Below are 288,358 nucleotides of genomic sequence, written 5' to 3'. Positions count from 1 at the left end.
GTACCAGGGCATCTTGACTGATGACTGTAATCCTAGCTACTCAGGGGGTAGAGTTCAAGAGGCTGGAGGGCAGATAAAGCAGAAAGTATATGAGTTCCTATCTCAGTAAGTAAAAAGCTAGGTTCAATGGTGAGTGACTGCCATCCTGATTATGTAGGAAGAATAAGTAGGGGGATCTGTGTCTAGGCCCATTTGAATATAAATAGGAAACCCTACTTAAAAAGCAACAAAAGCAAAACTGGCTGAGTTCAAAGGCTCTGAGTCCAAACCCAGAAGAAGAAAAGGGGAGAGGAGGAAGAGAGAAATTAATAGAAAGGAAAAGTCATTTGTTCATAGTTCCAAAACCAAGAAGGCCCAATCCCCACCCTGTCCCATCCACCTAAAATAATCCAGTATAGGATTCACACAAAGCAGATGCCTCCTAAAGACTGATGAGTGGATGCTACAACTTAGCCTGTTCTTAAGTTTCCATTACTTCTTGCAGAAAACCTCTCTGAAATCAGAAGTTTACATGCCAATTATAAGCAAAGGGGACCTGGCATCTAATGGGGTAGAAACACCCTAGGTGGCAATAAAGTAGGATCACAGATGAGGATTACACTCCCAGCTTTACCCCTCTTTTAAGTCCTGAGCTACATACTTGACCTTTCCGGTTCCCAGTGCCCTTGTCTAAAAAACAAGAGTAAGCCCATCTCTTTTGCAAGATTCTGTCAAGTTTACAGTGTAAGTAAAGCAGACAGTGATATGTTAATGCTACATAAAATATATCCTTAATGTTGACTGTTAAACAAATCTAGTCCAACTCTTCCCCCTCCTCTATTCTCTTCCACGATAGATGAAGGTGAAAGGATATCACACAAGTTGCTAAAGATCATAATTCTCCTTGCTTCTACCCTGCCTTGCCTTCTGAATAATAAGAAATAAAATGCAGTAAAAAGCACTAGGAAATAGGAAAGCTTGGCCCTGGTTGCTTACAGCTATGGTCTTAGCTACTTGGGGTTTTAGGTTATCCCAGGCAAAGTAGTCTGCAACATTCCATCTCAATAGAAAGAAGCAATGGGGCTGTGGCTTGAGGGGTAGAGTGCCAGCCTTGAGCAAAAGAAGGTCAGGGACAGTGCTCAGGCCCTGAGTTCAAGCCTCAGGTCCGGCCAGAAATAAATGGTTCAATAGAAATAAGTTTGGCATGATGGTTCATATCTATCATCCCATCTAATGTAGGCAAGCATAAAAGAAGAATCACAACTGAGGTATTCACTGGGGCAGGAACAAGATCATATCTCAAAGATCGGATGAAGGAGGGTAGGAAGAAAGCAAGGAAAGAAGGAAGGAGGGAAAGAGGAGGGAGGGAGGAAGGGAGGGAGGGAGGGAGGGAGGGAGGATGGAAGGAAAAGCAATAAAGGGGTTAGAAATGTGGCTCAGCAAAGTCCTAAGATAAAATTCCAAACCCTCGAAACAAATGGGGGGGGGGAGAAGAAAAGATGGGAAGGAGAATGATGATGAGAAGAGGAAAGGAAATTGGAGAAAGGAGGAAATGAAAGGAGAGGATAAGGAAGAGGAAGAGAAAGAGGAGGAGGAGAGATGAGAAAGACAAAGAGGAAGAAGGAGGAAAAGGAGAGGGAAAGAGAAAGACAAAAAGGAAGAAGAGGAGGAGGAAGAGGAAGAGGAGGAATTGAGTAAACTAAATTTTTCCTTGGCCACCATAAATCCCTACTCTGGGAAAACTTCCATGCTAAGTTTACAGCTCAGCCTTGAGTTTACAACTAGTCTGTGACAAGGAGTCCTCATACCGCCTCTTCAAAAGTGGTTCTTTGTAGAACAGACATGAATTTCAGGGAATTCTATTTCCTCATTGATGACTGAAACCAATACTGAAAATCAATAGACTCCATAGACTGTATCATCAGGAGTATGAAAGGAACCAAATTTCTTCTGTGCCTTTGGATCAAATCACCTTCCTAATCCGATGGTGCATCTTTATGATTTTCTCAGTTCCAACAGATTTCCTGAAGGCTGAAGCAAAGCAATGGGAAAAGTGAGCCTCATATACGATAGTCACACAGACGCTTCTGAAGAGGCATAGAGGCCCACCCATAAAACCAGCATTTCCTTGTCATTTGAGCATTTAATCAGCCCTCTGGGTTGCTGTCTCCAAGCCAGACAAGTATCAGGTCTGGTGAGAAATAGAGTCTCACTTTCTGTAAATGGCACTTGGACCAAGTTCTGGGAGGCAAATGCAGCATGGCCAACGTTCTGATGAACCATAAAGGAGAGGAAACAGCATTTTCCTTGGATTCATGTGAAAGCTATTTAGTCTCCCTCCTCTGGCCATTAGCAGTCTGAAAACCTGGTTACAACTGGCCTCCAGAGCCACCCTGCTCCCATGGCGTAGCCAGCAGTCCCGTGCCCAGCCGGCATGAAAACCAGATCAAAAGGGGAGCTGAGGTAGTGGCACTCTCCTAACTGTTGACAGATGGAGAAGGGGAGACATATAAATGCTCTCTCTTGTGTCAGCACTATAAAAATGTCGGGCTGACCCATGAAAGATGGAGATGGAAGATCCAGCAGCCATTAGGAGTCGGGCCCTTCCTCAGAGCCATAACTCACTCCTGTAGTATTATGAAAATGGTTTTATTGCACTGGATTAGTTTTTGCCCCCCTCTGCAAAAATCACTGCTTATCAGCATCACAGAATTCAAGCTAGAAACGTCCCACCTTTTTCCCTCTTCTCACACAATCCCTCCCTCTGGTCAGGAACTTAATCAAATGGAACATTTCATTATTCCGGTTTGTATACTTCTCTTGAAACTGATGCTGTCATCTCTGGTGAGCCAGTGTTCAGGAAATTTGATTGTCTCTAGTGTTTACTCACACACATCTCAATGCTGAGGACATGCTCAGCGTCCAGATCCCTTGAGGGACCAGATTAGGGAGATGCAAGGGTGAAGGGAATCATTCAAAGGCAGTATTTTCCAAACTCCTTTAAAGTTGTTTAAATACAGGTATTCAGATTCCTGCCTATCAGATTCCTTACAAAGGGCAAGCAAAACCAGGTGTATTGAGCATCCTTATACTCACACATAGCTTAACCTACTAAGTCCTCTTTGCTTTCTAAGGCCCATACTTGATTCTCATCAGTCCCTACGGACTATAGAAACTACTGTCTCTCACAGTGAAAGCTTCCAGAAACCTTCCACTTACTCAGACACAGGAATTTGTTGTGGGTTAATCCACGCAACTTCATGGAAAATGAAATCGTCATAGATGCTCAGGATCACAGACCCAATCCAAGATTTACCAGATCTGAAGTTTATTTTTCAGTTCTGAATTTCCACCATGTCTCCCAGTCACCTGTGACTGCAATGTAACAACGTTTTGAGATACACTGGCTTATAGAAATATATACTGGCAGAAACAATACATACTGACTTACCTGGCTACTTGACTAATTACCTGTTCTTATTTTCTGTGTAAGTCATTCTAGTACACACTACCAGAAACAACAAGCAGTAAGATATAGCCTCTACCTTCTGAGGCAATTTGGTATTTTGGAAGGCTACAAGAAATTAATGTAACCACTGTAGAAAATAAAGTAGAATTACATTGTGACCCTTCTCTACCACTCTTGGTAATATACCTGAAGGAGTGTAAATCAGCATGAACAGACACTGCTGTTCACCCATGAACACTGGAGAACTATCCAAATTTATTGTTGGCTGAAGCAGAGTGGGAACGAATAGACATGCCAAGGCTGTTCATTCAAGTGTTCTCAGGTAAATAGACTCATTCCATTTTTCTTATGAGGCTGTAGTAGGATGAGATTCATCCTTTTTTATGTATTACAGTATTTTTATTTTTCCACTTAATTACCTCAAAGTTGGAAAGTTTGTGGCCTGTTAGAAATAGCAAATAAATAGCCCTCACCATAGTTAATGGTTCTCTCTGGAGTAGTTGAAGAAATGAATCATTTGAACAGGTTAGTCACCCACCTATGAGGGCTTCAAGCTGCCTGTCCTGGTAGAGAAAAGGCCCTGAATAGAAATCAACTGAATAGAAATGTAGATTCCTCTTTTCCTGGCAACTACTCACCATGGTTTTCTCTCTTCTGATTAATCTTGATAAGAATAGCAAGCTGAACAACCATTTAGTGCTTCAAAAATATGCACAAACTCATGTTGTGACTTTAAATGACATGTAAATCATATTTAAACCGTCTGTTCCCAAATCATATTGTCTGCCTGCCAAGTTCCTTTTTTAAGGAATTAGCTTTTCAGTTTTCCTTCTTAACTAGCTTTTCAAATGAAAAGAAAAGGAAAGAAAGAAAGAAAAGAAAAGAAAAAAGGGGGGGAACATTCATGCCCACAAGAGATTCTCTAATACAATAGCTAAGTATTAGCAGTCTGGTTTAAAGTGCCAAGAATAATATAGTGATTTTAATTTAGGGCTTAAATTCTGACCCTCATTGAGTCTGTTGTGTGTGGCTATGGGAGCAGCTCATATTGATTAGTATTTCAGAGCAATGACTGTTATGAAGTTCTCTTGGAAAATAGAACACTTCAGCTCTACTACCTGGCCAGCATGTGTATAATAAGAATGGGAAAGTTCTGCTTAAACCATAGGTCACTGCTCTGGAATCAGGCTTTGGAGGGATATCATTGTTTTCACTTTATAAGCCATAACCATGCTGGTAAAAAAAAAAAAGTTGAAGCCATCAGGCACTATGGCCCATGCCTGTAATCCTAGTTACTTAGGAGGCTGAGATCTGAGGATTGTGGTTCAAAACCAGCCTGGGAAGGAAAGTCAGCAAGACTCTTTTTTTTTTTTATTCGGTGAGACTCTTATCTCCAATTGAATACCACACAACCAAAATAGAGCTGTGACTCAAAGGGGTAGAGTGTTAGCCTTGAGCAAAAAGCTCAAAGACAATACCCAGCTTCTGAGTTCAAGCCTCACAACCAACCAAAAACAAACAAAAAAGTCATAGAAGTAGAATACTATAAAAGGCATACCTAGTTATAGAACATATGCGTACTACACATAAAAAATAGAAGACGGAGAACAGAAGAACAAGGAAAACTAAACAAAAAAAAGGAAAGGTTAAAGAAAAGAAATCAAGGAGAAATTGAAAGATAAGGAGTTAATGCACCTCAAAATCTGGGGCATAGCCAGGTACTAGTGGTTCATGTCTGTAATCCCAGCTATTTAGGAGGCTAAGATCTGAGGATCACGGTACACAGCCCAACTGGCCAAGAAAGTCCAAGACTATCTTCAATAAGCTACGCAGAGAAGGCCTGAACTGTTTTTGCCTCGAGTGGTAGAGCACTAGCCTTGAGCAGAAAAAAACTCAGGGATAGAGCCCATGCCCTGAGTTTAAGCCCAAGACCAGAAGAAAACAAAAACAATCTGCTACCATGTGATCAAGAATTTAGAAATTGTGCTGTGATTCTGCTTTGGACACACTTTACTCCTCTAGTCTAACAGAATGCTGACAATGCAGCTGAGGGTTAACTGATAAAAATCAGAAGCTAAATCAACAATCCCCATTCCATGCGTGGTTTACAATACTATAAACTAGTCTAGTTGAGGCTCTAGGAACTTTTGGCTTGAATTCCAGGTTTACAGCTGTTTACTGAACAAAGAATCCCACACATTGTAAGATAAAAAGAAGAGCAACGGTCAGTACAAGGAGATAAGCATCTTCCCAGGAATCCTCTGCTGCTCTCAGAAATGCAAAGGAGAAGAAGAAAAGAATTCCCTCCGTGGTCCTCTGTCAGCTGGACTTAAGACTTCCACTGGTAGAACACAAAACTGAAGACGTACAAATGGAAAATAAACGCATTGCATATCTCTTATGTAAAGAGGAGTAGCACTTATTATCTCCACTGTTACTTACTTGTCGCTTGGAATAATGACTGTAGCCTGTTGCCTTCTAAAATCTAGTAAAAATGGATGACCTGTGTAGATACGTAAAAGCTTTGTTACCTCTGGTTAAGTATTCTTTCTAGTCTACAGTTGGGGGTCAACCCCTTTCCCGAGACAGTTATATACACAGCATATAGAGCCTCACAAGCTGGTAATATCCAGGTAGGACAATTTTCTGAAGAGTTCATGAAGAGGAATGGGTCTATAACAAGTACAAATAGCTTAATAAATGCAACATATATTATCAGTCTTAGGTTTCAAAATCTATCATGCTAATTGCTTCTCTTCTTTTTCCTACTCTCCTTCCCAAAACTCCCAAAACAACAACATATGATCTCAGCCTCTAATGACTCTCATATTTTTTTCTGCCTTCTCCTTCTAGAAACTTCACCATAACAGGTGGGTTTATAAGTTGATCTTGCTGAGAAACACTAACTCCTTACTTGGATGCATAAATTAACTAAAAGCAGGAGAAAAGCTTGGCACCTTTGCCTCCATTTTATATGTGTCTTTGTTCGAAGCCATCGTCACTTTGCAACCACCTTGGGTGCCATCAAGGACAAGACTCATCAATAATGTATTTCTGATAAAGCACCAATATATCCCTAAAGAACAATCAAAATTCCTCAGGATAGACCACCAGCAGGCAAGAACAACTTGTTTGTCCTGGCCAGTAATGACAGTGGATACCTTTCCAGAATCCCTCCCAACACAGTTACTTAAATCATGATCAACCAGGCCAGGCTTTAAATAGTGTTATTTAACCCCATGTAATCCCACTCCCCTCTTGCTCCTAATTCTTTGGCTATATAAGGCTATATTCAGGAAATATAGCTAAAGATGATCTGAAGTGTGATTTACCTGTACCTTCCCATACCACATAATAGGCAACACCTGACATATGGGATCCCAGAAGTTGAAGTCTAGAATAAAAATTTTTTAAATAAACTCTCATTTCATCATGCATTACTTTCACTATGGCTTCCAGTCCTTTCCTAAAAAGATTAATTTTGCTCCTAATTGTTAATATATTTTTGTAATTCATATCATATAAAGAACACTGGACAGGCCTTCTTGACCAAAACTATCCCCTGAGGTATTAGGCTCATTAACTATTATCCTTTCTAAAAAATTGTCTTTATTAGTCAAATATACATCTATATGTAAGAATGTTTATATCTAAAACTCTAGCCACACCTCTATCTGTATCAAATGTATAATAACATTAATGAATTTGCCTATCAGAAAACTCCAAGGCAAACAGTATATGCTTAAAGGTTTGTGAAAGTCAAGTCATACAGGGAAGAGAGACAGAAGAAAATGAGGAAGAGGAAAAAAAAGAGGAGGAGGAGGAAATTAGGACAATAAAGACTAAAAGAGGAGAAAGTGGAAGAGCAGAAAAGGAAAAGAAGAGGAAGAGGAGGAAGAAAAAGAAAGAAAGAAAGAAAGAAAGAAAGAAAGAAAGAAAGAAAGAAAGAAAAGAGAAAAAAGAAAGGGAAATAGTGGTGGAATAGGAAGAAGAGAGGAGGACGACAGGAGGAAAATCAAAGGAAGGAAGAAGGAAGTAGAGAAAGGGGAGGAGAAAATGGGACCACCAACACCACCAAAGAGAAAGCAAAGGGCACCCAAGATCAATTTGCCCCTTCCACAATCTGCTAAAACCTAGTCCTGAACAGTCCCACTAAATCCAGCAGGAAGTGTTGGCCCAGCCTTAGCAACTATCCCTGCTTCTGCTTTTCCTGCAAAGCTGGTAGATCTAACAGGCCCAAAGCAGTTTAGAGGAGCTCAGGCCTCCTTCAAAGCCCTGAGGATATCCCTTCTGTCAGTAACCAACCGCTCCAAGAGAAGGAAACAATTAGGGAGAAAGTCCCCCTCCCTTTTGGCCCAGGACTGCCCTGATAGCATGATTAGCATAATTACAATATGTTCATCCAGCTCCAAGATGAAAACTGATAAAGGGGGAGTGTTAGCATACACATGAGCCAACTGCACAACAATTAGTGTCTATAATTAGCTGAACATTCCTCTTTTAGAGTTTTCCTGGGGTAGTCTCGGGAAGTACCTTTGCGACCAAAGGCAGCAGTGACTGAAACAGCACAATACAACCTTCCTGCAGCAGGTTATTTTTACTTCTCTCCTCTCTCTCTCTCTCTCTCTCTCTCTCTCTCTCTCTCTCTCTCTCTCTCTCTCTCTCTCTCTCTCTCTCTCTCTCTCTCTCTCTCTGTCTCTCTGTCTCTCTTTCTTCCCGTCTGGGGCTTGAACTCAGAGCCCGAGCACTGTCATTGGGCTTTCTCAAGGCAAGAGCTCTATCACTTGAGCCACAGCACTTTCAACTTTTTTTTTCTGTGTATGTGGTACAGAGGAATGGAACCCGAGCCTTCGTGCATGCTAGGCAAGCGCTCTACGACTAGGCTAAACTCCCAACCACTAGGCCCCCGATTTCTTTATCACTAAAGAAGAAAAATATACACAGAGTTATTAACAGAAATAATCAGGTAACAATTAAGAGAGTGCATTGTTCTCATCCGGTTCCTCCCCTCATCCACATCCCTTCACCATATTCACCCCATTAACACAGTCATAGTAGACCTGTGCGCTTCTCTTGTTTTGCAACTTTTTACCATCACAGCATGCATTGAAAATGATATGGCAACAGCTACCTGGGTAAGCTTTTGCTAATGACAACCAGGTATCACTGAGTCACCCCCTCAAGGAATCAATACCTGTACATCTCTCTATGTGGTTATGCCACACTGTCCGTCTGTCTTGTTGTGGTTGTGTTGATTGGCCAGCTGTTTCATTTTGCCTTTTTATAGTCACTATTCCCCATGATCCTGAAACCTATAGTGGTACAAAGCAATTTCTCCAAGACTTGGCTACTTATTAGAATCACCAGAAAAACTTTCAGTGAACACCAATGCCTAGACATCATCCCCAAAAATTCTAATTTAATTGGTCTGTTATGAGGCCTAGGCATTAGATGAGATTAGTATACAGACATAGTTCTGAAGTTTTGCTCAGAAGAAGCATTTCTCAAGCTTTGAATGTGTTATCATAGCACCTTCACCTTTGGATCTTGTTATAATGAATCCCACTGGCTGATCTGAGAAGTCTGAGAGCCTACATCCCAATTCGCTCCCAAGAGATGCTCACACAGCAATTTCTAGTAGCACAATTTTTAAAAATACTCACTCATAGTTGACTATGTCTTCTAATTGCCAGGAAGGCCTTACTTGGACAGACTGCCAGCCCAGGCCACCAAATTTTGGATACAGGAGGTCTAGTGAGGAAACAAAATAAATTGCATCTCTCTCCCTCCCTCCCTCTCTCCTTCTCTCTCTCTCTTTCTCTCTGCCAATCCTTTTTAGCTCAGGGCCTGAACACTGTTCTTGGGCTTTCTCAAGGCTAGAGCTCTACCACTTGAGCCACTGTACCACTTCTGGCCTTTTGTCTATGTATGTGGTACCAAGGAATTGAACCTGGGTCTTCATGCATGCTAGGCAAGCACTCTACCACTAGGCCAAACTCCCAGCCCCTATTTCTCATGTTTTTAAGCAATGCTATTGGTCCAAGGACTTTTTAAGCCACTTATTAAATTATTAGTATAGAAGGTCCTAGCCTTTAACACTAAATGGGTACTACCTAGAATACTAGAGGAATTCTCATAATGCAAACACTGGTGAGCCGAGAATAAAGCTTTCCCCAAATGAAGGAACACAAGCTACCTTTGGAAGTGTTCCAACCTATCAGCATCTAACAACAGCCTAGGAAGGCATGAAAGGAGCCCTTCAATTAGGATACTTCCTGTCTCCTGTGTGCAGAATTCTCCACATGTCAAGAAAAGAGTACCTTTTCCAAAGGAAGGTCCACAGGAACTCCAAGCTCCAGGTTTCTAACCACACACTGCCCTCTACAGCACTTCATTCACTGGCACTCAAGAAAATAGAAACATCCCATCCCTGAAAGCTAAACAAGTTCAAACCCCCTTCTACGAGTCACTACATTGTCCATCAGAAACCCATGGGCTCCATGGCTCTTGATGTTCCCATGAGAGTCAACACGAGAGAAAAGAATGGCGCTGAGGGATGTTTGAAAAGAAGGAAGCCTAGAAAACAATGAACCCAAAATATCTTGGGAATGGTGTTCAGTGGCTCCTAAGTTTGCCAACCCTCATTTAATGGGCTGCTGCTAATTGACCATAATGACTACACCCTAGCCAGTTTTCATCATTTGATCTGGACAGTTCCCAGGGAACATGCTCCAACTGGGAGGCTTTGATTGCTATCAAGCCAGAGTGAGGGAGGCCTGCACGAGGCTGGCAGGGGGCCATGATCCATGTGAGAGATTTCCAACCCCATGATATCCCAGAAGAAAAGCCTATTGTCCTGCAGCCAGAAAACCAGGACAGAGCAGGAAGCATCAGAGTGTCCTCACATGATAATCGTTCTGTAGGACTGCCTGACCAGCCTCAGATCAAGCTTCCCAGGATTGGTGCTGCTCTGTGCTCCTTGGCAACCTTGACATGCATCATGGCACCCTTGACAGCAGGAATTCAGTTGTGTGAATGACTATAGAGTAATTATCCAGGGTCAAGGTAAGGTCGTTTCTGAGAAGCAGGTCTAGGATCCATATCACATTCCAGACCCTCGGGAACTGCTATAGTTAGTTGAGTTGCATTTGACTACTATTTGGCGCTTATAGTTTCCTTCTATCATAACCTTGAGTCTGTAATCACAAAGCAAAAGGTCCCAATAACCAACAGAAAGAGGAATGAGATATGAAAAGATTTTGGCTAGGCACCGGTGGCTGAGATGTTAGGATCACAGTTCAAAGCCAACCAGGGTAGAAAAGTCTATGAAACACTTGCCTCCAACTAATCACCAGAAAACCAGAAGTGGCACTGTGGCTCAAGTGGTAGAATGCTAGTGTTAGCCTTGAGCTGAAGAGCTCAGGAATAACGCCCACATCAAGAGTTCAAGCTCCACCAGCACCAAAAAAAAATTTTTATAAGGTACCTGAAACACAGTAAAGACCTCATAATAATATCACAATTACTGTGTTTATAACTTTCCGATGTCTTCATTACTTTCCAGTGCTAGTATTTTTGGTCCCAACTTGCCATTTAAAATTCTTGAATAAGGCCTCCAAGGAAATTGTTCCACTGAACAACCCATATTCAGAAACACTAAGTTCTAAATATTTCATCCTGGAAATCGAGAATTCAGTGGCCCGAAGAGTAAAATTCTCTACTGAGATCTTTCCCCACACGTATTGCGTCCCTCATTGCTTAAGCTTGGGTAGCAGTTTAGACGCTCATCTGTAAACCAAACTCTCTCAACCCAAGTGCAAATACAGAGCTCTCTGATTTTAGTCCCAGATAATTGAACAGCAGAAAGAAATTGAATTGTATGAACAGGATTTCCCAAGTTCTAGGTCTCTCTGCATTTCCCCAGCTCAAGAGTCTCAAGTTTAAAGTAATGTCCCCAGGTCTACATGTTAGGCTCCAACTTTGGAGGGGTAGAAGAGAGCAGTCCTCAAGAGCTCAAGGAATTCATCTTAAATGACATCTTAAATTCATCTAAAAAAACCTGATGTATAAGATTGCATGTGGAAGTCACATTCACTTCAACAAAAATGAATATAAAAAGGGTGGAACATATCCTGGCTGGGGTGTAGGTGCTAGAGGGAGGGAATTGGCAACAGAGAAGGAAAGTAAGAGTGAATATGATCAAAAACACTCTATGTACATGTGTGGAAATAGAACAACAAAACTTGCTGAGACATTCTAAATAGTCACGCAGTGAGAGCAATGGAAGATATTCTTAGGAGAGGATCACAAGGGCTCAGTAACTATGTGCACATGATCATATAAAATGATGCTTATCAAAATGCACTCCAAGAAATGGAAACAGGATATTGTACTGTCGTACTGTTTGCAGTTCCCTTTTTTCTTTCTTTCTTTTTTTCATTTGGTTTATTTCCTTTTGTGCTGTTTTTTTTTTATTACTGTGCCCTTTGTCTTGTACCTAGGTTTATCTGATTTGGGGAGGGGAAGGTGGGACAAAGAGTGAATCAATTCAGCAGTGATACTCACTAGACACTATGCTGGAAATGAACTATGTAACTTGAGGAAGAGAGAAGTCAGGGAAAAAGAGGGAAAGAGTAATACTGTTCAAAAAGAAACATACTCATTACCTGACTTATATAACTATAACATCTCTTTGCATAACCTTTAACAAAAAAAAAAACCAAAAGCTAAAAAAAAAAGATGCTGAGACCCACCTAAAATTGGGGAGGGAGAGGAAGGAGAATGTCAGAGGAGGTGACTCTGATCAAAATGCATTTATATATAAATAGACATGTTACAATGAACTTCTCTCATACTATTTGATGCTTATTTTAAAAAAGGGAGGGAGGGGGAATATCTAAGGGAATAAGACTGATGGGTGACCCAGCTAGAAAAATGACAGTGTGGAAAATCCCATGTCATTTACAGATATGGGCAAACTAAGGGAGGATACACTTCATGAATGAGGATGATAACATTGCCACATGGCACCAAGGTCAAGTGTGAGGGTATGGAGCTTATGTTAGAAGCTGATTGATAGTGATGCAGCAAAGATGGCACAGGTGGCAATCCCACAGGAAAGAAGGCTATATCATTCTTCTTGGTTTTTATGCTTTACTCACAGCTGTAGTCAGAGAGACTCTTCCCCATGAAATGGAGAAATCCAGAAGCCTGAATGCCAGTAGTGTGTGCCCATGCATGTATGTGTGCAGTTCAATAAGAAGCACAGGTACCAGTCTTAGAATCTTGCCTGGATCTTAGCCACAAGGCTAAGGAACCAGTCTCAGTAGGAAGCTGACTGCTGATGGTTACATTTTCAGTGGGCATGCTTCAAACTCTTAAGTTGGTATGTGAGGTGAGTGAGAGTATGTTCTTGGTTCTCTGGTGCTATGATGACGGGAACACTAAGACACACTTTTGTTTTTCCTGGAAAGTGTAAGCAGCAGAGGAATACATACTAAGACTTTTTTTCCCCCTTCAAAACTGGTTTCAAGTGCAAATTTGTTCAAATGGCACTAGAGTTCTCCCAAATGTCCATAAATCCATGACTTGGCTGAAATCTAGTTCCCCCTTTTCCTGCCCAGGCTTAGCAGCCTGCTGCAGCCATAAAGGCTCTTTTGACTACCATGGCAAGCAGGAAGAACAGCTGCATGATTGGCTTAAGGTATTGCTTCTCCTTGCTGCTCTCTGTGTATCCAGCCTCTTGCTTTAACAACACGGGTACTTTGTTGGCCAAGACATTAGAATAAAGATTTAGACATAGTATTTTATTTATGAAAATATTCTCTCCAATAAGATTTAAGAAATAGCCTTTCCAATAACCTGAGAGTATGTGCCAAAGTCAAGGAAGCTGGCCCTTCCAGCTATAGGGCCTTAGTTTCTTGGTAAGAAAGGAGCTGTGGTATGGATGGCATGGTAAATCTTTGGCCTTGAACTCTACAGCTTCAAAGAAAGATATATTTTAACCTTGCTTTTTGGGGAGGCTTTTTGAAACAATGGAATTGACTTTCAAATTTCTCTAAGTCTCTTATCACAGTTCTTTCAGTAGTTCCCAACAGGTCACCATTCAGAATCAAATGGGCACAAATAGCCAATAAATACATGGGGGAAACAAAGCTTAACTTCTCCCAACTCTAGTATAGATTAAATAAATTAAATATAGATTAAAACAATGACAAAAGATTTTCATTTCTGGGGCCAGGAGTTTGGCCTAGCATGCATGAAGACCCTGGTTCGATTCCTTGGTACCACATACATAGAAAAAAATGCCAGAAGTGGTGCTGAAGCTCAAGTGGTAGAGCTCTAGCCTTGAGAAAGTCCAAGGACAGTGCTCAGGCCCTGAGCTCAAGCCCAGGACTGGCAAAAAAAAAAAGACAGCAAAAAATGTTGATATATGTATACACAAGAAACTTCTGAAAGGCTCTGGAGATAGGATAGAGAATGGTAGAAAGAGGACTTTTGCTTTCATGTCTTCTATACAGCTTTAACAATATTTTTTTTACTATAAATATAATACCTTTCCACTTAAATTCAATGAATATTCTGCAAAAAGTTTTTTTTAAGGGCCTGAAATTTGGCCTAGAGGTAGAGTGCTTGCCTAGCATGTACCAAGATCCAGGTTTGATTCCTTGGTACCACATACATAGAAAAAGCCAGAAGTAGTACTGCGGCTCAAGTGGTAGAGCTCCAGCCTTGAGAAAGCCCAAGGGCAGTGCATAGCCCCTGAGTTCAAGCCTCAGAAAGTGAGAGGAGAGGCAAGGTAAGAGGGATGAGTGAGAAGCTTGAAAGAGTGACAATGCACAACTGCTTTGTGCAGCTATTTTAAAGATAAAGATATTTTAAAATTTTAAAAAATCCTTTTTATTAAAAGGATAATCCCCCACAGAATATCTAATAGATGTGTTAAGTATAACTCAATATCAGTAATATCAAACTGATGGCAGATATAGAGAATTTTGTCAAAATGTTGCAATTCTTGAAAAGAAACCAGTTTAGAGGCTGTCTTAGTCTATTTCGGCTAATACACCAAAACACCATAGACCACAGCACACATTTGTTACAGAGTCTTGGAAGCTGAGAAGTACTAGCTGATTTGAGTCTGGCAAGGATCTGATGCTGACTGAAAGTAAACTGCCATGTGTCATCACATGGTTTTATAAAAAAAAAAGTCCAAACAAGATTCCTTGGGCCTCTTCTAGAATGTTAATACAGATGATTCCCAACTTAATATGATCCAATTTAATGGGGCTTTTTGGTCTTACTTTATGAGGGCACGAAAGAAATATGTACTTAGAAATAAAAAAACATACTTTGGATTGTGATTATTTTTATCTTTTCTAGGGCTGTTGATAGATAGCTTGGTACTTTCTTGTGATGTTAGACACCTATACCAAATCATAGTAGATATCCAGTCAACCACAAAACCATGAGAGGAAACAACTAATAGTCCTGTGTTGTTAAGCTAGGTAGGTTAGGTGTATTAAGTATTTTTTTTTTTTACTTGCACTATCTTCAGGTCAAAGTGGGCATATCTGGATATAACCCTATTATAAGGGGCATCAATGAGTCCAATGGTACAAGAACAGAGCCTTGTACCAAGCATTAGGTTTCAACACATGATGTAAACATTTATATGACAGAAACTACCATTTATTTTAATCCTTTACTTCGTATCGAAGAAACTCCATGGCAAATTCAAGGCAACTCTGGGACTACAATAATCAAATTCTCTATTTTGATTTTGTGCCATGAATGACACCCATATCCCAAATCTCCAAGTACAGAAAACGGGACGATAAAATCCAAGTTCTTAAGAGAAGGCTCTCAAGGGAGTTACCAGTCTCTTTTCTCCATCTCTCCCAATAGTTGTACTTCTTTTTTCCTTTTGTTATGAAGTCAGGGAACCACTCAAACTGGCAAACATTCCCCCACTCCCAGCCCACAGCAATGGTATTTTAAGAACTCTATTTCTTATTCCAACATATTCCAGGTCACTTGACACCCTCTGGCCAGTAATCCTGTTGTTTCTAGTACTTTCTGCATTCTCTACTTTGTGAATTAAAATTACCTAGGGAGATTAAAAGTGTCACTCACACAATTACACTCAAGCCAGTTTCTGGGTGGAAGAGGCAGGCTGGGGAAATTTTAAGGTCACGAAGATATGGCGATATGCAGTTAGTGAATATTCGAGCACTTTTCTGCTGATTTTTTCCTTGGCTTTACTCTTACATGTCCTTAAAGATTTCTGTGGGAATTTAGCCCTGATATGACCTTAAGTCCTGCTACCTTGTATTATTATATATACCCCTTCCTTCTCTCTCTGTATATGTGTGTACCTCTATAATTGTATATATCTCCATAATTGATTTTTCCTTATAAAATTGAGAATAATTTTATGAGTCTTATAAGAGTCTAGAGGGATAATAATAATATCTTTATCTTCTTTGAACTGCTGGAGTTTATCACAGGATGTGACTCATACTTGATATCCAATAAACACTTGTGGAACTTTCCTATCATTGCACATGAAGCCAATTCACCCTCACACGAACTTTTATATCAGACGACTCCTTTCTAAATCCACTGGGCCCTGCAAATGTAATCACCATCTCTTCCTGAACTATAACCACAACCTTCTTCCTAGGCTGCCTTCCTCCATTCTCTGTCCTCTTTTTGTTCTTCCATCAACTTCCTAAACCTTGGTCCAGGTCATGTGGCTTCTACTAAAACTTACACAAAAATCAAACTAGTTCCACCCCAAGAATTCCAACCTCAGGAAAATTTTTTTTAAAAATCTAAGTAATGGTTCAGGTCCAAATTCTATAAAATTGGGTATTATCTAAAATCAGAAAACTACAAATAGTTGTTCGTTTGTCTTGCTGCAAGTATATTGTATCTGGTAGGACATGAGAAGCTAAACAGGTTTTGTTGCTCTCTAGAACATGCATCAGAATGGAATCTAGCTATGTAATCTTCTCTTTGCATCCCTTCCTGGACTGTGCTTGACCCTCTCAACTCTTAGAACTAGTTGATGACTCTGCAATTCACATAATTCCAAAGTTTTTTCAAAAATCTTTGACATAGGCTCTGTACAAGAATTGAATTTTAGGGCCAGGAGTTTGGCCTAGTGGTAGAGTGCTTGCCTAGCACACACGAAGACCCAAGTTCAATTCCTTAGTACCACATACACAAGGAAAAAAAGCTGGAAGCGGTGCTGAGGCTCAAGTGGTAGAGCCCTAGCCTTGAGGAAAGCCCAAGAACAGTGGCTCAGGCCCTGAGTTCATGATCCAGGACTGGCCAAAAAAAAAAAACCAGAATTGAATTTTAAACATTTTTTTAAATACTTTGTTGGTTTGGGAATGTAGCTCAGTAGCATTCATGAAGCCCTGAGTTTGATCCCTATCACAACAACAATGAAGAAAGAAGAGGAGGAGGACGAGGACGAGGAAGAGGAGGAGGAGGACGAGGATGAGGACGAGGAGGAGGAGGAGGAGGAGGAGGAGGAGGAGGAGGAGGAGGAGGAGGAGAAGAAGAAGAAGAAGAAGAAGAAGAAGAAGAAGAAGAAGAAGAAGAAGAAGAAGAAGAAATATATTAGCCCTCTATTAGCTCTCTATATTAGCCAGTGCCACTGTGTGACTTGAAATCTTTGCTCTAGCCAACTTTTCCTATCTTGCCTCAATGTCCTTCAAAATCTTACTCAGTCTTCTAGGCACTTCTCCCAGGCTCTTCTCTATGAAGGCTCTCCTAATCTCTCCACCTAACTTATTCTATATATACTTCTGTGTTCTCACTGAGTTGGTGTGGCTCTAATCCCACCGGGAAAGGTCCTGCTCTGCCTTCTTCCAACTCAATTGCATGTCTTTCTCCTCCTACTGGAGCATCTAACCCAGTGCCTGGCCAGTAAATGTTCACTGACTATTCTGTTTAATTGGGAATAATCAGTCTTAAGCAACCCACTATTTCAACACTTGGCTTCAGCCAAACTCTAAGCAACCTAATAAATGGTGGTTGGGGTGTTTCCAAACCTTTTTTTATTTTTATTTTTTTTGAAAAACCACAGAAGATGATTGAAATTGAACAGGCACTTATTGAGCACCTTCTAGGTGCCAAAAGCCCAAGATGAATAAGGCATGGAATTAGGGTATCCTCTCAGGAGTTACTGAACTGGCTTTCCAAGCCTTCTGTGCTCTGTTGAAAAAGAAACATTAAATCCTAAATGACTTACTGAGAGCCGCACAGGCTAAGTTTACGAAGTGTTTTCCTTGGCCTGTGGTGTCTTCCTGAGGTGGAGACACAGATGGCCACAGGGTTTTCGGCCAGCTGTGACACTGGGATGGCTTGGCTCCCTGTTTGGAAGGTAGCAGATGCCCTGAGGAAAGAACATGGGCTAAGTTGAGTCTCACCCTGGGGTCCTTTCTGTGGGATTTCTCAGTAGTCATGTATCCCCAGAGTTCTCTTACACCACAAGCCCACAAGCCCACAAAGCCCAACTCCAAGTCTGCCTCAACTGTGCTGAAAGGTACATCTCTTGAGTAGACACATGGTCCTCTTGCATCAAAGGGATGGGTTGGAGACCACCCAATGTCCCACCAACATTGCAACACAGCTCTCTGTTTGCCGCTTTGGACTTCAAAGGGATATTATGTTTTAATGAGCTGCTGTATAATTAATCAACCTTTGCCCATCTCAGCTGAAATTACTGACGGAAATAAGCAAACACCCAAAATTTGCTATTTCCTTTTCTGAATGCCAACAGTGAGGAAATGTTCCCATGTAAATCAAGACTGGGTGTGGATGGGTTCTGGGCTCCAGCAAGTCTGCTCTCTAGTCTTTATAACTCAGCCTCAGTGAAGAGATCTTGGCTCTGACATGGGATGTCAGAGGTCATAAACTTTGCCCTCCCCCATCCACGTCCGCTCACCATGCAGAGTTCATAGTTCTTGGTGCAGTTGGCCTAGAAAGGCTGAGGCCATTTAATCCTTCCACATTCTAGCCACATATCCAACTGGTGCCAGCAGACACCAGTGGGAAGCCAGTAACTCTCGATCTCATCCCTGCCTATTGTGTAGTGTCTTTGGCAAATCATTCACCTGCCTGGAATTCACTTTTTTCACTGATGCTCGTTAAAACAGTAACAATTATAGTAATCCCTGTAGTCCATGTCAAATGTAATCTCAAAATGAGCAGTGAATGCTCTGGAGTTAAGTGTCCTGGGCTTTATATATAACTGGGTCCCATCATTTACTGTGGCATGAGAATAAGTTAATGTTGGTGAGCCTCTGATTATTGCTCGATAAAATGTTAGTCGCATCTACCTTAAAGTGTTGTCGGTGTTAAATGAACTAATACAAGCCAAGTAACTTCACTGCTTGACATGTAACAAACACTCTTCAATGTTAATTACTGTTAATATTTTATCATGATTGCCTTTTTGTTACATGCATTCAACAACGTGCCCATAAAGACATGAGCATCTTTAACCCTTACAATAACATTGTGAAATCATATTTCTTTTCATATCTCCAGTTTTATAGATGAGGAAAGGAGATTTAGAGAGGTGAAAAAAAACTTGGTTGAGTTAATAGTAACTAACAATAGTAAGTCTAGGATATTTTTAAAAAATCAATTACAATGGTTTCCCTCATTTGTCATAATCAGTAGAAACCTTGGGCTCTCCTAGCAGATATTTACAATAGAGCAAAACCTAGATACATAAGGCCATATAGTGTGATGCTAAATGAAAGGACCTCCAGGATATAGAAACAAAAGCCATATAATGAGTGATTGTTGCCCTTAATGTACTATGTTATCTCTCATCTCTTTTGCTGTCCCTTAGTTATCTCGTATGGTTACAGTATTTTACCTTGTTATCTGATATATTGTATATATGTTTATTTGGTTATTTGAAATAGGATAGGGAAGGGGGGAAAACAAGATGAGGGGTGGAGGTGGGGGGAGGGAAATGGGGACCAAGACATGAGAGAGGGTATCAATGTATGTGAAGTAATGCACCTTCTATCTGGTGAATATAATGTAACCCTTCTATTAATTACAATGAAAAATATATGAAAAAAATCAATTACTAGGAAAAATCTTCTATAAGGACTCGAGATGACTCCTGCAAAAATCCTGACTTGGTGTAACAAATTCTCAACAAATCGAATAATAATTATTGGAAATGTAAAATGGACACTGTCCAGACCCAGCCAGAGGAAGGACCTTCTCCTCTCAATAAGGAGGAAAAGATCCATGAAAGAGATGCTAGTGGCCAAATGTGGACCAAGAGACCTCCTTCTGAGGGTGTGGCAGAACCTGGGTGGTTCTTTTGTTCATTCATTCATTCATTTTGCCAGTCCTGAGGCTTGAACTCAGGTCCTGGGTGCTGTCCCTGAGCCTCTTTGTTCTCAAGACTAGTGCCTTCCCTGGTTTTTTCTGGGTAGTTTATTAGAGATAAGAGTACCATAGACTTCTGCCTGGGCTGACTTTGAACTGTGATCCTCAGATCTCAGCTTCTTGAGTAGCTAGAATTACAGGCATGAGCCAGAGCCCAGCCCTGAGTAATTCCTTGGAACTTCTGAGGCCCCCTTTTCCTTTTGATACCAGATAAGTGCAAATTTTTTCACATCACATAACAGGTAAAATACACACACACACACACACACACACACACACACACACACACACACACACACAGAGTATATCTCAGGCTAAAGTCATCCTGTTAAGATCTGGATCTCTATTCCTAAACTGAGCTAGTCTCTGCCCTTCTCACTTCCAAGGCAACCATGGTGCAACCTTTCTCTGTGCCCTTCCCCACAGTGTAACCATAAATGCTCCTTTGATTCCTAGATAGTATTTATCTATAGTATTTGTCTATTTAAGACACCTCATTGGAGGCTCAAAAATTAATACAAACTCGACAAAGGAAACAAGTTAAAACTGCCATTGGACAGATTTTCTCACAACTGTAAAAAAAAAAAAGAACAGATGTGGTCTGTTGTCCTTCTTGTGTCCATTCCCTCTGTCTGCGCATCAAAGAGGTTGTTCTACCCTCATCCCTTCTTCTCTGAGTTGTGTATCGCTTTACTCATCACTGTACTGTGGAAATAGAGCTAGCTCTCTTAATTTGAAGTCCCTTCTGCCTACAATGGTGTTCCCTAAAGCAGGGCCTATAGAACTGTACCGGTCTATAAAAACCGTAGCTCCCGATGCATGACAAGATAAATACAGGTGTAAAAGTTTTATAGCAGCTTGACAGTAATTTTATGTGTGCTGAATCTAATAATAAAATAAAACAGGGGACTTGTACTTTGTGTGTCTTTTTTATTTCATGTTTTTAATAATACATTTTATTGTATTTTACAAAAGTATCAGTTGAGGAAAGATTGGAATATTAAAACTGATTCCTTACCATGGATCGTTTGCGAGGCTCTGATCTAGGCCAACCCAAGAGGCCTATCTTATAAATCCAAATATCCTTTCAATGAATGTTCCCCTCACAAAGAGCAAAAATTACCTGAGGAATTCTGCAACTCTATTAAGGCAAATAGATTAGCACACAAAATATTTTTTTCATTCCCATCAGCCACACACACACACACACACACACACAAATCAAAGCATGACTTTTCAGTCACTGCAGCTTATAGGGCTGTAATGATAATAAATACTTCTATTCATGACATACTTTTGAGTTTATAATCACATGACATTCATATGTACCATTTCTCAATTAAGCACATTTAAGATGCATCCTACCTTATGGATGAGAAAACCAAGGTTTAACATACAGTGTTCTTCAAGCTGATCACCTAAAACATCAGAGTAGGACTCAGAACCAGTACCATGAGTCCAGATTCTGTACCTTACACCATGTTACAGCATGATAAAACTATCAAAGTCATTTCAGCAAAAGTGTAAGGACCTGGAATACACAAATACCCAAATTTTATTTCATCATGAACTGAGACTGGCCTCCAGACTGTTAGTAACAGTTGCTGGCTTTTAGTCTCTTCTCATGTGACTACTCCTAGGGCTGTAGACACACATTCCTACTGGCCTTTGCTCTCTGTTGGTTCTACTTCACAGTTTTACTTCCCTATCTTCCACTTTCATGATTCAGAGGAAAACAAGACAAAAATTGCCAGGGACCAATTTCAAGGACCAAAAGCAGAAATACCTGCCTTGAACCCTGTCATCTATCATCCAATATGAGCTCTTTCTTTTTTTTTTTATAAGGCAAGCACTCTGGATTGACATTAAATGCCTTCATGAGGCATAGCCACGTCCAAAACGATGACCAAAACAAGTGTGAAGCAAGAGTTGAAAAACAATTACAGTTTTAATCTGATTAAACTGTTGCCCAAAAGGGATTTTTTAGAAGCCTGTTTCTGTAATTCTGATTTCCTCCATTTTTATAGCATATAAATAATCGAAATTATGTCCACAATACATTTGGCTTCAGTCAGCAGGCATAACAAAGAATATTACATTTAGTAATTTACATATACCGTAAACATAAAAAACATTAGATTATCCAGAAAGCGAAGAGCACCAAGTAACATGACCAGATCTCTTATGTAACGTCTGCGAGGACCGATTGCAGCCACATAAAGAGAGCTTGGATTTTCCTAGGAACCATTTTCTTGCAAATGGAACATTTAATTATGAGGCAGAGTCCATAAATAGATGGTTAACACTGGGACGGCGGTGGGGGGGGGGGGGGTCAGTGGATGGATGCAGCTATATTGCTAGATTAGCAGGGGAATTGCCTACAAGAAATTCATCAATGCCATAGATAATTAATTACAGCTCACCTTCTCCACACATAGCCATGCCTTTATCAGCCGCCGTTTGGGGAAACAGCAGATGGCCAACCAAATACAGAATGCAATTTTCTGTCAACTCATTACTTACAGAATCACAGATTAGGTACGAGACCCCTCGAAGGTCACCTAAGCCATTCCCCTGTGTCCAGAACAATCTGCACCAGAAACATCCCAGTCATGTGACTCTCTGTCTTTCCTTTATTCACAAGTGACCCCAGGAAAAGGAACTGCACTGTCTGATGAAAGCTTTCCAGGGACTTGGAACTCTTCCTTTGGGAAATAAACCATCGAGACTAAACTCCTCTGAAATGTTTCCTCACCAGTATTGAGACCTTTGTCCCCGAGAGTACCCTATGCCACCTACATGAGTTCTGGGGGTGGGCCTTGTGTCATGGGTATTCTCCCTGTCCCTTATTCTGTCCTTGGTGGAGACTAGTAAGGTAGTGCAAAGCTTTTTGTTCCTATGGTGTTTTTATTTTTTAAAAAAAGATTTTAAAAGTCCACTAACATGTTTAAAAGGCCTTCATGGCCATATATATATATATATATATATATATATATATATATATATATTTGAAGTTTCTGACTTTATTTTTATCCAGCTGTTTCAAGATTTCCCACTTCCTTACACCTTCTCCCAAATGGCTCTACTCTTCCCTGCCTAGCTGGGGGAACTTAAACTTGTAAAAGAACAATGAGGTCTGTATTTTAGTTCAGTCCAACAGGAAGGGCTCCCTTGGAAACTCAGTCTTTTCAAAACTCAATTTTTGGCTGGGCGTGATGGCTTACTCTGTTATAATCCCAGCTTCTTGGGAAGGAAAGAACAAGAGAATCCCAGTAGAAAACTAAGCCCAGAGAAGTTAGCAGGATCCCCATCTCAGTCATGAAGCCAGAGCTGGCAATTGATTCATACCACCCTCATCCCACCGTGAGTAGGAAAATCATGATGCAGAGTTGTGGCTCAAGTGGTAGAGCACCAGCCTTGAGTGAAAAAAACTAAGTGTCCACGACCTGAGTTTAAGCCCTAGTACTGGCATAGTAGAAGAGAAAGAAAGGAAAGGAAAAAAGAAACAAAAACAGAAGAGAATCATGGTCGGTGGCAGGCCTAGCACAAAAGCATTACTCTAATCCTATCAGAAAAATAACTAAGGCAAAAAGGGACTATATACATGACACAAGTGGTAGAGCACCTACTGAGTACTGAGTTTAAACCATGGCACTGCCAAAAGGAAATTAAATTACATTCCCTATCAAAAGTTATTCTCAGACAGGTGCCACTAGCTCATACCTATAATCCTAGCTGCTCTGGAGGCTGAGGTCTGAGGATCAGCTGTGATCTGAGGATCGAAGTTGAAAGCCAGCCCAAGGAGGAAAGTCCATAGACTCTTATTTCCAACTAACACCAGAAAACTAGAAGTGGTGCTGTGGCCCAAAGTGGTAGAGGACTAGCCATGAGCAAAAGAGGTCAAGGACATCACGCAGACAGTGCCCTGAGTTCAATTCTTGTGACCAGCAGAAAAAGAAAAGCAAAAACAGAAGTTATCCTCTCTCAAATGAAGCTTTGTATTCAGATGATTTGGATACTCTTAGATTTCACCTCCCCTCTGTTCCCTAAGATGCCAACTTGATACATGAAGTAATTATTTTATCCTTTTATCAGGAAGGGAAAAATGTCTCTGAAAAACATTGAATCCATATTTTCTAGGACAGATGTGCTTCCTAGAGCCAGGAAAATCACAATGACTACTCTGGTTTGGAAAACTGTGTATTGAAAGGCTTGGTCTTGAGTCTATGGAGTTATTGTTGAGTGGTGAAGGCCCTTTAAGACATAAGGCCTTCTGGGAAGGTTAGCCAGGTAGGGAGTAGGAGAGAGGCCATTGAAGGGGATCTTGAGTGACAGTTTCTCTGTTTCTTTGCTTTCTGGCCACAATAAGGTAAACAGTCTTCTCAACCCACATGTTCCTATCACCATACACTGTCCTGTCACAGGCCTGAAGCAACAAGGCCAAGCAACCATAGGCTAAAACCTTAAAACTGTGAACTTAAATCAATCCCTTCCTTGTCAAATTGGTCTCAGGTATTTTTCACAGTAACATGACTAACACATGAATAAAAGTGTACTTGATTGTGTAGGTGGGCTAGAGGCTGAAAAGGCATAGTCATTTGAGGTGGCTGTGCTGGCAGTCATCCCTCCCAGCTTGCCCGCCCTCCCTCCCTCCTCTCCGTCTCTCTCTCTTTCTCTCTCTCTCTCCACATACATACTCACATACACAAAACTATAAAACACCATACGTATTTGTCGAGGTACAGGATACAAAGAACTAAGGGAATGAAAGAAAAGGAAAATAAAGGTACTGAAGTCTGCTTTCCCCTGTACTTGTCCCCTTCTCTTTCCCACATATTTTCACTCCACTGAGTATGTCTTTTGACCTTTCTTCCTAGCCTGCATCATGGCAGAAGCCACTGTGAAAATACCACAACCATCTAAATTCTACAAAGTGCATGGTCTTTCAACTGTAAGTTCACTTGCAAGGAAGGACCCTTGAGGGTAAAAGCAGATGGCTGGTTACCTCAGAATGTACTCTTACCACATGTAGTCTTCTCTGCAGTCCTCAATTCTCCTAGACAACTCCCTCCATCACTCAATCACAGTTCACACCCTTAGGCACACACACACACACACACACACACACACACACACACACACACACACACCTTGTTACTTCAGATAAGAGGGGAAAAAGGCAATGCCAAGATTCAGACCGACCAACAGACTATCCTGATTTACTAACTGGTCAAGGAGCAGGCATGAATCCATAAATCTTTCTTTTTCTATAAAATCTATCACCATGAGACAACCATTAAAAAAACATGAAGATGATTGGTTCGTTTCATAATCATTCAGTTTGAATCTTGACAACTTACAATATTCTACTATGGGTCACATTATTCGTAAAATGCCTGTAAAGAATATGAATATTCACGTGTAGAATGTTTGCATAACGAGATTTCAGATTAACGTATGCAAATTCCCTTACCTTACCCACAGTGTGTATAAACTCCCAATTGAACTGTACACACCCTGGCTTTATACCCAGGGTGGTCCCAGTTGGACATGAAATTGTGAAATGAGTGCAATGCTGTGTAAGGCATCAACATCAATGACCAATCTTGCCTCTTCCCATAGTTCCTAGCAATATGGAAACAAACCTCTTCATCATCCTAAGGTGTTTTGTGAGGAATTTTTTTTCCCTCTAGCCATTTATTTGTCAGTTCCCCTCCTCATGATTATGTGTGGGATATGCAGCATTGTGGGGAGATTTATGGGACAGATTTTAATCTCAGCAACAGGCCATGCATCAGTGCCTATCTCTAAATGGAGGTGCAATTTACATGGTCATTGTTTCATGTGATCACAGGACTTGGCCAGCCTAATAACTGCATATCTGAAACTCAGAAGAGAGTACAAATTTGGGGGAGTAGAGAAGGAGCTAACTATAGCAGAAGGAGACTGTGTGAAAGAAAGGGATCTGTTACAGACGACTAAACCATGGCCCATAAACCCAATTAATCTCCAACACAGTTGGTAGAATGGAGGAGTTTGTGCTTAAGACGGGAACATATTGTTGGCATGTCAGATCCGCAGAACCACACTGTTTCCCTAGATGTGAGCTCACCTAAATCACACAAATGCAGAACCTAGATTCTTTCCTGGAAACCTGACCCCTCCGCTTCTCCCTCTGCATTCCAGGTAAAGAGAAGATTTTCATGCTCAGAACTAAAGGGATCTCTAAGATATGGTTTAAAGTTGCCAAGGAGTATCTCAGTGACCTCTCCTTGCCCTCTGAGGCCCAGCCAAGCTGGCTTTCTCATCAGGGCCTGGAGAAGAGCTTCTCAAGGTTCCACCACAGCAGCTCCTATTACAAGGCATGGAAGGACCTTGGTTAATATCCCTCCAGGGCTTCTGACACTTGATCCTGAGTCAGGTCATTGTCTTCCACTGACCTAATGGGCTGGAATATGTCTTTCAGATTGGAAAAATATGTTTTGAACTTGACAGCATTCCTTGTGTTCTGCCAGAGAAGACCCAGCCTAATCCACCAAGGTGGCCTTTGACTACACTCATTTCTTTGCATATTTGTCCACCATTTATTAAAGGCCTATTCTACTAGATAGGAAAGATGAAATGAAAGATCAGAACTCTCGAAGGCTGTCTATTTTTCCCTTCAAACTGTCTTCAAAGAGTAAAAAATTGATATAGGGAGACAACTGCCCAAACATGGCTTAAAAACAAAACATTAAGCAAGAGTCACTCCATTCCTTACCAACATAGGTTTGGAGCGTGACTAAGTAGAAAAGTCAATGCAGCCATCCCACACCACTGCCCCTGTGGACCTGTGGCCATAAATCAAGAAATAGGTCATCACAGGCTGAAGGATGTTGAAGGAAGACATGGGGAGGTATTAAAGCCAGGTGGCTGACTCCAGTCTGTCTCTTTCCAGTCTTTCCTGTTCTACGTGTGTAGTGAGTTAAAATACTGAATAGCATCCTAAAATGCATGTCTACTGGAGTATAAACATACTTGGAAATAAGGTCTTTCCAGAGGTAATCCTCAAGATGGAATCATCTTGGATTTTAAATCCACTAGGAACAGAAGGGAGAAGACAGAAAAGCACACAGAAGAGGTAAGAGTAGAGACACAGGTTGGAGAGATGTATGTTTAAAGTAAGGAATGCCAAAGATATCTAGAAATTACTAGAAGTTAGGAGGAAGGCAAGGGATGGGTCTCCCTTTGAGATTCTAGAGAAATCCACCCTACCAACACCTTGAGTTCAGACTTCTGAATTTCGTAACTCTTTCTGTTGCTCTAAATCATTCATTTCGTAGTTATTTGTTCCCACTGTCAGAGGAAACCAAGATATAGCTAATTCTTCTTGTCATTAGATCTGCCACTCTCCTATCATTGTCTTGCTCTGGACGGTTCCTTCCAAGCACCACATTCGGAGACTAGAGGTAGAAGTAGTTAGGAGGGAACACCCAAATTTCCCTACTCAGTGACGTGAAAAAGTCAGGTGATTCTACCACCATTGACACCTGGGATCTTGGCAAACGCTACAAATCAGGATTTTCCCCCAGAGAGATAATTACTACACATCTACCAGCACATCACTGTTCCTACTTGAGTTCAACAGTTTACCCAGCTCTCTTCATCGCTCCATCCTGTCCCAAACCTGCCATTGGAGGAGTCCACCAGGAAAATGACTCACGGGACTCTAAACAAAGCCTCAACCTTCTCCTTACTAAGAAGCCAGTCCCTTAGCTTCATTTTCCCTTTGAGCTCTGACTATTATCGCATTATTGTATCTGAGGTCCGCCCCCTCCCACGGGCATTTGATTATTTATAACTTCAGAAAGGTTCTTTTGTACAGTTATTTGCCAGGCTTTCATCTACAGCAGGCAGCATTTGATAGAAATATGGAAAATGGCCTGAACCTTAAATGACTAACAGATGAGGAGTTCCGATGAAAATCACACATGTTTGAAAACCATGTGTTTCCAAACGAAATATCTGAGATTTTTAATTGATGTTGACTTTAGTTCATGGTCACATTTCTTGCTATCTTAATTAGTGGGTTACAAGAAACAGTAAAGAAAAGAATGTGATCAAGGTTAACCTTAGAGAAAATCTGTCTGGAAGTGGCCTTTCCCTACCCTCATACCTAGTCCAACCCAGTTCTCAAGTACCTTGCTGGAAAGAATTCTCTTGTCCACAAGTCCCTCTGACTACATGGCAATATATGTCTTATGTAGATCCTATTTGGGCATTGTGGCTGTCCTATTTTAACTGATTATTAGTGTTATTCCCCCAAAAATTCCAGTATTTTTATCATTGGAGCACATGCTCAGATTATATTTCCTAAATACATGGGGTGGGGTGGGCCTATAGCACTATTTCTGGGTAATGAGTTAGAAGAGAGGGTGATACTTATTTGAAGGCCAAGATACTTAATTTCCAGTTTAATACCTTCCAGAACTTTCTTTCCCTCTAGAAGAATGACCCACAGCAATAGAGTTGGTATCTACCCCAATCAGCCTGAGTTCTGGAGGGCAACTCAGTGCTTCCATCTCAAGAAATAAAAAACCTGAAATAATCATGTAACCACAAATATCTTATTTGGTGAGAGCACTGAGATGTGAAGATATGAAGGTTAGTTGTGACTAAAACACGACTCCAGCTGTAACACTCACCACTCACTACACCTCTAAAAACTCTAACGTTCAAAGAGTGTTAGGACAGCATCAATGTGAGCTAGAATTACAGACCCGGTCATCTTTAAAAGTCATAGGTGGTAAGACCTGAAATGAACTTCCCAAGTTATCCAGGTCACTTTTATTTGCCACTGAGGAACCTCAGGCCCAGAGCAGAGAGGGTCTTACTGTTAATTATCTAGCTACATACTGATGCTTTCCCTTCTCCAACCTTTCCACTAAGGAAGTTCATTTGATGACAATGTGTCTGAATCTCAGGACCTTCATATTATAATTCCCACTTTGTGGTTTTGTGTTTGAGAGGACAGGATTTGGAGGCAGACCAACGAGCTTGGCCAGGCTCTGAGACATACCAGCTGTGGGCCTCAAGCAAGTTCCTTAAAGATCTGTAAGCCTCTTGCCCAACATCTGTTGAGTGGGGAGGATAGAAGAGCGGCTGTGATGACTCTAAGCAAAATCTATTCAAAGCACTCAGCTCAGTGCCTGGAACCTGGCACAGCCCAACAAACGTGCACTGTTACAACATTCTTGGAGATCCTTCTGTGTGCCACTCCTGAGCAAGACAACTTGTTAAGAGTGCTAATTTCATCTACTCAAAATACAGATATTCTACTTACGAAAGGGGATCATGTTTCCACTAAAGCCCAGGCTGAAAATATCACAGTTGGAAATGCATTTGATACATCTAACCTCCCAAACACTCTAGCTCAGTAACACAGCATACTAGAGCTCCAAATATATATTGACCATCCTGATTTAATCTCAGGGCCTTGGACTTGATAGGTAGATGCCCTACTAACTTGAGACATAATCCTTTCTGTTCCAGTTTATTTATTTTTTAATATATTTTTATTGTAATTAATAGAAGGGTTACATTATATTCGCCAGATAGAAGGTGCATCACTTAATCCGTTTTTTTTGTTGTTTTTTTTTTGTTGTTTTTTTGCCAGTCCTGGGCTCAGGGCTTGAGCACTGTTCTTGAGCTTTCTCAAGGCTAGAGCTCTACCACCTGAGCCTCAGCACCACTTCCGGCTTTTTGCTATGTATGTGGGGTACCGAGGAATTGAACCCAGGTCTTCGTGCATGCTAGGCAAGCACTCTACCACTAAGCCAAACTCCCGGCCTCTCCAGTTATATTTTTAATACAGTATCTTCTTGCTTTTTACCCAGGCCAGCCCAAACTTCAATGCAATAATGTCCAGCTATTGCTTGAGATAGAGTTCCACAATCTTCTTGCCCTTGACTTAGAAGAGGTTTGCCTGATCTTGGCTTCACTCATTCATATGCTTGTGTTCAGGTAGGGGAACCCCCGAGGTTGGGATGGACAAGAATAGCCTCAGTTGAGAGGTCTTGCTTCTTATCCATGGTTCTCTCATTTCTCCAGCAAGCTAGCTCAAGCACACTGTCTTCTGATTGAAAAAAGAGGTCCAGGGGAAAGGGAGGAAATACACAAGTGCTTTTTTCAAGTCTTTTTGTACCTAAAACAAGCTCCTATTCCACTGGTCAATGCAAGTCATGTGGGTAAGCCCAGAGTCAGAGTGGATAGACTCTGTGAAATTAGTGGGCAAAAGACAAAGTGACAAGGAGATCATAAATTAGGATTCCTAATGGAACCACTCTACTATAACTCAACCTCCTTCCATGCATTGGAAGATTCTCACAACTCTCTTGTGATTTGGGGCTGTCCATTCACCTTCAAGAGTGGAGTACGTCGGGCTGGGAGTTTGGCCTAGTGGTTAAAGTGCTTGCCTAGCATGCATGAAGACCCGGGTTCGATTCCTCAGTACCACATGTAGAGAAAAGCCGGAAGTGGTGCTGAGGCTCAAGTGGTAGAGCTCTAGCCTTGAGAAAGTCCAAGGACAGTGCTCAGGCCCTGAGCTCAAGCCCAGGACTGGAAAAAAAAAAAAGAGTGGAGTACGTGGTGGCTAGGGTTGCGTCTCAATGGCAGAGCAGTTGCCTAACATGTGCAAGGTGCTGGGTTCCACGAAGGACAAGGGAGGAAGAGAAGGAACAGGGAACAAGAGGGGTGGGGGAGGGACAATGAGAAGATTCATCAGAAGCTCTGTGAGGGAGGACCAGGCTTGTGGACAGCTAGCGGCCACGAATTAAAACAGAACTTCCCATCTTATTAGAAGCCAAAGTTGAGCCTTTTCTGGAGATGGTTTAGTTTCCCTGAGCAAAACATTCTGCTCTCCTTTCTGGGATAGAATACACCCTCTCATAATCCTGGGCACAAGTTAGAGGGAAATATAGGGGGTGGCATGGTTCAGTGCATAGATATTCTCATAAGACTCAAATTTTCAGCCCCAAACTTTATCTCTACTCTCTGCTATTCCCAGTAGCCCTGAGTCTAGAGCCTTTCAAGTTACTTCGGGGAATAGTTTATTCGTCTGGACTTCTTATGGGTAGACATAGAAGAGGATAGTGTGAGAGAGAGGGAGGCAAGGTTGCTGCCCGGCTGTGCTGGATGGGTGTGGGGGGCCTTGGGTGCTATGTGATCCAACTGCTTTGTGCTTAGAATTTCACCTACCTTTCCCATGAGGCCTGGTGGATCCTTCCAGCTTGAGACTTCCCAAGCTTCTCACTACAGTCCTCTCCATCTACAAACACTGAAGTTCTTCCTTTGAATGTGGCTTCTTCTGGGAAATTGCAATGGCGATTTGGGGGAGACAAAAATACAAATAACTCAAGTATCTATTCTGGTACAACTTTATTTTAGAATACATGGCTATTTATTTCTCTTCTAAATATGCATTTAACTTTAAAAGAAAGGGAGACATGAGAGAAAGAAAAGTGTTGACATTTCTGCTTTAGGGTAGAATACCACTGGGTTAGAACGGTTTGCTTGGAAACTACATCCTGAGACACAGTCAGCCCACAGTCAGTCCATCTCTAGTTGCACAGGGAACCGGGTTGCATTTTCTATCATTATTCACATCATGGCTCACACAGAAAATGGTACTTGCATGGTATGCTGGTTACTTATAGCATTGTAATCTAAAGGCCATGGTTCAGTCTGCCCAGGGTCTTTTCCAGACACCACAGGATCTAGAGGCACAACAGGAAAACACACTTATAATTTGCATATGACACACCAGTTGGAAATTCTGTATCCTTTATTTCTAATCCATTTCAGTCTAAGACAGGGTCCACTAGTGAGTGACTCATGCAAAGCTCACAACTTATGCTTCTTTCTACCCACAAGTTGAATAACAATCCAACCAGCCTACACCCTAGATGATGAGACTACCCAGTAACCACACACTTGGATGTAGCAGCAACATCGAGTAGATTTAAATGCCTCGAAACACTTCCCAGTTTCTGTACTTACCTGTCATGCACCAATAATGAGTTCACACCCCGGCACTGAGGAGAAGCCCACACTTAATCTTCTGATCCTGCTTCCTGCTCGAAGAACGTTAAGGACCCCAAACATCCTTCCAGATCTAGAACAGTTAAAGTCTTCCCTTGTTGCTTTTATTTTTAAGTCCATTTCACTTGTGTGTACTCACAGTCTTTTTTTTTCTTCTTTATTTAATTTTGTCAGGGTGAGGTACAGAGGGGTTACAGTTACACATGTAAGATGATGAGTACGTTTCTGGTGGTCATTGTTACATCTCCCATGTTTTTCTCCCACTTTCCCTCCCCCCTACCCCACCTTCCAAGTTGTACAGTTGACTTACAACATATTATTGTCTTGTGTGTATCACTGTTATATTGATTCACCCTTTGTCCTTTGTCTCATCAAAGGGTATTGTTGCCCTTCCCTTCCCTAAATCAAATAAATAGATATATAATATACTATCTACCAAAATCAGATACAGTTATCCTTTGCCTAGAGAATTATTTTGCAGATGAAAATGCTGACAGCCACAGGTAAACTGAATTTCCTAAACTCAACTCATTCTGTAGCAAATCTCTGCATCCAACTTGATATCTCTTGCCCAGGATTACAATATGATCTGAAAACAGAAATGTGTATTTTTGTGATGGAGTGTGTTTTCTAATGTCTAACATGACTGTAAAACACTAACTGTCCCGCCTTCCATGCATCATCTGAAATAAGAATGTAGCTGTCAAATTTATACTTGGCTATCCAAGACTGTGGATCTGTCTGTCTGTCTGTCTGTCTGTCTGTCTCTCTCTCTCTCTCTCTCTCTCACTGTCTCTCTGTGTCTCTGTCTCTGCCTGCCTCCCTCCCTCCCTCCCTCCCTCCCTCCCTCCCTCCCTCCCTCCCTCCCTCCCTCCCTCCCTCTCTCTCTCTCTCTCTCTCTCTCTCTCTCTCTCTCTCTCTCTCTCTCTCTCTCTCTCTCTCTCTCTCTCTCTCTCGGAAATGGTTGTCCCAGAGCCAGGAGCATGAGACCAGCAATCCCTATCATAGTGTCCATGAGCCACTGACAAGTACAAAGTCCTGTTGATTCAAGGCATGGTACGTGCTGCCAAATCCCACCTGGTTACTGGAGTTCTAAACAAGTGAGGGAACATGTGTCAAGGACCACAGTGCTGAAGCCACATCACTAAAGAAAACGTGGACCATCAATCAGACTGCAGGCTTGAGAAGGGGAAAATTCAAGTGCTAAATATTTGAGGCATTGTCATATAGCAAGATGAATACTACATTTCATACTAGAAGTTTTCTAGTAACTACCAGCTGTCTAATAATGGAACTTTTTCAAGTAGCACTTCTGTCGTCAAAAATATAAAAGCAGAGGACCCTGAAATGTAATTATATGGCCAGGCTCCAGTAGCTTACACCTGTAATCCTAGCTACTCAAGAGGCTGAGATCTGAGGATTGTGGTCTGTGAAGCTGGCCAAGGCAGGAAAATCCATGAGACTCTTATGACTCTTATCTCTAGACTCTCAAGTACCAGAAAACTGTAAGTGGAGCTATGGCTCAAGTAATAGAGCACTAGCCTTGAGCCCCAGGACTAGCAAAAAAGAAAAAAAAGGAAATAGAACATACAGGCTGCCCAGTTATATTTGAGTTTCTAATAAACCACCAATACTTTTCAAAATAATATGTCCCAAATGCTACATAGCACTTATTTGCAAAGTAGTTGTTATTTAACCACGTCTCTTTTACTTTTATTATCTAATTCCACCCATCCTACTATTGGAAGAACATTCTGCACTATGATTTTCCACTCTTTGGAAGACTATAAAAGGTATGCTGAGACAGCCCCGCTGTTGTTGGTCTAAATGAAAAACATAATTTTTCTAAAGAAAAACTGCCCTCCCGAGCCTCTTAGAGCTAATACAAACTACCCAGCTGTTCCAGCCAGCCCAGTCATTACTAAGCTCAATAAAATGGATCCTCTCCAGCTCTAGGGGATTGAGAGCTACAGGGCATCCTCACGAAACAAGGAGAACTTGTCGGTTTTGTTTAGTAAACATAATGTTTGACACCAAGCACTCCCCTCGTTTGTTTATAGTCGACTGCACTGTGAGCCAGGGGCAAGGCCCATGGTTCTGTGGTCAGGAATCTTATTAGAAAGCAAGCAAAGACCATAGGTGTTCTTTGGAGAGAAGACATAAGAGCTGCTTAGAAAAGAATCTCATGTAAAACATTCTGGATTCTATCACCTACAGCCGTGTCTGTGGCACCACATAAGGAGAAGAGCCCACGACATCTGGTCTCCCGCAAGGGTTTCATCCCTGAGCCCTTCAAGGTGCTTTTCACACAAAGCTCAAGGCTATGCTTTGGCCTACAAGTCTCTCAGCTGATCCTCCACATTGCCAGGTTAAAAGAGCCCTGAACTGAAACAGAAAGTCCTGAGATGTAATTCTAAATTTCCTGCCTTTCATCAGTGTCGGCCAGATGCTTGCCTCTCACCAGCTCAGCCCACTGAGGGAGACACACCATCCCCACGCAGCCAGATTGTTAATGTTGTAAAGCTTCCAAAGGTGCGTGGTCTTAAGACGGGAAACAGAAATGAAAGTGGGCTTGGAAATGCCAAGCCTATTTCCCTTGGCTCTCCCCACACCCTGAGTCCCTGTTCAAAGCTGGCCTGTTGCACCTGAGTGTCATCCTTCAAAGGACTGATGAGAGAAACTGTGCATCACATCTGCTGGCAGGGTAAGCTGACACCACCCAGCTGCTTGGCCTACTGACTGAGGAGCATTCCAACTCTGACCTGCTCTACCATGTCCCAAAGAACAAAGAGGGTGGCAGGAGAGGCAGCATCAGCTTTAAGAAGGGGCTGGAAGAGGGGAGTGGGAATAGATCCAGCCCATCCTACAAATAACCAAGCCCGCTCTTTATAGAGACAGAATGGAAAATGGGAGGTTGGCTTATTAGTATGTGGTCCTGAGTTCTTATCAGCTTACCCCGAAGCAAATCAATGTTGAACAGCCAGCATCTAAACCCATTGACCTCATGGCCCGGATAGAGCTGAAGAGCAGAGCAGGGTATGCTTGTAAATTAACAAAGCCAAAAATAAACTTGATTTGCCTTCTATCTAGTAAAGTAGACAACTTGGTTTGACTACAACAGAGTGGATCTGTAAGAGCTGGCTCACAGAGAAATATCTATTTATCATCTGTTCCAGAGGTAAGAGTCAAAATTCCAACTTTGTTCTATTAACCACCTGGAAATGGAAAATGAATCAAAAATAAGTGTTCTGGGGAACCTGCCCTGTGCAGATGGATGACCTGTAAGCACAACAGTACTCCATTAGGGTTGTATTTCCAGAGGACAGACTAATAAAGTCTGTCCTTTAAGGCTATGATGTTGCTCAGAGGTTTTATGCAGCCCAACTCACATAGGTGACTCACCAGAGAATTTCTACATCTCATAGAAAGATCCAGAAAGCCAGGACTCCTACTCCCTGTCTACTTCTCCAATGACCCTTAGGTTGGACACAAAGTTCCTCATTCTCAACCTTATACATTATGATGCTACCACCCTTTTTCCTCTCTTCCCCACCAAACAAAAATAAATAAAAAAACAGCCCCAGACATCTCATTCTCCACTTTCTCCTTCCCAAACAAAATTAGCCAATGTGAAGAAATGATCCTGTCATTACAAAATGGGAACCTGTGTCCCCTTGCCTCTATTTACCACTATTTGTGACAAAATTAAAATAAATTACTTATAAAGGAGAATCAAGAAAGGATGGAATGGAAAGAGGACAGAATAAAAGGAAAAGGGCAGGAGAATGAGAATGTAGAAAGGAAATGTAGAGAAAAGGGAAAGAAAGTGGGGAGAATGAAGAAGCTGACTCAAGCAATTCATCTTTCCTGAGGTTCAAAACACTCATTACTCTTTCTTTTTGGCTGGTCCTAGGGCTTGAACTCAGGGCCTAGGCATTGTCCCTGAGCTTCTTTTGCTCAAAGCTAATGCTCTACCACTTGAGCCACAGTGCCACTTCCAGTTTTTTTTCTGTATATGTGGTATTGATGAATGGAACGCAGGACTTCATGTATAGTAGTCAAGAACTCTACCACTAAGCCATAATCCCAGCCCAAAACATTCACTTTTTTAAATATATTTTTATTGTAATTAATAGAAGGGTTACATGATATTTGCCAGATAAATGATGCATTAATTCCCACACATTGATACCCTTTCACATGTCATGGTCCCCATTTCCCTTCCCCTCTCCCCCACCCCTCATCTTGTTTTCCCCCGTTCCCTATCCAATTTCAGATAACCAAATACAAATATATCTGATATATCAGGTAACAAAGTGAGATAGTGTAACAATATGAGATAACCAAGGGACAGTAGAAGTGATAAGAGGTAACATAGTACCTTAAGAACAACAATCATTAATTATATGGCTTATGTTTACATCATATTTTAAATGACAAGTTTAACAAACAATTGTTCAAGGAGGGAATCTCTAATTACATTCTCTGGGACTTAGTATTTAGAAATTAATCAAAATTAGGCTAACGGTTTGTATGTCATAGAAACATATCAGTTTATGAAATAAAACATTATGATTATAGAGTCATAGGTTTTTTTGTCTATATAGTTATGTTTGTATTTCCATTACCATGTCCATTGCTTTGGGTATTCAGTTATTGAGTCCTCGCTCTTGTACACTTTGGATTTAATAACCGCATATTAAGGATACCATGCGCCTTTTGTTCCTTAGGTCTTGACTTGTCTCCAAAACATTCACTTTTAAAAGGCTGAGATACTAACTCTTGAGAAGCTGAGGACTAGTATGGACTGCTTTATAAGATTGAAAAGATATATGCAAAGCCTTCCCCATCCAGTAGGCCCTATAGCTATAGATCACACTTGACTGTGCCTATCAATTCCAACACATTAGCATATACTTATCATACATTGACCCAACCTTTCCAACCACTATGGCTACCTAGCAAATATCTAAACTTAAAAATGTGAACCAAGCATTTTACTATGATCATGAAAATTGTATGAGTCAGAAGCTAGAGTAGAATGCAAACAATCTATCTCTGCTTCATCATAACTGGACTATCGGCTGTAAGAGCCAAAGCCTGAGCATGAATGAAGCACGTAGAGTCACTGCATTCAGATCTCTTGCAACTGGTGTTTGGCTTCATAGCCTGAGCTTCCTCTTCTCATGGGGGCTGGAGTCTCAGGAGGAACATAGTGTGCAGAAAGGCAGTCAGAAGCCATGTTTTCTAATAGCCTAACTCAGAACCCACATGGTTTCTCTTTTCACCTTCACCAAGGAACACCCAATTTCAAAGAAAAGTAATATTGGCTTCTCTTCTGATAGGAAACAGCAGGTGCGATTAGAAATATGGTAGGAGCTATCTTTGGAAAATAGAATCTGTCTCATACTTACAGTATTTTCCCCAAACAACATATTAATGAATTGCTAACATATGCTTTATACTCTTGTGAACATTTTCAGGCACTTATATCAAATGTTCACAAAACATTCATATACAAAGGAGAGTAGTTAATGCTACTCTTATTTTTCATATAAGGAAATGAATGTCATAAAAGCAAAGATTGAACCCAGTACTTCTGTCTTATGCACCAGATTTTCCTTAAGACTCATACTTAAGAAGTCTGAGTTTGTATGGACCATTTTAGCAATTTGTGGCCACACCATTGCCAGCAACAGCTTAAAGCATCTGATATGTAGTTATATACATACATAGATGGTGTACAAAATAACTTTTGGAGACTTCCTAACCCTGTTTAAGTGATTGTTATTCCTTTTTATATACTGTTCCCTGCAACTGGAACAGAATAATGCTAACCTCAAATCTGATATCCTCCTCGCACTAACCTTTCATTCTCCATTTCTTCAAGGTCATCCCCAATTAGGAAGATCTTTCTGACCCCCTATAGTTAGCCTGACCCTTCTATAGACTCTCACAATTCTTGACTATTGTTCTGAATCATTCTTACAACCTGAATTTATACTGTTCCTCTTCCACCACTGGGAGGTTCCCTAATTTCAAGGATTTTTCTCTCTGCCATTGTGTCACTAATGTTCAAAGTGTTGGGAGTTCCTTAAACAGTTAAACACAGAATTACCATATGACCCATCAATTCCACACTCAGACGCCCATATGATTGAAAACAACATTTTAGTTTCCTCATCCAGATGGACAGAGAGGGAATAAAACTAGGAATGAGAAGGTCTTGGAAGGTTAGTAAGAGACAAGTTACCCCCAGACAAGCTATCCAATCTTGTCACAGAGTTTCTCTCAGGTTATAAATATGAAGTCCATGCTTTCTTTCAATAGCAGAGATATTTCCACACTTTTCCATATATATTCTAAATAACCAAGGCCTAGAAATGGACAGAATTTGCTAAGTCCAGAGTGTAAACTTGAGATACCATGTAAAAGAACACATATTAAAGAAAGAAAATATTAAGAAGCTTTTTGCCATGAAAAGATTAAATGCATACTGAAGCATCTAACAAGAAGACAGGCAATTGCTGGTCTCAGTGATTCACAGCCCAGAGGCACCTGCCTCACCTACGATTTAGATGCTATGCAGTCCTCATGCCAGAATCGCTGGACTGGAAAATCCCAGGCTACAGTTGCTATGATTGGAACCAATTAAAATTTGATAACTATGAATTAGCCCTCAAATTTCTTTCCAAATCCAAGAATCTCCCCTTTCAAAATCAGGACCTAGACCCCTCCAAAGAAGAGGCATGAGTAACAACATTGTAAATAATGTCTTGGCTATGTCTTCCAAAGAAAATCCCCAAATCTACCAAGGAGCTTTCAGTTGATGAGTACCTGAAAGTATCTTTAGTAAATTTTTAGGCCTGTACCACTGTCAGGGGTATCAAAGTTAAGAAGATTCAAGAAATATCACAAATCAAACCTCCAAAAAATGGTGTACCTTTATAAATGTTTCCATTTTCCCAGGAGCTCAATTCCAACATATTAACAGGCCAGGGACACCAAGAAATGCTTTTTTGGATCATATCAAAGCAATTTGAACATGTCCAGTCACAATGAGAGGAAAGTGTGGCTTGTTTTGATCACTCTCCAAGAGAAATCCCGCTCCTAAGGATGTGTAAGCCTAACAATTGAGATCTTCAGAGTCTGGTAAATGAAAAAGCCTATCTACGTATAGTTGCCCACTCTCAGCACCAAAAGGAATAAAAAGGAAAGCAAAGGATTTGCACAATCCCTTCTCATCTCCCCACCCCCGCCCAGTTGTATTCTGCACACACACTGGCACATTAGCATCGGCTGATTTGGAAGGAATATTGGAAATGAAGTGATAGCAGAGTAAATGTCAATGCATTCAGTGTGACACCGTGAGCACCAGATCTTAAACAGCTTCATCATTGTGGCATTTACTGTATACTGAAATAATATTAATCCCACTGTTGTCCTTCTTGATGGAGTCATCCATGAATATGGTTTATGGGCCTGGCCAAAGTGATAATAGGTTAAAAGAACAGCCTATCCAGTGTTCCACTAAATTAAGGTCGCTTCATGGAATTTAATGAAACAAGTGCTGCATGGGATATTCAAAGGACGTTCTTGTAATTCACGTCTATTTAGGGCTCCTGATAACCAGAAACCTAATTTCTTAGAGTAAAATAGCTTTTTATAAAGCCTGCTCATAGAGAAGAATAGAAAAGAAAAAAACTTTAAAGGGCAACGATCACACCTCAACTGTAATATTTTGTTATTTTAAATCCAAAGTTTAAGCAAAAAGGAAAAGAAGTTAGAAGGGAACAATGAGACATGTTGAATAAGACAAAATATGAAGACAAGTCAGATGCAATGCTGCAGCTGAGATCAAGATCGTGTCCTATCTACTCTAGCCACTTACTTGCCCAGGTGATATTAAAGATTTTGTGCTGGGGCCAGTGGCTCACACCTGTAAACCTAGCTACTGAAGAGGTTGAGATCTGAGGATGGAGGTTCAAAGCCAGCCCTGGCATGGAAGTCCATGAGACTCTTACCTCTATTTAACCACCAGAAAACCAAAAGTGGTGTTGTGGCTCAAAATGGTAGAGTGGTAGACTTGAGCTGAAGAGCTCTGGGACAATGCCCAGGCCCAGAGTAGCCACAGCATTCTAGAAATGATGAGAAAGGACAAAAATGTTCCAGACTCTGAGAATGGAAGAGGGAAAATAATATCAGATGTTCCTGTCATGTATTTCCATCCTGTTTGCCAGAAGTAAAGCAGGGATCAAGGGCTTAAACCTTCTCGAACAGAGTCGTAACTCTGAATTCATGACCCTGGAAGTTTTCCATTGCTGCTACTGAAGAGCCAGGGTATCAAGACAACTGGTAGAAACAGATTTCCTTGAGGCATTCACTGAGTTCTTTCTAGACTGCTTTTATTCTTCCCTATCACCAGTGATTTAATATTTCTTGTTAGGATGGAAGTCTCAAACTCAGAGACCAACACAGCCCAGACAGATAATTTACTAAGCGGATGGAAATGAGCCAAGTGAAAAAGATAAAAACCTATGAGAATTGTGCTTGACAGTTGAAGAAGGTTCAGAAGTAAGCATGGGATCATTGCATCTGTGCAGCCTCAATGTTACTACATTCTTAGGTGTTTCAAGGGACTCCAGGAATTTTTTTTACCTAAAATAATCTAGTTATTAAATGACTTATTTTTAAATGTTTTAAAACATGACAAGATATCATGTGTGGGGGCTGTGGCCCTAAGTCTGTTCACAAATCCGGAGTTTGCCAATATTGTCAGCAGCAGCCAGCAATATCACTTAGGCTTTCAAGCACGAGAATGGAAAAGAGCAAATGGTGATATGTATCCACCACAATGCATACCTCCCATTATGTAAGGAGAGGTCACTTTTATGTCTACCCTGTAGTCTTTCCGTATTGGGCCTTTTGCACTCCACACTCCGTTTCCAGTTAGTTTTTGTTTTTAGATAAACCTTTGTAAAGAAGCTGAGGCAGAGTTTATTTTTGTGACTTCTGGGAATGTGGGGACTGTCTGTAGCACCTAGCAGTTTGTGAGTGGGTAACATTTCCATGAGAGGCCCCACATCCCTCTTGAAGGCTAAGAGCTATTCTGATCTCACCCTTTGCAGTAAAATTTTATGATTCTCTCTCTCTCTCTCTCTCTCTCTCTCTCTCTCCTGTTGTATTTATCAAGACAAGTTTAATTCTCCAGAAAGCTGGCTATCTGGAAGGGTCCAGTGTACTTGAATCTAGAAACCACATAAGTATATATTCAGCACCAACTTCTGGGGAAACATCCCCAGTCCCCTATTTCTGAAAATGCAAAATGCTGCAGCATGCCCACAGATACGTACCCAGGTACATGCTGCTCAAGTATCTCCTGATTGACTGAGTAGAGGACTATAGCCATGCAGACAATAAACTCTTTATAAGTCATGTTCTAGCTCCAGTACACCCTGTTCCTAACACTGAGTGTCTCCACCAGCTCTCTCCCTCCGTCTCCTTCTCTCATGACTCTGTAGCTTATGCAGTGTGTACTGAGTGACACCCCTTCTTACTCTACAGTTTAAATCTTTCTGTGACCAGTTGCAGGTGGTTCACACCTATCATGGCAAGTACTAAGGAGCTGATTTCTGAAGATCATGATTCATTGTCAGCCTTAGCAGGGAAGTCTATGAGTCTCCTCTCATCTTCAGTTAACAACCAAAAATCCAGAAGGGAAGCTGTGGCTCAAGAGCTAGAGTGCTAGCCTTCAGAAAAAAAAAAAAAAGCTTTTTGTGTCTAGACATCAACTCAATTATGAGTTTTTAAAAAATAAGACACATATTTAATACCTCTTTATATTCACAGAGCTATCACTGTCGTATGCATAAGACATATGCATTAAAAAAAACAATGCTTGACACATACATGTGTATGAATTTGTCTTGCCAGTCCTAAGGCTTGAACTCACTGCACTGTCCTTGAGCTTTCTCAAAACTGGAACTCTACCACTTGAGCAACAGCATCACTTCTGGCTTTTTCTATGTATGTGACATCAAGGAATCAAACCCATGGCTCTGTGAATGCTAAGTAAATACTCCACCACTAGGCCACACTCCCAGCCCTGTCACCTTTTTTTTTAATCAATCTACCTATAAGCAAGTCTGTAATGATGTGACCTTTGCCTCTACAAAATCAGAACAATGGGGTCTTATTTGGCAAATATGAGGGATCCATCTCAATAAGAGTTAGTATGATCCCTCAAGAATGTTGCAGGTCAGCTGGGGCCTGCCTTCTTGTCTACTACCATCTTAGCTGACAGACTCCTTCCTTCCTCCCATTGGGCTTCTCAGTCTCTTCCTTATTCTGCACTTTCTAATCTGTGCTCTAATCAAACTGGAATATTCACAAGTCTCTAGACTGGCCTGTCTGTCTCTGGACAAAGACTGTCCCCCATCTATCATTTCTACATGCAATACTTTCTCCTTTTATTTTCTAATAATCCTTTCATTCTGGACCCTATACCCATCATTCCCATATGAAAATTACTTCCTCTGGGAAGCATTCTTGAGCATTTCAAAATACTCCCAAAAGTGTATCTCCCCATACATGTCACTATCATTAGTTCAGATATCCTTAGATCTGAGTGAAATAGTGATTGGAACTATCTAATCCCTTTATGACTCCTGCTACCTAACACTGTGGCTACAGAAAAAAACTGACCAAGGAGTATTTACAGATCTACACTGGATTCCATTATTACCTCCTATTGGCTATAAACAGAAAGGGATCTTGAAAGTAAGGAGGAAAAAAAGACTTAAATTCCATCTCTAGGTTTCAATTCTTCTACCTAAGGTAGGAAAACCAAGACTAATCTCATGAAGCCCACAGCCTCATTCCATCCCTCATGAACAGTGGAAGCCTGAGTGATAGAGTGAGCCCCACAGAATAACTCAAAGACACTTCAAAGGGGAGGATGGACTCCCCAAGAGAACTTCAGAGACCTTGTATCTGAACCCCCTCCTCAAAAATGCCCACTCATCACATGGTACGGATGTGATGACCTCAATTGTTTCTGCTGTATCATATCCTCTTTCTCACCACTTTTCCCCATGATATGGTGAAGATATAATATGGTCTCCTTTCCTCTGTTAAAGAGAAATATCACTGAGCTGAAAGAGTGGCACAGGTGGTGGGATACCTGCCTAGCAAGTGCAAGGCCCTAAGTTCAAATCCTAGGACTACCAAAAAGAGAAAGCAAAGAAAAATGAACTAAGGATATATTAAATAATACTTGACACTTGCTATAAACCTACCTGATTCCTTGCTAAAGGAAGACATCACCTGGAAGAAGGTGAAAGATGAATAATTTTGGTCTGACATTGAGGGTGATAAGGTATCTAAGTGGGGGATTTGAATAAAACAGCTTCACAGAATTCTTGCTGAAACTAGGAAACACAAAGATAGTCACAGAGGTCAACATCTACTTAGGAAGAATATTCAGAGAAGCCTGACTTAAATTTGATCCAGAAGACATTTGTCATCAGCCTCAGGACTGAGGCAGGTTCAGTAGGTCTGAAAGCTAGAGCTGGTCGAAGCAAGTCAGTTGCTAAAACCAGCAAGAAAGGGCTTCACTCTGTCTACTGGGGCTTCCAAACTGGGGGGAGGGGAGAGTAGATATTAAAATGGAGATCCTGGTGGTCACTTGTGTGCATGTAGGGCAGGGCAGGCCTGGCCAAGGAGGCAATCCAACAGATAGTACAGTTGAAAGGCAGGGCAGAATCAAGTCCTCAGATCTTCCTAGAACCTGAAATCAGTGCACTGTCAGTCTTCTCAGCAATGTAACTTTATAGATTTTTGTTGCTTTGCTTTTGTTTAAGCGGTTAGTTTCTGTCACTCACAATCAAAGAGTTCTAGCTGAATCCTGGGAAGCACCATAAGTAGGATGTGGGCCCATTCCCTGCTGACAGACCACGTGACCAGGGTAAGCTCCTGAGACCTTCTCATCTGATTATGAAAAGACATTGAACTAGGTAGATTCCTGAAGTCTCTGGTAGCCCCAATATTCTCTAAGGACTTCTCTCCTCTTGACATTCTAGAGTGGCAATCTCTAAGAATATACATAACATTGCCAGGCACTGGTGGCCTCACACCTATAATCCTAGCTACTCAGGAGTCTAGTCTAAGGGTCAAAGTTCAAAACCAGCCTGGACAGGAAAGTTTGTGAGACTCTTATGGCCAAGTAACCACCAGAACACTGGAAATGGAGCCATGATGAGAAGTAGTAGAGCACTAACCTTACATAGGAAAGCTCTGGGACAATGCCCAGGCCCTGAATTCAAGCCCCAAAAGAGAAAGTAGGAAAGAAAATATATGATGTTACTATGCTCTACCACATTGTGATCACAACCAATATTTCCACCATTTATTTTGTCTTTGGCTGTAGCTTTGACAAACAGCCAAATAGAAGTAAAGTGCTAATCCTCAAGTCACGGGAGGACTCTGAAAACCCCAGACAAGGCCAGAGGAAAGTTGGTTAAAACAACTTAGATTCCAGCCAATCAAATTGCACTGGTTCTCATGGCCTTGTTCTGTGTATCTAGATATTACTGAATAAACACCAAAATAGACTATGGTTAAGACCATCCTGACCAATGCTATGGGGCTATTTAATGCTTATTTTAGGCTTGTCTTTGTTATCTACTTTGTAGGGGAAAACAAAAGAGTTCTTTGCTCTCTAATCACTTACCACTGACCAGGAATACAAGCAGAATGGCTAGAGGAAAGTGTAACTGTCACCTGCCACCAAGGCAATGAGTGATTTTCATCACACAGGGATGCCCTCTTTCCTTCCCTTGAATTTGGGAGCAAGGTGGAAGATGACCTCTCTAGCGCTAAAGCAAAGACCAGCCATCTGTAGAAAGTAATCCATTTTGTTCTGTCTCACTTGGCCAGATGCTTGCCATAACCTCTCTCTAGACATAAACACATGCACACACACTTTTTTGTGCCTCGGTCTACTTCTTTCCCCTTGGCTTCTCGTTTCTTCTCCTTTCTGAGCCTCTCTCCACCCTTTCCTTTCCACTGTGTTTTTCTATAGAAATAGACTTCTAATGCGACACCCTGGGGTCCCACCGAAAGTATGTATTAAGGGGTGTGCAGGGGGTTGGAGGCATGAGGTTTGCGTTCTTTCAATAACACTTAATGAACAATAAACACAATCCAGCCCAGCCAAACTGGTACTTAGCTACTAAGAACCCCCATGAATGGCCCATCTGTCATATTGTTAAGACCTTTAGAAGTTGTTTAACAAAATGTTAAATGAGATGACATTCAGCAGGCAGCAAAATGCTTGACTGCCTAATGCAACCCCAAAGAGCTGGCCTGGTGGCAATGTTTCATAGAATGCTTTGTATTCCCTTCCCAAGAACCCAGGAGCAGGAGGTCTCCCTGCCTGTCACTTCCTATCTTGGTAAAGGGAGCCTGGGGTGGGTAGGACGTAATCTCCATGGGCAAGGAGGTCCAACCAGCTGATGAAGTGCTTTTCCAAGGAAGCAGGACGGAGCAGCCAGAGACACCTGGAAACAAAGCCAGTAGAAAGAAAAACATAATTCTTCTGGACTTGCGTTCTGTCCCCTTCCTTGTCTCCAAGGGACCCTGTGCTTCCCGCCCCCACCTCTCTCTCTTGGCCTTGAGGGGAGAAGGCAAAGGTGGTAATGAGAGCTGACTTTTTCTAAGAGCTGAAATATGAAGCCAATTACTAAGGAGAAGATTTCCAGCAAATTGGCTCTGATAGCTCACATTTATCTGCTTCAGATTTGCATAGTGGAGGAGGAGAGGCTCTGCTTTGGTGCAGGTAACAAAGGAAGAGTCCATGCTGCAGAAAGTGAGCAACTTTATTCCACTTACCTTCAACCCTAAGTTCAATAATTAAAGCCAATAAAGGAACAGATCATAGCAAGAACAATCTTAAGGAGAAAAGAGGAAAATGTTTTTGTTTTAAAAAATCACCTTTGGCTGATGGTCTGAAGACTGTCAGAAGCTGCTGGGTTACACAAACTCCACAACCATTTGCAATGATAAAATTCCTCCCTGGAGAATACATGGAGAGAGGAAATCATAATTTTCTCTTTATCCTTCCAATATAGGGTGGCACTACTGCTTCATATGGGACCTACCTCTGTAACAAAAAGACAGATTAACAAGAGAAAAACCAAACAAAAGTTTCATAACAGGGACACCTCAAGTATATAAGAGATATATCCAGGGGTACATTAAGTAAATCTCTAAGAGGTAGCTTTGAGTTCAATACACTCGTGCATATATTGGGGTGGCACATTCTGGTCCCCTGTATCAGCTTCCTAATGCTTTTTATTTTCTCTTTTCAGTTCAGAATTCTCTGATCTTTCTCTTTTGTTCAAGTACTTACTTCAAAGGGGGGAACTAAATGCTTGGAAAATATAAACAGCTCTCAGAACTCTAAAGTAAATAGGAACTGTATTCACATCATGTTGGTTAAAAACATAAAATAAAATCTAACTTCACTGGAATGAATTACTGACCTACAAAGTCATCTCACATACACTTCAAGAATAAAAAGGCAACCAAATAACTCAATTGAAAATGAGTAGAGGATTTGAGCAGACATTTCCTCAAAGAAATGCTCAATAAGGACAAAATAATGCAGTGATGCTTAAGGAAGGTCCTGAGAAAATACAAATCAAAGCCATAAGGAAATGCTAGGATGGTTTTAATTTACAAGTAATACAAACAACAACAAGTGATGGTGAAGATGTAGATAAATTAGAATCTGAAGACATTCATGACACAACTGCTTTGGAGTCATTTTCTTAAAGTGTTAAACATAGAATTATCATATGACTCCACAGTTCAATTGCTAGATATATTAATAAAATTACAGATAAATGAAAACTAAAACTTGGACCCAAGCACTCATAGAAACATCACTTGTCATAGCCCCAAAGTGGAAGCAGTTCAAAGACTCATGACTTGATGAAAAACTAACAAAATGTAGGGAAGTCCACATAATGGCATCTGAAAAGAAACTAAATAGGAGTACATGTCTTAGCCTGATGCCCTTGAAAACATACTATGTGAAAGAAGCCAGTCACAAAAGACTTGCATGTGCTGAATGGTTCTCTACATATGAAATATTTGGAATTGACTTAAGAGATAGAAAACAGGGGGTGGGGGGAGGGAAATGGGTACCAAGACATGTGAAAGGGTATCAATGTATGTGAATTAATGCACCTTCTATCTGGCAAATATCATGTAACCCTTTTACTAATTACAATAAAAAAAGGAAAAAAAAGATTTATTTTCCTTTAAAAAAAAAAAGAGATAGAAAACAGATCTGTGATTACAGAGAATGGGAAGATAGTGAGAAGTGACTGATAATAAGACCAGATTTCTCCAGGTGCTCTGAATGTTCTAAAAGTGATTGCCACAATTGTTGTACAATTCATTGTTTTTTTAGTATAGTCCTGTGCATCTAAAGCAGCTGAGTCATATGCTGTGTGACTGATGGCACCATAAAGCCATTAAAAGAAAAAAAATACTCAGCTACCCAGGAACTACCAAAGCAAAAAGCTGGTGAGACTTTATTGCAACAAATAAATTGGCCATGCTGGCTCACATCTGTAATTCAGCTACACAGGGAGCATAGTTTCGAGGCATAGAGTGGTCAGCCAAGCCCAAGGCTGACCCAGACCAAAACATAAGACCCTATCTGAAAACTAACCAAAAGTAAAAAGTGGTAAAGCACTGGCTTAGTTTGGAGTTAAAGTTATATACAACAAGGCACAGTTTGAGAACTGAGGAAGACTGTACTTCATGTCCCTTCCCTAACTTCTGGCATGCTGGCAATCTTTGGCATTCTTCCTCTTCTCATAGCATTTCCCTGTGTGCCTCGCTCCAAACATTCCTTTTTTTCCATATATTTTTATTGTAATTAATAGAAGAGTTACATTATATTCGCCAGATAGAAGGTGCATTACTTCACATACATTGATACCCTTTCTCATGTCTTGGTCCCCATTTCCCTCCCCCTTACCCTCACCGCTCATCTTGTTTTTCCCCTTCCCTATCCAATTTCAAATAACCAAATACAAATATATCCAATATATCAGATAACAAAGTGAAATACTGTAACAATATGAGATAACCAAGGGACAGCAAAAGAGATGAGAGATAACAGTACATTAAGGACAACAATCACTCACTATATGGCTTTTGTTTCTATATTCTAGAGGTCCTTTCATTTAGCACCATACTGTACGGCCTTATGAATCTAGGTTTTGCTCTATTGCAAATCTCTGCTAGGAGAGCCCAAGGTTTCTACTGATTATGACAAATGAGGGAAACCATTGAGCCTATGTTCCTTTGAGTCTGGCTTACTTCACTTAATATGATTTTTTCTAAGTCTTGCCATTTCCTAACAAATGTGGAAATGTCATTCTTTCTGACAGCAGCATAGAATTCCATTGTGTACAAATACCACATCTGTTGATCCACTCATCAACTGAGGGACATCTGGGTTGGTTCCATATCTTTGCTATGGTAAATAGTGCTGCAATGAACATCATTGTGCTAGTGGATTTAGTATGTCCTTGTTTCTGGAAAATTGGGTAAATGCCAAGTAGTGGAATTGCTGGGTCATAGGGGAGCTCTATGTTTAGTCTTTTGAGGAACTGCCATACTGCTTTCCATAGTGGCTGAATGAGTTTGCACTCCCACCTACAGTGTAGTAGTGTTCCCTCCTGGCCACATCCCCTCCAGCAACTGTTGTTATTAGTTTTCTTGATGCTAGCCAGACAGCCTCTTCAACAAGTGGTGCTGGTAGAACTGGTTAAGCACCTGCAGAAAACTAAAGTTGGATCCTTCTTTGTCACCCTGCACCAGAATTAACTTCAAATGGATCAAAGACCTCAAGCTAAAAGCCGACACACTGAAAACTTTACAAGAAGGAATAGGAGATACACTAGGCCTCCTTGGCACAGGTCGAAACTTTCTTAATAAGGACCAAGAATCACAACAAATCAGAGAAAGGCTGGATAAGTGGGACTGCATTAAACTGCAGAGCTTTTGTATGGCAAAGGACATAGCTAGTAAACTAATCAGGAAGCCTACAGAATGGGAGAAGATCTTCACCAACCAAACAACGGACAAAGGCCTCATATCTAAAATATATCAACAACTCAAAAAATTGAATCACTCCAAAACTAATCTCCAAAGTAACAACCATCCCATTAAAAGATGGGCCAAAGACTTAAAGAGAGTCTTCTCTGAAGAAGAAACAAAAATGGCCTATAGACACATGAAGAAATGCTCAACATCTCTGGTCATAAAAGAAATGCAAATCAAAACATTCCACCAAAAATTCCTTTTTATATGGGCATCTTTCATTACACTAGGGCACCTGCTGATGACCTCTATTCTACAGAAAGGCCATTAATACTGCAAAGTATTAACATAAGGAGAACAAAAGTCCCCTAGAAGAATCCATTCCAAAGAATTTCAAGTTGGCCAAGACATAGTTTCTTAACTTGACATTTCATTAGGAGTTCTTGATCCTAGCATTTTCTCTCCCCAGGTCTCTTTTATCCTGTAGTTCAGTTGACACAGTCTCTGAATGTGTACTATGATCTCTAAGCAAAGCAGGAAAGAGTATAGTCACACAACATCTTCAGTGCTTTAATGTGTCACTTCCATTCAATAGCCAGTGTAAATGGTATGATTGGAGAAGTGCCATCCTTCATTAATGCCAGAAAGACTGACTCATAGATCTCAAGAATATTCCCAGTGTTTGCCACACATGGGACCTGAGGACTCAGGAGGTCTCTATGAAAAGAAATGGCTTTTCCTCTGGACACTGTAGTTCCATTACCTATTTATTTTTTTAATATATGACTTCCTTGCTTTGTTTAGAGAAGAGGGCACTAGAACTGCAATTAACTCACCTGTCAGTTCTGTTAGTTACCAGAAACTTACCTCTCATATAGCTAGGATGGGGTCTCCAAAGGCCTAGCATAATGTGCCTTAGAGACAGGAAGGTAAACAGCCTGCATTTTCAGCGGTGACCCATGAGAGTCACTTAGAACACAGCCTCCCCAACTATGAATGAGTTACACGTCTGCCATACTTCTAAGCTCTCACTCCAGGCTCTACCTGCTGAAAATCCACCACTTCCAGCCACCACACAGCCTCCATCATTTACCTAATGCAGGAAAGATGCAATGCTTTCTCTGTGTGAAAAATGTTAGGCAAAGTCAGGACACAGCAATCTAGAACAGGGACCGGCTACCTAGTACCCACAAAACCAAACACTCTCTGCAACCTATTTGGTAGCCTCAAGTAAAGATGGTGAGGGGGAAAGGGAAAGGATGATGTATAAGAACATTCTTCAATGGATAAAAAAAAAGTTCATGAATTGAAAACACACACACAAAAAAAATGTCCCTAATCGCACATTTCGGTGTCTGTAATTAAATCCATATGGAAATGTGGCCACATTTCTTCCTGTAAGTGTTACCTGGAGCTGTTCCCATATCACAATGGCACAGTGGAGTCATTCCAAAAAAGACTACATGGCCCCCAAATTTTAAAAGTCTACTCATCTAATTCCTTACAAAGGAAATTTGCCTCTCAGGAAAACTACAGTTTATTTACCATTCATCAAGCAATGTTGCTTCAGTGCGGATTTTTGTCGTATTGCTATGGGGGCACTTAAGATATGGCTTCTCTGGCCCAACAGTGGCTCACATCTGTAATCCCAGCTACTTGAGAGGCTGAGATCCGGAGGATGAAAGTTTGAAGCCATCCTGGACAAAAACTTCCCAAGAGTCCATCTCAACAGAGAAACATGACCGTAGTCCCAATTATGCAGATGCTGGCTGGCCTGGGAAAATCATGTGAGACCCTATCTAAAACAAAGCTGATAGAAAAAGAGTTGGTGACATAGCTCAAGGGGCAAAGCACCTGCTTAGTAAGGAAAGGCCCAAACTTGTCTGTCTCCTTCCCCAGGAAAAAATAAAATTCTACTTTTCTATTTTTAGAAGGATGAATTTCTCTTCTTTGGTCTCTACTTAGCTGCCATAGTGGTGGGGGGGTCAAATTAACTGACAACGAGAAGAAAACAAAGAAAGACAAGTTTCCTCGCACTTGAGTAGGAATTACTCATTTCCTGAATACCCCAGGTGGAGATTTTTATCAATTTACCAGAAAAAGAAGATGGATAGAGTACTGTGGGAAACGTGAAAAGTCCTACTGGTTTGTTTATTTGTTTTATAATACTGTGGGTTGAATTCAAGGTCTCACCCTTGCAAGGCAGGTACTCTACTACTTGAGCCATGCCTCCAGCCCACCCATCTTTACATTGGTTATTTACTTCGCAGGGTCTTACTTTAGGCCTGGGAAGATTGAGCTGTGATCTTCCTACTTGTGTTTCCCTGTGTCACTGGAAAGATAATTGTGTGCTTCTCTTATACTAGGCTAACAGGTGCATGGCAGAGCAACTAATTGAGTGACATGAAGACTGAAAAACTTTGATGCCCAGACTGCCCTTGAACCATGATCTCCATATCTCTACTTCCTAACCAGCGAGGATAATATGCTTGAGCCACCATACTTTCTCTTCCTTTTGAAATGCTACTAGAATGGGTAATCTGTCTTCTTCCTGAACTTTGGAGGAAATTCCTTTGGTGGGTAAAACAAATCAACTGTATTTTAGACTGATTCAACTTTCGCTAGGTAAGGGAAGGTCAGAAATTTTTCAAATATTTTCCCTTTAAAGTAATCTTTAGGCTGGGCATGGTGGCTCATACCTGTAATCTAGCTACTCAGATGGCTGAGATCTGAGGATCATGGTTCAAAGCCAACCCAGGCACTAAAGTCCATGAGACTCTTATCTCTAATTAACTACCAGAAAACCGGAAGTGGAGCTGTGGCTCAAGGGGTAGGATGGTAGCCTTGAGCGGAAAAGCTCAGGGACAGCACCCAGGCCCAGAGTTCAAGTCCCACAACCGACGAAAAATAATCATCTTTAAACTGTGAGCTCTTCAACACCATCTCCCATGATATACTGGTGCTGATGGGCCCATGGCCCACAGTATGAGGGACAAGGTCTGTAGATCCATTTCAGTATCATTTCCACATCTTTAACACTGTGATTTTGCCTTGCCAGGAGCAGAAGTGAATATGCTATCAAAGATCCTGACAGGCCATTGTCTCTAACGAACAGCAGGTCAGGATAAAAGCAGTCTCATAAAAGGCAGTACTACTATCCCAGCTCATCCCAGTTATGTGTAAAGCAGTAACTCTCCATGCTCTCAGCAAACACTGACGATTCAGAACTGTCCATCAAAAAAACAATATCAGCACCCAAACTGCCACAAGACAGAGTACAGGCCTCCTCTTACATCCCTGACCTCAAGACTGCCCACAAAACCCTACCCACATCCCATCCCTACCTCACACAGGGCTGAGCTTCACAGGCTGTGCCCTGCCCCATTTGGTCATGGGCATAATAGCTTGTTGTTAATCTCTATTTAAAAAAAAATAGAGGAAGTGGCTAGGGCAAAACTTGCCCTTTAATAATTTTCTTCTAGTACCTAAATTCTGGTTTTGTCCCTGCCAGTCTCCATGCCAGTCAGGCAGCAACAGGAAACATAGCCAGATGGGAGGCATTCAATAACATTGCTAGTTCTTTCTCCCATAATCCTGAGATTTACAGTGTTAATTTAAAACCTTGAGACATCTGTGACACCACACCACCTTGGCCAATTTTTCCTCAAGGAGCTCTATGGGTTTTGTAAAGAATTCACTGGTAGATCAATATTAGCTGTAAAGAAAAAGTTGCCCCCTGAAGCCAAAACAACCTCATTGCTAAACCATGCTCCAATAATTCTGTGTGATGGGGAAAAATGCTTACAGGTAAGCACCAGTGCTAGATAGGAGGTTAGGAAGCTTACACAAGTCCCTCCAATTCTCATGGGGGTAGGACACAAGACCCCTGGAGTTTATTTCTAAATTAATGTCAAAAATATGCCTTTCCTAAGTGGAATGAATATGAAAACGAAGTTTATCTATGTGACTGCTGTTCTTAATGTACTATAGGAAATTATTCCTTTTCTCTTTTTTCCCTTTTGGTTTATCTCATGTTGTTACTGTATCCGACTTTAGTACCTGGTATATTGTATATACATTTATTTGTTAATTTGAAATAGGAAAGGGAAGGGGAAAGGCAAGATGATTGGGAGGGCATGGGGGGAAGAAAAGTGGGAGAAAAACATGGGATTGTGTATCAATGTTCAACAAGTAATATAGCCACTACCTAATGAATATAACTGTAACCCCTCTATACATCACCCCATTTTTAAAAAAACAATGCAAATGCTTGTCTTTAGTACTATAAATGGCAATTGTGGGCACACACTTGTGGAAGAAGGGCTCTTCCAGAAACGATGAGAAGGATGTTGTTTTGTGAATCTCTAGGAAAAGTTGTCTAATACCATGCATTATGGTAGTAGCTAGCCACATGTGACCACTGAGCACTTAAAATGTGACCAGGGAGATGGAGAAACTGAAGTTTGTATTGTAATTGTTTTATTCCAATGGTCTCATATGACTTCTAGTCAGTGAGTAGTACTCATCTTGTACCAGGTTGAGCAATACTGATCTGAATCATATTCCAAGACTGTGACCTTAAGTCATTATATCTCTCTGAATGCTCACTTACATTTTGGAGAATTTGAAATGAGTGCTATGATTTTGGATATGAATTGAATATGTCTCCCAAAGCTTCACAGGCTATAATCTTAGTCTCCAGAGTGTGATGTTGAGAAATACAGAACCTTTGCCAGGTGCTGGTGGCTAATGCTTGTAATCTTTGCTACTTAGGAGGCTGAGATCTGAGGATTGCAGTTCAAAGCCAGCTGGAATATGGAAGACTGTGAGACTCTTATCGCCAAATAACTATCAGAAAACCAAAAGTGGCACTGTGGCTCAAAGTGGTAGAGTCCTAGCCTTGAGCTGAAGGCCCAGAGTTCAAGCCCCATGACCAACACAGAGAGGGGGGTGGGAGGGAGAGAGAGGGAAAAAAAAAAGAAGAAAGGAGAAATACAGAACATAGATGAGGTAGGACCTAATGGAAGATAATTAAGTCCGGAGACTCCACCCTCCAAAGGGAAGAAGCTATTCTCACAGAGCAGAGTCATTTCTGTGAGGACAGGTTGTCATGAGGGATGTTGGTACCACTTGTAAGTCCATACATGCTGCCTATCAGTTTTATACCTGCTCCTAGCATTGTGATCACATCAGGAGATCCTCACCAAAGCTGAGCAGGTGCCCTGACATCTCTAGAACTGGGAACTAACCATAAATCTCTTTTCTGTACAGTCAGCAGCCTCATGTATTTTTTATTATTTTTTTATTTTTTTGCCAGTCCTGGGGATTGAACTCAGGGCCTGGGCATCATCCTTGAGTTTTCTCAAGGCTAGCACTCTACCCCTTAAGCCACATTACCACTTCTGGCTATTTCTGTGTATGTGGTACCAAGGAATCAAGCCCAGGGCTTCATGCATGCTAGGCAAACACAGTGAGCCTAGAAAATATTTAGGCTTTCCTGAAGTTGTTTCACTCTACAACATAAGAGTAGATACAAACAACCCAAAAGGAAAAGAAAACAGAAACAGCAAGAGATTGGGAAGGTAAGAAGAGGACACAGAAGTGACAGAACCAAGGGTGAGCACATGCAGCCGTGACACTCACTGGACGCGATGTTGTAAATGAACTGTGCAACTTGTGACTGAGGATGGAGAGGAAACCTTGGAGAAAGCGAGGAAAGGGGGTGACATTGTCCAAAAAGAAATACACTCATTGGCTGACTTAGCTAACTGTAATCCCTCTGTACATCACTTTGATAATAACAATAAATATTTTTAAATAGTAAATACAACGGTTTATTTCCTTCCGGCCTCTAACCCTCTCATTTTTTTCATCCCCTAAGTCAGTGACCCAGCGCAGAGGGAGGCCTCTCCTGAAGCACAGATGGATAATTTAAGTACATACAGAGTACTCGCTGGCCAATCCCTAGCACCACTCTATTTTACTGTCACAAATCCCAATATCTCTTATTTCACTTTAGGCATAATCAGTAGTTTCTGACCTGAACCATAAGTTCTGTTCTGCCATAAAGGTTATTAGAGCTGGTTGGAATTCTCCAGTGGAGGATTATGGGGACAGAGAGTGGAGGGACTGACAGCACCAGGACATCCATGTGACCCAGCTCCCCAGGAGGAAAGAGGCCCCATTCTGAAATCCACAGTTAATTTCAGAGCAGCAGGCCATGGCCTCCTACAAGGTTTGAAGAGACCTGGGCAGATCAATTACAGGAATGATTAGCATGCAAATGACACCAGCGGGCTACAGACAGGAACCCTCTCAGTATGGACTGCAGAGGCCAACTCAGTTAGGAGCAAATCACTCAGCTATAAACAGAAGAAAAGTCATTAGCCTTTTTATCAATGGGAAACACATTTCCCCCATTATTTCAAGTATGTTGGCTGAAGAGGTACCCTAATGTTATTCTGAAATACTTTAATCAAGGGCTAAGGATTATAGACACAAAATTTAACCATCAAGATGAAGGAGAGAATGTTATTTAGCCCCAAAGACAGTCAGCTTCCCATTTCCATTCCCTCTCCATCATGTCTTTTTTTCTTACATGTCTTGCATCCTCATATGATTCAACACTGTAGTTCTTGAACAGCAAGCTGCGGGCAGCTATAGTGCCAGCTTACAGTAAATATTCACCAGTACTGGGCACATTCTTAAAATGTGCCATCAGTTTTTCACCAGAATAAATCAATTCGAGTTAGACACTGCAGCTAAGTTGGTCCTATTTTCTTAGTGTTTAAAAAGTGCTTTCTTTTATGAAATAATTGTAATTGGATGGTGTTTTTTGTTGTTGTTGTTGTTCTTTTTATATAACTGTCCTATATGTCCTTGTTGACAAAACAAACATTAACAATTGCCAGCCAGCTTTGTGCTCTGGGAGACCAAAACGGGCCTTCCCCAAATAAAAAGCATCCTAGGAACTGAAGGTAGTTAAGAAGCAGATGCAGACAAGATGGCTGCCCTTCCTCATATAACTGAATCAACGACTTCAGAACACAAAAAGTGTTCTGCCTGCTTCTCCCTCTCCCTCTATACCTTTCCCTATCTCTTGTCCTCCCCTCCCCTTCTCTGTTGTCTTCTTTCTCTCCCTTCCTCCTTCCTTCCCTTTCCTTCTCTGTTCTCTTTTCTTCTTTCTCTCCCTTCCTCCTTCTCTCCTTCCCTTTGGCCATCATGTGCTCCCCACCATATTAATGCTGCCTCACTGCACACCAGAGCCTCCTCGGGGCCATAGACTGAAACCCTGAGACAAAGTAAATCTCTGTTCTAAGATGATCTTCTCAATTATTCTACCATAGTAGTGGAAAGCTGACTGGCATGCCAATGTTGTCAAAGCATTGGACTAAGAAGAAAAATAGAACGTACAATTATATTGAGCTTTCTGTTTACCTACCCACTCTTCAAATCTATTATTTCCCTCTGGATGAAGGTCTTCAAATGATAGAGGTACTCAAATCACTTCCATGGTTCCTAAAAGCACTAAGGCAAATCCTGATTTTGCAAATCTGAAGCAATATGGGGAATGCAGTATCATCTAGAAGGGTTTGTAACCAGCACTGTGAAGAAAATGCAACCAGGATGATCTGCAGGAGGAGTGCTGTGCCCACAAAGGAAAGGTGTAAGGAGGAGTATGGATGGACCAGAATACCGGGAAGCCGTAGCCAAGTGGCAAAGGCCAGGAGGGCTGCTTGGATGCTGACCTGCTTTAAGACATAAAGTCACTAAGTTGGAATCTAAAGTCAGGTTGGTTTGCTACCAAGACTCTTAGTAACAAGGGACATCTTTGCTATGAAAAGGGATGGTTCAGATAGAGAGATCAGATTGAAAGACTTTGGTTCCCTGAATAATTGGATTTTACTACTTTTAGGCCTATCTGGCACCTGCTTTGGAAGAATAACTGAAAGTAGTTTTTGATGTTTTCTTTTCTCAGTGACAAGGGTGAGTACCACAAGTAACCTCAGAGACCATGTGATCCAACTCTTTTATTTGGCATTATGGCACAAAGTCTCTTAAAGATGAAATGACGGGGCCGGGAGTTTGGCCTAGTGGTTAAAATGCTTGCCTAGCATGCATGAAGACCCAGGTTCGATTCCTCGGTACCACATATATAGAAAAAAGCCGGAAGTGGTGCTGAGGCTCAAGTGGTAGAGCTCTAGCCTTGAGAAAGTCCAAGGACAGTGCTCAGGCCCTGAGCTCAAGCCCAGGACTGGCAAAAAAAAAAAAAAAAAGATGAAATGACGATGTAAGGTCCAAGTGATAAGCCATAAAATTCTACAGAGTTTAATAGTCCAAGTGGAGTGACTTAAGGTACTGACATCTAACAGGCTTTCAACAATGATTTTTTAAAGTATTATCACTTTATCATTTCAACATCTAAAATAAACTCAGGCCCTAATGCATACAGTCAGACAATGGAGTGAAATAATTCTGGGGACATGGAAAGAAAAAATCAGCAATCAATTTAATAGATGTGAATATCAACTTACAGGGACTAGGACATGTCTCATTGTACTGTCTCATTATATTATGACCACTCATTTTTAAATATTCTCAATGTAGAAAATGAAGTTGAAAATATAAATAAATTTGGCTGGGTGCTGTGGCTCACACCTGTAACCCTAGCTCCTCAGGAGGCTAAGATCTGAGAATCAAGGTTCAAAGCCAACCTGGGCACAAAAGGACCTGAGACTCTTATCTCTAATTAACCTCTAGAAAATAGGAAATGGGGTTTGGCTCAAAAGTAGGGTAGTAGCCTTGAGCTGAAGAGATCAAGATCAGTGCCCAGGCCAAGTTCAAGCTCCACAATCCACATTAATTTGAATTTTGATGGTTTATGCCCATAATTAAATGCACTTTTCTTTGGCAAAATATTTTTTTAACTGGGAGCTTGTGGGTTATGTCTGTAATTCTAGCTCTTCAGGAATCTTAGATCTGAGGACTGTGGCTCAAAATCAGCTGGGGCAGGAAAGTCTGCGAGACGTTTATTTCCAATTAACCACTAAAAAAGCTAGAAGCATGGGGCCGGGAGTTTGGCCTAGTAGTTAAAGTGCTTGCCTAGCATGCATGAAGACCCAGATTCGATTCCTCCGTACCACATACATAGAAAAAAGCCAGAAGTGGTGCTGAGGCTCAAGTGGTAGAGCTCTAGCCTTGAGAAAGTCCAAGGACAGTGCTCAGGCCCTGAGCTCAAGCCCAGGACCGGCAAAAAAAAAAAAAAAAGCTAGAAGCAGAGCTGTGGCTCAAGTGGTAGACCACTAGCCTTGAGCAAAAGAAGCTCAGGGGCAGTACACAAGCTCTGAGTTCAAGCTCCACAATCAGCACAAAAAAATTAAAAAATAAAAATCTTAAAAGAAATTAAGTAATGAAACATACATCTCTACCATATTTTATATCTGACTCAGAATTGTCTTGAATCAAATTACTAACCAGATATTACTTATAGCTTGGATAATTTCTTATTCTTTTTCTCCTCCTTGAGAATTCTGATGTTGAAATTCATCATGGGAAGTGGCAAGGAAGATGAGCCACTAGTTATTTCTGCAAACCTTTGACTCCTCATGGATCTCTCCTGTGTTAGATAATTTCTCACAAGATCAATGGTCTTTAACATGACTAATAGAACTTAACAGTCACACAGAGTGCTGCCTCATTCTGGTAATTTATACTCAGTCTTCAAAGAAGGCAGATTCCAGCTGAAAACTGGACTGGAACAATACATTCTGAGATAATAATAATTATCAAGTAAAAGTGAAGAATAAAACACTCTAAGGTCTGAGTGTGCTAACTTTCCCAAATATATAAGTTGTCTTGGTGGAATGGACAATTAGAATGTTGAAATTATCTTGAATTAAACAATGAATTCCTAAAATAAGGAGGTCATTTAAAAACCAGAATTAGACCCTCAAGTCATGTTAACTCACTTTTCAAACGTTCTTCATCTCCAACTCTCAATTATAAGTTCTCACCTTTACCATGTAAAAGGTAACACCACTGGGTGTGGTGGCTCACACCTGTAATCCTAGCTACTCAGGAGGCTGAGATCTGAGGATCATGGTTCAAAGCCAGCCCAGGCTGACTCTTATCTCCTATTAATCACTAGAAAAGGGAAAGTAGGGCTTTGGCTTAAAGGGTAGGACTGTAACCTTAAGCTGAAGAACTCATGGACAATGCCCAGGCCCTGGGGTAGGGCTGTAGCGTTGAGCTGAAGAGCTTCGGGACAGCACCCAGACCCAAAGCTCAAGCCCCATGATGCACAAAAAAGAAGAAGAAGAAGAAGAAGAAGAAGAAGGAGAAGAAGAAGAAGAAGAAGAAGAAGAAGAAGAAGAAGAGGAGGAGGAGGAGGAGGAGGAGGAGGAGGAGGAGGAGGAGGAGGAGGAGGAGGAGGAGGAGGAAGGGGAAGGGGAAGGGGAGAGAGGCACACCGGCCAGCAAAGATGTTGGACCCCCTGACAAAGATGGGAATGGCAGAGGGAGAAACTGATGAGACAATCAGAAGCTGCCCAACACAGTAGGGTCAGAAAGAGATTTACACAACCAAGTACCTCTTGGTTTGAAATCTGCTGAATGGGAATTCTGTCACTAGACACAGAGAAGACACATTTTGGGAGGCTGAATTGGCTGCGAGAAGATACATGCCCCTAAAAACTTGCAGCCTTGAATGCACTTAATACTGTTAGGAAACTGAACCACGAGGGTAGTAGAGAAGGAAGAGCAGCAAAACAATCTCAAGAACCAGATCAGCTCTAATGGAGAGCTGAAGAGGGATGCACTGGTGACCTGAGGAGAGTCAGGAGACATGAGGCACAATGGCAGCTGAGGTGGCGAAGCCTAGATGGGGTCATGTCAGGGGGCAGGGGCACAGGGAATGCAAAGACTCTCCTAATTTCAAGGTATGGGTTTCCCAAGTTCAAGTTTGGAAACCTGTGGTCCAAGTCCCGCCCCTGCTTCTAGGAACTCAGGCACCTATCACCTGGGGATGGGGCTGAAGGAGGGGGGGTGGAAATTTCACCTCCAGCAGTTTTGGGGGAAGTCTTCATCATCCACCAACATGCCAAGGTGGTGCCAGCTAGACCCTGTAGCCACATTTCAAATCCAGAATATCACATTAAAAATGAAAGCAAGTGAGTTAGGTATGAAGTTTACCAATAGCTCACAGAAATGTTTCTCAGTGGAAAAAAAAAAAACCTGTATCCAAATTAGGAACTAGAACACATTCTGCTCGTTTCTCTACAAGTTTAATGAACATAGGTGCTTGGTGGGTATTCACTGGACTCAGTAGGCTTTATGGTTTGTCACTTCACAACAGTTTTCACTGCCTTAATCTACTGGTATCCATCACAAACTTCATAAAACATGTGTAGTGACTACCATAACTGAAATTGTCACCGAGGCATCCATTGAGTAACACAGTCTAAATAATGGCTTTTGGAAATGTCAAACATACACAAAATTTCTGATTTTAAAGACCAATTTCTGATTTGTGAGACTAAGTCTTATAAACAACAACAACAACAATAATAATAATAATAATAATTTAGCTAGTACAGTACATCCACACAGAGCTGAGATTAGGCCCTAGCATATCTGAGTCTGTGGCTTATCACAGCACCCATGTGCTTACCTTTTGCTCCTCTCCATGCTGAAGCCAGCCTTCTTTAGACATCGATGGGCTAAGAAAAGTAACCCCTGAAGTTTCTTATTAATAACAGCCAAACAAATCCAAGGCACCCCCTAGTAAACCTTTCCAACAAGGAACCCTGTCTCCTCCTGGACCTTCCCTCCATCAAGTACAGGGAATGACTACAATTTCAATTATAACAGAGATACTCTTTCAATTCCAGAAAAGCTACAAACACTTTGGTGATTAATAGCTGATTAACTTCTCCTGCCAAACATCTGTGGGCTCCATTAATTAGACAAAATGCTATGTGGTGATCAGTTGAGCTCGGAAAACACAACACCTGAGAAAATACTCCTTTGGTGGAACTCACTAGCTATAACCCGGGGCAGAGCTCAGGGCCCACCCTCCTGGAAGACAGGACAGCAGGGAGCAGAAAGAGCACCAGATTGTGAGTCTTGAGTTTCACATTCTAGTTCCTTCTATTCCCAAGTCTCCTCGGTGTTGCAAGGAAGGGATATTTATTTTTTTAACTATGAGAGAGAGGGGTGGGCAGACAGACAGACAGACAGAATAAAAAGGATGTGAAGAGGAGTGGAGAGAACAGTAGAGAAGAGGGGAAAAGAGAAGAAAAGAGAACAGAACAGAAATCAGACCACCATAATATCTCTGGCTCAAATGTCATCAATGGCTCCCTATTGCTAGCTAAGCCTGGTTCATACTCCCTGCCTTGGACCTAGAATCTTCTGCCTTCTGTATTGACCTTTTCTGTCTAGTGTAATTTTCCCACACAAAATCCTCTTTTTTTTAAACCTACACTATACCATATATTGTCCCATCTTGTTCTGCTTTCACAGAGAATGGCTGCCCCTACCCTCATCTTTCTCCATTTCTAAGAAAAGATCAAACAAGTCTTTAGATTCATATCCTGCCTCCTATATAGAATATCACTGACCACAAATGTATAAGCTGACCTTCTCTTCAAAGAATTTCTATACTACAATCTAGCCCATACTTTCCACAGAATACCTATGAAGCACCACTTTCAAGTGCAACTTAAATATGCACATATCTTATTTTCTAGCTTGGCACATAAGATCCTCCATGACCTAGGCTCTTGTCACCCCTTCTGTCTCAATGTCCACCCCATCTTGCTGCATACCCTCTCATCTTGTTACATACCCTGTCTCCCAATACAAAATGACTGAAATTTCCTCACAGGAACACACTTCTCATTTAGTACCACTGGCAGAAATGTCATCCATTTATCTACTGAGCAAGCTCGAGTTGATTCCTTGAGTGGGCCTCCTACATACGTACCCACATAGCCACCACTTTGTTTTGGTTGCTTGGGGCACTTCTAGCCTGTGTCTCTATATTTCACAATGGGAATTCCTCGTAAGTTCCTTGAAAAGAGAGTTTACAGCCTGTCGGTTGTCATATCTACTCGAAAACAGAACACAGTGCCTATGCACAATCTAAACTGGGAGCCAGCTTCCACAGTGGATCCTGCTGAGCATGGCCTGTAGTGCCCTGACTTTGCGGGACCTCTCCATTGAGTATGAGCTGGTCTTCATGTGCAGCTCAGAGAGAGAATCAATCAGTTGCTCTCGGGTCATTTGGTTTGAGGAGAACCAAAGTCATACCATGAGCAACTCTAAAAGAGACTACACAATACAAAACTGGGGCATCCATCCAACATTCACAGACAGGAACCTAGAAGAGAATCATCGACCCTTAGTCAAGCCTAGATTACAGTTGTGTGGGAGACCTTGAGCCAGAACACCCTGCTAGGATACTCTCAGATTCCTCAGCCAACAGGAAGAAGAAGGTAACTAATGCTTATTGTTTTGAGTTGCTGAGTATGAGTTTGTTGTTCAGTACTACATGAAATAATATATATACATATATGCATACATACATGTTAGTATTTACAAATGAGATTTGGCTGTAAAAAGCATGGCTTTTGGAATCAGTTAGTAGGCCGACGCTGTGGGGTGAGGAGAAGCAGTTGAAGAAAGTGAACATGGAAGAAAGTGAGTCCTTGTTAGGTAGTGGCAAAGTACCACATAATAGGTGATGTAGAACACCGCCTACACGATGATGGGGAGGGGCTGAGGCCACTTTCAGCTGGAATGCTGAAGGTACCATATGCTCTCTTCGTACTGTTTGTAGTAAAGCAAAAGAAGCTTAAAAACAACAACAAAAAGAACAAGCCAGGCACTTGTGGCATATGCCTGTAATCCTAGCTACACAGAAGGACCACAATTAGAAAGCAGGCTTGGCAGAAAAGTCTATATGACTCTTATCTCCAGTTAACCACCTAAAGGCCAAAAGTGGAAGTGTGGGTCAAGTGGCAGAGGACCGGGGCCAGGAATTTAGCCTAGTGGTAGAGTGCCTGCCTAACCTGCACGAAGACCCGGGCTCAGTTCCTCAGTACCACATACATAGAAAAAAGCCAAAAGTGGTGCTGAGGCTCAAGTGGTAGGGCTCTAGCCTTGAAGGAAAAAAAAAAACCCAAGGACAGTGCTCAGGCCCTGAGCTCATGCCCAGAACTGGCAAAAAAATTAAAATTAAAAAAATGGTAGAGGACCAGCCTTGAACAAAAAAGCCAATTGAAAACACATGGTTCTAATTCAAGTCACAGACACACACACACACACACACACACACACACACACACACACACACTTCTTTCTAAATTCCCCTCTGATTTGCATTGACATTAAGTAACAATAAAAATAAATAAAAGAGGTGGAAGAGGCATAGTGAACACATAAATGTGTGAGGACATGACCAGCAGCAGGATACGTATGAGAGTGGGATGATCCATTACATTAAGATGTTGCAAGTTTTCAAGACAAAAAAAAGTTAAACACAGCTCTGTACACACACCTTAGTAAGAAAAGTCTATGAAATTTCTCCTTGGCTTCTCCTCTCAGCTTTGTCAGACTCTCACCCCTAAATGTCTCCCTAAAAACATGAACGTCCTCATCCCTGAGATATGTGGTGTTTCTTCCCACTCTTTCAGACTGGCCTGTCCAACTATTCACAGAACTCAGCAAAACAAAGAAGTCCCCAAGTAACAGGACCCACCATCCTTCAAAGGCAGTTTCAGTAACCACCTTTTGTTACTTGAGCATACTTTGGGAGCTTAATTCCCAGCCAAAGTGGTTTATCAAAGTAATTCTACCAAATGCCTAGAGTGCTTTCCTCAAGAAGAATACTGGTGAATAAAATTTTCTCCATCTTGTTACACTTATTATTCTGAATTCCTTTGCACTTTGTTCAAAAGAACCCAGTCTTTGAAACTTGATTTTGAGAACGCAAGCTGGTATTCATCCACCTCTGAAAAGAGTGGTTAATTCTATTTGAGTTTCTCTCCATAGCCCCATTCAAAACAGGTTGTGTGTATCTAAGAATAAATGGAGTCACCACACAAGAGGTTTATTATCGGAGCTAAGCTTCTGAGAAGCAACTCCCACTACTTAATACTGAAAAGAAGGGAGAAAGAGAAAAAGGAATACAGGCTGTGATGAATGCGAGGGAGGAGGCTGAGGAAGGAGGGAATGGATAAAAAAGACAAGAGGACAGGGTGGCCGACTTTTGAAAAGCCACTGGTACTGTTCACATCCTGCAACTCGCCTTGCTGTGCCAATTCAAAAGAAGAAAAAAAATTCTCCATGTAAATCACATTTGGCTTTGATTTTTCCTTCTTTCCAAAGCCTATACACAATCAAAACTTTGTTTCAGTTTCTACTATATTTTGTGGGAACTATAATATTTCCACTTACTCTTTCTTTTGCGCTCTCTCTCTCTCTCTCTCTCTCTCTCTCTCTCTCTCTCTCTCTCTCTCTCTCTCTCTCTCTTTTCTCCCTCTCTTAAAAGAAGGAAAATAATTCCAAGGATTTCAGAGATCTCAATGCTAACCAGTGCCTCTAACTTTCCTGTACAGAATATTCATTTGATGTTTAAACCAGCCTTGGACTATTTTTGTTGGGCTTTATTCAAATCCTTGTTTTCTTGTTGCTGCACCTGCTGAAGAAAAATAAATAAAGGCTCAAAGCCTAGACACTATTCTCCAGAAAGGGACTGGGGGCAAATTATGTCAACCACTCCTCTGCCCTGAAAGAAGACTGTCTGAAGGTCTACATGTTGTCAAATGACAATTGTGACTCCTTGCATTTAAGAGTCATGCATAGATGACTCCATCTGAAGCCCTCTGGGTAACAGTAGCCTTTTGAGGTTATGATATCTCTAGATGGAATTCAATAAGAGAAACTTTCAATTGAGCTCTTGGAGCAGAGCCAGATAAGCCCAACAATACAATAAGTGACCAAAGAAAATTGGACTTATTCTTTTTCTTCTCCTTTTATGTTTTAACTTCTAAACTGGTTCCTTTCCTCTTCTACTCCCTCCTTCTAGTGGAAAACCATAAAGCTTTGAAAATTAAAAATTTAGCACTTAAAAAACTGAAGGCATTTGTATAAGAAAACACAAGCTCCATGTGAAGTCTTGAGAATTCACCCTCTCCCGGGCTGAACTCTCCCACTTCTACAAGGAAATGGAATATTTCCTCCTACAAAAGAGAAACCAGAAATTATCACAACCACCAGTTTTCCATTGCTCCTTCAAATAAAATCTTCGGAAGGGTTTTTCCCTATTTTTTTTTTCTAATTTTAAATGGAAAGGAAGCAAAATGTACAAAGCCTGCCCAAACATCACGGCCTAACTTGACTTTGTTCCTCTCTGCTTGGTTTATTCCTCCTTTTGCCAAGATTTTCCTCTGCATAATTACTATTTCTTGGCCTCAAAAAGGTCGTAATTCTCTTTGTCTTTTGCATTTGATCATCCAAGTGAATTAATGTGGGTGTTAAATGGGTGGAAGAAGTCGTTTTCTTTGTCAAATTCTCTTAATCATCCTTTTGACTTCACATTCTCATTCTCCCTACCCACACATATCCCTCCCACTGCTACCAAAATGGAGTGTGTGTGCGTGTGTGTGTGTGTGTGTAATGTTATTTCCTTCTTGAAAAGTATTCCAAGTATTCCATTGGAGAGCCTGGAGTAAGCAGATGTATTTAAAGAGAAAAACAAGCAAATGCATAGCTTTATACCAATCAAGTATGACTGAGTGAACGGGTAGGTGTTTGTGTGTAATACTCTTTTGGTCCATCTAGAACTGCAATTTAAACTTTGTCACTTAAAAAAAATTATCTATTTCTGGGCAGGGAGTTTGGCCTAGTAGTGGAGAGCTTGCCTAGCATGCACAAGGACCCAGGTTCAATTCCTCAATACCACATACATAGAAAGGTGGAAGTGGTGCTGTGGCTCAAGTGGTAGAACACTAGCCTTGAGGCTAGCCCAAGGATAGTGCTCAGGCCCTAAGTTCAAGTCCCAGGACTGGCATAATAGATAAATAAAATTATCTGATTCTAATGTTACTAGCTCAAGAAACAGACATTAGATTTGTTTGCTTTTCTCTCAGATAAAGAAGATAGCAATTAAATAATAATATTTAAACTCAGTGTCAGAAAAGGTAAGCCACTCCAAGCCAAAAGCTTGTAATTTCTTGGCAAAGGACAAAGCAATAGGTTCTAAACTCAAGTACAGCATTCCCTAAGTAGACCCCTCAAGCTATAATCTTCTTGTTTGTTATTCCATTTCCCCTACATGGATTCTTTTTTTTTTTTTTTTTTTTTTTGCCAGTTCCAAGGCTTGAACTCATCTGAGCACTGTCCTTGGGCTTTCTCAAAGCTAGAGCTCTACCACTTGAGCCACAGCACCAACACCAGCTTTTTCTATGTATGTGATACTGAGGAATCAAACCTAGGTCTTCATGTATACTAAGCAAGCACTCTACCACTAGGCCAAACTTCCAGTCCCCCTACATGGATTCTTGTGGAATTATTCTACTGTTAAATTGACAGAAAGATGGAGACTTAAAAGCAATCTTAGCCTAGTGCTGATGGCTCACACCTGTAATCCTACCTATTCAGGAGGCTAAACTTGGAGGATCACAGTACATTATTGGCCTAGACAGGAAAGACCATGAGACTCTTTCTTTTTTAAAATATTTTATTTATTTTTTATTGTCAAGGTAATGTACAGAGGGGTTACAGTTACATTCACCAGGTAATGGGTACATTACTTACTTCTCACACATTGATACCCCTTCTCATGTTTTTGTCCCCATTTTTCTCCCCCCATCCCCTCCCAATCATCTTGTTTTCCCCCTTCCCTTTCCTATTTCAAATAAACAAATAAACGTATATACAATATACCAAGTAACAAAGTCAGATACAGTAACAATAACCAAAGGGCAACAAAAGAGAAAAGAATAACACAGTACATTAAGAACTACAGTCATACAAGATAAAGCTCTTGTTTCCATATCCTAGAGTTCATTTCATTTAGTCTCATCCTATATGACCTTATGTACTGAGGTCTTGCACTATTGTAATCTCCTGCTAGGAGAATCCTAGGTGTGTAGTAATTATTACAAATGAGGGAAACCATTGAACCTATGTTCCTTTGGGTCTGGTTACTTCACTTAATATGATTTTTTTACAAGTCTTTCCATTTCCTTACAAATGGGGTGATGTCATTCTTTCTGATGGCTGCATAGAATTCCATTGGGTATAAGTACCACATCTTGTTGATCCAATCATCTACTGAGGGGCATCTGGGTTGGTTCCATATCTTTGCTATGGTAAACAGTGCTGGAATGAACATTATTGTGCTAGTGGCTTTAGTATGTCCTTGTTTCTGGACATTTGGGTAAATGCCAAGGATTGGGATTGCTGGGTCATAGAGGAGCTCTATGTTTAGTCTTGTGAGGAACTGCCATACTGCTTTCCACAGCAGTTGAACACCAGGACTAGCACAAATAAAAAAGCAGTCATGGCCAGACCCCGGTGGCTCATGCCTATAGTCCTGGCTTCTCAAGAGGCTGAGAAACTATGGTCCATTACCTGGAACCTGGAAAAGAGAAGGCTAGCAAAGAAATTCAAAGGTATTGACCAATTAAACAGTTAAAGAAACTGAGAATGTGGTTGTTGTCTAGAAGTCATAATCTTTGAAAGCAAGTGTATTTAAAGCTTGAGTTCAAGGCAAGCTGAATTATGTACACAAACTCGATCTCAAAAAAAAAAATAGGAAATGAATGAAGCTGGGCAGTGGAGTCCCGTGCTGGTAATCTTAGCTACTCAGGAAACTGAAATCTGAAGATCATAATCCAAAGTCAGCCTGGGCAGAAAAGTCCATGGGATTCTTATTTCCAGTTAACCAGCATAAGACATCTAGAAGTGGAAGTATACCCTGAGTGATAAGAGTACCAGCCCTGGGCCGGGAGTTTGGCCTAGTGGTTAAAGTGCTTGCCTAGCATGCATGAAGACCCAGGTTCGATTCCTCGGTACCACATACATAGAAAAAAGCCGGAAGTGGTGCTGAGGCTCAAGTGGTAGAGCTCTGGCCTTGAGAAAGTCCAAGGACAGTGCTCAGGCCCTGAGCTCAAGCCCAGGACTGGCAAAAAAAAAAAAAAAAGAGTACCAGCCCTGAGTGAAAAAGAAAAGTATGAGGCCCTAAATTCAATCCCCTTGTTGGCACAAAAAAAAAGATGAAAAATAGGTTTTGCCTTAAATACTAATTCTGACTGATTGTTAGTGAGTATATGGGAAAAAAACAACTATACTGCAAAGGCTACTGGAACAACACCCAAAACCAAATCTATCAAAATTTAAAAAAAAAAAAAAAGCTATGCTCAGATTGTTGATTTGCATCCCATGGGCAGATAGATAAGCCTGGCAACATCTAGGTTTGCCTATATGCTATGTTAACGAAGTGATTCCAGGAATTAAGACAAAAGACCTTACAACAGCCTTTCAAATTCTGCCAAGTAGAAAGAAAAAACCTGCACATTTTCAGAAAAAAAAATGTCTCCACCACTTTGAATGTTGTGTTCCTATTAACCACCATGAGTGAGTCTCTCCAGTGAGCAGGGCTCTGTATCGAGATCATTATTCACATTCCTTCATTCAGTCTTTATAAAAACGCTGCTAGGTAGGCCTTAGCCCCATTTTGCAGCTGACAAAATACAAGTTCAGAAAGGTTAAATAACTTGCCCAAGGTCTCACAAGCAATAAGCAGTGGCGCCAAGACTTGAATAGAGGTCTGTGATAAAGTCCAAAGCCAAGGATCCTGTCGTAAATCCTTTCAGTCTTCTGAGTGAGAAGACAGGAAGGAGGAGTCTAGGAGCGGGAATCTTTGCCAGTTTGTAGCCAAGCCTTATAGCAAAGTCTTCAAACTGCCCATCATTCTTTTTGGCTCTTGACAGCTCCGGCTAATTGTCTGCCATTAGGCAGTTGAGATTTTTAATTACAGTTATATTCAGCTGAGCTGAAATTTCAACTAATTATAGTTAAAACTCAGGGCTAAAAGCAAGTCGCAAAGGTCATCCAGCAGTTTTCTTAGGGTATGTAGATGCCTTTTTTTAAATGTTACATATGTATTGCTTGTAAATAGCTGCAAAAACTTAGACACCATAAAATGTCCGATCCCCTGCCTATACATTCCTGCTTCCTAAAGGCACACAGTTTTTTCATCTATTTTATCTCTCTTGGTAGTTTTTTCCAATCTCTACATAATATACATATAGCTCTACTTCTTGATTTATTTTCTTCCACTATAATCTTCTGACTTCCATTATGATGGATATAAATTGAACTCACTTACACTGCCTTATCTTTCCCCTCACTTCCCACCCTTCCTTAGTTACATGCCTATTTTCAGTCTTTCTTCTTTCTTAGTTTAATGTCTGCAACTTGAAATACCAAATTAAGGCTTCATTCCTTCTTCCATCAACCATTCATAACCACTTCCTCCTTCCTCACTTTCATTTTCCAATGTCAGTCAACTAAACATGTGACAATTACATGATCAAGATAATATTTATTTTTTGTTTGTAACCACAGACAAGCCATCCATGGTATATACACATAAAGTCTAAAAGATAAAACCAGAAGCTAAAGTGTCTTATCATCTAGACCAAATGGATTCTCCTTCTTCACATTCTGTCAGTTGATCAAAATCGCGCCTGACTGTGCTTTGAATCTGGATGATACTTTTCTGGTACCGTTTTGCTGTTAATTTCCTGGAGTTTCTGATTCCTTTTTCTCTTTTGCCTTTTTCCTCTTTATAATAGGCTCACAATTTTAAGTCTCAATATACTATTAAATCTATAAAATTACTTGTTCCCATACATCTAAGAGCTCACTCATCCCATCCCGTCTTCCCTTTCCAAACTCAGCTAATTTCTTTCTATGTCTGAAATGGAGCTGCCATCTTGGAATTTTCTTCTGCTTTTCTTCAAAGTTACAGGCATCATCCTCCACAACTTCCTTTGTCTTAATTTCCTTGATTTTTTCCCCCTTAAGATACATTTTCTACCCGCTTCCCAAGACAAAGTAAATGGTCATAATCTTTTTGAATCCTTGAAGAAAAATGATCAATATAGTCTAACTTCAGACTTGACAGATAGCTTCTACTTTGGACAAAAAAAGTCATTTGCTTATTTATGTAGTAATTTCCTGTCTTTTCTGTCCTGTCAATTTAGGATCTCCTATTAAGAACTATTTTTCAGAGGTTGTAGCTCCGTGTATCTTTCTTCCAATTCTTTCTCTTTTTTCTTTCTTTTTGTTCTAAGTTCTTAGAGATTCCCTCACTTTGCCTTCTAATCTTTCTAACAGATTCTTTATTAGAAATCATCTTTTATATTTCCTAAAATTTTCTTCCTTTCATTGACATCAATAAGTTGTTCAAGGGGGTTCATTTTAATGATGTCATTTGCATATACTTCTCGATTATAATCATCCCACTACTATTTCTAACATCTTTCTTATTTTATTCCTCTTTATTTCTATAAAATTCTCTTCTTATGAATGCGATACTTTCTGAAATCTCTCTGGTGAAAATTAGAGACTTGAATTATTTCCATTTTAAGACTCATTTTTGTTTGTCTATTTTAGCCATTCTTCCTTATGTTATAGGCTTAGTCACATGTTCTGACAATCCTCAAATGTCTTCTTATGTTTAAGAAGAAACAGAAGAACAGCTGGGTACGTGTTCCACTGGTAAACATTCTGTTGTCAAATTTTGTTTCAAATAAATAGGTAAGAAACTGGTCATGACACTTGACCTCTTCATCCTCATAATGATGAAGCTTTAATAAACACCTATACTAGTTCTTTCCCAAATGAGAGTATTTTCAACTTCTTGAAGGAAGATTCAGCTTAAGCCCAAGAGCTGTTATGAATAGCGCAGAACATCAGTCAGCTAGAACAGTCAGCAGATCCATGGGTCTTCAATTCAGTCTGCTTTCAATCTCATTTCCTACTCCTACTCACTGATATACCTGCCTAAGGTAGAGCCTCCCTGCACTTCCGTTGGGCAATGAATATTCTCCTTCTGCTAACCCTCAAATGTTTGTTTCATCGCTGACCTTTTCTATATTGCTTTTCATTTGTTAATTATGTCTCCATATATTTTCTGCCTTCCAGATATTTCTAAACTGCAATGCTACCTAAATACATAGGTTTTGTTGTTATGTGATTATTTCATTTGTTACTATAATTTAATACAAGAAAGAGAACCACCAACTGCTTCTACCATCTTGAATTTGAAATTCATCCAGTGGTTTTCACACATTGCTACTTTCACACACTGTTGCAGCCTGCGGACTGCAAACCGGTAAGAAAAAAGCCCAATGGAAGAAGAGACACCAAAATAAAACTAATGAACTGTTAAAATACTTCTACCTATACTAGAGTTCATTCTATTTGTTATGCTTCTCCATCCATATATCATTCAGTTAGGCCTTTCTACAAGGACCAATCAAAGAATAATCTGAGAAAAAAGCAAATCAAGTGCTAAACTAAGTGGCCTAAGTGGTTAAACTAAGTGAATGAGCTATCACATGTGGGCTGGAAGAAAATAAAGAGCAGCTTGGAGAGACAGGATTTGTCGTGAAGACAGAGGTAGAAAAGATACGTTGGAACCAGAGCCTGCCCGATGCTTTAAGCCGGGTGAACAAGTCTGGGCTTTATTCTGAACAGGAAGGAGCAATTAGCTAGTTTAGACAAGGAAGCAAAAGAACTGGATGAGTGTTCTCAACAGGTCAACCTGACCCAAAAGCATAAAGAGTGATTGTCAGAAAGAGGGCAAGGGCTGTTCACTTTTCCTCTCCATTACTCCTTACTATTGCTCTGTAGAGATAGCACAGGGAGGCCTGATGTTAGATATAGAGACTGAAGCTCAAACTAACATGACCTGCTAGAAGTCACATCAGTGGTAAATGCCAAAGCAAGGCTGAGTTGAGAATGCACCTTTGGAATAAATGCAGAGGAGCTAGGGTAAGCTAGGGATGTTTGGTCAAGACTGACCAGTAAGTGTGAAAGACAACCATAGAGGAGCCTGCTGTCCCTCCCAGACCCATCCCCCACACTCCCGTGCACTCCAGCCCCCAATGCCTATACTCGTGTGGCCTGTGGGCCTCAGTCATCACACACACAACTCAGAGTCCAAACGAACAGAACACAGAAGGAAGATAATAATGGTTCTTCATTATCTACTATCTGCCCTTCCTTCTCCTCCAAAATCCCACTGAAAAGACCCAGCTGAAGTGGTGTGCCCTCCAAACTTTCTGTGACTTTGAACTTCGGAGTATGGCCTTAATTGTGGATACGATCTTTGCAGGCATAATCAGTAAAGATGGAGTCAATTTGGATTGGGGTGGATCCTAAATCCAGTGAGTAGTATTCCTATAAGGCCATGTGAACATAGAAACACAGGAGACCATGAGTGACCAGAGTGGCAGAGAGTTGAGTGATCCAGCTACAACCCAAGGAATGTCAAGAAAGTCTGGAAGCCACCAGAAGACAAAATTGTTGGGAGCCAGAGTGGAATCAAACTGTACCTTGATTTGCATCAGGCAATTGCTTTATTCTGGCCTTATTCTGTTTAAATGACCTGAGATTTACCATATGAATGTAACACCTGGAAGTTCCCTGGTTTCAAGAAGGAATATAAGCCTGGAGTTGAGAATAAAGGAGGCTGCAGTTTTTACCTGGGCTGCAGACCTCCCAGACCCTATGTGTTTGTCTCTCTTCTATTTTTTCCAGTCCCTGCCCCCTATTTCAGGAACCCCAATTTGTTGCCGGTCCCGGCACAAAATGAAGTAAGGAAGGGCTCCGTTGCAAGTTTTAGGGAAACATGGCTTGAACTCAGGGCTTTAGGCTTGCTTGCTAAGCAGGTACTTTGCCAATTAAGCCATGACCCTAGCCATTTTTGTTTGTTTGTTTGTTGGCTTTAGTTATTTTTCTGTTGGATCCTTGCTTCCAACTGGGATCCTCTTACCTGTAGCTTTTTGTATTGCTAGGACCATAAAACAGCATTCCAAACTGACTGAAATGAGGTCTCCCATTTTTTTTTTTGTCCTAATGTATCTTGAAGCTAGATGCTGTCAACTTCCTGTCGCTGGGGCTATCGGCATGAACAATCATATCCAGTCTTCTGCCAGAACTGTGATTTTAAACATACAGTTGCCAGCCTATAAAAAAATTTAATTTCTGTTGTTTTAAGTCATCCAGTTTGTGGTCATTTGTTACACAAGCCCTAGGAAACTAATACAAACACTAAATTCAAAACAAAAGTCCAAACCAGACAAGAAATTCATTAATTGCATTTAAACAATGATTTCCCCTAAATGTTACAAAACACAGGAAAGATCAAATTCCTCATTTTGGTGTAGTTACAGATGTTTTCTTGGGTGCTAATTTTATAGAAAAGGATGATGCCAGCTGAAGATAGGAACGTGTAGACAGAGGGTACTTCATTCACCCTTCCACGTGTTGAAGCACCCATTTACTGATGGGTAGTTTGCCCTCGATATTCACACCATTCCTCCAGCATTTTCTTAGCCTTACCACGTCCCTGTTAGGCAGACACTAAGCTCCCAATTATTATTTGTTGGCCACAGTTAGATCAGAGTCTAACCCTGTTAGATAAGGATAATAGCCATGTACTGTTGTGGAAAGCTTTTTGGCAGGCCATTTCTCCTCCAAAGTTTGAATGCTACAATGTCTTTGCCAATATTTCTCAGCAAAGCCAAGTGTGCAGCCAACTTTTGGTGAGGCTTCCCTCACCGAAGCAATACTCCCTTTCCTGAGCTCTGGCTAAGCCAAGAAGTAAACAACCTTTGGACAAAGCAAAACTCTTCTGTGTTCTGGCTTCTTGCCCATGTTAAGCAAAAAGAGCAGAAATCAAAGGTGATTCATACTTGGCCTTGGCACAGGGATGTCAGGCATATACTCACGTACTCACCAGACACACTCATGCCCTTGGCCATGTGACTTCATCCCATTGGTTTCCTATAGGGGCAGGGGGAGAATAGAAGGAAAGAAAAAACAAGGCTATTCAAAGTTAACCCTAAAGTGGATAGCTTTCCCAGGAGAAGGCCTCAGGACCATGGAGCCTTTAATATTTCAATAGACAGTTGAGGTATCCATCGTCAATGATCCAAAGCAAAGCAAAGTTCAAAAAATAAAAAACTTGAGTGAGAAAGAGGACCAAAAAACTTACTGGGCTGAGAACCAAGACACAGGGGTCTACCAGTTAGTGACCACGGGGCCTCAAACAAGTCACATCCTCATTTTAACAAGAGATTAAATCATCCAAGAGGCTCCTCACAACCCTTCATCCAATGTGAAAACACTCCTACCTCAAGACCCCCTCGTTGCCTTACTGCCCTTATGCAACCCCTGCTGACCAATATTAGCCTCTCACTTCTGCCATTGTTCTGGACCTATAATGACATTTGTTTCATTGTGTCTCCTATTTTTACTTGTCCAAGTGTATTTGTGAGTAACTAAAACATACGCAAATACTCATTTGTGTCTAGAGGGCCCATTCTGTATCTGGTTCATCTCTGAAACCCTTAGCCTCCTGAGCACATGCTCAGAAAATTACGTGAGTTGCCTGATAACTTGTTTGTTAATGCTTTTGTCATCAGGATTCTCATTTTATTTGTGTTTGGGACAAAGTCTTGGGACATAAGAAAAAATGGTCATGTGAATAATTCCATGTCAAAATGTGACAAAATTGTACATGTACACTTTCATCTTCGAGAGGCCTTCATGAATGTGTGAGGGGTTTTTTGTTTGCTTTTTGGGAGAACTTCCTTCTGGGAGCATAACTGCCCTGTGACTGCTGGTACCAAAAGGTTAACAAGATATTTTGGCCAGAACAGGTATGTCATGTCTGGCTCTGGACTCTATAGGCGTCTCACAAAGGCATTTGTGAGTTGCTTTGGAAGCTGCTGGTGATGCAGAGGGGGAAATGTGTGTTCTGAAATAGTTTAATGCAAAAAGGGCAAAGAAATGCTTCTGTCTCCAGGGCCCCTCTTATCCACACAGACTTGACCTGCGGCTGGGAGGATTAGGACATTTCTTTAAGAATAATGTTTCTGTTTGCCTTTGGAGTCGTGACCCATTCCTACTAATTAAGACAAACATTGTACTTGGGTGTTAACATGAAGAAGTGAGAAAAGCAGGAAGGTTTTGAAAAATGAAGCACTTTGTAAATTACCTGATCCTATTTGTTTTGTTTCCCAGGTGTTACCAGCCTCTTCTACTTGAAGCCTGACATGGCAAATATCATCTATTTGTCCGCCAGTGACAGACTGAAATTATTTTTAAGGCCATCACTATGATTAAAAGCTCAGGGAAGTCCTATAAATTACCAGACAGAGCCATCTATTTGCAAATGCCATAAATAATCATAAAAATTATATATCACCATGAATAAATATCATGGTGTTCCTCTCTCCAGCAATCACACAAAGCCAGGTAGGAGCTAACCCTCGCCCCTTTGGTAAATGAAAATTTCCACCTGTGCTATAGGTGCCTGGCTGTTCTCCATGGGATGCCTGGGTGGGGAAACCAACTCTGAATACACAATCCTATCCCAAAGCATGTGCTTTCAATGTCGGTAATCTAATGCCATTAATCACCCTCTGGAGCCTAATATTGATCTGCATGTGGGGACTGTTTAAGAACTCAGTTCTGACATTAGACGGTAGAGTTTGGGTGGCCTTTCTGGCTTTGCCATCCACAGGCCAAATCACAGAATGAAAGTTACTATAATTCTCTTCGCCTTGATTTCCCTATGTATAAATAGGAATAAATAAATTATTCCACAGAATTAAGGTATGGAATAAATAAGATGGTGCTCATAAATCACATAGCACTACACTTGCCATAAAAAGACCCATTAAAAATACTCACTGCTATTAAACCTCAATGTATTTCTTGCTTGAAATGGACCTGTTTTTTTTTTGTTGTTGTTGTTGTTTTACCAGTCCTGGGCTTGAGCTCAGGGCCTGAACACTGTCCTTGAACTTTCTCAAGGCTAGAGCTCTACCACTTGAGCCTCAGCACCACTTCCGGCTTTTTTTTTCTATGTATGTGGTGCCGAGGAATCGAACCTAGGTCTTCATGCATGCTAGGCAAGCACTTTAACCACTAGGCCAAACTCCCGGCCCCACTGAAATGGACCTGTTTTGCCATGCCTTATGTTTTCCATAAAAGAAGTGACACACACACACACACACACACACACACGCACACACACGCACACCTAGTTCTTAGTAACACCTGACTAGAAGCTCCTATGAAATCATCACATTACAGAACAAACCCTGCTGTCCCCTGTGTTAGCTTTATATTACCATAAAAAAAAATACTACCTGGGATGAAGATTTCTTTTGGCTCACAGTTTTTGGAGGTTTCGGTGCTCTCCTTAGCCTGTGGCAACTCATTATGGTGACTGAGCATTCAGAGCAAAACTGTTCACCTAATGGGCAGAACATAAAAGAGGAGAAGAAGGGTCTCACTATCCCCTAGAAGGGCATGCCTCCAATGGCTGGAAGATCTCCCACTAGACTCCACCCCTTGAAGGTTCTGCCATCTCCCAATATCACTATGGGCTAGAGATGCATAGGCATCTGAGGGACACTTATCTAAACCATTGTGTCCCTCCAAAGCAGAGCCTGAAACAAAGATTGTGTGGATCTTGTTTACTTGAGATTGCAAGCTCAGGAGGCAAACATGGTGGCAAAAGAAAAATTCATCAATTCCCAGGAATGGTGAGAGGAAATAGTAGATGTAACAATAGCTGCATTACTGGAGTTACCTCCATGAAGCAACGGATTCTTTAGAACACTACAGGGCACTGCTCTTGTTCTTGAGATAAGAACAAAAGCGCAACTCTATCAGCTCCTGTTACCCACTAGCCAAGAATTGTCCCATGGACTTGAACCTCCTGTAAATGTTTGGTTTCCCTGTGCATTTGAGCCAAGCTAGTCTTCAGGAGCCTAGTGCTGTGAGGCTCCTGAGAAAAGACAAAACATGATGCACAGCGTCCCCAGGCCTGAGATCACAGCCACGAAAATGTGGAAACCTGTGCCTAACTAACCACAACAGTGACTGGAAAGAAGGGAGAAAGCTGGAAAGATGTTAAGTTGCCAGTCCTTATCAAGAGCTAAATGGTAAACTACTAAGTGATGGATATTTTTCTGAAACAGTCATCTTCCTCCCTCACCTGGTGATACGTGTGCCATTAGAGAACTGGAACTTAATGATTTCTTGACTCAATAGATCTCCGGGAGGCTGTGCTTCCAAGTCAATATCCCACCGTCACTCAGTTCATTCTTTCCCATGATTGCATTTCAAAATCAGAGAATCTCAATGTAGATAATTTTAAGAACCTCCATCAGAAACCTGGATCACCTCCACAATGACCTCGTTGATGGTGGAACACTACCAGGGAAAGAAACTATAGCTGCTGTGAAAGCAGCTCTTACTGGCATCAACATTCTTTTGAAAAATAGTATGACCGTGACTAAATGAGGCCTTTAGAACTCATTTTCATCAACACTCTTTTAACCAAATAGTCTAGGTCTCTTAAGATACCCTATGATAGGGTTAGCATAGCTCTATGACAAGTTTGAAAATGTATGCTGTTATCTGTTGCAAGTAAATACCAACCAATTTTGATTTAAATGTGTTTGAAAATAATGTATTATCCAGATTTAAAAAAATCCATACAATGTACCAGCATTGCATTGTGCTGCTCCAGAAGAAAATTTAAAAAAAATTGTACAGTTGGCTAAATTTGAAATTACTATCATTCTCCATATTTATGTATTTGAAAAATCTCTATGGAAATGGTAATATGACAGATTATTTTGCATTTTTCAATATTAAAAAGTAGCATCAATTTCTGCCATTCCTCTAATAATCCCACCCAGGATGTGGTATATTTTTAGTTCCTATATTCATCAGATATGAATTTTACTTTAGTCACTTCCACTCAGCTTTCTTTATTTGTAAAATAGGTTATGAGTGGTACACTTCAGCCTTTGCTTGGACTGTACGTTCACTGTACACTTCAGTCCAATGAGACAGAACACTCTTGCACATATAGTATGTTGCATGCAATAAGTGTACATGTACAGATAGGCAGCCAGGGATAATAGATGCCTACAATTCATCAAGGCTCAGGATTGACAGGGTCTCATCTGCACGTGCTGCACCTGCATGAGAGCTGAGGTTAGCAGCCCACCCTGGGTTTCATATCTTAGGGATTAGGAACCACTGAAATAAATTATTGAAGAAATTGGAACAGAGCCCAGGCAGTTCTGGCCACTTCCTATTATTTTATGGTGTTGTATTCCACCACAATCTACAGCTATTTCTGATAACTGTAAGTTAAAAGGGGAAAAGAACAGAGTGACTTGTTCACCATGATAGTAGCCTTTACTCTAGGAATCAAGGATCCAAGCGGAGGTCATAACAATCACCAAATAAATATATCTTTTGGAATGAACATCAGCTAGATCTCAATGGACACCATGTGAGATAGAATCTGGCCAGGGCTATATTTATTACACAGCCATCATATGATTTATGTATGTTGACACTTAAGAATTTCTAGGACATCAATCTTCACTTAGGACGAACATCCAAAACTTCTTGAAATGGTCATGCATTCTTCCCGGCCCATGGTATAGTGACTTGTGCAAATGGATGTAGGTCACAATGAGGAAGGACTGGGCACATCGTGTTACTGTAGACTTGTGGTGGGTGTGACTGGATCATTCCTCCTAGCTTCTTGGCTTCATCAGGAGATGGATCTGGGTCAAAAGTCTTCTTCATTTTAGGAAATTGAGCAATTATAACTTTTAATGATAATTGTTCTAGCCCTCTCCCCACCCCTTCAATTATCCATCCTTGATTTATTTAATTTGTACAATTTATATAATAGCTCTGTACATCTCTTTTCTATTGTTGCAACTAGTATCTGAGATAAATTAACTTATAAAGAGAAAGGTTTGTTTTGGATGACAGTGTTGGAGTTTCAGTGCAAGGTCAGTTGGCCCCTTTGGCAGGGCAAGACATAAGGACAGAAGTAGATGGTAGAACAAAAATGCTCATCTACTAGTAAGGAAGAGAAAGAAGTGGCAGGACCCTAGCTGCTCCTTGAGTCCATGTCTCCAATGACCAGAAGATCACCCACGAGGCCCCCTTAAAGTCTCCATATAGCAATACACCAATAGCACCACACCATGGGCTAATCCTTTAAAGTGCTCATTTAGGGCACATTCCAGATCCAAGCTATGTCTGTACCTGTCTATAGCTTCCCATCTATTATCCCCTGAGGGATGCTATGTTATTAAATATTTCCATTACTCTCTATAGGTCATGTCTGCCAGTCATTACAACAATTGTGTCTACTTTTCTCTGCATCTAAGCCCTGCCACCTGGTCTCTATTTTTTTCAGTCTTATCATTCCCACTGATACTGGGAAGTACAGTTTTGTAATGTCATTTCCTACCAGCAGCCCTGACCTACCATTGAATTAGGAACTAGCAAGATAGTCTAACAATGAGATTTATGGTGAGTGCTTTAGGTCAGCACAAAAGTATTATCTCAATTTCCTGCAGGGCTAGAGAATGAGATTGGCTATGTAGGTAGTCAATCAAATCTATGCGATAAGGCTACAGAAAAAGATTCTAGTACCAGGGCTCAGGTGAGTTTACCTGAGTTGCCAATACTCTCTTTTGTCACACATTCTTGCTGGGAAAATTAGAACTGCTCATTACTTCACTGGAAAGGGATCTGTGTACATGAACCTTTTCTCTGTCCTGTGCTACTCTGTCCTTAGGTAACTTTTTTTTTTTTTTTGGCCAGTCCTGGGCTTGAGCTCAGGGCCTGAGCACTGTCCTTGGACTTTCTCAATGCTAGAGCTCTACCACTTAAGCCTCAGCACCATTTCCGGCTTTTTTCTATGTATGTGGTACGGAGGAATCGAACCCAGGTCTTCGTACATGCTAGGCAAGCACACTACCACTAGGCCAAACTTTTGTCAGAACCCTTTCACTGTCATACACTGAACACATGCACACAAATGCTTTCAGTGAGTTCTTTGCATCCTTCTAATGACAGTTTAAAGCTGTAGTGATCGTGGGAACTGTTAACTCCACAACTGGTGTCAGAAGTCGAATTTTGCATATCTTTACTGCGATTAGTCATTCAATGAGATATATGCTCTCCTCTGGAAGACTGGTGGCTTGGAGTAAGGTTTTTCTCCTAGCAAGCAGGTGAGGGTTGACAGCTAAAGGCTGGTGATATTCACAAGTGGGGAATGAAGTCCTCCCCTCCTAAAGAAGAGTAGAGAAAGTTCTACCCAGCAACCACCACCAGGTGACAAGCTTTCATTACCAGAATTAAAGGATTTGTCTAACACTTCTGTTTTTAAAAGAAAGAAAATTCCTCTGGCTTCTGAAGAGGGAAAGTGTCTCATGGAATGTGGAATTGTTATTATTCTTTCATTTGGGGGGAATAATAGGAAATAAGAGCTTGATTCAAGAAAGAATGTCATTATGTGTCTACCCATGATTTTCTAACTGCATTAGGGGCTCCATCTATAGATCTGATCATTCAATGCTGATTTCTGAACATGCCGACCAAAAAGCACCATTATAGTCTGTGTCTAGAACATCTTGCTGAAACTTCTCTCAATAAGTATCCAAATGATTTTCATTTTTCTTAAGTCATAACCAAAGCCCACAGAATTCATTCATAGTACTTTGTAATAATAAATAATAATGCTCCCCAACACATACCCAATGACAAGCTGATTTGGGTTGTTCCCACATTTTCACTTGTATGTATTAATTGAACAATATATGGGGGTCATTGCGATAAATGTTTGTTTGTTGTTTGTTACTGCAGTTCTCAGGAATAAATGCAGAACCTCAATTTTTCAGGACATGTGCTTTACCCGGGGGGTTATGGTCACTGGACAAAGTATAGAGCAGCTATTAATGCTCTAGAAGTGATTTCAAAGGCCAATTGGATATTTATTGGCCTTGCCTACTTTCTATTTCAGCTTCACATCAAAATGGACTTCCTCCTATCTGGACATTTTAATAAGCATCATGGGAGGAAGAATTTCCACAACTTACCTCAGTAATCACTTTCCATTCTTTATGTCTGAAACTTAAATGAAATATTATGTGCCTGTTATACTGCCAATGGAAGCAGATATGTGGTTATTCTGTTGTAGCTTGACTTCTAAGTGTTCAATAGATTATGGGATTTCTTTTACTCTTGGCCTTACTCCTTCAAATATTTGTAAACAATTACACTCATATTCTACTAACCTTAGGAAAGTAAGGTACCATTAAATCAAATAATCAAGTATGGCTGAAAAAATTGCTGAATTCCCAGTCAGTATCCATAAAAATAGGTCTATGCCACTATCCCATTCCTCTTCTAGCAAGGGCTCTTGAACAGAAGGATTTTCCCTGAGAACAAATCCAATCATAAGTTCTGAATTAAGTACTAAGTATTAACTCCACATAGAAGTTTGATGCCTCTTTTTATTAAACTGAGCATGAGACAGAGCTATTTTTATCTCCTAATTAAATGATTAATATCTCTTCCATCTTTATGATGGACGGATGCCTAAATATGATTGGAGATTTTATGTCATCTTAAGTTGCATAATTTTATAGTATTAAAAGGTATTCCAGTCATCTCTATAATTACTGTAAATGCAAAACAGATTGTACTAATGCGATCTGAACTTGGAGTTTGGAAGAAATAAGAACTCATAAGCTCAGGAAAGATCACTGTGTGTCAGGTCTATAAACAAATGCTTACAGTAAACAAACAATGAGAAGAGAAGCAAGGCAACCAGGTTCTGTGGACCCCAACACTGCAGAGGCCCATATGAGAGAGGAAGCCATTACTCAGAATGATGGCACTCTTACTTGTCCCTAATCAGGAGATAGGGCCCAGTGTGCCCAAATCTTTCATTTCACGCAGAAGAGCTGAAAATTCAGGTACAAAATTTAATTATTGTTAAGACTCAAAATTTTGCAAATGAAACAAAGTTCTTCTGAATGCCAGATTTACCACACTTGCCAGCAGTCGGTCAGAATCCTAGCTATTCAGGAGACTAAGATCTGAGGATCACAGTTTAGAGACAACCTGTGCAGAAAAGTCTGTTACTCTTACCTCCAATTATCCAGCACAAAGGTTGAAGTGGAAGTGTAGTTCAAGTGGTAGAGCACCAGCCTTAAGCAAAAATACCAAGTGAGCACCTAAGGCCTTGAGTTCAAGCCCCAGTACTGGGAAGAAGAAGGAGGAAGAGAGGGAGGGAAAAAAGGGAGGGAAGGAGGGAGAGAGGGAGGAAGGATTTTGCAAGTCAGATAAGTTAACCAACAGACCCCTCCCCACTCTACAAAATACTGCTAAATAAAAAGTCACCTCAAATTTAGTTGCACAATCAAGAAGGATTTTACTAGGCTTACAAGTTAGGAGCTAGATTAGAAGAGGACCTACAGAATGGTCGTCTTGTTCCCGTGGGATATAGAGCTTCATGTGGAAGGTTACATGTCTGTGGGCATGGGATATTAGAGCCAATATAAAGCAGGAACTTTCTCCATTTATAAAATTTGTTTAGCTGCGGTGCCTACATATATGCAGCTACTCCATGTAAGATGGGCAAAGTCTAACATGCTGGCAACACTCAGGCTTCTTACCTAATGGCTAGAGTTCCAAAAACTAAGGATTTAGTAAACAAGACAGACTGTATGTCTATTGTGACCCACCTCCTGAATTCACATACCATAACATCGGTCATATAAATTGATCATAAAAGCCACGAGCCCACCTACATTTGAGAGAAAGAATATAGACCACACCTCTCAATGTGAAACAACTTAAAAGAATTTGCAGCTATATCTTTTTAATATTTTTTATTGTAATTAATAAAAGGGTTACATGATATTTGCCAGATAGAAGGTGCATTAATTCACATACATTGATACCCTTTCACATGTCTTGGTCCCCATTACCCTCCCCTTCACTCCCCCCCTCATCTTGGTTTTCCCCCCTTCCCTATCCAATTTCAAATAACCAAATACAAATAAATCCAATATATCAGGTAACAAAGTGAGATACTGTAACAATATGAGATACCCAAGGGACAGCAAAGGAGATGAAAGATAACAACAATCATTCATTATATGGCTTTTGTTTCAATATCCTGGAGGTCTTTTCAATTAGCTTCATACTATATGGCCTTATGTATCAAGGTTTTGCTCTATTGCAGATCTCTGTTAGTAGAGCCCAAGGTTTCTACTGATTATGACAAATGAGGGAGACCATTGAGCCTAAGTTCCTTTGAGTCTGGCTTACTTCACTTAATATGATTTTTTCTAAGACTTTCCATTTCCTAACAAATGGGGCGATGTCATTTTTGCAACTATTTCTTAAAAACTGAAAATGGAAAAGTTCATATTGGAGGGCCAGAAATACTGTGTGTATATGTGTGTGCACCAGCCCTAGGGCTTGAACTCAGGGCCTGAGCACTGTACTTGAGGGCTCTCTCTCTCTCTTTCTCTCTCTCTCTCTTTCTCTCTCTCTCTCAGCTAACACTCTATGACTTGAGCTACAGCTCCACTACCTGCTTCTTTCCCGTGTGTGTGTGTGTGTGTGTGTGTGTGTGTGTGTGTGTGTGTGTGTGTGTGTGTGTTTAATTGGAGATAAGAGTCTCATGGATTTTCCTAGCCAGACTGGTTTCAAATCATGATTCTCAGATCTCAGCCTCCTCAATCGCTAGGCTTACAGGTGTGAGCCACATCATCTGGCTCTTCTCTCCTCTTGCTCCACAGAAATGTCTATGTTCAATCTACATCTTCTTTTCTTCAGGGCTGCATTGAGGAAATTATTGATCCTCAATTTCCTCAACAGATCAAAAATGGTGTGGATGATTCTCATGGGGGTCCATTACGTAGGTTCAGTGAGTGTTAAGAGTTATTTCTTTCTTTTCACATGCTAGAGGAAGATGATATTTTCTCCCACCTGGGGCCTCTTTAGAGCTTTATAGAATTTATTCCAAGGTTGATGACTGTTCTAATAGTCACTTCCTTTACTAACAACATCTTCTGAGTGCCTCAATTTATACAAAGAAAATCATGGCCCACAGGAGAATAACAAAAAATTCTCCATCTCAGGAAAGCGACACTGACTCACTCAAAAGATTGAGCAAAGGAAATATCTTTGAAAACAGCTGCATGCACTGAAATCTCAAGAAGTGGGCCTAATGGTTTTAGAAGGAGAAAAAGAAAGGAAGCAAAAAGTACTGAGTTTGGAAGTAAGGAGAGAAAGTCTGCAGTGCTTATCTGCCCAAGGTTGAAGTATCCTCTCAGTATCTGCATGTGTTATAAATAATATAATCACCTCTGTGCAATTGGACAGTGCTAATGGAGCCATTGAAGCCTGCAGTCTATAATATTTATTTGAAAGAGAAAATTATTTCACTTTCATTTTATTTCTGGTACAGCAAAGCATTCGAGTAGCACATGATGAGCCTTTCAATTACATGTTTAATTCATCCCGATGATTTGTGCACAGTGAGGAGATCTTCATCTCTGGGATTCTTAGTAAGAGTGCTGTTAGGTTAATACAGTTCTCAAAAGCCTCTTGGGTTTGATTCTAGTTAACAATGTTTCACAGACTAAGCCAGAGAGGCCTACAGCCCACCAAACTCCTTCTAGACAAAGTAAGAAAATTCACTGTGTCATCTCAGTTCCTCACAAATGGCTTCTCACAGTTAGTTAAGATAAAAAAATTATAATTTTGCAAGATGTTATCGGCATGAGACTAGGCATGAATAGAATAAAATAGTCTCTGTGTGTAAACAATGTATGACAAAAAAGTATGCAATAAGCAATATGTGATGTTGGAACAGATGGTTATCCATTTGGAGAAAAGGTGTAAAACTAGGTTCTTATACTATGTGCAAGAATAAATCCTGTTTGGATTAAATGTTTAAATATTACCTAGGTATAGTGGCTCAGGTCTATAATCTTAGCTATTTTGTAAGTGGAAATAGGAGGAAATAGCCTATCTGGGGGAAAAAAATAGTTATAAGACCTATCTTAGCCAGGCGTGGTGGCTCATGCCCATAATCTTAGCCACTCAGGAGGCTGAGATCTAAGGATCGCAGTTCAAAGCCAGCCTGGGAACAAAAGTCCATGAGACTCTTATCACCAATTAACAACTAGAAAACCAGAAGCGGTGCTGTGGCTTAAGGGGTAGGTTGGTAGACTTGAGCTGAAGAGCTCAGGGACAGCGCTCAGGCCCAAAGTTCAAGTCCCATGACAGACAAAAAAAGAAAAATCAAGTTTATATCCCCAGCTATTGACAGATAGATAGAAAGATCAAGATTTCAGGCTAACCAAAGCAGAAGAGCCAGAACTTTGGGGGGGGGGGGCGGGGGAAGCTAAAAGCAAAAAGTGTTATAGGTGTGATTTAAGTAGAAGACAATTGCCCAGCAATCATGGGACTCTGATCTCAAACCCTAGTATCAACCCCTCCCAAGTAAATCTAAACATTAAGAATACATCTGAAGAAAGTTTAAAGTAATTACTTTATGGTCTTGGAAGAAAATTTTCTTAGTGAAACACAACATGTATAAATTGTATTTTTTAAGTCACTATTTTTACAACTCATGAATTTAAAATCTCTCTAAAGCCAACAACACCACAAACAAACTATAAAGAAAAATAACAGAAAAGGGAATGATCCAGGGGGTAAGACAAACTGAACATATTATAAACATGTGTGGAAGTGTAACAATAAAATCCCCCCTCTGTAAAGCCAGTGAAACCTATTATGAAGAATGCTAAAAGAAAGGCAACAAATCAAGATAGAATACTTGTACCATAATAAAGTTATTACACACGCATACAGTGTCTAAAACTTAGTAAGAACAAGGAAAGTAGATATAGACAATTATCAGAAGAAACACAAATGGCAGATTAACATGAGAAAAGATATGCAGTCTCACTAGGAATTAGGGAAATGAATTAAAGCATTCTACAGTATGTTTTTTATGTCTCAGATGGGCAAATATTTTAAAGGCTAATAGTATCTACTTATAGGAAGCATGCAGTTTTCCAAATTCATGTACATTCTAGGGCAAAGTAATGTAGTATAGGCTTTCTGGTGGCCGCCTAGACAGTCTCTAGTCACATATATGGGCCTGAGAATAGACTCTACAAAATGTTCATCTGCATGGTCCAGATCAAGCCCTATGATCCAGAGTATTCACAAACCTTTGTGAAGATCTAGACTGGATACAGCCTAAGTCCATCGCTAGGGAGGTGATACAGCAAGTGTTCAGCAATGCATTTACTAAGACATTGAGGTAGACACAGGCACAGGATGGAAAGATTCTAAAACACCTTTCTTTTTTGTTTGTTTTATTTTGGTCTTGGTTTTTGTTGTTTTTAGTATTAGGGATTGTACATATGGACTGGTACTTGCTCTATTGCTTACATTATATCCTCCATCTTTTTTGTTTGTATTTTGTTTTTGACATCAAATTTCACTAACTTCTCTCAGGCAGGTCTCAAACTCACAATCCTCTTGCCTTTGCTTCCCTAGGAGCTGGAACTATAGGTATGCATCCAGCTCTAAGACGTTAGTAAGAGAAAAATCCAAAATACAGAATAACTAATAAAATCTCATTTATCTATCTATCTATCTATACCTATGTATGTCTATAAATCTATATTTGTGTTGTAAATCTGTATAAGATTTAATAACACAAATCAAAAGATTTTGATCATTTTGCAACATTTTTACTTTTATATACATAGCTTTACAGGAAGCAAAGGCATTCACATATTGTATTTTGTACTTATTCTATTCATATATTATAACTTACACTTAAGGAGTTAAGTTCAACTACCTCCCAGTTTCCCTGTTTTATTGCTAGCTTTGCTTTTTGTTTTGTTTTGTTTTTCACAGGTCATGGACTTAAACTCAGGTCCTAAGCACTGTCCCCAAGCTCTTTTTTTTTTTTTTTGCTAAAGGCAGGTGCTCTACCACTTTGAACCACAGCACCACTTCTGATTTTCTGGTGGCTAATTGGAGATCAGAGTCTCACAGCCTCTCTTGCCCCGGCTGGCTTTGAAATATGATCCTCAGAACTCAGCCTCCTGAGTGGCTAGGATAACAGGCATGAGCCATCTGTGCCCTTGTTGCTAGCTTTGAAAAGAAGCTGCTAAGGAATCCTCTCCTTAGAGGTCAGTCATCCAAATTAGTCAAGCAAAGGCCCACAGCATTGTGAAAAGATCTTATAACAACACACTCTTGTCAATGAAAGCTTTGCTCCATCTTCATCTGGTTTTCTCAGTTATTATGGTAGATCCCTTAGGAGGTGGGCTGAGCGGAAGGATGTTAGGTCACTGGAGGTGTGCCATCAAAGTAGATATTGGAACGACAGGTCTTTCTTCTCTCTTTTCACTCCCTGGCTACTCTGAGGTCAGTAGAAATCTGTGTGTGCTTTTAAAGTGATGTGCAGACACAGGCCAAACCCAGTCTGAGCCAGTGCCAATGTACCGAAACATCAGAAACTGTGAGCCAGAATAAACCTTTCCTTGTTTTAAGTAGATTATCTCAGGCGTTTTGTCACAGTGACAGAATTATGTTTGTGTCCAACCTTTTAGTGGATACCCCTTTACTGGATACGCCTTTAAGTTCTCCTAGAGAATAATAATAACCTGAACAGTGAAGGGTGTCAGGTCTGGTGCCTATGTGTTCTGAGCCCAGCTCCTATCCTCTGCAGGCTCTCTCAATAGCTGTGAAATCCAAACAAAGTTCTCATTTTTCCGTGTGCTTCAGCGAATCCTTCCTGGTCCTAGCGTTAAATCTCACTCGCTCTTTCATTTCTCCTAAAGGTCTGACAGGAGAAGTGAGAATGTTCCACTCCCTTCATCTACATAGATGACTGAGGTTTGTCTTTCCCTCTGTGCAAGCCAGAAGCTTATGAGAATTGATGGCTCACTAGTCCACTGTCAGAGTTTACAAGGAAAATCATTGTCATTTCCCCTACCATGCTGCTCATTGGCAGATACATCTCTGATTGATAGTTTATACCCAGAGCCTCTTTATGAAAATCTACAGTGGCTCTGGGGCCAGCAGTCACAATGACCCACAAAGATGAGCCAGATGTCCTCTGCTGGGAGCAAATTGTCTCTGTTTGATGTGCCCTGGTCAATAAAACAACTCTTGTCACACTACCAATTGTCCTTGGTCCTGATTTGCTTTGATCTCTTATTTATTGATTTCCCTGCCTGAGTTGCCATGTATAAATTATAGCACACATATGAAAAATTATGTATGTGATATGTACAACCTTAAAATTAATGGTACTAAAATTACCATATACCCACTCTTACCTGCCACGCCATACACACACACCAACCCAAGCAAGAACACTGACCTAAACCCCACTACTAACTACAACCTGGATTTCTTTTCTTTTTTTTTTTTTTTTGCCAGTCCTGGGCTTAAGCTCAGGGCCTGAGCACTGTCCTTGGCTTTTTCTCAAGGCTAGAGCTCTACCACTTGAGTCTCAGCACCACTTCTGGCCTTTTCTAAGTATGTGGTACCAAGGAATCGAACCCGGGTCTTCGTGCATGCTAGGCAAGCACTCTACCACTAGGCCAAACTCCCAGCCCTGGATTTCTTTTCTTATCATTACTAATGCTTTTGTTTTCTTTGAATTTTTGCCAAATACTTAAGATTCATGAATGTTTTGGTACCTGGTATATTATATATTTATTTCTTTATTTGAGAAAGGGAAGGGAAGGGGAAAAAAAGCAAGATGAGTGGAAGAAGGTAGGGGGAGGGAAAGTAGGAGAAAAACATGGGAAGGAGTGACAATGTTCAAGAAGTACCCACTACCTGATGAATGTTACCATACCCCTCTGTTCCTTACCCCAACAATAAAAAAAAAAGGGAGGCTACTGGGGCTAGACATTGTCCAGCTAGATGCCAGCGTAATGTGCCTGTCATTCAATCAACAGTGAAAGATCACAGTATGCAGGTATATGAGACATCCATCTCAAAAGAAAGGGGCTTGGCTTGATGGTTCACACCAGTTACCCTAACTATGGTGGAAAGCATAAACAGGAGGCTCAAAGTCCATGCCAGCCCAGGCAAACAGCACGAACCCTGTCTCAAAAGTAATCAGAGCAAAAAGGGCCTGAGGTACACCTTTAGCAGTAAAGCATTTAGCCGGAAAGTTGGAAGCCCTGAGATCAATCCTTTAATACTGCTAAAAAAAAAAAATTAATAGTCCTTAAAGTGCTTACCAGTGATAGAGAAATTATAATACGCAAAATTAGTATATTCAAAGATTTTTATCTATTGTCATCACTTCCTGTGATCAAATGCAAAAGATCTCTGCTCATTCAATCATCCATGCCATCCATCTCTTAACATCTCCCGTGCAGATATCTCTGTTGGGTGTGAAGCTGTGAGCTCTACAATTTGGAGGGGGGAAGGAGCTTCTTAGATTTTTTTAACTTCTAGTTCTGAATAATTTTAGAACCACAAATAGCTTTAAAGATAGTACAGAGAGGGCTAGGAGTGTGGCCTAGTGGTAAAGTGCTTGCCTAGTATGCATGAGGCCCTGGGTTCCATTCTCCAGTATCACATGAATAGAAAAAGCCAGAAGTGGTACTGTGTCTCAAGTAGTAGAGCCCTAGCCTTAAGCACAGAGAGTTTCAGGGACAGAGCACAGGTCCTGAGTTCAAGTCCCAGGACTAGCAAAAAAAAAAAAGACACCTTATAAATCTGTAATATATATAATACCTTATCAAAACCAGGCAATCTACATCAGCACCATATAGTTAAATAGATGACAGATCCTTCTTGGGTTTCACCTGGTTTTTGTTTTTGTTTTTGTTTTTCTTCCTGGCATGGCTTGTTTTTGCCATGTATGTACTTACGTGACATTTTATCACAAGTATAGATCTGTGTAGCCAGCTTGATCCAGATAGTGCTCTGGACTGTCATCATGAAGGAATTCCCTACAGCTACCCCTTTCCTTGTCACACCCTCACTCCACTCCCCCACCTAATCCCTGCCAAACGCTAAGCAGGCTTCCTCACTTGGGATCTCAATGTTGTGTAAGTGGGATCTCGTGATAGGTGACCCTTTGTGATAAACTCTGCAGGTTTACACTCATGAGAAACTGGCCTTACAGTCCTGACCTTGGGAAGCATTTCTTAACAAGGTTTCAACTGAGGACAGTTAATTCCATCTGCAGGTCATGGAGAGTGTTTTTCATTCCTGAGGAAATCTGAGAACCTAATAAAACCCTGACTATAAAGGTTGTAATCATGCAAATTAACTGAGGTATTGGAAAGTGTCCACAAAGAATTGTATAGAATAGAAGAGGAGCAGGTAAAGACTCTCATATCAGAGTCTGACCTGGACCTTGCTTCCCAGGGGCTTAGAGGTGGACTCCTTAGTTGTGCCAAGAACAAACGCTTGCTTCCCCACTTCAGAAGTTGATGCATGTGTTAGAAATTTTTTCTGCACACATCAGAAATGAGTTCTGAATACAGTCATCAACCCACCACACACCCACAACCAACCAAAATAAGAAAAGAGAGAAAAATGATTTACAAGTTGCAAAGCAGGCTGGCAAAACAGGCCTTAGAACTCCTTGTGATCAGATATTCTGGAAGCAACATATCTCCAAAACAACCTTGCCAAGTTTCTAGGCTGTTCCTTTCTAAGTTCATTATTTGAAGATTTGTCACAAAGTAAGAACTGGAAGGAGAAACATGTTTTATTCCACAATACAATGAAGTCCTTTGTCCAACAAATAGATGTGATCATATCATTTGTCGAATTGGCTCTGCCATTCTCCAGAGAATGGAAGTATTTTCACCTTCAATGTGGTTGAGAGCACTGAAAGAATGCCACTAAAAGCCTCTTTTCAGACACTTCGGGACATTTTTGTTTGAATTTCCTTCCCCTTTCCCACCCAGCCCCTGGCACCAAACCCTGCTCTACACATTCGTCGGCTCTGGCTGGCAAGAGGAATGAAGCCAGAAAGAGCTAGCGCCAATTGTCTCTTAGAGGGGGCTCACCCAAGCCCTGCTGACCTGCTCTCCATGGAGGAAAGACAGCTTCACAGCTCTCAGAAGCAGACATTTGCATTCCTGCCAAGGCTCCAGGGACAGTCTCTGCAGAAACCCTCCCATTATCAGCACTACAAGGTTCAGATTTTCTCATTCTAGACCCAAGTCCCCTTCCTCTCTTCCCATCTAACCTCTGCCTAAGCTCTGCTGTTAGAGATCTCTCTCCAAGGTCAGACAAAACTCCCCAGTGTCCTCCTCTAGCAAGTTTTTATTTGTTTGGTTTGGTTTGTTTTTTTTGGTGGTGGTGGTGGTCATGGGGCTTGAACTCTGGGCCTGGCTACTGTCCCTGAGCTCTTCAGCTCAAGGCTACCCACTCTACCCCTTGAGCCACCTCACTGCTTCCTGTTTTCTAGTGGTTAACTAGAGATAAGAGACTCACAGACTTTAGTTCCCCAGGCTGGCTTTGAACTGAGATTCTCAGATCTCAGCCTCCTGAGTGGTTAGGATTACAGGCGTGAGCCACCACGCCACCCAGCATCTTTAGCAAGTTCTTACAAGTCTCTTTTATATTGCTAGCCAGGAAGTGCCTTGCAGGTGATAAACTTCATCTGCTGAACAGTTATGTCAGTGGCTGAGGTAATGTCATTCTGGGTGTCACTCCCACACAGGTACTGTTCTGCTCGAAACCAACATACACATTCCCTTGGGGATGGTGCCGCTGTCCCTCTCCCCACCCTTCCTTCCTCTTCCCTCTCATCTGTAGATACCTTCTTGGCTCACAATATTCTTACTCATTTTCTTCTGTCTTTCCTAGTGACTTCCACACCTATGTGGAATCTATGCCTGATGTTTTATGTTTTCATCCACTGGCACAGTCAATGTATTTTTCAGAAAATATTTAAACACACACACACACACACACACACACACACACACACATTGTCAGATAGGGAAAGGGATGAGGAAGAATGATAAAAGAGGTGCACAGATCAATATGCATGTACATACACATTTATTTGTTGAGTAATAACTGCTTTGTACAACTACTTAAAGATAATAAAAATATAAACTTTACATAGTCGCAAAAGTAGAGAGACACCCAACCAACTGGGAAAAAATATTTACCAATAATATATCTGACAAATGCTTAATATCCAGTACCTATAGGGAACTCAGGAAACTAATCCCCCCAAAACCCAACAAACCATTCACTAAATGGGCAAGGGAACTAAAGAGAGACTTATCAGAAGAAGAGATTAAAATGGCAGAAAAGCATATGAGAAAATGTTCATCATCCATGGTCATAAAGGAAATGCAAATAAAAACAACCTGAAAATACCACCTTACAAAAGAGGAAGATGGCGCCGAGACAAAAAAAGACACAAAAAGAGAGAACCAGGGAATCCCATGAGCCAACTACCTTAAGAAATCCACAACAACAAACTCAAGAAGCAACGGAGAAGGATTCAAACTGGAAAATAAATCCAGATAAAGCTTATATCCAACTTTCTCAAAGAATTCAAAATGCAAGGACCTCTCCCCCACCCCTCGCCACCTGCTCCAAGCCAGGAAAGCTGTGACAGAGACCGCCAGGCCGGGAAGCCACGGCCACCGCAGAAACCAGCATAGACCCAGCCAGCAAGCGGCAGAAGCCAGATGCAGGAACCAGCGCAGACCAGAACAGCAAGCAGCGGAACACAGACACGGAGCCCAGGCAGCAGCTGAGATCCGAGGAGAGTGAATGACTCCCCAACACCGTGGAACAGCCCACAGCCAAGGGCAGAGGAGTGAGTAGCGCAGCGGGTAGCCCAGTGGGTAGTCCAGCGGGTCCCCAAACCCATTGGGAAAGCAGAGCTGGTGCCAAGCTATAGAACTTAACTCAGACCCTTCCACCCCGCTGGAGAAAGACTGGCAAGGAAAGTGGGGCAAGGAATTTAGAATCCTGTCCCCTCCCTCAACAGCCCCCTCCCTCAGGCCATTGACTAGAGACTGACAGGCAGGCAGGCGCTAAGACCAAGCACCCCACCAAGGGAGGTGGAGGTGTCCCAGCTCACACGCCCAACAGGTTCCCCTCCCAGGCTACTGGATCTGGAGAGTGGGGGGCGCTGAGACCCTGCCTTCTAACAGCGGGTGGGGTGTGCGGGAGTCGAGGAGCCAGCATCTGTCCCCCTCAAATCTTGAGCCGGGCACCCTCCAGCAGACTCTGGCCAAAGCAGCGGAAATGCAGCAGGGAACTGAAGGGCAGACCAGTAGCGGAGCTCACCTTCTGAGAATCTTGGAGCCCACATCCTCGGCTGGGCCCCGCCCCTGGGAACAGAGCAGAAACCAGCTAGTCCAGCTGAGAGCTCCAGAAACCCCCAAACTCCAGACCCTTGGCCGGGGGGCCCCGCCCCTGGAAACAGCGCACGAAAACCAACCATCCTCCCAGCACGGCTGAGACTGAAGCATGCAGATCCAACCCATGGCCCACTGTGAGGACACTGGTTGGGCTGAGAGCTAGTCGTGCAGCAGCACACAGCCTCTAGGAACAGGCCAAACACCTGCAAAAGCTGCAAACTCTGACCTAGTCAGCAGCAGAATCAATTTGGCCGAGAACCACAGGTATACACAGATTCTCAGAACCACCGTTCCCAATCCAAGTAAAGACCGCCACCTACCGACTACAGAGCGAACTTCAACAACAGTTCTCCATGCCTCGAAGAGCGCAAAGACGAATTACGACATACATAATTAAAGTCCCACACAAAGCCCAAAAGGAAACAAGAGCGAAGGGACGAGAGAGATGTCAACATCCCAAGAAATGACACCTGAAGAGACACGAAATATGACTCAAATCAAGGAGATGATTTTGGAAATGAAGGATGAATTCCAAAAACAAAAGCAAGAAATTTCCAAGGAACTCTTTGAATTCAAAAGAGAAGTGGAAGAAAAGTTCAATACCCTCTCAGCAGACTTGATCAGCTCAGTGTCCACACTTCAAGCAAAAATGGAGGCATTAAGCAGCAGATTGACAAAGATGGAGAATAGAACATCAGGAACGGAAGATAAAACACAAGAGCTGGAACAGAGAATCACCACCTTGGAAAGATTACTCAGAATCCACCAGGGAGAAATCCAGGAACTGGTAGATGCAGCAAAGAAGTCTAACCTTCGTATAATAGGGATTGATGAGGGGGCCGAATTTCAGGACAAAGGAATGCAACCCTTATTCACCAAAATCATAGCAGAGAACTTCCCCAACCTCAAAAGGGAAAATGCTCACATTATTGAAGGTTTCAGGACTCCAAACAGGCAAGATCCTAGAAGGAACGCATCTAGACATATCATAGTAAAGACACTAGACCTGAATACCAAGGAATTGATCTTAAATGCTGCAAAAACAAAGAAAGAGCTATGCTACAATGGGAAAAAAAAATCAAATTACAGCAGATCTCTCCACACAAACCCTAAATGCAAGAAAACCTTGGAAAAATATCATTGATGTCCTGAAGACCAACAACTGCCAACCCAGACTGATATATCCAACAAAACTAGCATTTACGGTTGGGGGAGAAACAAGAATATTTCACTCCAAAGAGAATCTTTATGAATATGTGCACACTAAACCAGCGTTACAAAAATATTAATTAATCGAGAACAAATTGTAGAACACCAAGAACCCCCATCAAGAAGCAAATATCTATAATTCACTAAACACAAAAGGGGGGAAAAAGAAAGAGAGAGAAACTTAGAAGTAAAAATAAATAATGACAATGGACACTGACCACTTCTCCATAATTTCCCTAAATGTAAATGGCTGAACAATCCAATCAAAAGATACAGAGCAGCAGACTGGATTAAGAAACACCACCCATCCATATGTTGCCTCCAAGAGACCCACCTCACTGCCAAAGACAGAAACAAATTCCAAGTAAAAGGCTGGAAACGAATTTTCCACTCCAATGCACCATGCAAAAAAGCAGGAGTAGCAATCTTAATCTCCGACAAAATTAACTTCTCAGTAAAATCAGTACATAAAGATAGAGATGGCCATTACATATTAGTAAAGGGTACAATCCATGCCCATAATATTACAGTTATAAACATTTACTCCCCTAACACGGGAGCACCCAAATTCGTCAAACAAACTCTCTTAGAATTACAGAACAAGATAGACTCAAACACATTCATAGTGGGAGACCTCAATACACCACTCTCAACAAATGACAGGTCAACTCAACAAAAGGTAAGCAAAGACACCATCGACTTAAACGACACCATAGCCCAGCTGAGCTTAACAGATAAACACAGTCTTCCACTGAATGGTGAAACTTTTTACATTTTTCTCAGCAGCACATGGAACACACTCCAAAATTGATCATATAATAGTTCATACAGAAAACCTAAGCAGATACAAGAGGACTGATATAATCCCATGCATCCTATCAGACCACAGTGGAGTCAGACTAATTCTGAACAATGCAGTCAAAGTCAAAAAACATTTGATCACTTGGAAAATGAACAACACACTTCTGAATAACTCCTGGGTAACAGATCAGATCAGAAATGAAATTAAAAACTTCCTTGAATGTACTGACAATCAAGAAACATCACAAAGGAACTTATGGGACACAGCAAAGGCAGTTCTAAGAGGCAAATTTATCGTACTAGGAGCGCATATTAAAAAGACAGAAGAGCATGTAAGTAACCTAAAAAAAAAAATTGAAACACTTAGAGGAGCAAGAAAAAGTTAATTCAAAAACAACTAGAAGGACAGAAATAACAAAAATAAAATCATAAATATCAGAGATTGATATAAGATCTACTATACAAAAAAATGATAAATCAAAAAAAAATGGTTCTTTGAAAGAGTCAACAAAATAGACAGACACCTGGCAAGATTAATCAAAAAAAGGGGAGGGGAGACCCCTCAGGAACAATCACAACTGATTCCCAAGAAATCCAGTCCATAATGAATAAATACTACCAGGGCCCATATTCAAAGAAACAAGAAAATCTAGTAGGAATGGATGATTTCTTAAATAAATATAGGCTACCTACACTGAACAATGATGAGGTAAACAATTTGAACGAACCAATCTCTTGCAATGAAATTGTGGAAGCAATCAGGGAAATGCCAACCAAAAAGAGCCCAGGTCCAGATGGTTTCACTGCGGAATTCTACAAGATGCTTAAAGATGAAATAACACCTATACTCTTGAAACTCTTCTGAGAAATAGAAACAGAAGGAGCAATACCAAACTCATTTTATGAAGCTAATATTACTCTCATCCCCAAACGAGGGAAAGATCCAACAACAAAATAAAACTACAGACCTATCTCTCTAATGAACACAGACGCAAAACTCCTCAATAAAATATTAGCCAACAGAATCCAGAAACAAATTTAAAAAATCATACACTATGATCAAGTAGGCTTCATCCCACAGATGCAAGGCTGGTTTAACATTCGCAAATCAATCAATGTAATACATCACATTAATAGAGCTAAGGATAAGAACCATATGATAATTTCTTTGGACGCAGAGAAGGTATTTGACAAAATACAACATCCATTCATGTTGAAAGCACTACAAAAAATAGGAATAAGAGGTACATTCCTCAAAATAGTTAAAGCCATATATGAAAAACCTACAGCCAGTATTATACTAAATGGTGAAAGACTGGAACCATTCACCTTAAAATCAGGAACTAGACAGGGATGCCCACTCTCCCCACTTCTCTTCAATATAGTGCTGGAACCCTTAGCCAGAGCAATAAGGAAAGAAAAGGACATCAAAGGGATCCACATAGGGAAAGAAGAAATTAAACTATCCCTATTCACAGATGACATGATCCTCTACTTGTGACCCAACAAACTCCACTCCCAAACTTCTAGAATTAATAAACTACTTTAGCAAAGTGGCAGGAAGTCAGTAGCCTTCATGTACACCAACAATACACAAACAGAAGGCCAAATCAAGAAAATAATCCCATTCGCAATAGCCCCCAAAAGAATAAAATACTTAAGAATATACTTAACCAAAGATGTAAGTGAATTATTCAACGAAAACTACAAAAGCCTAACAAAAGAAATTAAAGAGGAAACTAGGAAATGGAAAAACATCCCAAGCTCATGGCAAGGGAGAACCAACATAGTGAAAATGGCTATACTGCCAAAATTGATACACAAATTCAATTCAATCCCCATCAAAATCCCAAAGACATTCTTTACTGAAATAGAAGATATAATTCAAAGATTCATATGGAACAAGAAAAGATCTAGAATAGCCAAAACAATTCTAGGCAAAAAGAGCAATGCTGGAGATATTACAATACCAGACTTCAAACTCTACTATAGAGCCATAATAACAAAAACCGTTTGGTATTGGCACAAAAATAGACCAGAAGATCAGTGGAATAGAATAGAAGACCCAGAAATAGAACCACATACCTACAGGCAACTTGTATTTGACAAAGGAGCCAAAAACATACAAACCCAGTCTATTCAAATTATTGGCGCTGGCAAAACTGGGCAGCCACATGCAGAAAATTAAAAATTGACCCTAGCCTTTCGCCATGCACAAGCATTAACTCAAAGTGGATCAAAGACCTCAATGTCAGACCAGAAACCATCAAACTGCTACATGATAAAGTAGGAGAGACACTGGAATTTATAGGCACGGGCAAAAGACTCCTGAACAGAATCCCAGGGACACAACAGATAGGAGAGAGACTCAATAAATGGGACTATCTAAAAATAAAAAGTTTCTGTACAGATAAAAACATAGTCGCAAAATTAGAGAGACAGCCAACCAACTGGGAAAAGATATTCACCAATAATACATCTGACAAATGCTTAATATCCAGTATCTACAGGGAACTCAAGAAACTAATCCCCCCCAAACCCAATAAATGGGCAAGCAAACTAAAGAGAGACTTATCAGAAGAAGAGATTAAAATGGCAGAAAAGCGTATGAGAAAATGTTCATCATCCATGGTCACAAAGGAAATGCAAATAAAAACAACCCTAAGAAATATAAACATAACTATATAGATATAAAAACCTATGACTCTATAGACATAATGTTTTATTTTCTAAATGCTAAGTCCCAGTGATTGTAAATAGAGATTCCCTTCTTGAACACTCGTTTGTTAAACCTGTCATTTAAAATATGATGTAAAAATCAATGTTAATAAAGGAAAAAAATACCACCCTACCCCAACAAGAATGGCCAAGATTTTGAACTCAGACAATGACAGTTGCTGGCGGGGTTGTGGAGAAAAAGGAACCCTACTACACTGCTGGTGGCATTGTAAGTTAGTTCAGCCATTCTGGAAAGCAGTATGGAGGTTTCTTAAAGAACTGAAAATTGACCTTCCCTACAATCCCGCCATACCACTTCTGGGCATCTATCCTGAACATCATAACCCAAGATATGATAAGGACACCTGCTCAGCTATGTTCATCTCTGCACTATTCACAATAGCCAGGTGATGGAAACAATCCAGATGCCCTACTGCAGACGAATGGATACAGAAAATGTGGTATATATACACAATGGAATTCTACATAGCCAACAGAGAAGATAAAATAATGGCATTTGCAGGGAAGTGGATGAATCTAGAGTGAATCATGTTGAGTGAGACAAGTCAAGACCAAAGGAACAAAAGGTGCATGGTACCCTTAATATGTGGCTATTAAATCCAAACAGTACAAGAAGGAGGACTCAATATTTGTATACCCAATGCTATGGACATGGTATTGGAAATATAAACATAACTACATCGACATAAAAACCTATAACTCTATAGACATAATGTTTTATTTCATAAATTAATATGTATCTATGATATACAACCTTAGCCTAATTTTGATTATGTTCTAAAAACTAAGTGCCAGTGATTATATATAGAGATTCCCTTCTTGAGTATTAGTTTGTTAAACATGTCATTTGAAATATGATATAAAAATCAATGTTAATAAATTCTTTAATAAAAAAATATATAAACTTTAAGAAATTTTATCTCTTGTGTGAATAACACCCCCTAGAGTTTTGTATTGCACAGCCTGGCCAGTGTTTAAGGATCATCACCATTTTCTCAAAACTGAACCACTACCTCCCTTAATGACACACTAAATGCTGCATCATTCCCTTAGTACTTCAAGCATCTCAATCCTGTAAGTCAGCTGCTCAAGTATCTCCATCCTAACAGTTCTTCCTAATGGAAGATACGGAAATCCTTACAAGTTGGCCACTTCCCTCTGCTTTCATTTCTTTTCTTAACTGGTGTTCATAGTATCTCTTTAAAATCACCCCCAGTACATAGCTCCAATCTCTTCCTGCCTCCATCCCATTCTACCTGAGCCAAAGAACCAGCCTCAAAGGAGCTTAAATACTTAATCATCCCCAGCCATCCTGAACACAGCATTTCCACAAGAAAATCACAAACAGGCAAGATGAAAATCCTATTGACCGAAGGGCATGGTAGCACACGCCTGTAAACTTAGCTACTCAGGAGGCTGAGATCTGAGGATCAAGGTTCAAAGCCAGCCAGAGCACTAAAGATCATGAGACTTCTATCTCCAATTAACCTCTAGAAAAATGGAAGTAGCGCTGTGGCTCAGGAGTAGGGCAGAAGTCTTGAGCTGAAGAGCTCAGGGACAGCACCGAGGCCCAGAGTTCAAGCCCCACGACCACAAGGAAGAAAGAAAGAAAGAAAGAAAGAAAGAAAGAAAGAAAGAAAGAAAGAAAGAAAGAAAGAAAGAAAGAAAGAAAGAAAGAAAGGAAGGAAGGAAGGAAGGAAGGAAGGAAGGAAGGAAGGAAGGAAGGAAGGAAGGAAGGAAAAGAACATCCTATCAACCATGACACTTGCCTCTTTCTCATCATGCACTTCCTTAAAAAAATCACAGATTCCTGGGTGTTCCTTCTCAGCTACTTCTAGAGTTTGCCTCTGCTCTCTCCCTCAAAATTTCCATTGAGAGCCACAGAACAGTGCCCATTCTAACCTCAGAAATAGCCCAGAGGGAGTAACATAAATATCAGCTGGGCACTGGTGGCTCTCACCTCTAATCATAGCTACTCTGGAGGCTGAGAACTGAGGACAGTGGTTCAGCTCCAGCCAGAACAGGAAAAAGTCTGTGAGACTTTAATCTCCAATTAACTACCAGGAAACCAAAAGTGGTACCATGGCTCAAAGTGAAAGAGCAGTTGCCTTGAGTAAAAAAAGTTCAGGGACAGTGCCCAGGTGTTGAGTTCAACTCCATAACTGGGGGGGGGGAGGGCAAAACCCTAAACTTTTTCAATCATGTGCCCTTGTTATGAGAATAAGTCCAAGAGCTCCTCTCATAGCCTGCAGAGCATTCCAGGACCTGGCTGGCTCTGGAACAACTCAAATCTCAAGTTCTCCTTTCTGAAACTTTGGTTTTCTGTTTTTCACAGCTTTCATTCTCTGTTTATGCCTGAGAAGAGTATCCACATATGCTGTTCATTCAGCTAGTCTGCATTATTTTTCAGCAGGATCTTGTCCTTAGAATTATTTTGCCTAATTTTCTTTCCCCTCACATCATACATCACAGTCATGATCTCTTGATATACCACAGTTATCCTTTAGAGACATTGGGGGAATGGCTCAAGGGATAGAGCGCTTACTTGTCCAGCAAGTATAAGGCCCTAAGTTCAAACTCTAATACTAGCAAAATCATCATCACAAGTACAATAAATTGTGCTATTTTTATAGGCTGTTTGTCCACCAGAAAGTAAGCTCCATGAAGGAGGAAAACCAAGTGTTTTGCTCCCTGTTGCAGCCCTGATGCCTTGCCAAGTATAAGTATTCCAGAAATACTTGATGCAGATAAGAATAAATCACTGATCAAATGAGAAAATTAGCTTGGTCTTGGAAGGGAAGCAGGAATCAGAGCTAACAGGACGAAGTGTGTCTTAGCAACATGCAGTGTGAAGGTGGTTAACCAGCCAGCTGATAGTGAGTGAATTTCTATTTCACAAACAGTCTTTTTGCTGCTGACATGAAATTTCTATGTGTATAACTGATGATGAAAAGCTTGAAAGATACGTTTCAGAAACATGCAGATCCCATGTACAGATCCACCATTATTTTATCCAGAATGGCTTATCCAGATGGCTGAGAGACATCAGGGTTGGCAATGGAGACAAAGAAGGAATACCTTTCAATATTCTCAGATAGAAGTATCTGTGACATCTCTACTCAACTTTACAACTAAGTACTCACAGACGAAGGATGCTACTAACCACTCCCTATGGGAGAAAGACGTACCTTTTAGCTACCCACATATATTCCTACCCAGTGGCAAGGAGCAGCTACCCTCATGGAAATGTCCTAAATGTATGTCAAGAAAACAAGACATGGTTGTATATACATGATTACACAGTTGCTCCTTCCACAATAAAGGCTGAAAGCCACTGGCTGAGCTGTTCCTAAACCAACAGAAACCAAAGTCTGCTTGTGGATCTCAGAATTCATGAGCATGTATAGTATCTCGCAATTCAGGTACTAGGAAATCCTTAGAGCAGGACTTCTCGTACGTATCTGTGTCCCGGAAAAGGTAACTTTTGTTGTGAGGATTGCCCTGGGAACTGTAGAATATCCAGCAGCAGCACTGACTCTACCAGTAGATAATCTCCCCCCCCCCCACACACACACACTGCTGCAACAACAAGTATCTTTAGACATCGCCAAATGTCCTATTCACAGTCTCTACTTAGAGAAGGCACATAGAAATAAAAAGACATACCAACAGGAGCCCAGGAATGAGTATTTAGAGTAAAGTAGTTTTTAAAAAAGAACAACATGAGAAAAAGACACACATGTGGAAAGGACAGTCTCACCAGTGAGCAGACAGAGAGGAATACTTGCCCTTTCTTCTCCTTCCCAATTGAGCTACAGAGATGGATCTATTAAAATCACCCAATCGAGCAGAGCAATTGGATTCATTTTTTTCTCAAAACTATGGGTGATCAGGGAAGTAGAGGTGTGATTGAAATGGTAAAAGCTAAGAAAAGCTAAGAAAGAACACAAATCCCTCAGTTCAAGCCCCACTACCAGCCAGAACCAGAAAATACAGGTAAGTAGGTAGGTAGGTAGGTGGGTGGGTAGGTGGTGGGTGGGCGGGTGGCCAAAATGCAGAGATGCAGCAGGGCCGCCTTTAGATTCTAGTAGGAAGGAAATGACATTGATTTCCAAAATGGTTTACATCTCATGAGCCATCCTAGGGCTTGAACTCAGGGCCTGAGCCCTGTCTTTGGGTTTTCTCAAGGCTAGAGCTTTACCACATGAGCCACAACAACACTCCTGAATTTTTCTGTTTATGTGGTACGGAAGAATCAAACCCGGGACTTCATGCATGCTAGGCAAGCACTTTACCACTAGGTCAAACTCCTGACCCCATTTCATTTCTTCTGAGAAGTCTCTATTTATTTCTTTTGTCCATTTATTAATTGGGCTATTGATTCTGTGAAGATTTAGTTTATTAAACTTAATGTATATTTTAGATATTAGGCATCTATCTGATGTATAACTGGTAAAGATCTCCAATCCTGTAAGCAGTGTTAACTGGAGACAAAGGGTATATGTATTCTCTCATATGTGAAAACTATAATTAATCTATAAATATATAAGTATGCACTGAGGGGTGGTATCCAAATGTACATTCAGGAGAAAACTTTAATGATATAATTACTTAAAAAGGCTAGCTCACAGACTAACAAAATAAACACCAGGAATAGGGTACTTGAGAGTGGGGGAGTAAGGGAAGCAGGGTGGTAGAGCAATAAAGAGAGGAAAGAGGGGGAGATGCAGACATAATCAAAGTGTATTCCATAAAATGGGGGGGAGGGGTAGAGGAGAAGTATGAAAGAGGTGACATTGATCATCTACTACTTCACCGAGTGGCAGCATTTTTGTATAACTACAAAAAGGAATAGAGATAGAGATAAAATGAGACAAAATGCAATATTCTGATTTTCCTGGGTTTTTTTTCAATGAATTGAATATCTGACATCCGTTTGCATTTTATTTTAGTGTCATGCTTGGCAAATGGTTGGTCGATGCCAAAGATGTTTGAATTTTAAGCAAGAAAGCATAAATGAGTGGAATCAGAGGGCCAAGGGTCCGAGAGAACCATTGACTCCCTTACGTGTGGATGAGGGGAGGCCACTGCCCAGGATAATATGCAGATTCCTCAAAAAGACAAACATAAAACTACCCAAGTCCACTCTTGAGCATTCATCCAAAAGGTTACAACATAGGATACAGGCAGGCCATCAGCACGACAACCATGTTCACTGCAGCATTGTTCACCACGGCTGATGTGTCGAATCACCCTAGATGCCCTGCGATGGAAGAATGGACCAAAAACATGTGTAGATGTACACAACAGAACATTACATTTGAATTGCAGGGGCTCCATAAGCATGATGAATTTCGTACTCTGGCTGACACATTTTCAAATGTTAATGTCCACTTCAGGAATCAACCATGTTCTAATGATTGAAATAATGGCTTCAAAGGTGAGCACGCAGCTTATTATGGCTTCCAACCTTGGCACTGTGTGTGGAGAGGTGTTAGGTTATGCACTCCACAGAGAGATAATTGTTGACTGTATAATGAAAGAAAAGGGCTTTTCAGAGAAGGATTGTGAAGAGGGCCTAAGTGCTCAGAAAAAGAGGTTCCTTTTCAGAGTAGAACAAGCATTAATCAAGTGCTTCAGTTTATAACATCCAGCTTTCTCAAAATTGTACAACTTATACTCACCAGGGTCCCAATTTGAGGACATTTTTTTCTTTCTCTCAGCAAAAAGAAGGGAGACTCAGAGGGATCCTTTTTCTCCTGTCAACACAACTTTCTTTCAACCCAATGCTAGGTCCAAAAAGAACAGAATTGGAAAGTAGAAATGTCAGCCAGGTGCCAGTGGCTCACAACTGTAATCCTAGCTACTCGGAGGCTGAGATCTGAGCATTGTGGTTTGAAGCCAGTCTAAGCAGACAAATCCAACAGGTTTATTCTTATCTTCAATTAATGAGCAAAAAGGAAGGGTTGGAGGCATGACTGAAGTAGTAGTCTGGAAAAGAAAAGCCACAGAGCACAAAACCCTGAGTTCAAAGACCCAGTACCAGCATAACAGTATAAATATAAACACCAACACACACCACACACACCACACACACACACACACACACACACACACACACACACACACACACGGGTGAGTTTCAAGAATTTTCAACTCCAAAGGAAAAAGGGAAGTCAGTTGGTAGAATGTACAAACTAACACATTTGTCAGCAATAGGTGTTTAGCATCCTTGGGCCTGAAAGAGAGAGGGGGACAAGGGAACAGGGGGAGAAAGAGAGGGAGGAAGGAATGGAGAGAGGGAGGAAGGAATGGAGAGAGAGAGGGAGGGAGAGGGAGAGAGAGAGACAGAAAGAGAGAGAGAGAGAGAGAGAGAGGGAGGGAGGGAGGGAGGGAGGGAGGGAGGGAGGGAGAGAGAGAGAGAGAGAGAGAGAGAGAGAGAGAGAGAGAGAGAGAACGCAGCCCACACACATTCACCTTGATTTAATCTACTCACGGTGAAAACAAAGACTCTCCCAACATCTCCAAACACTTCTAGGGTAGAAAAAGAGACTGTCAGGTGAGAGTTTGGCCTAGTGGTAGAGTGCTTGCCTAGCATGCACAAAGACCTCAGTTTGATTCCTTGATACTACATACATAGAAAAAGTGGAAAAGTGGTGCTGTGGGTCAAGTGGTAGAGCTCTAGCCTTGAGAAAGCCCAAAGACACAGTATCAGGCCCTGACCTAAAGTCCCAGGATTGGAAAAAAAATTCTGTCCTTGATGGCAAAGCATTATGAGTCTAGATCAGAATCCCCTCCCTCCGGACCTATGATTTCAATTGTTAAGTGCATTGAATATAGTGGATTATAGAATGCTTTATCCATTTGTACAATTCTCAGAGCTGTCCTTGATGCCAGCTTGGCAACAAGAATTTCAAACTGAACAGGAGAAAATCCTCACCATATTGGCATCTGCTATTTTGCACCCCTCTCTGTGAGTCTCCCCCACTTGATTCAGCCACTCTTCTGCTCTCCTGGGGCAACTAGGAAGCATGTGTTGCCAATTACACAATTTTGCTGAATTAGAATCCAAATTACATTGTTTCCCACTCAAATAGCCATCTCTCAATTATTCTGCCAACAGTGCTTTGCGGTTCTTTTTTAAAAAATCTTTCACCTTTGGCCATTGTTTTCTTAGCTATTAACAAAAGATGTTAGGATTGTTTGATTTTGATTAAAATTGCTTAAGTCAGCATGATTGTGGACGGGGGGGGGGGGGGGGGGGGGAATCTAAATTACCCTAGAAATTGCTTTGAAATCAAAGCACCACACTGGCAAGAGATTATGATTTCACTGAATGCTAGACCACCACACGGGACCTCCAGACTGGTGCATTCATTTCCAGAATTTTCTTGACACACAGGATACTGTGGTATTTCTAGCAGCCAAGGGCAATATGCAGAATGATGATGAAAATCTGGACTTGTAGCTTTGAATCTAGGGTCTGTCATTATCAATTGTTAAGACCAAGGACAAGTGTGTTAAGCTGTCAGTGCCTTTGTTTTCTCCTCTGTGACACTGGGAGAATCATATACATATGTGGTTGCTGCAAGGACCACAGCTAAACACTATAGCAAGTAGTGTCAACACAGCTAAACACTATAGCAAGTAGAGTCAACACACCACTGAACGCACCTTCTTGAAGACGTCCAGAAGGAAATGAGAAACAAACTGGCAATGGACACAGGCCTCGAGTGGGTCTTGGGTGGGTCTGAAGGTCCTGGTTCTTTATCCCCTCCATCCCCTTTCTTTTCATACCTCATTCCCAGGGCATCAGATCCTAGAAACTGTTTATCATACACACACACACACACACACACACACACACACACACACATACACACACGGCCATCATGGTTTCCTAGGAAATATTTTTGTATTTTTTTTCCTCCAAATCTCCAAATAACATTTGTTTTTTAGAGAACATTATAAAGCCTTTAACATCTAATCAGCACTGGAAAATTCCTACTATATAATAATCCAGCCATGCATTTCCTCCCCAGCTCACCTGATTTGGTCATGGAACCCTTACCCAGCAGCCTCTCCTAGGAACAGTGGGATTTGATTTAGTGTACTGTCTTCTCTCTACCTCATCAGTTCTCAAAATGTGATTCTCGGATCCACTTTCAAGAAGAATCCACAAGGTCAGTACTATTTTCTGACTCCCAGTGAGATATTATTTGTCTGCTTTACTGGGTAGACAATCACACTGATGATGAAAAAAAAAACAAAAACAGTGAAGAACATCACTGGGCCTTTGCATGGATCAGGAAGGGTAACAAGGTATTCTAGTGGCCACTTGAGTTTTCACTATCACACATGGGCAAGGTAAAGAAATGTCAGATTCAGCCTGGTGTTAGAGGCTCACACTTACAATCCCGTCCACTCAGGAGACTGAAATCTGAGGCTCCAGCTTGGAAATTAGCCTGGCCAGGAAAGCCATGAGACTCGATCTCCAATTAATCACCAAATACACTGGAAATGGAGTTGTGACTCAAACAGCAGTGACAGTAGAGCTCTAGCCAGGAGCAAAATTGCTCAGCAACAGCACACAGGTCCTGAGTTTAAGCCTCAGAACTAGTCCACACACACACACACACACACACACACACACAAAACACACACACACACACACACACACACACACACCCCTGCCAGTTTTACTTAAAGGTGTGATGAACCAATAAAAATATGAATTCTTTGCAACACGGTCTAGGGGCATGAGTTTGTTCCTTCTCCACTAGGTAAAGTATTAAGAGACAGAAAAGTATTGAAGTGGAACAGTAAAATTTATTTAATAAAGCAGCAAGTTGACTGAAAGAGTATACCATTTCCAGAGCGGGGCCTGGGAACCAGTTCAATGGAGTCTTCTTAGAGGGCAGTTTCCATGTCTCCTACCCCAGGTGACCTTGTTTTAGCAGGCTTTGTGCTGATTGTTTAATGGTTTGTGCATAGGTCGCCCTAGCTCTCTTGTTAGTTGTCCTATCACAAAGTACAAATTCCAAAGTGGGTCTGATTGGTCTGATTGGTCATGCCTGACTGTGTACCAGACATTACCTCACTACTGATGTAGGATCTAAGGCATTATAGGGAAAGGAAGCTCCATAATGACCTATATGTTTTCTATATGTTACGGCCGCCATTTCCTATCCCTATCTACAAAACTGTTCCTCCTTTTTTTTCTGTCAGCCCTGGCATGCATCAGAAGAGACAACATCAAACTGTTGTATGGTTCTTGTGATTCTTTGCCACCACCCATGGGCCAAGGGATGAAAAGCCAGTTGTACTTAGAAAGCCTTGGATGAAGGAGTAAAAATATTCATTCTTTCCATGATGGCCACTGAGCACACACAGTTTTGAGACTTTATGCAACTAAATGAGAAGTCAGATGGAGCGCTTCCAACTGCAGACTCCAGAGGGACTTTGGTCTCTGGTGCAGTGCAGTTGTGTGCCTCTTTTTCAAGGAACACCATTATACGGCAGGCATAGGGATTCAGATTTGAATGAAAGCATCCTATTTCTATAAAGAAAATAACTGGCAATGTTGGACCCCAGCTATAATATTTGAGCTTTCCAACAAAAAAATGGAATTTTGGAGGAAAAAAAAACACCTACATGTACCACCATAAAGCTGACAACTTAATGACTCTTAATGAGCTCAATAGCAATGTTAACAAATGTGATATTTTAATATGATACAAAAATGAAATAGGTCAATATTTGACAGATACATATAGCTCAGTGAGCTAATATTTTCAAAATAATTAACATATGATATTACTAAATTTTACATGGACCTAACATCACTCAAAGAACAAGTTAGGTCCATGAGTATAATGGTACAGAGTATGAAATTTTCATTGCTATGGTTTAATTTTTGCATTCAGCCTCTTAGAAATTACCACTTTTCAAGATGTGTTGTAGTGTCAAAGACAAACCTATAAATATTTGAAGAAAAACTTTTGAAGTTCTCCTCTCCTTTCCAACTATATACTTGTATGAGGCTGCATTCTCATTTATTTCAACCAAAGCAACATAGAACAACTGATTGCATGAAGAAGCAGACATAAGAATCTAGCTGTTCTCATTAGTCAGACATCAAGGACATTTTCAAAAGCATAAACAATGCCATTCTGAATATCACTATCTTTTTGTTTTGTTTGGAGCAGTATAGATTTATTTTAAATTAAAAAGAAAACAGAATAAGCACAGAAAGTAACCCATTATCGTTGAGTGTTCTTGTAACTGATATTTTAATTAATTAACTTATTAGTATTTAAGCTTACTTTTCATCTTGTTTTTTATATTAAAGTTGGCAGAACAGCCAGGTATCTGTGGGCTGTACTTACTGTAATAACCACTCAAGAGACAGAGACCAAAAGACTCACAATTCTAGACCAATCTAAGCAAAATAGTCACAAGATTCCCTCTCAACAAAAAAAGCTGAGTGCAGTGGGAAGTACCTATCACCTCAGCAAAAATCAGAAGAGTAAGGCGACAGTATATCAAAAATAACCAAAGCAAAACAAGGCCAAAAGCATGAAGTATGACGTAAGTGCTAGAGCAGCAGCCTTGCATGCACAGAGTTCAAACTCTGAGAAAAAAAATCAGCAAACTTTTCTGCAAAATGACAGATTCATATTTTGGGCTTTGGAGGTCATATAAACTCCGTTTCAACTACACAACTCTGTCATTATGACATGAAAGCAGCCTATTAACAGTATGGAAATAAATGAGACATGGCTGCACTCCAATAATGCTTTATTAACAACAACCCCCCCAAAAGAGTGGTTGGGGTCAGGTGCCAATAATTCATGCCTGTAATTCTAGCTCCTCAGGAAACTGAGATCTGAGGATCATAGTTTGATAACTAATATAAGCCAATTTAAATCGGTTCCAAACTAATTCAGGCACAGAGAAAGTTCAGACAAAGGATATGAAAGTGAAAGACACTTTTCCAGGGACATCAGCTTTTATGGCTTCCTGTGAGAAAGATATCATAGGAAATTATGGCCAGATGGGTAAGGTCTTGAACACCCAATGCTCCATACTAATATTCCTGATCAACTTTAAAATCCATTTCATCTAGGACAAAAAGCTTGGGTTCCAGCTGCTGTGGCTGCCACCACCACTATGAGCCCATCCAAAGGAGTAACTAAATGAAATCAACAAAAATCCCTTCCCCTGCCCTTTCTAAGGCAAAAGTCAGAAGCCAAAACATTTCTATAGGAAGAGGCATTCTCTATCTCCTACAGAAAGATTGCTTCCCCACCCAGCTCCAAGAACAGCGGGGGGCCCCCTCCTGTGGCTGGGCCAGTGGCACAAACATCCTGCTTGGAGGTGAGGCTACAATAACTTAGATCCTCATACAATTAGAGCATTTCAAACGTAGATAGCACACAGATTACACACTGCTCAAGGCACGCCAGTTATAGAAGGCTCATTAGTCTTGGAAAAGACTTGGCTCAGAGCCCTGGGCCTTTATTATATGTTTTAATTCAGGAACTGAGTCACACCTGCAAATCCTACGACAAATGATGCTTTATTAACTTTGGAGAACGCCAGCTCATTTCCTGGGTTCCAAGCCAGCTTGACATAATAGAATCCTTTCAACAACCCACTTCAAAAAAGTTGGTAAAATGTCCAAAATATTTAAGCACTTCTTAATTTGTTTAAAAAAAAAAAAGTTCTGTGTCAATCAGGTATAATGGTATAAACGACTGTCATGAGAGACCCCAAGGCAAGTTTACCACTGCAGCCACTCCCTTATAGCCTGCAGAACTTGTCTTTTTCCTTCTAGCAATGCTTCCCATGACAAGCTGAGTTTTCAGTTCTCCAATCTTCTATTTTTATTTCACTCCCTTGATGATTTGATTGGATCAACACATTAAGCTGTGAGGTTTTGCAAACAGGATATGTCAATGCAAACATAGACACATCCAGAAGAGCGGCACCACCTCTCTATCAGTAGCAGTCATCACCTCCCCCGACATACACACACACACACACACACACCTGTCCTCAGCTGCAAAAGCCATCTAGTGGAGCTCTTCCTTCAGAAGTCTGCCTCACTTGGCAGCTGTACACAATTTCCCAGCATGCAAAGAAATGGCAGTCCAGCCTTTAAGATATAGGCAAGTTATTCAGAGTGAATAAAAATAGTGCTGAGATAAGCGAAACTGGGGACTCCCAACTAAGGGGCCCCTCTCTATAGAGTGTATTTTACTGTTTTCTTTTAGCTTTTAAATAAACTTGCTCTGTCCGCTTGAAATAGAGAATAATTGTGAAAGGTGAATGAGAACTGACTGCTAGAGCAGAGTATTCCCAACATAGAACCTTCCCAAGATTCCAGATTGAAGGTAGAACCAGCCATTGTAATTTTCAATGCAGCAAATGGGAGTGACACTGCAAAGTGGAAATGAGAACTCCTGTGTAAGAATACAACTCAGAGCCAAGCACTGGTGGTTCACACCTACAATATTAGCTGCTCAGAAAGCTGAGATCTGAGGATTGTGGTTTGAAGCCAACCTCACAGCACAGAAAAGTTCAAAAGACTTTTATTTTTAATTAACCAGGGGAAAGCCAGAAGTGGAGGTGTGGCTCAAGTGACAGAACACCACCCTAAGGGAATAAAGCTCTGGGATACCACCCAGGGCCTGAGTTCAAGCCCCTGGACAGAGACAGACAGACAGACAGACAGACAGACACACACACACACACACACACACACACACACACACACACACACACGCAGTACAACTCAGGTAAGTTTAGAAAATGGGCCCAGTATTATGAAAAATGGAATGGTAAGTGTTTGAGGACTGGATTTCAGGACAGGCAGGAGTCATAAGCCATCAGCTAGAAGATAATCGATTCCTTGTGCTTAACATGTTCTCAGTCATTAGACCTTCTTATCTCTAACACCTGGTGTGGAAACAAATTTGGTCAAACATTTATCCAATTCCCAGCCTATGTTACCCTAGGAAATAATTGGATTTTCCTTTTAGCAAAGAATTTCCAGCCTCTTGTTTGCCCCTGGGATAGCATTGCTCAGAGCCCAGAACTCCTGGTAGCCCACCAGTGGAAATGGCAAATGCTACTTAGACATCTGCAAACTGGAGGTGACCCCTGCTCAAGAGGCCCAGTGTTGACTCTGTCATCACTCCCCATATCTGCCCTGCAGGTTCATTTGGCCTCTCCCAGTCAAAACCATTGCCCCGAAGGGCACCAGGCCATCCCATCATACAAAAGTCAGCTGCTATTTCACTGAGGTTCCTGACAGTGATTGTATTCCATATCTCCCCAGGGGCACTTGAACCCATACCCTTGAGGGCATTGAATGAGGCTCTTCACTGGACACGCACAGCTTGGATTGTTCCATCCAGGACCCAAACACTTACAAATCCCCGCTTGCTGGGAAATTCTATTCACTCCACACATAAATTTATTTAAATTTATCTAAATTAGTGCAAAATACCTACTCTCAAAACATCCCCACCAGTAGATTCTTATTGCCAGACCAAAAAGAAATCTCTTTTCTTATTGAATTGATGGAGGTGGTCATTTCAATCTCCCTTTTCCTTTCAGTTAGATGATCAAAAACTTCCGAGTACACTAAACACATGTGTCGCATGAGTCCCACCTAATTTATGGTTCTATGACATAAATTACAGGGATCTTTTCACCTGGGTATATTTGGCAGTGTCTGGGCTTATAATTGGCTATCAAACACAGGGTAGAACAGCCTCCTGACCTCTAACCAGGACACAAGTGATGCTTCTAAGCAATGTGAAGAACAGATAATCGCACAACTCAAGTTTTGTAGTGCTGAGAGTGAAGTTGGAGATTGCTTCCATTCTCAGTAGGATGAAATTGACGAGCTCTTGGTAAATGTTGCTGAGAAACAATGGTAAACGCCACTAGACTCCTAAATACAGAGCAGGATCTCATGCTAAATTTTGATCCTAAGAGTATCAGGCAAACTTCTATAACTGCATTGATTCTTCACATTTACCTGAAAAGACTGAGAATTTGAGAGTAATATCTGCTTTGGGTGTTGGGTGTCTTACACAGGGTCTTCCCCAGGCAAGAAGCACACGTGGTTCCTGTGGAAGAAGAACTCTGCTAAGCTCAGATGAGGCATGAACACGTGGGATAGAAGCAAGGAAGAAAATCATTACAGGGACTTTCACCCAGAAAATTATCCCCGTGAAAAACTGCAACTGAACCCCATTAAGGAAGCCAAGAGAAAATATGAAATAGAATCTTAACTTCTACCACAAACAGCAGGAAGTTGAGGTATTTGCTCCCAAATATTGCCAGCTCATTGGCTACCATCGATATTAATTTCTTAACAGCGCCAGCTGTCCCCTAACAGACATAATGACCCTCAACAAAGTGCTTAGGCAAAGCCCAAGTGTTGGTAAGTCAATGTTAGGCTGCTATGCTTGGAGATGACAATTCGTAAGTAGCTAGAAATTGGCATTTCGATGGTTTGTTACAGTAGGATTTGGGGGTACATTCTCTGTCCAAATGATATTTCTCATCATTGAATGTTTACAACAAAAAACTATTGCATTGGTATTGAGAACAAAACATTTACAACTAAAAATATACTAGAAGGAAAGGCAAAAGAAAAAAAGAAAGGATTCAATGCAACTCCTACTATCAGTTGAACTGTCCAATCCAAATTAAGAATGAGATGATTCTGTGGAAGAAAATGTTCACCAGCTATTTATTGGATATTTATACCCAGATTATACAAAGCACTCAAAAATTATGCAGCAAATGAACAAGTTGAACAGTTCTTAGAAAAAATAATGTAAATGGCTAATAGATAAGGGAAGAAATGTCCAACATCCTTAGCCATAAAAGAAATGAAAATCACAGCTACACTGGGTCTATTCTACCACCATCACAAAGACTACCATCAAGAAAACAAAGACCAGCAAATTTGGTGCCAATGTTGAAGGAAAAGAACTCTTATACACTGCTGGTAGGAATATATGCCAGGACTACCACTATGGAAATTAGTATGGAGATTTCTTAAAAAAAAACTAAAACTAAAACTAAGATCCAACCTATTGTAGGACCCTGCCATATCATTTAGTTTTATTGTCAAGGTAGTATACAGAGGGGTTAGTTACGTACATAAAGCAGTGAGTACACTTCTTGTCAAACATTATCACTCCCCTTTATTTTTCTCCAATTTTCCCTCTTCCCCCAGCTTCCCCCCTCCCAAGTTGTAAAGTTTATTTCCAACATAGTGTCTTGGGAGTATCACTGTTATAATGGTTCACCCTTTGTCCTTTGTCTCCCCATTTTGTGTTCCCCTTCTCTTCCCCAAATCAGATAAATAAAATCAAATACAGTGACAACAGAGGATAAAGCAAAGGGGAGGGAAAAAAAAGTAAAAAAGAAACAACTTCACACAGTACATTCAAAACAGCAAGGAAGAAAAACGTCTTGTTTCCATATCCTGGAATTCATTTGGATCAGCATCATTTAATACGATCATTATTGAGCTATTGTGATCCTCTGCTAGGACTATCCTAGGCATATTCTAATTATTACAAATGAGGGAAACCACAGAGCTTACGTTTCGTTATCGCTCCTGAGCAAAGATCTGAAGGACTGTAAATCAGTATATAAGAAATCTATCTGCATAGCCATGCTTACTGAAGTTCTGTTCCCAACAGCCAAACTGTGGATAAATGGATAAAGGAAATATGGCTTATTTATTCCATAGAATACTACACTGCCATAAAGAAAAATGAAATCACTTACTTGCAGAACAGATGACGGATCATCATGTTGAATCTGATCACTTAGTGCCTCTATAGCAGCCACCTCTAGGTTCTGCTGCAGTCAAATGATTATAAATGAATGGCTCTTTCACCAAAGCCAACCGTTACCAGAAGAAATCAGCAATGAATTGTATTTTCTTTTTTGTTGTTATTAAATGCTAAAAATACCTGGTTCGTATCTTAAAATAATCTCATGAATATGCCAATTATCTATTCTCCCATGGCATTCAAGTTCCTCCTTCATGGTGTATTTAGATTGCCATAAAGCAAAGTATAAACTGACATTGGTGTTAACCTTCTACCTGCAAAACACCTTCTCCATAGGAGCTGCTGCACAAGGACAGTAGAATGTGTGTATGTAATGGATCATGAAGAAATGGATGTCACTGAGGCCCGGAGTTTGGCCTACTGGCAGAGTGCTTGCCTAGCATGCACAAAGATCCGGTTCAGTTCCTTAGTACCACATACATTGAAAAAGCTGGAAGTGGTGTTGTGGCTCACATGGCAGAGTGCTAGCTTGAGAAAAGCCCAAGGACAATGCTCAGGTCCTGAGTTCAAGCCCCAAAACTAGCAAAAAAAAAAAAAAAAAAGAAATGGATGTAACTCTTACAAAATCATCATTTGATTTCAACTGCAACAACTAACATAAGATGAAAGGATTTAAATCCTACTTTTAGTCAGAAATGCAATATTGGTCTTGCAGCATTTCTATGTATGTGGTACCAAGGAATCGAACCCAGGTTTTCGTGCGCACTAGGCAAGCACTCTACCACTAGGCCAAACTCCCAGTCCCACTGCAGTATCTTTCTTACCAAAGTTCTAAGTTATTCTCAGTCTAATGAAGAAGAATTCACTGAGAAAAATACAAGTGTGTTTTTAAGTAAATTTAAAGGCAAGTTTCGACTTTGGAAGTACTTCTCTGGGAAGGTCTTGGTCCTAGCCTGCAATTACAGCACTGGGGAGGCTGAAGCAGGAGGATTATGGGTTTAAAGCCAGCCCTATCTCAGAAAAGTAAATAGCAACAACAAAATATCCTATCACAAATGGGGCACCAATGCCTCACGCCTGTAATCCTAACCACTCAGGAGGCTGAGATCTGGAGATTGGGGCTCAAAGCCAGCCTTGAGGCAGGAAAGTCCATGAGACTTATCTCCAGTTCACCACTAGAAAACCAGAAGTGGCACTATGGCTCAAAGAAGCAGAGTGCTAGCCTTGAGTGAAAAAAATAAAATGCCCAGAAACTGCACCCAGGCCCTGAATTCAACCCCCACAACCATGAGGGGAAACAATTCTATGACAACCTGACTTCCGCCACATCTCCAAAAAAAGATACATTAGCCCCCACCCTAGGGGCGCCTCCTATGGTACTGCGCTATGTGTCAATTCTGATCTTGGGATTGTTACCTTGTTGGCTTTCTGGGATCTTTAAGCAGTTAGTTGATTGGTTTAGGTTTTAAATTGAACTCAGTAAGAAGGTCAAAGTGTATCATTATTACAGGCAAAAGAAATTTAAATATAATTGCCTCTATTTTTTTCTACTTTTTTTTGTTGGTGGTGGTGGTAGGACTTGAACTCTGGACCTGGGTGTTGTCCCTGAACTCTTCAGCTCAAGGTTACTGCCCTACCCCTTGAGCCACAGCACCACTTCCAGTTTTCTAGTGATTAATTGGAGATAAGAGTCTTACGTGCCCAGGCTGGCTTTGAACCATGATCCTCAGACCTCAGCCTCTTGAGTAGCTCTGATTACAGGCATGAGCCACTGCACCCGGCCATTTTTTGTACTCCTTAAAGAGTGTCTAGGTGTGCAATTCTAATTCTAATTCTTCCCAAATGGTTCCCTAACATAGTTACGTGGGCTAAAGAAATCAGATACTCATTTGACCAAATTAATTTTCTTTCAGATAACCTAAACAAATGACTATCAGAATATTAGTATGTGGCTTTTGCTTTCTTCAAATACTAACAAAACTGTGTTCCAAACTTGGATAAATGTATATTTTAAAATAAGATTGTTCCGGGGCCAGGAGTTTGGCCTAGTGGTAGAAAGCTTGCCTAGCATGCATGAAGACCCGGGTTCAATTCCTCGGTACCGCATACATAGAAAAAAGCCAAAAGTAGTGCTGAGGCTCAAGTGGTAGAGCTCTCGCCTTGAGAGAGTCCAAGGACAGTGCTCAGGCCCTGAGCTCAAAATAATAATAATAATAATAATAATAATAATAATAATAATAATAATAATTGTTCCCTGAAGTTACAGCTTTAATGCATTAAAGAAATTTCAAAACTTGCTACAAATTTTTAAAACTTTTTTATAATGTATCACAATACATTACTCTAAGGACTATCTAAGCAAAATTCAACATTCCCATCCAGTGATGGAATTTTCAAATTTTACTGTGCCCAAATCTTAATCATTTAAGGAAATCCAGTTTAAAATAAAAATACATAATTTTATAACTGAAAAAAAACATTGATTCCTAAAACTTCTTCGAATTAGCACTTGGGAATACGAAATTGCTTTTCAATGTTTTAAATTCATTCATCATTTAACAAACATTTGTTTGAGTCCCAACTTTGACTTAAGTCAAACATAAATCTGTGGCTAGATTCCATTTTAAAATAGATCATTCACTTGCTCATTTACTTTGCTGATTTATGCACCATGTTAAATCATTATTGTCTGTAACATAATCAGTGAAAAGAGTATTTCCCAGTTCTCTGTTCTGAGCCAACTTGAAATTTAATCCAATGTCTGCATGATCAGTCTCATACAGGGGGACAAATGTCATTTGATACCAAAGACACCAACATTCTTTTCTACTCACCCAGCAGAAATTATGACATGTATTTGGAATATTTCTATAGTAAGCCTACAACTACTTAAAACTTTTGGTCTCTAGTATAGGATGGATTTGATCGGCTCTTAGATGAGCAGATGAGGTTATCTCACTTGCCAGAATCATCCATGCCTTCTCCTAAGTGAGGAAACTAAAATTGAGTGTGCATGCACATGCACACATATGTATGTATGTATACACTACCAGTACTGAGGCTTGAACTCATAGCTTTCCCTTCAAGGCTGGTGTTCTGCTCCTTGAGCCATACTCTCACTTCTGGCTTTTTTGCTGATTATTTGGAGATAAGTATCTCGTAGATTTTAGGGCTAGCTTTGAACTATGATCCTCACATCTCAGTTCTTGAGTAGCTAGGATTACAGGTACAACCCACCAGTACTCATTGGCTACAAACAAACCAAAAAGAAAAAAAGTTTTTTGTTTTTTGGGGTTTTCTTTTTCTTTTCTTTTTTGCCAGTCCTGGGGCTTGAACTCAGGGCCTGGGCACTGTCTTTGAGCTTTCTCAAGACTAGTGCCCTACCACCTGAGCCACAGCACCATTTCTGGCTTTTTCTGTGTATGTGGAACTGAAGAATAGAACCCAGGGCTTCATGCATGGTAGGCAAGCACTCTATCACTAGGCCACACTTCCCGCCCCAAATAATCATCTTATTGCTGGCTCTTGACATATTTAGTTTTAGTTTGAGGTATGATAAGGTACCCCAATTAGAAGTAAGCTGGTCTAAATTTATAAGAACGACATGAAGTCTGTGAAGACTGGCATTATTTAAAATCTGCATATTAAGTAACTTTTTTTCTTTAAAGAGAAAAGGAACAGGCTGAGTCATGGCTCAAGTGACATAGTACCTGACTAACAAGGACAAGGCCAGAACTGAAAAGGCAAAGCACACTCTTTTCTTGGAACAAATTTTCCAAACTCCACTTTGCTCAAAGAAACAAAATCAGTTACCGAGAAAGATTTTTCTCCATGACTCCTAAACACTCAAAAATCTGTTCACAAATTCCAACTGAACAAGTTTTCCTTAGTATGTGACCTGAGGTTATTTTATTCCTTCAACACTATAAATAGAAAAGCAGTTGCATAGAAATCTTGGGAAATATTTTTGTGACTAAAAAAAACACAGAAAGAAGAACTTTACAATCTAGTTTTGGTAATAATAAAACATGAACTTAACTCCTACACGTGAAGCAACATATACTCATAGTATGTGTTTGGGGCTCATCTGCTAGAATTGCAGGTTGAGTTTTAATCACTATATTTTTCCCCCGCTTTCCATCGCCCATAAAATCTACACTGCTTTCACTTTATTTTACTGTACACGAAAGCACACAAGAAAATCTTGGTGTGCTTTTGCTGCCCCCCAGTGGTTCCTATCAGAAAGTGCAATGCAGGCAAATTAAGAGGAATGGCAAAAGTCATAACAGCATTTGCATGAAAAAGACACACATCCATTGGTCCTCAGGCCTTTTCTTCTGCCAGTACCAAGCTGTTTTTGTTACTACCGCTTTGTAATAGAATTTGAAGTTTGGTATTGATATTCCTCTAGCACTGTTCTTCCTGCTAAGGATTCTTTTTCTATTCCCAGACTTGTATTATTCCGTATGAATTTTTGGATTGCTTCCTCTATATCATTGAAGAACGTTGTTGGGATTTTGATGGGTATTGCATTGAATTTATAGATAGCCTTTGGCAGTGTTGCCATTTTCATGATGTTAATACACTCAATCCAGGAGCATGGGAGGTTTTTCCCCTAACAAATCTGCTTTCTCTTTTTCAGGTTTTTAAAAGTCTTCATCATAGAGGTCTTTCTTTGGGGAAGGGAAGAGGAATCAAAGAAATGATGGGACAAAAGGTGAACCGATTCAACAGTGATACTAGACACTACATTGGAAATGAGCTTTACAAGTTGTGGGCGAGAGGGTCAGGAGGGGGGAAAGTGGGAGAAAAGGAGGGAGGGGTAACCTTGTTCAAAAAGAAAGGTACTCATTACCTGACTTATGTAAGTATAACACCTCTGTATATCACCTTTACAATAAAATTTAAATTGGGGCCAGGAGTTTGGCCTAGTGGTGGAGTGCTTGCCTTGCATGCATTAAGACCCAGGTTCAACTCCTTGGTACCACATACATAGAAAAAGGCTGGAAGTGGTGCTATTACTCAAGTGGTGGAGCTCTAGCCTTGAGAAAGTCAAGGATAGTGCCCGGGCCCTGAGTTCAAGGCCCAGGATTGGAAAAAAAATTTAAATTTAAAAAATGAAAGAAAAAGATACATGTGCAGCATGCTCAATGCAAAACAAAAAAAAAGGAAAGAAAGAAAGAAAAAGAAAAGGAGAGACAGAAAGAGAGAGAAGGAGGAAGAAAGAGAAAAGAGAAGAAAGAAAAGGAAGGAAAGAAAGAATGAAAGACTTGAAGGAAGAAATGAAAGAAGGGAGAAAAGGAAAGCCCAAATTACTTAAAGCAATAAATTTGCTTTAGATGTTTTCAGCTTAAAATGTCTTTTCTTGTATACAGGTTGAAGGAAAATTTCCCATAGATTTTGAGTGTAAACAGGAGTGGGAACCCCCAAATTTCTACTTCCTAGCTTGAGGGTAGCTGGGCATCAACAGATAGCAAGTATTCAATAAACACTATACATCCCACAACTACATTTTTATTAACTGTTTCATCAGAAGGCTAATTATTGACAAGTAAAAGGAAGCATACGTCAAGGCTATTTGCTGTGAATATAAATAGAAAGCAGGCAGGAAGAAAATTGTTTCCATGTTAATATCTCTGGGTGGAGGGACCTTTATCTTGCTTCTTGTTTGCCATGTCCAAGGAGAATGAGAATCAGAATTATGTTGAGCATTTACTCTAAGGGATATAGCCAGGTGTGACATACCAGGTTAGTATAGTATATACAATACATAGTATATAGTATATAGTATGTCCCTGGCTAGACCTGATGGCATATATGTTTAGTAAATTGTAAGTTCATAGCCAGTATGGACTGCATAGTGAGTTGAAGGCCAGCCAGTGATACATAGCAAGACTATTCTTTGAATAGGTTTAAGATCATCTGAGCTAGAGGATGAAAATGCCAATTCCAAATGATTTTCCTGTCCTAACAGAATACTGCATCTGAAATGGCATATGGCTCCAAATTAAGGCTGGAAGTTGCTGGGCAAATTAACACTGACACCACACACACACACACACACACACAACTGGAGTCACCAAGTATTTTAAAATTCAGAGCAAGTGTGCAAAACAGACCCCTGATCAGTGCAGGTCTTCTCCTTTGACAAACCTCCACATAGTTTTATATTCAGAATAGTTTTATATTCAGAAAGTTTAGAATGAAGAAAAGAGTGAGTAGGGCTGAGAATGTGCCTTGGTACTGTGCTTGCCGACCATGCATGAAGCCTTGGGTTTGAGTCCTCAGTACCATACACACAGAAAAAGTAGTCGAGTACTAGCCATGAGCAAAAGAGGCTCTGGGACAGTGCCCAGGTCCTGAGTTCAAGCCCCAGAACTGGTACCAAAAAAAAAAAAAGGAAGGAAGGAAGAAAGAAAGGAAGGAAGGAGTAAAGTGTTTACAGAACACACTCCACCCTAGTCTCAGTATTCTTAGACTAGTCTAACTGTACCTCCCTTACTTTATCCATGAGCAAGAATCAGTGCGCTAGCATGTGCATATGCCTTCACACATGGATTCCTGGACAGCCAGGAAACAGTCCAGTAGTGAAAAAAATATAGTGGAAACTTCCTTTTGGAAAAGGCAAAAATATGGTCAGTTAAAAAAATGCAGGAGGGAGGAAAATGGGGACAAAAACATAAGAAGGAGTATCAATGTTTGTGAAGAAATGCACCTTCTATCTGGTGAATATAATGTAAACCTTCTATTAATTATAATAAAAATGCAGCTAACCTGTAATCTCAAATATTCAGGAGGTAGCAATCAGAAGGATTTCAGTTCAAGGCCAGCTTAGGTAAATAGGAAGATTCTACCTCAAAACCAAACCCAATATGGTAGCACAGTTACATAGAGGTACAGGTTGGTGGACCATGGTTGGAGGCAAACCCTGATCAAAACTGAAAAATTAACTTCAGCAAAAAGGGCTAGGTACATGGCTCAAGAGGTAGAGCATTTGCCTAGCAAGTGCAAGGCCCTGAATTCAGACCCAGTATCACAAATAAATTAAATGATAAATAAATAAATGTTTTAAAATCAGTAGTTGCCAGTGGCTATGGAGGCAAGAAGCATAAACTAGCAATGAAAAAGATATTTGGGGCTGTGAAACCATTTGATAACCACAATGGTGGATGCAGGTCATTGTGTTTACCAATCGAATTAATTTTTTTAATTACAGAAAAAGAAAACACATGCAATTTAAAAAACTCATAGAACTCTATTATACAACGATTATTTTTAATGTCTCCAGACTGCACGTGCTGGTAATGCCTGTAATTCCAATTATTTGGGAGCAGAAGCAGGTGGAACATGAGTTTTAGGCCAGCCGGGGTGAAGTAGTAATAGCCCTTACCTAGCATGCCAAGACCTTGAGTCAGATCTCCATACAGAGGGAAACGTGTTTCCATAAATTTCAAAGCAGTCCATAATATAGCATTTCCAATTCCTTAAACCCTTTGCTTTTCATTGCTGTTAGGACAAATTCTAAAAAGATTTTATATTTCACTTTGTCCCTGACATGTATAACTTCCCATGGTGAATAATGTAACAGCTGATAAATAGTTCACATTTATAAACCAGTGTGTGGTAAGGCAACACATTACAAGCCTGTTTCTATAAACTAGCTTTCCCTTACAAAAATGAGCTACAGGGCTGGGAGTTTGGCCTAGTGGTGGAGAGCATGCCTACCATGCACAAAGACCCTCGATTCCTTGGTACCACATACATAGAAAAAAGCTGGAAGTGGTTCCGTGGCTCAAGTAGTAGAGCTCTAGCCTTGAGAAAAGTCCAAGAACTGTGCTCAGGCCCTGAGTTCAAGCCCCAGGACTGGCACAAAAAGTATCAGCAACAGTAAAATCCCTCGAAGAGGGTTTTTAAGACACTGAAATGAAGATCACACTGTCATTTCCACACTCTATTGTGGTGCTTTAAATTTACCTTGAATAAATTTTAGAGCTCAGAATAGCATGAAAGACAGATAAGAGAGAAATCCTCTCTCAAATTAAAGGTAATTTTCTAGTTAACCTGAAATGCAACTTGTCTAAAATAAGAAGTAAGCCGGGCTCAGATTTAGAGAAATATTGCCTTCAGTCTATACTTAAATATAGTCAAGTACCCAGGTATATGTGTGTACACGTACACACACACACACAATCATGCATGACAATGGAAGACAAACACACACACACACACACACACAAATTCATGCATGACAATGGAAAAACCGCTACCATCCATCACTGAAGAGATTTATTGTCTACATTTCAAAACCTAATTTGTAGTTACTAAGGGTTATATAGTGATCATATTGCATCTTTGAACACATTTTATTCCTGGTCAGTATATCTTTCTGCATACCTTCGTGTGTATGTGTGTGTGTGTGTGTGTGGTTTAAAAAAAAAAAAACCTTATAAAACTCTATGCTGTTATTTCACCTCTGTTCATACAAGGGACTACCACTTAGAGGTGATCTCTGATTTCTGGTCACCACCTGCCCAACTTGAATCTATGTTGCTTTATCACGTGACATCTCAGACTAGAAAAACTAGTATTTAACTTACACTATTCTTCAACTCCTAAATTTGATAAAAGAATCAAAAAATAATAGCATAGCTATTTTCTTTACAACTTGAAATCACAAGTCTCCTGAAGGCATTATTGACCCATCAGCTTTGTGTAGCATCTGGATTTCCCCCATATGAGATTGTCCTTTAGATCATTTCATTTACATTTTTGTAAATGCTGAAAGCTGAAAACAAAAACATTTAGAGAAAATAAATAAATAATACTGGGCTCAGATTAAGATAAAATCTTACCTCTGAATTCTCACTTACAAAATTTAAAGAAACTCAAAACTACCCCAAGATTCCATCTCACCTTAGGCAGAATAGAACTACCAAGAAAACTACTGCCAGGTGTGGTGGCTCATGCCTGAAATCATAGCTACTCAGGAAGCTGAGATCTGAGGATCACTGTTCAAAGTGAGCATAGGCACTAAAGACGGAGAGACTCATCTCCAATCAACCACAAGAAAACCAGAAGTGACGCTATGGTTCAGGAGTAGGGCAGTAGCCATGAGCTGAAGAGCTCAGGGACAGCACACAGGGCCATGGTCCAAGCTCCATGACCTACAAAGCTACAAAAGCTATTAAGAGCCAGGCATGGTGACTCATACCTATAATCCTAGCTACTCAGGGGTCTGAGATCTGATTATCAAGGTTCAAAGCCAGCCCAGGCACAAAAGAACTTGAGCCTCTTATGGGAAGTGGGGCTTTCTCAAGGGGTAAGGTGGTAGCCTTGAGCTGAAAAGCTTAGGGACAGCATCCAGACCAAGTTCAAGCCCTATGATCCACCAAAAAAAAAAAAGCTATCAAAGATTTAGACAAAGAAAAGAAAGCTTTATATACTGTATGAATGTAAACTAGTGCAACCTCAGTGGAAATCAGTATGGAGGGGAAGGAAGGAAGGAAGGAAGGAAGGAAGGAAGGAAGGAAGGAAGGAAGGAAGGAAGGAAGGAAGGAAGGAAGAAAGGAAGGAGGGAAGGAAGGAAACAGAATAGCACAGGATAGGACAGGAAGAGACACCCACATTAACTGTAGCTCTGCTCACAGTAATCAAGTTGTGGGATCTGTCAAGGTGCCCAGCAACAGACAACTGGATAAAGAAGGCATACCATGGAATGTTACTCCACCATATTGTCATTTTCAGGAAAAGGAATGGAACTGGGAATTCTGTGGGACATGATAAGGCAACCCCAAAAAGCCAAGTATCACATTTTCACTCATTGTGAGTGAAAGGATGATAATGGGATGATGATGATAAGACCTGAATGTAAAGGGAGGGTAACTGATGCAGATCTGTGAGGGGGAGGAAAAGAGGGTTCTGGGGATATTTCCTCTGCCTGTATGGAAACAGCATATTGAAAACCTCCCAGACAACATTTGAAAAGAAGGAAGAAGGAAATGTGATACAAAAGTATAATAGAGTAAAACTGCTCAGAGTACATTGCACACATCTGTGGAATTTGAATTATGTAACCCCTTTGTACTATTAATATTACATTAAAAACAATTTTAAGTTATTTAGTAGGAGGACAAAAAAGACATATTTTAAAAACATCTCTATCCACATGAATCCCATATGGAACTTTTAAAGTTGGTATGTGCTCATCCAAGAGTACAAATTACCCACAATTTGTGTAATACGTTTTAAGTATTTATTTTCATTATTTGAACCAACTGCTGTATTAAATTAGGAGAAAACCACATAATACAAGATAATATGCTGGCAAAAACTTCCTTTCTGTGGAATCCTGAAAGTCTTCTTTCCTTTAAGAAAATGAGTTTCTTCCAGACAAGATAACAAAGTTTAAAGGATAACATATTCAATCATAATTGACAATATCTATTAGAAAGGCCTTAATATCTCAGCTTCAATAAAAGTACTGAGACATCAATGTAAATGTTCAAACTCTTGTTGCTTCATAAGTCCTGGGATCTTTTCTCAAATTTGAACATTCTTGAACAATTCTACACAGGTGTCTGCAGTGGCCCCATGTCTACATAAGATGACATGATGAGGTATTGAGGTGTAGGACTTTATATATATGAATTTGAGAGGCACACAATACAACCCACAGCAATTATTTTTTTCAGATAAAGTTTGAGGTCTAGGAATGTAGCTCTGTAATGTAGCTGGGAGAGGGGGAAGTTTTATTCCTCCCAATCACTACTACCAACTTTGACTGGTTAACTGCCAGATCTTTGGGATCTCACACAGAACATGGCATACAGCAGCTCAGTGTTAAGTGAATAAAAGAATAAACATATGAATGAGTCTACTCATAAGGAAAAATCCAAGGATGCTGAGGGGTTAACTAGGCTAAATCATGAGCGACAGCATTTGGCAGGAAATAATAATTGCATTCTAGCAAAATTACTAAACACTGTATAAGCTGTGGACTTCTAAAAGCCACTCCTAAAACATCAAATCACAAACACTGAAATTAACAAATGTCAAAAACCATGGAAACCAGTAACTAAAATACATACATATGAATATATTATATATGATAAAATAATGATTTTTCTCAATAAAAATCATAAATAGGGTAGCAAATGACTTCACTATAAATCAAGAAATAGGTTGAGAGATCAAAGGTCACCAAATGAAACCATACGAGCCAGACACTCCACATAGGCTCTTACAGGCAGGCTACTGCTATAACACAAAGTCAAGGCTGATTCCTCTTTACAATAGTTTTTAACTTTAATTACCAGATAAGGTTCAAGCTGAGTTGCACTCTATAACAAATTATGCCATTTTTAATATTATCATCTCAATAGATAATATCTAAACATACAAGGAACTGAAAGAATTCTTTCTAGTAATCATTTCATTCAAATCATATGAGTATATGATTTCGAGGGTACCTGACTTTAAAATATTATAAAATTATAAGCTTTAAATCCAAGCCCCAAATGGTCTATACTCATTTCAGCAGCAGCATCTTGAAATGTTAGATTATCATCTTCAATTTCCTTCAGTCATTTACTGTAGCTGCCAAACTGAAATGGTGCACCTTAAAGGCAACACTAAACTGAAAAGCAAATCATTTTTTTAAAGCATCTAAATGTCTCATTTATAAAAAAGCTTATTTTTCCACCATCAAATTTTGTATACTATCTGGAATATATCACTTCATGAAATTGTCACTATGCATGCAGTGATTTCTGCTATGATACATGTGCTAATCTTCAAGGTTTATTTGGAAAAGAAGGTAAGTAAAATATACTATCACCTTTTTACCTTTTAACAACCAGAGCCAGTTGACTCTTAGTTTTGTGGGGCAGAGAATGAAATTTAAAATTAAGCCTCAATTTGTCACCTGCTGTTACTATAGCTGCCCCTTTTCTGTAGAGCTTTGCCTTTGTGGCTATATTAAGAAATTATACCATAGCTTCTGTTGCAGGTCAATGGAACAGCATTTGTCCAACATACATGAGGCCAGGGTTCGAGCCTCAGCAAGTATACACACACACACACACACACACACACACACCTAGACAAACCTTCCAAATTCCAGAAATGTACACCATAACTCAATCTCCAATTTTTCTTGGAACATTTTCTACTTGGCTAAAATGACTTTTTTTTTTTTTTGTCTGTCATGGGGCTTGAACTCTGGGCCTGCATGCTGTCCCTGAGCTCTTCAGCTCAAGGCTACTGCCCTACCCCTTGAGCCACAGTGCCACTTCTGGTTTTCTAGTGGCTAATTGATAAGCATCTCACGATCTTTAGTGCCCAGGCTGGCTTTGAACTGCAATCCTCAGATTGGAGCCTCCTGAGCAGCTAGGACTACAGGCATGAGCCACCACGCCCAGGTTGGCTAAAATGATTCTTAACCTGCAACTATAAACAAAAAAAATTTTCCTAAAATAATTGAGAAATGGTCTCATTATTTAACATCAGATTAATAATCTATCATTCTGAGCCTACAAACATCTATAGCTGCAGCCTCTCTAATATGTCAATTTCCAGAGGTTAATAAAAGATGTAATTAACATCTAAACTTAGCAGACTGTCAAACACAGTTTGAAACGAACTATATTAACAATAACCACACCATAGTCAAATAGATCAACCCAGAAGCCTTTACAGTTCTGATTAAGATTAGTGGGCACAATGTTATACATTTTCCAGTAACCCTGAAACACTAAATTGAAACTTAAAACTTTTTTTCATTAAGCTTCATTAAAAATATGATAAAGGCTGGACTAGAGTTGCCATCTTTAAAATTTATCACCTACCATAGTAATTATCAAGATGTGACTAAGTATAGGTAATAAATAAGCACAAAACAAATAAACCAATGCACTAATATCAACCAGTTCCTTGTTATATTCAAACAAACTAAGATGTATTTTTAAATGGCAGTTAACACACTCAAACTCCTCTTTGTTTCTAAAATAAACAGTGATTTGGTTTTTAAACTTTCTAATTTAATATAACAAAGACTAATTTTCTACAATTACATGACTTTTGTCATTCAAACTTTTATTAAATTTAAAAATACAAAGATGCCAGCCGGGAGTTTGGCCTAGTGGTAAAAGTGCTTGCCTAGCATGCACGAAGGCCTGGGTTCGATTCGTTGGTACCACATACATAGAAAAAAGCCAGCAGTGGTGCTGAGGCTCAAGTGGTAGAGCTCTATAGCCTTGAGAAAGTCCAAAGACAGTGCTCAGGCCCTGAGCTCAAGCCCAGGACTGGCAAAAACAAAACACAACAACAATAACAAAAAAATTCAAAGATGCAAGTTAGAAGTACCTTTGCAATAATCACAAAAGATTTCTCTTAGGAAGTTACTTTTATCTGTATGTGTGTGTATGTGTGTGTGTTGTTACTAGAACTTGAACTTGGGGCTTAGGTGTTGTCTCTTAGCTTTTTTGTCTCAAAATTGAGAATGGCTCTACTTCTGACTTTTTACTGGCCCCAAACCATGATCTTCAGATCTCAGCTGCCTGAGTAGCTAAGATTATAGGTGTGAATCAGAGCACTCAGAGAAAGTCACTTTTTAAAAGACTTTCCCACTTCAAAAACTGACATTAGAGCCAAATGAGCCTTTATATATCTATCAGTAACTTCCTGCCCATATTATCACAGAAAGAGTCTAACAGGCTTTACAAAATCCATTACATTTTAAGAACAATTCCAATATCTGCTAACATAAATCAAGAAATCAATTTATTCAAGGCTACTTGTAGAGAATTTATCACAAAGAAAATTTTAACAACTCTTTTTCAAAAATTAAAATACTTTACTGTGCTTGGCATAACTATGTAATGACTGAGGACTCAAACTGGAAGTATTAAGCACATATAATTAAAATTCATGGGCTTAGAAAGAAAAAAAGGCTTAACATGAGGAATTCTCCATAACAAGTATTTCAGAAAAAAATCAAAATATAAATACAATGTAACCTCCTTTCAATTTCTTCACTGTTTAAGTGGTATTATTAATTTAAAGAAAGCTCTTCCAAAACACATGTAAGTCTTTTTATAGCCTTAAAAATATGTAATAAAAAAGCTATAAAAATGAGGCTAACGGAGTAAACAAATGCAGTGGTAGTATTCACTAGACACTATGCTGAAAATGAACTATACAGCCTGTGGGTAGGAACAGGAGGGAAAAACTAGGAGAGAGCAAGACAAGAGGTAACACCATATAAAAAGAAATGTACTCACTACCAGATTTCCATAACTCTATAACTATAATCCCTCTATTCGTCACCTTTATTTTTATTTTTGTGTGTGTGAGTCATGGGGCTTGAACTCAGCATGGGCGCTGTCCCTGAGCTCTTCAGCTCCAGGATACCACCCTATCCCTGGGCCTTGGGTGTTGTCTCTGAGCATTTCAGCTCCAGGCTACTGCCCTACCCTTGAGCCAAGCCCTACTTCCCTATTTTCTAGAAGTTAATTGTAGATAAGAGTCTCAGGTTCTTTAGTGCCCAGGCTGGCTTTGAACCTTGATCCTCAGATCTCAGCCTCCTGAGAAGCTAGAATTACAGGCGTGAGCCACCACACAATAACAGCAAAAAAAAAAAAAAAAAACTAAGAAAACCTGAGGCCAACAGAACTGAAAAGAAAATTCCTGAGTTTTTCTCCCTATTCAATATTTCTAAGATCTATCTTCCTAATTCGAAGGGTATATTTACTCAAGAAAGAACAGAAAAGTCAGTCACACAGCATTTACCATCTTTATTGCTCAATATTGGATCAAAACATGCCCCCTGGGAAAGACAGAAAGAAGGGTGACATTGTCTAAAAAGAAATGTACACGGTATCTATGTAACTGTAATGCCTCTGCACATCATTTTTATAATAAGAAAAACATTAAAAATAAAACACAACTTTCTGAACTGTAAGAATCTATTTTATATTTTCAAGGCAACATGCCAAGAATTCAAGCACAACCTTAAAGTTTTAACTTCATACTCTGAATATGAAGAAAGCAATTCCTAAAATTAAAAAAAGCATGATGAGTTAACTACACAAAAAAGTGGACATTTTGGTCACTTCATTCCTTCTTCAAATCAATAACAAGAGACATTCTTATATCTTCTACATACAAAGAGCATATTCCACAAGGCCACATCATTTAAAATAACACATATGTTTACAATGAATATTCACCTTAAATTTCACAGTTACTGACAAGATGGTAAGTCCAAGATTACCTAAATAAGTGTCATACTGAAAGAAGTAGTAAAGCTATAGAACTGTCTCACAATGTTAAAACTTGATGATATTCTACAGGAAACCCTAGTCTTTCTCAGGGAAAAATAAATTCAGCATTATACATTTAAAGTGTAAATACATTTGAATTTATAGGTTTGAAGTCAGAATACACATGAATTTTTAAAGGAACACATTTAAACAACATACTCATTACTCTTGTGAAAACAATAAAAATGATGTACTTTTTGAATATGTATACAATAAAACCCCAAAGTTAATTTTTGCTTTTTCCTTTAGTAGCAACTTTTGACAGTTTTTTAGATTTTGGTTCCCAGAGGGCATTTTTAACAAATCTTGAAGCTGCACCTTTGTCTAGCTTGGCAGACTTTTTCTTGTCTGATATTTCCTTGACTCTGTTCATATACACTCGGATTCTTTCCTTAGAGATAAAAATAAAAAAGCAATGGATTTACTGAGCTGTTCACCTTTACTAAGTTTTATTATACCATACCACAGTGAAATTCAACAGCTATAGATTTAGTGCCCGTTAAGTGCACAGGTCCATAATGAACAGGATAAACATGCTCTGTGCTTTCGCGGAGTGCACAGTCTTAAGGGAAAGACAGATACCACAGTAAAACATCACTACAAAGATAAACACTGAAATGTTAATTGTGGTTATACTTTTATTAAAATTGCCATAAGTCTAAATCTACATGTTAACTATTTTATACCTACAGTCTAAAATCTGAAGTCTGATGCCTCATATACTTGCAACCTACCAATTACCAATTTTATTTTTTTGCCAATTTTCTAAACAAAACACATGAGGCCATGTTTAGTTACTAGTCTTTTATGTTACCATCTACAAGATCTTTCATGCAATTTAATGATTTTGATTGATAAGGGTATGAAATTTTCTAATAAAATATACAGTTTTAATCAGACTTTACAAGGTGAGAAACATAATACGGTACTAGACCACTTTGAATTTTCTGAGTCCATTAATCAGCATAAATGGCTATCCTATACTTCAAATGGAGAAATAAAGCTGATGAGAGCCATAAAATAGCAGAATGATTGATCACTGCTTAAAAGCAGGTTTCATTAAAATAATCAAAACAGTTGCATAAATAATACACAGAAAAATACAGAACCTCTGATTCTTTTTATTATAAGTAACTCTACTCAAAAATCTAAACTGCCAATTTCTAAGAGTAGTGGAAAAGCCAGTTCTCACACATACACATGACATATGCTCCCACATATAACATACGTACACAGCCTTTGCCCTGTTTATTCATTCCTCTGAACAGGAACATCTTCCTCAAATAGCTCCCCAGTTACTTCCTCCTGTGACCTTCTCAACAGCCAACCATGTCAGTGAGGCCCAGACCGCTTAAAATTTCAGCCCTATCCACATTTACCAACCCCTTGTATGCTGGCTCTATTTTTCCTTTTTTCCCATAACATAATTTTAGTGCACTATATATGCATATATATTTACTATTTATTGTCTTTCCATCTAATGTGGTACCAGTCACATTCTTCATTTCTGTTCACCAAGAAATTACCTCATTTGGAAATAATGTCTGGCTTGTAACAGGCACTCAGCTATTGAATCAACAAAATAAATGACGTTTGCAATGCCTTTCCTCATTAGTGATGTATATAACAAATAGGTTTCTTATAGTACACTAATTCTGTGGTCAGTAAGTAATGTCTGCCACAAGGTCAGAAAAGGGGAATAGATTCTAGAATGCTTTTTATTTGCTATCCTTTGTTGGAAATCTTAATGTACTCCTCTATAAAGTGGCTTATCAGAGAAAAGACAAATGATCTTATCCTTTTACAAAGATAGTACTGAGTAATCTAACTTAATGTCAAAGGGGAATAAAGGAATTTTATAAATGTAAGGTCCGTATTAGAAAGCTAAAAACAACTGATACAACCTATACTTCCTTACGGGTTAACGACAGTATTATAAGTCAAGCCGAATATCATCTTGCTTTCTAATCTTGCTTTAAATGTTTTTAAAGTACTTACTATGCTTTAAAATAATTTTCCTCTCAAGAACTTTAAAAGAAGAAAATATCTTAGTCTAAACATTTAAAAGAATGAAAACAACAGATCTGGTTTAGTCATTATTGTTGATGTTGGTTTTGGTTGTGTTTTGTTTTTCTTTTTGTCTTTTTAGTGGTGGCAATAAGTGGGCACAGATAAGGAGGGAGGTAGACTGAACAAATGCAGTCATGGTATTCAATATACAATATGTAAAAAATGAACTATGAAACTTGTGGGCAGGGACAGGATGGGGAAACTGGGGAAAAACAAAGGGAAGTGTGACATTATTCATTACCTGACATGGAATTGTAACCCCTCGCTACAACTCCTTAGTAACTAATTGCATTTTTAAAAAATAATCAACTGCTTTACTGTTTTAAGCAACATACATATCAACTACATAAGACTTGACAAGAACAATACAATGTCAAGCATATTTCACATTATATCTACTTTGTATTTTAGAAATACAAAAAATAAATGTATTAATATTTGTATTCATAAAGCCAAGTCAAGAAGGGAACCATAAGTCTGATTTCTAATTTGTCCCTTCAAATTGAATGATCTGATTTAATATTTGAAGTCAGCAAAAAACCCCAAGATATCAGACTTTATATACTGTACTTATACATCTAAATGGAATACAAAGACAAACCTGGAAGATTTACTACAGGTTGTAAATATGTCACTAATGCAGAATTACTGGACAGTACACATATAGCTGGTGCCAAAAAAGCTTTTAGCTTTGTTGCTGAACTGGATTCTTTACTGCTGAGAAAATGAATTAATGGTGGAATTGAAAAGGTGGGGGAGAAACTTTCCCGTCTTTGCTAGTAAATCAAGTGAATATACTTTTAAGAATTGTGTAAAAGTTTAAAAAAATGTAGCCTGGAGATGAGCAAGATTTTAAGAATTTATAGGAAAATAATGTAAAAGTTATAAATAATTACTAAATTGTAACATTTTCCCATCCAGAGATTTATATAGTATATGGAACACTAATACTCTGAGAAATGTAGGAGAAGGAAAATAAGAAAACATGATCAGATCTGGCTCATCAGCATAATTTCAAATTGAATTTTGTTCTTAATAACTAGATGATAATAGAGTATAACTGAAACTTCAAGAACACTACAACAAGAAGTAGATAAGAGAAATTAACTGAAATCTCACCAATTCTTGTTTTACTGGATGTTCTTTAGGATTAACTCCTTGAGTAGCCAAATAAACTGTAAGAGAAAGATTTAATGAGATAAAATAATTTAAAAATATGAATAAGAGTGTTCCTATCTTAAAAAAATAATTACTTATAAAAAAGTTGCATAGTTAAGGAAAATTTAAACTAGTCCATTTGTGAAATATTAAATTTAGTATTCTAATATAAAAGTATCAAACTATTAAAATTGCCACAAAGTATAATTATATATAAGTTGCTAGCATTGAAAAAACAAATCAACTTTAACGCAAAAACTTATTTTCTAATTACTTCCAAAGTAATATATATACGTACCCCAAAACATTGAGTTTAATGTGTATGCAGAAACTAAATCCACTTTTGCTTGTTCGAGTGGGTCCAACTAATGAAAAATTTAAAAAAATGTGAACACAAACTTAGAACACTAAGCACAAATATATTTCAGAATTTTTTTCTTTCTAAAATCAAATAAATGATCTGGATATAAGTTGACTTAAACAGTGATCTTTGCTAACAAATTTTCACTTCAAGTTAAAAAAAGAACGTATACAATCCAAGAAAATTCTTCTGAATTACTTTAATTCTATGAGTTATGATCTGGAATTTTATGTCAAAAGTAATTTTTCAATATAAACATGTACATGATACATTTATGTACAGAAGTTGTGGGCTAAAATGCTTAGGCAATACCAAAGACAGAAGAAACATAATAAGATTTGGTTTAGACTGTCAAAGTCAATTTACTGATTTTATCCTATAGAGTCTCCAGAAACCCTGATAAAATCCTTATAATATTTAAAAGGCCAAAGATAAAATCTGTCAAAAAGAATGTTCTTTGTTTTTTAAAATCAAGTCAAAATTAAACGACAGAAAGCATTTCCTTAAGGCTTAAGTTTTGTTTGATCTTTTCCCCTAAATATACCCAAATAGTTGTAAAATTGAAAGGGGGAGAAGGAAGCTTCTATTATAAACCATTGTTTCTTCTATATGTTTTATAAAACAACTTTGTCTTATGAAATTCATTTTTAGGAAATACATTCTTCCTTCCCCCCACTTCTTTGCTTTCTTTCCTTTTTTTTTTTTTTGGTGCTAGTCCGGGGGCTTAAACTTTTTGCTCAAAGCTATTGCTCTACCACTCAAGGCACAGCGCCACAGATCCACAATGGGAGGTGGTAATTGGAGATTAGAAAGTCTCACAGACTTTCCTACCCCAGCTGTCTTTAAATGACGATCCTCAGATCTCAGCCTCCTGAGCAGCTAGAATTAAAGGCTTGAGCCACTGGTACACAGCCAAGGAATTACATTCTTAACATACCTTCTTTAACAACTCATTTCTAGAAACAGACATCATGGTCTTCAGCATCTCATCCACAGCACCAATGGAGTTTTCAAAGGTTGATAAATAATCATGAATTTCTACTGGATAGTCTTCATTAATTTCTTCACTTGCCATTATGATCAACTGTAAAATATATAAAAAACATAAATAAATTCTTAAAATTTGTATTCAAGATTTTTAGTTTAAGACAAAATTTGGACCAAGCATATGTCACCTCTGTAATACCAACCATCCACAAGGTGGAGAACCATATACTTGGAGGCCAGTCAAGGAAAAATTCTAGAGAGACCTCCATCTCAAACCAGGTGTGATGGTACACATCTGTAATTCAAGCTACATGAGAAGTTAGGTAGAAGACTGCCATACAGGAATAGGAAAAACCTAAAACTAAAATAAAAATAAAGCAAAACAGAGCTAGGGGTGGGGCTTAAGCAGTGGAGCACACATCTCACAGGTCCTAAGCCTTGAGAGAAAAAGAAAAAGAGAGAGGGGGGTTAGGGGAGGGGAGGGAGAAGGGGAAAGGGAAAGTAATTTAATTTGCTTTAAAGGCACTAAAAGAATGCCAAGCACCTATGACTTATGCCTATAATCCTACTCAGGAGGGTAAGAGACGAGAATCATAGCTCAAAGCCAGCCAGGCAGGGAAGTTGATGAGACTCTTCTCCAATTACAGTTCAAAGCCAGCCCAGGCAGAAAAGTCCATGAGATGTATTTCCAAAAGGGTAGAGCACCAGACAAGCAAGCACAAGGCCCTGAGTTCAAATCCTAGTAATCCTAGTACCAGCCAAACACCCAAACACACACACCCAAACACACACACACACACACACACACACACACACACACACACACACACACACGGGAGAAGAGAGAAAATAAAGCAGTAAAACAAGCTAAAATAATTTTTAAAATACCATCATCTATTAGGTTAGCAACAATTTTATTTTCTTAAATACTCATTTTTTGTTTATGTGGTACCAAGGAATCAATCCCAGGGCCTCATGCAAGCCACATTCCCAGCTGCAAGGATTAGGAATGCTCGATGTTAGCAAGGCTAAACACTACAGGTAGAATATAAATTGGTATCGACTGTTTTAGTGCACATACCTTTTGACTCAGGAAATTATTTTGAAGTGCCCGTTCTACAAAAATCCTTGTACATATGAATATAAATGCATTAAAGTGGAACACTCAAATTGTTCTCTGCCCCCCCCTCCCACACACACATTCTCAATTCTCTTTTCCCTTTGTTAGCTAATTTTCCAGAGCTAAAAACATCTAAAACATGAAATAAAAGTACTTGGCTTTGTATCTCCCCCTGATGGTTTACAGGTCTTTTTTTTTTTTTTTGGCAGTACTTATGCTTGAACTTGAGCCTTTTTGCTTACTAGGTAGGCACACTATCCTTTGAGCCATGCTCTCCAGGATTTTTGGCTTTATTTTTCATATAGGATCTTGTTATTCCTTGCCTAGGCTGGCCTGTACTGTGATCCCCTACTTTAGGCCTTGCTGTGTGGCTGGTATGCATCAACATAACCAGCTTTTTTTGAGATGGGGTCTAGGTAACCTATTGTGTGGGCTAGCCTCAAAGCATAATCCTCCCAATCTCGGCCTCCTTAATAGCTAGCACTGTAAGCATGAGCCACCATGGTCTAGCCTCAAAGGTCCAAAGGCCATACAACCTTTAAATAAAGCCAGAGGAAGAAAGTTAAATCAGTGGGAGTGTGCCCTTGAAAGAGATATTGCAATTTCAGTCCCTCTTCTGTTGGTTTCTCAGCCATCATGAGGTAGGCAGCTCTGCTCCACCATACACTTCTCACCATGAAGTTCTGACTTACTACAAACTCAAAAGCAACAGGGCCAACCGAATATGGAATGAAAGTGAGTGTGGCTTAGTGGTAGAGTGCTTGCCTAGCATGCACAGAGCTCTGGGTTCGATTCCCTGGTACCACATACACAGAAAAAGCTGAAAGTGGTACTGCAGCTCAAGTGGTAGAGCAGTAGCCTTGAGAAAGCTCAAGGCCAGTGCCCAGACCCTGAGTTCAAGCCCCAGTATAGGCAAAAAACAAATAAAATAAAGCTGTCCTAAGTAAACTCTTAGGACAGTAAGTGAAAGATGACTCACATATCCTCCAGACTAAAGCCCTATTTCCTATCTCCTCCACAGTATAAGCTCCTGGAGGGAAGGGTAATGCTACAGTCTAACTCACCTCAGATCTACAAACAGGTCCCTTCTTTTTCATTCAGAACTGCCACACTGTTAAACTAAATGACCAAGTCTAGTTCTCAGTAGTATAATGCATTGACCCCTTCCTTTTGATTCCTAGGATATCACATCTTCTTAGTCTTCAGTCTCACTGGCCTTTTTCTCATCCTTCTCATATACTCAGTCTCTTAACTTTGAAGGGCCTAAAACTTAGCTGTCCACAGCTACCTTTTCTCCTTTATGTTACTCCTAGATGAATACATAATTTTAATGTGTATTGCAACCTGATAACTCCCAGGTTTACTTCTCTATCCCTGACTTCCTCAATGAACTCTACATTTACATTTCCAGCAGCTTCCTCCATATCTCTAGCTGGACATCTAGTAAAATCTCAAATGTAACTTGCCCAAATTCCTAATATTCCATCCTGAAGTCTTCTACGTTTGGTTTCGTGACAGATATCCAATTACTCAGACCCAATTTTCAATCTGTTCAGATGCAAAATTTCCCTGAGATCTTTAACAGTTTTATCTTGGTGTATGTATGTATGTATGTATGTATGTGTGTGTGTATATTTGTGTGTATACATATGTATGTATATATGCTGCATATGTGTATGTATATATTATATATAATATATATACAGAATTAATCCCTTCCTACCTTTTCTGCTACCATACTTCTCCAAAACACCATCACAACTTGCTCAACGTTCAATGTGACAGTCTCATCAAACAAGCAAAATGGTCCTTCAAGATGCAAATCAGATCAATACCTTTGTTCAGAAACATTCAAAGGCTTGCCATCTCACTTGGAGTAAAAGGAAAGATGCTCACAGTTACCTGAAACAGCCAACAAAATATTCCCTAACTTCTTAATCACCTCGTGAAAAATCATTTTCACCCACTTTCCTTTTCTTCATGTCACTCCAGCCACAGCATCTTCCCAGCTCTTTTCCTCAATCAACAGGAATTGTGCCTACCTTAGGGCCTTCAGGTTTCTCCTTCCTTCCCTAGAATATTCTTTTTCTTTCCTAACCAACGAGATTCAGGAGCTCATTATATCACCTTCACCAGACCTCCACTCTGTTGTCACCTCCTAAAGAACATTTCCACGCACCCCCCCCATTTAAAAATGCAAATTCTTTCTCTCACTGTTTCCACCCTTCCACGCCCTACTATGGCTCAAAAGTGTGTTATTTTGTTCATTTATTACCTAAGAAAGTTAACTATATCAATAAACCTTTTATGTTGTTGTTGTTTAACCAGTCCTGGGGACCACCAAAAAAACAGAAGTGGCACTGTGGCTCCAGGGGTAGGGTGGTAGCCTTGAACTGAAGAGTTCAGGGACAACGCCCAGGCCCAAAGAGTGCAAGTCCCATGACCAACAATAACAAAGAATGAATATTCATCCATAGGAAACTGCTAAATGAATTATAATACACACATCACACATTTTTGGAACTATTATATATCTATTAAAGAAACCAGTCTATATTAGTGATACTTGATGAGAAGGGGGGAAGGGAAGCCATGAAATAATGTAAATAATAAAATGTAATATTTTTTTTAAAAGACATCTAGAAAGATGTACTGAAAAATCAGACATACTCTGAGATGAGGCAAAGATTAAAAAATAGAATCAAAGCATACTCTTTGCTGTTTAAATTTTATTTCAAAAAGCATGTATTAAAATAGTAATAAAAATAATCATTAAGTTCAAATAGAGGCATATTTCCATTGAAAGTATTTTTATTTATTTATTTATTGCCAGTCGTGGGCTTGAGTTCAGGACCTGAGCACTGTCCTTGGACTTTCTCAAGGCTAGAGCTCTACCACTTGAGCCTCAGCACCACTTCCGGCTTTTTTCTATGTATGTGGTACCGAGGAATTGAACCCGGGTCTTCGTGCATGCTAGGCAAGCACTCTACCACTAGACCAAACTCCCGGCCCCTTTTTTATTTATTTAATTATTTTTTGCACCAGTCCTGAGCTTGAGCTCAGGGTCTGAGCACTGTTTCAGGGTTTTTTCCTTACAGCTAGAACCCTACCATTTGAGCCACAGCACCACTTCTGGCTTTTTCTATGTATGTGGTACCGAGGAATCAGAACATAGCCAGGTCTTCGTGCATGCTAGACAAGCACTCTACCACTAAGCCAAACTCCCAGCCCTGAAAGTATTTTTAAATCACAAAATGTCTTTATTTAAATGTGAATGCTTTCCAGTCTTCCTATTAAAAACTATTTTCAGCAGGGCACCAGTAGCTCATGACTCAGTAGGCTGAGATCTGAGAATCAGGTTCAAAGCCAGCTTGGGCAAAAAAGTTCATGAGACTTTTATCTCCACTAGACTACTCAGAAAAAGTGAAAAGTAGTACTGTGGCTCAAAGGGTAGAGGGCTAACCTTGAGTAAAAAGAAGTTCAGGGAAAGTGCCTAGGCTCTGAGTTCAGTCCCCACTGCAGGTTTAAAAAAAAAAAAGTATTGTGCTAGGAATTTAGCTTAGTGGTAGAGTGCTTGCCTAGCATGCACAAAGACCTGGGTTTGATCCCTCAGTACCACATACATAGAAAAACAGCCAGAAATGGTACTGTGGCTGAAGTGGTAGTGCTCTAGCCTTAAGAAAGCCCAAGGACAGGGCTCAGGCCTCAGCACTGAGTTCAAGGGCAAGGACTGGCAAAAAAAAAGTATTTTCCCTCTTCAGAATATGGTAGGGATTTTTCCTACAACTATTTCCTAACCCTGAATTCTAACATACAACCAATTATTTATTGTTAAATTGTGATGAGTGAATACTGACAGACAGTATGAATAATTGCCCTTATTAAACTAAACCACTTGCCTTGCTCCTAAATTTAAAATTAATAAATAAACACAAGGCAGACGAAAAGATAAAGACTCTTGCATTATCAAAAATTCCTCCCAATTCAAATTACTTATAGGTAGTCCCTGAATATTTATTTCTTGTACAACAAAAGTGCAGAAATTTCCTGTTTCTAGGACCAAGCAATGACGCTATGGAATCAGAAGCAACAGCAAACACTTCAATAAGTGCCACATCACTCACACATCTAACTCGCCTAATATTACTATCTCCAATCAACTACCAAAAAGGACAGAAGTGGGGCTGTGGCTCAAGTGGCCAAACCTAGCTTTGAGCAAAACAAACTCAGGGGAAGCACCCAGACCCTAAGTTCAAGCCCCAGAACTGATGCACACCAATGTACAACCAGGTACATTTCAAGGACAGAAAAAGAAGACCTTTCCCACTCTTTATTCTCTTCCCAGGTTCTGAAGTCCTCCTAACACTCCACTTTCTCCTCTTAAAGCATCAACTGCAGAAATGGATAGAGATGTAGAGCCCATGAAAAATTTGCTTCTCTTCATCCCTCAGTAAAGTCTGGCTGAGCTAAGAAACATAGAGTTGGGACGTGGCCAGTATTCCTACAAGATTTAAGTGTCACTCCTCTGGCCCTCTTCTCGCTGAATACAGGAGCCCAATTTTCTAAACTAGAAAAAAAAAAAAAAAAGACTATAAAGCATCCCAAAGGGAACTGAAGTCATCAGTTAGTTCCTCATTCTCTACTAGACTGTCCCTCTAGTCAGAAATTTAGTATCACTCCTGATTCCCTTCTAGGGATCCCAAATCCAATTAGTCTTGTCCACATAGTTTCCCTAATCTCCTCACACCAGGAATCTTACTTCCTTTCTAAAAGACTACAGTTTCAAAAGCCTTTGAGTAGTCTCCTTATGTTCAATGTTTCACCACTCACAATCATAGAATGCTGTAAAGTATAATTGTGCTCCATAAATAGCTTTGACACAATATTCCTCTGCTTCAAATCCTAGAATAGTTTCATACCACAGGAAGATAAGTTCCAAATGTGATTAAGGAGATTTAGTAGACATAGCAACCAAAGCAAAATTACCTTCCAAAGTATTTGGGATTTAATTACATTTATTGCATCTACAAAGTAAAAATAGCATCTACAGTAGTTGTGCAGATTGAATGAGTAAGAGCAATAAAGCCATCAGAACATGCAAAACATTTTGTAGTATTATTAGTTATTTTACTAAAGTGAAAATAATCAGAATTCCTAACCCAATTTGGACTATATAGAGAAGGGAAGTGTCAAACGTTTGAAGTAATACATATGAAAAGCCATTTAAAAAAAGTGTTACCTCTCAATTGAGACACACGCAATGTAACTAATTTAAAGCAATTGTCACATCATTTGATTTTAAGAATGATTTTCGTGTGTGTGCCTATCCTGGGGCTTGAACTTCCCAGTCTGGGAGCTGTTTCTGAGTTTCTCTTTGCTCATGACTGGTGCTCTATCACTTGAGACACTGCCGTTTCCAGCTTTTTCTGAGTAGTTCACTGGGGATAAGAGTCACAGGCTTTTTTACACAGGCTGGCTTCAAACTGCGATCCTCAGATCTCAGCCTCCTAGGATTATAGGCGTGAGCCACCGATGCCTGGGTTGAAAAAAAAAATTTTTTTTAACGCTGTTCATACTGTCATAGCTTTGATCCCCAACCAAAGAATGGATTCTATCGTTGCCACCAAACACAGAGTTTTAAAACTTCAATGGGAAGATTAGGAACTATTTTTTGATTGGTAAGACTGATCCATCGATAGATATAAGAATTTACTACCAGACAGTTCAAACAGATGACAATGCCATCTCACTAGGAAAGGAACAAGTTGATAGTCAAAACTGACGTTGGATGAACAAATATGAACGCACGAAGGCTATTTTCTGACAGAAGTCTTGAGTTACACTAAACCTTGCTGGGCCATGAAGAAAAGACTACGGATCTCAACCGAGCGTTAAAATGAACCCAGTCTGATCTAACTGATCTAACGGAGCGGCGGCGGGCAGGCTGGGATCACGAATGCTCACAAGGCCAAGGAGCTCCTCTACACAACTCGGCGTCGGCCTCCCGTCTCGCGAAAGGCGCGCCCACGAAGAAGAAAAAGGAAGGGCCGGGGGACGCCAGGAACGCACGCAGCCTGCCACCCCCGACACTCAGCACCCCGAGCCACAGGGCCCGCCATGCCTCCTCCTAGTCTGGACCGAGGATGAAGTGAAGTCTCAGGAAAGAGGAAAAAAAAAAATCCAGTTTCGTGGGAACCCAGGCACCCCAGCTCGGAACGCTACCTCAGCGGCTTGGAACGCTGTCTTCCGGAAGACGGGCGAACACTGATGACGCGAGTGCTCGGCGCGCCGGCTTCTTTGCCTGCGGCGCGCGCCGTCGCTCGCTGATGACCTCACGCGGCGAGCCCCGCCCCCTCGGCCTCTGGTTGGTCACTGCAGGAAGGCGTGTCCCGACTGCGCTCCGCCCCGGGATGGTGGAGGGAGGTGGGGAAGTCTCTGGATGGCGTTATCTAGGTTAGTCTTTGGCATCCATCCCAAATACAAATTGCGCATTTACTTTTATTTTTTTTTTCTGCCGGTCCTGGGGCTCGAATTCTGTCCCTGAGCTCTTTTGCGCTTGTTGGTGTAGCGCTTTGAGCGGTTTTCTGGTGGTTGATTGGAGATAGTTTCACAGACTCCCCTGCCCGGGCTGGTCTTGAACCTCCATCCTCAGATCTCAGCTGCCTGAGTAGCTAGGATTACAGGCGCCCGGCAAGTTATAAGCATCTCTAACCAGGAAATCATGGTAGCCTTTAGAGCTTTGCTCAGCCCCTATTTTTCACTGCTGTCTGTTTTGAAATTTACCTCCAAAGAGCTGTTTTTCAAATTATTCATGCTGAAGAACCAACACTTAATTTTCCAATCCATAGCTGCTTGCTTTTGTAAAACATCAGTAAAAACATTACTAAAAAAAAGGGGGGGGGGAATGGCTGTTTACAAACTGGATTTTTGTGTGCTGATTCTGATGCTTGGATTCTGGGTCTGGGTGCTGTCCCAAAGCTGTTTTTGCTTAAGGTGCCATGGCGCTCTACCACTTGAACCATAGCCCAACTTCCGGCTTTTTGGGTAGCTTATTGAAGACAGGAATCTCACGGACTTCTTGCCCAGGTTATCTTCGAACCATGATCCTAGTATCTCTGCCTCTCAGTAGCTAAGAATAGAGGTGTGGGAACACCCTGAAATAGCTCAGGCTTCCGTCGAAAACGGATCCTCATTCCTCTGCTTCCTGAATGATGGGATTAAAGGTGTATGCTATCCAGTTTGCTTCATATTTTTAAATTGCAGTTAAAGCATAAGTAAAATTGCATTTCAATTAGTACAGTCACCCAGATGCCACTGACTCACATCTATTATCCTAACTATTCAGGAGGCTGAGGTTCACAGTTCAAAAGCAAGCTGACCAAGGAAGACCAAAGACACTCTTATCTCCACTCAGGAAAAGCTGTAAGTGAAGCTGTGGCTCAAGTTGCAGAGTGGTAGCCTTGAGCACAAAGAGGCTCTGGGACAGCACTTGGACCCTAAGTTCAAGTCCCAGGACTGGAAAAAAAAGTGCTCAGGGACAGTGCCCAGACCCTGAGTTCAAAGTCAAACAGCCAATCAAAAAATAAATGAAAAATGTTACATGCATTAACACTTGTAACTTTATTGTCACAACCTAAAAGTTATGCATGAAATAGCAATTCCATTTATTGAGTTCCTACAAAACACTTTTAAAAAAAACCACATAATACCTAAAAATGCTTTTTTTGTGTGTGGATCATGGGGCTTGAACCTGGCTTGGGCACTGTCCCTGACCTCTTCAGCTCAATGCTACCCTACCCTTGAGCCAAGGCCCATTTCCCATTTTCTAGAGGTTAACTGGAGATGAGTCTCAGATTCTTTAGTGCCAGGGCTGACTTTGAACCCTGATCCTCATATCTCAGCCTCCTGAGTAGCTAGGATTATAGGCTTGAGCCACGCCCAACTTAATACCTAAAAATTCTTAAAGACTACATCACATACAATTAAAAGATGTCTCACCTGAATTGGATCCTCAGGAAATACCAAGCACACAAAGATTACAAAGGATATATTTTTGATGGCCCTGGAATTCAAAATCAGGGCCTCACACTTGCTGCCACTTGATTTACAGCCTAAATGCTTTTTACCTTAGTTATTTTTTTTTCTGATGGGCTCTCAGGTTTTTCCTCACCCTTGGTACACAATCCTCTCAACCTTTGCCTTCCATCTAGCTCACTCTATCAGGTCCATGCCACCATGCCTGGCTTACATGACAATAAAAGGCAGTGGTTGATCTGGATGGAATCCCAAATCTATAAATATTGGTGGAGCAACTGATGAACATTGACTATAGATTATATGTTGAATAACAGTATCATATGAATATTTCCTGAAAGCGAGTAGAAATCCACATTATCTACAGTTATTCCCAAGTAACATATGTGGTAATAATATGTGGAGATACGAAATACATCCAGTTGTTTGGCACCTAATATGTGAATCTTGTATGTTAGAGACTATTATTATAGTCTTTCTATTTGTCTATAGATTTGAAATATCAAAAAGGAAGCATAAGGATTGAGAGATCAGAGGGGTAAAGGGCCTTTGATGACATGATTGGATAGCTAGGTAGCTTTCATACATGACCTTTGGTCCTTGAAGACTTATGGTGAAACTTTTACTGTGGTTAGAACCTATGTGTTCAAAAAGCCAAATATGACTTTTCCACTGCCACTCCCTATATCCTCCTCCAGTTCTGAAAAGAAAATCGCACTTGATTCTAACATCCTAAGCTTCCTGACACTGGTGGCTCAGGAGGCTAAGATTTGAAAATCACAGTTCAAAACCAGCCCAGGCAAAAAAGTCCATGAAATTTATATCTTCAATTAACCATCAGAACCCCAAGTGGTGTTGTGGCTCAAAACAGTAAAACACTAGCTTTGAGCAAATAGAGCTCAGAGACAGTGCTCAGGCTCTGAATTCAAGCCCATGAATAACAGAAGAAAAAAAAAACCAATAGCAAACTTCTATCTAAATATAACATGAATTCAAAGATAAGTCTAAATTGATCTGTGTGACTCAGTTGGAAATTTGTTCTCATTTATTATTTCTTGATTGCTGAGCCTAAAGTGGCTGCGTCATCTCTACCCTATATTCTCTGATTGGATATAAACAGCATATACACAAGAGAGAGCAGTTTCGACACTTCCCCTCCAGCATCTCCCTTCCCTAGCTTCATCCTTGAAAGAGATAGAACCAGCTTTTCTCACAAAGGCAGAGACAGAGGAATGGAATTTGTGTGAGGGGCAGGGGTCATAGGGCTTGCACTCAGCCTGGGGGCTGGCCCTGAGCTATTCAGCTCAAGGGTACCACCCTACCCCTGGACCTGGGCATTGTCCCTGAGCTCTTCAGCTCAAGGCTATCGCCCTACCCTAGAGCCCTACCCTAGAGCCACCCCCCCATTTTCTAGTTTTCTAGAGGTTAATTGGAGATAAGAGTCTCCGGTCCTTTTGTGCCTGGGCTGACTTTGAACGTTGATCCTCAGATCTGAGCCTCCTGAATAGCTAGGATTACAGTCGTGAGCCACCACCACCCCAGGTGAGGGATGGAAATTTTATGAGGGTCATGACTTGTTTGTGCAGAAGATAATCAGCTATTCACTCCACCTCATTTGGCTTTTTGGCTTTTCCAGAGTTCCCCCCAAAATTATAGTTTAGCAGCAAACAAGTTTAAGGGATATAACTAATTTTCCATAACATCCTGTGGAAGAATGCTCAGATGGTACGATTTATCTATATTAAACTTAAGAGGTAGGAGGAACAATGGACACAGTTAAATGATTCCCATAAATGAGCCTGCTCATTTTCTACTTGTTTTGTGGCATAGGAATATCTAAAATAGTTTTCCAGTTCAGAAATCATTCTAAAATCTCTGTAAGTACATTTCTTTCCTTACCTTTATTGATTGCACTGTAGGTTGTTGTCCCAAATGACTAATATCAAATATTAAATAAAGACAGCATTTGTAAACCTACCTAAAATCAGTTATTTCAAAAGGTAGTTGTATGCATAAAATCAGTGGTTTATAGACGTAATTATCATAATTGAATTACTCAGAATGGCCCATTCTATGAATTGCATGTAGGTACATACTCTGATTCTAACTTAGCCATTCTCACATCAAGTTATCTTGAGTTTTCTGGAGAGAAGCTTCAGAGCAAAAAAAAAAAAGGAGAAAGAACTTAGATCTAGTGAATGAGCAATTATATCTCTTCAACTGAGCAGTCTGAAGTGAGTATGATTCAGTTAAGTACAGTGATCCTAAATCAAAAGTTCTGACCTACTAAGTATGAGAAAAATGAGAAACTTTTGTCCTCTCGGAGTAGGTGACCCCATGATCCTGTCATCTGCCATATGTATTTATAAGTTTATATAAAGTAGATAGTATAACATGTTGAGGCAATCCATTCTCCACTGCATTTCTGAAGAGTGGACTGGCATTCTGGGTAATGGTGGAGGGGGGAAGAGTATGGACATAGTTTATTTTCTGGTGGGGATTGAGATGGAAGTAGCCCACAGCCTAATATTCACATATAAAGCTGTGTCAAAGAGAATGTTTAAGCATGTTGTGAGCATTTTTATCACCCTTTGGTAAAAAGGAAAACAGACAATAAAGTCTATAGCATATCCTTTGGTGCATAATATCTAAGATGCAGGCTTCTCTACCAGGGCACCACCTTCTCTTAGTGTTCAACAGTGCCCTCACCTGGTGGACTTGGATTTTTGGCTACAAAGTAATGGCCTTGTACAGGTAGCTCAGAAAGCCCTAACTTTCATGTAAGTAATGAATACGCCTATATGAACTTTCACTCACCTCTATACCAAAGAGAAAGAAGAAAGGAAAAATTAAAACATTTGGAGATGTCTAGCTTTACTCATTTAAATTAAATTAGAATTATTCTTCATCTACTCATCACCACTTAGTTCCCTAAGTTCCTTTTTCTTTGCTTTTTTTTTTCTTTCAAGATATAAACACACAAAATGTCTCATCAAAATATCAGTGGCCAAGTGGCTTAGAAAAAGTCCAAGTTTGTTGTTACTTTGTTTTCAAAAAAGTAGAAAAAAATGACTAAATCCAATCATTCAGCCCTATAATTCAATCCACCATGTCTCTCCTCTGTGATTAAAGCACTTTAAAAAAAACAGATAGGAAATTGAGATTTGCACTGAGATAAAGATAGCATAGATCAAAAGAAATTGTACATATGTCAGTTAGATTAAATGACAGGATGTGGGAAATGGCATGTTCCATATCTAGTTACTTTACACACTTGCTAAATTCAAGTACTGCAACAGCTAACCACCCAGGGGCAGAAGCCAGGGAAATTAATGAAAGGCAATCTAGATGGCTTAACTTAGTTTTTTGTTTTTTGTTTTTTGGTTTTTTGGTCCTGAGGCTTGAACTCTGGGCCTGGGCACTGTCCCTGAGATCTTCAGCTCAAGGCTAAAGCCCTACCCCTTGAGCCACAGCACCACTCCTGGTTTTCTAGTGGTTAACTGGAGATAAGAGTTTCATGGACTTTAGTACCCAGTCTGGCTTTGAACCTCAGTCCTCAGATCTCTGCCTCCTGAATAGCTAGGATTACAGGTTTGAGCCACTGCGCCCAGCTTTAACTTAAAATTTTCTTAAATCAGAATATTTATTCTGATTGAGATCAAAGATCACATTTCTTCTTATTAGTACTACTACTGGGTTGTTGTTCTTGTTCTTGTTGTTCTTATTGTTTTATTGTCTTGTCCTGCCCAGGCCATCCTTGAAATTTTAGCCTGGCATTTCTAAAAGTTCCAGCATTATATTGTAATCTTCCAAAACCCGTGTCCAAAACTTTGTAATTTCATATAGAGAGATTACTCATTAGAAAGAAAAATATTTACACACACACACACACACACACATACACACATACGTGCGCATGCATGTGTGTGTGTACCCTCCCCCACACCACCAATTCTAGGTATGTGTTTTGGGAGGGAAAGAAGACAAGTAATGTAAAATAATGCCAGCATCACTGGAACCCAGGAGAGAATGTTTAATCAGTTTAAAAACGGACTTGAAATTAGAAAAGAGAGAAGATGGGAGGCCTAGTGATATCCTTGGTAAACAAAATGGAAAAATCCTTCCATGGTTACTTTTCTAGAAAGGTAAGTTGCAGTAAAAGAGGGTTACTAAACACCAAAATCAATGCTGTATATAATCTGTGAATGTCACTCATGGATTTCATAATGAAGATGATCTTAGATGAAGGGACCAAATATAAATTAGAGTGATTAAAACCCTCTGTTAGGGAACTGCTGTGCAGATTTCCATGAGGGTTGCTTCTTTACTGTAGTCACTAATGTCTAAAATTCTAAAGCTGGACTTTCTTTTTTCTTACAATTTTTATTGTAATTGATAGAAGGGTTACATTATATTCACCAGATAGAAGGTTCATTACTTCACATACATGATACCCTTTCTCATGTTTTGGTCCCCATTTCCTTCCCCCCCTACCCTTAAAGCTGGACTTTCTAATTTACATTCAGTAGACTTGACTGCCCCTAGTGTAGTGTAGCAATAATTGAGTCAAGTCACCTTTCAACTAAAATGTTTCTGGAGCCTTGACCCAATGAAAGGAACTGGAACAAGATGGTGTAGGCATGTGTCTTGGCTACATTTGAAGGTGGCATCCAAAGCTTCAGTAATCAAGATGAGTAATATTTGGACATCTCTTATTGTGTTCCTATCTTTGTTAAATCATTTCTTCACTGGAAATTTTATAGTATTGGGGACTGAAACTACGACTCATGTTTGTAAGACAAGTCTTCTATCATTTGAACCATGCCTCCAGTACTTTTTTGTATGTGGGTTATTTTCAGGTAGGCTGCTGTTTTATTTCTGATCTAGCCTGAACTGAGGTTTGCATTTATTCTTCCCCTTGTCTGTAGGGATAATAGACATCTAGTACACACAGCCCTTGAGTGACTCCAACCAAAGTTGGAGTCTTTCCAACTTTGGTGTCCAGGCTAGCCTCAAACCACAATCCTACGATCTCTTCCTTCCAAGTAGCTACGAGTGTAGACTTGAGCCACTGCACCCATTCCGAAAGTTTTTTGATAAATCCCTCATCATCGATTTTTTGCATTGATTTTGAGGTGTTTACTACTACTTACCTTCATTAGCAAGTTTTGGCAGTGTTCTATTAAATTCTGCATGCTGAAGCAAGTATTGCATGTACTTTATGCCAGATTCAGACACATTTTCCTTGCATCTAACCCAAACTTTCTCCATCTCAGCTCTACTGACCTTTGGGGACAGATGGTTCTTTGTGATGTTGTAGGGGCTGACCCGTGCATGGTAGGGTATGTAGCATCTATCCGCTAGATGCTAGGAGCGTATCCAGGGCTTATGCGAACCACATTTGCCTAGACACTGCCAAACCATCCGTGAATGGGAGCCCCTGGCCTAGCCGATATCTCTCATGCAGTCAACTGCCCCCACTTCTCCTCCTTGTGTTCTCAGTAGAGATGGAAAGCAGCTTTTTATCAGCTTCTAAATACCAGCTCCATGAGATTCTTCGCTTTGTAGAGCATGTTTACTTTATCATCTGATTAGAGTGATAGCAATCACATTAACATGTCTAGACTTGCTAAGGTCAGACCCTCTGGCCTCTGTTAGGTTTAGTCCTGCCTAATAGCTGATGTCTCAGTAGAATCCTTGGCTATCTGTAGCAGTAGCTCTTGCAATTCAGAGACTCCTTATAATTATAACCCCCTTTTCAAACTGTAAACTCACATTGTTCCTTGCATCAGTTACTCCTAACTTCATTTTCTCTCTTCAAAGTGAATCTCATCTTACAACTTATCTGTACCCTCTATGTAAACTACATTTTCTTCCATCTCAGAAGGCTCTCGTGAGTTCTATTAAATAATTCAGCTGTTCAACTTCCTCTGTGATCTTAATTTTCTTTAAATCTAGAATTGGGGGAAATTATTTTGCCTATAATGAATAGGAAAAAATATTTAGCAGTTTCCTTCTTAATATTTGAAGTCTGTTTAAAAGAAAAGTTCAGAGAAGACAAAGATTAATTTCATCTGGAGACTAAGAAAAATTGACAAAGGCAATTGACACAGAAGATGAGAATAGATAAGAATTTTCCAGATAGTAGGGAACAAAAGACTTTTGCCCAGTAATTAGAATATCTTCGACACAAGGGCTTAGACAATGATGTCTTGAGAAGATGACAAAATCATGGGATTCTTGAGCTGATGAGAGAACACCAACAGGGAAAGCCAGACTGGATGTCATTGTCACAGTCCTTGCAGGTTGCACCTGAGTTTGTGGTTTCTTCACCTGAGTGGTGGTCTCTTCACCGGCTCACACTGCCTGAAGTTTTGCTAAGAATTGACCTAAGGCATCAACACTTTTGTTCCCTCAGTTCTGATCAGTTACATCATTCGTTGTTTAGGAGTTCTATCCTAGGAATCAAGGCATCAGAGCAGGCAAAGTTTGCCCTACTCCTTCCTTTGGTTGAATCTACCTTTTCTTTCTTAAACTTCCATCTGAAATCGTCTGACTGTACCTCAACCAATACAACATGGTGTTGCCACAAGCTCGAGGCCTTGCGTCATGCTCCTACCCACACACCCTGCCATCCTCCTTCCTCCTCCAACTCTTACCAGCCTTGGACTGAAGATGGGCTACACAGAAAAAAACAGTCTCCACTGTGATTCCAGGCAGCCGTTCTTCTCAGGAACCTACACTGCAATAGAGACCATGGAGACCAGAGGCAGCAGAGACCATTTTTCTACCTCACTTTCTTTACCTTTTCCAACCTCTTCCCCAGCCTCATCCCACTCCTGCCTGCCACCATTTGAACAAGATACCTAATAGTGACAAGAGAAGTTTCATAGATCACAAAATAAGAATGTAAAGAATGCATGAAAGCAGAACCTCTCTAGAAAGAATAAGATTGGCAGCAGCCTTCTTGTTTCTTCTCTAGTGATACAAACAGCTGTGAGCCGGGAATAGAATCTACCCTTCCCTCTGGTCTCACATTCTAGAAGACATGGGGATAGCATCCATGAGGCTCCATCATGAACCCAAAAGAAAATAAGATGAATGGAGTTCTTTCAAGATTAGTTTAAGCTGCTAAGGGTGTAGGAACACAAGCCTTGTGAGCAGCTCCAAGAATCTTAGAATGGAGATCTGGAGAGTTGGCACTACCAGAGCAGTTGCCTCGGTGGCCCAGGGTGTCATGGTGATTGTAACCTCACACCATATGGCCAGCTCCTTCAGCCATGTATTCTGGTAAGTCACAAGGACAGATTAAAATGAGCAGGTATATTTGAGACAGATCTGTTTCTTTGGGAGCAATGGATTTTTCTCCCACACATATGCTTTTCTCTTCACAGCCAGCTGTATGGGAATCCAGTGACCCTGCAGGTCATATTAAATTTACTCAGTTTATCTCAAAGCTTTAAACATGAAGTACTGCAATGCTTCATGTATACACTCAAAGCAATGCTTCATGTATACACTCAAAGAAGAAAGGAAGAGGGGGAAAATGCAGAGTCAGGACAGAGAAAAAGCCTGTGGAAAGACAACAAAGAAATAAAGCAACACAGTTTCAAATCTTAATCTTCAGAACTAGTGCCTCAAAAGCTCCATTTGCCACATTTTTGAGCATGATCCTTCAAAACTCCATGTCCAATCACTTTATACTCTTCTTATCTATCTGCAATAACTTTCATAGGCCAGTAATTCCCCCCTCAGTGGCTGAAAAGTTCCCAGTGGAGGTTTGTACACTTGGCTCAGCTGGCCACATTGCTCTTTGTAGATTGCTGGAAAAGAGCAGGATTTGTTCTCTCTTCAGAATTACTGTTGGGGACACAGCCTAGAAACAAACCAGAGCCTCTCATTGGACCAGATAATCCACAGAACAACCACTTCATGTGAGAGGCCTTTCTTTTCCTAGTAAAGCACTAACCAGGAAGAATTCCCCAGAAATTCTCTCCTATAAAAACAAACAAGCCAGACTCTGGTGGTTCATGCTTATAATCCTAGCTAGTCAAGAGGCTGAAATCTGAGAATCACAGTTCAAAGCCAACCTAGGAAGGAAAGTTTGTGAGTTCTTATGTCTAACTAACCAGCAAAAAGCCAGATGTGGAACGATGGCTCAAGTGGTACATAAAATGCTAGCATTGTGTAAAAAAACCTCAGTGACAGCCCCAGGCCCCAAGTTCAAGCCCCAGAACTAGAGCATGTACACACACACACACACACACACACACACACACACACACACACACACGCACGCACAAACCACAGACATCCATCATGTGAATCCTCCTTTCCCTTTCCCCAGATAGCTTCCCTTCCAAGACACCCATGTCCCATACCAGAGAAGGCCTAGAGTTCTGATTGACAGTAGGCTGCTGGGTGACCACAGACAGAGGTGCTAGGAAAAGACAACCATGGAGCCCTTAGTAGAAAGACAGAGTCACCTGCCATAGGCATAGGACCGATGTCTTTCCCAGGCATACTGCTTTAAACAGAACAGCCAGGACCAGGGCTCACAAATACAGTGTCAGCCAGGCCACACAGGAATTCTAAGAGTGAAAGGGGCTTTGTATGAGGCAAAAGAAAATTGGGGGTCAAGAAACAAAAAAGGGAAACACATCTTCTACTAGGCTATTTTATCTTTAACAAAGACAGTTCCCTTTTTAAAAAAAGAATAAAGATAATATTTATAAGCTAAATAAAAGTATCCTCTTGTGGCAAGTTTAAATACATTTTCTTGTATTAGGCATGACATCTACTGTTTCCTTTTTTCCCAGGGTTTTTTTTCCCCTGAGGTTAATTGAAGATAAGAATGTCATGGACTTTTCTACCAGGGTTGTCTTCAAACCATGATCCTCAGATCCCCTCAGCAACATGATTCATTGGCACCCACCACAGCATACATAGCTTTTTGCTGGTTATTTTGGAGGTAGTTTTTCTGACGGGTCTGGCTTCAAACCATTTTCCTCTCTTATCTTAGCCTCCTGGATAACAAAGATTATAGGCATGAACCATCGTACTCAGTTATCTCTAGTTATTATTGAGGTAGAATCTTGATTTTTGCACAGGTCATGCTAAACCAACCAAAACTTACTTACTTATTTATTTATTTATTTATTTATTTATTTATTTATTTATTGTCACGGGGCTTGAACTCTGGGCACGGTCCCTGAGCTCTTCAGGTCAAGGCTACTTCCCTACTCCTTGAACCAGAGTCATTTTTGTTTTTCTAGTCTCACAGTCTTTAGTGCCCAGGCTAACTTTGAACCATGATTCTCAGATCTCAGCCTCTTGAGTAGCTAGGATTACAGGCATGAGCCACTGTACCTGACTTGACTCTTCCTTTACAGTTGGGATAACAGGTGTACACCACCACGTCTAGCATTTTCTGTTGCGATGGGATTTCCTGAACATTTTGCCTGGATCCAGTTGGGGTCTTTCTGCTCTTCACCTCTTCAGGTAGCTAGGAGTGAGCCACTGCTGAGCCTGTGTGTGTGTGTGTGTGTGTGTGTGTGTGTGTGTGTGTGTGTGTGTGTGTATTCCAGGACTTAATACAAAATGGGTCAGACATGATGACTCACATCTACTCTATAATCCCAGAATTCAGGAGGCTGAGGTGGGCAAATGAGGCCATTCCAAGATATACAGTGAGATCTTTTCTCAAAAGACAACAGCAAGAAAACTCCCGAACAAAGGAACTTTTCAGTCAAGTCTGCACTCTACCACTTGAGCCACAGTTCATCTTATAGCATTTTTTTTTTGCCAGTCCTGGGATTGGGCTCAGGGCCTGAGCACTGTCCTCGGACTTTCTCAAGGCTAGAGTTCTACCACTTGAGCCTCAGCACCACTTCCGGCTTTTTTCTATGTATATGGTTCCGAGGAATCGAACCCGGGTCTTTGTGCATGCTGGGCAAGCACTCTACCACTAGGCCAAACTCCCAGCCATCTTATAGCTTTTTGATGGTTAATTAGTAATAAGAGTCTGCTGGGCTTTCCTGCCTGAGCTATGATCTTCGTATGTCCTAAGTAGCCGGGATTGCAGACATAAGCCACCAGCATTTGGCTGATTTTTGGATTTTTCAAAACACAGCTGCTTTCATCGCTCACACTTTTCCTTTCTCAATAAGCACATGCACACACACACACACACACACACACACACACACACACACACACACACACACATTTTATGGTCTATTAAGATGTGATGTAGCTGTGTCAGTCTGTTTCATGTCGCTGTGACAAATGCTTGAGAGAAAAACTGACAAGAAAGAAATACAGGCTGGGGGTTTGGCCTAGTGGTAGAGTGCTTGCCTAGCATGCAGGAAGACCTGGGTTTGATTCCTCAGTACCACACACATAGAAAAAAAGCCAGAAGTGGTGCTGAGGCTCAAGTGGTAGAGCGCTAGCCTTGAGAAAGTCCAAGGACACTGCTCAGGCCCTGAGCTCAAGCCCAGGACTGGCACAAAAGAAATATTTACTTTGGCTATGTTTGGCCTATTCAGTTGCTTTGGGACTGAGACACGACATGACATGGGCTATTTGCTTCATAGTGGTTAAAGTGCAAGAGAAAGAAAGGGAATAGAACAACATACACTTCCTAAGAACTATTTCCCCAACCTAGTTCCTCCACTAGGCCTCACTTCCAAAATTTTCTGTTATTTCCCAATAACTCCATGAAATTATGGATCAAACAGTGGGATAAGTCACTGATTAAGCCAGCGTCCTCATCATCCAATCACCTAACAATGTTTGGATCCTCTAGCCAGGAAGGAATCCTTTGGCACATAAACCTCTCTAAATCATTACAGTAAAGTAATGCGGACTAAATAATTTGACATCCCAAGGTCATGTTTCTTTGTTTGGGTTGATCTTTCCACTTTGGTTCTCTTTTCTTTCTTTCTCCCTCCCTTCCTTCCTTTCTTCTTTCCTTCCTTCCTTCCCTCCTTCCTTTCTTTCTTTTTCTTTCTCTCTCTCTCCTTCTCTCTCTCTCTCTCCTTTCTCTCTCTCTCTCTCTTTCCTTCCTTCCTTCCTTCCTTCCTTCCTTCCTTCCTTCCTTCCTTCCTTCCTTCCTTCCTTTTGTAGGCCATAGGACTTGTACTCTGGGCCTGGACATTGTCCCTGAGCTCTTCAGCTCAAAGCTACCACCCTGCCCTTTGAGCCATAGCGCCACTTCCAGTTTTCTGGTGGTTAATTGGAGATAAGAGTCTCATGGACTTCAGTGCCCAGCTGGCTTTGAGCTGAAATCCTCAGATCTCAGCCTCTTGAGTAACTAGGATTACAGGCGTGAGCCACTACACCGGCTGACTTTGGTTTTCTTGTTTGTGTGTTTTCTTTGGTTTGTTCGGGAGTTTTCTTGCTGGTGTTTTTTGAGAAGAAGTTTCACTGTATATCTCAGAATGGCCTTATTGGCCTGTCTCAGTCTCCTGAATACGGAGCTGATAGATGTGAGTGAATCACTGTGTTGGACCCTTTTTGTATAATTTTCTTCTGGTCTGCATATTTTCATATAGAATTATCGAATGTTCAAAGTCAATGAAAAGAACTAGTAGATAATTTTAAAATTTGGCTATATTAGTGAATTCCAATGGTACACTAATTTTAAAAATATTATGCTATCCTCATTTTAAGTATTTCCCTTTGGAATATTTTGTTTTATTTTTTAAATCACTATTGTCTTTCCTTGCAAGCTGAGATTATGAATTGAGATGATATACTTTAGGAAAGGGTGATAAATTCAAAAGTAATCTTTACCAAAGCTAATTTCTGCATAAATTAGACCAGATATGTTTCTCAACCTTGTAAATCAATTGTAATAGCTATAAATAAAACATGAACTCAGGTTTCCTCATTTATAGCTCCAAATCTATCATACTTCAACATAAATGGGGCAAAAGTGTTTTTGTTTATTGAATTCTTTTAGAACTAAGGGACCTACCATCTCAAAGTTGGGAGTAAATGTTACAGACTCAAATGGATTTCTTCTCTGCAGCTGGAAACATAATAATAAGAATCCCTCTTCATGCTTATACAAAGCATCCTGACTCCCTTCTTGGAACCAGCAAATCCATAGAGGAATCTCTATGAGAATGGGAGTGGTTAGCAGGGTTGTTCTGGTGCTTGAACTGCACAGCAAGCTGTTGCCATTCCATTATTCTAGGGTATAATTAGTTCTTGGGATGTCTATGAGGTAGGATAATCTAGATGTGAGCTCTGTGATGCAAACTCTCCCACCCCCCCAGCCCAACTCCACTCCCCATTTCCAGGTAGGTGAATGTCGATTCTGTCTTCCTTGCTTGGGAAATCACACCCCTCCTCACTCTTTCACCAAGACTCAGCCTGCTTGAAGAAGGCTCAGTCCCTACTGTGCTCTTCATGAGCCTTAGGTTCTGGGACAGACCTGTACCTGCAACCTGTCTGATTAAATGGAATGAGCTAGGCATAGCTTCCCTGAAGATGACCAGAGCCTCCCCAAATCCAGAGGGCCACTGTGAGGAGGAGAACATCCTCAGCAGACAAGAGAGAAGAATAGAACAAGGGTCTAGGGGGAAAAAGTCACCAGAAAAGAGGCAGACCTACAGAGGTTGTAGAAAGAAAGATAGAAGCCTCCTTAAGGGCAGGAGAACATACCCCAAGGTGCAATGCCAGCACTTTGCTAGGTGCTGAGTAATTGTTTGGTGTTGGATATTAGTGAATTCATTAATAAAGGATAAATAACTTGCAAGAGACAACCGAGCAACACCAGCTGTGCCTCAGTCCACAGAGGCTCTCATTAGTAACCATGTGTACCTGGAGGTCTCCCCTCCTCACAACTCTTCTTATACACAAGGCAGGACTAGTTAATTAGTGCAGTTCTTGCCTAGCTGCCTACATGCCCTTGAGATAGGGAGCCCTGAGCAGGGCTGGGCCCTGGGCGTGGGCTGTTATTTACAAGGCCTGGAGACCTTGGTGCTGGGTCCCTGGGGAGGGAGCTCTCAGCAAAGTGGTTGAAAGACAGCCAAGTGGGTACCAAGCTGAAGCCATCTCAGCCCACAATGGGCAAAGGCATTGGGCTTCTTGTTAGTGGTATTGCCCTCTAGCCTCTGTAAAGGGGTCATGCCAGGTCCACCAGAGTGTGTGCTAGGAGAGGGTTTGGGCAAATGAGTAGGGCAAATGTTTGCTTGTTGTTCTTTGGAGGTTTAAAACAGAGTAACCAGGTTGGCTGCCCTCTAGTGGCTTGTCACATACTTCAACATACACAATGCTATCTTCCCATGCAGAAGTGTCCTAGAGCAACAATGCTGCTCACTGATCATTCACAGCTCCAAAGCAGGTGCTTCCAATGGAAGGCCATAGAGGAGCTGTGTGGGGTAGTTCACAGCAATAATCCCAGCTACTCAGGATGTGGAGATTATTGTGATTCAAGGCTAGTTAGGGCAAAAAGTTCATGAGACTTCCAACTTAATAAAAAGCCAGATGTGGTGGAGTGCTCTTATCATCCCAAATACTCCAGAGATATAGACAGAAGGATTGTAATCCAGCCTGGCTAGGGACAAGCACAAGACCCTGGCTAGGGAAAAGTATAAGCACCAATTCCCGCACCTTCTTTCCTGAGGTCTCATGATGGTGGTTGCTATATTCTCAGTGTTTCCTATGATGTATAGAAAGCTTGAACACATGATTGTGGTTGAATGATGAATATACTCATTCTCCCTGACCATTAAAATTGCTCTGGAGTGGGTTTGTCACTCAGCCAAGCCAATGAGCCTTAGTCCTAAGCCTCTACTGGAACTCCTTGACCACAGAGTTATAGACAAGCCAGTTACACTTGTCACTATATGCAGCATCTTCCAGGGGATGAGGTCAAGAGAGTGTGAGCTTTGCACCTTTGATCTAGCCATGCTTGAAAGGATTTATCCCTTTACTTCTCAGCGACAAACCTCCCATTTTTGTCTTAGCCCAATGTAAGTTAAATTCCTATGTTAACCTCAGAAAGATGTTACTAACACAACCACAGCCTACTGACTCCATAATCAGTTTCTTTATTCCCTACAGGACACACTTTCTTGCCATCAACATCTCTCTAGGAAACTCTGCTGGTCCGTCCAGCCATCCCGCAAGCCCCCCTTTCACGTCAAGGTCTCCTCCCCTCCTGTCAAGCCTTCCTTCCGACCTCCACTATCCTGCTCCTCTTTTGGACTCCTTCACAAATTGAAAGAGCCAATTAAAAAAGAAAACTAGGGCTGGGAGTTTGGTCTAGTGGTAGAGTGCTTGCCTAGCATGCACAAAGATCTGGATTCGATTCCTCAGGACCACATACATAGAAAAAACCAGAAGTGGTGCTGTGGCTCAAGTGGCAGGGTGCTAGGTTTGAGGGAAAAGCCCAAGGACAGTACTAAGACCCTGAGTTCAAGCCCCAGGACTGGCATCGAAAGGAGAGAAAGAAAGAAAGAAAGAAAGAAAGAAAGAAAGAAAGAAAGAAAGAAAGAAAGAAAGAAAGAAAGAAAGGAAGGAAGGAAGGAAGGAAGGAAGGAAGGAAGGAAGGAAGAAAGAAAGAAAGAAAGAAAGAAAGAAAGAAAGAAAGAAAGGAGAAAAAACTAACAACAAGCTTGGTGCTCTTGTTTCTATGACAATCTGATCTCTTCAACCAAATCTTAAATTTTTCAGCATCAGGATTATGACTCACACTTCTACAAAGGCTGAGGTAGCAAGGGGAAAAAAGTGAGTATGTATTGGGTTCATACTATATATGAGACAATTCTAAAGCTATTGAATGCACTACTTCACTACTTGTAACCTGACAAAGCTGCCACTACTGACCACCAAAATACACCAGGGACTGGAACTGTTTTATATATGTGTACCTTTTGCACACTCCTCTAATCCTTTGTCTATTTAAATCAAAAGCTCATGTCTATTCCTAGAAAGTGGCTGCTGATGAGCTGAAGGGCTGAGGCTGTATGCGCCTTATCACCTCCTTGCTCTGTCCTTCACCCAGTCTTTACTTGACACATAGGAAGAGTAGGTGGACAGAAATGGGAAAGCCTGGGAGTTGTGGCTGCAATCTAAAACTCTGGTTCCAGTAACAGATATAGTAGGACTCATATCCCCAAGTTAAAATAATGAGACAGACAAAAAGATGCACATGTAGAGTGCACCTATCCATAAAGAAATGATAGTTTGGATTCTAGAGCTGGACAAACCATATTTCCACTCCTGGAGTACCTACTCACTGGCTGTAGAATCTGGGGCATGTGTCTTAGCCATTTGAATCTTATTTCTTCACTGGAAATGTCAATTCAGTGGTAGGTCCCTCTCAGTTTTATGTTGAGAAATAACATAGTTCCTAGCACATAGTATGTGCTCAAACAAGTACCAGCAAACTACTAGTATTATCAATATTATCTGTAGCTACTAGTTATTTTTTGTTTTGTTTTTCTTTTTTGCCAATCTTGAGGCTTAAACTCAGGACCTGAGCACTGTCCTTGGGCTTTCTCAAGGTTAGAGCTCTACCACTTGAGCCTCAGCACCATTTCTGGCTTTTTTCTATGTATGTGGTACCGAGGAATCAAACCCGGATCTTCGTGCATGCTAGGCAAGCACTCTACCACTAGGCCAAACTCCTGGCCCTGTAGTTACTAGTTTTTATCATTGTAAGTACCTGACATAGGTTACTTATGAACCAGAAACAATTTTATTTGGGTTCAGGTTCAGAGTCAAGAGCACCAGTTGAGACATCCCATTGATTTGGGACTCTGATAACTGTGGTCCTCATGGTGAAGACACATGACAAAGTCAGACAGGAAACAGAGAGAGAGGGCAGGGAAGAAACCTAGAACCTATGATCAGTTTCTAGGACACGTCTCTACCCCACCTTACCTGATAAGGGTCTGCTTCACCACCCACTAGTGACTCCCTGGGGACTAAGCCTTTAATCTATGGGCCTTTGTAAATACTCTCACAAACTACAAACTACAGCATTGTCTTTGTGGAAATGACCCTGATCGAGTCTCTGTAGAAGCATGCCTTGCCTCTGTTTTTTATTCTTCCATGGAATTTTGAGCTCCAGTCACTTGAATAGTGAAAAAGAAAGTGAGATGTCTAACTTCTCTTGTATCTATGTCAATTTTTTTGGAGAAGACATGAAAAGCCCATCATAGGCTCTGAGTGGTTTGGTAGACTGACTGCCAGGGCTCCCTCACTGAAACTTCAGTCTCTGCAGGAGTTCTGGTCAGCTGCAGAATTTCCTCTACTGTACTGTTCCTGAGCCCTTGCACAGGGAAGTAGGGCCAGGCTACTGGTTGATTGGTTTCCAAACCTGCTGACTTGCAAGCACTGACTCCCTCTGTGTGAAAGTGTTATCTTCCACCAGATAAGGATGTGCTCAGTGAGATCAAACACTTGGTTATCTATGGGGTGCAGAGAGACAGCCTGCTGCTCCAGTTCCTCCCTGGAAGTTATTTGCTTACCCTTATCACCTCTGAATGGTGGTATTGTTTGCACACCTGTTTTTTTTCAGTTTCTGGCTGGCTAAATCGAGAGGTGCCCTGGCCTCTGGAAGGGAATGGAGGATTGAGCAGGACCTCAGTAAAGGGCAGGAGAGAAGAACGGGGAGACCCAAGGCCTGGGTCTGTCCCCATATGAAAGAGTTGAGCACCATCCACTTGTAGACATTGATTGGCAGGGATAGTGAGACGGAATAAAGAAGAAAAGGTGAAGAAGATAGGAGCAGGAAGTGTACATTCACACTTTCGGACTTCAGTCTCCTATGGGAGGGAGATCAGGTTGCTGTATGGGCTGTGAAGTCCTAACACCAACATGAGACAGGTAGGGAGACAAATCAACTTGCTAATGCAGAGATGGCTTTTTAAAACTATGACTATAACCCACACAAATCTGGAGCAAAAAGGATGATGGAAAGAAATTCTAGAGTTGGTTCAGGAAGGGAAATGATGATATAAAAAAAAGTATTTGCATTTTGAATGCCCTGTAAAGATCAGAACTCATAGAACAAATAAATGGGTGGTGGAGATGATAATGTCTAAGACTTACCTCACAAAATAAATCCTCATTTTAGAAAACAAAGGTCAGGCCTTTTCCCTGGGAAAAGTAAGATAGGACATACAATAAAGCAATGACTTTTTTTTTTTTTTTGCCAGTCGTGGGGCTTGAACTCAGAGCCTGAGCACTGTCCTTGGACTTTTCTCAATGCTAGAGATCTACCACTTGAGCCTCAGCACCACTTCCAGCATTTTTCTATGTCTGTGCAACCGAGGAATCAAACCCAGGTCTTAAATGAATGCTAGGCAAGCGCTCTACCTCTAGGCCAAACTCTCTGCTCTAAAGCATTGACGACTTTTACACAACAAACCCAATGTGTAAAAGCAAGCAGGCTTTTTATACATTATCACATATTTTGAAGGAACGTCTACTAAGATAATATAGTTCTCAAGGTTCAACTGACATGCATGCCTTTTGGGACAATTACACGAAATGTGTTGACTATATTTGAAAGGCAAAATTCATTTTCTTTTATGGCAAGTCTTGTGGTACCCACATTACCCACGAGGGGGCAGTGCAACTCTAGGTCTTGAGTTACAATAAAGACCTGGGATTTGGAATGTGCAGCCCTAGGATAGAAGGCAAACCTTGCCTCCCTCCCATCCCAGCCTCCCCCACTAGCTCAAGGACAATGAGCTAGCTGGAGGTAAAGAGGCAGATCTGAGGGCACTGGTTGAATTCCAGGTCTCCTAAACCCTCAGTCAGGCTTTTTTTTTTTTTCAGTCTTCACACACACACACACACACATACACACACACGATTTGACCTGCTTAAATACAAAATGAGTACTTTAGTCACCAGATGTGATTTTAGGCCAATGCACACTGAATCTAAATATACTTCTTGCTGTAGTTTCTTTCATGAGATTACAGAACACAGAAGCACGGGGGGGGGGGGGGGTAAAGTGGCCGTTTCACATGGCTGTTAGACTGCATTAGCTTGGAGCCAGTATTTAGGATTTAAAATTATGATGTAAAAGTAAACCTTAAAATTTTTTTTATAAGATTGAGTTTTTCAGGGGAATTTTCCTTTCATTGTCTGTGTTGGTCTGGGCTTCCAGATAATAGGTAATAAGGATGTTTTTCTTTTTGTTCAATTGTGAGGCTTGAACTTGGGACGTGGGTGCTGTCCTTGAGCTCTTTTGCTCAAGGCTAGTACTATTCCATTTTGAACCAGAGCTTCACTTCTGATTTTACAGTAATCAGAAAGTCTTACAGACTTTCCTGCCCAGGCTCGTTTCGAACACTGCCCCTCAGATCTCGGCCTCCTAAGTAGTTAGGATTAGAGCCATGAGCCACCATTACATGACTGAAGGTGATTTTTGAAGAGAACATAATATTCTCTGTGCCGTTTGGATTGGCAGATGGAGAAGACAGACGAGAGACTAGGTGTCCTTGCCCGGATCTGGCCTATAAAGGCATGAACCGATCATACTCTAAATGGAACAAGTCAGCCAGGAAGACCTTACACTTGGCTGATTGCGACACTGAGGGCAAACAGTCTGTCTTCTGCCCACTTCCTGATCTTCCTCCGTACCAGAAATCCTGGGTGTTTGTTGTGGGAACAGTGTGACTTTCTTAGTCTGTGATAGGCATGACCACACACCAGATCATGTCCACTATGCAAGCAGAAGGCATGTTCTTATGTTCTTGTTTTTGGGGGGTGGCAATCCTGGGATTTGAACTCAGGGCTTGGGCACTGTCTGTGAGGTATGTCACAAGACTACCATTCTAGCACTTGAGCCTAAGCATCACCTCCGGCTTATTCTGTGTATGTGGGACCAAGGAATCCAACCCAGGGCTTCCTGAATGCTAGGCAAGCACTCTACCACTAGGCCAAACTCCTGGCAGACATGTTCTTTAAAGGATCTAAGAATCCTGTCTCTTGCTTTTCCTCTGTATTCATGGCTGGAAGTTGGTTGTGATGGACTGGAGCTGGAACAGCCAAATGAAATGATGAGTTTTAAAGACACATAATGAAAACAGTTAAGAAACAAGATTAAAACAAAACCACCACAACACAAACCCACCAAGTTTTTGGTTGTGGAGTCATCAAAGAAGCCCGGGATTGCCTACTTAGGTTTTTGGCACAAGAAATAAAAAACCTATATTTCAGTCATCCAAATATATTTCTATATTTTGAGTATTCTTTTTCAAAATTTAAGAATGGTTTCAACATGTCAGTTTGTGAGTACAATGCATCTTGATCTGTGTTCCCCGTTTCACGGTAGTATACTTGGGTTTTCAATTACAACTGGTGATGATCATATGCAATAGAGACATCTTGGAGAAAAGCCAGAAGATAGACATTTTCCTCCCCTATATTTTGCCCTTATTTCTTCATTGTTATCACCCATGAACACAAATGGAATGTTGTCTGAAGGCAGTGAGTTCTGATCTTAAGGTGGTTAACAGATAGGGCTGGACCGGCATAAGCTAAAGTTCCATTGTTAAAGAACTTTTATGAAAATCACCCATCACTACGGTGTAAACAGGCAGGTAAGGCTGGTCGTGGCTCTTGCGCTATCTAAAACCCCCTTCCTTCCCAGGGAACAAACATGTTTGTCCTAAATCTAAGCCAAAAATTTAGTTTCCCTCATTCAAGCTTGATGTTTGTTGCAAAATCAAACATGAACACACCACCTGCAAATGGCTGCACTGGTGGCTCTGCACCTGTGTCCTCTGGGCTGTTGTGCTTCGTGGCCATCCCCTTCAGTTCTAGGGTTGAGGACAAAAGTCAACAGACTCCTGCACAGTGACAGATTCCTAAAGTCTGAATAAAAGACTTGAGGCTGACATCGGTCACCCTAGACCTATAGAAAAGACGGAGAGGAGTGTCCACTGGTCAAAACTGCTTACCATTCCTAGTGGCATTCACAGACAAAGAACCTTGTCCTAACAGACTGAATCTCCATTGGGCTGGGCAGGGGGCAGAACTCCCCATCAACAGGCCTGAAAAGGTCTGAGAGCAGCATGGGCTCAAGGCCTTCAGGCTCTTGGGCATAGCTTTAGGCTCTGCCTCAGAGCCTCACCTTGAAGGCAAAGCTGTACAAACCCAGAGCTGGCAGTAGTAAGGGGATGAAGGCTGTACAGCACAAAGGAAGCAGCAGCCTTCATTTCTAGGTAGAATGGCTTTCTAGGCAGGAAGAATCAGTGTCTTTAAAAGCAGAGTTCAGGCCAGGAGTTTGGCCTAGTGGTTAAGAGTGCATGCATGAAGACCCAGGTTTAATTCCTCAGTACCACATATGTAGAAAAAAAGCTGGAAATGGTGCTGTGGCTTCAGTGGTAGAGCTCTAGCCTTGAGAAAGCTCAAGGACAGTGCTCTGGCCCTGAGTTCAAGTCTGAGGACTGGCAAAAAAAAAGTTCATTTTCATATAGCACCAACTTAACATTTCAAACTAGCCAGATTATATGATGATGAAGTTGCAGGAGCCAGCTTTACATCCAACATCTACAAGCTCCTCTTGCATCAAGGAACACTGTGATGACCAGAGCAAAGAACCTTGTAATGTGCCATTTTCCTGGAACATTCTTGTCTCCACAATGTAAATCTCCATAGCTAACAAAGTGCCCAGTGTCAACACTGAAGAACAAAAACAACTTTGCAGTAAAAATGTGCTCAACATCCCAAAGCCTCCTGATTCTGATGGGGGTATTTTGGGCTTTGTTGAAGCCTGGATGAATTATTTCTATTGTCTATCTGGCTCTAACATTTGCTACCATGTCCAGTTATGTATGGCTTGAGGTGTCTTGCATGTATGCCTGGACTAGCCTCAAACTGCAATCCTCCCATATTCAGTCTCCCAACTAGCTAGAATTACAGGCATGAGTCACCAGCACCTGGCTCAGCTTTCCTTTTATGAGTATGATACAATTATACAGTAATCAAAAATTATAATAAAAGCAAGATCGGGACTTTTGGCCTAGTGGTAAAGTGCTTGCCTAGCATGCACAAAGATCTGGGTTTGATTCCTCGGTATCATATACATAGAAAAACTTGGAGATGGTGCTGTGGCTCAAGTGTTAGAGCTCTAGCCTTGAGAAAGCCCAAGGACAGTGGTCAGGCCCTGAGTTCAGTCCCCAGGACTGGCAAAATAAAAACAAAACAAAACAAATTGTAATAATATTCTAAGAGATGTTCACTAATTTCCTGGAGTTTTTTCCCCCTTCTTAAATAATAGGGATAAAAATCTACAGAAAGAAATTTTATAGAGACCAATTTCATATTTACTTTCAAAATTATGCCCATACCATTGTACTATGAGACATTTGGGGAACTATAAGGCAGTTTTCAAACTTAATTGCCCATCACACACACTTTACATATGACACATATTGCTAGAGTATTTGGGTGTCTCTGAGCTCTAGACTGGAGGTGGGGTACAGGCTTCATCAGTGGGACTAAGTTGGTACCCCCAAAGGCCAAGCAAAACATGTGAGGAACGGAAAAGAGCCAGTGAACCAAGAGGAACTTATTAAGCATCGACAGAGCCAGAGTGACAGTGTGTACTTTATTATCACTGCTGAAAGAACCAAAGCTTCCAGACTTCAAAAATGTATGTTTATTTATAAAATATATGTAAAAGGCTTGACACAAAAAATAAGGCTTTAAACTCCTCAGTCTCCAATATTTCATCCTCATTCATCACAATCAACAATCAAGTCTCACTACCTCTGCTCCTGCATTCTAAGTACAAAAGAGTCTGTAATTACGATATTTCATTTTATGAATTATACTGCTGAAAAGTCAGTTTTTTGTACTCAGTAAAATGTTCTGTACAGAAAGTTACTGGAATTCCTCAAAATGTACTGAGAAGGTTAATTCACAGTAGTGATTTTCTAAGGCAAACTATTTTAAAGAATGAAGTAACTCCTCTCACAATATTGTAAACACTAAAATACAACACAAGTATAAAAGAGAAAATATGAAACCTTGGAGACACAGTAAACATTTAAAATATCTTTAAATATCAACAATTAACTTTGGTTTTCAGTTTTAATTTCATTTTTAAAATTTAATTCCAAAACTCTGTGTGCGCGTGCGCGCGTGTGTATATGTGTGTGTGTGTGTGTGTGTGTGTGTGTGTATGTGTTGTGCACATGCCAGTCCTGGTGCTTAAACTCTGGGCATGGGCACTGTCCCTGAGCTTTTTCACTCAAGGCTAGTGCTCTACCATGACAGCTACCCCTCCACTTCAAGCTTTTTGCTGGTTACATGAAGATGAGAGTCCGACAGACTTTCCAGCCCAGGCGGGCTTCAAACTACAATCCTCATTGTAGCTTAGCCTCCTGTAATCCTCAGCTAGGATTATTGATGTGAGCCATTGGCACCTGGTAACATTTTTTTACTTATTTTTAATTAATTTTTTTAGGATGATGAGATGATGTCTCTCAACGGTGTCCAAGTTGACCTGGAATTCAAGAACTCAAGTGATTCTTCTGCCTCAGCTTCCCAAGCAGCTGGAACTACAGATGTGTACCCTACCCTGGCTTCTGACTTTGCATTAGGAATGGATGAGAGAGAAGAACTGGTCCTGGAGTTATGTGGCCCAAGTGCAGCAGCAAGTATCTAGTTAAGTCACTGATGGCACCTGGAAAGAGGCTGGAGATTGGTGCCTATGCCCTTAGTTCACCAGCCAAATCTGATTGTTTGGTGAGTCAGAGGACCCCAGGACACAACTTCATTTCTGAGTGTCTCTCTAGAAAGCTCTAGGTCTGTGGTCTTCAGATCAAATTGTCTGGAGTTTTGTAACAATCAGTACTCTCACCATCTGGTCAAACGAACTGCAGATGCACAGCCCCCTTTTGTCCGGACTCCAGTCCACACTGGAAATGGGCTGGGTGGACAGCGTCACGTTCTGCAGGAGGCTCACAGAGCCCATGACTCCCATCTCCATGCCCTCAGAATCTTTCTTGGAGCGCTGCATGGGGTACTCACTGAATGCCAGGTCACAGGTCACAGCAGGAAGGGGAGAAAAGGTGTGGTCGGTTAGCATTTCCATTTCAGTTTTATCCATAAACTTTAATGACATTAGTTTTCTTTCTACTTGGTTTCTAGAACTAACAGATTCTTCAAGAATCTTCATAATGTTGAGTTGTATGCAAGCCCCATTCCCAAAACATCCTATAGAAGGGTTCTTTCTTTCACCTAGACTACAGTCCAATGTAAAGTGTAGCAATTTTAAACTTTCTCCACTAATCAACTATCAGGATAATGCAAAAAGACGTTTTTCCTTTTCATATAATCCTATGTATGGACATACACACACACACACACACACACACACTCACACACACCTGTGTACATGTGTGTGTAGATCTTTCTATACTTCTATATAAATCTAACCCTAATATAGCCATACTAAAAAAGGGAGAAGATTCAATTAAGAGTTATATTTTTCCAAAGGGAGGGGGGAGACAAATATAACTGTTCCACCAAATGGCAAAATTTAACTGGCAATATAAACTAGGATTGTGACAATTAGATGTGTGTGTGTGTGTGTGTGTGTGTACTTTGTATGTGCTACAAAGTACAAGAATGGGCTAGAGGTGGCCTTATGCCTAGCTGCTAGTTAAACTTGTCCAGCTGAATTCCTGAACTCAAGCCCTGATACCAGCACAAAAAAGCAAAACCAAAAACTCCTCAATTATGGATGTATGTGTACATACATGTGTGTGTTTTACTGGTGTTTGGAGGAAATTTTTTCTTTCCAAGTAGATGGATGGATAGATATAAAATGCACTTGCAACTGTATATATAAATTATATGTATTATACATACACATAATAGACACACACACATGAAGAGAACATAATGAAACTGGTGTTTGAAAATGAAATTGTGTTTGAAAAGAGGAGAGCCAAGGAAATATATAAAATATAACAGAATATGTAAGCGTTTTCAGAACACACTGTACACTGTATGGAGTATTCACACTGAAATCCTGAAGTACTGTTAATAAAAACATTGGCCCTGGGGTACCAACGGCTCATACCTAATCCTAGCTACTCTTAAAGCTGAGATCTAAGATCAGGGTCCAAAGCCAGTCCAGGCAGGAGTATCTATGAGACTTGATCTCCAAAAAACTACTGAGAAAAAGCTGAAAGGGGCACTGTGGCTCAAGTAGAGTGCTAGCCTTGAGGCAAAGCTGCTCAGGGACAGCACCCAGGCCCTGACTGCAAACCCCAGGATTGGCATAAAAACAAAACAAAGCAAAACAAAAAAGCTCTGGGACAATGCCCAAGGTCCTAAGTTCAAGCCCCAGGACCAATACACAAAACTAAAGAAAGAAAAACCCCATACTGGAACAACAACAAAAAAATCAATCCCTCTCCTATTGGCTTTATATTTTACCAGAAATATCTACACATCTCTTATACACAAGCAAAACAGAGCCTCTACAGTTTTCTTTCTCTCTCCCACCCCCTCTTTCTCTTTCTCCTCTCATAGGGCTTGAACTCTGGGCCTGGGTGATGTCCCTGTGCTCTTCAGCTCAAGGCTACAGCCCAACTCCTTGAGGCACAGCACCAGTTCCGGTTTTCTAGTGGTTAATTGGAGATAAGAGTCTAATGAACTTTAGTGCCTGGGCTGGCTTTGAACAGCAATCCTCAGAGATCTCAGCCTCTTGAACAGCTAGGATTACAGGTGTGAGCCACCGTGCCTGGTTTCCAGGTTTTCCCTCTTACAACAGAAGTACAGTGTCTCTCTCCTGCTTTCCCCAGGCTCTGTGATACTTCCCGTTAGTTCACAGAAAGCCCACACTGCCACATAGCCACTCAGTTCCTGGGCCAAGATTGTAGCACTAAGGAGAAAGTATGGGCTCCAGGTAGCCCTACCAACCTGTGTCCAAGTGAAGGCTCTGAATTCAAACTCTTGTATCAGCACAAAGAAACAAAAACTTACCAGTTATAGATATATATGTGTGTGTGTGTGTGTGCGTGTGTACTCACGCTTTTTAAGCTACTTACTTAGCTAAGAAAGGAATTCAGAAACATCACAGGCTCTCAATTTGTATCAGATGTTTAAACAGTGCCTACTGACTGCTCTCACAGTGCCTCATCAGACCAGGTTCACAGAAGGCAAATTCAATAGTAGGACTTTTCTTGGAGATTGTTATGGTTTGAATATGCAATGTTCCCTGCTGGTTAATGTTCACACTTGGACCTAGCTAGTGGTGCTGCTTTGGGGAACATCTAGAAAAGACGCCCACTTTAGCAGGTGGGTCTAATTAAAAGAATTAGGTGACCAGAGATGAGGCTTTGAAGGTTATATTATCCAAGTCCCTTCCCTTCTCTGCAGTGAGTAAGCACCATTCATTTTTCCACTGACATGTTTGACCAAGGCATGAGGCTAAGGCTCTGAAACCATGAGCCGCGAATTGTTCTGTCAGGGACTTTGTCACAGCTATGCAAAAGTAACTAACACAAAAACCAGTCAGGAGTCTTGGGCTCTGTTTGTGGTTCTACTGCAATGATATCATATGAATTTAGGCAAATGAATTATCAGGATCTAAAACCAAATTTTCCAGTCTTTTTTCTACCTTTTGGAGTTTGAGTTCTAATGACAAGTGGATCATATTTGGCTAAAGACTGAGTCTAAGTTTTTCATTTTATTTTTCAAAGGCTGGCATTGGGCACTGGTGGGTCAACAGCTATAATCCTAACTACTTTGGGGGCTAAAATAATAGAATCTTGGTTTGAAACCAGCCTAGACAGGGAAACAAAGTTATCCTCTTATTTCCAATTAATCAGCAAAAAAGTATAAGTGGAGGTATTGCTCAGGCAGCACAACACCACCACAAGTGAAAAGGTTGAAGAAGAGACTCTGAATTCAAGCCCTGAATTAAAAAAAAAAAAATGTGTGTGCAGAAATTAGGACTTCAAATTTATACTTAAAAGTTCCTAAGCTCTTGATGCATGGAAGATAAAACTACAATGAAAACTATAGTCAGTGTGCCAAAAGAAGGCTAACATATTAAGGATATAAAGAAAAAACATGCTTAGAAAACAACAATTATGTAACAGCATGAAAGTTTCAATCATACCCAAATGAACCGGTAAGTCAAAGGAAGAAAAAAAAGACAAAAGTTCAATCGAATCCTACTTTACACCCACAAGTACTTAAAAAGGAGCAGAGCACACTGGTGAGGACTTACTACTTCCAGAGGTGAAGGCTGCCTGCGCCTCCAGCTGTCAGAAAGAGTTCTCTGTTCTGGGGCAGGTGTCGGACCTGCCAGAGGGTAGATTTATGAGCCTAGAAAGAACAAGAGGCACACTGTCATTTACATGCTAAATGGCATCCCTGAAGAGAAATCTCACAAACAAAGAGTTATTTCCATAATTCTAGTGGTTTGGAAAGGAAAAAGGTTGTTTTCTAACACATCTCTTCTTGAGGCCTAAGGGAACTTATGAGAGCCCATCAGAAATTAGGAAAAGCATTATTTTCTTTATTGCTTTATGAACAAAATTGTACTGGATTAAAAAATGTCTATAGTACCATATAAATTATAGGACTAGATTTACATATTTAAACATCCCTAGTTCATTCTAAGAGAAAAGCACCCTAAATACAAATAAATATCTTTTCCTTAGCAAAAGAAAAGTACAGACTAATTTTCTTCTCAGACTAGTTTTTTGTTGTTTTTTTTTTTGGTGTTTTTTTTTTGCCAGTCCTGGGCTTGAGCTCAGGGCCTGAGCACTGTCCTTGGACTTTCTCAAGGCTAGAGCTCTACCACTTGAGCCTCAGCACCACTTCCGGTTTTTTTTCTGTATATGTGGTACCGAGGAATCGAACCCGGGTCTTCATGCATGCTAGGCAAGCACTCTACCACTAGGCCAAACTCCCAGCCTCAGACTAGTTTTTATAGCAGTCTTAGGTTCCCAGAAAAACTGAGTGGCAAAAATAAAGTTCCCCTTTATAATTATATTGCATTGATTTGTTCAGTTTTCAAAATAAGGACCACAGATTTACAGTCACATAAGCATATAACTTTTTTTTTTAATAACTACTGCGTATTAAGCACAGTAACTGATGCTTTAAATAATTTCACTTAGGAGGGGAGGAATAAATAAATACTTTCACTTAATATCGAAAGCTAGAATATAAAAAAACACACAATGAAATAACAATGATTTATGTGTATATTTTGAAAAGTATATTAACTGCATATTAACATGAACATCATATATATATTAGAAAACATCAGGATCAGTTTCTGATGATGAAATTCTTGTCAGGTTTCTTGTGACTATCCCTATATTACAAAATAAGATTCCTAGCCAACTAAGAGCTTTATTATAAGGAAGACGTTTCCATTTGGTAAACTTTGGGAAATTATTCTTGATATAAAAAAACGTGTCAAGATTTCACAAGAATATAATAAAAATAGCTCCTTTCATATAAAGACCTGGAGGAAAGCTGATGACTAATTGGATTTATTAGTCTAAAACAAGCTACCATTCCTCTCCACAGAGGACATTTTCCTCATACCTTTTCTGAAACAGAGGCAAAACCTTTGGTGGGATGCTGTGTTCGCATATCAAAGACATGGAATTTTCCTTCCAGAGACGTAGCCACTAGCTTATTCATACTTATGTCTTTTCGGTCAAATTCCAAGCTACATACCTGAAAGCAGAGAATATTTATTACTGATAAACTCACTATTACTGAAGAAAGTCACTGAAACTTGGTAAAATAGCTTTAAAATAATCAGATCATGTGACAGTATTTAAACAGTCACTTTTTCAATCAAAACATATTATTGTGGGTCAGGTGCCAGTGGTTCATACATGTAACCCTAGCTACTCAGAAGGCGGAGATCTGAGGTTTGCAGTTCAGAGCCAGCCCCAGCACAAAAGTCTATGAGACTGTTGTCTCTAATTAACCACCAAAAAACCAGAACTGGTGCTGTGGCTCAAGTGGCAGAGCACTAGCCTTGAGCTAAAGAGCTCAGGGACAATGCCCAGGCCCAGAGTTCAATCCCCATGACCAACCAAAACAAAAAGCAACATTATTGTTACTCTGATAACAAAATCATGGGCTCAAATGCTCAGTGAACACATCTTAAAAGCTAACAGGCAACTTCACATCATTTAGCTATCAAGGCTGCCCCAGAAACAAATGGCAATCATGTTCTTCTGTACAGGTGCACACTCAGGAATCAACACCTCAAAGATAGTTGGAGAAGTTGTTAGAGAAGTTGTTATAACGCCAGGGAAGAAGAGAAGCCTCTTATTTGTTCTTGGTATCGCACTGTACACCCTGCAGGATTGACAGATGGGTCTGGGTCAACTGACTTCTTTGATGCTGGGCAAACCAAAGAGGAGTGAGTCCACTTGCTGAAGAAAGAAAGCAGGGTTTTCATTGGATTCTCAAGGGGTTATGGCTCCCAGGGTCATTTGTAAGCCAAGAATGGTGATGTATGCCTGTAATTTCAGTAAATTGGGAGGCAGACAGGGAGATTACAGTTTGAAGCAAGCCCAGTCAAAAGTTAAAGAAACTCCTATCTCAAAAACAAGCCAGGTATGGTGGCATATTCCTGTTACCCCAGCTACTGGGGAGGGAGAAACAGAAGGATTACAGTCCAGTACTCTGGACAAAAACTAGAAACCCAACCTGAAATCAAAGTGAAGGCAATGAGATGGGATAATGTTCAAGTGGAAATGGTGGAACACCTGCCTAGCAAGCACGAAGCCCCAAGGTGAATCCCTAGCATAACAAGACAAAACAAAGCAAGGCAGAACATTAATAAAGGCTTGTCTAAGGTGCTTCCAAAAACTTAATTATGGTTCAAGGGGAACAGAAACACAGAGTAACTGAATAGCATTAGACCGTACATTACCCCATTTTTTATGTTTGTCTCCCACCGCAGTGACATATTTCTGAGGTCAAACAGTTTGATATCTCCATTATCATAGCCAGCACAAACAACACGTTCTTCTTGATTATAAGCATTGCCTGCAAGTCAAGATACAACATTTCAGGTTTTCATAACTTTGGAAGCTACTAAAAAAATGTTATCAAATACATCTCACTTATAAAAACCACATCGAGGCCAGATGCTGGTAGCTCATCAGGAAGCTGAGATCTAAATATTACAATTCAAAGGCAGCCAAGATGAGAAAATCTGGGAGATTTATCGCTACTTAATCACTAAAATGCCAGAAGTAGAGCTATGTGGCTCAAGTAGGAGAGCACCAACCGTAGCAAAAACAAAAACAAAAACACCTAACAGACAGATAAGGCCCTAAGTTCAAGTCTCAGAACCAGCACAAAAATAAAACAAAACAAAACCTCTTGATAGGCAGAATTTCATTTTATCAGTCCTGACAAGATGTCAAGATAATTGAATTGGCATTCAATTTTTTAAAACCAAGTTCATTACTTTTTAAAACAAAGTTCAGTACCAAAGAGTTATGTGGAAGGATTCATAGGATTTGAAGTTGAAAGACAATGTTCTCTTAATTCAGACTACAAACACTACAGATATCCTGTTTCTATTTCTCTTCTTGACAGTAACTATGTTTCAATACAAACAGAAACAAAGCTTACTTATTTGGCAAAAACTTCTAATGTTCTTCTGTATTTACAAGGGAGGCTGCAATGAGGTGGAACACGATGGGACTAGGGTTAGTGAGTGCATCTGACGTCTATATTCTGTAATTAAATTCCGGAAAGTGTGTGCTAGGTTATCTGGGTGTCTTATCACAATGCCTGGCCTTTTCCTGTCCAGAGTCCAACTAGAGGATGGTGCAGCAGCATCTTATAACCTTGTGATGTTCTAAACTACTGTCTTTGTCATCTTCCCTTAAAGGCATCCCACCCATTGTGTGTGTGTGTGTGTGTGTGTGTGTGTGTGTGCGCGCGCGCGCGCACATGCAAGTATGCCAGTCATGGGTCTTGAACTCAGGGACTAAGCTCTGTCCTTGAGCTTTTCTCACTCAAGGCTGGCATTCTACCACTTGAGCATCACCTCCATTTCTGGCTTTTTCTTTTGTTTTGTTTTCTGGTTAACTAGATAGAAAAGTCTCACAGACTTTCTTGCCATGGCTAGCTTCAAAGCAAGAGCCTCAAATCTCAGCCTTTCCAATAGCTAGGGTTACAAGTGTAAGACACCGGCCACCATCTAGCATTTTGAATTAACAACATCTTTCACTTCATGATGACTGTCAAAATTCAGTCACCATGGAAATAAATCTTTGTCTTGTATCTTATATCCCAAAGTCTGACATGTTCTATTTATTCTGCTATAACATAATCTTGTAGTCTTGGTGCTTAGGCAGGTAACTGCACCTCCCAGGAACATTGCCAAAAGTGTGACCTCACCGCTCCTGGCCACTCCTTTCTCCTCTCCACACTTCACCTGTTAAGAGTTTATAGATGCAGAACCTAATTCCTCATTAAATGCCTTCAGAAGTTTACCTGTGCCTCCATACCATTCAAACACTCTTGGCCATTGTCCAGCACCTTCCCTAAGACTACTCCTACCACCATTCCTTTCCAGAAAAAATTTTGGGCACTTTCAAGTTATTCCCTGTAATTGAAATGTCCCTTCAACATCTGAGGTGAAAACCCAATGAATCTTTGGTGTGAGGTATCAATCCCTCTGGACACCTTCTGTATCTGTCTATGCTTCATGGTACTTTTCATTCCTCCTATCTCACACTGCAATTAATGTGGACCTCATGTTCTTTTTACTAAACCACATGCTTATTATGATATCAATTTGCAAAGAACCATTCTAAATACTGATCCTGAAATTTCTACCACCCCAAATACATGTTAGCTCATATCACTGCTCATAGTATATAAGCACAAAGTAATACCCACAGGAAAGAAATAAGCTGGAAATATAAACACTTTCTCTGATTAAATATGTCCTAGGTAGGCATAGTGATGATGCACACATGTAATCCCAGCTGCTACTCCAGAGGCTGAGGTACGAAGTTCCAATTGCCTAGGGAATGAGCAAGACCCTGCCTTAAAATCTAAAACAAACAACAAAAAAACACTCTTCTTTTTCATTTGCATCAATTAGTTGTGCAAAGGAGAAACTGAAAAGAAAATCTGAAAAGGACTGGGAATGTAACTCAGTGGTAGAGTACTTGCATATGTGTGAGGTTCTCAATACCAGTAAATACATACACAAGTATCCATTAAAAAAATCATAGTAAATAGTTTTGAATATCAAATTCACTTTTCATTCTTGTTAACTGAGTAGGATTATATTGGGGAAGAACAGAACAAAGAGAGAGGTTGAAAGCCATATATGGAGCCAGAGGGAGTGGTACATGCCTATAATTCAATTATTCAGGAGACTGAGGAAGAAGGAATAAAAAGTTGAAGGCCAATTTAGGCTACACATCAATACCTTGCTTTAAAAAAACAACCTAACTATGGTCCATTTCCATTAGCAGCAAAAATTAATTTTTGTACTCAAAAGAAATAAATGGCCTATTTTCTAGAAAACAAGCACAGCCTAATATGTAAGCAATTTGTTGGGCTACTATTTGAATTTGAGGCTCTGCTTAGAAAAGCACCATTAAAGTGTTGATATAGTTACCAACTATATCAACAATGGCAGCATGGTTCAAGTGGTAGATGGAGCAAAAGCCTAGCAAGCAGCCCAAAGCCCCGAATTCAAATTCCAGTACCTACAAGAAAAATTTATTTAACTAGGTGAATATTTAATAGCAAGCATTTCTGAACACTAAATAATCTAAGCACAATTCTAAACAGTTTAAGTCAACATTATCTAGGTGGGTGCCAGTGGTTCAGACCTGTAATCTTAGCTAGTGAGGAGACTGAGATCTGAGAATAGCAGTTCAACGCCAGAAGAAGAAGGAAAAGTCTACAAGACTCTTATCTCCAAATAACTACTCTAAAGTAGTACAACACTAGCCTTGAGCAAAAAAACCTCAGCCACAGAGCCCAGGCTTGGCATTCCAATACAAAACAACAATAACAACAAACAACAACAAAAGCTCTAACAAATAAATTCTACAATCAGTTACACTTAGTACTGTGATTTTTCCATCTGAACTCCCAATGCCAGCATTCCCCATAGTTTACCAAATGCCACTGTCCAACAGTCTCTCTTGTTCTCTCCTTGTACAGGTTCCATATTAGCAACAGGGTCATCTTTTTGCCGTGGATCCCAAACCTTCACAGTTCCTGCCAGGAATAAAAGTGAGCTGGCAAAAATCAGCAGTGACTGATCACATGGCGGTATGACAGATATTAAGGTATGTGAAAGCACATTTGCCTGATTTCTAATTGGCTAAGTATTACTTGATATCAGACACAGAGCCCATATGCTATTGTTTAACATGATTTTGTAACAAATACACAGAAAAGCCAACAACTGTTCCTAAGTTTTCCACAAGTTATGACTACAGGGCAAACACAAGTGTTATGTAATCAAACCATGCCTTATTTTCTTTGTTTGACCTAAAATTAATGTTATTTACTTAGAATACTAGCATTATTTTGATTTTTTGTTTTCCCCTTATATAGTACTTTTCTTTGTCTTTCTTTTCTTTTCTTTTCTTTTTTTTTTGCCAGTCCTGGGACTTGACCTCAGGGCCTGAGCACTGTCCTTTGGCTTTCTCAAAGCTAGAGTTCTACCACTTGAGCCACAGCACCACTTTTGGCTTTTTCTATGTGTGTAGTACCGAAGAACCTGGGTCTTTGTGCATGTTAGGCAAGCACTCTACCACTAGGCCAAACTCCCAGCCTCTTAGCATTTTTCTTATACAGAAGAAAAGCTCTACTTTTTACATCTACAGTTTTTTTTACATGGGGTTTTTAGGAATACTGTTTTCACACAATTAAGTTTAATTTTCCTTAGGTAGTCATAAGGAAGGCAATGTTAAAATTAACAAATATTTCTTATCAATTTCAATCCCCTCCTTTAAGTTCTTTTATAGGACTACTAAGTATTGGCAATGACTACAAGAAATGCAAATATATGACTAAAAGGTAATTATAAGTATCTGAGAGAAAACAGAAACAGAAAACCTTAAAGGCAGTAATAAATTCAGGAAAGGAGGAGATATCTCACTAGATTTATCTCCAAGGATAAAGCTGCTGATTATAAAGACTTCAATAAGAAGAAAAACATTTCTTAAAAATATGAGATTATTATCTAATCCTACACTGTTTACACAAATTGGTAAGATTTATGGTAAGCTCATAACACCTAAAATTAGCCAAGAACATAAAAAGACAACTCATAAAACAAAATGAATTAGTAAGTAAACAGAAAGACACTAATACAAGTTGGAATGGAGTACTATTTTCTATTTATAAAATCAGAGGGGAAAAGTAGAGCTGTGACTCAAGTAGTAGAACATCAATCTTGAGCAAAACAGCTAAGGGTCAGCACTCAGTTCCTGAGTTCAAGCTCAAGACCTATAATCAATCAATAAACAAACAAACAAATAAATAAAATCAGAAAGAAAAAAGAAAACCAGTGTCACTAGAATAGGCTGGAAATCCATGTCATCCACATTACAAACATGTATTTCAGAAACTTTGGGAATAAATTTTAGAAATCACGAAGTATGTTTATTTTTTGAATCTATTGCTTTAAAATGTTTTTTTTTTCTTTTGTGTGCGTGCACACATGCACAGGTCATAGGGGCTTGAACTCAGGGTCTGGGCACTGTCCCTAAGGCTTTCTTTTTCAAGGCTAGTGCTCTACCACTTGAATCACAACTCCACTTCTGGCTTTTTGGTAGTTTATTGAAAATAAAAGTCTTTCAGAGATTCCTGCCTAGACTGGGTTTGAACTGAAGTCTTCACATCTCAGCCTAGAAATGTTTACTCTTCTTATGCTAATAATTGTTAATTATTTTCAGTTGCTCAGCTAACAATAATAAATAACAACAGTAGCAAACTAAAGCATATAGAATGTTAATTAATGGAGGCACAGTTAAAGTATCCTGTGGTAGTCATACAATAGCAAAATGGTCATTAAAATAATAATTATGGAAACATTAACATTTGTACTAACAAATCTTACATGAACTAAGTAACATATCTAATCTTATTCACATTAGCGTATAAAGTACAGATATGACTTGAAAGAGAGAACCTAATGGTTTAATACAACAGATTGAAGGCTGTTTTACCTTCTATGATCTATATTGCTCTTATGAGTAAAAACAATTGATTTCTAAAACACAGCTACTCTTGAGCAACTATTGGAAAGTGCTAGCTCTTTTAAAATAAGTTCTTTTACATCAATGAGGGTACCAAGCAACCCCCGCCTCCGCTCATGAATCAACAAAAACTGACTCCAAGACTTTGAAACAGCTTTGGACCTGCCCACTATGGGCCACCTAGGATAAAACCTGGGAGATGGAGTTCTCAACAGTGCTTGATGGATGGATTACAGAACTTGGGTATTCAACTGGCTGTCAATATGACAAGTTTCACAACTGCTAATTCTACTTTAAAAAAAATGAAATGGAAAGCTGCCACCCACATTATATCATCAGCTGCCTCAAAAACCTGCCAAGACATTTAAAATTTTTCAAGGTTTATAGGAAACTATCATTATCAGTTACTGGACTTGCACAACACAAAAATAGTGCTACTGCCTCGATCTTAACATAACTAAAGTCCGCAACATGGGAGAACATGCACTCAAACTTGCCCATTAAAATGTAGAAGCAAGCTTGTTGGGAGCTGGAGGGTAGAAGACTGAATTGGGTTTTCATGAGGATATGCGTATACACTGTCCCATAGACTTCTATTTCACAATTTATTCCGAAACACTTAGACTAGCTGACTCACCATCTCGACTGCCAGTCACAATTTCAGGTGCTCCTTCCCCAATTCCAAGCCCACCGACACCATCTATGGTGTTTACAATTTCTTTGTGAGCCTTTACAGAATACACAGGGGTCTCCGGAGCTTCCAAATTCCTAAACAGAAAACAGAGCTTACTTATACCTCAAGCCAGAACAGCTAAGCTCAGAACTAAACTGTAAGACTATACAGGTAGGTCTGGATGGTTCACACCTGCCCATAATCCTGGCTACTTGGATGTCTGAGAACTAGAGGACCCAAGTTCAAGGCCAGTGCTGAGAGAAAACTGCAAGAAAACATTCTCAGTAGAAAGAAGCTAGGTGTGTTGGAGTGATCTATAATCCCAGCTATGACAGGAACTGTAGAATAGACAAGGTATGGCCCAGGCATGTAAACAAGACCTATCGAGGTGTGGCCCAAGAATAGTTCCTACCTAGCAAATGTGAGGTCCTGAGTTCAAATGCCCTAACACAAACAAAACAGACACATATGGATTTAATACATAAATATTACTTATCTTATATAAATATTACATTATATTATGTATAAATTTAAATATGATATGTTCATATATGTTTAAGTATATAATTATATCAAACAAATTTTTGCTTAAAAATAAGTTTCACTATGAAGATAATTCATACATTTACTTCTACATTTTCCTCTCTTTATATTCTTCCAAGCACCCAATGAGAACTTAATTCTTCAACTTGGAATTTGAATTCCTGTGCCTCTTTAGTGTTCTTTAAAGCTCGTCTATCTAAGTGTGCTTATTAGTAAAAGCAAATTCAAAAAGATGCTGGTGGCTCACACCAGGAATTCTAGCTATTTAGAAGGCTGCGATCTGAGGACTGAAGGTTGAAGCTAGCCCCGGTAGGAAAGTCTATGAGATTCTTATTTCTAATAAACTACTTAGACAAAGTAGAAGTGGTACTATGACTGCAGTGGTAAAGTGGTAACTTTGAGCACAAAGAGCTCAGGGACAGTACCCAGACTGCATGTTCAAGACCTAGCAGCAGCAAAAAAAACAAAAAAAAAAAACTCAAGGATAGCACCCAGGTCTTGAGTTCAAGCACCAGGACTGGCACGAAAATGAACGTAGATTTGTGGGTTGCTCCCCAGACATTATAAATCAGAATCTGTGGATGGCACCCCCCATATGCTGACCACTGGTACACAGTGGTCTAATTTCCACTCTTTTAACTCAATAGTAAATTTGAAGTGATCAGTATGTTTCCAAAGTAGACTTTTCAATGCCATATATGAGGTTTTGCACATTGTATTTTTTGTGTGAGGGGGTGTGAATATGTGTGTGAAGGGGTCTGAGTATGAGAGAGAGAGAGAGAGAGAGAGAGAGAGAGAGAGAGAGAGAGAGAGAGAGAGAGAGAGAGCGAGAGCGCACATCCAATTATTAGAGTTTAAACTTAGAACCTCCCACTCTCACTTTGCTTTATCTGCTCAACCTTGGGCTCTTTATCACTTGAGCCATACCTCCACTTCCAGCTTTTTGCTGGTTAACTGGAGATAAGACTCTCATGGATTTTTCTGCCCAGGCTGGTTTTGAACCATGATCCTCAGATCTCAGCCTCTTGAGTAGCTGCCAGTGACTAGCCCTGTATATTGTATCTAACAGCAGAGAACAGAAGTTCATTTGCAGATCTAGAGGATTAAATACTAGCATCAAACAGCATGTGAGGAAATAAATACTGACAATATAATTTGAAATAGCTAAAGGAAAATAGTAATTGTAATGTGGATGTTAAAAGATGAAATCCAGAAATATATATTAAAATATAATCTTCGTACTTTCATAGTTAATATTAAATGACAAAAAATTCCAATTACAATTCTCTCAGAGGAAGAGTAATAAAACTACCAAAAACAAAAAAAGTGCTGTCCTATCTGTCCGAACACTGACTAGATAATCTTACCATACATGAAGGTTTCCAGCAAAATCTCCAGTAGCTAAATATCTCTGTTGTAAAGATGTTGCACCAAATGTTCCACATTTAATGGGCTTGGCCTTTTCAATCTTGATAGTGGGAGAAAAAAAAGAGTATACATTACTTAAGCAGTTACTCATAAGCCACAATATTTATGGTTCTGCTATGGGATTTGAAGAAATGCATACTATAAAAAGCAATAAAAAAAAACTTAACATGCTCTTTCCTTAGTTGTATTCCTCAAATTTTAAAAGTATTTAGCTGTGGCTGGGTGCAGTATATAGTCCTTGCTATTCAAGAGGTTGAGATCTGAGTGTTGCACCTAAGCAGAAAAGCCCATGAGACTATCATCTCCTATTAATCACCCAAAAGCCAATAACCTAGCTTTGAGAAAAACAAAAAAACAACTCAGGGACAGGGCCATTCAAGCCCCAGGACACACACACACACACACACACACACACACACACACACACACACACACACCTCCCTATTTAACTGTCAAAAAATGGTTTTAATTTGCTTTTCTCATCTCTCTGGAGAGACATTTAAATGGGAACAACTATCATCTCCACTGGTTTGTGAATATGAAAGTTTCAGCATTTAATGTGTTAGTCTTTAAGATCCTCAGTAGAAATATGAATATAATGAAGACATCATTCTTCTCAGATGGCCCAAGAACAAAGATGCTCCTATGTCTCCCAGTTTTCCTGCAGAGCCCTCCAATAGATGTTTATGTCATCCTTGCTCTGTGTCTTTGCCAGTTCATAGAGATTTGCACTCCTGTGTATACTAAGATGTTGCTATGAGTATCTTTCATCTAAAAGGCTACTACTGCCAGGTGCTGGTGGCTCATACCTGTGATCCTAGCTACTCAAGAGGCTGAGATCTGAGGATCATGGTTCAAAGCCAGCCAGGGTACAAAATTCTGTGAGACTCTTATCTCCAAATAATCACCAGAAAACCAGAAGTGGTGGTGCTGTAGCTCAAATGGTAGAGTGCTAGCCTTGAGCTGAAGAACTCTAGGACAATGCCTAGGCCCAGAGTTCAAGCCCCACGATCAATGACAACGAGAACAAAAAAAGACTACTGCTCTGAGTACTGTGTCCAATCTCAGTAAGACAATCTCATGCTAACACACTGTTGAAGGTATGAAGTTCATAGAAATCAGGTACAGAATACACTATTGTGTAAGGGGCCCTGGAAATAGAATAAATTACCATCCTATCACAGGAGGCTGAAGTGTACAGCTTCACAGATTTTCCCAATGCATGCAACATTCAACGTTTAGTGAGTTTCTATTACAGGGAAACTCCTCTATTATGAACATCTAAACTACAAAAAGCTCCAAAATCTGATACGCTGTAAGTTTCAGGATGGCACAGGTGGGAAATTCCATGCCTGAGTTCACATGTGTGTCAAAAGGCAAACTCAGCCAGGTGAGGTGGCTCACACCTGTAATCCTACCTACACAGGAGGCTGAGATCTGAGGATCAAGGTTCAAAGCCAGCCGGGACATAAAAGGACCTGAGACTCTTATCTCCAATTAATCTCTAGAAAACAAAAGTGGGGCTTGGCTCAAGGGTAGGGTGGTAGCCTTGAGCTGAAGAGCTCTGGGACAGTGCCTAGGCCCACAAAAAAAAAAAAAGCAAACTCAATAAAATATTGTATGAAATTGTATTCAGGTCTGGGTATATAGACTCATTTTCATAATATCTCATTATATATATGCCAATATTCCAAAATCTGAAATTTAAATTCTTGGCCCAAGCATCTCAGATAAGGGACAGTTTATCTGTACATACAGTCACCAAACTAGGTAAAAGGAAATAAAAAAATGAGGCAGATGTCAGTGGTTCACACCTGTAATTCTAGCTACTCAGAAGGCTGAGAACTAAGGATCCAATTCACACCCAGCTCAGGGAAGGAAAATCAATGAGACTCTTATCTCCAATTAACCTCCAAGAGACCAGTAATAGCTCAAGTGGCACAGGACCAGCCTCCAGCAAAAATGCTACATTACTGCTTTATAGGGCACAAAAGGGATCCCTCTGTCTGTTAAACATTTTGTATGGAAAAGAAATGATGCATATAATTCAATGGTAACTTAAAATCTTTCTAGTGGGCTGGGAGTTTAGCCTAGTGGTAGAGTGCTTGCATAGCATGCACAAAGACTGGGGTTCGATTCCTTGGTACCTCATACATAGAAAAAAGCCAAAAGTGGTTCTGAGGCTCAAGTGGTAGTGCTCTAGCCTTGAGAAAGTCCAAGGACAGCGCTCAGGCCCTGAGCTCAATCCCAGGACTGGCAAAAAACAAGCAAACAAAGAAAAATCTTTCTTGCTAAAACACTGGCTAAAAAATATGTATAGTTCACCCAGAAAATAAGCATCTAAGGGATAATTTTTGTTGATATGATACAAAAATGACCATCCATAATAGTTTACTTGACCTAGCCTTTGATATTCTTTGCTATAATACATTGGAATGATTAAAGAAGCCCATGATCGATCATTTCTGCTGAGCTATTTTTGTTCTGTCTGTGGGTGGGTCTAGTACAGCTTGTCAGTATTTCCTCCTCCACATTCTGGCACTACTTAATTAACATTAAAAGGTTTAGTCAACCTAATTCTAACAGCCAGTGAATTCAGGAGCTAAAAGATCAGCTTTCCACTACTTCTTTATAGTATAAACATCCACAACGATTATTGCATTTTTTTTCAGGGCAATTCCTGTTCATTTGGTATTTTGTGCGATTAGGGAAAAGCTGTTTTATAAGCTGATGGAAGGCTTGATATAGGGAAAGAGACTCTTGGTTTGAGACCTTTGTCTGGTGCAGCCAATTATTCAACTACACCAGGATGCCCTACGCTTAACTTTCTATACAGTTAGCAAGGTGACAGTCACTATTGACACTGATTCGTTTCCTTCACAAACTATCTTAAGATGCACTGACTTTGGAGCACATTTTGGGGGCAGATCAAGCATGATAAATCAGTTATGTGGCCAGGAATTAGCAGCTCATATCTGTAATTCAACCAACTAAGGAAAATGAGATGTGAGGATCTTGGAGCCAGCCAGGACAGAAAAATTCCCCAAGATCCTTATCTCCAATTAACCAGCAAAAAGCTGGACATAGATGTATGGCTCAAGGATAGAATACCAGCCTTGACTGAAAAACAAACAAACAAACAAAAAAAAAAACCAGAGAGGCCCTGAGTTCAAGCTCCAGTTGTGTGTGCATGCATGCACATATGCCCCCCCACACACACAGATCAAGTATGTTTCCTAAAATTTTATTTGGTACCATTGTTCTCAATACAGCATGCACTAGAATTATATAGCAGTAGTTCAAAGACAATAGTGATGTCTGTCCATCTAGGTAATACTCCAGTTTAGATACAACAGAGTAAGAAAGTGCCAATACAGGGATCTAGGGGTCTGGGTGCTATCCCCAAGCCTTTTTACTCAAGGTTAGCACTTTACCACTTTAAGCTGGCTACTCTGGCTCTTTGGTGGTAAACTGGAGTGAAGAGTCTCACAGACTTAGTCTCACAGACTTTACTGCCTGGGCTGGCTTTGAACTGCAATGCTCATATCTCATCTCAGACTCAGCAGGAAATTTTAAAACATGCACACACACGAATGACAGCAATAAAACACATTCAAATAATTACAATGACAGTAAGGGGTGAGAACCACCAGATGTATATTTAACCTCTATTCTTTATCACTGTATCACCCTAGACAAATACACTTTCAAGTATTTAAATGTGTTTATTTGTTGTACTATATTTTTAGACAGCACATTTTTCAGAGCTACATCTTTCAATCACTTCTGGTCCTTATAAGCACAGTACTTTGAAAGAGAAAGTTCTCCAAAACTCATGATAAAACAAAAAAGACAACAAAAAGGGTCCAGGAAAAAACATAAAAGTGGTTATTCCTGAGGTTGAAATTATGGCTGATGCTCTCTGACACCTCAATTTATACTTTCTATGTCGTATTATTAACAGTACTTTTGAAAAAAATTAATTTGCCAGTTTTCCAGAAATCCTAGAAGAAACAATGGACATTATTTCACCAGATGAAGTACTAATGAAGTATGTACAAATTATCTTTTTAAAATTAAGTTTGTAAGTCTGCTCTGTGATTGAGCCTTGATTAATATTTGTTCCTAGTATTTGGCTTTTACAATTCTTTCTCCCGTTTCGAATTTATTCCTTCATTCAAGTTAACTAATTATTGCTAGGTGAATATTTATATTTCCCAGGTTTATAAACACACACACACACACACACACACACACACACACACACACACACACACACACTGACTCATTCTTTCAGCAAATATATTTTTTGAGTGCTTGCTCCTGGAGTTTACAATCTAAGTAAGAGATAACGGGGCAGAAGGTAAATTTCCAGCACAGAAAAGAAGTATTTAAGAAATGCACCATAAAGGAAAATTACTTCGCACGGGGAATCAAAATCAGATAACCTGAACTGGCAACTGGGACATTCAACGTGACTTTAGGAAAGATGGAATACAACAGGCCATGCACCCTTGTTTAGCAATTCTTGAGGGCTTGGGGGATAGAGAAAACAGGCATTCATGGGAATTCAAAGTGGATGATGCCTCCAACACTTCCTCATCCAAACCTCATCCATCCTTTACCCAGCTTGAAGGGGGTTCAAGCTGGTTTTCTCTGTCGTTTTCCACCGTTAAGAGTTCTCGGCCAACCCTGCACTCTGCAGCATCGATGATAGACGCCTGCTAACAACCTCTCCCAACCCATAGCCAACTGCCTCAAAGGTTCTCGAATTTACCCAGGACACCAGGCTGCGCTGGGGGTGGCAGGACGTGGAGGCCCTCCGGCGAGAATTCAGGGAGCATCATCTCCCAACGTGCCCTCGGCTTCTCCGCCCCTGTACATTTCCAACTACACTTTTTTTGGGGGTAGGGGGAGGACGCTGCACAGAGGCTGTGGCTAAGAGGAACGCAGACCCCCGCCTACCGCTTCCCGGGGCAGCTCTGGGTCCCCCTGGCCCGGCCCCCGCCTCCCCGGGCAGCTCCAGGTCCTCCGGCCCGGACCGCGCCTCCCGCCTCCCGGGGCAGCTCCGGGTCCCCCGCTCGATCCCCGCCTCCCGGGGCAGTTTCGGGTCCCCCGGCCCGGCCCCCGCCTCCCGGGACAGCTCCGGGTCCCCCGGCCCGGACCGCGCCTCTCGCCTCTCGGGGCAGCTCCGGGACCCCCAGCCCGATCCCCGCCTCCACGGGCAGCTCCAGGTCCCCCGGCCCGGACCGCGCCTCCCGCCTCCCGGGGCAGCTCCGGGACCCCCAGCCCGATCCCCGCCTCCCCGGGCAGCTCCGGGTCCCCCGGCCCGATCCCCGCCTCCCCGGGCAGCTCCGGGGGCCCCGGCCCGATCCCCGCCTCCCCGGGCAGCTCCGGGGGCCCCGGCCCGATCCCCGCCTCCCCGGGCAGCTCCGGGACCCCCCGGTCCGGCCCCGCCTCCCCGGGCAGCTCCGGGACCCCCCGGCCCGGCCCCCGCCTCCCCGGGCAGCTCCGGGTCCCCCGGCCCGGCCCCCGCCTCCCCGGGCAGCTCCGGGACCCCCCGGCCCGGCCCCCGCCTCCCCGGGCAGCTCCGGGACCCCCCGGCCCGGCCCCCGCCTCCCCGGGCAGCTCCGGGTCCCCCGGCCCGGCCCCCGCCTCCCCGGGCAGCTCCGGGACCCCCCGGCCCGGCCCCTGCCTCCCCGGGCAGCTCCGGGGGCCCCGGCCCGGCCCCCGCCTCCCCGGGCAGCTCCGGGTCCCCCGGCCCGGCCCCGGCCTCCCCCGGCCGCCCCGGGTCCCCCGGACCTGCACTCACCTCGCGGAGCAGCTTCAGGTCCCCGTGCTGGATCTCATACAGTTGAATGACGCCGGTGCCCCGAGCGAAGTTGCCCATGGTCACAAACTTGGCGCTACAGGGCACCCACTTACAGTCAAACACGGTGTAATTGAGGCCCTTCTGGATATGAACGATGACCTGAGGCTTCTCGAAGGCCGACATAGCCGATCTCCCTTTCAGTAACCGCCACACTCAGACCCCGACAACACAGGAACCTGGAAACCGGATGCAAACAAGAAGGGTAGTTTGTCCCTCCCGCCTGCCGTACTTCAGTCCTCGCATTTCTGCCCTCCGCAGATCTTAGTTCCTTCTAGTCATGCCAGATGCATCCTGCATCCGATCAAGAGGATTTTTCCGCCAAAGACGCAAATATGGTTATCCATTTTACGCAATGACTACCTTACGTGTGCGTATGAGAGGTGACGAATACTTTGGCTGTGACAATCAGGCAAGTCGGGCGACACTGAGAATCAGGCGTATTGACAGGCAGACACCGTCCTAGAGCCCGCCTGAGCCCCGCCCCCTCCCGTCCTGGGAGATCGCTGGGAAGGGGGCGGGGCTCTGAGGCTGATTGGGCGGAGGCCGGCTGCTGCGCGGTGCGCCTGCGCAGTGCGGCCGCGCACGTGTTCCTGCTCTAGTGTTTGCCGGTGGTGGAGATGGCGGAGATGGAGATCCAGAGTGTCGGTGCCCAGGACGGGTTTACCCAGGTCACTCGCAAGGGTGGTCGGCGAGCGAAGAAGAGACAGGCTGAGCAGCTGTCCTCCGCGGGCAAAGACGAAGGCGCGGGCCGCATGGACACGGAAGAGGCCCGGCCGGCCAAGAGGCCTGTCTTCCCTCCTCTCGCCGGGGACGGATTCCTGGTATCGGTGGGAAGGCCCTGGGAACCGGAGTGACGCCGGGCCGGGCCGGGGCAGGCTGGGTCTCCCCGGGATGCTGGCGCCGGGCCGGGGCGGGGGGGGGGGGGGCCTGGGGGGCGGGGCCGGCGCTCTCTCGCCGTGACTTCTTCTTAGGGAAAGTGGGTCTGAAGTCTTGACTGGGTGTGTGAAGGGGAAGTAGGTTCGGTGGCTCGGCAGTCATTTTACAACTCCAGACATCCCTTTTATTGTTGGTTTGTTTATTGCAGAGTGGGAAAGAAGAGACGCGGAAAATTGCAGTCCCAGCTAACAGATACACACCCTTGAAAGAAAACTGGATGAAGATATTTACTCCTATCGTAGAACATTTGGGGCTTCAGATACGCTTTAACTTGAAATCACGAAACGTAGAAATCAGAGTAAGAATGTCAGCCATTTCCGAATATACTGTTCTCTCTCCTACAGCGATGAGAGGGCGAAATGAGGTTTTCGTTAATAGGACTATTCTGTTAAATGGCTTTTTATCTTTTTTCTTTTTTTAATAAACACAGTGTGAGTTGGAACTTACCAAATACCTTCACAGTATTCATTCAGTACAAGTCTTAACTAAGCTTCCTGAGTTGATCCCAAGATTAACCATGTTAGCCATGTTGGTGTAATTCGGTAATGTTCTGTGCTGAACTGAAGAAAGGTAGGTAGAGAGAGACAGGTACACACAGAAATAGGTAAAGGATACTCAGTGCAGTACAGGTTCTGCATATTTTCAGTGTTCTTGTGAGGAGAAAATGTGTTACTTTGAGGAAAAAAAAAGAAATTATTATTTTTTTTTTTGCCAGTCCTGGGCTTGAGCTCAGGGCCTGAGCACTGTCCTTGGACTTTCTCAAGGCTAGAGCTCTACTACTCGAGCCTCAGCACCACTTCCAGCTTTTTTCTAGGTATGTGGTACTGAGGAATCAAACCCAGGTCTTCGTGCATGCTAGGCAAGCACTCTACCACTAGGCCAAACTCCTGGCCCTCGAAATTATTTTGTACATATAGACATACATTCTTGTTTTTCATTCTATGGCGTCAAGTAGTTAAAGATTTTAAATTGATCTTGAACTTCCTTTTCTGGCTGTCAATTCTGTGCCAAAATTTACCACCAGAGTTATGTTTGCCTTTGTGAGGATTCATAAGGCATCATCAGGGATTCCTGAGGGCCTACATCCTGCTGGAGCAGTTTAAAAAACACAGAATGTGACATTAAAACCTCTTTTCTTTCATTTGCCTCTCTAGTGGCTTTTTAGTGGTAGTTGCATGGACTTTCCTGCCCTGTCTGACTTGGAACCTCCATTCTCAGATAACAGTCTTCTGAGTAGCTAGAATTACCACTGAGGCTCATCTCAGTTTGGGTTCTCAGCATCAGTTGATTCTGCCATGTACCCACCACTTACTGGGACTTTGATATACAACAACACCCTTTGTTTTAGGACTGCTCCATTAGGTAGATAAGAAATCCTCCTCTACAGAAGTGAGGAAATGGAGGGTTGAATGTCTTGGCCAAAGTAAGGAGACCGACCACTTAGGGATTTTCAACTCTTAACTTTCCTTTTATGCTCAGCATCACATATATCATTGGAACTAGGATCTGGTTTTATATGTTAAAGTTCAGAGTACTTTCCCATTACACAGTCCTATATGGTTTTAAAGTTGTGCCAGATATGTTCTCCTCAACTCAGTAGTGGATCTGGGTTGGAGAGTGGAAGTATTTCAGGTTTTAGTTCTTCAGTTTCTTCATATATAAAATTATATTCAAGGTAATATAATAGCTAAGGTGTATAAAGCAGCGGTAGGCATTTAATAACATCTCTGCAGTTATCAAATAAATTGAGGGCAAGTTCCCTGTCAAACCAGGTCTGCTTTCCCCTCGTTTAGCAGGCATGCAAATAGGACCAGAATTTTTACTTGTTTGGGAGATATTAATGTGTAAGTGATGACTGAAGTCAGAAGACTAGGTGAGGAAGGACTTCCAGGAAGTAGAACCTTGAAGGAGGAGAAAATAGACCAGCCTGGGCCCTGAAGGGATAGACAGCTATTGGGCTGTGCCAGGAGAATGCTGCTATTAATCCAGAAGTCTTATCGGTCATATAGTGTGTTTAGTCACTTGATAGTCCTTTTTTAAAAATGTTTAGCTTTGGAGCTGGGAGGGTTTTGTTTGCTAATTAAAGACTGCTTACCGCACCCCACAAAAAGAGGGGCAGGGATGTCACATAGACCATTAGAGAAGGGTGGTAGTGAAGGAAGTTATAATGGGAAAGGTCATCTCTGTTATTTTAGAATATTTTCTTTTTTTCCCTCCACTATTTAAAATGTGATTACCTTTTTGCAGACTTGTAAGGAAACCAAAGATGTTAGTGCTCTGACAAAAGCAGCTGATTTTGTGAAGGCCTTTATTCTTGGATTTCAAGTGGAGGTAAGAACTGTGATATTCCAAGTGGAGAATTGAAAAGTATTTGATGTGGACATTTCAGTGAGTTGGCCATTTGTCAAAACACTGAGTCTTATATTACTAGGGTTCGTGAATCTTTTGTTGTGCGGTGCTTTCTGTGTCACTCATGTCTTAAGTGCAAAGATCTTCACAGAGCTTTTGTATTTTAGGATGCACTTGCCCTCATCAGGCTAGATGATCTCTTTCTAGAGACTTTTGAAATTACAGATGGTGAGTATGCAGTAGTCTTCTGTGAACAACTATACTCTTGTGTTGCTGACTTTGTATTGTGTTGTGACTCAGTTTCCTAATACATATTGTTATATTGGCATTTTTGAGTGTGTTTTGTGTGGGAAGTTTAGGTAATGATGAACTTTCTGTGGAATGGGTCCACACTGGAGTAGCTTGCCACCTCAGCATCTTGCTTTTTCTTTTTTAGTTAAGCCCCTCAAAGGAGACCATTTGTCAAGGGCAATAGGAAGAATTGCTGGCAAAGGAGGAAAAACCAAATTCACCATAGAGAATGTGACACGGACGCGGATAGTTTTGGCTGATGTGTAAGTGTGTAACCCTGAGAAAATTAATGTTGTATTTATGGTTGATCTCTGGTTAGTTTAAAAAAAAAAAAAAAAACAAACCTTAACAATTGTTTCTTTTTTCTATTGGTTGTGGGGCTTGAACTCTGGGCCTGGGCACTATCCCTGAGCTCTTCAACCCAAGGCCACTTGAGACACAGCTCTGGTGGTAATTGGAAATGGGAGTCTCACAGTCTTTATTGCCCAGGTTGGCTCTGAACTGTGATCCTCAGATCTCAGCCTCCTGAATAACTAGGATTACAGGTGTGAGCCACTGGCTCCCTGCTCAATTGTTTCTTTATGTTTACTATTCCTATTAACTTATTGGAAGTATGTATCTTGAAAGAGGATTTCATTATCAAGAAAATTATTTTTTTTAATTTAGCAATAAAAGAAATGTTTATGTTGTATATGAACATTAGAAACATAATATGGGTTTAAGGTGAGGGTGAGAGTGCTAGAATTGAATTTGAGATTATTCCTCTTGCCTTGAAGATGCTTCTGGCCATATTTGCAACAGCTCTGCCAGGTTGGGGCCTGGAGCTTATATAATGCTATGACATTGGCGAATGACACAGTTAACTGAGAGGCTAAGGAATCTGCTTATAACTGAATCCAGAAATAATTTTATTTGAATCTATACATTTACATGTATAGATATAAATTTGCATATTATAATTTATCTCACTTTTGTTCTGAACTGAGGGGCATAGTATTTAGATCTAAATCCTTTTTTTTTTTTTTGGCCCCTCTCGCTCTGGCCCTGCTTGCTTCCGCCTGGCTCCCTCCGGCCGGGCCCTGCTCCTGGCCCCGCTTGCTCCGGCCCAGCCAGCTCTCGCTTGCTCCTGGCTCTGCTCGCTCCGCCCCCTTCTCGCTCCGGCCCCGCTAGCTCCAGCCACCACTCGGTTGGGCTCTGTTCACTTCAGCTCAGCTCGCTTCTTTCGCTCTCTGTCGCCGTCGCAGTCTTGTCTCTGCCACTTTTCCGGTTTGGTTGTGTCTCGTCTCTGCCACTTCCGGCTTGGTTGTGTATGTGGGATACCGAGGAATCGAACCCGGGTCTTTGTACATGCTAGTCAAGCACTTTAACCGCTAGGCCAAACTCCCTTGTTTTGTGCTGGTCCTGGGGCTTAATTCAGGGCCTGAGCTATGTCCTTTTTCTCAAGGTTGGTGTTCTACCACTTGAGCAATAGTGCCACTGAGTAGTTTATTGGAGATAAGATTTCCAGGGACTTTCCTTCCCAGTCAAGCTTTGAACTATGATACTCAGATCTCAACCTGTGAGGTAGGTAAGGATTACAGGTGTGAGCTACTAGCACCCAGCTGGTATCTAGCACCCAGTTAGATATAAATTATATATATATATATATATATATGTATGTATGTATGTATATATTCTTTTTCCTTTTTTTGGTCATTCATGGGGTTCGAACTCTGGGCCTAGGCACCTTGTCCCTAAGCTCCTCAGCTCAAGCCTAGCCCCCTACCACCCTACCACTTTGAGGCACAACACGGACTACCATGGAGTCTGTTGTGCACAATAGATCTCTAGTATTCATAGGTACATGATTCCAAGGAGGTTGCCATTGAAGAAAAGGTGAATGTGTAGGATGCAGAGTTCAGTATGTGAATAATTCAAATTTATATGTGCAGTATATATAAGCATCCATAACTTGAAACCACCTGTCACAAAAAATTACTGTTATACACGTTAATACCACTCATCAAAAACTAGGTATTTTTTTCTGTTTCTTTGACACTGCTCCCAGATCCATATCTTCCATCAGCTATTGCTCAATTACTTTCTTTTTTTTTTTTTTGGTCATGGGGCTTGAACTCTGGGACTGGGTGCTATCCCTGAGCTCTTCGGCTTGAGGTTACCACTCTACCCCTCGAGCCACAGTGCCTCTCCTGTTTTTCTAGTGGCTAATTGGAGATAAGAGTTTCTTGGACTTTAGTGCCTGGGCTGGCTTTAACAATGCAATCCTCAGATCTCAGCCTCCTGAGGGGCTAGGATTACAGGCTTGAGCCACTGCTTCCGGCACCTTGATTCTTTTAGTAGCAAAGCTATTCCCTTTATTCTTGCTGTGTCTATTTCATCGTCCATCATGTTGCATTTTAGTTTATTTTTAGCAAAATGAGACACACACCCCAGTTATGTATGCTGCCTACCTTTACTTCACCCTTGCCCTGAAGAGCCAATTTCATATTGCTTAAGTAAATTTTAAAAGGTTACTTATCTTGAGCCAGTAACAGTAGCACATAAAGATTGAGGGTTTTTTTTTTTGTTGTTGTTGTTTTTTGCTTTTTTTTTTTGTTGTTGTTGGTTTTTGCCAGCCCTAGGGCCTGAAACTCAGAGGCTAGATGCTTTCTTGCTTAAAGTTAGCACTCATAACTTGAGCCACAGCTCTATTTCCATCTTTTTGTTATTGTTGTTAACTGTAGATAAGAGTCTGAATGACTTTCTTACCTGGTCTGGCTTCAAACAATGATCCATAAAACTTAGCCTCTTCATTAGTTAGGATTATAAGCATGAGCCACCAGCACCCAACTAAATTCTTTCTCTCTCTCTCTCTCTCTCTCTCTTTTTTTTTTCTCTCCATTCCTGGGGCTTGAACTCAGGGGCTGAACACTGTCCTTGGGCTTTCTCAAGGCTAGAGCTGTACCACCTGAGCCACAGCACCACTTCTGGCTTTTTCTGTCTGTGGTACGGATGAATCAAATCCCGGTCTTCGTGCATGCTAGGCAAGCACTCTACCACTAGGCCAGCCTCCCGGATCCCCAGCTAGGTTCTTTTACTTCCGTTACACACACTTCACTTTTCTGTCACATCAGCTTCTTCCTCTCCAGCATTACCTCTGAATAAGAACCAATAGCCGAACCAGGTGAAATTCTGTCATCTCTTTCTTCTATTAAGGAAGTGAATCTGGTCTGCTTAGTTTCCAGTGCACTAATGCAATAAAGAACTGTGGGTCTTCTGAATCTCCGTTTTGTACATTTGGGTGCATGAGATGTTTTATAAAGCTCTCCTGGAGCATTTGTTCCAAAAGCTCCTCCACTATCCTTGTCCATTTTTTGTCTTTGCCCATTGCTATTAAAATCCCTTATTCATGGCTTCTTTTCCCTGGAGCATAATTCCTAGGTCCCTGTGGGTCTGCAGAGCCAGTTCCTGCTTATTCATCTGCTTTCTACCTTCCTGGAACTTAGTGCTATCATCATCTTCTTCCTTCTGGGTTTCTGTCTTAATAGTCATTTTAGTGATAAGGGCAGGGAAACAGTAGATCACTAAGCAAGATTTAAACTGATGAGAATGCCAGACAGCATGAAGGAGTAATTGTTTAGTCCATATGGGTATGTTTGGAGGAAGTGACTTGTAGAGGGAAGGAGGAGTGCAGAGGTGTGCCAAGCTGAGACTGTGTCTGCTGCCATTAGGAGGCCTGTAGCTTCTTGTACTCCACTGGAATAAACCAGTGGAGGCTGAGAAATAATGGGCCATGTAGTAACACAGGAACTTTTACTTTATCTGAGTCAAGGGAGGTCTTTGGGTGATTATGAGCTGGGGAGGGGAGCCAGGATGTGAGAGTGAGAAGAAGCCATGAAGCAGGTTAGAGGTCCTGTAGGAATTGAAGGCCTTGGCTGTTGATGGATTAGGAAACATGAAGTAGAATGGCACAGTAGAGGAGACTTGAGTGTTTGAAATTCAAATTGTGGTGGAATTGCAGTTTTTGTAATGACCAAGACTAGGATGTGACAATAGACATGAAAACAGGATGGAAAATAAGATCTAGTGTGTATGTGAAAGATGTCAAAGACCAAAGAGGCTTAAGATATTGGATTTGTCATCCCACAGATACTGAACTTATCAGGCATTGTGATGGTAGTAGTCAAAGCCAATGAGCATGGAACTGAAGTCTTTCAGGGTGATTTTGGGGGGCAGCTAGGACCCCAGCAAGATGAAGTGTAGTAGGTAATGTGCTCTTCTGGGAGCAATCTGAAGCTAAATGTTTCTAGAATGGTAAATGGTTTGGGAGTGGCGTGAGGAGTTGAGAAGGTCCTTGGCTCACTCCCGTTAGTGGTATGTGGTTCATGGAGAACTCTGGTCACCATGAAAGGTTAGCTTTAGTTAAAGTATAGTGATTGGGATTTTAATAGAATTTGAAGAGGTAGAAGATTTAGCCCAATAAATATTGTAGAAGGGAAACTGTAAGGTAGACTTCAAAAGGCAAAATCCTGCCAGGCCTATTGGTATATATCTCCAGTCCTCTACTCAGGAGACAAAGGCAGGGGGATTGTAGGTTTGAGGCCAGCTAGGTGATGCTATCTCAAAAATAAAATACAAATAAAAGAGCTGGGTGTGTCATTCAAATGGTAGGGAGGTCCTGGTTCCTTTCCCCCACCAGTACTTAAAAGTTCTACCAATCTGCACTGCTTGTGACCACAGGAGTCAAAATAAAGCTGCAACTGCTGTTAGAAAGAAAAAATCTCTATCAGTGGAGTTAAAAGGAGTAAGAGTCCTTTTTGAGTAGTAACTTCCCACTGATCCCATCAACCTACTTGAACTGCCAGCTCCCAGTCAGTCCCACTCCCAGCCAGTTATGCTGGAAAAAAAAAAACTTTGCAAACTTTTGAAAAACAATGAAAGATTAGCCCCCTTTCTCATCTTGGTTACCAGTTAGACTGTGACAAGGAGGAGAGATGGTTTGGACTGGGATCAAAACCTAGCAAACTGCTCTGCCCAGTGTGCCTGCCTAGCTGTGGGTAGAGCAACTGTATTGCACTCTTTTTGCACAAAAGTAAATTGCCTTGATGAAATCTTCTGTTTTAAAAAAAAAGTGCTACCAATAATATTTGAGTCTTTCAGTAAGGAAAAGTACTATCAGAAAGATGATCCTCCAAATACTGAAGAAATTTAAATTTTTTTATCAAGTTGTTGAAATGGGCTATAATTTATGTACAATTTTGCTTGCATTTCTGGGTATTCAGTGGCTAGTTGTATAGGGGCTAGTGTACAGATTTCTTGATTTTTGTGTTTCTCCCCCTACCTCCTACCTTTGTGCTGAATTGAAGAGCTTCACATGTATTTCTTTCATTTCAGAAGTGATTTTAGGATAGAATTCTGTTTTGTAATCCAATCTAAGTTTCTAAATATTGGTGGTGGTGGTGTACTTTTTTTTCAGCTGGGGAGGGGGGGGCAGTCCTGGGGCCTTGAACTTGGGGCTTGGGCACTGTCCTTGAGCTTTCTCAAGCCTAGTACTCTACTTTTCTAAGTATGTGATACCCAGAGCTTTGTGTATGCAAGGCAAAAGCACTCTACCACTAAGGCTACACTCTTGGCCCAGATTTCAGGATTTAGTAAGGAAATGTACTTTGTGGCTAATTTATGACTAATTTGACTCGTTTTACCACTTTCAGGAAAGTTCATATCCTTGGATCTTTCCAGAACATCAAAATGGCAAGAACTGCCATTTGCAATCTCATCCTAGGTAATAGCGGTTTACTTATTTTCATTATATCATTATTATTGTGTGTGTCTTTGCCTGTCTGTTTTCTCTGGAAAGGATGGGGAATTGAGGAACTTAAGCCACATTTGCAAAGCAGTTTAGGGTAATTTTAAAGATACCCAGCAGAAGTCCTTGGAAATTGGCAAATGTGGGCCTAGAGGAAAATGTAGACATTTTTTGCTTATATCCCAGTTATCAAAAAAAAATTATATTGCTTAAGTCTCTGCCGCTTTCCTCAGAGAAGTGTGCAGAAAGCTTCTCCAGAACAGCAAGAACGTCACAGCCTAGGTTTCACAAAAGGAAAGCTCGCTGGGCAGCTGTCGTGTTTGAGTATGAATCCAGGTTATAGGACTATAGCAGCAAACTTAGATTCTTGAGTGCCCAGAGCTGACTTCTTTTTGAAATATTGTGACAATCCAATGCCTTTCCCTCTTAGAAACTTAAAATATTTCTCTGTAAGATTCTTTTCGTGACTCAAAATCTAACTTTGAAAAGTCCCTATTCTTAGTAGGATTGTAGACCTTTTTCTGTATAATTTCTATATAGTTGAGTAAGTGTAAGTGTATGTATAGATTACTTTTTTCCTTTTCTTTTAACAGGAAATCCTCCATCAAAGGTTTATGGCAATATTCGAGCTGTGGCTAGCAGATCAGCAGATCGATTCTGATTTCACATGAGACTTTGTATTTGGACTTTAAAGAAAAAGGCCCATGAAGCTATGGCTAAAGTGGTAGAGCAAAAAATCTCAGGGATAGTAACCAGGCCCTGAGTTCAAGCCCCAGGACCACCGAAATAAGAAAAAAGAAACAGAAAATGTCCTTACACTCGACAAGTGCTGACACATAACCATGTGGAGAATGTTTTAACCTGGGTTCCTTCCTCCATTCTCAGAAGCATAAACAGAAAGGGAAGATTTCAGAGAATTCACACTCAGTAGCTTATAGAACAGATATCAGAATCTAATGCAGTTATATAAAGTATAATTTAAAATATTTCTCACTTTAAATCACAGGTAGCAGATTTGCAGTTTTTTAAATGTTCCCATTTATAGAAAACTTCTTACAGAAGTTTTATCTAGGAGCTGGGTACTGGTGACTCATGCCTGCAATCCTAACTACTTAGGAGGCTGAGATCTGAGGATCACGGTTCAAAACCATGGGCACTAAAGTCCATGAGATTCGTTATTGCCAATTAACCACCAGAAAACCAGAAGTGGTAGTGTGACTCAAGTGATAGAAAGCTAGCCTTGAGTTGAAGAGCTCAGGGGCAGCACCCAGGCCTAGTTCAAGCCCCATGACCAACCAAAAAAGTTTTAGAGAAAACTCCCATTTATAGAAAACTTTTGTATAAATTGGTAAACATGACTGTACTACAACCATGCTTTTGTGTCTGCCTTGTCATCTGTGGAAACTCAAGAACTCAGCTCCTGACCTATCAGTTTACATATTTATTAATACTTTGTCTTGGGAATAGGACTGAAGAATGTTTTCATAAATGTTCTGTGGCTATGGGAGCGAAGAAAGTTCGTATTTGTCAAATGCAAGAGACCTGAATTTCCTGATCATATAGTCATGGAACAGAATCCTTAGTGTTAGATTACTGTTAAGTACAGTGACAAAACACTACAACGTGCAAAATCCTTATATTGTGCAAGCATTGATTACTTATTTGATCAAAGAAGTCTTCTGCAGTCTTGACAGAGCAAGAACTCGCCTATCTTACCTGGTTAATGACCAAGGGAAGCAAAATGTCCAGCTAGCCATAAACTTAAATGTTGAGCCTAGAGCATTCTGAATGTGAGTTGTTGAAGAAAAACTTAGTATGTCAGTGAGCTTGAGCACTATTTTTCTAAGTCCTGAGGTGTCCAGAAAGCTGGCAGTTCCCTGTAGTTACAGCATTCACATTGTGCAGCCATCCCTCCCATTCATCTCTGGAAATGTTTATTTTGTAACTGAACTCTACCCCCTTGACACTTAATTCTCCATCTCTTCCCCCTTCCTTAGCCCTTAGTAACCGCTGTTTTTCTTTTTTATTTTAACACACTGCATTTTATTTCTTCAGTGTATTCTAAAGTGAGCTATTTCACTTGACATTTTAAGGATTCATCTACATTTTTAATTTTTTTGGGGGGGGGGAGCTTTAACTTGGCCTGGGTGCTGTCCCTGAGCTCTTTACCTCAAGGCTACCACCTTACCCCTGAGCCTGGACATTGTCCCTGAGCTCTTCAGCTCAAGACTACCACCCTAACTCCTTGAGCCACAGTGCCACTTCCCATTTTCTGGAGGTTAACTGGAGATGAGTCTCGGGTTCTTTTGTGCCAGGATGGCTCTGAACCTTGATCCTCAGATCTCAGCCACTTGAGTAGCTAGAATTACAGGCGTGAAACACCGCACCCCGCTGGGATTCATCTACATTTGTCATAATGTTATTCCTATGGAACTAAATTGATAGTCCTATGTGTATGCCACATTTTCTTTTCCCTTATATCAGCACTGGAGCTTGAATTTGGGGAATTGCTAAGCTTGTACTCTACTACTTGAGCCATGCCTCTAGCTCAGCTTTTTGCAGGTTGTTTTGGAGATAGAATCTAATATAAACTTCATTGCCAGGCTGGCCTCAGACCACAATCCACCTCTGCCTCATGAGTTACCACCACACTTGTTTTATTCATTAACAGTTGCTGAACACTTGGGTAGCTTAAGCTGTTGCTGTGAACACAGCTGTACAAATGTTAAGTGGTTTTTGTTTTTCATCCCACTCCTGCTTTTACTTTTGGGTCTATATACAAAATGTGATGATGATGTGACATGATTTAATAAGAGTTTACAGCAGCTGTACCATTTTGCGTTCTTAACCTATTTATATTTTCCCCATTTTGGATTTTGTTGGTAATATATCCTAGTACGGAGCATCTTTTCTTGTGTTTTGGCTATTTATTTCTTCACAATAATGTCAAGTCCCTTTGCCTGTATTTTAATCAGGATTTTGTAGCTGTTGAGTCTTTGGTTCTTTAATCTGAGTATCAATACTTGAGCACATGGCTTACAAATATTTTCTCCCACTCCTGTGGCTGCCTCCCTCTGGTTCTTTTCTACTCTTACACACATACAACTGTGGTGGTAAGCAAGAGCTGGGGTTTAAGTGAATTTATTTTCTTAGACTTAACCTGTACCTCTACCCTACACTTAGGAGCCACAGAATGCAGAACACTCATGTATAGCATTGTGTGTAGTGTATAACCCCCAATACACATATTCTAGGTGTGAAACACCCCAATGTCCCATAACTTATTTGAGCAAGGGACATTATTGGGGCATGTGTCAAGTCCTCATTACTGCATTGGAATTGGGAATGGACTGTACAGTTAAATCTCAAGAAATAGTAACTACTGAAACACATCAAAACCACAGCCTGAAGCCAGGGCATGGTTATGCATGCCCAAATACATGGGAGACTGAGACAGAAAAATAAAGTTCAAGGCTGGGGAGGGAGTGTGATCTAATGGTAGAGTGCTTGGCACATACAAAGACCTGGATTTGATTCCCTGGTATCACATACATTGGGGGGGGGGGGGGGAGCCAGAAATGGCCCTGTGGCTTAAATAGAGCACTTGCCTTGAGAAAATTCTAAGGACAATGTTCAGGCCCTGAGTTCAAGCCCCAGGACTGGCAAAAAGTTCAAGGCCTATTTGGTCTATACAGTAAGACTCCTGTCTCGAAGCATATATAAACAGAAACAAAGTCACAGATTCATAAGCCAGGGGCAACCTATTCAATTACTTAACATTGAGCAAACACTCAAAAGCTAGGTAATATTGAGAATCATTGCAGTCATCACTGTAAAAGATTTAACTACTTTGTTGGATCTTTGTAACTAGGAGAAATGGCATAAGCAAATATTTTTAGAAAAAGACAGTTGCTAGGGAAAACAATACAGAAAAGGGGGCCCAGGCATACTAGTATCTAAAGGCAGTTGGGAAATACATGCTGAGCCCAGGACATATCTAAATTATGGACTAGAGACATTAAGTATGGAAATTAGTGTGAAGACTTCTCAAACTAGGCACTTTCTAGCTACTGAGGAGCCAAGATCTGGAGGATCATAGTTCAAACAGTCCACGACTCCAAAATGAACAGTAAAAAAACTAGCTGGGTGCTGGTGGTTCAAAACCAGCCTGGCCAGGAAAGTTCATGATACTTAGATCCAATTAACTATGAAAAGCCAGAAGTGGAGCTGTGCCTTGAGCACAAAATATACCGAACACACAGGCCCAGAGCTCAAGTCCTAAGACAGGCACATACAAAACTGGAGGCATGACAGAAATGGCAAGTGCCAGGCCAGCAAGCAAGCAGTTTTAAAACAAAGGACTAGAGTACAAACCCCAGTCTAGCTGAAAAAGAAATGAGTTTAAAACAATGTATACACTCAATTTATTGTAGTTTGGTTCACAATAGCCAAACTGTGGTATCAGTTGAGCTGCCTAACAAGTGATGCATGGATAAAGATATGGTAAGGGCAGAATAAGGGAGGACATGTAACCAGAATACAAGTCCATGTAGCAGGCAATAGGAATCTCACTGAAAGCTGAGGGCATAATAGAAGCAAATAGAACAATAGGTTTGTCTGCCTGCAATTTATGCACATGTGAAATAACCATGATAAAATCCATGTACAGTTAACATACACTAAAGTAATGAATATATCAATGACAGGAAAGTAAATCAGGCTCTCGGCAGATACCAGGAGTTGAGGAGCAACTATCAATGAAGCCTTTCTTGTACAACTAATACATGCTAATTTTAAAAATCAGGCACAGCTGCCCTCTGGAACATTTGCCACCCTTAGCTACCTGAGAAGATTTTAATTCCTAGCTGTACTTACAGAGCGGCCAGAACACATGCCTAGTATACCAGGTAGAGCAAGAAGCCTGAAAAATATGGTCTTAAGTCCATAAGCAGACTCCAAAGCATCCAGTCAGGGTCGGAGTGAGGCTCAATTGGTACAGCACTAGCCAATGAGCAAAAATGGCAGTACCAAGTTCAAGTCTACAACTTGAACCTAAACAAAATGCCCTAAATGGCACCGCTGGGCACCAGTGGTTCCTATTAATATATCCTTGCTACACAGGAAGCTGAGGTAGGGAAATCTTTGTTCAAAGGTAACCAGACAAAAACCAACAGACACTTTAACCAGCAAAAGCCAGAACTAGAGGCATGGTTCAAATGTTAAAAAAAAAAAAAAAAGTGCCAGCTCTGAGACAAAATAGCAAGACCTTGACTAAGTTCAACCCCCAGAACTAGTACTACAGCTTAGCAGTACAACACCTACCTAGCAAGTATGAGGTCTTGAGTTCAAATGCCAATGCTACAAACACATATACACCACCCTCTCTGCCTCCCCACCCTCCAATGAAGACATTCCTTAGCTATTGGACACTAGAAAGCAGCAGGGTGCAAAGGTATCAGGCGGAAGCAGCTTAAGACAATTCCAGAGAGAAAGGGTGGTAAGAGATGAGATCAGGGAAGTAGTAGCTTGGAGGAGTCTTTAGGGGCGGGGTTGCTTTTCTTTTATTAAGGCGCCTTTGTTTTTTCTTTGCCAGTGCTGGGTCTCATTGCCCATGAGCTGTCCTTGGGCTTTCCTCAAGGCTAGTGCTCTACCACTTGAGTCACAGCACCACTTCCGGCTTCTGTGTGTATATAGTATGCTAGCCAAGCACTCTACCACTAGGCTAAACTCGTGGCTTGTTATTAGGCTTTGTAATGACTACTCCATTACTTAGTTTTACCTGAGGTTTACAATGAAAATCAAACATCTTGTCAGTTTTTAAAACACAAAAGAATGAATTACCTTATAGCTGTGGAAGTCCAAAGACAACTAAATACATTCAAGGAAGTTTCAAATATTTTATTTACTTATTCATACAGTATGAAGTTTTCTAAGGATCCCACAACATGACGCATCATGCAGAAGAAAAACTAAACATTCAACATAAACCACCCCTCCCTCTCCACCCCCACACACAAACTAAAAAAAAAGGGGAAAAAAAAAAAAGGAAAAAAAAGAAGAAAAACCCTCATTCCCCAGTAAGGAAATAATGTTTGCATTATTTTTCTGTAACGCCAGCCAGGATATGCACAAGCAAGAGAAATAGAAAGCATTTGCTAAAATATTTGACAAATAATTATGTACAAAAAATTCACAAAAGACTAGTTCCCCCTTGAAGCAGAGCACATGGCAGTTGACACTGGAACAGATCAAACCACTGGCTGGGATGGTAAGCCACGTACTGATCCAGAGGAAGAAAGTTACATGTAGTGGAGATTCAGTTTGAACATTAACATTTCCAAAGTTTGGCAACATTATCTTTTAAAATTATGCAAATGATGTAAACAAGAGGTACATTTTAAATCGATCTACATGCAAAACTCCATGTCATGCAAGGACACCAAGCACCGGGATTTCTCTCACAGACAGAGCCCATGATGTGCAGCACTCAGCTGAAGGAGCAGCAGCGGCAGGCAGGGGCGCCCCACTCGAAACCCAGCCCGGACTCCACCTGCCCTACTACTCATGGTTCTAGAACCACTTGTTCAGAAAACTATAGAGGGGAAGAGTACTGTCAGAAAATGCTAACCAGCCAATATAGTACCTTTGCAGAAAAGGGAAGGGTAACAGCAAGTGGTGGAACATGATTTACTACTTTTATATCACACAAATTTACTGCACTATCATCCATTACCAATTAATTTGGGCACGTAAGAAAAAATCATGTATTCTATGCCTGGTATCTATAAAAAAAAGTATAAATTTGGATAAAATGTTCTATAGTGTACAGATTAACAAGATTTCTCGCATTTAAATCACAACTGTATGTGGATGAACACATACATGCACATTAAATATCCCAAGTTTTTTTTTTTTAATATATAAGCTCCAAGTCTTTTGAAACACAAGGGAAATTCATGATTCAAACACGAGTTTAATGACAAATTATTTACCTATATATAATGAAATAATGTCCTAAACAGTTACATGATTGCTTCAGGTTTCCTTCATTAAGTAACGCGATAAAGAGAAATCATGATTGCTTCTGGCCTTTGTGTATAAAATCAGGACTGGTAAATTACATTTACTCAGGGACATTTAATAAATGTTAATGGTGCCTAGTTACAGAGTATCAGAACAAAGCAGCCATAGCACTGGGCAGGTACTACAGGAATACAGCCAACTCTTGGCAGCAGCACTCAACCATACTTTCTCCTCAGGCAGAGATGGATTAAGAGCTGCTCAGCAATGAGACACAGTCCCTGGAAATATATTCATAGGTAGAAATAAAATTACAGACTCCTCTGTCTAAAAAAATGTAATTAAGGTAAATAATAGGACATTAACAAATGCTTTGTCAATCTCTCAAAGGAGAAAGCACAGGAAAATAGCTGGCCTAACACCCGGCTCAAATTGTACAATCTTCTATCTACATATAAAACTGTGTGAAATAAAAGTAAAGATGTTGTATGTTCTGCTTGGCACTTTTGTACTCTATTGTTTTGTTTCTGAATCAAGTATATTAAATTAAAGCCAACCTACTACATATATAGAAAGCTACATATATCTATATATAAATATTTACATATGTATATATAGATACTTTCTTGTTATAAAAGATGAAGAAAAATAAATTAAAAAGCCAACCCCTTCCCTTTCTCCACCACATTGATATGCTCTTTTCATGTTGCTGTCCCTTCAGACTTTAAAGTGCTACACTGAGTTATTGAGAGAGCAGAGTTCAATAACACTTAGTTGGCTTCATGAGGCTCATGTTGGAAAATGTGGCTTCACAGAGAAAAATACTTCCATTTAAATACACAGAGAGCATTGCTGGACGTCTTGAGCAGATCTTCAGAGATGGAGAAGAAAGCAAAAGTGTTGGGTGGTACTTTCCAAAGAGTCACACATCTACCACCATCTTTTTGTGGATATCTAGGCCACCTACAACCTACAACAGAAAGAAACAGATCCAGCTTAATAATTTTTAAGGAATGCCTTTTTCAGTAGTCTAACCACCTTATCAAAAGTGTGATTTAAGCTGGGCACTGGTGGCTCTCACATGTAATCCTAGCTACTCAAGAGCCTGAGATAGGAGAATCAAGGTTCCAAGCCAATCCAAGCAGAAACAGCAGTGAGACTCTTTATCTCCATTTAACTGCTCAAAAACCAGAAGCAAAGCTGTGACTTGAAGTGATAGAGCACTAGTCTTGAGTTTGAAGTCAGCAAGAGCAGAAAGTCCATAAAATTCTTATTTCCAATTCAACCACCAAAAAACCAGAAACAAGAGCTATGGTTCAAGAGGTAGAGCATTTGCCCCGAGCACAAAAGTGCCCAGGCCCCGAGTTCAAGCCTCAAGACTAGCACTAAATAAATATTTACTTAAAAATACAGCATAAAAGCTAATTTACTCTATAAACTAGGCAATAGAAGAAGTGGCTTGCTACCATGTTTCTTTCCTGAAGAGATGTTGACACTAAAGACATTAACCTGCAAACAGCTTATTTCCACCTGCTTCCCAATCATAAACTCCCTACATCTCTGCCTCGTTATTTCCCTGATTAGAGATTCTTCCTTTGTTCTCATGAACCCCAGTTTCTTCGTAGGTTATAGGTGAGAGGTTATAGCTGGGGAGCAAAGAGGAATCCAAATGCTCTGGTGGCTTCCCAGAAGAGACTTTAAACAGTGCTCTTGTTTTTAGCTTCACTGTCACCTCCAACTTGGGCCCTTCATTCTTCCAAAGAAACCATGCCACTAATTTCTGAGCCTTTGAGGACTGTTGCATTACAGATGAGTCTAAGCTGACAGCTTATAATCTTATCCCTCCTGTCCACTGGACTGATCATTCAACTGCGCAAATCCACAAGTTCAGTCACACTGTCTCGTCTGACACTTATTTTGTCCACCCAGATTCATAACCCTTTAATTCATTTTATTCCAATATTAGGAAGAAGTAAAAGTAAGTGCATGTTCAATCTACAATCTTCAAAAATTTTTAAGTAGGTGCATATACTATGTAATCTTTCAATTAAGAAGAAGGGGGGAAAAAGGCCAGGCACCAGTGGCTCATACCTATCTACAATCCTAACTATTCAGGAGGCTGAGATTTGAGGCTGAGTTCAAAGCTAGCCTGGCTAAGAAAGTCTGTGAGGCTCTTACCCCCAATTAACCACCAGAAAACTAGAAGTGCCACTATGACCCAGAGTAGTAGAGCCCTATAAATGACCAAAAAAAACCCTGGAGTTGGGAGTTTGGCCTAGTATGCACAAAGCCCTCAGTTCAATTCCTCGGTACCACAAACATAGAAAAGGCTGGAAGGAGCGCTGGCCTTGAGTAAAGCCCAACGACAGTGTTCAGCCCCTGAGTTCAAGCCCCAGGACTGGCAAAAAACAAAAACAAAAACCACACACCCACACAAAAAACACTTTTCCCATCCCTTTTATTGCTATAGCTTAAGGAGTCAAAATAAAAATAACAGTAAAGCCAAAATCATGAGCTCCATCAATGTTTAGAAAAGTGAGTTGTATTTGATTTTGTTTTCATGGTATTGGGGACCAAACTTAGGACCTTGTACCTGCTAAGTAAGAAAAAACTCGTATCACTTGAGCTCTATTAAGGTTCTTGGGCCATCTTTTTAAACATGATTAATAGAAGACCTGCTTTTTTGTACTTACAGCACAGAATTCTTCAAAGGATATTCTTCCATCTCCATCCTTATCTGCATTTATTATGGTTTTGTCTACAATCTGTTGTAACTGTGTATCCTTCAGATTGTTCCCCACCATCATCTTCAACACTTGGAAGAGCTCCCCATTGGAAATATAGCCATCTTTATCCATGTCATAGATACGGAAAGCAACTAGAAACAGATGAAGGAAAACAATTATATAAGATACATGAATCTTTTAATAAAAAAGCAATTGTCAAACGTCTAAAATTATGACTATGAGAATGTCTCTTTCTGAAATGTGGAAGTTATCCACAGGTTCAATTTAACATAGTGATTAAAACCAACCTATGGACTCAAGATAGCCAAGCTGAAGAGTATACCTAGATAAATTACTTAACCTAATATAGAACCTTGTAACATTGTATACACTCAGATACTTTAGAACAGTTCTTCCCACTATCATTTAAAAAAGAAAAACAAAAAAATAATAATTGGTTAAGTCATATAGCTAGTTTGCAGGGCTGTTTTGAAAAGGTAATTCTTAAGCTCCCTCTACACAACTAACAATAATAGATTATTCAAATACAGTAGTTGCAAATATCCTGAAGAATTCTCATTACAACATAATGAGAATTCCAACACATCTGGAATAAATGTTTTAGAATAAAATAAGTCTACAATGCAGTGTGGAATGGTAGCAATTTAAGAAGAATGGTGTCAAGTGAAGAAAAATACTTACACCTCAACTTCTGTTCCTTATCTCCTTTGACACTGAACTGAGACACTCCCTCAATGAATTCTAAATAAGAGTTAAAAATGTTTACAAGTAAGAACTTTCCAATTTTAACACAGAAAAACAGTATTTATCATCTTACATATCCTCAAAATGTTACTTGCTATGCAAAACAAAATATCCAGGCTAAAAGCTGAAAATGTCTAATTTAAAATCACCTGGAATTCCACATACCTAGAATTTCAACACATAGGAAGCTTAGGCAGAAGGGTAATAAATTTGAGGACCAAGCAAGACCTTGTCTTAACTAAACAATAAGAACACACTCCTGTAATCCTAGCTACTCAGTAAGCTAAAATCTGAGCATCACGGTTTGAAGTGAACCCGGGCAGGAAAGTCTATGAGACTCTTTTCTCCAATTAACCACCAGAAAACTGAGTTTTCAAAGTGCTATCTTAACAAGAACATACATAAACCATTAATTTTTTATTGCACATTTAATGATTCCTACCATACTTATAAGCAAGTACCTATCCCATTTATCAACATAAACCATTATTATTTAAACTTACACTGTATATCCTTAACACCACAAATATTTAACAACTATTAATTAATTAAAGTTTATTAGACTAGACTAATAAGAGTGGTATCCTTGAGCAGAAAAGCTCAGAGACAGTGCCCAGGCCATGAGTTCAAACCCCGCAAACAACGACAACATAGAAATAAAAATAAATTTAAAAAATTAAGAATAAAAATAATAATAAACTTCCAAAACCAAGTTTTTTTTTCTCATTTCAACTTCAAATTCTAAATTAATCAACTGAGCATTTGTTAACCACTACAAACAATAACATTCTTCTTGAAATTACTTAACTTTTTTCTTTAGAATATAAGTAATAGGGCTAGCAGTGTGACCTAGTGGTAGACTTGTTTGCCTAGCAACTAATCTTGTTTTCTAATAATACATCCTTACTATTATAGATAAACATATCCTTACCACTACAGGTCTTAGGCTTAAAAAAGAAAAAGAAAGGTTTAAAATGAAGCCTCTAATATTGCAAGTTGCCCTCAAGAGAATAACTTTCTAAATTTCCCTTTTGGGAGTAATTATTCTAAAAGAAATCTTTGTCATTTATGGACCAAACAGTAAAATAACTTAGTTTATTACAATATTCATGACAGGTTTTCAGGTTTTTAACATAATCTTTTATTCTAACATAATCAAAATACAAAGATCTTTTGCAAAATCTTAAGTTTTATTTTGTTCTTATTACAAATAGGTTATCTGTGATTTTAAAAAATTTTTAGAAACTTTACCTTTAAAGTCTACTTCTCCATTCCCATCTGTGTCAAATATATCTATTACTCGCTGTACTAAAGGATTCTGTTGTAACTCAGGCAGAGACATGAACTCTTCCACACTCAAAGAGCCAGAATTGTCCAAATCAAGCTTCTTAAATCGCTTTCCTAGCCGTTTAATTTCATCAGCATCAACTAAAAGGAAATAAAAAATGGTAACAAGATTTTTAAAAGGTGATTTTTATGGTCATTAAAAGAAAAAAAAATCCAACAGTTACTCAACCGTTTTTAATCTGTACACTGATTAAAAGAATTACATATATTATTACACTAATTTCTTTAAATACAGAAAGTACAAGCATCTTCATTTGGTTACCTTTCAGTTTGTTTGCTCCTGCCATGATATAGAACCAATTGTATGCCAGATGCCCAGATATCACAGGACTGAAGAAGCTAACTAAGCTGATCATGGAGGTTACAAGAGATATCCAAGGTGTGACAATGCTAAGCTGATCACAAATAACTACCAAATAAGCTACGTCAGCTCTGCTCTGAACCAAGCAAGCCACTTTCATTTTCACCTGTAAGTTGTAATTTATTTCTGATAACTCAAAGTTCAAAATTCAAAAGTTGCCTTCCCAGCTCACCCCATGATATAATTAATTCCTTTCTTGGGAAGCAATGTGTACAGATTCCTGAATATATTTCCAACTTCAGATCCATTCTTAAGGCTTAAGCAATTAAGGGACAGTGCCCAAGCCTTGAGTTCAAGCAAGCCCCAGTATCAGCACAAAACAAAAATATCATATTCATCAAAATAACATTAATGTTCACAATAAAACACTATATGAACACATCTAACCCATTTAGAACACTTTTCCGACATTCCCATTTTTTTCCAGGCTGAGTATTACATATCTTATTTTAGAACTAAGGCTAGAAAAAGTAATGGCAAAATAATAAAAGTGGAAACGGGAAAACAAAACTTCTCTACAAACCCTCAGTGGGAAAATCGGGATTTCTCCGTAGTACATCATTGTGAGATGAGGGAAGGGGAAAATGTGGCACCATCACTATTCGTGAAAACTGTTTATACTACTTGTTAACACAAGCCCAGAATAACTCAGAAAACTATTCAGAAACAAATTCAGGCATTTGATGGATTGTTTTAGTTACCTGGAAAACCTCACTAATTGGAAAGATAGCATTCAACAATTCTGAATCCTTACATAAGAGAAAATTCTGGAGGGGATGGAAGTGTAGATAAGCTCATTGACAGTAAAATTCTTAGTACTGCCAAGATTCTGGGCTACTCCCTAGGGCTAGTGTATTCACACATAAGCACACGACAACAACTTCTGTAAGGGAAGAATATAGAATTATAAAATGTCAAAAGTACATTTGGTCCTATCCAAACTTCTTTAAACTGTCAACATTAACTTGCTTAAAAAGCACAAATTCATATTGTTTGCTTTTACAATTTCATAATAACAGGATAAAAGCCCAAAACAAAAGCCAAGCACCAGTGCTGCTCATGCCTGTAATCCTAGCTACTGAAGAAATTGAGATCTGAAGATGATGGTTCAAAGGCAGGCTGGGGAGGAAAGCCCATGAGACTCTTATCTCCAATTAACTACAAGAAAACTGGAATTGGAGTTGTGGCTCAAAGTGGTAGGCTCAGTGAGAGTGTCCAGGCCCTGAGTTCAAGGCCCACAAATGACCCTCCCCAAAAGGCCTAGAACATTTAGCTTCAATTCAAATGTGTATATATATATATACACACACACACATATATATGTATATATATATATATATCTCATAGTTGTATATATCATTAAGTTTCTAGCCAAAGTCCTGAAATTAAGCAACTTTTTGAGGGGGTGGGGGCAGACCTAAGGCTTGTACTCAAGGTCTGGGCACTGTCCCTGAATTTCTTTTGCTCAAGGCTAGCACTCTACCACTTGAGCCACAGCACCACTTCATGCTTTTTCTGTGGTTCTGAGGAATCAAACCCAAGACTTTATGCATGCTAGGCAAGGACTCTACTACTAAGCCACATTTCCAACCTTTCTTTAGTAACATTTTAAAATCTACTTTCTTTTAAATATCTTCTTATGAAATATAAAATTATTAGATGAGTAGCCAAAACTTGCAAAGTGGCAGCAGTCACAATTTAACAACAAATGAGTTCTTAAAGAGACCTTCAAGCTGGCCATGGTATGTATGCCTGTAATCCCAGCACCCAAGAGATGAACCAGGATTATCCCTTAAATATGACTGGAGAAAAGAAGCTCACAGTCTCTCCCCTGTCCACTATTCCCAATACCTCATGCAAATACAGTTCACTTGGAATTTTTTTTTTTTTTTTTTTTTTTGCCAGTCCTGGGCTTGAGCTCAGGGCCTGAGCACTGTCGTTGGACTTTCTCAAGGCTAGAACTCTACCACTTGAGCCTCAGCACCACTTCTGGCTTTTTCTGTATATGTGGTACCGAGGAATCGAACCCGGGTCTTCGTGCATGCTAGGCAAGCACTTTAACCACTAGGCCAAATTCCCGGCCCACACTTGGAATTTTTTGTACCCAATTTCTTCCTTTTTTTCTTAAATATCCACATTCTAAAATTAGCATTAGATGTATGGGAAGAGGTTCACTTTGACATACTTATGTATGCATAGTTTGCCTGGATCTAATAACGTGGAACTTTTTTTGGGTCAGTTTCTGGGCTTGAACTCTGGGCCTTGGCACTGTCCCTGAGCTCTTCAGCTCAAGGCTACCATCCTACCCCTTGAGCCACAGCACCACTCCCGGTTTTCTGGTGGTTAATTGGAGATAAGAGTCTCAAGGACTTTTTAGTGCCTGGGCTGCCTTTGAACCTAGATCCTCAGATCTCAGCCTCCCAAGGAGCTAGGATTACAGGCGTGTACCACGTACCAGGCTCAATATGGAACTTCTTTAAGCCAGAAAAATGTATAAGGAGGCCCTATCTCTTTGTTAACCATTCAGTTATTTCCTCATCTCCCCCACCCCCTTCCTTCCACATAGAACTATAATGATGAGTTACATACAACTTCCCTACTTACTATCTAATTGAGACTAGTTGAGAAAGTAAATCAAGTATCTAAGTATTTAGAGTACTCAAACTGCCTTTTAAAACTAAGATATAAGAATGGTAACCTTCAACAAGAAACAATAAAAAGTTCCTTTATGTATTGAATAAAGTGACTTATTTTGTCACTACTTTTTCATAGCAGTTACTCAAGAATTTCCATTTGCCAGCAGTGGATCAGCTGTGTTGTAGGCCTTCTGAAACACCAGCATTCTTATAAGACAGGTAGACATTGCTAAAGTAGATCAAATTAACCTTGTCAGTACTACTGAATATAACAGTACTACTGTTATATTCAAGAAAGATATGTTTGGTACCAGTTAAGTATTAAAAAAGAAATACCAACTATTGAAGCCATTTTTTATCTGACTGTTTTCCTACTGCTTAGGGTACTATTCTTGTAAGAGATGGAAAGGAAAACAAAACTCCACCTCTTGACCATCTTGAGCCTCAGAGATACTCATATGCATAGTTTGCCAAGTTGAGGCACATCTTATTTTCTCACTCTCCTTTAGGAGAGCTACCTTTTTGAATAGTTCAAAATGCTAACATATTAAATTTAAATTTTATTAGAAATGATCTTATAAGTCATATATATACTGTTACATTAAGTCATTTTATGTCATATCTAAACAAAACTTCAAGAGCTTTCAGCTTGAGCTTATAAAAGAAAATTATTAATAAGAAAGTGACATATTGCTTACACAAAACACCTTAAATTCTTACTTTGATGTATTTTCAGGGATAAGTATGAAATTCAAAAATCTATTAATTTTAGCCCCATAAAATAATTAAGGTTTAGCTTTTAGAGAACTTATGTAGATACAATAAATCCTAATATTTTAAACTGCACATCAGTACTAAGACATGTAATACCAGCAAAGACAGAAGTATACGTACTCATCCATCTTCCTGATAAGTACAAATTACTTATTTCCTTTTACACTAATTCTCTTGTTCAGGGAAAAAAGAAAAAAAGAAACGTGGAGTAGGTATAGTTTTTCAAGTGGTAAGGCCTATCTAGCAAGTGCAAAAAGCCCCAAGTTCAAACCCCAGTCCTGCTGGAAAAAATTAAATAAAACAATAATTTTTCTGCAAAATTACACATAGAAAAGACCTGAGACCTAAGTGTCTAGCTCCCAATGAAAAGGAAGAAATACACAGAATGTTTATAACCTTGTCTCAAATTTTAGCTAATGCCCAATTGCTGTGTGGTAGTAAACATCAACAGGACAATCAGGAAGAATCTTTCAATTGCCACTCATAGATAACTTACTACTTTATTTTAAAAGTTTCATACTTTAACAACAAAAGCAAATTAAAACAAGTCTTTTACATTTGCTAGCAATATTTTCAAAGTAATTACATTTAATGTAGAAGCTTCGATAAAATCCTAGAAAAGAAAACTTTCAAACGATGTTGTGTCCACAGCACAGTTTATCAAAACAGGAAGGATTATTAATGTATCTTATTAATAATGATGCTGGCATTGATTACTTAGTAAAAGTGTCTTAAAAAATCTTAAAAAAAATCTACTTTTCATTTTGTAATTAAGAAGTATCCTGGGGGAAGGGAGTATTTTGAGGCAGTGCAATTATTTCCTCTCTAATCCTAACCTAATTTTCACATCAATCATTGGGTCTTGCCTCCACCATTTCATCACTGTATTATGTACCTAAGAATTATCTCCTTTCCCCCTCTTCTACACTGAATGCAACAACAATAAAACTAGTCCTTTCTCCATTCATTTCTGTAACTACCTCAGTATGGATTAATGGTTATCTACTTCATTCTATGGGAAAGTTCAATATTATCACCATTCACATTTTGTCGCTTTTTTTGGCCAGACATAGGGTTTGAGTTCAGGGCCTGAGTACTGTCCTTGGGCTTTCTCAAGGTTAGAGCTCTACCCTTTGAGCTACAGCATCACTTCCAGCTTTCTCTATGTATGTGTTACTGAGAAATCAAACCTGGGTCTTCATGCATGCTAGGCACTAGGCCAAACTCCCAGGCCCACATTGTTCTTAAGTTTGGTCTGTAGGTACTACTACTTCAAGATGGCTCTTGTATGGGTTTTCAGCAATCTCTTTTAGTTTGTTGCATACTTCCTTAATTTCTGGCACCACACATGGGACAAGATCATCCTACATACTTTCTCATTATCTACCTTTGTATACATATTTCTAAAAAGATTTCTCAATCTCTTTCATGACAAGAAATTTGCAACTGTACTACAGAACAAGAACTTTTAACCTTGATCCTCAGATCTCAGCCTCCTGAGTAGCAAGGATTACAGGTGTGAGCCACTCCCGGCTAAGATCTTAGAATACCTTAAGAGGTACTTCAAAAATCTAGAAGTTTAAATCTTTTTAATCTCCAATGAAGGTCATGTTTCTCCAAATAAAAAATACAAACCACCAGGGGGCGCAGTGAAAAAGCTCTTCACAAATAGCTCTCCAAAATCCCTCAAATTTTTTACAATTTTGTTTACAGACCAGTAGTTTAATATTTATATTTTGCACAGCAGAGTTTGACTACCTGACCAAAACAAAGCAAGAATACTATCTATATTATTAAAGGCTATATAATACAGACACGTTTGCATACTTTTCGTCTGTTCTTAGATATTAAAGATTATTGGCTTAAAATATCTACATTTCAGAAATACACCACAATTTTAGAATAAAAGAGTTAACAGGTGCTTCTTGTACTTTTAGATTATAATCTTTTCCCCCCAGTCCTGTTGGCTTGAGCTCAGGGACTGGGCACTGTCCTTAAAGCTTTCTCAAGGCTAGAACTCTACCACTTGGAGCTTTTTCTGTGTATGCAGTACCAAGTACCAGGTCTTTGTGCATGCTAGGCAAGCACTCTACCACTAGGCCACACTCCTGGCCTAGATTGTAATTCTGATACCTCAAAAGTTATTATGCACGGGGCTGGGCGCGGTGGCTCATGCCTGTAATCTTAGCGACTCAGGAGGATGAGATCTGAGGATCAAAGTTCAAAGCCAGCCTGGGCACAAAAGGACCTGAGACTTTTCAATTAACCTCTAGAAAATAGGAAGTGGGGCTTGGCTCAAGGGATGGTAGCCTTGAGCTGAAGAACTCAGGGGCAGCGCCCAGGCCGAGTTCAAGCCAACCAAAAAAAATCAAAAAACAAAAAACTTAGTAAGCAGGCAGGGCACCAGTGACTCATGCCTGTAATCCTAGCTACTAGCAAGGGGGAGATCTAAGGATTGCAGTTCAAAAAGCCAGACCAGGCAGCAAAGTGTATGAGACTCGTATCTCCACTAAACTACAAAAAATTTAAGAGTGGAGCTGTGGCTCAAATGGTAAAACACCAGCCCTGGCTTCCAATTCTTTTTCTTATAAGAACAGTTAGTTCACAAAGTCACACTACAGAAAAGAAATATTGTCTATCCTAAAATTATGAAGCTGAAAAGTAAATGTGAAAGCATCTGACCTGAAAATATTCTACTCTCACAAAATTCCAAATCACCATTTTAGAATCCTACAAGTAGAAACATGAAAATTGGATAAAGAATAAACTCCATCTCACTTTCACCTTCCAATATTTGTGACAGATATAAAGTAACATTAAGAACTCTGATTGCAAAACAATATGAGATTTTTTTTTTGCCTATTTTCAGGTTTCTAAATGCCAAAGAGCAGTCTCAATGACATTGACCACTCTTAATAATATAAAGTGAAATTCTAATTGTCACACCAATTGACATACTATTACTGCAGAAGACAAAAGGCAGTTAAAAGTAATCAAGGGAATGAAGTCACTCAGAAATAAATTAGTATTCAGAGATGTAGGGAGAAGCAGGTAGAAAGTAGTAGGGGCAAATAGGTCTGAACTAATAAACTATAATGTAGAACAGTATGACAAAGAGATTATCTTTTATTTCTATATATTAAACTATAAGAGTATAAGGAAGAAAAATATTGTTCTACTTATCAAATCGTGCTTTTCTTATTAAAAGACACTGGAATACACTGATAGATCACACCTGTAATCCTAGCTACTCAGGAGGCTAAGAGCTAAGGACTGTAATTCGAAAGCCAGCCCAGGCAGGAAGGTCCAAGACTCTTATCTCCAATTAACCACCAGAAAAACGAAAGTGGAGCCGTGCCACAAAGTGGTAGAGCCCTAGCCCTGAGTTCAAGCTCCACAATCAACATTAAAAAAAAAATTGAATTGAAAACTATAGAGGAACAATTCTACATTTCCAAATGGATATCAAAATGATATCATTGACAAAGCACTCTATTAATAGGCTACTATCAATGATACAGGTAAACAGATCACTAACTTGTCTCTTTTTGTTGACTCTTTGCAATATTATCACACTGGATTTTTAATATATAGTCTTCCCAATAATGTACTCAGTTTGAAAGAATCATTCCTATCACTATGCTCAGGATTTTAAAAACTAACAAAAACCTACTGATCACATTTCAAAAAAAATTTTTTGCCAGTCCTGAGGCTTAAACTCAAGGCCGAGGCACTGTCTGTGAGCAAATTCTTTTGCTCAACACTAGGACTCTACCATTTGAGCCACAGAGCCACTCACTTCCGGCTTTTTCTGTTTATGTGTTACTAAGGTATTGAACCCAGGGATTCATGCATGCTAGACAAACAATCTACCACTATGCCAACATTCCCAGCCTGAGAAATTCTGTAAGAGCAGACAAGACTGATTACATTTTTAAGCGATTCTATTTGCATAAAATGTAAAGACAATACACATTTGGTAAGGCTTTAACTAGCCCAAAAATTATGAACATAAGTCACTTCTAAAATAAGACCAATAAAATGGGCTGCAGGTCCATATACTTCTCTTTCCCCAAGTGACTTAGGAAATATTGCAAAACAAGGAGCCTGGACCTTTGAGTTACCAAACAGAAATAAAGCTACTACAAATACACTTCGTAATTTTGTAAACCTGAAAATCTACAAGATTAAACCACTGAGATTTAAAGGTTTATCTGCAGCTACATCATAGTGCAAACATTAATAATGTCTGTTTTTAAAATTACTAGCTTGGCACCAGTAGCTCAAGCCTATAATTCTAGCTACTCAGAAGGCTTAGTTGAGGACCACAATTCAAAGCCAGCCTGGAGTCCATGACTTGTCTCCAGGAGCTCCAGTGGCGTAATCAGTTCGTGCACGGTACTTATAAGACACTTGTCTCCAATAACCCCAAGCTGCTGGAAATGGGAGCTGTGCCTCAAGTGGTAAAGTGCTAGCCTTGAACAAAAAACTCGAGGACAGCATCCAGACCCTGAAATTCAAGACCTACCCAAAAATAAATTTTTTTTTAAATTTAATTTAAGCTTAGTCTTAATTTATTAAAGTTTAACTTATTAACTTAAAGTTTATTTATCAAATGCATTACTCATTTTAAATAGTTACATATATCTATGCTATATAGATAAGTAAACATATACAATATACATATGTATATGGCTTATAGTATATTCATACATATTCATTATAAGAAAATCCTAAAATCAAGAATATTCAACTTACAGTGCGAGCACATTTCCAAAGGGTAACTTGCCTCATTTCCCTGCAAGGGGAAAAAAAAAAATGGTTACCAGATTGGCTCAAATTTCTTCAAAATTCAAGTATTTTACATAACAAAACACAGGGAAATGAGCCACAAACCAGAATGAGTTTCACCTTATAAAAGGCACTTACATTTTTTTCATTGGGTGAAAACACATTGTAAAACACGGGGAAAAGAGCTTTTAACACAAAGAGCTTTTAACTCAAACGTGGATCTGCTACTTGAACTTAAGCAAACCTGTTTCAAATCATCATTTTAATAGTCTAAATATGCTGTATATCAAATCCTCACTTACTAAGACTATCAATGTTCCAAGTTATTGTGTGAGCTCATTTTGAAGAACAGCTCAACGCCTCTTCTGATATTTCTATTTAACTGACGTTTCCAGAGACTACAAAATAAACTATTAAAAAAACTTTTTTACCATTTATATCTATTGAAAATAAATTTTCCTCATGTTTTATATTAAAGGGATGCAAGTTCAATATAAGTCACTTTATAACTGTTGCTTTTCATAAAAAGTCATATCCCAAAAGCCAGGCACCAGTGACATCCATCAAGGAATGCAGTTCAAAGCCAGTAGTCCATGAAACTTATTTCCAATAAACAAAAACAAAGCTAGAAGTGGATCTATAGTTCAAATGGTTTGAGCAAAAAAGCTCAGGCACAACACCCAGGTCCCTCAGTTCAAAACTCAGTACCAACCCCTCCCCCCAAAATTCTATCTCATACCACATCTAAATTCCATTCAACTGTTTCCTATGCTAGGATATTGTGTGAAATATGATTAAAAAGTGTTTTTTTTCTTTTTTGTTTTTAGGAAAACTATAGATCAAGACCAATATCTGTATTTCAGTTTTTAAGAACTGAGCACAAGGAGGCAAAAAAAAAAATGGTGAAGGATCACACTATTTGATTAGCAGTGGAACCAACTGGATTTAGCAAGTGTAAATTTCAGTGAAAATTCTAAGTATAATAGAATCATAAACATCTCTAATATGGTCCATGTATCTTAAGATATATTGAATATTCAAAGCTTAGTAAATTGAATATCAAGGATTCTACACTGCACTGTCTAACCTGAACCCTGCCTAACAAATTCGGATCAACATTAAAGTATTTATATTTGCATATTTTCATAAGCTAATGCAAACAATCTGAGGGGGAAATTTTAGTAAGGCAGGTTTTCTTTTAAGCATTTCAACCAATAGCTAGGAGTAGTGGGGCATACCTGTCATCTCAGCTACTCAGAAGGCTATGATCCAAATAGAAGCAAACAAACAAACAAAAGTTTGCAACAGCCCATCTCAACAACAAAAAAGGATAGGATACCTTTCCAGCTACAGTGGAAGTCCACAAAGAATAATCACAGTCCAGGAGCAGCATGGGCAAAAAGCAAGACCCTATCATAAAAAGTACCTGAGAGTCCAAGCCCCACAACCAACAACAATTTAACAAAAGTACCTGAGCAAAAAGGAAATGGGGCTCCTCTTAAGTCACAGAGTGTCTGCCTAGCAAGCAAAAGCCCTGACTTCGCAAGGGAGAAAATAACTACAGATAGACTAAAACTAAAAGGACAGGAAAGATAGACTTTACAAACAAAAATAAAAAGAGCCATGAGCAGTGGCTCACACCTGTAATCCTAACTACTCAGGAGGCTGAGATCTAAAGATCGTGGTTCAAAGCCAGCCGAGACACACTACATGAGACTCCTTATCTCCAATTACTAGAAAACTGGGAAAGAAATTAGGGCTGAGGCTCCAGGGATAGAACTGTAGCCTTGAGCTGAAGAGCTCAGAGACACCACCCAGGCCCAGAGTTCAAGCCCCAAGACTGACCAAAAAAAAAAAAAAAGAAAAAAGAAAGAAAGAAAAGTAAAAAAAGAGATAATGTGATTAACCAGTGAAAAACACAAGGAATACTATCAGAAATAAAGACTGCAATTACATAACGTTTAAAAGATGGAGTTCAAAAATGTATAGAACACTACAAATTCCTGCAGAAAGGCAGAAACGATACAGATCTAGTAAGTCTGAGTTCACTTTATGAGGCCAGATTACCTTAATACCAAAATCAGACAATGACATTATAAAAGAGCAAACTGTATTTTAATATCTTTTTCATTACCATACAGGTAAAAATCCTTAATAATATTTCAGCAAATGAATGCAGGAAAATTTCAAAATTATGTCATAACCAACTGATAATTATTACAGCAATGCAAGGCGGTTTAACATCCAACATTAAGGTGATTCACAGTAACAGACTAAAGCAGTCATCTCAACATATGCAATAAAAGTATTAGGTTAATTCTAACAGTAATTCATGACAGAACTCATCAAATTAAGGATTCTCCTCAGTCTTGATACCTTGAAAAGGGTATCTAAAAATTCTTCAAATAAGATGTCTATTTCAAGCCAGGCTTGGTGGCTCACACCTGTAATCCTAGCTACTCAGGAGGCTGATGTCTGAGGATTGCGGTTTTCAAAGTCAGCTCAGGCACTAAAGTCCATGAGACTCTTATCTCCAATTAACCACTAGAAAACGGCTGGAGTGGAGGCTTGGCCTCCAGAGGTAGGGTGGTAGCCTTGAGCTGAAGAACTCAGGGACAGTGCCCAGGCCCAGAGTCCAAGTCCCATGACCTGACCATAAATGAATGAACTTATGAATGAAGTCTATTTCATATGTAAAATGGTAAGAGACTGAATTCTTTTGTCTTTAAATCAGAAACAACCTGTACCAGTACAATAATGCAAGAAAAAAAAAACTTCATAAAAGGCTGTCAGAATAAATGAGTTAAGAAAAATGGTAGGATAAAGTATCGATATACAAAAATCAGATGTACTCTTACATTCTGGATATTACAAAATAAAATTAAGAAAACACTTCCTCATAAAATCAAAAATACTGGGGCCGGGAGTTTGGCCTAGTGGTTAAAGTGCTTGCCTAGCATGCACGAAGACCCGAGTTCGATTCCTCGGTACCACATACATAGAAAAAAAGCCAGAAGTGGTGCTAAGGCTCAAGTGGTAGAGCTCTAACCTTGAGAAAGTCCAAGGACAGTGCTCAGGCCCTGAGCTCAAGCCCAGGACTGGCAAAAATAAATAAATAAATAAATAAATAAATGAAAAATACAAAATAATTATAAAGTCAAACTTTACAGAATGTACATAGTTTAGAAATATTAAATGAAAGAGAGACAGACACTACTGGGTGTTGGTGGCTCATGCCTATAAAACCTACCTACTCATGAGGCTGAGATCTATCTGAGGATCATGGTTTAAAGCCCATAAAAAAAATAAATGTGGAGCTATGGCTCTAGTGGCAGAGTATTAGTCTCCCAAGACCCTGAGTTCAAGCTCCAGGCTTAGAGGTAAGACTTATTACTATCCCAATTAAAACCCCAGAAGAGAAGCCAAGAAACTAGTGCCCCCCAAACCCAACAAACCATTCACTAAATGGGCAAGCAAACTAAAGAGACTTATCAAAAGAAGAAAATGGCAGAACAGCATATGAGAAAATGTTCATCATCCATGGTCATAATGGAAATGCAAATAAAAACAACCCTAAGATACCACTTTACCTCAACAAAAATGGCCAAGATTTTGAACTCAAGACAATGACAGATGCTGGCGGGGTTGTGGAGAAAAAGGAACCCTACTACACTGCTGGTGGGATTGTAAACTAGTTCAGACACTCTGGAAAGCAGTGTGGAGCTTTCTTAAAGAACTGAAAATTGACCTTCCCTGCAATCCCGCCATACCACTTCTGGGCATCTACCCTGAACATTATAATCCAAGATATGATAAGGACACCTGCTCAGCTATGTTCATCTCTGCACTATTCACAATAGCCAGGTGATGGAAACAATCCAGATGTCCTACTGCAGACGAATGGATACAGAAAATGTGGTGTGTGTGTGTGTATATATATATATATGTATACATATACACAATGGAATTCTACATAGCCAATAGACAAGATAAAATAATGGCATTTGCAGGGAAGTGGATGAATCTAGAGTGAATCATGTTGAGTGAGACAAGTCAAGACCAAAGGAACAAAAGGCGCATGGTATCCTTAACATGTGGCTATTAAATCCAAACAGTACAAGAGAGAGGACTCAATATTTGCACACCCAATGCTATGGACAAGGTATTGGAAATATAAACACAACTACAAAGACATAAAAACCTATGACTCTATAATGTTTTATTCCATAGATTAATATATATCTATGATATACAAACCCTTAGCCTAATTTTGATTATGTTCTAAAAACTAAGTGCCAGTGATTGTATACAGAGATTCCCTTCTAGAATACTTGTTTGTTAAACATGTCATTTGAAATACGATGTAAAAATCAATGTTAATAAATTCATTGTCCGTAATCCTATCTATTCAAGAGGCTGCGATCTGAGGATCACAGTTCAAAGCCAACCTGGGTGGGAAAGTCTCTCAGTCTTTATCTCCAATTAACTAGCAAAAAAAAAAAAAAAAAAACAACCCCAAACCAAAAAAACCAACAGAAGTAGAGGTATGGCTCTTACGTGGTACATCACTAGCCTTGAATTAAAAAAAAAAAAAAAAGAAAAGAAAAGAAAAAGAAAAAAGGATGGTAGCTTGGCTCAGTGGTAAGTGTACTTGCCTAGGTTTCATGAAGACCCAGGTTCAATTCCTTGGTACTACATATATAGGGGAAGAAAAAAAAAAAAACAGAAATGGTGCTGTGGCTCAAGTGGTAGAGCTCTAGCCTTGAGAAAGCCCGAGGCTAGGCTCAGTGCTCAGGCCCTGAGTTCAAGGCCCAGGACTGGCGCGCGCGCGCACATTGAAAAGCTTCCCCCTCCAAAAAAAACCCACCAGCAGAATATTTTATAGGAATCTAAAATTTGTATGAAAATACAAAGTACCTATGCTGTCAAGCAAATTGAAAAAAAATGAAGGATTCAAAGTATCTGACATAAAATTATAAAGCTCTAGTCATCAATACCAAATAATACAACAACTAAGGGAGCAGAATAAAGAAAAAGTGTCTAAGACATTCACTGAGTAAAGATTTTTGCAATTAATAATACCAGAATAAGAGGATTACCAGACCTCTCTCTCTCTCTCTGAAGAGAAACAGCTATTTTACAAACAAAATAGTGCATGAGCACGTGAAAACATTTTTAACACTAGACAGTAGAGAAATATAAATTAAAACCACAATGACATGTAACAATAAATGCAGCTAGTATAATACAACTAAAACTTACAAAATTGACATACCAAGCATTACCAAGATACTTTTTAAAAATGGGCCTGTGGGGCTAGGAGTTTGGCCTAGAGGTTAGAGTGTCTGCCTCACATGAACAGAGTTCAATTCTTTATTACCACATACATAGAAAAAGCTGCAAATAGTGCTGTGGCTCAACTGATAGAGCTCTAGTCTTGAGAAAACCTAAGGGCAGCACTCAAGCCCTGAGTTCAAACACCGAGACTGGCCAAAAAAAGAAACACACACACACACACACACACACACACACATAAATAAGGGCATGTGATGGGAGAACTCTTTAATGGCCTTTCAAATTCCCAAACTTCCATATTCATTCATTTTCTTCCACTTATTAAAATATTCACATAATATCACTGGAAAAGTACTTTACACATATAAAATATCCCAAATCAGTTGACTTCAGGACAAGATCATCCAAGTGGGCTGGATTTATTTGTAAAAGCCTTTTAAAAGCACAATTTTCCTGGTCTAAGGGGAAGTCAAGATTCAAAGAATGGGAGGAATTTAACACAAGAGAGATGAAGAGGCCACATGGTATTGACTGTAGGCAGCTTAGAGAATTTGTTGCAAAGGAGGAGCTGACTTCTGCCAAAACCCTGAGACAACTGGGATGCAGACTCTTCCTCAGAAGCCTTTAGCTTTGGGATACCCTGAAGGGAACTTAGTTGTGCCACAGCAAATTTCTACATAACTATTAAATAAATAGATGTGTCTAAAGTTACTAAGTATTTATTACTCAGGAATCTAACAGCCAGAAATATAGTATTTGTGGGCTAAAAGAAAAAATGCCATTAGTAAAGATGTGGAGCAAGTGGGATCTTTACACATTGCTAGGAAGAACTCAAATTTCACTGTTATTTTAGAAAACCTTTGGGTGGATTTTTCATTTACCAAATGAATTTTTGATGGACTCATGATCAAAATGAGTTTACAAATAGCCACAGTTTTATTCTTATTAATACAATCTGGAAACAACCTAAATGTACCCAACAAGTCAATAATAGGTAAACAAACTACATAGAACAAAAACAGAGCACTATTCAGTACTGAAGTGGTAAAGACTGCTGATGCTCATAATTTAAATAAATCTCAAAAGCAAGCAGGGTGCAGTGGCTCACGCCTGTGATCCTAGCTACTCAGGTAGCTGAGATCTGAGGATCAAGGTTTAAAGTCAGCCCAAGCACAAAAGGACCTGAGACTCTAATCTCCAATTAACGTCTAGGAAATTGGGGAAATGGGGCTTGGCTCAATGGTAGGGCAATAGCCTTGAGCTGAAGAGCTCAGGGACAATGCCCAGACCCAGGAGTAGGACGGCAGCCTTGAGTTGAAGAGCTCAGGGACAGTACCCAGGCCGAGTTCATGCTCCATGACCCACAAAAAATAAATAAAATAAAAATACAAAAAATAAATCTCAAAAGCAATATGCTAAGTGAAAGAAGTGAGACAGCCAAATATATACTGCATGACTAGTCTATAATTTTTGAAAAGGAGTATTACAGTGATTAAAAATTTAGAGAATTCTGTAAAGGGGTGAATATAAATTTTAAGGTGACAAGACATAGACATATTCTACAACTTGACCGCTGAAGTGCTTCCAAAACTCAGGGACAGTACCCAAGCCCCACGACTGAGCAAAAAAAAAAAAAAAAAAAAAAAAGAGTGGTTAATTTTATTGTATATGCCTCAATAAAACTGCTTTATGAAAGCCAATTACCTCAGTCCCTAGTATAATGGAAGGGCTTAACAAATTGAAGTCTCCAGTTACGAAATCAACTCATCATTTTAGATAATAAACCAATCAACCAATCAATACAATTTCTTGTGATATTCAAAAATTTTTAAATATAGTTCTTTATGACACATACAAATTTGAATACAGCAAATAACATTTTCCCGATGAAACCAAAATCTTAAAGCAAATTTGGCATTCACAATTCTTTCATCCCTAATTACTTTCTCAGACTTTTAGCACCACAAAAATAGCACCTGTCTTACTTGGTTATTATATGCCTTGCTGGATTTAAGAATGCCCTATATATTTGAGGTTAAATTGTAGTACAAGTTAAAAAAAAAACCTGGAATTTAGCATTTTAAGTAATTAGTTGAATTCATGCATTAGTAAATTTATAAATGTTCAGTTACCACTTTACTTTAGATTTTTCAACTTTTCATCACAAGCATTCTGATATTCAGCATCTGGACCCACTACATACGTTTTAATTAAGCAAGCAGTATACCAATGTAATATTTTTAGTTCACACACAAGAGCCTATAACCAAATAAGGCAATGTTGTCATCGCTACATGTCTACCAGAAAAAGATAAATGCTTAAATATCCTCACAGCATATCTTTTGAAAATAGTCTAAACTTTATAGAATACATCTATAAAATGTATTTTGGTTCTCTCAAATTTTAACACTTTAAGACCAAAGTAACTGTAACATGAAGACCCCAAAACTCTTTTTTTTTAAATTTCTTTGCCAGAAACTTTTAGATAACATTTTCCTAGTTACTACTGATTTGATCCTCAAATAAACAATCATAACAGAGTTAAAAAGGTTGGAAACACTAAATTACATGAGTTTGAAAGGATATATGAGGAATCAATTTAAATACCTTTAAATGCTGAAAGATGGTGTGATGGTGTGCCAGCTTCTTAAGAGTTAATGTATTATAATTAAACAAATTTCATCCAGAAATCACTAGCCATCTTAATAAATATTTTATAACACATACCACTCTTTCCTAGATATATAATGCAACATATAATTTGGAGAAGAGGAATTAAAAAGATCAAGATGAGGGGGATTAGGAGGCGGAGAGGGAGAGAAGGGAAACGAAAGTAAGAGAGAGGGAGGGAGGGAGAAAAAAAGGAAGGAGAGAGAGAGAGAGAAAGACAGACAGATAGATGAGAAAGGAAAGAGAAAGACAAAGACAGAGGGGGGAAGGGGGAGGAAAGAAACACAAACTAGATGACTTCAAGGTGTCCTGGTCAAATTATTAAACACTAATGGAGATGCTAGAGATATTAAGATACACACCAAAAAGGGGTGAGATGGAGACAGAGAGGAGTGTAGGAAGAAATGAAGACGGAGAAATACACCGAATATCAAGAAACTCTTGAAAGCATCCTGTTGGTTCAAGAGACAAAACATTTCCCAAATAAGAGTATGCCTAACATGTTAATATTTTCTCACAGGCCTATGCAACATACAGTGTGGTGTTTAAAAAAAGGAAAAAGCAGAAGCTGGGCCAATCTAAGCCAGAGAAATCTCTCTCTCTTCCTGCACCCAACTGAAACTGTCTATCTGGGAGGAGCAAATTCAAATATACTCATTTTTTTAAGTTTGCAGCATAACCTGGGTTCTCAGAATGGTCTTCTATCATGTCACAAGAATATTAAAAGATTCTTTAAAATCCATCTTTACTCAGATTTGAATCTCTCAATCTTCTTGGTCAACTCATTTCTCCTCCCGCAAATAATCATCTTTTAAACAAAAACAGATGGCAAAAATATAGGCAGCAATTTTAAAGAATAGTGGAGTAGCAGAGCCTAAAGACAGAAAAGGAAAGCCAGGCACAATGGCTCATGCCTGTAATCCTAGCTACTCAGGAAGCTGAGATCTGAGGATCAAGGTTCAAAGCCAGCCCGAGCACAAAAGGACCTGAGACTCTAATCTCCAATTATGAACCTCTAGAAAAACGGGAAGTGGGGCTTGGCTCAAGGGTAGGGCAGTAGCCTTGAGCTGAGGAGCTCAAGGATAGCACCCAGGCCAAGTTCAAACCCTATGATCCACAAAAAAAGGAAAAAGCAATAGACCTCAGTAGTACAAGTTGCTGGCAACATACAGCTAGCAGGATTTTAGTTACAGCAACAAAATTTCATTCTGGGTATTTTGTGGATAACCTATAGAAATATTAACTAGCATTATCACTATTAAACAGGGACTAGTTTTCCTACAGACGACAATGCTGTATCTTTATTTGTCAAGATTTTGGGAGAAAATCAACACAAAACCTAAAAATACAAAGCCTAGGTAGGGAGGGCTCTGAGAGCTCATGACTGTATCCCTAGCTACCTTGATCTAGAGGGCCAAGGTTTTAGCCAGCCTGGGAATAAAAGTCTGTGAGACCCTATCTACCATTATCCAGCAAAAAAGAAGTTGGACTGAAAATGTAGTTCAAGTGGTAGAGTACTAGCAGTGAACAGAGAAGATCTGATACCTGTTATCTTCGTGAGAGAGCCCTAGCACCTTTAAGTCAAATATGACAAAATGCTGTTATCTTCCAACTCATTGAAACAATACAACAGATGTTGAATGCATATAATGTTAACTCTTCTGAGGATGCTTCAATAATGAAGCCTGAAACAATCAGAGCTCAATTTCAGTTAAAATATATCTGTTAAATAACATCTAAGTTACTCACTTGTCTTTCTCCACTGCTCAGTGTTAATCATAATTTTGTACATTTATCTCATATCCTGACTCCTGTACAAGTATTAAATTAATTTAGCCCTATACTTTTATTGAATAAATCAAGAATTTTTCTATGTAGGCCATGTGTCCACTCCTCAATAGTTTTTCTCCCTTTTCCTATGTATGCATGCCTTTTCTATTTTTTTTTCTTGCCATATTGCAGCTAGAATTTCCAGCACTACACTGAAAAAGACCTTGAAGACAAGGTACCTTTGCTTTATTACAAATCTTCCCCCAACCCCACCTCCACCCCCACTCAGTTGTGAGGCTTAAACTCTGTCTGGGCACTGTTCCTGAGTGCTTTTGCTCAAGGCTAGTACTCTACCACTGTAAGCCAGAATTCCTCTTCTGGTTAATTGGAGATAAGTATGCAGTCTCTTAGCATTAGGTATAAGACTATCTAGGTTTCTGTAGATTTTCTTTACACAAGAAGGAAGATTGCCCCATTCCATTTCTTTTTGTTGGCTTTATAATTAATAAATGCTCAATTTATCTCATAGGGCCTTTTTTTTAGGAGGGAGATCTTGGGGCTTGAACTTGGCCTGGGCACTGTCCTTGAGCTCTTCAACTCAAAGCTACCACCTTACCCCTGGGCCTGGGTGTTGTCCCTGAGCTCTTCAGCTCAAGGATACTGCCCTACCCTTGAGCCAAGCCCCACTTCCCATTTTCTAGGGGTTAGTTGAGTCCTTTTGTGCCCAGGGTGGCTTTGAACCTTGATCCTCAGATCTCAGCCTCCTGAGTAGCTAGTATTACAGGCGTGAGCCACCACGCCCAGTTGGGGACTTTTTTTCCCCCAATATTTTTTATTGTAATTAATAGAAGGGTTACATTATATTCACCAGATAGAAGGTGCATTACTTCACAAACATTGATACCTTTTCTCATGTCTTAGTCCCCATTTCCCTCCCCCCTGGGGACATTTTCCCACTGACATATCATAAACCACAGCTTTTCTGTATTATACAAAACAAGTAAGTTGCCAGGTGTTGGCAGCCCCCACCTATAATCCTAGCTACTCAGGAGGCTGTGATCTAAAGATCATGGTTCAAAGCCAGATTGGGTAGGAAGTCTGTGAAACTCCAATTAACCACGGAAATGCCAAAAGTGGAGCTATACAGCTTAAGAGTTAAGAGTTCTAACCTTGAACAGAAAGCTCAATGACAGCACTCAGGCCCTCAGTTCCAAACCAAGGAAAGAAAGAAGGATGGAGGGAGGGAAGAGAGGGATGTTTTCAAGCCATTTTTTTTCTTTTAGAACACTTAAATTCAAGTGGCTTATCACTACCAACTTACACTGCCCTACCAATTTTAAATGTGTTGTTCCTGTATTTACCACAGAAGTCCACAATTACACAAACATGACAATAAGAGGGTATGAGATAGGTGAGGAAAGCTGACAAATTAAGCTTGACAATCAAGGATTGAAAAGTATAATGCACTTTGAATAGAAAACTATCCAACAATGTCTTGTACGCTGTAATACCAACTTGGTTCCATTTTAATTTTAAAAACACATATGTAGGCATGAGACTGAATTATAAAAGGAAGAAATGATTTGTTTGCTAATTTTATATTCAGATTTTTTGTTTCCTAGCAGGCTTCCTTCATTGTAACCATTGGATAGTGGTAACAAACAGTAAAGTAAAAGGTTTTGGAGTTCAGAAGGTAGAGGGTATCTAGCTTTTGATCAAATTTAGAAAAAAAATCTGAGATCGAATAAATTTAAGAAGTTAGAATTTCTTCATCATTAGTAAAATTACACTATATTTCCAGAATGCTGACATATATTGTACATACTCAATAAAATGCATAAAAGGAGTAAACAAACAAAAACTCCACATATAGCTGGGCTCTACTGGTGGCTCATGCCTGCAGTCCTAGCTATTATCTCCAATAAACTACTCAGGAAAAGCTGGGAGTGGTGCTGTGGCTCAAGAGGCTCAGGGACAGTGCCCAAGCCCCGAGACTGGCAAAGGAAAAGAAAAAACAAAGACATTTAATTACTCTCCAAATCGGAAACACTATAGACATGTCATTTTCAATTATGACAAATGAAAACACAATCTCAAACATAGGAACTAAAATAATTCCAGTGGTGGGACAGTTTTGATGATAGTAAGAGATCCATATTGCTTTGCAGGAGAATTAAGACAAATTTACTAAGATTCAGCAAACTGTGGCCCCAAGCCCAACCAAATCATTTTATAGGTTATCTTTTCATTCTTTGGCCTCTTTTGAAGCACAAATTTGCAAATTCTGATGATATCCATTACATCTTTTTCTCTTTTTAACTGTGCTTTTGGTGTAACATACAAGAAATTGCCCATCACCTATGTTTGCACATTGTTTTACTAGAAAAAAATGATTATTTGTCTGTCCTCCATAACAGTTCTACATTACAATGACAAAGTTGAATCACTGCAAAATATATAACCATAAAGTCTAAAAGATTTAGTACCACTGGGCGGGCCCGGTGGCTCAAATCTATAATCCTAGCTACTCAGGAGGCTGAGATCTGAGGATCAAGGTTCAAAACCAGTCCAGGCACAAAAGGACCTGAGACTCTTATCTACAATTACCCTCTAGAAAATAGGGAAGTGGTACTTGGCTCAAGGGTAGAGCAGTAGCTCTGAGCTAAATGCTCAGAGACAACACCCAGGGCCCAGGTATAGGGCGGTATCCTGGAGCTGAAGAGCTCAGGGACAACACTCAGGCCAAGTTTAAACCTCAAGACCCACAAAAAAAAAAAAAAAACACAACTTAGTACCAATCCCTTGATCTAAATCCTGTCTAAAATATCTGTCAGTACTTCTACTCACCTGTAATGTAAAATGAAAAACTTTCTTTTACTTGAAAGAGCTTTAAGGGAGAATATTAGTTCAAAGGGGAGGCAGAATTTGGTTACATCAAACTAGTCAGAGAAAATATTTTAATCAGGAAGCTGACCATATGAGGGCACAGCTATGTAATTATGAAGGATGAAGTACAGTATAATACTAGAAATCGGATACAGTTTTCAACTCTTACAATCCCATCAGTAATCTGTGACCTTTGTTCAGAGTATCAAATAAAATATTGATGAGGTTGTTTTTAGTACCATAAGGCCTTAGCCTCTAGTGAAGGGAGGGTAAGTTAGGGCTAGATTACACAAACCTAATTGCCATAGCAAGGAACTGGTCTAGTAAGAAAGAGCCAGAGAGAATATATTTAACATTTGAGAAAAAAAGCCTACTATGAAACTTACAGAAAGGTTTTCTATCTAATAAATCAGATATTGAAGGACCTACTTCAGTCAGATATCCATGTATGATATTGTGTTAGCTCTCTCCTGAGATACATAGGTTTAAAGTATAGACAGACTTACTACCTCAATGAAAGTGATAAAACTACTAACTCTAACTCTGGGCTTCTCATTTTGTGAAATAAACATTCTTTAAGGCATTTTGTTACTTATAGCTAAAATATTCTATGAAAGTACTACATAAAATACTAAATAAATTTTCTACTTTGATAATCAGTATATAATAGGACAGGGGCTGCACATAAATAAGAACTCATTATGAAGCAACTTCTCAAGAATGTTTAAAGCAGGGCACCAGTTGCTCACTCCTATAATCCTAGCTATTTAGAAGGCTGAGAAACAAAATTATGGTTAAAGGCCAACCTGGGTAGAAAAGTCTAAGAGATTCCACTCCCAAGTAACCAACAAAAAGCCCAGCAAGGCTCAAGTGGCAGAACATCAGCTAAGCAAGTAAGCAACACTAACAAGTGTGAGGCTTTGTGTTCAAACTCCATACTGACCCCCCCCCCAAAAAAAATCTTTACATTATAAGCAAGCTACTCAGGAGACCAATAAAGATCAATCATGGTTCCAACCCAGCCTCTGCAGGAAAATTGATGAGACTCTTAGAACTCCAAATAAAAAGCCAAGTGGAGCTGTGGCTTAAGTGGGAGCGTGCCAGCCATAAGTAAAAAAGTTAAGGACAGTGCCCAGACCCTGAGTTCAAGCCCAATACTGACACCAAAAACCTAAAACAGCAAAAATAACAAACAAAAAAACACCGCACTTTGCAATTTATCAAAAAATGTTAGATAATTACCTAGTCCAATACCACAAGAACACTGAATCAAGGAGGCAATTTGGTATAGCCATTTTATAGATATAGAAGAGGGAAAAAAAATCAAGATATACAGATTTTACAATTCTCTACTACAGAATAGCAAAATCCTCAGAAAAGCAACATAAACAAAAATATAGTAGTCTTTCAGTGCTGAAATAACTGCTTGAAGTTATATAACCCCATGAACAAAGTGGCTAAAATCAGGCACAAAATGTCAAAACTGCAACATACCATTCAAAAGTGAGCGAGAAGGTAAAGAGAAAAAAAAATCTATCACCCAAAAATAGTCTACAATGTAGTGATTTTTTGTTTTGTTTTTTTCCTAGTCCTGGGGTTTGAACTTAGGGCTTCCTCATGCTTTTTAGGCAGGCATTCATTCTACCACATGAGCCATGCTTCTAGCTCAATCTATGCTGAGTCTTTATGACTGTTAACTTTTTCATCTTTGTACCTGACAGCATGTTTGCTGTATGCAGTATAAAAACATTAAATGTTTTGCTTGCTAAATGAAGGAAATCGAAGATTTAGAACTATAATCTCACTTTAGCAGTTGTTCCTAGAACTTCTGGAGGGAATAAACCAGTTCAAACAAGTAAACATTCATAAATTCTGAGTTTCCTTTAATTATGAAGTTTGCCTGCTATTTACAAATAAAACTAACCTAACACATAACTCTACTAAGTCATGTAAAAAGAGCACTAGAGCATAAAAGGACTTTTATGACTTAGAGCACTTTGCTTTCTGGTAGCTTTAACGCTGTGCCTAACAAATACTTGAGGCTTTCAGAGCACTGTCTACAGGACTTAGACTTTCTAAGCTTCATCACACCTCTGTAGAGCATGAGAATACCACATGGGAGTAGATTTAAAAGAGGAAAAAAAACGAACCCCTTGTCCTCAAGGAACCAATGGCTAGGATGGAAAACAAACACACATACAGTAATATGGGATGAATTATGTGAAAATTACTCACAAACGGTTATTAACTGCCTGGCAAAGCTGAGAAAGTTTTTATAAAATGCCATTGTCAGAGAATTTTGAAGTTTAATAATGAAAAGAGAAATGACACTTCAGACCAGCATTTCACAAACACTTTGATTTGGCTAAAGCCTAAGGAGGTTTCTAAGAGATGATTAGGTCATAAGGGCTCTACATTCATAAATGGATAAGCATCGCTGCTGTGGATATAAAGGTGCTGAAAGCCTAGAACTTCTTACATGATTATTAAGTGATCCTTTCCAGAATAATAGTAGAAATATGGACAATAAAAGCTATTCTAATGAGGCCTCAGAAATGAGCAACAAGATACTGGAAATTAAAATAAGTCATTCTTGTAGGGATATAGTTCAAAAAAAAAATTAATGTCAGCTGGGCACGGTGACTCACATGTGAAGTCCTAGCTACTCAAGAGGCTGAGATCTGAGGATTGCGTTTCAAAGCCAGCCCAGGCATTAAAATCTGTGAGACTCTTATTTCCAATTAATCACCAGAAAGTAGGAAGTGGTGCTATGGCTCAAGGGGTAGGGCCGTAGCCTTGAGCTTAAGAGCTCAGGGACAGCGTTCAGGTCCAGAGTTCAAGCCCCATAGACCAATAATAACAATAATAATAATAATAATAATAATAATAATGTCCTAAGACTTTACAAGACAGAAAAGTCAAAAGCAATTAACTAGGATATCTGATAGAAATGTCTAAGCAGCAAAGCTTGGAATAAGAATGTCTATCCTATGTCTCTCACCACTTTTTTAAAGCATGTAACTTGCTGATTTCATTGGTTCAATGATGAGGAAATTGCCTTAGGGTGATTACAAAGTGACTCAAACAAGATTCTGCGTTTTGATTTTTTTTTTTCTGTGGATCATGAGACTTGAACTCTGGGCCTGGGCTGTCCCTGAGCTCTTCAGCTCAAGGCTACTGCCCTACCTCTTGAGCCACAGTCCCACTTCCCTTTTTTTAAAGTAATTAACTGGAGATTAATTGGAGATAAAAGTCTCATGTTCTTTAGTGTCCAGGCTGGCTTTGAACTGTGATCCTCAGATCTCAGCCTCCAGAGTAGCTAGGATTACAGGTGTGAGCCACTGGGAAGGGCTTGGATTTTGATTTCTAAGTTAATGCTAATCAAGTTAACACCTCGAGGGCTGAAATGTAATAAAAGCATTTTGAATGTGAGAAGGATATAAGTTGGGGGGAGGAGGAGAGAATACTATATAGTCTGAATGCCCCTCCAAAAGTTCATGTGTTGAAAGTTAACCCCCAAATTCAAATGTGATGATAGCTGGAGGTAGAGCCTTCAGGAGATAATGAGAGGTAGGTCAAGCCACAAGAGTGGAGCCACCCATTATGGAAATGATGATGACTTTACCTGTGGAAAAGCCTAAGCTTGTGTAGTTCTGCCTTCTCAATTGCTTGATGTGCCCACCATGCTTCCGCAGCAAGAAGGTTCTGACTAAAGATGGCCCCTTGAAATTGGGCTTTTAACAACATAACAAATAGCCTTGTTTTCTTTATAAAATTACCCAATGTCAGATACTTATCAAAGCAGCAGAAAACAAACTATGAATAATTACTAGCCAGCTGCAGCTATTGAACACATATAGCTTTTGTGACAGAAAACACACTTACCTCTTAATTTTAATTAAAATTTAGACAAGTATATATTGTTTAATGGGTGCTTAATTAGACATCACATAACTGTAGTGGATTGAAAATTAAGAGCATGAGCTAATAGCAATAAAAGGTCAAAAACAGTATGACAACCACTCAAAAAGGCAAAATGAAGAATTTCTTTGTTCATAAATGTACTCTAGTTGAGAATTCCCATGAGTTAAAAACTCAAAACTCTGTTAGAAAAAGTTATCCTATAAAATACATAAAATCACAAATTCTCCCATTATCCACTATCACTTTTCCTAAGATGCTTTTATTAGAAATCGTCTTATTTTACTAGACAGTCCCAGCTTATTGCATACCTACAACAGGTGGTTACTGAGACAATACACTCAGGAAGATATGAAAGAAAACAAACCCTGAAACTAAACAAATTATGAAAAAAAGTGCAAACAGTTGTGAAGGGTGAAAATTTTTTTATGATGCTGTGCTTTGTCCTGTTATGTAAATGGGTCTTAAAATTCATACTTACTTCCAAAAAATAAAAATTCATACTCCACAGTATTTACAAAAAAAGACCTAGCCAAAGCATCAATCAATTTAGTACTGGCTCCAGTAAAACTAGTCAAAGTGATATATCATCTACAGAGATCTGAGGATCGCAGTCCACAGCCAGATGGGGCAGACTTAAAGACTGTGACTCCTAGATCCAATTAATCACCAAAAGTCAGAAGTAGAGATGTGGTTCAAATGGTAGTGTTAGCCTTGTGTACAGAAGCTCAAGGGCAGCACCTAGGCCCTCTGTGCAAGCTCCATGTACATGCATAGGGACATCAAACTGTCAATACTTCCATTCTTTTCCTCTTAGATTTAAAAGACAGCCTCTTAGTCTTCTTCCTGGCTTATTCATTTGGCCCCCAAATAAATAACTCCTTCCTCCACCCTAAATCCTCTAGTTTTAGCCTCTCTCTATTCAAAGTTTAAAAGGGCAGGCAACACTCAATGTCTGACCACACCCACACATTTATTATTTATCAAATCCAATAAATACCACATCAAATTACGACTGCCTAAGTCAAAAGAAGTCAAGACACTTTAAAGTTCTTCACTAATTCCTGCAGTATCTATTATTCATCTATTATTCACCAACTCATTCTTAAAACACACTTCAATCTCACATCATCATACATCACTAATTCCCCAACTGTCTTTCTGATTATTCATTCTCCAAGAAACATGTCTGTTCAACTTCTACTGGCTTTTTTTTTTGGGGGGGGGGGTAAGTGTGTGAGGGGAGTGTATGCACCCAACCTGGGGCTTGAACTCAGGGTGTGGGTACTGTCCCTGGGTTTTGTGCTCAAGGCTAGCACTCCAATACTTTGAGCCATAGCATCATTTCCAGCTTGGTGGTAATTAATTGGAGACAAGTATAAGCTACCTATGCCTGGCTTCTACTTGCTTCTTACAATGAAGAATTTTTGAAGCTCACCTCTTTGCTTCTCTTCTACATTCTTTCTCTATAAAACTGTATTTGGGGGCTGGAAGTTTGGCCTTGTGGTAGAGTGCTTATCTAGCATGCACAAAGATCAGGGTTTGATTCCTGGGTACCACATACATAGAAAAAAGCCAGAAGTGGTACTGAGACTCAAGTGGTAGAGCTCTAGCCTTGAGAAAGTCCAAGGACAGCGTTCAGGCCCTGAGCTCAAGCCCAGGACTGGCGCAAACCAAAAAAACAAAAAAACCCTCTGTATCTGGCCAAGTGCTAGTGGCTCACAGCTACTTGAAGATTTAAAGCCAGTTTGGGGGGGTGGGTGGGAAGAGTCTGTGTCTACAATTAATCAGCAAACTGCTAGACTACAAGTATAGCTCAGTGGAAGGTGCCAAGCATGAGCAAGGAAGCTGTGCAAGAGCACAAGGCTCTGATTCAAGCCCTGGTAGACACAAAGATTGCACCCAGTTACAGGACTCCGAACACTCTAATATAAATATACAGACATTTTCAAACCTTTCATCTAAGCTATTTCTCTTCTGAACCAGATATAAAGATCTGACATCACAAACCTCTACATGATCTCTGATTATTTTTTAAAATCAGATCAGAAAAACCTTTCATCATTCCTCCACATCTTCTTCTCCTATATTTCCTAGAATTTGCACTTCTACCAAAGGCCCAATGCTGACATTGCTAGTCCAGAATCCACACTTTGAGAATTACTACTGAATTGTGCCTATTTCAACCTCCAAGCTATTAAGTTCCTTTTGCTATCTTCTAAGGCTGTAACATCTTGCAGCATATACACTTAATACTTCATGGCACTCTAGCCTACAGAAATTATAATGGAGCAACATACCAAGAATTATTAAATCAGAAATGAAACAATGGTCATCTGGTCAAACTCAAATTTCTTGAGGAAAGATATAGTATTCTCCAGTAGAGAACTGAAATCAAGTAATTGCTCACAAATATTTGCTTGAATGGCTAGCATGATCATCATTCAGTCACTAAAGCCATAAAACAAAGCAAGATTTGCTACTTTTATTTCCCAGTAGTTACCCAGTCTTTTCTTGTGTCTCCAAAATTTTATCTTATTTCCAGTCTATCATATCCATCTGTGCAGCTATTATATTCATCCACATCCTTATTTCTCATATGAATTACTGAAATTATTAACAAATCACCATGTCAAGATTTGTCTTAATACTCTGTCATCAAATTCATCTATTTTAGAAAGTGAGACAATGTAATTCTGCTTAAAACTCAATAGCTTAAAATTCCTTTGGGGGGGGGACTCTCATATGATAAATAATGGCCTCTAACCTAATCTAACCTCAATTTCCCTAACATTCTCCAACTCTTCTAAACCTATTCCCAAATCTCCAGCCATGCTGAATACTGATACTTCTCATCTTTTATAGTAACTTCATGATAAGTCCATCATAAATTTCAATCACAATTTCAGTAATCATAAATAAAAAAAACCCATTTGCTATGTATCCCTATTGAACATAACAGCTTAATCTAGACTACCTTAACTATATTCAGAATACTATTACTCTGTGACTAGGCAAAGCCATCTAACACAAAGCCTACTTTATATTTTTGTTGGTTGTGGGCTTGAGATCAGAGCCTACTTTATATTTTTGTTGGTTGTGGGCTTGAGCTCAGAGCCTGGGTGCTGTCTCTGAGCTCTTTTGCTCAAGGCTATCATTCTACCACTTTAAGGCACAGCTCTACTTCCAGCTTTGGGGTGGCTAATTAGAGATGGGTCTCACAGAGACTTTTCTGTCCAGGCTGACTTTGAGCCTCAGATCTCAACCTGAGTAGCTAGGATTACAACATAAGCCTACTTTATAATAAAGTGTTGCATATCTCATGTAATTCACTGAATATCATACTGAACCCTCCCCCCAAAAAAACCCCACAAAGGTTGTATGGATGCTCATCATTAATGTATCGTTAATGTATGTTAAAGTACAGCATCTACTGAATACTTAGCACTTTCACACAACTGTAAAGCTGAGAAATCCTAAGTAGATACTCTGTCCACACTTTCTAGTTTTCTGAATGGATTGTACAGCTCATGCCTCTATGTCTTTGAAATGCCCTTTCCCATTAGTTAAATACTCAGTCTTCTTCCAGAAGGTGTTCTGTGAGTGACTCCCACTCTGGTTTGGATTAAGCTTCTTCCCTGTTAGGTGTGCTCTTCCAACATTCCATGTTTAGTTTGTTAATAGCACATACCACACTGTATAATCAGTCTTGTTTACCTCACATGACTAATTTACTTAGAGATAACAATCAAATCTTGTTTATATAACTAGTGCTAAACAGATTAACAGACAGGACTAAATTTAAATAAATACAATCCTTAATATTCTGTAAACAGTGCCTCTCAGAATGTAGCATACCACAATCACCTGGGAGATCTATGAAACCTAGACTGCTTGACTCCTCTCAAGATTTTTGGATTCAGTTGTTCTGGGGTGAGGCTGACAAGATTCCAGATGATACGGAAGCTGCCAACCAAGAAACATTTTGAGAATCAGTAATCCAAATGTGTATCATCTCTTCCTATGTTTAAGATTTACAGCATCTTCTAGATACACCTCTCTCTCCTGCAATCCTAATAATCCTCTGGACACAACGTAACTTTTACTCCTTCACAGAACTTTCTTAAAATGCAACACATGTTGCTTTTGTGTATATGTGTTATTTCTATCACAGCTTTGTGGTGTATACTATCCACACAGTACTCATGTTAACTTCTTTCAAAACTACAAGCATTTGTGTTATGTTCTCTACTTAAACCATGGCTGAAAAGCTTCTTTAATTACTATAATATCCTCTGAAGAACACGGTAACAGAAAAAAAGCTTATAGTTATTTGCTACTATAAATGAACTTCCATTTGCTTGTCACACCCCCGTACCCAGCGCCTGTCTGAGGCGCTTAATCCTCTTTGCCCAAACGTTCTTCCTCATACTGCCTATCTATGACAAATATCTGATTCTTCTTCCACACTGTTCCTTTCATAGCTGATTGACCTCCAGACAGCTTCCTTCTCTTGTTTGTATCAAGCCATTTTAATTTTCTCATCCACTATGGAATATAACAAGGGAAGAAACCTGTCTTCTCATGACTAACAGGAATTTTAATTCTGCTAGCCATGAAAAGTTGCTTGTTTTAAACGTGTATATACAGACAGTAATAACTTCAAGTTCTACCAATACCTATAAGAAAAGAATATTTTAGGGACCCAAGTCCTATTTTATCTTCTCCTTATCTGAATTCATCAGCAATCATAATAATTCATACTATCAATCTGTTGACAAACCAGGCACAGGTAGCTCACACCAGTAGTCCTAGCAATTCAAGAGGCTGAGACATAAGATCATAGTTCGAAGCCAGCCCAGGTAAGGAGTCCAACAAACTACCAAAAAGTCAGAATTGGAGTTTGGCTCAGGCGGTAGAGTGCTAGCTACGATCAAAAGAAACTCAGGTTCAGTGCCCAAGCCCTGAGTTGAAGCCACAAAACTGGCACCAAAAACAAAAACTGTTGAAAAATTTATTCATAGCAATCAGGAGTTAGAAAACCGATTTCTCATACATGACAAAAATTTCAAAATTGTAAATTCAATGAAGAAAAGTAACCAGATTACTCCAAAGTTGACATTGTTAAGTAAAAATCCCATATGACAAAATAAAGTTATAGGTAAGGTCTTGAAGCTTATAAACAAATGCTGTATTCAACAAACTAACACTAAAATTGTGAAATCAAAGCCACTATGCCAGCCTTGAAATGTTCCCGGGAATACTGAAGAGCTTTAATCAAAGATGAATTAGAAAACCTAAAAGGAACTTGGAAAGAACTGAAAATAATGAGCTGAGGAAAAAGCACCATCCTAAGGTACATTTTAAACTATTTAAAAGATTAGGAAACATTGAGGATCGTGAGGATTTAAAAAAAAGGAGGGGGGATGCATCACGGGGACAGAATGAAAGTTTAGCACTCTTAGGAATTGGATCCTTGGTCCAACCAATCCCCAGGTGCAAAAGTGTAAATAAAAACACTTTTTCCAATGGACTACAGTCTTGAAAATCCTGACTTTCAAGTAAAATGCATGTATAATAAGTCCTATTAAAGTACTAAAATGCAATTCCTAACTTGAGAATACCAACAAAATCTTTGTACTATGAATACCTCTAGGTCTTCCCAAAGTGTTTTCCTTAATTGTAGGGAAAAGCCTAACTTGTGACTCTGAAAAGCCAAAGTTGTCTCCGAAATGCCTCCCAAATCAGCAAGGAAAAACTTCCTCTACATGTCAAAATCATGAATCATTTATTCCATCTGCTCCTAATCTGCATCTTCATCATGCCAATAAGCACCCTTAACCATTTGCCCCAAATTTTAAATAAACACTTATTTGACTATTCACTTTCTTTCAGTAACCATCACCACCAAACTGACTTTCCATTTCTCTGGACTAGCCCACCATTACTGTTAAATTCTATAGACGTATTCTTCTACACGGGAATACCCTATAACTTAAAGCTGCAAGCAAACAATCTAAAAATCTTTCAGACTGTTGAAAAACTTTGAAAAGTCAAACAACAATCCTATCTCCTTCTGACACATACAGAACAGCACTGTGATTTTCTTTTCTACTATGTAAACATTTCTTGATTGCAAAGAGGAAACTCGGAGGGCTAACCAGAGCCAGAGAACCGGTAAGGTAACAGGCTAAAAGGGCGTCGATGATTTCTTGGCTTCAGTGACAGGCGAGAGACACACCCCTAGCGTCGGTCTGAAACACTACAGCAGTGGATTCTACCTTAGGGATTACTGTGAGGGTGAGGAAAGACAAATTTAAATCGCCATGATTCAAAAACAACCACCGCGGGAGAGACATAACAAAGGTAACAAAGTAAGTGAAAAACCTAGGGGAGCCAGCGGGCGTTCAAACGCCAAGTCTCTCCCCATTCCTCTGAGGCCAAGCCGGCCGACGTTTTGTTTGGTTTGGTTTTAATGGGTCTGTACCTGGGTCCTTTCCGGTTCACCAGTGCAGAGAGAAAGAAAAGGAGCAGCCAAAGAAACCCCCTAAGGTGGCAAACTAGCAGGAAATAACCTACGAAACGGAGAGAGGGGCACCGGGGGTCAGGATCCCTGCCGAGATTCATGGCTAGAAAATGGGGAGTGAGTGGGAGAAAGCAGCTCGGGAGCAAAAGTGGGTCTTACATAAAGCGCCATTTGCCGCCACACGTTATCATTTCCATAGGATTTCGGAATGTCCTCCAACTTGAGAAAGGGGGGGGAGGCAGCAAGCCGATGGGGAGGGGGCTCGTCAACGAGGAGGAGTTCGGCGGTGCAGCCGGGGACCCTGCCGGGCGGGCGGGCGGGCGGCCGTCCGGGGTGGGGGGGGCCGGGGATCACGCAGGCGGAATCCCGGCGGGCGCGGCGGAGGGGCGTCCCGGAGGCCGGGGGCGGGCGCGGCGGAGGGGCGTCCCGGAGGCCGGGGGCGGGCGCGGCGGAGGGGCGTCCCGGAGGCCCGGGGGCGGGCGCGGGGGCCCCGCCGCAGCCCCGCGCCGGCCCGCCGCCCCCGCCCGCCGCCAACGCGCCCCGGGGCCGCCGGGCCGGCCGGGCCCGGGGTCTCTGGAATTTTCCACGGGGGCGGGAGGCTCTCCGGGGGTGTCGGGGACTCGGCCCGCTCCCGGCAGCCGGGGCGGGAGGGGGGGAACGGGGGCAATGCACCCGGGAAGTGGCGGTCTCACCATTTTGCTCGGCGGGTCGGCGGCTGGCGGGCGCGGCGAGGGTCGGCGGTGATGGGCTCTGGCGGCGGCGGCGGCCCGGAGGCGGCCCTCGGGACGCCCGGACGGGGGGTGCGGGCTGGGGGAGGGGAGGCGGTGCCGCGGGGCCCGCGCCGGCCGGGGAACGGGGCGCGCGAGGCGGCGGGCAGGGCGGAGGAGAAGGAATCGAGGTCGAGATTCAGAGAGCGAGCGCGCGGGAGGGCGCAGAGGCGGAGGGCAGGGGCCGACGGGGTCGAGAGGGCCGGGCGACTCGGGGGCTGCAGCCTCGCGCTCGCGCCGGAGCCGTGACGGACTCACTGCGGCGGCTCTCGCTGACCCGCAACCTCAAGGCACGAAACCGGGGGAGGGCGGCGGAGGGAGGGGAGAGCGGAGCGCGGCGCAGCGCGGCGGCGCGCAGGGCGGAGGGCGGGGGCGCGGGCCGGCGGCGGGGGCGTGGCTTCCGCGAGCATCGCACATCCGGGAACCCTCGCACCCGCTCCGCCGCAATGGCGGCGGTGCCCTGGCGAGCCGTGGTTGGGGATCGCGGAGTGGGTCGACCACGTCCGCCCCTCCGCTGGCGTGCGATACGGGGAGGGCGCGGGAGGGATGGGAGTGTGTGTGGGCGGGGGGGGGGGCGGCCTGGCGGGGAGGGGCGGCAGGGCGGGGGCGCGGACGTCGATGACGTCGCGTTGCCGAGCTCTTCCTGTCACGTGGCTGGAGGCAGGCGAGAGGAAGGCGGAGCGGGGAGGAGGAGGAAATGTGAGGATCCCTGGGCAGGGAGGAAACGCGAGGGGTGCGCGAGCCCCGGGAGTGGGAGCGTTGTGGGCGGCGGAGGAGGAACAGATGCTGCGCCCTACAGCAAAGAGAAACCCCGGGTCCCGGGGCATCACCCGAGGAGCGCCCGCGGGGACGGCGCCCCCGGGGACGGCGCCCCGGGGTGGCACACCCCTGGAGTAGGGCGCTTGTCTCCGCACAAAGTCCACGCGACGGGGAACTCCGGGAAAAGCCCGAGGGGCGAAAGTTACGTTTGAGACACAAAGAGAAAGTTGGTAGGAGAGGGGTGAGGAGGAGGGTAAGAAAGAAAACGTTGTGCAACCAGTTCCATCCGTTCCTTTGAACACGCGCAGGCGTGTGCGTGTGTGAGAGGGAGAATGTTTATTGACAAACCCTTCATAAAATCATGGGGGGTTTTTAAAAGGTAACCGGTTCTAGCTCCTTGACATTCTCTGCTTCTCGCTTCCCCCTCTCCGGCCCCTCTAGGGTGCTGGGTCAGGATGCCCCAGGAAGAGGGAGACAAACAAGCTGTGTCATACAGTGACTGTGCTACCCAAGGAGAGGCCTGAAGTGACTCCTGCCGTGCTCGGTGGGTTACTTGACGTAGATATATTACTACCCAGTGTTTTGGAGAATAGTTGGGCAAAAATCCCTAAGCAAAATGTGTGTCGTTTTTTGTTAATGAATTGTTGTCAATGCTAAGGCTTTCTTATTGTCTCAGTACTGGATTAAAAAAATTCCTCTTTCAATTCCACTTCTCAGGGATGATCACTTAGTGCCTTTGTCTTTTGGATATTTTCAGTGAGTCTGACTAAAGGTTAAAAAGTAGGTAGGAATGTAGAGCTATGAAGAGTAACTCATAACTTCGTTGTAGTTGAGGCAATTTAGACGGCAGTAATCCAACAAATATCTATTGTGAGCTACACCAGAAATTAAAGAGTTGAGAATTGTGAAGCGTTGACTAGTCTGCCACTTCCCAAAACAAGAAACAATGCCAGGCTACTTAGTTGCTCCTACTTTCCCTGAAAATCTCCCAGAATTCACTACATATATTCCCTTGGCCCAGAGTATACACCATGAAATATGGCCATGTAGCAAATAGTATTTCTGAAGGTAAAACTTAATTATTTTGAATCCACTGAGACATAAACCCCAAATGTACATTTAATACCCAAGCTTTTCTCCCTAAGGCTGAAAATGAAAGTAAATCATTCTTTTCATTAAATTCTCCTGTGAAGCAAAGTATCAGAACAGGTGCAATTGGTCCAACTTAAAACACAAACATCTGGGCCGGGAGTTTGGCCTAGTGGTTAAAGTGCTTACCTAGCATGCACGAAGACCCGGGTTCGATTCCTTGGTACCACATACATACAAAAAAGCCGGAAGTGGTGCTGAGGCTCAAGTGGTAGAGCTCTAGCCTTGAGAAAGTCCAAGGACAGTGCTCAGGCCCTGAGCTCAAGCCCAGAACTGGCAAAAAAAAAAAAAAAAAAAAAAAAACACAAACATTTTAAAATAAATAAACAAGCAATGGGCATGCCTTCCCAGGTTGCTTTTCCTAGAAAAATTAGCAACCGAAAGTAATTACCAGGAAGTATTCTCTCAGGTAGTTTGAAGGGAGAGACTTCCAAGAGTGGTAGCAGGTATACATGAGGAGAAAAGGAAGGGTGACTATAGAAGACATGAAGAAGAGTGGACTGTGAAGCTTACTGGACATGAGGCGCAAAGGAGAGCAAAAGATGTCCAGTCTAAAAAATGATGTGGCGCCGAGAGTCTGATGTGATGTGACTCAAGTGATAAAGCTCTAGCCTTGAAAAAGCCCAAGGACAGCACTCAGGCCCTCAGCTCAAGCCCAAGACTGGCAAAAACAGAAGTCAAAGTCTGTTTTTGTTTTTGTCAGTCCTGGGCCATGAACTCAGGGCTTGAGCACTGTCCTTGAGCTATCTCAAGGCTAGAGCTCTACCACTTGAGCCACAGCACCACTTCCGGCTTTTTTCTGTGTATGTGGTTCCAAGGAATCAAACCCGGGTCTTGGTGCAGGCTAGGCAAGCACTGTACACTAGGCTGCACTCCTGGCCCTTTGTTTTGTTTTTCTTGTGTGTGTTAGTTTTTGTTTTTAATGGAGAAGAGATGAGTTTAGATTAAAAGGTATAAGGTTTTGAGCTGGAGCTGTAATTCCTTGGCAGCCCATGTGCTTGACATGAAGCATTAGGTTCAATCTCCAAACTTTACTCAAAAATACTAAAACCTTCAAGCAAACTCATACATTGAAATTGATTATCCCAGAAGAAACATCCAAACAGAAGTTATAGGAAAGGACAGGTGAGAAGAGAATTGGAGTGTCAAAATTAAGTCTTTATCTTTTTCTTTTTTTCTTTTTTTTGCTGGTCTGGGGCTTGAACTGTGGGCCTGAGCACTGCCCTTGGGCTTTCTCAAGGCTAGCACTCTACAACTGCTTCCAGCTTTTTCTATATATGTGGTACCAAGGAATCAAACCCAGGTCTTCATACATGATAGGCAAGCACTCTTACCACTAGGCCAAACTCTGGGCCCCAAAGGTTTTATCTTTATTTATCTTTGTTTAGTGATAGAGGAAATTTAAAAACTCATAGAGAGTAATAGTGTCCAAGGAAAAAGAAAATTAAAGGAAATGAACATTTATAATAAGAATGTTTACAGTCATACTTGGCCAAAAGCAGCCCTAACTTCAATGTCTCCACAGTTATCTTTGAGTTAGAAATGTCACAGGACATTTTATCATTTCTAGGTCTTTGAGATCACTATATCTAAAAAAGCTGCCTTATTCTTTTTTTTTTTTTTTTTGCCAGTTCTGGGCTTGAGCTCAGGGCCTGAGCACTGTCCTTGGGCTTTCTCAAGGCTAGACCTCTACCACTTGAGCCTTAGCACCACTTCTGGCTTTTTTTCTATATATGTGGTACCGAGGAGTTGAACCCAGGTCTTTGTGCATGCTAGGCAAGCACTCTACCACTAGACCAAGCTCCCTGCCCGGTTAAAGCTGCCTTATTCTTAAAAGGCTGATCACTGTCACTTTCTTGTGTATATTATTTAAGGGTCACAGAATAAACAAATTGTCATTACTATTCTTTAAGGTATTCTAAAACACTTCCACAAAAATATCCAGTTTTGTTCATCACTGCATTAACTGTCAGCTAGAAAGTAAGCTTGGTTTTGTGCTTTTTTTTTTTTAATACTTAGAAAGAAAATGCCAAAAAAAAAAAAAAGCATTGATTAAAACTACTTGACAAAAAGTAGTGCATAGGAATGAAGGGAGGAAGGTTGAGCAAATGCCATCATTGTATTCAGTGTACACTATGTTAAAAAAATGAACTGCGTTACTTGTGGGTAGGCCAGGAGGGGGAAAATGAAGGAGAGCAAAGGAAGGGGTGACATGGTCAAGAAGCATTGTACTTATAACCTGAGTTATGGAATTGTAACCCATTATAGACCTACTTAATAAAATTAAAAATACATAAAAACCACTTGAAATTATTGCCCCCTTCCCCATTTTTTGCCCAGGTGAGGAGTCCCAGAATCTCAGAAACATGTTGTATCTTTACCTTAAGTAGTGTCAGGTCAGAAAATTCTTTTGTGAACGAGTGGGTGCTTAGGTGACTTTCAGAGTGGATTTTCTTCCTTCTAGGCATTTTTCTTTCTCTGAGTGAGGATCAAGCAGCAGTGAGTGCTGTCCTCCTGCTCCTTGGTATGACTTGGAGGATTCCCTGACACCTAAAGGGCCAGGGCAAGTGATCAGTCGTTTCTTGCTAAACAGCCAAGTATACACTAAGAATTCTGAATTCCATCCTGGAAACTCGCCTCTCCATAGAACCTTTTCACGAAGAGTCTTATAAACAGTTGCTGGTTCAATAAAAGCCTATTTAAATCATTTATGTAGCCAAAATTTTGCACATAGAAGTTAATGCCAAAAAAAAAGCCTGGTTTATTTGGACTTGGAGAATATTTCCATTTTACTGGTTTGCCAAGAGCATTTACCTTATACCATTTACCTAAACATAGCAGGAAACATTTTAATGTAAAGCAGAACTAGTATGACACCAGAAAAGAAATGCTTGTGCACGATAATATTCTTATATACTTTTTAAAAAATTCTATTCAAGTGTAGAAGGAGACTGATTTAGAGCCACAGGTTCTAGTTCATTTCTGTGTGAAATTTGGATAAATGTTTAAGATGTCTTAGATATAGTCACTAGTTACATTTACATTATTAATTAAAATTGAGTAGAGTTAAGACCTAGGTCTGCTGCCTTGTTGGCCACATTTCAAGTGTTCAGTTGGTACATACCTGGTAGCTTCCTCACAGGGAGTTTTTGTTGTTGTTGTTTTTTTAATGCAGTGCTCATCTGAGTTCTGTGAGTCAATAAATTAATCTGTAACCGTAATAAAGTGTTAGTTCATTATAAAGATAAGTCAATTTCAAATATAATACGGTGAGTTCATTGAAACTGTGGTCGACCTTCCACACCTATGTGTTCCGCAACTGCATCTACTCAACCCTATGTAAAAAAGGTTTTTTTACCAGTCTTGGGGCTTGAACACAGGGCCTGAGCATTTTCCTTGTGCTTTCTACCACTTGAGCCATAACACCCCTTCTGATATTTTGTGTATATGTGGTACCAAGGAATTGAATCTGGGTCTTCATGCATGCTAGACAAGCACTCTACTACTACGACAAACTCCCAGCTTGTAAAAATAAATTTTAAAAGCCGGGCACTGGTGGCTCATGCCTATAATCCTAGCTACTCAGGAGGGTAAGATCTGAGGATTGTGGTTCAAAGCCAGCCCAGGCACAAAAGTCAGTGGAGACTCTTATCTCCAGTTAACCACCAGAAAACCAGAAGTGGCACTGTGGCTCAAGGAGTAGAGCACTAACTTTGAGCTGAATAACTCGGGGGGCCAGACCCATACCTCAAGCCCTATGACTGACAATAATAATAATAGTAATTGCTGGCCGGGAGTTTGGCCTAGTGGTTAAAGTGCTTGCCTAGCATGCATGAGGACCCAGGTTCGATTCCTCAGTACCACATACACAGGAAAAAGCTGGAAGTGGTGCTGAGGCTCAAGTGGTAGAGCTCTAGCCTTGAGAAAATCCAAGGACAGTGCTCAGGCCCTGAGCTCAAGCCCAGGACTGGCAAAAAAAAAAAAATAGTAATTGCTTGGTACTAAATATGTATAGTTATGTGTACGCTCACATACATATGTGTGTGTTTACTAGGAATTGGACCCAGCACCTAATAAGCAAGTACTGTTCCACTGAGCTATAACCACCCCCAGCAATGTACAGTTTTTCTTTCCTTTTCCCCATGCTAACACAGCAACACTGTACTTGGAAATGTAAGTAATGATGATTTGTAAGTCATGATGAAAAATAATATGCATAGATTGTATGCAAATACAAACATTTTCTGAAAGGAATTGAATTTAGTACCCTCACACTTGCTAAACATGTGTGCTACAACTTGAGCTGCATTGCCAATCCTTTTGCTTTTAGTTTTTGGGGATCTTGTCTTTTTTTCTCCCAGATAGTGTCTTCTTGCTTTTGTCAGGGCTAATTGAAGCTGAAAGACTGCAATCCTGCTATCTCAGCCTTCCAAGGAGCTGAGGTTACAGATGTAAGTCACCATGTCCAGCTAAGCAATTTAAATCTAAGATATTTATTGTCTCTGAGTATTCTTAGAAACAATCCATAGATACTGAGGTACCCTTCCAGCTTGATTAATCATTGTTAACACTCCTTTAAATAATAATAATAATTTTAAAAGCCTGATGTGATAGCTCATGCTTATAATCCTAGCTACTTAGGAGGCTGAGATCTGAGGATCAAGGTTCAAAGCCAGCCCAGGCACAAGAGACCTTGAGGCTCTTATCTCCAACTAATCACTAGAAAACGGGAAGTGGGGCTGTGGTTCAGGGGTAGGGTAGTAGCCTTGAGCTGAAGAGCTCAGGAACAGCGCCCAGGCCCAGAGTTCAAGCCCCATAACCCACACACAAAAAAATAAAGTAGAATAAAAAATAAAATTAAAAAAGAACAGGAAATATATGTTAAAATTAGCAGAAAGAAATATATACATATACATAAATATGGATAGTGGCAAATTATAAATATAAACATGTTAAAATAGCTTTCTCAACATCAGAAATATACTACAACAAACAATAGAAAAATGTATTCTCACAAAAGTATTTTAGTAACTAGATAGAAAATGTACTCTATGAACTTAGACTTTGTTATCAGTAGTGATTTTTATTTTATTTATTTACTTCCTCTTCATAGTATCCTAAGTAATTGAAAATAAAACCCACTTATTATCTGTACAGAAAGGTGACTGAAACGTTGTTAGTCTATGCTGATGCTCTGAGGACTTTTCGAAACAATTTGCTTCAACAGAAGTAACATCATAAACAAATTCAGTTACAAACCTAATCTTTCTTCTCCTCTATTCCCCCACAAGTTCTTCCTTGTGTACTAATCTTAATTGGAGCCTAGTACTCTCACTTTGCTTTTCATTAAATGCTAGCCTCTCCTACTTGCTCCATACTTACATTCTTTTACTTGTTAGTTGGCTATAGGAATCTCAGATTTGTTTGACCAGGCTGGCTTAGAATCATGATCCTTACATCCCAGCTTCCAGAGTAGCTAGGATTATAGACATAAGCCTCCAGTTTCTAGCTAATTAGAGACTCTTTTTATTTATTTATTTATTTATTTATTTATTTGCCAGTCCTGGGCTTAAGCTCAGTGCCTGAGCACTGTCCTTGGATTTTCTCAAGGCTAGAACTCTGCCACTTGAGCCTCAGAACCACTTCCAGCTTTTTTCTATGTATGTGGTACCGAGGAATCTGAACCCAGGTTTTTGTGCATGCTAGGCAAGCACTACCACTAGGCCAAACTCCCAATCCTCTTAGCTAATTAGAAATACCAGTTACAAAAAATAATTTTAAATCACATGATACATACATGATTAGTCTTTATAATGATTAAGACCATTTTTCAAGGCAAATATTATTTTTTTTTGCCAGTCCTGGGCTTGGGCGCAGGGCCTGAACACTGTCCTTGGACTTTCTCAAGGCTTAGCACTCTACCACTTGAGCCTCAGCACCACTTCCAGCTTTTTTTTTTTTTTTTTGCCAGTCCTGGGCTTGGGCTCAGGGCTTGAGCACTGTCCTTGGGCTTTCTCAAGGCTAGAGCTCTACCACTTGAGCCTCAGCACCACTTCTGGCTTTTTGCTGTGTATGTGGGGTACCGAGGAATTGAACCCAGGTTTTCGTGCATGCTAGGCAAGCACTCTACTACTAGGCCAAACTCCCGGCCCCCCACTTCCAGCTTTTTTCAATGTATGTAGTACCGAGGAATCAAACCTGGATCTTCGTGCATGCTAGGCAAGCACACTACCACTAAGCCAAACTCCCAGCCCCTCAAGGCAAACTTATTGTAACCAAATTGAAATATTCACTATTATATGGTCTATAATGTCATTTTTACAGGAAGCAGAAGAGTAACCAAAAAGGTGAATGTTTGATGAAATAATACTAATAAAAGCAAATGCATACACTATAATGTTGTACATTGTGAATAGTTAGTAAATGATCCATGCCTGCTCATTCATTGTAACATTCATTGTAAAATTATCAGCATCCTTAAAAATGTGTACTCTTTAAAACAGTTTTTGAATGCATACAAGATACATAAAGCATAATGAACAGAAATGGAACTTATTTCTACACAACTAGCAAATTTCAATGGTGCTAAAATTCTCTAAGTCATAATTAGCTATTTTAATGTATTTAATGTATTTTAGTCTTCAGAATGAGATTTATTGTATTTCTAATTATTTTTATTATGCATTTTTATTTAAGATGGACCACAAGTTTATTTCATTTTTTTCTACAGTAGATACACAGTTCTGCAAAGATATTCCCAACACCATCTTTATTCGTGTTTACACATGGTTCCATAGAAACAGTTGGCAAAAATCCTAACAATTTTGAACATTTAAAAATCACGTACTAGGCCGGGAGTTTGGCCTAATGGTAGAGTGCTTGCCTAGCATGCACAAAGACCCAGGTTCAATTCCTCGATACCACATACATAGAAAAAAGGAGGAAATGGTGCTGAGTCTCAAGTGGAAGAGCTCTAGCATTGAGAAAGTCTAAGGACAGGGCTTAGGTCCTGAGCTCAAGTCCAGGACTGGCAAAAAAAAAAAAAATCACATATTAGGGTCCAGAGTGTGGCCTAGTTGTAGAGTGCTTGCGTAGCATGCACCAAGACCTGGGTTCAATTCCTCGGTACTCGGTACCACATACATAGAAAGAAGCTGGAAGTGGTGCTGTGGCTCAAATGGTAGAGCTTGAGAAAGCCCAAGGACAGTGCACAGGCCCTGGGTTCAAGCCCCAGACAGGCCAAAAAAAAAAATCACATATTAGCCAGGCGTGGTGACTCATGCCTGTAATCCTACCTACTCAGGAGGCTGAGATCTGAGGATCAAGGTTCAGAGCCAGCCCAGGCACAAAAAAACCTGAGACTCTTATCTCCAATTAACCTCTAGAAAGTGGAAAGTGGGGATTGGCTCCATGGTAGAGCGGTGGCCTTGAGCTGTAAAGCTCAGGGACAGCGCCCAGGTTGAGTTTAAGCCTCAAGACCCACAAAACAAAACAAAAAAAAATTTTTAATCACATATTTTGAGTAAAGAGTAAGTCATTATCTCAGTTAGCTCTTAATATTTTGAGATTTATTTTTATTTTTGATTTCTGCCAATCCTGGGGCTTGAACCCAGGGCCTGTGCACTGTTCTTGGGCTTTCTCAAGGGTAGGGCTGTGCCACTTTAGCCACAGTACTACCTCCAGCTTTTTCTATGTGTGTGGTACCGAGGAATCCAACTCAGATCTTTGTGCATCGTAGACAAGCACTATACCACTAGGCCAAACTCCTGGCCCAATATTTTGTGATTTTTTTTTTTGAAGAACATTATCAGAGCACAGTAGACATCAGATAGAGTTTCCCACTCAAATGACAACTCAGAGAAAGAAAGATTTTTATCATATAAGCAGATTATTTTTGCCCCAAAGCAACTGAATTACAGGGCACATTCCACTTCAGACATCCATCTTGTCAGTGGTCATTGATTAGTTAGCTTCTTTATTTCAAAATTGCTGCCCACTTTAATTTGGAGACACCACTGTCTGAATCATTAATAGCTCCACCTAAGCAAAGTGTTTATAGTTAGGACCACTGTTTTTTCCAGGCATCAACACAGTCTCTTTATAAGCACAGCTGTGGAAGGAAAGAACTTTGCAAATGGCAATGGAAACAGTGAGGAACAAAAGAGTAGAGCAACAGAAGTGCCTTGAACTAAGAACTGTCTCCAAACCCTCCCAGAAACCCCACACCCCAGCCATACTCTTCCTGTTCATCCCCCCTCTTTCCTTTCCCTTTCACTAGTGTTAAGTCCCAAGCTTTGAAATCCTCAGCGTACATTCCCTTGCAACCCACACTCAGGCTACGTGTCCCTTTCTTTCCTTGCTTCTTTTTATGGGATCCTATAAAGTGCCGAAAATAGCAATTAGAGTGGATCTACCCAAGAGCTGAAGGATGGAAAGTTATGGAAAGTACTTTTAAAGCGATTGTACTGTCTACAACATTGGGTAAACCTTTAGCTGTGATTGAACAAAACTTTCTTATGCAATTGAATAAATTGCAAAGTATAAGTACTACCCCTGATGATATATTGCAATCTCCTACTCATGGCAAAGTTATCTTGATGATATGGAGGAGAAAAAGAAACTTTCTTGTAGTTCAGAAATATAAAACTCTATGGTCCTTTAAACATGAGTATATGTCTTACATTTACCCTTTCTAAGTTATATGGCAACATAAAGAATTCTTAATGAAGGTAAACTGAATGAAATACAACTTATTCTATAATAGTATTCTTTTGTTGTTTTGGTGGTGATATGGGTTTAGAACTCAGGGTTCGGCACTGGCTAGGCAAGTACTCTACTATTTGAGCCATGCCTCCAACTTTTTGTGCTATCCAGTATATTTCAGATAGTTTTGTGTTTCACTTGTGACGCAGCCAAAAAAGGAGAAATTTTAAACTTAATTGTTTTGACTATGGCCGTACTATCATTGCTTAATGATACCATATTTCATAAACCATTTTATTATATTTCATAGTTGGGATTTGTGACTATATAAAAGCATGTTTAAAATGAAAATCTAAGAAGAATTGTGTATTTAGATCTGGGCCTTGGATTTCTGCTGGTGCCATGCTGTGCCTACTTATGTGTGCTATGCAGCAAGGATGAGAGGCATTCACAAACATGCCTACCTTGTTTGTTGAGATAAGAATCTCGCTAACTTTTTGTCTCAGCTGGCCTCGAATTGCAGCACTATCGATCAACATTCCCAAGTAGCTGTGGTAGATGTAAACCACCCACACCCAGCTCTGAGGAAAAAAAAATACTTTCATTTCTAAAATTTCCGGTTTTCCAGGGTTTGCTGTTACTCTTTTAGTAAAGTCTATGAAGCCCATTACAGGAACTGGAGCAAGAAGCAGAAACCATAGAACAGAAAAAACATTTAAATATGGACAAAACTTTTTTTCAGCAGGAAGTTTTGGCCTAGTGGTAGAGTACTTGCCTAGCATGCATGAAGACCGGGGTTTGATTATTCCATACCACATACACAGAAAAAGTCAGAAGTGGTGGTGTGGCTCAAGTAGTAGAGAAAAGTCTTGAGAAAAGTCCAAGGACAGTTCTTAGACCCTGATTAAAGCCAAGACTGACAAATAAAGAAAAAGAAAACCTTTCTTTTTTTAAAAAAATGGATTTTATTCAGATGTCTCATAAAGAAAAAATATTTACTTACGTGTGTGTGTGTGTGTGTGTGTGTGTGTGTGTGTGTGTGTGTGTGTGTGTATGAATCTTGGGGCTTGACCTCAGGGCTGGTATGAGGTCCCTGATCTGTCGTGTTCAAGGCTAGCACTCTACCACTTGAGCCACAGCTCCACTTCCAGTCTTTTGATGATTAATTGGAGATGAGATTCTAATGGGCTTTCTTCTCCAGACTGGCTTTGAACCAAGATTCTTAGACTCCAGACTTCTAAGGAGCTAGGATTGAGCCAATAACATCTGGGTTTATTCTTCATTATTAGTAAACATTACTTGAATTCAGCAAAAGCTCTAAGTGAATTTTGAAATGTAGGACTTACTGTTTTCCATTCACTGTTATAATTTCTATTTTATTCCTTCAAATACAGAAAGAAAAAGAAATATTTATCTTTATTATTCTAAGTATTATTTTCAATTAGTTACAATTGAGAAAGTTGATTTGGAGACTAGGAATATAGATTCACAATAAGCAATTATCTAGGAGTGAGATCCTGGTTTCAATCTCTGACTACAAAAGAGGAACTTAAAAACATAAAAGTTGTATATCTGTTTTGATTTGTATATTTTAAAATGACCAATTTTGAGGGGCTGAATTTTACCAACTGTCTTGTGGTGCTCTGACTCCTATGGACAAAAGAAAGCACCACGAAGCTGTTGTTCTTAGTCACATAGTAACATCATTGCTAGAGGATGACAGATGTGTCATTAGGGAAGAGTGATGAATTAATGTGGACATGTAAAATTGAACTCAGTACACTTGGTTTATTTCATCATTCTAAAATGAATTAAACATGAGTTGATGCACAATGTTTACTCAGAGGACAGAGGCCTAGGAAATGCTCATGGAAGCTGGGTGAAGATCACTCTTCAGGATCGTTTAAATCTAGGTGTGAGACACATTCATTTGTCAAATATCTTCTCCTCTGCAGCTTTTTTAAAGTGTGTGTGTGTGTGTGTGTGTGTGTGTGTGTGTGTGTGTGTGTGTGTAAGATCCAGTAGTTGGTTAATCAGACTTAAAAAATGGAAATGGCTGTCCTTATGAGAGTATTTTTTGTTGACACAGTCAATATGTGCTTAAATTCAGATCGTGTGTTTTATTAACATGTAGGTTCATGCATCAGATCTAAGCTTCTATGTTTTGCCCTGCATATTTTCAATCACTTCGGGAAAACAAACTTCAGCTTCCCCACAACTATACCCCCACCACACACACACACACACACACACACACACACACACACACACACACACACCATTTTCTCTATTATATGGACAGAGAGGCCATAACAAATGTTGGGAACTCTGAAGACTACTAGGATATAAATATTGTTATGGACATTGAAATAAAAATTACTTCTTTAAGAGAATACAAACAAAAACATGCCCCTCAAGATCTCAAGTCCTATCTGGAATGCATTTTTTTTCATCTCTGAAACAAAGGACAGAATAGAGGGAGGATAAATATTACTATCCCAGCTCTCCCCGTCTATGCTCCTATTGTGTCTAACAGGCCACATGAAACCTGTCAGAGCAAAAAACAGATTAGCTCCAACCACAGCCCCTGGGAGGGGCTCTGAGGCTCTAATTGTTTCTTCAGACTCTATAACCTTCACCCTTCAGAGCTTTATTTTATTCTGTGGCTAGAGAATAAGGGTTTGATACTTTCATCCTCAACCTGAAATTGGACCTTGTTGCTCAACATATATGCATGAAAAGAATATATTAAAAGAGAACATATAAAATAGTTCCCAGGACAAAATATTTTCTAAGGCAAACTCCTTATAGAAGAATCATCAACTATTCCATTACTTATATTCCTTGGAAGAAGACAGTATTCAAAGAAGTCTTCTATGAATTTCTTATTTCTGGCCTGATATAGCTAACAGATTATTTCCAGGAACATTTATGTTTTAAAGAAGAAAAGCCATTAGTAGATTAACATCTAATAGTGCAAGAGATTTTTTAAAACATAATTTTATTTTTATTAAGGTGTTGTACAAAGGAGCTACTATTTCATAATTCAGGTAACATGTCAATTTCCTTGTTGGGTGATGTTGCCCCTTTGTTCACTTTGTCCCAGTTTCCCCCTGAGATTTAGGGGGTGGGCATGAAAGTGATTTGTAATGCTCAAACCAATGCATAAATAGATATAAATATTTTAAAAGATTGGAAAAATTTAGAAATAAAAATCTTTTAGCCAGGCACCAGTGGCTCATGCCTGTAATCCCAGTTCCTCAGGAGGCTGATTTAAGAATTGTAATTCAAAATCAGTCTGAGCAGGAAAGTCCTGGAGACTCATCTCCAGTTAACCAGTAGAAAACTTGAAGTAGAACCTTGGCTCAAAGTGGCTGGGCGCTAGCCTTGAGCAAAAAAGCTCAGAGACAATTCCCAGGGCTTGAAGTCAAGCTCCATGACAACAAAAAATAAAAATAAAAATTGAAATAAAAAACTCATGTAATCGTTGAAGATATATAAAGGCTTTCTCATCTTTCTTCACTTAAGACCAAATAATTTTCTAAATATTTAAAGCATATTCTAACTTAATTTATTCTCTATTTTATCTAAATTGGACTATTATGTGATGATGATTTTCCTGAAGATTACATTAGCAAAAAAAATGTTAACAGATGTCACAAACTCCTTTTATTATGAACTGTACTCAATGTACACTATCAAAAAATACATCAGATTCACAGCCTTACAACCCAGATGGAACCTAACTAACTTCTATGGTAGAATTAGATGTGGTTATTGTCCAGGCAATTGCTGGGTTTCATCACTAATATTTAAAGATTATAGCTTGCTAGCAGTCAAAGTTATAACTGGGGCATGCCAGGAAAGATAGCACTGGAATTATCTATCACAGAGACTCAATCGTTAGTTCACCCACATTCTGCCTACTACCCCCATTCTCCTCCTGAACTACACCCCCATCTGTCTTTTGCATGCTGAGCTCTCTTTAAAGCCTGTGAGAGTTTCATGTGTGGGAAATCAGAGGAAAGCAGAGCTACCTTATACAAAAGCATATGGTTAGGAGTCCAGAGGATGTTGAGAAATTTTCCATCCTTGTATTCTCCCCATGGGAGCTCAGCTAACAGTGAGACTCTCAAATGTTGCATTTTGTGTGCCTACAACTGCTTAAATTGGTAGTCTCCATCCTATAGTGCCAGGTTTGTTTTCACATTTAGTTTTCTTGGATCTTTTCTTTTTTAACCTAGTTTGACAGAAAAGAAAAAAAAAAGGAACAAAATAGAGAAAGAAGGCAGGGGAGTGGGGAAAGACTAAATCATTATGCAGCTCTCAACCTTCACAGGGAAACAGCAGTACAAACCCACAGATCCAGAACTGTTAAGCAAGGGGGCTGTTTGTTTACAAGTGACAGGTTCAATTATGTAACTAGCTAAGTTAAGGAAATCTAGTGAGAGCCGGGGGTGGGAAAATCTATGCTCTTGAATTAGTCAGGAAACATCATCTCTGAAATAGGTTCATGAAGATATTCTGTGTGTTTACTTTTTTTTTCTTTTAGTGCTCTTCCTGGGGCTTGAAGTTAGGCCCTGGGCACTGTCCCTGAGCTGCACTTCCAGCCTTTTGGTGGTTAATTGGAGATCAGTGTCATGGATTTTCCTGCCTGAAATGGCTTTGAACCATGATCCTCAGATCTCAGCCTCCTGAGGAGCTAGGATTACAGGCATGAACCATTTTTGCCTAGCTTTTTTTCCTTTTAGTTGCTTCCTGACTTTAGGCTCCTAGTTTTGTTATATCCAGAAAAGGGCTGTGTTTCTATTCAGATAATGATCTCTCATTCTTTATTATTTGATGATATCTTAACACAGTTCTCAGTACTAAAGTGATTAAACCATTAGCATGTACATATTAGAGAGCTGGAATCGCTTTTTTTTTTTTAAATCTGTTGCCCTGGAATTCCTGTTTGATTTAGCACAAAAAAAAGTTAATACATATGACTAATGGATTAACTCTAATTCTCTTCCGGTCCTTACCCATTGGTGATTTGTTTCTTTTTTAAGACATGGAACTGTGTAAGGCCCATAAAATAAAATTTAAGAATTCAATGGACATAAAGCTTTTTAGATCTGAAACTAAAAACTACCTCAAAATTTAAAAAAAGTTAGAAAATCAAACAATAAGTCTATACATTGAACTATAGTAAATTTCATACATAGTGAATTAAAGGTGGTTTTAGCCACTTGTGATTGTACATTCCTGTAAGTCCAGGTACTCCAGAGGTGGAGGCTGGAGAATCAAGAGTTGTTACTATTAGATCAGCAAAGGCAAAATTTAGTGAGATTCTTTAAAAGAAACAAAGAAGCCCTCTACCCTCCAAAAAAACCCCCCCAAAGTACAAGCTAATTGCTGAGGAAGGGCTCAAGGTGTAGAGTCGTTGCCTAGGCCTCAGGCCCTGGGCCCAATCTCCTGTGTGTGTGTGGGGGGGGGTTGTTCTTTTAAAAAATATTTGTAGCTACATTTTAATATGCTCTAAGACATTTTTTCCTAAAAAGTCACACTCAAATTTCAGTGCCAAATTATTGGTAAGCATGTGAATCAACTGATAGCCAATTAAGCTGGAACCAAGGTTGCCAAGTTTATGGGACATTGTTGTTTTGCTTACTCATCTAGCGAACTTGTTATTCAATTGGGTCAGTTCAGTATTATAGGTTATTTTCTAGTGGAATCTTGAGGGAATTGTTGGAGAATTATGTTTTTCAGCAGGCAGACAAAGCACTGGATTCATTCCCTCAGGGAACCTTCTCAGGGTGTTTCTGCTAAAGGTACAAGAACCTGGTGACAGGAGGGAGTTTCCCAGCTGAGACCTGGTACCCAGAGGGTTTCTCAGCTCTAGTACTTAGCATAATAGATGACGAGGGTAGGGATTAACTCCATGATAATCTTGAAAAAGCATACAAGGAATGCCTTTTCTTCTTTTAAAAATCTGACTTTTGGAGAAGGATTTTTTCAATAAGTTATACAGTCTCAGTCCAGCAAAACTATAGTGATTCTATGGTTGTGGGTTGGAATCTTTGTGAGTGGAAAACCCAAACAAGCTAAGCAAAGATACAAGAGTGGACAGAAATTTTATTACTTGCAGTAGTCAAGTTGAACCTGACAGTTGTTTTCAAAGCAATGCCCTCAACTCACAAAAAAGAAGCATGTGGATTTTATCTGGGGAATACACACATACACATATGCATTCATAAGTAATGCTTATTGAAGCTGGGCACATTCCTAAGCACACACAATTGCAGGCCATCATTTTAGAAGGAAAGATGGCAGACACATTTTGGGACATGCTAAGCTCCAGGTCATGGAGTATGTGTTTCAAAGGTTTAAATGGTGGGCAGTATCACCTGTGGGCATGTTGAGATTGAAATTTTGGCTGAAAATAAAGGAAAGGACCCTTTGAAGGTGTGTTAATATACTTTGTCCCTAATGGTGTCTGCTTTACTTAGCCATCTCCAACTAGGTGGTTATATTTACCAGCTTACAATATGAATTAGCAAAAGAGCCTCTATTCATTGAACTGTCCCTGAACGTTTAACCTAGGATATGAGTTAAAGTTAAACGACACTGATTGAGACAGGCATCTCTGGGTTGCTATTCAAAAATTTCAGTCCTAGACTTCTTTATTTCAATAAGAAATAAAGATGATGTGTGGAGATCAACCTGTATCATATTTTATACATCTACATATCTACATATGCAATATGTGGATTGCAATCATTATTTTAAAACAGTGGTAGTAAGACTAGAGGAGTGAATCCAGTGGTAGAAAGCTTGCTTAGCAACTACAAAGCCCTGAATTCAAATTCTAGTATGGAGGAAGAAGAAGAAGAAGGAGGAGGAAGAGGAGGAGGAGGAGGAGGAAAAGGAAAATCAAGAGGAGGAGGAGGAGGAGGAGGAGAAGGAGGAGGAGGAGGAGGAGGAGGAGGAGGAGAAAGACACACACACACTGACACAAAGGAGCCTACCAAAAAGCTTTTAATTTGCCATTATCTTTTTTAACCTTTTATCCAAAGACATAAGAAAATATATCATCATTAAAATAATCATCAATATTATTTTAATGTAAATATTGAACTTTCAAAGCACTCTTTATATAATTTAGGACTGGAGGTATGGCTCAAAGTAGTAGGGTACCACTTGTGAGCTAGAGAACAAGAAAGCTAGCCAAGAGCTCAAGGCTCTGAATTCAAGTTCAGATACAATCACACACACACACACACACACACACAATTCACAACTTAAGTATGTAAGATACCTAAGTGATGTCCATTGTAACATTATTTTCAGATGTCAAATGGTAGCTATGAATACTTTGTTATTGGAAGATGAAAATAGGTTGGATTTTAGACCTCTCAGAAAGGCGTACTTTATTTCTTTATGTATATTACATTTCAATACAAACTTTCAAAGGCTCTGCTGATATAAAGTGATATAAAATTACTTAAACTGAGTGAGCTAAGCCAACTCTTTTGTGTGTGGGGGGGGTCATAGGGCTTGAACTTTGCCTGGGCACTGTCCCTGAACTCTTCAGCTCAAGGCTACCACCATACCCTTGAGCCGAGCCCCACTTTCTGTTTTCTAGAGGTTAATTGGAGATAGAGTCTCAGGTCCTTGGTGCCTGGAATGGCTTTGAACCTTGATCCTCAGATCTCAGCCTCCTGAGTAGCTAGGATTACAGGCATGAACCACTGCATCCGGCAAGGCCAATTCTTTAAAGAAAGATTTTTTTTTTTGCTAGTCCTGGGGACTGAACTCAGGGCCTGAGAACTGTCCTTGGTCTTTCCTCAAGGCTATGCTCTACCACTTGAGCCACAGCACCAGTTCCTGCTTTATCTGTATGCGGTACTGAGAAATCGAATCCGGATCTTCGTGCATGTTAGGCAAGCACTCTACCACTAGGCCAAACTCCTGGCCCCTAAAGAATGATTTTTAATAAAAAATATAAATATATATTTACATAAAAAATATAAAATGTAGGAGCTGGAATGTATGTAGCTCAGTGACAAAGCCCTTGCATAGCAAGTGCAACATCTTGTATTTGAGCCCCAGTACAAAAAAAGAAAAGACAAAAAAAAAATTGGAAAATCGGGGACTGGTGGCTCACACCAGTAATTCTAGCTACTCAAGAGGCTGAGATCTGAGATTGTGATTTGAAGCCAGCCTAGGCAGGAAAGTCTGTAAGACTCATAGCTCCATAAACTATTCAGAAAAGCTGGACGTAGTACTGTGGCTGAAGTGATAGAGCACTAGCCTTGTGCAAAAAAAAAGCTCAAGGACAGTGCCCAGGACTAGAGTTCAAGCCCTAGGACCTGCAAACAAACAAACAAGTATGGAAGTATCTTTTACACATTAGCTAATGATTTGGGGTGCTCTCCCCCAAACATACTATAATTGAGGTTTCGCTTGTATACCTTGTTCATGTGAAACAAGTGGGGATGGGATAAGTAGGGACGATGAGGAAGGAAGGGATGCCTTTGATCAAGATGCATCATAGAGCCAGGCAATGATAGCTCCCACTTGTAATCCTAGCTACTTAGGAGGCTCAGACCTGAGGATCGCAATTTGAAACCAACCTCGACAGACAAGTAAGTCTTGGAGACTCTTACCTCCAGTTAACCAGTAAAATACCAGAAATAGAGATGTGGCCCAAGTGTAGGTCATTAGCTTTGCGTGAAAAAGCTCAGGGACAGTGCCCAGGCCCTGAGTTCAAGCCTTCATACCAGCACACGCACACACAAAAGTCCTTGATACCCCTATTTGAAGATTGATGATGATGATGATGATAGAATATCTTGCTTTAATATTTAAGTTTGGATAAAGAAATTTCTATTGAAATAGGGAAGCTTTACCTATGTGGTTGAAGATGTCTGAGACACAGGGAAGAAAATGGATGGGATATAGACTTAATTATCTACTCAATTCCCAAGCTCAGATGTTGCTTTGCAAAGTAAGTCCTCAGTGCCATTTCCTGCAGGGAGGAGAGGTTAACCAAATAACTTCTTGAGGTTAAGTGCTATAATTAAATAATTATAATAAATCAACACACAGTTTCCTTTCAATTGTAGGTAGCTTCAAACATCACCAAAGATAATAGAACCAGCCATTCAAGTGGCTTTTATAAAAATTTATTTTTCTGATTTTCATCAACTATAACTTGAAGCAACACTGTTCATAACCTAAAGCTGAGTAAATAAGTTTGTGTAACTTGCTAATAGTTTCACTCTAGGAAAATAATGGTTTCCTGGAAAGCCACAATGTTCCTACTGCTGGAAATATAAAAATTTACTACATATATACATGTATGTTTTTTTCTTGAATTGACAAATCAAAGAATTCTTTTCAAAACTTTAAATAATAATCAAAGGTCATATATATTCTAAGGTACATATTACTTGAGAACTTTAATGAGCACATAGTGCATACTAATTAATTTTACCAACATCCCTGTAGTAAAAGCATTTTCACCCCACTTTCCCTTTCAATAAAATGGGAGATAAGAATCCATAAGACCAAGTTTATCATTCTAGGGAAATGTACAAAAGTTGCTAAGCCACAAAAGGGAACCTGAAATATTGGAATCTGTACCTTAACTGTTTACAAATAAGACAAGCCCATTTTCACATGTAACATTTCTGTTTCTATTTATGCATATTTAGGTAGGTATACGTGGAGAGAAAGTAGGATATGTATGCTATGTGACCTCCACTCCAAAACAAAAATAACTATTAATTTCCAGGTCCTAAAATCACAAGCTACTTGTTTGGAATGCTAATAATTTAATTGTTTTGACCTGGACTTATTGAGTAAGCCTCAAATTGTTCCTATTGGTGGTTTAAAATGAAATTTAGGCCAGGCACCAGTGGCTCAGGAGGCTGAAATCTGAGGATTCCAGTTTGAGGCTAGCCCAGCAGGAAGGTCCCTGACTCGAATTAACCACCAGAAGACCAGAAGTGGTTCTGTGGCTCACTATGATAGAACAATAGACTTGAGCAAAAGAGCTTAGGGACAGCACCAAGGTTCTGAGTTCAAGTCCCATAACTGACAAAACAACAATAATAACAACAATAACACAAACACAGCAGAAGGAAATTGTGCTGAGAGCCTACATTTATCAAAATTGTATTTTCCAAAATACTCCTTTTACTAGCCAAGAAGAAATACTGGGAGGCCATCAACTATCTTTGGCAGGTAGCAAAAAAAAAAATGGATTTCAGCACTGTTGCATAGAGCTTTTGGTTTTCTTTTTCATGATGAACTGTAATGTTAGTTTAAGTATCCATATAAGTTCTTTCCTGTTGTGATTTTGGAGTTATGATGTATACTACAGTGACTAGAATCAAATTTGCTTTTATGGTCTATGTTTCATCTTTGAGGTACTTCAGTAAGCGTCTGAAAATCAGCCTTATGAGTGACTTTCCACTAGAATTTTTATGGCTATAGTAATTCAGGCAGTCATTCCCTAGATAAATACTTAGGTAGACTGTGACATGCCAACAGCTGAAAGATGAGAATAAAACCTAAAGTTTCCAGTTAAAGTAACACACACACACACACACACACACACACACACACACACACACACTTTTTTTTTTAAAGAACTACTTTTTAAGCTTAGTACTACATTAAAAGATCCACACATTTTGCAAACTGTTTTCTGGCTACTTTGGATAAACCACATTCTTCTGTGTTTCTGGGTTAAAGTTAAATAACTCCTGAGATTTTAATTTTAGTTTCTCAAGGAAAAGAAAAAAAAAACTGTTGAGCTGCTTTATATTATTTCCTGAGCCAGGAATTGAGGCCAAGAGTATTGAAGAGGTAACCACAAGTTTACTTTTTTGTGTTTTGGAGGCTAAAAATGAGCAAAGAAGGAAAGGGAGGAGATTGTGTTTTAAAAAATAATTTCAGAAGAAATGAAAGAATATTTATCTCACTATTTGTCAGTTATTTCAAGCTGCTTCCTCTCCTTCCCTGCTCTTCCTCCTTGCTCTTCCTCCTCTTTCTCTTCCTCCTCCTCCTTCTCTTCTCCTTCTTCTTCTTCTTCTTCTTCTTCTTCTTCTTCTTCTTCTTCTTCCTCCTCTTCCTCCTCCTCCTCCTCCTCCTCCTCCTCCTCCTCCTCCTCCTCCTCCTCCTCCTCCTCCTCCTCCTTCTTCCTTTTGGTGGTCCCGAGTATCAACCTCAAGCATCTTAGGCATGCATCCCAAGCATCACTACCACTGAGCTCCATCCCAAGTCCCCATAAAACCCTTCATGTGAATGCATGACTGTTTAAAAACATGCCAAAAACATGCCATTGCTGCAATTTATAGCTGTATTTGCAACAGGACTAACAGCATAAAAGTACATTTTAAGAGTCTTGGCAGATTAGTGTTGTTATAATCTTTGCATTTTAGAGTCTCTCTAAGCCATCAGTTACACAAAATAAAGAATCTAGAAAAAACTTGAGCAAGATTGTTTCATTCAGTTGTCCCTTTTCCCTTTGGGGCCTATTAAGTACTCTACAAACAAAGCTGTCTCTTATCCTGGCTGATCTGGCTTTGGTACACACCTCTCAGGCAATTGGAGCCAGCCTTCTAGAACGGGCTGTCTCATCTTGAACAGTTTGTTATTTGTATTTTAGGTTTCTCTCTCTCTTTTTTTTCCACACATGGTTTACATTTCATGATATTCTCAGAGTATCTGAAACTGATAAAAGAGAGTGGGGGCAGACTGGAATGTAAGTATTCTGCATAGGACCTTAATGGCGAAGTTCTGGGCAAGCTTTTCAGATGAGGACAGCAGACCTGGGTGTGTGGCTCTTTCACCTGCACAAATATTATGACATATGGATAGAAATATTGTTGAGAGATGTCTTTTCAGTGCCCTCTGATCATTGGACAGAGAATAGAAGGCAAAAGCACCAGGAATTGGCACTTCATCATTTTAAGAGTCTTATTCAGGTCCCAACATTAATCTTAGCATACAGGAAGATGGTGCCAAGAAGCAAAAATATGTTTTATTTCGCCTTATAAAATTCATGCTTGGGCAGATCTTTGGGGTATAGAATCTTCTGCATGTTCTTTTGTAATAACACTGATCACTGTTGATGGGAAATAACCACACAACATAGAAAAGAAAACATGCCCTTTAGAACTGAACTTGGACCTTGGGGATGAAAATATCTCCCTCGCTAATGGCTGATGGAAATTATACAGTCTCGGATTTGCTCCCTGAGGACCTGACATCATTGAATTTAGAGAAGCAGAGCCAGGTTCATCCAGGGGTAGCAGAGAAAAAAAATGTTTTGAAAATAAAAAAGGTGATTATGAATCAGGCTTTTAAATTAAGTCACAGAAGTCCCTGCCTAATTATATCATGAAAACAAGTTCCTAAGAAAGAAAAGACTGTGATACATTCATTCTTGTTTACTACTTATAACCAACCATTCTAGATTACCTTTTCTTAAAATGATTAAATTTAACTTGTCCAATAAAATCAGGCTTTTCTACTCAAAATAATCTTTCAGTTTGGAGATCAACATATTTAATTTTCAGGGACTCCTGGTAAGGGGAAATGGATGATAAAATAATTTTGACCCAAAGATAAACAAAAACTAATCATGTCACTAAACTTCTTGATTCCAACTGTGAGAAGGGCCTAGTGAGCCACTGAAGCAACATAGTTCTGAGAGACTTCAGTGGTGGATCAAGATGAGAGGGGTTGAGGGAGACAAAAGTAGCCAAAGAATGTAATTCTAGAATTCAAATGAATGTTTAACCCTAGTATAAGTACAAAACACATTGAATTATATTCACCAGTGTTTGTGTGCGTGTGCGTGTATGTGCGTGCGTGCGTGCGTGCGTGCGTGCGTGCGTGTGTGTGTGTGTGTGTGTGTGTGTGTGTGTGTGTACTATGGCTTGAATTCAGGAGCCGGACACCACCCTTTAGCTTTTCCACTCAAGCCTGGTATTCTACAACTGGAGCCACATCTCCATTTATAGCTTTTTGGTAGTTTATTAGAGGTAAGAGTATCATAGACTTTTCTGCTCAGACTGGCTTTGTACCATGATTCTCAGATCTCAGTCTTTGAGTAGCTAGGATTATAGGCATGAACTATTGGCATCTGGTTTACATTCGCTTTCCATGCTTGACTTTGTCACTTCCTTTTCAAAAGGGCAGTAAACTAAGGGGTCAGAAGAAGAAAAAGTCAAAGTCTTTGGTAGTCTATTAAGTGGAACACAGAGGCAGATTTTAAATGCTCAGAGCATGTAACTATCCTCAGATCTAAGAAGGTAAGTTTAGAAAGTAGATAAATCTTATCTGGTTGCTTCAACCTTTCCAAGTCTTTGCTTTCACATCTGTAAAACTGGAGCAAGAATTCAACTTTACATGATATTTCAGAAAATCACATGGAATAAAATGCACAAAGTGCTTAGCACAGAGCTTGGCAAATAGCAAGAATTTAAAGAAATAGTGCTTTCTTAAACTTTTAATGATGCATAGTGGCTGTTATCCATTTAATGCCTGATATCCTTGGCACGGAATGTTTTTGACTCTTATGACTTTTCTTGGTAGCTCCACTAGCTATGTGGGAGTGTCAAGTACTACCCTATAAGGAATTGGTCAAACTCCTCCTGGGTTTGGTCCAAAGACTGATTCATCCAGCTCCCCTGCTGGAGGTGTGGGGGTGGAGCATGTGGGGTGAAGAATCATATGATCGGAGGACTCCACCATGAGCATGCCTTAGCCAAAGGCAGGCATGTCTTGGCTTTGTACTCTCTGGGACTGAATGTGCCAGGCTGGTCTATCTCATGGGTAACCCAAAGAGAACACGTGATTGTTTTCACTTTGTCCTTCCTTGTGGGCTAAGTTAACTCCAGTATCAGGACTTAACTGGAATGAAGGGCTGTCATAGAACAAGGGAGTACAGTTGCTAGTCCAATCCATTCAATGGTGTAAGATGACAGAGGTCCTGCTTAAAGGGAGATGTGCCCACAGATGTAAAATCACCAGTGCCATTTTCTCATGGGTTCAATGTAAGAAAGAGGCTAAGGCTTAAGACTTCTGTTTACTCCTCACATCAGCGGAAGTGAGGCAAAACAAGACAGTCTATGAGAACAGAAAGTAAGTGGTTGCAAAATGTCTCATCACAGAATTGAGAAGCGCAGGTGAAGGGTGCCTGCCACCACAGAAAAGAGATCCATTCTATTTTTATGTGTGTGGTTTGGGAATATCATTGTGAAGATAACAGCTTGAGATTAATGTGGATGTATGCAAATCCAACTGTATCAATTAAGCTTGATGCTGAAAGTTTACATATACATATTCATATATATACATATATATATATATTTCTTCTACTAGCCAGTGTTTTCTACAAGTAGAAAATTCTGCATCTCATAGCTAAAGGCCTATCAACTCTGAAGTCATAAGCTAATGATAATAATAATTAGCAAAATATTTTTTTTTGCACTGTCCTTGGGCTTTCTCAAGGCTAGAGCTCTACCACTAGAGCCACAGCATCACTTCCGGCTTTTTCTATGTATGTAGTACTGAGGAATTGAACCCAGGTCTTCATGCATGCTAGGCAAGCACTCTACCATTAGGCCAAACTCTCAGCCTTTTTTTTTTTTCTTCTAATAGAAAATAAGGTAGTTGAACCTCCATACAGGTATCTAGGAGGAATATGGGCCCTTCAATCAATCCTCCCACTAGTACCACCTAGTGGTAGCCAAGAAAACATGTAAACATCTTTAAAAAATTGCTTTTAAATTTATAAAAGCAAAAAAAAAAAGAGAAAGTCATAAAAGTAATATAGGCACCAGATGCATTTCTAAAACAATAAAATGTAGAATTCTGAGCAAATTGTCAAAAGTTCTTCAGTTCTCTGTTCTGGTTCTGCTTTTTTTTTCTTTCTTATGAACAACCCCCCCTCCGAGTCTCCTATGTTCATCAAACCTCAAATCTCTTCTGCCTCCAACCCCCGCATTTAGTTTGTAAAAACCATAAATAAAATTGTACTTCATCTAATGGGATGGGTTTTCTTTGTCCCTTAGCAAGAATCATTTAGTATTCCTCCTTCTAGGTCCAATAGAAAGCATTATGAATGGGTCCAGACACTAGCATCAGGTTTGCCTAAAGACCAGGCCTGCTTTCCAGTTTGGATGTGGAAGATACAAGCTTCTATTGGCTGAAATTCATGACTGATGATACCCAGGCACCTCCTCTATTGGATTCTTTCTGATTCTGAGCAATGGTTCTTCTATGTCTATGTTGGGTCAAAGCTAGCAATCTGTGGTTGGTGTCCCGCCTTCTCCTCCTCTCCCCTGTGTTCTCAGTCTGCTAATTCCACCTCTCAGAATCCTCTGCTCCCACAGTTATTGCCCCATTTAGCCTCCTGGCCTATCATTGTTGCAAAAAAAATAAATAAATAAAAATCCCGGTATTCACTTTCTTGCCTCCAAACCACCACCAGAAAGATTGTTCTATAAAACAAAAATCCCCTTGTTATTGTATGCTTAGAAAATTCTCCTCATTCTCACTTTCTTCAAGAGCTAAGTCTAAATGTCTTAGCACATATACAAGGCTCCCCATCGTCTGGCCTTAATCCAGGACCGTTCTGTTCTCCACTATTCCTTGTGCTACAACTGTACAGAGTTCCATGTTCCAGAGCGGATCCTACAATTTCCTATAGTACTTTTTTCTATGCCTAAAATGCTCATTCTCTCTGGTTTTACTAATTAGCTTCCATTCGTTTCTTAAGATGCAGATCAAATATTATCTGCAAAACTGCCTCCAGCTCCCACAGGCTCTCCTCTGTGTTTTTAATGCACTTTTTATCTCCTCATTACCCTCACTTACTTAATATTCCTTACTCCCCAGAACACAGGGCTCTGTGTTGAATAAATAAATAAATAAATTCACACTAAAAATATTATAGTAAATAAACACCAGGGTGCTGTTTTCCAAATGTTAATATGATAGGAATCACCTTAAATATATGTTGAAATGCAGATAATTTGGATTTGCTGAGAATCCACTGGATTTAAAATAGGTCTACAGAGATAGAGCTCAGAGACCTACATTTTAACAAATATCCCAGAAGAATTCTAATGGCTTCAGAGAAACATTCCCTCAGATTGCAAAGAAAGTCATTTAGAAGAAAATAAAAGGAGAAAGAGTGTTTGTTCCTCGAGATGATATACACTGAAGAATGTACTTATTCCCTTTAGAGATCCCTTGAGGTGGTTGTTCATCAAACTCCTGAGAATAAATAGATACCAGCCTAAGTTTGAGAAAAACACGTGAAGTGAATTCATGAAGACTAAAAAGAAGCATTCGAGCTCTATGCACAAGGGCTGGAATGTTTCTTTTTTGAGGACAATTGTCATCAACTCCCATATGCTTGTTTTGTTAGAATAGTCACTATTTAGCCAAGCCCAAGCTGTTTTCATTAATACGTTGCGTTTGTGTCAAGCTTCTCATTGGATGTTTTCCAAGCATTTGAGCAGCTTTAAGCCTGTCTTTCCTTGTTCCCTGAGGGAAGAACAAGTACAAGCTCACGCCAACTCGTTGGAGAGGCATTGCTCAAGAACAGCTCCTGGGGCACCAGATGCAGGCAGGAGCAAGAGAGTGGGGTAATTCCCAGCCTCCTCCCTCTGCTCTGTCTCATTTTCTCCACCCACCCTGCCAAATGCTCATATTGTCTCCAGCAGGTGGCTTCCACCCCTGCCTTCAAGTCTGCTCAGACAGTTTCCTTCCTAAGATAGATAAGCTCCAAAAAGATTCACAGGTTCTAGCAATGCAGAACTGCAGGGAGCATGCTAGGTAACGTGAAGCCTCCCGACAGTTGGTGTAAAGAGGTTTAGCAGAGACTGTGGTAAACACAGATTAGGTTCTGGTATGGAAGGAAGAAACTTTAGGCCATAGAGCTCATCCTATGCCAAGTGCAAGTTCTCCCAGAGGTCCAGGGACTCCACCCCTAGCTCCATGGAGCTGCCGAATGCTCCCTGGTTCCTTCTGTCCTCTGGTGTCTTGTGAATTATGAATCTTGCATTTTCCCACAGACTTGGGTTTCTCATACTTGCCTTCCGATCAAATGACATTAACCCAGTGAGGCCAACCTAGTCTCTAATTTGCCTAATTTTTTTTGTGTGGTACTGACATTTGAACTCAGATTGCTAGGAGATCTCTGTCACTTGAACCACACTCCCCTCCTTTTTGCTCTAGCTTTATTTTTGTACTCTATACAGGTGCTGGCCTTGTGTCATGATTCTCCTCCTTCCACTTCCCATGAATCTGGGATTCCAGCCATGGACATCCACACCTGGCCCTCATTTGGGTATTTTTATGACTCCACATTTGCTGGCTTCTTCCATCTCAATTGTGGTTACCTCAGCATCTCTACCTTTCAGCTCTATGACTTCATGAAGATGCCACTGCATGGCCAAAGGCAAATACACAATTTCAAAGCACACCATCCAAGGGAAAGAGGCACTACCTGACAATACTGCTGTGGAAGTCCCTTCTAGTCTGTCTGGGAATACACACTGATGCTTTGTAGAGATGGTCTAACAGAACATACTAATTATTCTTTTTTATTGTACATCTTGATTTTTTTTCTTATGGACCACTTTTCTTCCTATTTGTTTCAATAAACAAATAGAAAAATGAATTCTTTGTATGTATTTGTATGGATACTCATGGGACATTCAATCACCACTGTCATCAGGATATAGAATAGTGGTGTTATTTCAAAAAACTACCTCATGCTGCCCCATAGAGCTAATCTAAGCATTGTTTGAAGCTCTTAACCTAAAACAAGTCTAGGAAAGGTGAGAGTCTATAACACAAGAATTCACAAGGATAGTCCATATGCAATTATTTGCAGGGATTTGTCGGTCATGGTTGGATGACTTCTACAGGGTAAAGACAAATTCCTATGACCCTAGTCTAAAATGGTGCTTGGCTTGTGAGTTTTGTTAAGCTATTACTTCTTTTTTTCTTTTTTTATTGTAATTAGTAAAAGGGTTACATGATATTTGCCAGATAGAAGGTGCATTAATTCACACACATTGATACCCTTTCACAAACTTCTTATCCAAGCATGCAGTATCAGCCTGTGTCACAGAAACACATCCTTGTCCTCAGAGGGAATCTGATTATTCTTTTGGATACAGCTAAGATGATTATAAAATTATTAGCCTGAAACCAGGAAATTTCTGAAAAGAAGCTCTTAATGTGGTTCTAATTCTAGGCATAGACTTGGGGAAACTAAGTCACACACACACACACACACACACACACACACACACACGCACACCTAAAGAATAAAATGGAAAAAACCCCAAGGTTTTAGCTGAAAATCAGTATATTAAAAACCTATGACTTTTATTCTTGCTAGGAATGGTGGTGAGTATATAATCTCAGCACTTGGGAGTTAGATGCAAGGGTATTTTGACTTAGAGGCGCAACCTGGACTGCATAGGGAGTTTCTAGTTAATACATATAGACATATACACAGGGTTTTTTTTCCCTAGACAATGAGTTGTAAGGGCAAAAGACAAAACTAGCTATTTAGTGGATTTGTTGAGATTTACTGCCTGTAAAAACATTCGTGTCGTGTCAAAAATTGTTTTTGCTTCAAGCAAAGATGGTGGTTGTGAATGCTAAGGCTGCCTCTTGAGCCCTGGCATCTTAGAGCCAGTTGTCTCAGAGGGAGGAATCCTCAAAGGCCAAGAAGTCATTGACTTCTAGAGGGAGGAAACTGTTGGAATCAGTGGTTTTTGGCTTTCCACTTTTGCCTTTTCTACTCATGTTAGTATTTGACCCTGGGCAGACAGCTCAGTCTCTTTAAGCACACTAGACATTATTTTTTTTTTTTACAAAGGAAATCATACATACTTTAGAGGGTAGTCTGGAGGTTCCATGATGCAGCATCCATAAATGTCTACCACACCCAATCATTTTGTCTTTTCTTCCTCAGTTTAATCCACCCTTCTACCTCCAGCTAGAACTCCACACAAAACAGCTCAGTCGGGGTTTATCTTTTGTTGTTTTGTTTTGGCTTTTGAAACAGAGTCTCAGTCTCAGTGTAAGCCATTCTGTCTTCTAACTCTTCATCTTCCTGCCTCTGCCTTCTGAGAGCTGGGATTACAAGTGTATGCCACCACATAGGCACAGCACACAACTAAACTTTTCCTGGAGGGATGATGATTTCAAGCAATTACTTTTCTTCTTTTTGGACTGGTTTCAATGTAGGTACCTCGGAAGCAAGAAAAGTGAACATGAGAAAAAGGAAAACATACTCTGAATCTCCTAGATACCGTAAGTCAGGAAAGACCAGGGTATGCTGTGGTAATAATTAATTGGAAAGTGGTAGCAACTGTTTAAAAATATTTTTTTAAAGAAAATAGGGACATACTAGGTGCCTGTGACTCATACTTGTAATCATAGCTACCCAGGAGGCTAAGATTTGAGAACTGAATTTGAAGTCAGCTCAGGGAAGGAAAGTCTGTGAAATTCTTATCCCCAATTAACCTCCCAAACCCCAGAAGTGGAACTGTGCCTCATGTGGTACAGCTTGAACCTAAAACAGAAAAAGCTAAGAGTTGGTGCCCAGGTCTTGAATTCAAGCCCCAGGATTGGCATGTACACACACACACACACACACACACACACACACACACACACACACAATGGGTGTAGTCTAGAGGGACAGAGAAGCCATGAAGGAAGTACAGAAAAAATGTAATTGGACAATCCATATTATAGATATATGGGCGTTGTTTTGGCATCTAATTCTCTCAACTCTTCGACAGATGTCTATATCATTCATAGTAACACGTTGGGAGAGAAGTTCTTCATTAATCTGCTCATCTAGCAAAGGTTGGCTAGGTTCCATGCCCTATCTTCTCCCTCTAGCTCCAGGACCCAGGATGATAAATGCTCTTGAGAGTGACTGGCTGCCATGACAAAGGGAAGGGAGTCTGCTGGGGATCACATTGACAGTGACTATTTCAATGACACTTGTCACTGCTCACAATTCATTGGATGGAACTACAGGCTCATGTTCTACACCACGCCATGGAGGTACACTCCTACCATGTGCCCTAAAGGGGAGGGCTAGAAACATCTTGTCAGCAGCACAGTGGTTACTTAATGTAAATAAAACTATACAGTCTTTCAAAGAGCTATATACCTTTGTTGGTATCATCATTGGAGATTCTACTCATATGAAAAGTCAAACTCACTGTTAGGGAATTCAGAAACATTTTCTTTTTCATCCTAAGTCTTCTTTAAAAGGAATAAGGGTACTTGCTTGCTAAAGGCTGATATATTCTTGTTGGCTAGTGTTCAAGCCAGCCAGCTAGCCTGCCAGCAAACCAGCTCTTTCTAGAATCTCATCATCTTTTTATGGAGTCAGCTCATTTTCACTGAGTCGGTAAGATGATGTGGAAGCAGTTCAGAGAACTTAAGAAAAGGAGACTGGTGATGCTTTTAAGACATGGGGTAATAAAATATTTGAGTACAAATATTTCAATTTTTTGTGAGGCAGCCTTTTAGAGGAGTCGGGAAAGGCCTTGTAGCTGGAGGGTTGTTTCAGCTGGAATTTGTAGGCATTTGCTAGGTAGTAAATGGGGCAGGGCATTCCAAACAGAGGGAACAGGTTGTGCTGTGGTAAAAGAAACAATTCAGATTTGGAATACCTGAAGGAGAAATAATATTCTCTGTGGCCAGAAGCTACAGCCTGTTAGGATTATATTTATAAAGCTAGTCTAGGGTCAAAAAATGTTGTAGTTTTTAATTCCTAGCAAGCAGCAACACAGGATTCATTACATGTCAAAGAAAACCTCAAAGCCATCTTATCTAATGCTCTAACTGGAGTTGCTCTGATTTCTAGAAGTCCACCTTCAAATAATTTATTATCTAGAGATACAGTGGCATCCTTTAGTCAAAGTTTCATTTTATGTTTCAGCTATCTTCAGCCACTGGCTATCCAAAATTATTAAATGGAAAATTCCAGAAACAAACTATAGCCTTTGAAGTCTACTAACTAGCAAGTAGGCCAGGATTTGAAAAATTTCTTTTGTTTTGTTTTCTAACTTTTTTTTTTTTTTGCCAGTCCTCAGGGCCTGAGCTCAGGGCCTGAGCACTGTCCTTGGATTTTTCTCAAGGGTAGAACTCTATCACTTGAGCCTCAGCACCACTTCTGGCTTTTTCTAAGTTTGTGGTACCAAGGAATTGAACCCGGGTCTTCGTGCATGCTAGGCAAGCACTCTACCATTAGGCCAAACTCCCAGCCAATGTTTTCTAACATTTTGAAAACAATGGGGATTGAACTCAGGGACTTGCTTCTGCCAAGCAAGTGTTCTACCCCTTTAGCAATTCTCTTAACCCTCCTTTGGGAAGTATTTTAGCTCCAGAATCTGAACTTCTCAGTAATAAATTACTGAGATAATGGACCATTTTCCTAAGTGAATCAGAGCCACAATTAATGGCACTACTTTTTTTTTTTGTCTGCAGAAACTCTTGTGGTTTTAAGACAAGATGGTTTCCCCATCATGTGTGGCTGTCTTTAGTTTATCTTTTAATGTACTTCGCTTGCAAACTTACATTTTTTTCTTTCTGTGAGACAAATTTATGTCCTACAAATTTATACTTCTACAAATTGCCTTCTTTCTGCTAGTTGTCTGCTTTCAATTTTCAAATCGCCAGAAATGAGACCATCCTACATATTGAAACTGTGTCTTAAATGGGAGTTCTGAGGCCTGGAGACAAGACCTAGCCCTTTATGAATGGGCTTTGTTGACATATCTATGGACAGGCTTCTTTATTCATTCATTTATTTATTTATTTTGGCATGCTTTCTATGCTCAACTGTGATCCAGATGGTTTAGGTGGTTGGGTAAGTGACTTCTCCGTAAGCAAGGTGACACAAAGTACAAATCCAAGGCATTTCTACTCTTCCACCTGTTTCAAGGAGTTTTAGTCACCATTCTAATTAGAAGCGTGGCCTAGTTCCTCAAGCTTCTGGGTAGCCATCTGATGCTTGAAAGTAGAGGGACGTGGCTACAACTCGAATAAAAATAGCCCTTCCAGATGGCTGAGGGGCAAAGTTACAACTCAGCAGCTTGATATAGCTGAGCACTTACATTTTGGAGTAGGAAGAGAGCTTAGAGAAAAGTAGCCAGAGAGACTGGGCGCAAGTCCAATAATAAGTAGAGAACAGTAGAAGCCAGGAGCGATCACTTAACGTGGCAGATTAGCTGTTAAGATTTTCTATTACTTCATCTCTAACACCTCCCCAGCTCCTGAGGTTCATCCCTGTGTCTGGCCCAGCAGGAACACACACACACACACACACACACACACACACACACACACACACACTTTACTTATATTTTAAAAATAAGGGCGCAATCAAATCATTAAAGGATTTTAGAGATTTCTCTTCTGGTGCAGAATGTGTCTGTTTTTCTATTCTCTTTTTCTTTCAGTTCAAAATGGGACTTGAACTTGGTACCTACTGTTTTTGTTCATGGACTGGTGCTTTACCACTGAACTATGCCTGTACCCACCCCCCTCCCAGGATTCATCTTCCCACTCCTCTGTGGGAAGGGAAGTTATACCAGGCCACATTTTCCCCAGCCCTGTCCTGAGTCATTTTAAACTTGAAATGAAGGCTCTCATTAAAGAAAAAAAAAAAAGGATACAAACAAAACAACAAAAACCCAAGCATAGAATATTGCAGAAGTCATGGTATTGTTTCCACCCTTCAAAACAAGCACTAACACTCTGAAAGATGACTCACTAGCTTGAGTCCTATGAAAATATTTACTAATCAAACACATAGATCGAAATGAGTAGTTCGCTTGTTTTTCTATCTTCTACTGAGTGTCTTCTACTGAGTATTTTGGAAGGAAATTGTGCCTTTGGAATCCACTGTTTTAAATATCTCGGTGTCTGTTCAAGTGATGTTGCTTTAAAAAATGTGGTAATTAGGACTGGGTTAGTGCTTATACTTGGCAATTATAAGAGACACCATTATTTTATTTATTTATTTGCCAGTCCTGGGCTCGAGCTCAGGGCGTGAGCACTGTCCTTGGGCTTTGTCTCAAGTGGTAGAGCTCTACCACTTGGGACTCAGCACCACTTCTGGCTTTTTTCTATGTATGTGGTACCAAGGAATCGAACCCAGGCCTTCATGCATGCTAGGCAAGCACTCTATCACTAGGCCAAACTCCCAGCCCCAAGACACCATTATTATTTTTTTTTTTTTTTTTTTTGCCAGTCCTGGGCTTGAGCTCAGGGTCTGAGCACTGTCGTTGGACTTTCTCAAGGCTAGAGCTCTACCACTTGAGCCTGAGCACCACTTCCGGCTTTTTTCTATGTATGTGGTACCGAGGAATCGAACCCGGGTCTTCATGCATGCTAGGCAAGCACTTTAACCACTAGGCCAAACTCCCGGCCCCAACACCATTATTTTTGAACCAGCTAATTGAGAAACATGCTGTTCTAGCACCAAATCGAGCTATTGCTACCCCCTGGTGGCAGCAAAGCCTAACTGCAGGCAAGCTATAGCAGTTGAAGAAGGGTTTGGAGAGTCAGACTTCCAGTCCCCCAAGTCCTGGGCTTTTACTGAGGGCTTAGGCACTGTCCTTGAGCCACAGCACCACTTCTGGTTATGTAATACTGAGGAATTGAACCCAGGGATTCATAAAGCTAGGCAGGTATTCTACCACTAAGCCACATTCCCAGCCCCCTTCCAAGTTTTTATCTTAAAAAAATGCAAACATTTTAAAGTTTTAAAAATATGATCCTTAGGTAGTTGTACAACAAGCTTTCAATCCTACTCATCAGTTTATGAGCACAATACAGCTTGATCAATGTCATTGCTTTCCATCCTTTCCCTCAGCCAAGTTGTTTTACATAAAAAGAAAGGAAAAAAGAAAAAAAGGAGAGAGAGAAAGCAAGCAAGCTGGGTTCTGGTGGCTCACGCCTGTAATCCTAGCTACTCAGGAGGCCAAGATAAGAGGATTGTGGTTCAAGGCCAGCCCAGGCAAGAAGGTCTGTTAGACTCTTATCTCCAACTAACCACCAGAAAACCAGAAGTGGGCATGGTGGTTCAAGTGGCAGAGCACTAGCCTTGAGTTGAACAGTTAAAGGACAATGCCCAAATCCAGAGTTCAAGCCCCATGACAGAGAGAGAGAGAGAGAGAGAGAGAGAGAGAATATATCCTTTAAAATAATCCCAGTAGCCTTGCATATTATTATATGTCAAGAATGTAGACAACCCCTGCATTAAGCACACTCTAAATTCCCCATAATTGCTGTGAATATCACACTGTTATTGGGAAGTAGTATGCCTTTTTTTTCAAAACGAAACTCCATGGAGCCAGGAACGTGGCCTAGTGGTAGAGTGTTTGCTTAGCATGCATGAAGACCCAGGTTTGAGTCCTCAGTACTACATACATAGAAAAAGCCGGAAGTGGTGCTGTGTCTCAAGTGGTAGAATGCTAGCCTTGAGAAAGCCCAAGGACAGTGCTCAGGTCCTGAGTTCAAGCCCCAGGACTGGCAAAAAATATTTAAAAAGCAAACTACTTCCCTGCTTAGGGAATTAAAGCACTCAGACTTTGTGCAGGTGGCTGTGGCTCCCTGAGAGCACACAGGGTGCTCTTGATGCTGGAGTACATGCTGCCCTCCTGCTAGCCGCTGACCTGCAGAGCTGACTAGCCCAGCTCTGAAGTTGTGACCCCAGGAGAAGGAGTGGAGTGAGGGTGAGGATGAGAACACCTCCATTGTCAACCATAGGGGCCTCTGCCATCCTGCTTGAGCTGGCTGTAGCCTCCAGAATGAACAGGAGTGTGAATTCCACGCTGGGTACATCCCTTCACCATGCAGCAGAGACCTGAGGGGACTGGCCTGGACCAGAGGCCCAGCTCTACCACTCTTGCCAAAATTGAGATGAGAGTCAGTAGTATAGCATTGGTCTAGCGTGTGTGGGTGAGACCCTGAACTTGATTCCCAATATCACCAAGATGGCTCAGTGGTACAGTGCTTGCATGAAGTCCTGGATTCGAATCCTCAGTACCATATATGCAGGAAAAGCTGGAAGTGATGCTGTGGCTTAAGTGGTAGAGCACTATAGCCTTGAGCAAAAGTAGCTCAGGAACAGTGCCCAGGTTCTGAGTTCAAGCCTCAGGACTGGCAAAAAGGAATAAAAATTAAAAATAGAGAAATCAATCAATAAAAGCATATCAGGCATGTTTTTCAATAGCTTTATTAAGAAATATCAAAAGTTGATTATCATTCCATACACAGTTTTACAAAGTTCAAGTGATAGGGAATGTGGGGGATGCCATGTTCAAACACGATGGTAGTTTGCCAAGTGGGAGAGACCCTACAGCTGCTGTCAATCACTTCTCTCCATTTCCATGAGACTTGAGTTACTTCAAAGAGTATCAACACGTTAAAAATACGTCCCTACACATGCATCCTCTTACTGTCATTACCCTTCCCCGAAAAGGCTGAGCTGTTGAGAGGGGTGGGAAAGAGTCCCTGTTCTAGCCTGGTGGTGTTACATTTTCCAACTACTGCTTCCAGAGCTGGAAAACATTGCATGTTAGAACTCATCATTTCACACATGGGAGGAATCAAGCAGAGTTTTTTTTTTTGTTTTATTTTTTTCATTTAACAATGAACAAAAAAAGAGGATGAATTACTCATCTTTGGAAACAAAACACCACAGTCATTCCATGGGAGACTCCTGTACAGGACAAGGCTTCTGATTGTATTGAGCTCCAGTCACAGCAATGGACAGCATAACTGATCGTGGCTGGATGCACAGATACCAGCACAGAACACAGGAAGAAGTGTTTTCAGGGCAGGACATCATCATCTTTTATGTCAGGGGTACTGCATCAAGGGAGGTAACACTTTCACAATAATTGGGGCTAGTAGGTTATCAGAACCAGGTAGGAAAGAGCCACAATGTTGGTGTGCCTTGGCTAAGGCTTGTGCTGGTTTATCTAAAAGTAGATTCCTTGAGAAATTGTCCAGCATCGTCAGAAAGAACGGTCTTCAAAGGAAGGACTCCTTGTTCACCCACATGAGACTGCGTGTCTCGTTGGGCTTGCATTCGTACTCAATGACAGAGAAGGGGCTTCCCCACTGGCAGTGGTCCCGCTTGTGGTAATTGTAGAACTTGACTTGCCACACCGTCTCAAAGGTCCCAATGTCTGTGAACTGGAGGAAGAGAATACGTCCAAGACAAACCTCATTCTGCATGAGTCATGCGTGACAATGTAAGTCAGTGACAGAGTGTGATCTCCACAGAACCAGTCAAATCACTCTTTCTTCTCTCTCCTCCCTTTCTCTCCTCCCTCTCTCCCTTCTTTTTGTCCCTCCCTCCCTCTTTCTCTCTCTTCCTTTCTTTTTTTTCCCCCTAGAGTGCTAGTCCTAGGGACTAAACTCAGGGTCTGTGCATTCTCTTTTAGGTTTCCACTCAAGGCCAACACTCTTCCTTAAGCACAGCTCCATTCCCAGCTTTTCTGGTGGTAAACTGAAGATATAAATTTTATAGACTTTTTTTTTTGCCAGTCCTGGGCTTGAACTCAGGGTCTGAATACTATTCTTGGGGTTTTCTCAAGGCTAGAGCTCTACCACTTGAGCCATAGCACCACTTCTGGCTTTTTCTCTGTATGTGGTACCAAGGAGTTGAACCCAGGTCTTCGTGCATGTTAGGCAATCACTCTACCACTAAGTCAAACTCTAGGCCTCCTTTCCCTCCCCTAGGCTGGCTCTGAACTTCAATTCTCAGAGTTCAGCCTCTTGACTAGCTAGGGGTACAGGTGTGAGCCATCAGCTTCTAATCTTGTTTTCTATTTTTATTGGTGATACTAGGGTTTGAACTCAGTGCTTGGCTCTTACCAGGCATGCACCCTCCGATTTAAGCTTTGTTTTGGGTGTTTTTCAGAGCATGTCTTATATTGTGCCTGGGCTGATCTGGTCTGCAAACTTCTGTGTATGCTTCCTGTGGTAGCTGGAATGTCCGCACATGCTCCCGCTCTCAACTTTTCTTGTTGTTTATTTGTTGAGATAGAATCTTACGAACTTTTTTTTGGTCTGGGCTGGGCATGAACCACAAACCTCCCAATCCTGCCCTCCTGAGTAGCTAGGATTACAGGCATGAGTCACAGCACCTTGCTTCAACTTTGTCTTCCCCTTTTTTAAGGAAATAAAGTAATAAGGGAATAAAGGAACTATTCCTTTATGCAAGGGGATCTGCTCCTGCATTTGCTATCATATTGCTTTTAAGAGAAATAGCCCCTGAGTTTATCTTTCCAAGTTTAATTTTCTGAATCTCAAAATTTTAGAGTTTGTTGTGAACTGGCGAGGGGGAACTGGGAAGAATGTTTACTGGTAGTTTTTCAATTCCTACTTCAGAAAAGATGAGCACAAGATAACATTGGTACAATATCTGTAAGCACAAGACAAGATTGCCCTACATTTATGCTTAGTTCCAGGGAAAGGTGTTTGGTCTTGGGGTGACAACCACAAATATTTTATTAAAAACATTGGAAAATGTGCACAAGCATGATTCTTGCTCTTAAGAAGATTGCATTATAAGTGGGTATTGTGAGTACCTCTGTAATCCTAGTTACCCAGGAGGCAAAGGAAGAAGGATTGTGGCTTCATGCAGCCCAGGAAAAGATAGTGAGATCATATCTCAAAAACAAAATAAAAATAAAAATGCTAGATCCCCTCCCGCTCTCTGTAGAGCAGAGAGAATACAGCAACAATAACCAAAGAAGATAGCCCTAGCAAATCACTGCCTGAAACTCTGAGTCATGAGGATACATTTCCCTTGAAGCTGAGAAGAAGGCACAGAATACCCCAGGAGCCACTGGGCAGGTGCTCAAGTGGCTTGTGGGATTGCCTGACCCTGCTACCACCTTCTGGAGCTATTTAGAGGATCTGGCATTAAACAACATGATGCCAGTCGTTATTTTCTCCTCTGACCCTCCTATTTCAAGGGGCAGGACAGGGACTGACTTGGCAGGAGTTTTAGACACCTCCAGAGCCAGGAGATGTGGAAAGAAGAAGGGCAATGAGAAACAGGAGCCTTATACTTTGCAACTGATACAGGAGCACAGCAATCAGGTGCTTCCCAGAAAGCATTCCAAGATGCTTTGAAAATTATATCCTGCAACATTGCCTCATTCTGTTAACTTGGTTCCAAAAGAAGATCTGGGCTTTCCTTGGGGAAATACGTTTGCCTTGAAATATGTTTGCCATGAAGCAGTAGGAGATATACAGAATCAATATACCTCTCATGTATGAGAATGAAGTACTCCTCTGTCTCTCTGTCTCTGTCTCTACAAACACACATACACACACACACATATACTTGTTACATATTGCCTATGTACACTTTATTTATAATGACCTACTAGAATCAACTCAAAGATCTAAGAATTTATCTAATAATAGGCAAGTTTTGTATATTTATAAAAATAGAATTTTACTCATTACTACTACTAACAGGTATGAATCTTGAAGACATGCTGAACAAAAGAATCTAGAAGAAATACTACATGATTCTAGTTATATAAAAATATATATTATAATACAGTCTATGCTGAAAGAAAATATTCATGTTATCTGGGTCTAAAATGGAAGATACTGATGCAAAGGTGTGTGTGTGTGTGTGTGTGTGTGTGTGTGTGTGTGTGTGTGTGTGAGAGAGAGAGAGAGAGAGAGAGAGAGAGAGAGAGAGAGAGAGAGAGAGAATAGAAGTATTCTAATTCTAGTTCTTGACTGAAGTGGCAGTTACACAGGTGCATATATATGTGTTGATCAAAATTCACCCTCATATATGCTTAAAATAATGTTGTCATTTATAATTATATCACAGAATGGATTAAGAAAGATAGAAGGGCTGGGTACAGGTGGCTCAAACCTGTAATCCTAGCTACTCAGGAAAATGATATCTGAGGACTGCAGTTCGAAGCCAGCCTGGGCAGGAAAGTCTGTGAGACTGTTATCTCCAATTAACCACCAGAAAACCAGGAGTAATGCCATGGCTCAAAGTGGTAGGGTACTAGTCTTCTAGGTCTTATTAAGTGTAAAACCTTAGGGACAATGCCCAGGCCTTGAGTTAAAGTTCCATGACCGACCAAAAACAAACAAATGATAAATGGACGAAATGGCTCATCCTGTAATCCTAACTGCCCAGAGGGCAGATGGCAGGATAACAGTGGTTCAAGGTCGGCCAAGGGAAAAGGTGCAAGTGGTAGAGTACCTACCAAACAAGTATAAGGCTCTGAGTTCAAAACCCAAGTATCATCAAAAAAGGAAAAAGAAAAGAAAGTAGAACTATTTATTTTTAATGAACTACATAGAATGATTCTAAACACTTCTGTTAGGAACTGAATTGTACAGCCTTTTGAAAGAGTAAAATATTTACATTTTTCTATTATTTTATATTGCCACATGAACTAAGCACAGTGCCACCAAGAATATGTAGTGTGCTACAAGATATGTAGCTCAGTGGTAGAGTAACTGTCCTAGTATGTACAAGGCCCTGGGTTCAATCCCTGGCTGTACCACCATCAAAAACTAAAAAATGAAACCAAGAAAAAATTATACAATGTAATCCCAGTTTACATCACAATTGTTAATGTTGGAAGCTGATGTAATATATTTTTCTACGTAGTTATTTGTAATATTTACATTATATTATCACTACTCATCTTCTGGTTTCCTAGATCCATTTTCAAGTGTTCACACTGAATATATGTGAGTGTATTTACATTGCATTTGCTCATGATTTCTCTCTCCATTTATCTGCCAACCCTAGACTTCACCCTCCCCTCAGATAAGACATGTTTCTCTTTTTGTGACACTGCCAGTTATTGTTCAAAGGAAGTCACACTGTGGAAATCCACTTCTATGTATACCACAATTTCATCAGTTTGGTTGCATATGCATGTTTTCATGTATGAGGTATATGTTAAGTCAAACTTGCATATATGACAGAAACTTGTGTCCTTTGTCTCTCTGAGTCTGAATAGTATATTCAAATCTATCTATCTATCTATCTATCTATCTATCTATCTATCTATCTATCTATCTATCCATCTATCTATCTATCTACCTATCTATCATCTATCTATCTATCTTAGTGCTGATTCTGGGATTTGAACTCAGGGCATAGATGCTGTCCCTGAACTTTTATGCTTAAGGCTACCTCTCTACCCCTTAAGCCACAACTCCACTGTTATGGGCAGGTAGGTATGAAGGTAGAACAGGGGTTAATAATGTGAAAATGCAAACATAATGAATTTGATTAGAATGAAAAGCAATGGAATAAAATACAGCTAAAATACTTAAAGTATATTGTCAATGCCAACTTGTATCTAAGAGCATGTGGCCATAAGAGATAAAACCCGATAGAAGAGGGGATATTACAGTAACCATGGAAATGGCTAGCACCCACGCACACAAGATAAAGTAATCATAAAATGGCTAAGAGCCCAGACACCTGGCCACAGGAGATAGAGTAAGACACCGGCACATCCCTGGGAAAAACCAATCAGAAAGAAACTTTTCTGGGTGTAACCAATCCAAATCAAGCAAGGAGAAGTTTTGGGTCAGGGCATAACCAATCCAAATCAAGCAAAGAAGAATTTGGGCCAGAGAGGAGCAGTCAAGGACTGATATAAGCAAAGGACCCAAAATGAAGGACAGCATTTCTGTGTGTCTTATCTTTGGCTCACAGAGGCTGCATGTTGCCCAAGAGGACCAAGGAGGATGGAGACCCCTCCGGGGACCCTGGAGCTCACACCATGCCAGGACTGGTGGCTGTTCCCCCAAGACTGGTAGATCCTGATTGACTTTGGGACTAAGAGAAGTCAGAGAGGTGTGCAGGACAGGCAGGCTAAGATTAGGCAAGTTAGGGCTGGATGAGTTTTTTTTTTTTCATCCAGTCTTGCGACTGGAACTCAGGGCCTGGGCATTGTCCTTGGGCTTTCTCAAGGCTAGCATCCTACCACTTGAGCCATAGCACCATTTCTGGCTCTTTCTGTGTATGTGGTACTGAAGGAACAAACCTAAGGCTTTGTACATATTAGGCAAGCACTCTACCACTAGGCTATGCTCCTGGCCCAAGTTAGGGCTAGAATATAATAACTGTTAAGTCTGCTCAGCTCTGTTAAATTAGTAAAGTATGTTGCATCATATTACCTACCTATTGGTGAATACTTTGTCTGTTCACAACATCTATTCTTGGCTTTTAGGTGCTTAACTGTAGATAAGAGTCTCATATACTTTCTTGCCTGGTCTGGCTTTGAACTCTGATTCTCAGATATTAGCCTCTAGAGTAACTAGGATTACAAGTGTGAGCATCTACAGCCAGGATTATACTTAATGGTGAAAAGTTAAAAACCTTCTCTCTAAAATCAGGAACCAGACAAGGATGCCCACGTTCTCCATTCTTCATTAACATAGTACTAGAATTCCTAGCAAAAGAAGTCAGGCAAGAGAGAATCATAAAAGGGATCTGAATAGGGAAAGGAGAAGTAAAGCTTTCCTTCTTTGCATGTATTTAAAGATGACCCTGTATTTAGAGAACCCTATAGATTCTTCCCCAACCTTACTTCAGTTGATCCAAAAGTTTGGCAAGGTAGCAGGGTATAAAATCAACACACAGAAATCAGCAGCTTTTCTGTATGTCAACAATGAGAAGATAGAGACTGAATTCAGAAAGCAATACAAGTTGTAATAGCCTCAAAAAAATGTCCAGGAATTAGCCAAAGATGTGAAGGAGATCTATTGTGAACACTTTAAAAATCTCAAAATAGAACTTGAAGCAGATTTACGGAAATGGAAAAACCTTCTACGCTCTGGGTTTGGGAGAATTAATATCATAAAAACGGCAGTACTGCTCAGAGCAAATATACAAATTCAATGCAATACCCATCAAAGTCCTGACAACTCTCTTCAAAAATGTAGCCAAAGCAATCAAAACATTCATATGGAATAATAAAAGACCCAGAATAGCAAAATATTAAAATTTTAATGATTAATTTTTATAATCACAAAAATTCATTAGCCCCAGACTAAGAATACTTTCTTTTTTAAATTTTATTGTTGAGATAATGCATAGAGAGGTCACAGTTACATTTGTCAGGTAGTAGGTGCATTACTTCTCACACACTGATATAGTATATTTTCAAGTTTTAACAAATAATTATTATTTTTAATATAAAAGATTACACGAATTAAAGCTGACCATGATGGTACACACCTCGAATCACAGCTAATTGGGAGGGGAAAATAGGAGAATCAAAGATGAAGGTTAGCTATTAAGCTGGGTATGGTGGTACTTGCCTATAATCCTGGCTGCTTGAGAGATGGCAGTAGGAAGATCATAATCCAAAAGTCCAGGGACAACCTGTACAAAAAAATGTGTGTGTGTGTGTGTGTGTGTGTGTGTGTGTGTGTGTGTGTATAAACAAGCCTAGGGGTGTGGCTTCCCTGAGAAAACATGGTTGCCTAGCAAGCTTGAAGCTCTAAATTCAATCCCCAGTAATGGGGGAAATAAGATCACATGAGTAAATGGACAGGAGTCATTAAGAATCTTTAGATAAAGCTGGGCACGGTGGTTCATGTTTGTAATCCTAGCTACTCAGGAGGCTGAGATCTGAGAATCGCAGTTCAAAACCACCCTGGGCAATAAAGAACATGAGACTCTAATCTCTAATTAATGACTAGAAAAAGGGAAGTGGGGCTGGGGCTCAAGGGGTAGGGTGGTGGCCTTGAGTTGAAGAGCTCAGGGACAGTGTCCAGGATCAGAGTTCAAGCTCCATGACCGCCCCCCACAAAAAAAGAATATTTAGATAAAAGACTAAATAATGGTTCATTAAAACGAAAATGGCTAACATAAAAAAAGTTAAATGTTGCATTATTAGTCATTAAAGAAATGCCTTCAGGAGGTTGAGATCTGAGGACACACACCAAAACATCAAAAACAGCTCAGCTACACAAATCCATTGAGCTCTTATTTCCAAGTAATAACCAAAAAGCCAGAAGTGGAAATGTGGCTTAAGTGGTAGACCATCAGTCTTTATCAATTTTTTTTCCAGGGCTGAGGGCCTTGTACTTGCCAGGAAAGGGCTCTTCTGTTGAGCTAAATCCCCAACCCCTTTATCAAAATTTTAAATTGATATTATAAAGGTGATATACAGAAGGATTGCAGTTACGTAAGTCAGGTAAGGAGTACATTTCTTTTTGGACAATGTCATTCCTTCCTTTGCTTTCTCCCAGCTTTTCCCTACCACCCCTACCCTGAAGTTGTATAGTTTATTTTCAATGTGTGTCAATGGAGTACCATTACTGCATTTGTTCACTCTTCGTTCCTTCATTTCTGTGCCCCACCTTACACTCCTAAAGATACATAAACAAACAGACCAAACAGAAAAGAAAACAAAAACAGTAACAAAGAAAAAAAACTTCTTGTTTTCATTTCCTGGAGTTCATTTCAACAAATATTATTTTTATAAGATCAGATGCACATAGGCATTGTGCTTTTCTGCCTGTCTGTTTCTCTCGTAATGAGTATCCTCCTTTGGTCTCACTGTATGTGAATGCCTAGAGACCTGTATCAGTTATTATGTTGTAGTGCATTTTAGATTTAGCTTCTGTATGAGAGAAAACATGCACCATTTGTCTCACTGAGCTTGACTTATCCCACTTAACATGATTTGTTCTAGGTCCATACATTTTCCTGCAAATGACATATATTATTCTTTCTAATGGCTGTGTAACATTGTATCATGTATGGGTACTGCATTTTTTTTGACTGTTTCCACAACTTGGCTATTGTGAATAGTGCAGCAATGAAAATGAATGGAGCACCAGTCTTGACTAAAAAAAAATACTAAGTAAGTGTGAGTCTCTGAGTTCAAGCACCCCTTTAACGGAGATCCTATTCATGTTTATCAGTTAAAGGTTTTAAAACACTCAAAGAACGCTGAATATCCAGTATCATGAAAATGGCAGGATGGACTTATACCACCATTGAAAAAGAATTTAGGTTTGTTAAAGATCTGAGAAAATCTTTAGATCAATGTTAACAGAAAACTTATTACAGTAGTTTATACACATTACCTCAAATATATGAAGTCAATGCATAGTAAAACACAAGAGTATTAATTCCTTAGAAATTGAGCTTTTCTATCTTCCCATTTAGATTTTTCTGCAATAAATTATACTTTCTATAATCATAATTTAAGGGAAATGACATGACAAATAGGACTTATTCTTCAACATTATACTGTATTTTATAAATTCTAATAATATCATCTACATTCCAATGAAAATATTACGGATTTGTTAACAAAAGGTAGAGCTGGAGTGAATAAGTTGACACTTCATTCTATAATACATGAATATGTTTAAAAGCCTAATATTATTATCATTATCTTATTATTATCTTTAAGTAGTTGTGCAAGAATTGCTATTAACAAAACAGTTTATTAATATAATGCATCTTGATCAATGTCATCCCTTTCAACATTGCCACTTATTATTTTTAATTACTAGAAGACATTATGAAATCTAAAGTAGAACTGATATTTATAGTTCCATTGAAATTTCAATTTAAAATTATAAAAATATTTATAAATTATGCATTTTATTATTATAGCTTTTTATTATAAAATAGTTTTCAAACATAATAGATGCTAACCTTTTGAGAGAAGCAACAGCTTGAAACTTCGTATCTAAATGAGAAACAATATTGAGGTGTGTTGTGTGTGTATGTGTGTGTGTGTATGTGTGTGTCTGTGTTGATACTGGGGCTTGAACGCAGAGAGGAAGCTCTATCCTTTAGCTTTTTTGCTTAAGGCTGGTGTTCTACTACTTGAGCCACAGCTCCCCTTTCAAGTATTTGATGGTTAATTGGAGATAAGAATCTCACAAACATTTTTGCCAGTCTTGCTTTGAACCATGATCCTAAGATCTCAGTTTCTTGTAGAGCTAGCATTATAGATGTAAACCATAGATGCTCAGAAAGATCTTTTTTCTTTAAATAATTTAAGAGTTGGCAGACAGAAAGATAGACAGACAGACAGACAGACACACACACACACACACACACACATACACACACATACTTTTTGTTTGAATAATTTAAGAGTTGGCAGACAGACAGACAGACACACACACACACACACACACACATACACACAAGACTCAAGATGATTATAGCCACAGACAGGAAGAAACAAGTTATTATTACACTTACTTCTGAAAAAAAAAATAGAAAACTATCAATGTATAAATGGAAGAGACTTAACAGAAATGGGCTGACAGCAGAAAGATAGGATGTTTAGGTCCTTATAGCTCAACTTTGGTTCTACTGCTCTTTGTTAATGTTGGATCCAAAGTCATGTTGAAGTGAACTTCACAGCTGCTCACTCTGCTGCCTTCCTTTCTCTTATGCCTTAGTTGTTTACCCTTCCCATCAGCTTTCCAGAGGCATCTCTACCCCCCACCCCCAGGCAGATCCAATGACAGATGGGAGGCCTCAAATCTGGCTTTCTAAAGAACAGAAGTATCCACACAGATTCTATTCCTTCCCAACCCATCTGTCTCTTTCAAGGAAAAAAATCCACCCAAGAAAACTCCTGGGAGAGCAATTTATACTTGGGTACTATTCTGTATGTTGTTCACATGGATTATTCTATCTTGGTTTGGTGCTTGGTTCTGTCCTTCCTTTTAATGGCTAAAAATATTCTGCCAATTCCTTTTTATAGGTTAAAAAAACCCAAAGATTTAGAGAGATTAGAAGACTTGTCTTAGAACCACATTGTGCAACCAGTTTAAGATAGGAGATCAGGTGCCATATTTTCTAGTTCCTATCTAGCAGCTATTCTCACTGAGTCAAACTGTTTATATAATCATAAGGACTAAGAGATAATGGATTTTTTTTGCCAGTCCTGGGATTGAAATCAGGGCCTGAGCACTGTCCTTGGGCTTTCTCAAGGCTAGAGCTCTACTACTTGAGCCACAGCACCACTTCTGGCTTTTTCTAGGTATGTGGTACCGAGGAATCAAACCTGGGTCTTTGTGCACGCCAAGGCAGGAACTCTACCACCAAGCCAAATTCCCAGCCCTGTGGAAATTTTTTCCTCTTCTTTTTTTTGGTGCTAGTACTGGGGCTTAAACAACAAAAATACAGAAGTGAAGCTGTGACTCAAGTGGAAGAATGCTATCCTTGAGCAAAAAGCCCAGGGACAGCACCCAGGGCCTGAGTACAAGCCCAGGACCAGCACTAAAAGATTCTTGCAAACAGAATTTTACAACACTTTAGAGCCATGATCAAGTTGGTTTCATCTCCCAAATGCAAGGATTATTCAATATATATATAAATCAATAAATACAATATGTCACACAAATATGGATAAGAATTGAAAAAAACTTCTAAATCCCATGATTATCACCACTGACAGAGAAAAGCCTTTGACAAAATCCAATATCTTTTTATCTTTTACTATGAAGAAATTAGGAATAGAAGGGATGTATTTGAGCTGAATAATGGCTACATATTACAACCTTATCTAACATCATATTAAATACAGAAGAAACAAACCATGTCTCTCATGTGAAGAATGAAATGAGTATCTACTATCTTCACACTAATATGGTTGTAGAATTTCTATCCAGAGCAATATGAGGGGAGAAATGAAAGGGATTCAATAGAGAAAGAATGTGCTTAATTATCCCTATTTGCAGATGACATGATTTGGAACTTATAAACTCTATCAAAAAACTTCTAGATCTCATGAGCAAGGGTATCAATGTTTGTGAAGTAATGCACCTTCAATCTGGTGAATATAATGTAACCCTTCTATTAATTACAATAAAAATATCTTTAAAAAACTTTCTAGATCGAATAAGCACCTTTGGAAATACAGCAGGACACAAAGCAAACACTGAGAACAGCCTGAGAAAGAAATCAGGAAATAATTTCATTCACAGTAGCTGCAAAAATAATAAAACACTGAGAAATTAACTTAGCCAAGGAAGTCAAAGATAACCACAATGAAAACTACAAAACTTTGAAGAAAGAAATTGAAGAAGTCATCAGAAAATGGAAGACCTCCCATGCTCCTGGACTAGTAAAATTTTTTGTTGTTGCTATTGTTGCTGGGCCTGGGGCTTCATCTCAGGGCCTGGGTACTGTCTCTGAGTATTTTCCCGTGCTCAAGGTTAGTACTTGAGCCACAGCTCTATCTCTGGCTTTCTGGTGTTTATTTGGAGACAGGAACTCTCAAGGACTTTCCTGCCTGGACTGGCTTTGAATTTTGATCCTTGGATCTCGGCTTCCTTAAGTAGCTAGGTTTATATACATAAGCCACTGGCATCCAGATAAACTGGGAGAATTTATATTGGGAAAATGGTCATAAGTCGAAAACAATCTATAGATTCAATACAATACCTTTCAAAATCTCACCATCATTCTTCACAGAAATAGAAAAATCAGCTACATGTAACAAAAGCAATTCTGATGAAAATAGAGCAACGTTTCAAATTATACTACAGAGCCATAGTAACAAAAACAGATTGGCCAGCCAGGCACTAGGGGCTCGCACCTGTAATTCTAGCAACTGAGGAGGCTGAGATCTGAGGGTCAAGGCTCCAAGTCAGCCTGGGCACAACAAACCTGTGAGACTCTCTTCTCCAACTAAACACCAGAAAACCGGAAGTGGTGCTGTGGCTAAAGTGGTAGAGCGCTTAAGCTGGAGAGTTCAAGGATAGAGCCAGGCCCAGAGTTCAAGTCCCATGACTTTTAGAAACAAACAAACAAACAAGCCCCTACAAACAGCATGGTAAAGCAAAAGAAAAAAAAAGGGAGGTGAGATATAGGAATAAAACCACATAGCTACAGCAATACAAAAAGACAATGAAATCCGTTGAAATTGTTTTAAGAATAAGAAAGAGATGAGAATGATAGGAGTGAGACTGATTGAAATACATTGTATATATGTGT

General features: G+C 40.2%; 5 protein-coding genes across 8 annotated transcripts in view; 1 reads left to right on the top strand and 4 right to left on the bottom strand.

The window, feature by feature from the left end:
* Window positions 1–129,009: 129,009 nt before the first annotated feature.
* On the bottom strand, window positions 129,010–141,536 carry C1d (C1D nuclear receptor corepressor). Its single transcript, XM_090336143.1, has 5 exons — window positions 141,480–141,536; window positions 134,088–134,234; window positions 133,088–133,154; window positions 132,751–132,806; window positions 129,010–129,952 (listed from the first exon to the last, which is right to left on the bottom strand). Exons 2-5 carry the CDS (start codon window positions 134,223–134,225, stop codon window positions 129,788–129,790), a joined length of 426 nt encoding a protein of 141 aa, XP_090192269.1. The 5' UTR covers window positions 134,226–134,234; window positions 141,480–141,536; the 3' UTR covers window positions 129,010–129,787.
* Window positions 141,537–165,417: 23,881 nt separating this feature from the next.
* Window positions 165,418–186,503, bottom strand: Dnaaf10 (dynein axonemal assembly factor 10). Of its 3 annotated transcripts, XM_090336778.1 has the most exons (9): window positions 186,412–186,501; window positions 185,992–186,227; window positions 180,119–180,219; window positions 178,173–178,303; window positions 175,443–175,544; window positions 172,213–172,328; window positions 170,862–170,996; window positions 169,528–169,625; window positions 165,418–166,309 (listed from the first exon to the last, which is right to left on the bottom strand). In XM_090336778.1, exons 2-9 carry the CDS (start codon window positions 186,172–186,174, stop codon window positions 166,102–166,104), a joined length of 1,074 nt encoding a protein of 357 aa, XP_090192904.1. In that variant the 5' UTR covers window positions 186,175–186,227; window positions 186,412–186,501; the 3' UTR covers window positions 165,418–166,101. The 3 variants fall into 3 exon arrangements, with proteins under 3 accessions (XP_090192904.1, XP_090192903.1, XP_090192905.1); XM_090336777.1 differs by having other exon boundaries at window positions 185,992–186,500; XM_090336779.1 differs by lacking the exon at window positions 175,443–175,544 and having other exon boundaries at window positions 185,992–186,503.
* A 130-nt stretch (window positions 186,504–186,633) lies between these two features.
* Window positions 186,634–196,751, top strand: Pno1 (partner of NOB1 homolog). The gene is made up of 7 exons (XM_090336776.1): window positions 186,634–186,872; window positions 187,136–187,285; window positions 189,235–189,318; window positions 189,504–189,564; window positions 189,773–189,890; window positions 195,318–195,388; window positions 196,006–196,751. Exons 1-7 carry the CDS (start codon window positions 186,669–186,671, stop codon window positions 196,071–196,073), a joined length of 756 nt encoding a protein of 251 aa, XP_090192902.1. The 5' UTR covers window positions 186,634–186,668; the 3' UTR covers window positions 196,074–196,751.
* Window positions 196,752–201,295: 4,544 nt separating this feature from the next.
* Window positions 201,296–239,980, bottom strand: Ppp3r1 (protein phosphatase 3 regulatory subunit B, alpha). Its single transcript, XM_090336774.1, has 6 exons — window positions 239,593–239,980; window positions 215,800–215,839; window positions 207,175–207,351; window positions 205,861–205,920; window positions 205,126–205,310; window positions 201,296–203,402 (listed from the first exon to the last, which is right to left on the bottom strand). The coding sequence occupies exons 1-6, from the start codon at window positions 239,593–239,595 to the stop codon at window positions 203,355–203,357; spliced, it is 513 nt and encodes a 170-aa protein (XP_090192900.1). The 5' UTR covers window positions 239,596–239,980; the 3' UTR covers window positions 201,296–203,354.
* Window positions 239,981–275,726: 35,746 nt separating this feature from the next.
* The window catches only part of Cnrip1 (cannabinoid receptor interacting protein 1), a 16,054-nt gene continuing 3,422 nt past the window's right edge, over window positions 275,727–288,358 (bottom strand). For both annotated transcript variants that reach the window (XM_090336773.1, XM_090336772.1), the window contains exon 3: window positions 275,727–276,546. In XM_090336773.1, the coding sequence (XP_090192899.1) occupies window positions 276,382–276,546 (165 nt within the window). In that variant the 3' untranslated portion in view covers window positions 275,727–276,381. The remainder of the gene's footprint in view (window positions 276,547–288,358) is intronic.

Source organism: Megascapheus bottae, chromosome 7, assembly GCF_031878675.1.
Source record: "Megascapheus bottae isolate mThoBot1 chromosome 7, mThoBot2.hap1, whole genome shotgun sequence".
Taxonomy (NCBI): Eukaryota; Metazoa; Chordata; class Mammalia; order Rodentia; family Geomyidae; genus Megascapheus; species Megascapheus bottae.
Note: the sequence above shows the minus strand (reverse complement) of the source record. Positions and strands in the feature narration are given on the sequence as shown.

Bases quoted from the DNA above. Each gene is read 5' to 3' on its own strand.
- Ppp3r1 (XM_090336774.1), bottom strand. The intron at 207,352-215,799 runs GTAAGTTGAATA...ATTTCCTTTTAG, and splicing joins TTTGGAAATGTGCTCGCACT to TTGATGCTGATGAAATTAAA. The intron at 205,311-205,860 runs GTAAGTATTTTT...ATCTGTTTCTAG, and splicing joins TAAGGAACAGAAGTTGAGGT to TTGCTTTCCGTATCTATGAC.
- C1d (XM_090336143.1), bottom strand. From the start codon at position 134,225: ATGGCAAGTGAAGAAATTAATGAAGACTATCCAGTAGAAATTCATGAT. The intron at 133,155-134,087 runs GTATGTTAAGAA...ATTTTTCATTAG, and splicing joins GAAATGAGTTGTTAAAGAAG to TTGGACCCACTCGAACAAGC. The intron at 129,953-132,750 runs GTGAGATTTCAG...TTTATCTCTAAG, and splicing joins ATCCAGTAAAACAAGAATTG to GAAAGAATCCGAGTGTATAT.
- Dnaaf10 (XM_090336778.1), bottom strand. From the start codon at position 186,174: ATGTCGGCCTTCGAGAAGCCTCAGGTCATCGTTCATATCCAGAAGGGC. The intron at 178,304-180,118 runs GTAAGATTATCT...TTTTCTGTTTAG, and splicing joins GCTGGAAACCTTCATGTATG to GAATTTGGAAGCTCCGGAGA. The intron at 169,626-170,861 runs GTATGAGGAAAA...TGTTCTTTCTAG, and splicing joins TTGCCTCTGTTTCAGAAAAG to GCTCATAAATCTACCCTCTG.
- Pno1 (XM_090336776.1), top strand. From the start codon at position 186,669: ATGGCGGAGATGGAGATCCAGAGTGTCGGTGCCCAGGACGGGTTTACC. The intron at 186,873-187,135 runs GTATCGGTGGGA...TGTTTATTGCAG, and splicing joins TCGCCGGGGACGGATTCCTG to AGTGGGAAAGAAGAGACGCG. The intron at 189,565-189,772 runs GTGAGTATGCAG...TTTCTTTTTTAG, and splicing joins GACTTTTGAAATTACAGATG to TTAAGCCCCTCAAAGGAGAC.